A 288,358-nucleotide genomic window follows, 5' to 3' on the forward strand; every position below is an offset into this window, starting at 1 on the left:
AGGGAGGGAGGGAGGGAGGAAAAACAAAGTTCACAGTCTGTTTTCCTTTAGCTAATTGTGTGGCTTTATATAAGTTCATACTCTGTGTCTCAGTTTATCTGTAAAATGGCAACTATACAATTACATAGGTATGATGACATAGCTTAGTAAGTTTGGGTGAGTTAACCTAACACAGTATCAAATGGTAAAGCCGGGGAGTTTACCTTCTATTCTCTAGACAACAATTTTAGAAGGTGTGTATTATTCCCACACTTCAAATGAAGATACTGCTCGGGGAGAGGAGGGGAGGCTCCACAAAGCTCCACACAGACTCCATTTCAAATTCAGGATCTCCATTCTCCAGTCAGCTTTCTCGCCACAACACCAGATAACCACCAACTCACTGTTCCATGACACAACCAAATGTTTCCTCTAAGCCTTTATTAACTCCTGGGCATAATTAGGAAAAAGTAACCCTGAAAACAGACAGCGGCTGTTTGGGCTGTCAAGGTGGGTTTATCCGCTTCAGCGCCAGCACCCTGCTCTACTGAAGCCTTTCCAAGAGAACTGAGCCTTTGTTCATGGCTTCTGTTTGCAAGACAGGAATGAAAAGAAAGAAAAGAAAAGCAGGAAGTATCTTGTAATCTATTCTTTCTTTTTTCAATTACAATAAAGTTTGTTTTCTTCATTTTGTTTTATATCAGAAGAGAGTTTTTTGGAGGGGGGGGATATTTTCCCACTGATTCCATTCATAGCTATAACTTGGCAGAATACCCTTAATCCTCTCTGGGAAATAGGTTTTTAAAAATTATTGTAGGCTATAAATCATTCTTTTAGGGTTTGTGCTGCAGAAATTCTTATGTAATAAACCTTTCCCTGATCAAAGTTACAATGAGATACCTTCTCTTTTTTTCCCCTGATAGTCTCGCTGTAAAGCCCAGACTACCCTCAAACATACAATGATCCATATCCAGTCTACACCTCCTTTAAAAAAAAAAAGAAAGGATTTACCAAAGAGAATATGTTCATTTTTTTTCTTCTTTCTGTGCCTCTTTTACCCAACTACCTTGTTTAGTTGAGTATATTATCTTCTTTTTGTGTCTGTACTGGGGCTTTGAACTCAGGACCTCACACTTGCTAGACTAGTGATCCATGCCTCTAATGATGTTTTCCCCTGGTTATTTTAAGGATAGGGTCTCACTTCTTGCCTGGCAAGTGCCTAAGCCAAAAACCACTACTCTAAGGATTCCTGTCATAACTCAGATCACCGTCATGTGGCACCCTGTCCAGCTTGCTTTCATGGAGAGAGTCTTTCAGACTTTTCTAGCTGAGCTGGCTTGGCACTAGAATCTTCTCAAGCTCAATTTCCCATGTCAATAGAGTATTGTAATGGTAGGAACACTTGTGTCTTTATGCAAGCTTTACCAAGGGCAAGGCTGTGGGAAATGCCCACACCCAGACACCAATGATAAGGAAGTGCGTTGTGCTCTAGAAAACTTCACAACCATAGTAAAGCCAACCGTCAGTCAGTCAGGTTATTGTCTGCTCACACCTGTAATTCATCAAGGATAAATTATTCTTTCTTATAAGGTAGGCTATGCCCACTGACACTGTACCTGCTTTGTACACCTTGTTCAGCTATTTTATTAGCTTTGCCAACTATCTTTCATGCTCCATAGTGAAGGATGGGGACAACATCAAAGTGAAAAGGAGTCATTCCTCTCCCTTAACCCCTGCTTGTATCTCTCAGAGTCTAAACTGTTCTGTTCCATATCCAGGCTGTCCACTTTGCTTTTGTGGAATTATGTAGACCCCTTTACCCATCACACTAATTTTAACACTAATTTCATGACTCACTAAAGTTTAATCTTTACTGGGTTTTCCATCTTTAAAAATGTTTATTTCAGGGTTAGGAAGATGGCTCTGTGGTAGAGCTCTTGCCTTGCATGAATGAGGCCCTGGGTTCAATTCCTCAACACCACATAAGCAGAAAAAGACAGAAGTGGCACTGTGGCTCAAGTGGTAGAGTGTCTTGAGGTGAAGAGCTGAGGGAGAATGCCCAGGCCCAGAGTTCAGGCCCCACGACCAACCAAAAATAAAATCTTTATTGCAGCTGGGCGGCAGTGGTTCGCATCTGTATTCCTACTGAAGAAGGCTGAGATCTGAAGGTGACAGTTCAAAGCCAGTCCAGACAACAAAGTCTGTGAGACTCTTATCTCTAATTACCCAAAAGTCAGAGGTAGAGCTGTAGCTTGCTAGGTAAATGAAATTGGCAGCCGAGGAAAGACAGCAGCATGTGGTATTCAGGCAAGGGAAAGGTTTATTTGTAGGCTGCCTCTGGTCAAGTTGGAAGCCCCCTCGCAGCAGGAATAGAAAAGGTCGAACCAGAGCCAGGCCATGACTTGAAGGTGTGGTCACACCTGATGGGGTGTGACCTCAGGCACGGGGGAGTTGCCTCCAAGTGTGCCGGTTACCTAGGTGACAGATACTGGGCAAAGACTTAGCCAAGAGGAGGGTGGAGTCTGCTCCGCCTTCTCAGGGTGGCCCCTACATGGCTCAGGTGGTAGAGTGCCAGCCTTGAGTAGAAACACTAAGAGACAATGCAGATATTTAATTTATACGATGCAAAGACTGATTTACACATACTGGAATGTTTACATAACATAGAGGTCATCTCCCCATACTCTCTAATCACATCTCCCTTAGCTCTTCTATTTTAGCTTTATGCTTTTATTATAGTAGGGTAGTTGACTCATTAATGTTTAGTTAATTCTGTAATATCTCTTTACCATTGTAATTAGCAATGTTTTTAGTGTGTATTCTTTACCATCAATTGTTTCTCATCTCCCTTCCATTTTTTTATAATGATGATTTTTTCTTTGTTAAAATGTGTGTGTGTGTGTGTGTGTGTGTGTGTGTGTGTGTGTGTGTGTGTGTGTTCTAGTCCTGGGCCTTGAACTCAGGGCCTAGGTACTATCCCTGAGATTTTTCTCAAAGCTAGTGCTCTACCACTTAAACTACAGCTCCACGCCCAGCTTTTTGGTGGTGAATTAGAGATAAGAGTCTCAAGGACTGGAAGTGGTGCTGTGGCTCAAGTGGTAGAGAGCTAGCCTTGAGCTGAAGAGCTGAGGGACGGCACTTAGGCCCAGAGTTCAAGCCTCATGACCGGCGATAGATAGATAGATAGATAGATAGATAGATAGATAGATAGATAGATAGATAGATAGATAGATAGATAGATAGACTGTCTCAAGGACTTTCCTGCCTGGGCTAGCTTCAAAACAAGATCCTCAGCTTCCTGAGTAGCTAGAATATAAGCATGAGCCACCAGCACCTGATCTTCTTTGTTAATTTTTTTTTTATTTTACCAGTAAATGAGATAATCTTTTCATGAACCAGTTACAGATAGAAGGGTCATATGAGAAAAGCCAAAAGAGAGTTTCTGAATTTCAGGAATTTTCCTGGTGTACTATATCTGTGTCCACATGCTTTATGAGAATTTACTTTTCTCCAGGAATATGAGATAAAGGCACTGCAGTCTTTCTACCACCCCCATAAGAACAGTAAGCTCTGTGCAAATTATATTACCGATAGAATTCTTCATTTGACTTCAATCCTCATTTCTCAGAACAAATGACTTGACAGTCAATTCACTTGTTCTCAGTTTCTACACAGGGCTTAACTTTGTTTCTCCATGTGGGATTTCTGGGATCTGCCTATGAGGACATCTTCAAAATGGAGGTAGGGAATTTTCTTTAAAAAGAACCCATTTGGCAGCTAAAATGACAGTAATAAAAAGAAAGGGAGAGAAAAGAACATTCCATTTCCCAGTAGAAAATCTATTCCTCATTTTAAAAAATTTATGGGATTCCTACATGAGTTACTATGAACTTCTTGGGTTTGGATTTTCTTTTCACACCTGGTACTACTTTTATCAGTAAATCTATGACTACTTATCTTGGCCAAATTTGTTAACAGGGTGCCAATTTTCTGTCCCAGATGTTACAGACCAAGAAATATTACAACAATGTTTTAAACTTTACTGTAATAATTATGCAATGTTAGTTTACCTCAACACAGTATTAAATATATTCATTTTCATGTTGAAATTAAATATAAAGTGAGAACACTGTGAAACTGAGCTTTCTACTATTGTTGTTTGTGGCAGAAATACTGTGAGAAGAGCATTTTCACTGCTGAAAACATCACAAAAAATCACCTGTCATATATGACATTAAAGTTAATTGTGGATAAACTGAATTGTCTGACAGATGTTTTTGCAGCCAATAATTTAGTAAAAATGCTCTGCTTTCAAAAGCCAAGAATGTCAACTAAAGGTCAACTCCCAAGGCATTAAAATGCCCCTTTATGAAACAGGATGTTAAAATCAGACCATTCTTTCCTTGGTCTAAGAGGCAGGAAACAAAACAATAGACCTCAGTGTCTCTACACAGCAATAGAAGGACAGGATTGCCGCTGCAAAACTTGCAAAGCAAGTGAGAAGAAATCAGTTTTGTCAGGTTCTATCATGCTGGGGTACTAGTGGGAGAGGGCAAGGAATGGAAGGGTGGAAGGGTGGGGCTTGTTCTGCTTGCTTTGGGAAACAGGAGAGGGAGTGAGGGAGATTAATGGAGGGGGGGAGGAGTTTGACCAAAGTATATTATATGTATAGATGGACATGTCAAACTGAAACCATCTCTTACAACTAATTGATGCTATTTAAAATGTGTGTGTGTGTGTGTGTGTGTGTGTGTGTGTGTGTGTGTGTGCATTTAGTGGGATGTATGGCAGCCCAGACCTGCCTGTTATCCTAGCTACTTGGGATGGAGAGGTAGGCAAAATTATACTTCAAACTCTGCCCACACAGAAAGCCAGTGATATTTCATGTCAACAAATGGCTGAGTATAGAAGTTCATGCCTATATCCCAGCTAACAAAGAAGGACAATAGCTGGGCCCAGTGATATATGTCTGTCATTCCAGATGAGGGGAAGCAAAAATAGGAGGGTTATGATCTAGACCTGCCTCGTCATAAAGGAAGAACTTATGTCGAAAATAACCAGTGCCAAAAGGGTTGATAGAGTGGCTCAAATGCCAGAGAAGGGAAGGAGAGAAGGAAGGAAGGAAGGAAGGAAGGAAGGAAGGAAGGAAGGAAGGAAGGAAGGAAGGAAGGAAGGAAGGAAGGAAGGGAGGGGGGGGAGGAGAAATTGGTTTTGCTTTGATCTGCTTATTACTTAATTGTGTCATAAAAAAGGGTTAAAATTAGAGCAACTGGCTGGAGAACATTATGCAGTGCTATAGTACTTCCTCTTCCCATCAGAAGGAAGAGGTCAAGTAAAAGAAGCTTCTAGTGACTGCTATGGGAACTTCACCCTGATCACATTTATACAGTATATGTAGAGTCTAGAATTGTGCTGGAAGGTCTGAAATAAGAAGCTGAAGCCCATTGATGAAAATGTGAAATACTCCATCCAGAACAAACAAATGCTCCCTCACTGTGGGACAAGATATGTCATAGTCTTTTCTTGTGAGAGATATGGGTCATGTGGAGAAAGTAATCCTCCTGGAAGTGGGCTTTGCTCAGGGAATCCTCCTGTGTTGAGTATGAAATGGAACCTCAAAAGTGAGAATAGACATGATGGGTGACTGGAAATCCAGAGGCTGAGAATCAATTCAAGAAAATTGCAATCAGAGCTCCAACAGCAGTGTAGCTATAGAAATCATCTGGAAACAGCTGCTCCCCTTTATATTTGTCCTAGCTTAACAGTTGTTCAGGTTGGGAGAAATAGTCAAGTATCTGTTACTACAATGTCTGGAAGGTCAGTAGACATTTCCTTATTGAAGAAGCTGGCTGCAACTTCAACCCCATCAAATATCCATAGTGTTTGAAAGGTAACAATGAGAAACGATAAACCTGCTTTCTAGTTACATTACATATTCAACTCATTCAAGATACTGCTGCATTACTGTTTCAGAGAAATGTTTTCACATGATGGCATAAGAAAGACAGTTTGGTGGACACTGAAATTGCCCTTTCATTCAAGAATGGAAGAAAGGATGGCTCCTGCAATCTTGGTTGTAAAGGATTAAAGTCATAGTGATTTGGTGTAGGGGAAAGTGAATTTGTTCTCAGCCCCAGTTCTATTCCTTATTAGCATTATTGAGCAAGTTATTTAACATCTCAAAGTCATTGCCCCCTACCAATACAGCTGGATTACAACCTGCTTGAGCCTTTTTTTTGTAGATAACAAGCAAAAATATTTTTTAATTCTCTAGAAAGGTTAACTTGCTTTAGCAACTATATAATGTAGGTGAACAAAGGCTCTATTCTGAAGCATCAATGTAGACTTTGTCTTCTTTAAGTATATAAAATAAAATTTACAACCAGGCACTGGTGGCTCACATCCTAGTCTCTAAGGAGCCTGAGATCTGAGGACCATGGTTCAAGGCCAGCCTGGGCAGTAAAGCCCATGAGACTCTTTTCTCCAACAAACTACCAGGAAACCAGAAGTGGTGCTGTGGCTTAAATGGTAGAACGCTCACCTTGAGCTGAAGAGCTCAGGGACAGCACCTAGGTCCAGAGTTGAAGCCCTGTGACTGACAAAAATTAAAAATAAAATAAAATAAATAAAATTTACAATCTTCATATATTCAGTGTCCATTATATGCCTGGCACTGGTTTGAGGATTTTAGCTAATTTACTCTCTACAGAAAATTTGGATGATTGGTATTAAGCCCCTGATTTTTCAAATCAGAGAACCAAGACTAAACAGAATTAAGAAACTTGCTCAGAGGAATGACAAATCAAGAAATCAAACCCAGACTCTTATCTAAAAGGCCTGCTGTTCTCCATTATACTCCACTGTTGACTCATGGGTACTCATCAATCCTTATAGGCTTCAGAGTTCTCTTCTGTGAATTAAGGTTTTGAACCACATAGAAATTATTACTATTTCTCCTCATCAATATTGGCACAATCACAACATATCTCTTTACCTTGTTAAACTTTAGGGCTGGGCCAGTGGTTGGTGGCTCATACCTATAATCCTCGCTTCTCAGGAGACTGAGATCTGAGAATTGCAGTTGAAAGCCAGCCCAGTCAAAAAAGTCCACGAGACTCTTATTTCCAATTAACTACCAAAAAAGTTACACATGGAACTGTAGCTAAAGTGGTAGTGTACTAGCCTTGAGTAAAAAATCTCAGGGATAGCACTTAGGCCCTGAGTTTGAGCCCCAGGATCAACCACCACCCACCCCCCAAAAAAATTAGGGTTAAAAAATTTAGGGTTCAAAAGTTTAAGGTTAAAGTCTAATTCCAAGTCTGTATAACATGAAAATGTTGGGTTCTGGGAGTACTTGGTCCACTTTTTATATTCAGCTTCTGATGTGCTATCGGTAAGGATTTCAACCTGAACAATGATTTTCTTATTTTATTTCAATTGATTCCACAGGCCTAGACATTCATTTTCTCCTCTACACTGATCATATACTCAAGTGCATTCCGAGCTGCATCCTCTGTTGTTGCTTGCTGGAGGTTGAGGAAGTGTAACCTCCATACATGCACACATTTTCAGAGTCGCCTGCTCATTCTGATACTTCCTGTGTCCACAGAGATGATCTGAGCAATGTGTGGCACATCTGTTTTATGCATAACTCAGCTCATATTGCAGACACTTATTATTACCCTATGCTTATTGGCACTTTATTTTTTTAATCTGTGCAATCCAGGGAAATAACATCTGCACTTTGCCCTTGTAGTTTTCCTGGAAGTGAGAACAAGTAACACTTTCATCTCTGTGTCCTCACTGATGAGATTGGAAATGAAGACACAGCAAGGCAAGCACACTTCTACCTCCCATGCAGCAGCCAAGAGGCCAGCCCTTAAGACAATGAGCAGTCATTCCATAAGCACATGGGCAGAGGGAAGAATGAAAGAGACATTTCCCCCTCCTCACTGACCATCACCGTATCTAGTTTTAATTATAGACCGGCTGGAATTGCTTTGCACATGTTAAAGACATAGATGAAAAGAAAGCATTGAACACTAAGGTCAATGAAGTTAATATATGACAGGCTCAGAGAGAAAAAGGAGTTGCCCCCCCCCCAATATTTCTGCTATTCATCAAAATATGAAGAAGTAAAAACTATCTCCTTGAGATAGCTGGAGGTCAAATGAGAACTCAAATCCCCAAGATTTTCTGATCTCCAAAAAACCCTTAATATTCTCTAACTTCAGATTTCCAAGCAGGACGAGGAACTAACCATCAATAAGGTACTAACTAAGCTGTCACCACTAAATTATTCATTTCTCCTGAGTACCAGACACATGGGTGTTCACACACATAACAAGTAAACTTGTCACTGTTGGGCAATTTCTTATCACCCTTGAAGACCTAAAGTTGGTGGATAGCAAGGGTGTTTTGAACCAGAAAATTATTTGGCTGTAATACAAGTTTTTAAAGTTGCTCTCCTCCTACAGAAAATTCAGTCAATCTCTGCCTTTAAGTTGACCTCTTTTTCAATCTCCTGAGTTTAAAATTAATGCAGCATCACTCTCCACTGCATGATTGAAGATTCTCAACTCTGAAGTGTAATCATATGCAAAATGTTAGAAGGGCAAAAGATCAAGGGCATATATAAGACAATTTGACACATGCTGAGGCCAAGTCAGAAAGGCCAAAGCAGAAAATAAATTGCAACCAGGAAGGGCATGGAGGAGCAGCAGGGCCATGCTTCATAAATACATTAGCAGTGAGGACAAAGTCTATATCCCTTCGTGGTTGTGGTAGAAGAGAAATAGGAACGGAGGCAACAGCAGACTCGTGAAGGTATGACATATCTCCACCATCATCAGAGACCTACAAAATGCTTGCCTCGTTTTTTTTTGACAAACATAAAATGCAAATAAGTCAATAATTAGATGCTGAATTCTTACTCTACTTGAAATAACAAAAAAAAAGTTGGCTGATTAGAAAGCATTTTAGCAAACGCTTAGTGGGTACTACTGGATGCCTCAAAATCCCTACAAATTCAATCCATGCAAACAGAACTCATCACCATTTCATCAAAAATGTTACCTGGCAAGTGGCGCTGTGGCTCAAGCGATAGAGCGCTTGCCTTGAGCTGAAGAGCTGAGGGACAGTGCCCAGGCCCAGAGTTCAAGTCCCACGACCGACAAAAAAAAAAAAAAAAAAAAAAAAGGAAAATCACAAAAATGTTACCTGGCCCAAAATATTTGCTGTCATTTCCAATGTTGCCACCATTCATCTTCCCAATTTGTAGGCCTTGAAACTTGAGGGTTATCTTTGCCTCACCTTGCACCCAACCTTACTGTTGATCATCACCAACTTAGGATTTGGGGGTTTTTTTCTCCTTCAAAACATCTCTTGATCAGTTCTTGTATCTGTGACCATTATTTCCTTTCAGTCTCTCATCTCGCCGTTTAACAGTTCCACCACAGCTTTTAGCCACTACATTTCTTTCCACAACTCTTTTCCAAAATGTCTATTGTCCCTTGTCTATCAACTCTTTAGCTACCAGTGTTTTGAGGCCTTCCTGTATGTGCTATGTCATTTCTTTCCTCCCAATTCTCTACTCATCAAACACATGCTGTCATTCTTCCATTGAAAATGAAATGAACTAGGTACTGTTAAACTGATAGCCAATGCTAAATAGCAGAAAGGGAAGAATCAAGCAACGCTATTATTTGCAGCAATGGCAACAGGCTGATAGAAAAGATGTTTAGAAATGACACAATGACCTAAGAAGACACTGCTACAACTCCCCTGTCTGATGCTTTCCTCTTTGAAACAGGGTGTTAAAATGGAATTCTCTTAGCCCTGTGTTTTGGTCGAGGTCTCATGAATGGTACAGTAAGTGACAGTTACCTCCCACCCTGAAGCAAGGTGTTAGGTAGTCCACAAACTGTTATGTTAGAATCACAACAAGATGGGGATGAAGAAGTTAAGAGGCCAGCATGTGTGAAGGGCGTCTGAAACCAATTAGACCAACATTATCCTATCAGTCACTACTAGGCCATAAGCTAAAAACACCATGAAAAAACTCATTGGGAGAGGAGAAGAAACTAGAAAAGACTATTTGGTATGGGCCAAGGAAGAGAGAAAGTTTAAACACCATGTGTTTATAAGATACCCATCCTAGTGGAAGGGAGTGAGCTTCCCCCAACTTCCAAACATGAAAGTTCCTTCTAGGGAGCTTGATGTGTTCTTTAGGATCTGAGGACTTTGAGGCACAAATCTGACTCAGTAAATCAGAGGGCATGAGCAATGAGAGAGTAATAAGAGGGAGTTCTCTTCTCCAATGCTACCTGCCAGAGAAGGCATTATTCGAACAGAATCCCAGGCAGGAGGTACAGGCAAGAGAAACAGCTAGCTAATGTTCAATGAAGGAAAGAAGAGAAATAAATATTCAGAGGCATTTAGAGGCCAGCGGTAGTGGTTCAGCACTGGGCAGATACAACCAGCCTCCAGGGAGGGGTGAATAGTGGGTGAAGTGCAGATGCTTTCCTCCCTCCCTAAGGTTTCCAAGACTGAATCAACACAATCCTGAGGTGAGGGAAAGTTTCAGTCCAGTAAAAAGCCCATCATTGATGCTATTATCACTAAAATTATATCAGCCTTAGACTAATGAATAGCAAAAACGTTATGAGACTTGCCTTAAAGTTTTCATCCTGGGATCATAAAGTCTGGACCCACAGACTGTGTTTGAAGGCTGTGTTTGAACACTGGAACAGCTTTCTACTCAGTCTCTCAAAAGGGCTCAAGACCCATCGAATAAGTCAGCACCACCAGGGAATTCAGCCTTCTTTCCTTACCTCTTAACTTGACCGCTGAGACTGTGCTCGGACCAAGGAGAAGGCTGACTACACATTTACCTGTAAGGTCAAAGCACTTTTTCAAATACTCATTCAATAAATACTTATTGAATGCCTGCTCTATACCAAGCACTATTCTGGTTCACAACAAAAGGATACTTCCTTTCACAGAAATAACTAAGTATGATTTTAGGTACTGTAAATCCTGTGATGGTTTTATATTTCTTTGGCTGGGCTACAGTACATTTTCCAGAATTCTATGTAGTATGTGTTTCTGAGTAGAGCATGAGGAAGATTTGGGGGAGACGTAATGGGAAGAGGGACACATTGCCATGGTCTCATTGGTCTGCTGAGCTCCCCTCAGCAGCAACTGGAGCTCACTTCCCTGGTCATCCTTTAATTCTTTCATATCTGGGGAGGTTGAGTCCTAGGCCAGCTGTGCAGATTTCTTTAATGAGGGACCTCAGCTTCTTTCAATATAATCTTGTCAGCAAGACCAGAGGCCCAAGGATACAAAAGTGAATGTAAGTTCAGGTCCATCCCTAGGGGGATTCAGTTTGTGCCTGTAGTTTCAGTCACCTTGATCTTCCTCCATCTTCCCCTCTTGACCATGGACAGCACACTCCAGCCTCCAATTCAGAGAGAGGATGGGTGGCTAGACCAATAGACAGGCAGAGACAGATAGACAGACAGAAAGACAGAATTTGGGGGTTTACGTTCTAATGGATGTAAGTATCATGAAACAAACTGAATGAATGGCCTACTGAATGGCTCAGTCAATGCGCAAGGCTCTCTGGAGGGAGATTATTCTGGAAAAAAGAAGTAGCAAGTACAAAAATCCTGGCTGGTTGTAGAGACAAAAAGGCTCAAATGACTAGGGTACCAGTTGCTGAGTAGAGAATTTACTGGCAAGATTTGAACTATGTAGTCCTGGCTGAAGCAGTGAGCAGTGCCTAGATTCTGTACATTGAGCACGGGGCTGATGGGAATGGTTGGTGGGGCAGATGTGGGTGGAAGGAAAAAAAGAAATCAATAATAAGACTATGAGAAGCTGTCTCCTCGAGGAAACAAACTATTGGTGTGTACTTTTAGAATAAAACTTGAAACCAATTCTACCAATCAAAAGAGCCTGGCTCTGCTTTAGAACACTTAAGCAGGGTTAGTTCTGTGCACAGCCCGTGTGTAGAGCCCCATCCTTGGCTCATTTGAATAGTTGGTTTTCATCTTCATTCAACTGGAAGCTCCACAGATTGTTCTTATTCCACTTTCTTTGCCCAGGTCCACCTACAGCAGTGATTTGTGGATGACAGGGTTTAATGAATTTGGTTGTTTGTACTGATTTTGTTTGAGAAGAGATTAGAAACACACAAACTGTCATAAGCTTCCCCAATTCCTTCACATCACATCACAAAAAGTAGCTTTCAGGTTTTCCTTTTTTGGAATACTAACATGAGGAATTATTTACAAGTGCAGTTTGGGGTTTTTTTTTTTGGAAATTTCAAAGATTTGAGAATATACCACAAAAGAGTAAGTCCTTTCATTCCTCCATTCACTTTACAGAAGAACTAGAGTTTCTTTCAACAAAGTATACTCATATAGCAGAAAGAATTGAGGCAGCTAAGTCCTAATGAAGCCAACCAAAGTCAATTCAATATCTTAAGCAGGTTGGATATTAATTAATAAAGTTAATTAATGCAATTCAAAAATCCCCCTTTCCTGATTTCATTACCCCACTTTTTTCAACTAATAAAGTACCTATCTTAAGTATTATGAATTGTTATGGAAATCACAAATTGCAGAGGCATTTATGAGGGAGAAATAATTTATTCATTAATTACTAAAATTCACTGACCATAAATTTGTCACTGAAATAAAACTGTGGCACTTATGCCCAGATGCACTCATAAATAACTAAATAATTAAACTCACAGCCAAAGAACAAAAGCTGCTCAATGGGCACAATGAAATCCAAATAAGTATCCCACAGGACCAAAATAGAACATGTAATAAAAATTATGCTAATCTGCGTGTGATCCTGTCAAAGCTTTTATGCTAGCAGTTTCTCCAGAAATTCCACTTTGCTTTTCAAAACTTAGCTCCTATTCACTGTCTCTTAATAGTGTCCCTGTCAATGGAATACCAGTTGTGATAATAAAGAGTGTGGTCTTCCAGTACTTAAAGCTCCTTCACGGGCTGGGAATGTGGCTTAGTGGTAGAATACTTGCCTTGCATGTATGAAGCTCTGGGTTCGATTCCTCAGTACCACATAAACAGAAAAAAGCTGGAGGTGACACTGTGGCTCAAGTGGTAGAGTGCTAGTCTTGTTCAAAAGAAGACAGTGCCCAAACCCTGAGTTTAAGCCCCAGGACTGGCAAAAAAAGATGCTCCTTCACTACCAGTTTCCAACTTTTTCAGCATGAGTACCAGCTCTCCACTGGATATAAAGCCAGCGGGAGGGTGCGGGGGGGGGGGGGGGGGGGGGGGGGGGGGGGAGAAAGGATGGAGAAAGAAGAACCTGCAAAGACTAAATACCTACAGTTCCCTAATAGCTGCAGACTCAACATCTGGCGTAAATATATCACTTATCACTTGTTTAAACCCTTGTGATACATTTTTCTCAATTGATGTTCAAGGGTTTGATGAAGATTCTCGAAGTCACCCACGATCAGATTTTGCATATCCATCTTTTTCTGACCCCCAGACCCACACTTTTGCTATATGAGTTTGGCTAAGGATCGGACCTCAAGTCTCTGATGGGTTCCTATCCTCAGTCCCATCCTGTGCAAAAATCCTTACAAATGGCTCAGTGTAGAGACGGCTCTGGGTAAGGTAGCCTGCCCACGGGGTAGCAAGCTTCATTTTCTGCATCGAGCTATCTCAGCAACTTCTTCCTGTCTTTGTAAGGCAAATCAATGTATTGAAGTCAACCTGGTGATTCTTGTTGACTGTAAGAAACTCAACAAGTTTACTGTGTTCTTTAAGGTGGGAGGAAAGTAGGCAGAGGAGCCTTTGAGAACAAATAAAATACCACAATAACTATGGACCATTTCAGCCCCCTCCTGCCTTACCAGTTGTGTTTATTTTTTAATTAAAGAAAAATTCAGGTTGAGCCATAGAAGGAGCAAATCTTCACCTTCGCGATTACTAGCTAAGTCACCTTGGCCAAGACGTTTATTCGAGAGGGGCCAAGCCCCGCTCTCTTCATTTGCAAAATTCTGTCAAAAAGTCAACTTCACATAGCTGCTAGAGTCTCAACTGAGTATATGCACCAAATGAAGACAAGAAGAGAAACAGAGCCCTCAGCATGTCTCACTGTTCAGATCGTCAAAATGCGAATTTGGATTTAAGAAGATAACACAAGTCCAGTTGGGAATAGTCCCTTCTACTCTCTATGGTCTTGTAACAGGCAGCTAACACATTGATGCTATTTGTCTGAGCCTGAGACATTCAAGCTTGTATCTTATATGTTTGATTACCTTCTGTGAACTCTAGGGGACCCTACGGATATGTAAACATTGTGTATTTCTTTAAGGACAAGAATATATCTTAAAATCATTATGTTGTGATAGTATACAACCCAATACCACACAGATATTGAGCTCTGGGTAGAATTCTAGAAATGAAAGATCACTAATGGTGTTTTGATAGAAGTGGTGGATATTCTCCATACAAAATTCACCCTCTTAAATCTGATGAAATTGCAGAGCACTGATTTCTTAGGGCCCAATAAAATAACAAGTCTTTGAGTTTCCACGGAAAGGTCTTCTTTAAAGAAAAGAAATCTTAGTGCTCAACTTGAATTAAAAACCTGCATTTGTATTCTACAGCAAGGTTCAGGTCATGGCACTTTACAAGGAAATCAAATAAGTAAATCAATAGTACAGAAAGTATTTACCCCAGGGCCCATCGGCTACCCTGTGGTTCATTATAGTACTTAATATTGCCATGATTAGAGTTCTTCTCTTGCGATTTCAAGGAATAAATAGTATTCTGAATATATAAAGAGTTATTATATATTCATCTAAGCAATTCCCAAAGAATCCTTACACATCAGTGAATATTGGGTATTGCATGGCCCTGGGGGTGCTGGGCTAGAATTCAAAGCATGAATTACAGGTCAGGCTAACCACAGGAGAGGGAAAACAAGAATAGCTATTTCAGTCTCACTATTCCAAACTCTCACTTGCAGGCTGGGTGCCTTTATTTCTATTGACTAGTAAAAGAATAAAATATATGTAAGAAAATTGCAATGTTCTAGACATTTTGTCAGTAATTTATGGAAATGGGAAAAAAAAACCCACAAGTTAACATCAGTTCCACTTCCTTATCCACAATTCTCCAGAAGTTTAAATAATATCTTTTAGCCAGAGCCTTCAGGCTGCTCCTTCCTATAAACTTTGTTCTCCCACCTCCTGCAATATGATTACGATTAGCAAGAATATTGGAGTCTTTATGTTGCAAACAAAAATGGAGACAAAAATAATTCCAAATCCTAACCCAGCTCTAGAAACTGCCTCCCTTAGTCTCTTCTTCTCACTTCTTACTGGGGAGACACACGTGACCCAGAGTGTGTCCCATCAGCAGTAACTGGTGTTCAGTATCTTCATAAGTAAGAGAGGCTAAGTTTCAGCCAAGAGGCTTGAGAAGGCTCATCACGGGAAGAGACTAATAAATTATCCTCTATTCTTGTTTTCATCCTTTGAAGTATGATCTCCATTCCAAAACTAGGGGGCCCTGGTGATTTGGAGTTAACATGGGTGGAATAGAAAAGTCGATATTTCAAATTGAATGTATGCAAACACTGTAGATTATATCCATGTCATCTATATATATATATATATATATATATATATATATATATATAAACTTACTATGATTTTTTATCTTTACAATTTATATGCGCTATTCTGATTTATTAAATACCAATTTTCTGAAGTGCTATTAAATCATCAAACTCTTATAATTATGCCACTATCATTCTATTAAAAAGGTCTGAAGTCCAGGTGCTGGGTAGCTCACACCTGCAATCCTACGTACTCAGGAGGTTGAGATCTGAAGACTGAGCTTCAAAGCCAACCCAGACATCAATTAACCACCAAAAAAGTCAAAAGTGAAGCTATGGCTCAAGTGCTAGTCTCGAGGAAAAAAAAAAAAAAGTTCAGGGATAGCACAGGCCTGAGTTGAAGCCCCAGACGCGGGGAGAAAAAGTGTAAGGACTATTATGTGGCGAACTTTGAAAAATTAATGAAGTTTTATGCATTTAGAAAATTGGGAACTACTATGCTAAATGATATATCCAAATCCACGTTGGGAAACACAAGTGCCCACATGGAATCCAGTTTCTGAGTACTGAATATCTGACTGCAAATTTCTGAGCACTTACTTGCTCGGCATTTCATTACTTTGATTCCTGCCTTCATGCGTCTACTTTTTTAGTTTTGTTTCCCAACTCAGGGCCCGGGTGCTGTCCTTGAGCTTCTAAGCTCAAGGCTAGTACCCTCCCACTTTGAGCCACAGCTCCATTTCCAGCATTTTTGTGCTTAGTTGGAGATTAGGCCCTCACAGACTTTCCTGACTGGGCTGGCTTTGAACTTCAATCCTCAGAACTCAGCCTCCTGAGTAGCTAGGATGACTAGGGGGAGCCAGTGGCACCTAGCAAGATGCTTTCTTAGATTTTTTATGGTAAACATATCCTTTCTATCAGAATTTTTAGGTGTTTTTAAATATATATATATATATATACATACACATATATATTCGACTTTCTTTATCATTACTTAGTTTAGAGATACCATATTGAAAATTGTAGGTTTTAAAGATTTGGGTTTTTTTCCTATTTATTTCTAAGGTGATTAGAATCTCCATTACTGATCTCTGTGCATAATAGAGGGTACCATTGCTAACTTTAAGAAAATCATTTTAAACAAGAACATTAAGCATTAAGAACATTCTTTATTACTTGTTTAGGAATAGCCTTAGAACTAGGGGTATGGTCCTTTGTTTCAAAACCGGTTCCAAGCCAGATAGGTATGATTGACTTTTTTTCTGGAGAGAGCTTTATTTCCCAGCGGTTATTGAGGCAATCCCCAAGCCTACTTACAGCACAATGCTGATTTCAGTATAGACTTCCTACTGGCCAATTTATGGCCTCAATTCTCACTGGTCTAATAATAGAAAATAGAAGGAAAGGGCACTTGTCATTATGGGATTGTATTGATCTTTTTCTATTGTTGGGAAGTCTGAGAAACGAAAAGTTTAGAAGACACTGAATTGCAATTTTATCAGCCTAGAAAAACTTAGGCTGATTGTGAGATTAGGCCAAAGACTATCAACTACAAGTGTCCTGAACATAGCAATGATGCATAATTGATACCTGTGAGATGGGTTCTGCATGTGGTCGTTTTGACTATAATCTTTATTATATGCAGGAAATGTGCAATGAAACCCAATGGACTCAATTATAGACCTAAAGTTAAATTTCAAATGTATTACAAATACATATGCAATACACACACACACACACACACACACACACACACACACACACACACACACACACACACACACACACACGTCCTTCTGAATGCCTTAACCACTGTTCCCTTGGCTTAGATAATTGACCTTTCCAATCAAGGAACAGCCCTAGATCTCAAACAAGACACAAAAGGGAGATAGATACCTCAAGAAAAAAGTAATGAACAAGTATGAAACATTTTCTCAAAGAGCAAATGTTATCAAAGAGCAGCTGAGGAAATCATCTTTTTCAATGCAAATTCTTCTCCCCATGTGAAGAAAGCTTCCGTTCTTAGGTAGGGCCTCGGATCTGTATTTTTTTTTAATTCATAACCATCCCAAACTGCATACCACTGACCTGAGCTCTTGTTCTGAAATGCCCCAAATAACCTTACTACCCTAATATTATGAGCAGCAGCAACCATCTCCAGATTTTCCTGCTCCCTGAAAATCAAACAAGAGCCAACTTTACCATCTCTCCCTTGTTTTCAAGCAGAGTGCAGTACATGCTTGGTCTAACCATATGTAAGAGTTACTTCATACTCACCGTAATGTGGGTTGTTTTTAATGATCATCTATTCTAATGGTCACCATCTGGGCTAGGCTAATTGTTCAATATTTTCAATATTGAAGCAATCAATGGGGCCATTTTGAGCAGTAAGCTAGCTATTCTACAACAACCACAACAGATTCAAAGAAACAAGTGATAGAAGAGGGTGCCAGCCTTTGGCATCTCCCAAGGGCAAGAGCTGTCTCACAGTGACCTTGTAGAATGTGCAGGTTTATCAGATGACCTTGTAGAATGGACAGGATTATCAGATGACAAGATTATCACAAGCATAGTGATTCTAAGCTGGAAAATTGTCTCTGCTAGACAAATTCATGGCCCCTGGCTAAGTCATTTTATTTTATTTCACTTCATCTGTTTTGTTTTTCAGCAATTTTAGGGATGGAACTCAAGGCTGTGCATTTGCTAAGTAACACATCCACTATTGAGTGCACCTTCAGCACTTTTAGCTTTCATTTTTTCTTTAGATATGGTCTTGTTCTTTTGGCCTCAAAGAGTGATCCTTCTGTCTCCATCTCCCAAGTAGCTGCCATTATGAGCATAAGCCACCAGGACTGGCCTTCTAAGTGGGTAATTTTAATTGAAGGTGAGATATTCTGTTGCTTTTGACTGGTGACAACAATGCTAATTTTTATTCAGGAGTTACCAGAAGCACCACTCCTTTTAGAGACCTAGGTAAAATCCAGCATCCTCACAACAATTTTTTTCCATCTTTCTAACCTACATTGCCTCTTTGCAAAGTTGCTGTAAGAGCTGGAGTCTCTCAAGCATTGCATAAAATTTAGGAGAATTTATTCAGAATATTCAAGATGATAGCAAGAGTCAAGCTGTGAAATAGGAGGCCTTCCACCAGCTACCCAGTTGAGTCTAATTACTCTCACTCTTGCTATTCCTGTCCCCTTTTCATGTACCCCAGCTCTGACATCTCAAGGACAAATGGTACCAAAGTCTAGATGGGATAGGTAGTGATTCAAGGCATAAGCTCTAGAGTCACACTACCTGGATTCAAATCCCATCCTAGGCTTAGACATTAGATATGTCATTTGTTAACTGAGACTGATGAAAACTGTATCTTCCCCAGTGGGTTATTAGAAGAATGAGTCCTTGCATTAAAGCACAGAACTTCCAACACAAGTTGGAATATAAACATTATCCAGGTAACAATATCTGATGCTCTACTGAGCCATGACGAGATGCATCTGATCTTATCCTTGCCTCAGAATGGAGGATCCCAAATGTATCCTAGCTCAGTGAAGATTTATTATTATTATAATTATTAATACTCAACTATCAGGAGAAATCAAATACCAGTTTCCTCAAGGAACTTGCAATCCACTTAGCAAAACACTATGCTTGTATGAAACAGAAAATCGGAGACTCAATATAAAATGTAACCAAATTAGTAAAACAGAAAATAGAATTTAATCAAAATCCTGTTTAGCTATTCAAGGGAAGCATTTTGGGAAAGACATTTCCAATTTGGCATTACAAATGAGAATAGACTGATATGTAGTGAATAAAGAAGGATATTTCAAATAAGGGATATTCTGAGGAAACACAGATTGATCTGGTCAGGTCTAGAAGGCTAATGGGAAACTCTAGCTGTGGTGAGATGGGGAAGTAAATGGGCAGCAGCAAAGGCCAGATAGAAGGGTGTGTGATGAGTCCTAGGGGTATTTGCAATTGTCAGCTCCCAATAGATAGCCAGCTGGAGAGGAACAGGAGGAGAATGTCTCCAACAGCGGGCCTGGTGGCTATGTGGAATGTGGACCTCTGAGCTCTGCAGGATGTATGAAGACAGAGCAGATAATTCAAATATTATTCCCCCAATAATTCCATGACTTACTGTTTAACATAGTCACGCTTTGTATCACTTTATGAAATAGGAATCATTCATGCACACGGAAGTATTTCCATGACATCATCTTCCTTCTGGTACTGTAGTGATGAATGGGGCCATGCTCACTAGGAGAATGGTGAGGGAGAGGGTCAGGGAGAGGGAGATTCATGCTAGGGGAAGCATCAAGGTTAAAAAGTATGGCCTACTTAAAGATAATCAGATCTTTAATGGAATCCTGGCTTTGCCAGTTGCCAGCTGGGTAATATTGAATAAATATTTAACTTCTCTGATCTTTAAGATACCAGAAAGAAAACAGGAGTAAAATCGGCTAAAACCAGAGTACAGAGTACATTGCAGAAATTAAAGTTATTACAACACCTTGCACACAGTATGCACTTGATAAACACTAGACTGTTATAACATGTAGCACAGGCAATGGAACCCAAAGAATATAAAGAACATAACTTTGAGAGCACTCAGAAGCCTTATATTTTATCTTACTTTGATTTTTAATTTTTTAATATGTTTCTATTAAAACTCTTACTCCCGGGCGAAAGATGGGCAGCAGTTGTGTTCGCCTGACCCCTAGTGGTGAGAGACACAAACTTCAGCCATGAGGGTGGGACAAAGCCATTCAACAGCTCATTTGATTGATTAGAAACCTGAAAAAGCGAAGTGATTTCCCCAAGGTCAGAAGGTTTAAAAGGCAGTAATGGATGCCAGTTTCGACTCTCCTCATCATATTGTTTTTTCTAATCACCACAGGGCAAGAGGAAGAGGAAGAGGTAGACAGAGGCTGTGAACAGCAGACCCCGCCTTCCACTTAGCTGATCCAGACAATCGCGATTCACGATTGTTGAAAATCAAAGGGAAGCTGAAAAGCTTTGCGATCAGAGCTTGCTTGGGTCCATGAGACAAAAGGGAACTATGGCCATGGCGATGGATATTAAGAAAATTCTGGATGAGGGATCACTGAGAATACTTTTTACCCAGAATCCAGTTTGGGTGGGATAGGAGAAATGCCCTCTCCTCAAGTCTGAGGATAAGCTAACCTGATCTACTAACCTGAAGCAGTCACGTCTCAGTCAGTGATTATTGCTAAGTGATCTAGTCTTTAGAGTAGGTTTGGCCATCTGTGGAACGGTAGCTGGAGAAACTATAACTGGTAAAATATAAACTACACTGTGTACTAAATGGCAAAAGTTGAAGACAGAAATGTTCTGTATGTTGCTCCAGTAGGGCTGCTGAATGTCTTCTCACCCCCTCCAAGACCAATGGGATAGAGACTTGGCTCTCCAGGATGGCTCTATTGGGTGATAACCCCTGAAAGGTGGAGCCTAATGTCTAAGTCCCTGGGAGTGTGTCCTTGAAAAGGATTATGGGAACTGAGACTCCTCCTTGCTCTCTCCCTTCACTGTCATCAAGTGAGCCATTTTCTTTGCTTTGGACTCCCCGCCATTTTCCTCCAGCCCTCCCACTAGACCCAAAAGTAATTGATCCATCTAATCATGAATTAGAACCATTAAAACCATGAGCCAAAAGAAACTTTTTCTAGATTAATTATCTCAGGTATTTTTTATAGTAATGGAAACACACACACACACACACACACATATACATAGAGCTTCATATAAATGCAAGATGTCAGCATTCAAATTGTACTAGGTCAGAATTAAATCTACAACTTGGGGAAATAGATGTTTAAGTCTGGTAGGAACTTTGGTTAGCAGACAAAATCGAAGCCACCATCAAAACACCACCACAAACGAGAGGTATAGACAAATTGACCTTAGTAACAAAGGCCACCTTAATGTAATAGCTAGCTTTTCTTTTGAAATGTGAGAAAGAGAGTATGCTGATTTTCAGAGGGTTTCAAACTGAGTCCCATGAAATAGTTAAGTTTTAAAAGGGTTCTCTGGACCTGAAAAGAGGAATAGTAATGTTGGGAGGGAGATAGGTGTGGGTTTCTCTAATTCAACATGTTCTATGTTTTCTAAATGGTAAAGGGAGTTCTGGGGTGATCATTTTTACAAGTATGACTGAACTAGATCAAGGCCCTCACAATGCCTGGCGACAAATTCCATCCTGATTAGTTCTCCTACATTCCAGAATTGGCACTGTGAATCAAACAATTCTCTTATGAGTGAAGAGCTCTGTCAAAGGGAAAAGGACAGAGCAGGAAAGCAGCTGACTGACGGTTTCCCACGGTGAGGAGAGATAGGAGAAACAAGGAGGGTGGTGCTGACCAAGAGTGTAAGCTTCCAGTTAGATAAGAGGAAGGAGCTGCGGTCAGGTGTTGTATGCAATGGTAATTATAATAAAGGATCCTGTATTAGCTATTGCAAAATGCCAAATGAGACTGTAAATGGTTTCAACACACACAAAAAAAGTGATGTCTATGTGGTGACAGAAGAGTTGTTAATCAGCCTGATTTAATCATTCCACATTGCAAATGTACATCAAAATATTTCATTGTACTGCATAAACATTTGTAATTATTTGTCAACTAAAAATAATTTTTCTGGGTATAGTAGTAGACACTTGTAATTTCAGGACACAGGAGGTGTTGGAAGGGATATCATGAGTCTGAGGCCAACCCGAGCTCCATAGCAAGATTCTGTCTCAAAGAACCACAGGCTGACCATGTTGCTCAACAATAGAGCACTTCACAACATGAATAGATTCTAGGTTCACTCCCCAGCACTGCAACCAGTCAATCAATTTAAAAAAGCATCTATCATGGACTACTTACTTCATTCTAGGCACTGTAACACCAAAACTTCACTTAATGCTCTCAAGAGTTATTTAGCCAATTATAATGTAAAGATATTATAGTATCCATCATAATCCTCATTTTTACAAAGTGGGAAATTGAAATACAGAGAGAGATCAGCGTGCCTAGAAATTAGTAGAGCTCAATACAAGCAATAATTGGTACCAAATGCTGCACCTGTAACCTCTCTAATGGTGTTTCTCATCACACACAGAGATCACATGACCATAACAATCAAGAACAACACTCAGCTCCCGTGATGTCAGGAGAATAATGGTGCTAAACAAGGAACCACTAGGACTAGTAGAGGATGGAAACTTTGGTAAAAGCACATCCTTAAGTGTGAGTCCCTACCTGTAGAAGAGGTAATTAGTAATCATTGCAAGGAAAATATTATTCTGAAGCCTGCACATGGTTATTTTAGACAGTCCCGGGCCTGGCTTCTTCAGCTCAAGGTTAGTGCTCTACCATTTGAGCCACAGTGCCACTTTTGGTTTTCTGGTGGTTCACTGGAGATGAGTCTCACGGCCTTTCCTGCCCGGACTGGCTTTAAACCTTGATCCTCAGATCTCAGCCTCGTGAGTAGCTAGGATTACAAGCGTGAGCCACCAGCACCCCACTGCCTGCACACTTTTAGAAATGGCATTTGTATACTTTTTTAAGATTTGATATAAAACAACAACACAAAATAACTACTCACCCATGAAGTGACCTAGCTATACATCCCTGTCACCCATCATCACTGAACTTCCAATAAAACCACCTTCCCTCAGCTATGGTGTTTGTGGTATGTTGGTTCCCTCACCCCTGTTGGGGAAGTACAGCTGGAGAAGACAGAGACCTGTCTACCATGGCTTGTTGGCCATGCTTGGATCCTGGGTTATAGCTTTGTTCCAAACAAATTACACACCCTTGGGACCCTTTTCCTTGATGGATCCCACAGCAGGACAGGGATATCTTTCCATTCTGGCACAGGTGAATTACTATAGAGTTCATGAAGCTTAAAGTTGGGACCCTTTCTTGAGACATATGGGTATTTGAGAGAACATGAGGAGAAAACTGAGCTAAGAAAATGATGATTGTGTGAGACAGATGTGATGCTTTGTGGTGATGCGGGTGTGTTGTTAATGGCCTTGTCTGGATTGACGAATGGCTTTGAGGAAGTGCCTGCCCCTCCTCCAGGCTGCCCTGCCCAGTGTCATCGTGAGAATTCTTGAGGATGGAAGTCACAGGAGATGATGTGACATCCATCTTTAGAAGTGTTTTGGAAAACCAAGGTATGAAGTGAACAAAATCAAAAGCTAATCAATAAAAAAAAAAAATCTTACAGCTACTTCAACTCATAAGTGAAGGACATTTCAAGGATGGTGTTCTAGTATTGAGATTCTTAGAAAATTAATAGCATAACTAAACAACTACGTGAAACTGAGCAAAGTCTAAGAACTTCCAATACTTTGTTCAGCCATGATAAGGAAAACTGAAGTTCCCCCATTATCTTCTTTTAAAAAATGTATTACACCATCAGAATTGCATGAAGAAACAACCAAAGAGTACAGAAGCCAAAACTGTAGGGAGAAAGTATTCTATAGCTGTGTTCTTTAATGAATAAAAATGTCATTACTAGACTTTAATGCTTACTCAACTCATCAGCATTTTAACACTTGTAATTTCCTGGGATTTTCCTACCTTCAATATTCATTTTTGTATCTGCTTATATTTGCTCTGATGGAGTGTAAGGTTCACTAGCCCCAATAGCATCTGCAGCTGTCTGTGCCTCATTCCCCACTCTGTGACCTCCGAGCAGGTGCATGCCCTTCCCCTAGACAAAAGCACATTGCACTCCCTCAATGGAAGGCCATCTATTCCATGACACTCTGTGCCTTTTGTTTTGTGTGTGTGTGTGTGTGTGTGTGTGTGTGTGTGTGTGTGTGTGGTATGGGCTTTGCACTCACCAGGCAAGCACTCTACCATTTAAGTAAACCATGGCTCCTATCCTTTCATTTGCATTTTGTTTCTGGGATAGGGATTTGCTAATTTCATCCAGGCTGGCCTTGAACTTGTTATCCTCTTGACTCTGTCTCTGGAGTAGCTGGGATTATAGCCATGTGCTATGGCAGCTGCTCTGTCCTTACCACAGCCCTTACCACCTCATACATATGTGGATCTCTCCCTGTATCTCCCTCGCAGTATATGCTCTGTGCTTGGAACTGCTGAGGTGGAGGCCTGGCACATATTGGACACTTAGTGAGCCTCTTGTGCATGGTCATACCACAATCCTTTCTCATCTGAGGTTTTACTTTCCATGTGTGCCATTACCCATAATCATGGAGAAATTAGCAATGCATGATTTTTAAATTGTTCTGAGAGGTATGAGAGTCTCACTGCTCCTCTCCACCTTATCCCACTATAGATCATCCTCTAATTCCACAGTGTGGGTATCCACACAGTATATGCTACCTGCCTATTAGTCACCTGACAGTGTTCTTCCTAATCAGATTGACTGAGTGTCATAGGGCTTCTACACAGGGTTGTTATCCACTGTTTCAGACCTCAACTCAGAGTGTTGAAAAGGGGAGAATGTGCATATGTGTATATATGTATATGTGTATATATACATATGTGAATATATGTGTATATATACACATTCATATACATACATGGATGCATGGAAACATGGATATATAGATCCATATAAATATCCATACATATACACATATACATGAAAATATACACATATGTAGTTGGTCCTATATACCCAAATCCCTTGAAGGGTTGACCTATCTAGAAAACTTTCTGAACCCCAATGGACCCAATTCAAAGGAGGAATGGAAGCTGGGCACAGGTAGCTCACATCTGTAACCCTAGCTACTCAGGAGGCTGAGATCTGAGAATCATGGTTCAAAGCCAGCCTGGGAAGCGAAGTCTGTAAGACTCTTATCTCCAATTGACTACCAGAAAACCAGCAGTGGTTGAGTGCTAGCCTTGACTTGAAAAAGCTCAGGGACAGTGCCCAGGCCCTGTGTTCAAGCCTCATATTAGACCAATATATTTACATACATATATAGATATAGATATAGATAGTGGAGCAGTCATCTTTCTATGGTCCATATTCCTTTGTCCACTGGGTCATCCTCCTCCCCCCGCCCCAGGACTCTAACCCTTTTCAGAAAATCTCCATGTTATTATTTAAATTTCAAAGCATGCAGTATTTTAACAAGACAGATGTCCCGTGTAATCCTTGCCTTCCCACTGAGCGACTCAGGACGAAATGAGTGCAGTCATATCGACCCATGAAGGGTGGTGGGCTCCCTATCAGAGGGATCCCCTGAGCTTCTTTATACATGGATCTGAATGGAAGCTAGCAGCGGGCTCAGGGGAAAGCACAGGAGTCTGTACTGCTCCCTGAAGCTCTGTGCACCTCAAGGAGAGACAAGGCCATGGCTCCCACAGCACAGCAGGCCGGGTTTGCTCCACTCCAGCAACAATCATTTCAATGTCCTGTTAATGCTTCAGCCAGTGTCCAGCGCTAGGGTGGACCCATCTGTGATGCAAAACTTGACCAAGAAGTTCTACCACTGCAGGGGACAGGGGAGGGCTGTGATGCTCCATCTGTGCTCACACTGCCACCTAGTGACCAGAATACATAAGGGACCTGTGAAGTGGGCATTCTCAGATGCAGGAATGCAGGAGTTTCAGAGCTTTACCTAAATTCAGTCAGCTCATGAGAGGGGCGTCTGGTGATCATCCTTTGCTGCTGTTTTATGGGAAGAAACGTGAGCAGAGAAGAAAGTCACATCCAGACCGGGTAAGCAAGGAGGAAGGTGGCAAGCCTCACAGAGTAGTCAGAGACGGTTTTATCTTCACACCATCCTGCACTCCAAGTGCTAGCCATGATGGCTTACAAACTTACATAAAACCCTCAAGGACTAGGGGAACAAATGCAGCATTTCTGGAGTAGGAAGGGAACCCAACAACAAAACTGTGGAAAGATTCTTGTTTTTTAGAGATTTCCGTGTGCATGCACGCTCGTGCACATGTGCATGTGTGTCCATGTCTGTGGGCCAGTCCTGGGATTTGAACTCAGGTCCTGTGCACTGTCCCTCAGCATTTTTTTTCTCGATGCTGGAGCTCACCCACTTTAGTGACAGCTCCACTTCCAACTCTCTGGCGGTTGATTGGAAATAAGGGTTCAAACCATGATCCTAAGATCTCAGCCTCCTGATTAGCTAGGATTAGAGACATGAGCTGCTGATGTCTGGCTGTTATATCTTTTAAGAGATGAGTACACATTCACAAAGACAACTTGAAGAGCATGGGTATTTTTTTTTTTTATTGAACTCACATTAGATGCCCCCTCTAAAGAGAGACCCTCAACAGACGGATAAGTAACTCATGGTTCTAGCTGGTAAATATCAGAGTGATTATAGTATGCTGAAGAAGGTCCCCCAAAGATGTTCTCCTAACCTCTAGAACCCTATGGTTGAAGGATTGTCAGATGTAAGGATCTAGGGGTGGAGATGGCCTTTTGCTGACGGAGCAGGACTAGTGTCCCAGAGGAGTCACACACTGAGATGAAGGGCTGGAGACAGAAGTTGGTGTCTGCTAGGCTGTGTGGCAGAGACCTTCTAGTTATGGACCAGCTGTTAACTGGCATCCCAGTGAAGGTTCTCATGAGGACCAGACAGGACAGCTGGTGCTGCAAAGAATCCAGCACAGAAGCTCATGAGGACAAAGGGCTTGCTGCCCCCAACATAAAGCTCCACTGATGCTACGTTCTCACTGACAAACTTAGAGGAAAGACAAAACTAGCCCCCCCACTTCAGAGAGAAGGAGGCTCCAAGTAGACCTTCAATTCAATTATTGAAGAAGGTAATTTTTCACAGGTTATCTTTATAGTATGAGAATAGTCCCTGCGCTGTACATTCCTAACAGCGTTGGAACATAAAATGTGCTCAACACTGCTCACTCTCATCTGGTCTCCTGTTCTGCTATGTGACACATCCTTGAGACAGGACTTAAAACATATTCAGACTCAAGGAATCTGGGCATCCTAAATCCCATTGCCTACTTGTACCCAAGACAGCCTCAAATTCAGTATGCCACAGGTAAGACATGCTAGGTAGCTAGTCTGACTTGGAGGTAGGAAGACTTCAGGAGCATGTATGACTCAAGGGCGTGAGCTGGGCATTGAGCCATCTTTGACAGATGTTCCCTGATGACAGAAAAGAGGTTGGAGAGGCAAATGGGATCCTGAGGAATTCTGTATAGCTTGAAATGGCAACAGGCAGATGAATCAGTGTCTTATAAGCAAAGCTGTAATGCTGAGTTCATGACAGATTGAATATAGCTCTTTACCTTAAAAATAATATCAAGTGACACACAAAAATATGTAGTTAGCCTGAAAATAACCTAAATACACACACACACACACACACACACACACACACACACACACACACACACACACACACACACACACACACACACACACACACACACACACACACACACACACACACACACACACACACACACACACACTGCATTGTTTCCTTGATCCTAAGAGGTCTTTCCTATGGAATTTTCAGTAATTTCTATTTTCTCTCCAACCGAATTTTTGTAGCAAAGCATAATGATCATCCTCTACAGAATCAGTATTGAAATAAACCAACTGCTCATACAGCACTTTAAGGATCTTTGTGATCTAAGTATCGAACAGAATAAGAGACTTACCAGGCCACCTAAACAGGTTAAATAATATCAACCCTCAGCTTTCACATGCTTAAAATTCAATTGTAAAAGCATGAATGCTCAATCAGGAGAGTAATGAGGAATCAGCCTTTTTTTTCTAATACAGAAGAGCAAGAGTGTGAAGCCCGTTGGCCATCTTGCTACCATGGAGGCAGTCAACATTGTCAATGTCTAAGCAAACCAGGATGAATGATAACACTTTTTGACAACATTATGGAACTGCTGGATGAATCAACCTTCTTGAGCGTTCTGTCAGGTGAGAAAATAAACTTGATGTTCATGTCAACTTGAGTATGCAAATAAAGCACACACCAATGGAGATCATTTCTGCCTTCTGCAATTTAAGTCCCCTTTTTTATCTGTGGATACTTGTATTAGTGTATCAACCCTGAAACCTTTTCTGCTCAAAATCAGTGCTTGGGCCTGAGTTACTCTTTCACTTCTCTTTGGTTCTTACCACATCAATCAGCTGTGATCTCCCACACATCTCCCTATTAGTGTCATTCCCTGGATCAGACTTTTCGTTTATTCACCATCTACTGTGTACCTACCACTCCATTATTCTGGCTACAGGTAACAGACAATCCCCTACCCTCATGAAGCTTTCATGGCTCTTGAAGAAAACTCAAATAATTAGTAAATGGGATCTTTAAAATTAGTGATGCTCTAAAATTACAGAATAAACGGCACTAGTGACTCATGCCTGTAATCAATCCTAGCTATTTAGGAGGCTAAGATATGAGGATCATGGTTCAAAGCCCATCCAGGCAAAAAAGCCCATAAGACATTCTTATCTCCAACTAATCAGCAAAAAGCTGAAAGTGGATCTGTGGCTCAAGTGGTAGAGTGCCAGCCTTGAGTAAAAAAGCTAAGGGACAGCATCCAGATAATGAGTTCAGGCTCCAATACTGGAAGAAAAAAATGGTTACAGAGTGAAATGACCCCCAAAGAAACAAAGCATCCTTAAAAAATAACAGTAACTGATCATGGACACTTTCTCTGAACACAGCACAATAACTGAAGATGCTAGGCAAATCCCTATTGGAAAGTAAATACTTCCAAAAATCATGTCATCGCATGATATTTTTCCAAGTTATTTTTATTAGCTAATATTAATCATACAGGAGGGGATTTCATTGTTACATCTCTACATAGATTCAGCCTGAATGCTAATCAACCTCCAACACACACACACACACACACACACACACACACACACACACACACACACACACACACACACACACACACACACACACAAGTCACTCATCTCTTGGCATTCTAATCTGGTCTTTGTAAGAACTCTGAAGCAATGTTTCACAAAGGATTTTTAATTACTGTAATGATAATCTCACAATACATGAGAGCTTGGTACATGTACATGATTTGTAATTATCAAACCAGGGCAATTCATATTCTGATCTCCTTGAAGCATTTCTCCTTTATGGTGCAAACACTAAAACTCCTCTTCTAGTTTTTATAGAAGCAGGGCTGTTGCCCACTGAACTGGCTCCTCTTCTCTGTCGTCTGCTTATGGGTTGGTCAGACAATCACCACCACTTCCTGGACACGTCATCATACGAACTATCAATTGTGGTCTGCTCATTCTTCTGCAGAAGTAGGAAGAACCACTAGGATGTGGTCTCCATATTTTTTGGTGGGGGGGTCGGTCATGGGGGCTGAGCGCTGCCCCTCAGCTCTTCAGCTCAAGGCTAGCCCCTACCACTTGAGCCACAGTGCCACTTCTGGCTTTTTTCTGCTTATGTGGTGCTGAGAAATCAAACCCAGGACCTCATGCATGCGAGGCAAGTACTCCACTACTGAGCCACCTTCCCAGCCCTGTGGTCTCCATCTTATCCCATGCTCCTTCGGTCCTTTTAAAAAATGGATTTAAATATCAAGTGTGCTGTGAAGTTACTTCTCCCCCCCTCGTGTAAATGACTCCAATGTTTGTTCTTTCTCTCCTTTCCTCCCTCTCTCTCCTCTTTCTTAGCTAAAGTCTCCCGTACTTTGTTCAAGAATCCTTCTGACTAGTGCTTCCCTCCTTCATGTGAAAGAGTTGCCTTGTATTACCTCAGCACACATATTCCCAGAACCCAGACATTATGAAAAAGAATTGGGAAGTTGTTTTATAGTCCCATGCATAGATTTTTAAGCATGAGTTTCTGTCTGATGACATGTTTGCTTGCATGAACTGGGATTTGCATGAGCATGCCTTTTAATCGCTATTCCACACTGCAAGGAAGGATTTTTTAAAGTGCTAAAATAAGTAAAAATCCCAACCCTGACATCCTTTATTAGACACCTCTCTCCACTCTTGCATCGGGATAGTTATTATCCTGTCTACTCACTGAGATTCCAACACTTTTGCCTTTTGAAGAGGGATAGTTTTCACTCTGTGATAGAAAACCTCTCAAGCAAAACACTAAAATTCCATTTCTGAACCTGAACCAAATTTAATTTTCGCATGCCTTCCCTTCCTGACCAGGCCTTCACATTTGCATGGGTTAAAAACCATCCTTTATCCTCATCTATGCTCACAGTAACCGAACAAAACAGAAGCTTTTGTCATCCCAGCAATATTGGAACAGGAAATTATTCCTGCTAACTCTTCTCACCTCCTTCTCCCCACAGAGAAGAGTGATGAAAAATGACCCTGGTGGGAACACAAGGAATGTCAACTGTTAGCAGTTGTCACTCATCTGTCACCTGCCACCTTCACTGCGATTTGACCTTGTCTTCTGGAGCTTTGTGTCCACAGGCCTCACACAGGCTTCAGTGATCCACTGGCTTAAGCTATTGGGAGGGCAGAGGGCGCTTCTCTCTGAAAGTCAGTCAGGAAGCCTGGGAGATGCGTAGCAAAAACAAAATTGGTATTTTTTTTCCCTTTAGCTCCAGTTCATTACATACAGACACAGAAAGCTCTTTCTTAACTAGGTAAACTGGGGTACCCATCATCATCTCAGGATGATGCCTTTTAAATCAATACTGCCTTTTAAATCAAGAATAGAAAGAGGTAAGTTTCAGGCATATTTACAAAATTCTACAGCCAGAACTTTACCAGGCATCAGTAGCTCATACCTGTAATCCTAGCTACTCAGTAGGCTGAGATCTGAGGATCACAGTGCAAAATCAGCCTGGCAGGAAAGTCTGTGAAATGCTGATCTCCAATTAATGACCAAAAAGCCAGAAGTAGAGCTGTGGCTCAAGAGGTAGAGGGCCAACATTGAGTAAAAAAGCTAAAACACAGTACCCAGATTTTGGGTTCAATCCCTAGTACTGGCATTAAATTAATTAATAACAGAATTTGCTTATGCATTACTAACTTTTCCTTGCTTTCCTACAAGTATGCTTGAAGCCATTTAAAATAATGGCAATTGTTTTTGTGCGAATGTTTTTTGTTTGTTGTTTTGTTGTTGTTTTCTAGTTCATGCTGGTGCTAAGGCTTGAACTCCAGTCCTGGGTACTGTTCCCTTAATTTCTTGCACTCAAGGCTCGTACTCTACCACTTGAGCCATACCTCCACTTCTAGAATTTTTTCTTAATTGGAGATAAGAATCTATTGTATTTATCTGCTCCCTCTGGCTTCAAACCTCAATCCTCAGATCTCAGCCTCCTGAGTAGCTTGTGTGAGCTACTGATACTCGGCTGCACTCCAGATTAAAACTAGCACTCAGATGCTAGAATCTGGGGAGAATTCATAGCAGCCATATGGTTGGACTGGGAACTACCCTGGAAAAGGCCAAAGCTTATTTGTATCTTGAAGTATGAAAGTCTGACCACAACCAGCCTCTTGCCTATGAGATTGCAGTCTGACCAACAGAAGGCAGCAGAGGCGAAGCGGCCTGGCCATCTGGCTCTGCCTCTAGAGGCAGACAGAGTACCCACAACCCCAGTAGCTTTTCTTCAACAACATTCTAAAGTACATCCAACTCCTATCCCTCCCCTGAACAAAAGCACTATGGCAGCTGTGAAGGACCACACGTGTGATGATTTGACATGAGACAGGAATATAGTTCCACTCACTACTGTATTCTGGGAACAGATAGAGACAGAAAGTGGCCTGGAGTTGGCTTTCCATGTTCTTTCAGTTCTTACTGCGGGAAAAAAAAGAAGTCTAGTATGGAGAGATCATTGAGTGGGAGACTGGAGTATGGACAGGATTTGTGCTCAGGAAAGACCACCAAGTGACCAGAGCATGGAACCCCCCCCCCCCCCAAGACTCCCGTGGCCTGCACTGCAGACCTGCCCAGCTCTCAGCACACATTGTTTCCCTGCAGCTCTGGGGATCCACTGTCCCTGAAGGGCTCTCTGTCCTGGAAACATGATCAGCACTTGGCTTCTGCAGCTCCAGTTCTGGTTTTTTTCCTGCCTCAGCCAACACTCTTCCGCATCTCTAATGTTGATTGCAGGAGTATCTCATCAGGACTTGGTTCTTCTCATTTCTCTCCTCCAGTTATCATGAAAAGCCAGGTGATGTCCTCCAGTGTAAGAATTCCAGATGTGCACAGCCCACTGACTGCTGGACATTGCTGCGTGGATATTGAAAACACCTCTCCATGTTTAAACATCTCCCCATCCCAAAGGTGTCCTGCTCACACCCTTCCCCAGCAACTCCACACCATGGCAGTACTTCCGAACTGTCATGGACTCTTCTTTTCCTCTCATTTACATCATCAAATACAGACAGGTTTTATTTCAATATACACTATGGTCTTCCCACCCCTGCTGCTGCTGCTGATACTGCCTTGTTGAAGATGTTTTGTGACTCCAAGATGGTGTGTGTGTGTGTTTAAGCAGGCTACTTGCTTTTTAGTCTTGTTTAACATGGAAGTCAGTTCATCTCACTTCTTTGCTCAAATCCCTCTAAAGTCTCCTTATCCTATTCACAGACAAAGCCAAAGTCCTGCAACACTGACCCGCCCCACCCCACCCCCACAATCCTCCCTAATTCAACTCCACCATGTGGCTGCTCTGTGAACAGAGAAGTGAAATCCTTGCAACTTACATTAAAATACATAATTACATACATAGTATATTTATATACATGTAAAAATAAAAATATTAGACACAACTGAAATGTACACAATGTATCATCTAAATATTGGTAGAGCCAAACAATGGAGTGCTATACAGCCATTAAAAATAAATGGAACAAGAAGCCAGTGGTTCACACCTGTAATCCTAGCTCTTTTTTTTTTTTGGGGGGGGGGGGCGGGTCTGGTTGTGGTGCCTGAACTCTGGGCCTGTCCCTCAGCTCTTCAGCTCAAGGCTAATGCTCTAGCACTTGAGCCACAGCACCACTTCTGGCTTTTTTCTTTTTGCTTATGTGGTGCTGAGGAATCGAACCCAGGGCCTCAGGCATGCAAGGCAAGCACTCTACCACTGAGCCACCTTCCCAGCCCGTAATCCTAGCTTTTTAGGAGGCTGAGATCTAAGGATCACAGTTTGAAGCCAGCCTGAGCAGGAAAGTCCATGAGACTCTTTTCTTCATCCAATTAACCACCAAAAAAGCCAGACATGGAGCTATGGATCAAGCAAACAAGATCAGGGACACTGCTCAGGACCAGAGGAAAGGGAAGGGGAAGTGGAAGGGGAGAAAAAGGGGAAAAGGGGGAAAGGGGAAAATGGAAACAGGGAGAAAGGGAAAGGGAAAGGGAGAGAATGGAGAGAATGGAGAGAAGGAGAAGGGAAGGGGAGGATATGGGAGGGGAGGGGAGGGAATGGAAGAGACTTGGTGGGGTGGCAAATATTAGGAGTATCAGTCTTCAAGGCAGAGACTCTCATCTCAACAAATAAGCTGGATGAGGTGGCATGTGTCTGTAATCCTAGCTACCCAAGAAGGAAAATCAGTGCAAGGCCAGCCCCAGTCAAAAAATTCTAAGACCTATTAAAAAAAATAAAAGGAAAAGCAAAGTCTGGGTCATGGCCTAAGCAGTAGAACATGCCTGCCTTTCAAGTACAAAAGCCTGAGTTAAAACCCAAATATTGCCAGAGAGAAAGAAAGAGAGACAGAGACAGAGACAGAGACAGAGAGCCAAAGAGAAATCAAGAACAAAGAGGGTAGCTGAATAGTGCAGGACTTGTACAACATGCATGAGAAGGGGAAAGAGAGAGAAAAAAGTAGAAATCATGTAAAAGACTTGGAAATAATCATAGCCTAGTGTTAACTAAGAATATAGAATAAATATTTATATGTGTCATGAGTTCAACACAGCTCATATCTTTGGAGTTTGGGGCTGAGAATTATGTCTTATAGGCTATGGAGCACCTAGCAAGTTTCCCTCAATAATTCAAATTGGAGATAAAGAGTAAATTGTCAGTCGGGCGCTGGTGGCTCACGCCTGTAATCCTAGCTACTCAGGAGGCTGAGATCTGAGGATCGAGGTTCAAAGCCAGCCAGAGCAGGAGAGACTGTGAGACTCCTATCTCCAATAAAAACCACCAGAAAACCGGAAGTGGCGCTGTAGCTCAAGTGGTAGAGCGCTCGCCTTGAGCTGAAAGCACAGGGACAGCGCCCAGGCCCAGAGTTCAAGCCCCACGACCGACCAAAAGAGTAAATTGTCAGCTACTCAGGAGGCTGTGATCTTAGGATCATGGTTCAAAGTCAGCCTGTACAGCAAAGTCTATGAGACACTTATTTCCCCTTAACTGTCAGAAAACTATAAGTGGAGCTGGTAGAACACTAGCCTTGAGCAAAAAAGCTCAGGGATAGTGCCCAGACCGAGTTTAAGCCCTACAGACAACAACGACAACAAAAATTGGAACTAAATTTTAAATTTTCTTCAATAGTTTTCAACTATATATTTTTCTATTCCCTAGAATTATTCACTTCATTTACATTTTTATAAAAGAGTTGAGAAGCTTTATACTTTTGCTTTCACATATTTTATATTCCTTCATTTCTACTCTAGATTTCTAAAACAGTATACCTGTTTTTGTTGTTGTTGCTTCTGCTCTACCTATTTTCACAGGGGTAACACAATAAAACATTCTATTACAATAGTCCAACAATTCAATCAAATATCATCAAATGCATTATACTAAAAATTACAACCAAAAATAAAAGTAATAAATAAAAATTTCTCAGCAAAATCACCAAGACTTGATCATATTTTCACAGGTATCCACATACCAAAATTTGTCAAATTGTACAATCTAAATAGGTGATATCAATAATGTCTTGGTAAAGCTGCTAAAGAAATCAGGAAATAATATGTGATTAAAAGGTGTAGAAAGTTCTCTCTCTCTCTCTCACACACACACACACACATAGATATACCCATACATTTACACACACAAAAGAACCACTCATTAAATGCTTCAGTAAGTTTATTTACAATGCAGCTGGACAAAAAGCTCACTAGTTTCTGAAGATAACTTCTGGTGTACAAACCACAATAATTTTCATTATTGAAAATAAGCAGCTTTATTTTCAGATTTGCTAGCCACCATTCTGGTAAGAAAAAAAAAAAAGAGCTCTCCCCATTGAGTAAATTAAATGTCTCAGAAACTCAATTATTTTCCTATCATATTACACAGGCATAAAGAATACAAAAAGCAAATTTAGGAGTGGATTTCAATGACATTTCCAAGTGGTTCCACATTAATTTAGTACATATTACAATAAACAGAGCAAGTGCCATTCCATCTTTAAATTAACTATTTCAGAAAATGTTCAAGAACCTTAAAAAAAAATGAAACAATACCCTCTTCAAAACACCACTCCAGTCAAACTAGATCACTATCAGCCTCGGGGGGAAAAAAAAAACACCTTTTTTTCAGCTCTTATTCTTTTTCCCTTGTGCTTTTTAGGGTGCTGAATTTAAAAAGTAAATACTGCACTTTTCTCCACACACACATAATTACCTTCTTATAAATAAGCATCAAAAATCTAGAATCTACCAAGACTACGGTGTTCCTATATAATCTAATGAGGCCAAAAAAAAGTTGTTGTTGTTGTTGTTGTTTTTAAAAAAAAAAGAGGGAGAAAAAGGACATACAACACATATTTATAGATCTAAATCAGCAGCAACCACCTCTTCTTCTATCTGCAACAGTGCTTTCGAATGGAGGCTTACGTCACATGGCAGTTGGCCGTCCGGCTGATCAGACAAGGAGAGAAGAGAGAGAAGTGCTTAGATTCAGAAAGGAGTCACCATCAGCACAGGGGATAACACACAGTCATCACTCCAGAGTGGCCAAGTGAGGCAGAAAGAGTCACCTGTCACTCAGCTTAGGGTAAAGCTAGGCAAATCACAGCCTCTGGGCTCTCCAATTCTTTATTGTTTAAAAAAAAAAGACAAAAGAACAAGAAAATAACATATATGGACTGCTGATCTAGAAAGAAATTGCACTCAACTCTCTATTGTGTGCACCAAAAGAGAGAAAGGCATGGACAACTTTGCGATGAGTCCACAATTCAATTTCTATTTGGCTTCAGAATAGAAACACACACACACACATACACACACACACACATACCCACATACACACTCCCCCCACATGGCTCATGTGGTTCTTGTCCAGCCTTGACATTCTCCAGCCTCAGCGTTAGAGTCCAGGGAAGAACTGGACAGCTGGGGAGAGAAGACTGAGATGCCACTGACAGAGGAGAGAGAGTGAACAGGGCTCCACCCATTTCCAAAGCACTCTTCACATTAGGGGCCACATAAATACCTCTGCGTTCAAAAGCAAATGGCTTTGCTGATACCACTTGTAACACCCTTTCATAATAAGGAAGAAACACGTTACCAGTATCAAGGTTCAGAATCAATACCGCAGTAATCATTGTCTTGCTGTAGCTGGAAATGATATGCAATCTCATCATGCTATCCTACAGATGTGCTTTATAACAAGAATGCATGCCGAGCACTTGAAGTTTTTGAAAAACTCCATTGTACCAGCATTGACAACTTGAAACACTATATAATCAGAATTAAGGCTCTCTGTTGTTTTAAAATATATTGTATGCATCGATATACAATTATACATTAGCAGTAATCATATGCTGACATTCTTAACTACGTTAGATGCTCATTTTCAAAGTTGCTCACAGACTAAGTCACACAATCAAACCTTATTTGTAGATGACAGAAATAAGCTGATGATGTAGTTAATCAAGCAGCTGATTACAGCCTACTGGAAGATTCATTTGTACTGTCGTTTGGGTTGACTGCATTCTTAAGTCTTTGTTTTCGCAAACAAAGAAAAGGCATTGCCCTGATTTGGGGGCACACCTCCCTCCCCAGTTCCTCTTCTCCACCTTTCCCCCCTCTCCCCACTGTCTGGCTGTAACCCCGAGTAGGGACCATCCATTACACACTTTCTCTGAGAGGAACAGACTAAAGATCTCCACAACCCAGAATCCTATTGTAGTGAATTGGAGGGAGAGGGGGCTACAAGCTCAGGGTAAGGCAAGGGAACCCGTGGTCTCCTCAAAAGGCAAGAAATTTTCTCTTTGATTTGCTCTCTTACATTTGAATCTGAGATAGCAGTCGTTGCAGTACAATTGGTGGTTTCTGATTCTGACTTCAGCTCCTGACGATGAGCCTCCGAGATCACACCCGCAGGACACGCACTACAGCAACAACAACAAAAAAGATCGCTCACAATTAGTCTGCTCCAGCAAGTTCCAGGCACCGTCAGAAAGGATTTAAAAAAGAAAAAAAGGACAAGAAAAAAGCAGAATGCCACATCTAAGCTCTTGGATTATAGCTCAACAAAGGGAGAAAACAAAACAGAGAGGCCAAGAAATGATTAGATGATTAGTAGATAAAAATCAAGCCAGACAGGTAAGACATTAAAGAACTCATCAAGCCAATTTCAAGAGCCAAGATGATCATTCCTAAATATACTTAGGGGTGCGGGGGAGGTGAACTAATTTACTGATGGGCTGAAATTTAGATTCTCTCCTACCCTCTGCCCCCTGCAGGGGGAATGGAGGGTAAGTTTCCACATCAAAGAGCTGTTAGAAATGAACAGAGCTTGGGTTTCTGCCTCTGTTATCTGGGGTGGGCCAATCCTGGAGATTTTGGGGGCCCTAGCTTGGGCAAGGGTCCCAGCAGGTACTCATTTCAAGCAGGGGATTTCACTTTCCTGGGCTCCAACATTATTCTGACTCACTCTGTTCTGTCTAGGACAGTGCAAGCCAGCAGTAGTGTGGACAGGCCTAAACCAGCTGTGTTCTGTAAGACTTCAGAATCAACAGCTGGGAGACTTTCCTCAGCTGGGAGGCTTTCTTCTGACCCAATTGCAAGTTCAAATATTTAAAAAAAAAAAAAAAAAAAAAAAAAGAAGAAGAAAGAAAATCAAATAGGCGCTCCTCTAGAGGCAGATACTGCAAAACAAGCAATTACAACCCAAGTTCCTTCTTATGTACAAAACCTGTCAGGTAACACATAAGCTGTGCAATCATGAAAATACTTCCACAGGTTTTCCTTACACATTCTCTGTATTAGAAGTTAAGGCTCTGATCCTGTGAGAATTGCATTGTCCCTGTGCTGTTGATAACAGTGGCAAATTATCTTTCAAATATGCCTGTGACAGTCATGTTAGAGAAAACATTTATACACGGGTACATTTTGTGTTGTTGTTATGTATAGAATGCTAATGGATTAGGGTTGGCGAATGCATCGTGCTTCCAGAGTTCCTTTGTACAGCAAGGCGTAGGATACAAGCACCACGGAGTAGCAAGCAATGTGTGATTGGAGCGCAGCCCTGGAACGCAGCACAGACTGGCAGCATCTAGCTTGTTAGTGACCCCAGCGAGCGACTCAAAGCAGCCATGCGCTCCCCAGGTAAAGCTTTTGCAGGCCTGAGAAGCCGTTTTGTCTCTGTCTCACCTTAAAGCAATGTAAATGGTAACAAAGCCCCAGGGATTCGATGATCATGGCGGCTCCTTTGCCCAGAATGTTATTACAGTAGGAGCACGTGCGCTTCCCACTCACTGACCTAGATGCAGAAACAGGGAGGAGGGAACGGAGGCTTTTAACTGTGCAGTGCAAGGTTCCTACTGAAGAGCTTATTCTGTCACTAACAATAGGGATCAGTTAGGAAAGTCCCCCACAGGTGGGAGCCAGTGGCTACTCAGGAGGCTGAGATCTGAGGATGGTGGTTCCGAGCCAGTCCCTGAAAGAAAGTCCAAGAAACTCTCATCTCCAATAAATTACTCACCAAAAGCCAGAAGTGGAGCTGTGGCTCAAGTGGCAGAGCACTAGCCTTGAACCACAGAAGCTCAGGGACAGCACCCAGGCCAGAGTTCAAGCAAGAGGGAGAGAGGAGAGAGGGGAGAGAGGAGAAAGAGAAAGAGAGAGAGGGAGAGAGGGAGAGAAAAGAGGGAGAGGGGGAGAGGGGGAGAGAGAGAGAGGAGAGAGGGGAGAGAGGGGAGAGAAGGGAGAGAGGAGAGAGAGAGGAAAGAGGGGAGGGAGACAGAGGGAGAGGGGAGGAGAGGGAGAGAGAGAAAGAGGGAGAAAGAGGGAGAGAGAGGGGGAGAGAGGGGGAGAGGAAGAGAGAAAGAGGGAGAGAGCGAGGGAGAGAGGGAAAGAGAGGGAGGGAGAGAGACAGCGAGAGAGAGGGAGAAGGAGAGAGAGAGAGACAGAAAGAAAGAGAGAGAGAGAGAGAGAGTCTATATAATCTCTTGGGGAAAAAAGGTTCACCAGCCAAAGCAGTAACCTGGAATGAAGCCATGGTAGCCCTTGACCTTTGACACCAACTCACCTAAAGGAATGTCTGTTAGTGTGGTCCACTTGGTACTCCACTAGATCACATATAATCTCAGCACCATCTTTCCATCTCTGAGCCTTTAAAACTTGCCCTTAACCTCACCAGAACACACAACTCCAGCCATGGCAAGCTACCCATCGGAAGGGCTCCCCATCCTGGCTTCCTTAGCCAGGCACTGGAGTCCTCTACCACATGTCTTCTCAGTTTTAGTTCTCATTCTCTTTCCTAGTCATTTAACCATCTAGTTAGAAATACGAGTGCTTTCCTAATTGTGGTCCTGCAAAGAGTAGAATGGGCTTTGCTAGAGAATTGCCTTTTAGGGGGATTTCTGCTTTAATTCAGGCTGAGGTAAACAGGGAAGAAAGCCCACAGCCTGTCTCTGTCCTCGGTTCTCTTAGCATGGAGCTCCCAGTAAGTAAACTGCACAGGTTTCACCTCCCCCCAACAAACTGACCATTAAATCCTTTCCTCTTTTCTCTGAACTGAAATTCTTCAGTAGACAACATGGGTTGTATAAACTGTTTTCTTAAGCCTCTTCCATGGTGCCAAACAATCCTAGCATCAATCTATTTCAACTTTGAAGTTATTTTCTTTGTGCTAAAAAGTATTATAAGCCAAAAGAATGTTGCAGCATTCTGGGAGAACTCCATGGAGAAGGATTTCTGTTGCAAGTAAGTGAGGCACAAAGCCATGAGGATCTCAAAACCTGACTCACATTGAGCCTAAGGCTTGACCCCACTGAACAAGGCAAGGGGCTACCCAAGCTCATACACTCCCCACATGGACCTGACCTACAGAATCCAGCTGATGTAACTTGGACAATGTCGGCAAACCAATTGGTCTTCTGCAAGCAATGACTGTGGCAAATCCAAATCCCCCCAAAAGAAATCTGACCTACTCAATTGTTTTGTTTTGTTTTTTAAATCCAGCTTGTTAACACTTTCCTGACAATACAGCTTGCTGATAAGGCTTTTCTTCTATCCTTGGTTCCTAAAATGAGAGTTGCTATCACAATGTCATAAAAATAATCAAAGATTTTACAATACTGCTTTTACTCCGAAATGAGAAAAACATTCAGGAGCTGTGTGGTTTTGTTATTCTACAAGGAAAATTATTCAGGTACATCCTACAGCTGAGACCCTGCCACTGCACTGGCAAGGAGACCCCAGCAATATGCAGATAACTTTAAGGGCTCTGATGGCTTTACCAGACGTCCACAGATACTATTAGGGCAGCACAGAAGAGTATTGAGATAGCTTCTCCATAGACTATGACACTTTCCAGAGGGTTTGTTTGGCTGTTTTTTTTTTTTTTCATGGAAGACTTGGCCAAGATGTAGAGAAAGTCTCATTGACAAAACACCCCTGGGACCAAACCAAAGAAAGGAGCCTCACCTGTTGCGAAGCTGAGACCCCGACTGCAAAGTGGAGGGGGAATGGCTGCGTGGGACGGGGGACCGTGAGGTCACCATGCTCGTGATGGTGTTCTTCACCTGGCCAGCTGGAGGGGGTACGCTGGATGAAGGGTTCCGCATGTAGGCACGGTTTGATGTGGACAGCAGCTGAGGCGGTGGGCGGCTGAAGTCCTGAACAGAGGAGGAGGCGTAGACACCTGCGGGCTGACTGTGCCACGGGGACTGCCTCCAAGAACCGGACCTGGGGGAGTCCAGGTTATCTAGAGACTCGCCTCTGAAACACACACAGGATTGGCCAAAATAACTAGCTATTCAACTAGGAATCTATGCAACACATCGGTGTGTTCCCTCGGAGATGCACCTTTAAGCATTTCCCAGGCAGTCATGACGCTGTTATGTGTAAAATTACTTTAACCCAGATGCCCCTCCGTAGATGAATGAATCAAGAAAATGTGGTATATATACACAATGGAATTCTATGCCTCCATCAGAAAGAATGACATTGCCCCATTTGTTAGGAAATGGAAAGACTTGGAAAAAATTATATTAAGTGAAGTAAGCCAAGCCCAAAGAAACATAGGTCCCATGGTTTCCCTTATTTGCAATATCTAGTATATGTATGAGTCAAGCGGAAAAGGTCAGATAATGTGATGTCAGGAAAATGAACCCTTAGATGTGTATTTTAATGTTTTTTTCTTTCATGCATGTGTTTCTAATGCATTTATAAGATTATTTCTTTGTTGCTTTGTATGTCCTTCCCTCATGGTATAACCCATGCTTTCACTGTATTTGATGTTGGTATAATTTGTGGAGGGGAAGGGGAAAAACAAATCATTTAAATAGGGATACAGGTGGACCCATTGCAACGATGAGATGTACAAGTCACTATGTGGAAAAACAAACTTTACAACTTTGGTGTGGGGGGGAGAGAAAGGGGGAAAGAGGAGGAGGATTGGGGGGAGGATGGGATGGGAAGGGGAAACAAAGGAGGAGGCTACAATGCTTGATAAAAAATGTACTCATTATCTTGCCCATGTAATTGTAAACCCCTCTGTACAGTATTTTCAATAAAAAAATTACTTTAACCAGTAAATTGTTCTTCATCAATGGTATTAAGACATCTCCTGTTTCAAGCAACTGTAATTTTTATTTCCTTCTTTTGATAAAAGAAAACCATATTTTTAAATAAGAACATCTTTACATAGCCCTTTAATTTTTTAGTAATAGAAACCTATAAATCTTAAAGCCTTTCAAAATTCATCCAAAAAAAATACACATTAAGCATTTGAAGAGATGAACTAAGCTAGACACTTTTGTTATTCACCTTTATCTTTACAACACTAGATAAGATACCTCTGTGTGTGTGTGTGTGTGTGTGTGTGTGTGTGTGTGTGTGTGTGTGTGTGTGTGTGTGTGTGTGTGTGTGTGTGTGTGTGTGTGTGTGTGTGTGTGTGTGTGTGTGTGTGTGTGTGTGTGTGTGTGTGTGTGTGTGTGTGTGTGTGTGTGTGTGTGTGTGTGTGTGTGTGTGTGTGTGTGTGTGTGTGTGTACTGGGACTTAAACTCAGGACCTCAGCCTTTGACTTTTTTATTCAAGGCAGGTGCTCTACCATTTGCTCCACTTTCAGCTTTTTGATGACTTATTGGAGATGAGTCCCAAGGAGATTTCTACCTAGGTTGTCTTTGAACCTCAATCCTCAGATTTCAATCTCCTGAATAGCTAGAATGACAGGTGTAAACCACTAACCCCCAGTTCAGACAAGATACTTTTAACCTCCCAGAAGTTAACTTGTCCTTAGGAGGAACCAGTGAGAGTGGCCTTAACTTTCAAATCCAATTTGTTCTGGCTCCCACATAAACCTTGAGAGGTGCTCATTCATTTGCTACTCTGAACCCTAAATCTCAACAATTGTTTGAGGTCCATTTCCCTGAAATTGAATACACTGGATTGAGCTCAACACTGACTTAAATACAACTTTTAGAAGAATCTCTCAAAAACTGGATACTAGAATTAATACTGATCTACCAAAGGTAATTCTAAATTGTGAGAGAGATCTCTACCTGGCTTGTGCCTGACATATACTCAATCGCACTCAATCACTTTTTCCTACTTCCCTCTCTCCCCTCAGTCTTAAGTAAGCTGAAAAGCAAAAGAGGATCTTTCTCCTGTCTGAATGGCCATCAAAGAGAGAGAGTAATTTCTGTAGGCTCGTACCTTCTCATCATCCCAGGCAGACAAATCGGCTCTTTATTCACACTGGCACTGCGCTGCCGGATCCAGCTGTTGTCATCGTGGAGGGAAGTTCTCTTCCTCATTTCCTGGAGGATTTGCTGTCTCTCCCGCTCTGCCCCTGAGGGGACTGGATCCTTCTTGGAGCTCCTCTGTGAAAAGCTAACACTCCCAATTTGGTCTAAATATTTGCTGCTTCCTAAATGAAAAGCAATAGCAAAAGTTTCAGGAATAATACAGAAAATAAGGTAGTGGATAAACTTCCCAAGATAGTTCATGTGAGACATTGTGCACAGGTGCTAACGCTTTCCATTTCCAGTGAGGTGGCTGTATGAGAACAAAAAGTAACTATCTGCTTCCTATTTCTGCAAGTTCTGGTCCCACAGCTGAAGCATGTTGCAGAACGCATTGGGGGAAAAACACAGAGGCTACCTATGAAGGTAAAGAACAAGCACACCTCCTACAATGCTCAGTTACAAAGCACTCATCTAGAAAGTGTTGTCTTGTCCTCTACTTTTTCCTTCCTTCCTAAATTCAATCAGTTAAGCATATACAATAGAATGCTTGTCGTGACAACTAACTGCTGGGCGCTGGTAACTCATGCCTGTAATCCTCGCTGCTCAGGATGCTGAGATCCAAGAATCATAGTTCAAAGCCAACCTGGGAAGGAAAGTCTGTGAGACACTTATTTCCAATTAACCACCCAAGAACCAGAAGTGGCACTCTGTCTAAAAGTGGTAGAGCACTAGCCTAAAGCAACAGATCAGGGACAGTGCTCAGGCCCTGAATTTGAGCCCGATGACCAAAAAAACAAAAACAAAAAACCACAAACAAAAAATCTTGAAAAGAGAGAGAAGATACAACTGGATTTATGCCTGGATAACATGGCCCAAGTTTTCTTGGCATAAGTCATTAAAAAAAGGTCACTAAGAGCATATTTATAACATAAAACGGATTTAGGTTATAATAGTACTATATTAATTATTACATAATTTATATAATTATCTAATATAATAATTTCTAATTTAGGTTAAATATCCACAACTTTCAAGTATCATGCCAATCTTTGTAGAAGGAAATTCTATCAATGGATTAACTTTCTCTCTATAGATTCACTGCTATTGTCATTCTTTCAAAGTCTGTTGTTTGTGCTTTAGTTCTCTTCCAATCAACAATTAGCATTTATACTCTTTCACATGTAGGACAGTTTATCAATTTCATCAGGTTTTACATAAAACATTTTCTATTTCACAAAGCCCTAATGCCATAACTATGTTACTCAATCAAGTATTTAATGATTTCTGTTGGCTGCAATTCAGGATCTTACAATTGGTTAGTAAAGGAGAGAAAACATACTAAAAATAAAAATAACAAGACTAGATACAAAGCAGAATTATGAGCCAGCTGCTTCCAGACAATCATAGTTATTGTACTAGCAGGCCATGTGTTTTCCTCAAAGAAGAATATAATCACCACAACTTAGAAGTACTTCATGGAAGACTGAAGTACTTATATTAGAATTTTAATGATGGCTAGGGTCAATTCAGGGTGAAAGGGATGGAAAATCCAATCAGGGAAAGGCCCAAAGACCAGAAGAACCTTATCAGAAAGTATCTGGTAAGTTGAGACTTTAGAGAGAGGATAATTGGTCATAGTTAAGCATTTCACTAAGTTCTTGAAGAACTGGGGGGAAAAAAATACTGCTACTTAAGCCAAAAAAATGGCAGATCCTATGTATTCAAGGCAAGGAGCAAAGACAGGCCCCAAAATACTAATGGAAATTATAAATTTTATAAGCTTCATTCAACCAGAAGTCACCAACTAAGTACCACTCAGTTCCAGCCAACAGATACGTTTTGCTCACAGATTTCCTTCTTAGCAACTGAAAGACAATACATGGAAACATGTGAGTTTTAATGTTGTTGTAATTAATGTCTTTTGTATGCTAGAAACAGGTGGCAATCGGAGCTTATATTTCCTCACACATCAGTGATGGGCTAGAATGGGGCAGGGAGGGGAGGAGGTCTGTCCACTTCAATCCTTTCCAGGACCTTCATCACTTTGTGAACTGCCCAGCATCTACTTGTACAAACCCTGCCCAAAATGATGCTTGCTTTTCCTTAGTTATAGAAGTTTGGTTGTGCTAGTTTATCAGATGCATACTTCATACTAATAATTCCAGGTTCCAAATTATTTTCACAAAGTTAGTGAAATCATCATCACTTTCCATTTATGACATTTTGATATGCTTAAATATAGAACTTCAAATTTGCATATAAATGTTAAGTCCCTTGATATACTGCAAAATATTTTCTGACCCATTTTTTCAGCAGCTTTCTGCAGAACTCCCACACACTGCATTAGTTACTTAAACCACGTTAACCTCCCAATCTCTTCCCATCATAAAGCCAAAATAAACACCATGGTTGTTATTTTTGAGACACTAAATATAGTAAATATTTTATTTTATTTTAATGAACCTGTGATATCTTGCCTTAAAAAACATCATAGCATGTGAAGAAAGCACTAACAAGCAATTGTGACTGAGGAAATTTGAGAGAAAAAAAATCACAGTTACCATTTTTGCTTGTAGAGTAATCATCTAGTTCAGTAGTTGATCGGGATTTACTCCTAAAACATAGAATATAATATATTATGTATATCTCATTAATAAGAACATCTTTTTCATATTTATAAAGTAAAAAAATACCAAAATAAAAGATGCTATTTAAGCAGATAATGTATTTCCTATGTCTGTTGAGAAGTACTATATTTTTTCTCTTCAATACCTTGTTTATTATTATCTTTAAATCATCGTTAAAAAAAGGATTTCAATTCTACATGTCAATTAATGAGTAAATGTATTTTGATAAATTGTCACTCTTTCCATAAGAGAACTCTATTTTTAAACCAAGGAATTTTTCACATTGTGCCAACTAGCAGAAAACAAAGAGTGAGATGATAGAAATAGATGTTCATGTGTAACCATACTTCTATAGCTTCTGTAACAGCTAAAACAATGATTACTGATAAAACTCACTCCACTCCAGATCTTTATCTTACCAGGTTTACAAAGCATTTGCCACCAGTTCACCCAGAGTCAGACTGCCCTGCCTCCTCCACCCTGCCCCGGAATCAAGATGTCCATGTATGGGGCACTACAATACTATTGATCATTCTAGATTCACATTTCATGAAATACTAGCCTAGCATTTCAAACAGAACCCTAGCATTTAAAACACACTGCACTGGCAACTTTGGAAGGCACCTAATATTTAGGTATATAAATCAACACTTGCTAATCTCATTCTCACTCTATTAGGAATACTGAACTTAGTGACATTGAGTATAATGGTACATGCCCATAATCCCAACTTCTTAGGAGGCAGAGACAGGAGGATCATGAGTTTAAGGCCAAACATTTGATAATAAGTGTTTTGTTTTGGTAGATGTAAGTATATGATTCACGAATGTAGCTGTTTTCCAGGTGTGCCATGCTATTATATACTCGTGTGTTATCACATTATATTCATGTGCACTTTGTATAATAGTATATGCTATGCATTATTAGTTTTTTCAGTACTGAGGATTGACCCTAGGGCTTCATTCATGCTATGGTACACTACATGCATAACTATGTACAGACATTACTCCTCAATTCCTCTCAGGCATTCTCCATCAGCACTGCCTGGAGGTGTTTTGCATTTTCCAAGATTCCTTAAAATTCTTTTCCCTGCATTTTAATTATCTAGCTCCAAGGTAATCAGTTACATAAAGTTTTAAAAACACAGCATAGCTTTACACATTTTAGTGATCCATAGTTACTCAGAGGGATTCACTGTAAACAGTCATTTATCACTAGATGTTTCTTTAGCTATTTATTCCTTTCTTTTCCCACTCTGAGTCCTTTCCAGTGACAGCCTGATTGCCTACTTTTGTCTTTCCTGGTATCTCATACCCAAACAAGCCTCCTCTAAAGAAGGAATTTCAGCCCTGCAAGTACAAGCTAACAGTTCCACACTGCATATTTATAGACTAACTTTGATGATTTCAAAATAACAAAATATTTTTAAAATTACCTTAAAACTTAAGGATTTCGGGAAAAAATGTTTAAGCATATAACTTTGCAGGTGAGTGAAAGCCTATCTTCATTCTGACCAGCAGTTCTATAACTCTCATTGAAGATGTGCTTGGCTAATCCTTTGTAACAGTCATCTTAAACAACTGCTAGCAGTTTTTCAAATAGCCTGGGATTATGACAATGCATGCTGTAATCCCAGCACTCAGGAAGCTGAGGCAGGAAGTACCCCAGGCCAGCCTGATGTACCTAGTCCATTCCAGACTAACATGGCAACATACTCTCAAAAAAAAATTAAAAAAAGGAAAAATAAAAATGTAAAGACTATATACTTCATTTAAATGTTTAATTATCCCTAAGTAGTTGTACAAAGGGATTACAATTCAAATGTCAGTTTATAAATACACTGCATCTTGGTCAGTATTTTTAAGTAAAGGTTACAGTGAATTATAACATATGGACACCATTTTCCCCGAGTGTTCAATGACTTTGTAATGTTCTTCCTCCCTTAAGATCTATGGCTTTTCTCCTCTCTGCTAGTCACTTAACTCTTCTCTTGGATCCTCTCTCTAATTTTTTCCCTGACCAACCACCCAACCACCCATTAAGACCACAATGACGTGCTGAGTGCTGAGACTGCCAACCCACTTGCTTTCATTGCCCCAGCTGCTAAACTACCAACTCTACTTAGTTAACTGGCAGCATATACACTAGACAAACTTAGATAACTTGTAGTGAACCCAGGCAACTAAAATAACTGTCTAGGCAAACTGAACACACAAAATGATCTACAAAATCCTTACCAAAAATATAGGGTTATTTGTTACACTGCAAAAGCTAACTGATACAAAGATCAACCCACAAGTTCTATTTGTACCCTACCAAAGACAAATGGAAATGAAAATCATCTAGGTACACTCTGGAGCATTCATCTGAAGTCGGCATCAACCAAATAAAAGGAAATGTTTTACATACCTGTCACTAGGAAGCAAATCTGAAGATTCTTCTTCTCTCTTCGGTATGTCATAGGAATCAACAGGTCTAAAAGATGGAGGAAATATAGACAAAATAATAACCTTTGGTATTTTCCCTGACTATAAGACAGGGTATCAAATATTGTTATTCTAACCTTTTCATGCAAATAGCCTTTGCAGAAAACCACTACTAATGCCAACACTCAATATTCATACATTCATTCACTCAGTCACTTGCTCCACAAAATAGGTTGGATATTCTATGTTCCAGGAATGTTCTAGAGTGACACTACAGAACAAAAACAAACTTGCTGCCCTTGTAGCACCTGTATTTTACTGGGGGCAGGAAGGCCAACAGACAAACAAATGCAGGCATTAATATAACGCAGGTTTACGGCACATGGACAGAAAGGGTAGGGAAGCGAGAGGTACATATTTAAAATCAGATGTTCTAGAAAGTGTGAAGCCAGGCCTGCATAATCCCCCTGGTAGTCCTGGGCTATGGTACAGACCTCCTGTACTGGTATATTTTGACTGAAGTCTCCCTCTCTCTCTCTGCCTGGTGTTTCTGTGCCTCGATGGCCTCCTCCTGCTCTTCCTGCATCTGTTGCTGCTCCTTCAGTTTCCTCTCTTGCTCCAGAATGAGTTGGTCCTGAAGCTTCTGTCTTGGCTCCTCATGAACCACTTCCTCTTCCTGAGGACTCCTCTCCTGCTCTCCTGCTCGGCTTCCTTCCCTGTCGGAGGACTTAGAGCCTTCACTCCATGTGGCTTCCCAGCTGGAAAGAGTAGGCTGTCGTGTGGTCAGAGAAACGTTGTTTGAGTTCAGGACCATCAGTTCCTGTGTGGCCAAGAGAAGAGAAATCCATCTCAACTGCTGCAGTCATATGCAGACAGATTTGGTTTCAGATGAGCTGAGCGTATCCCAGACTTCTAATCAAGCAAAGTTCATCACTTAAAAAGCTATACAATGTACTAGTAGGGGGTGGTGCTGAGAGGACAATAAAGAATAGGAAATGTTGTCAAAATATATTATTTCCAGAGCCAGGAGCCAGTGGCTCACGCCTGTAATCGTAGCTACTCAGGACGCTGAGATCTGAGGATCACAGTTCAAAGCCAGCCTGGGCAGGGAAGTCCATGAGACTCTTATCTCCAATAAACCACTAGAAAACCAGAAGTAGTGCTGTGGGTCAAGTGGTAGAGCACTCGCCTTGGAGCTGAAGAGAACAAGGACAACACCCAAGCCCAGAGTTCAAGCCCCACGACTGCCAAAAAAGAGGAAAAAAGGAGATTATTTCCAACATGGAACAGGAAATCTGTTGCAGATATTGTTTCTTAGAGGAAAGGACACAGGGAGTGAAATTGATTGGAATAGAGCATTAACATGTAAGGATATATAACAATGAAATACCCTCCTCCATAAAACAGAGATAATTCAATAACTTTTATAAAAACCATCTGAGTGACATTAGAAGAAAGGAAGACTAACATTCTATTGATACTATTACTTAATGAATAATAGGAAACTTAGGAGGAAAGCTAAGAGATCAAAAGAAAAATGCAAATACAACCAGAAGTCATACTAGTTTCCAAAAAGCAACAGAGATAAATATGTGGTTCAAACAAGAGGGAAATGAGGTGTCTTGTTTCTTGGCTGGTTTTGTCAAACAAAAAAGATCAAGAAGAGAGCTGGAGAGACACATTTCAATACTACCTCATCCAAATACTTAGAGTTCTCTCTTTCGGCTTCCTGTTTAGCTCTTTGCCACTCTTCCCTCAGTTTCTCCTGCTCACGTTGGTATTTTTCCTATGAGAAAATAGGGCAGATTAATGAATCAACATTAGCTTTTGCTGGATCTACAAGTTCCCCTCACTCTTTAACTTTCACTTAAGCAAACAGGTTTTAGTCCCTATAGTAGAAAAGAGCTTATGTTGAACTAAAATGGAAGCAAGATAGACACGCCAACTTTGACCCATGGCCTCCCCTTAGTCTCGTGGAATTCATTAAAAGAGGGTGGTTTGGGTTTGCTTTTCAGAATTTGACTGGTTTGGTGGCATTTGTCTGTAATGCTAGCTACTGGGGAGACATAGGAAGATCACAAACTATGTCTGGCCTGGCAAGATTAGAACATGACTCTATCCCCAAATCAAACCAAACACAAAAGACAATGACAAGGCTTTGAGTCTAATCTCCAGTGCCACAAAAAATAATAATAATAAAACTTCCTTTTTTTTTTTTTTTTGGTGCTGGTACTGGAGCTTGATCTCAGGACATGGGCACTGTCCTTTAGATTTTTTTTTTTTTTACCCAAGGCTGGGGCATTCTACCACTTGAGCCATAGCTCAAGATAGCTTGAGTGGTAGATTGAAGATAAAAGTCTTAAAAACTTCCCTGCCTGGGCTGACTTCAAACTTCAGTCCTCAGATCTCAGCCTCCTGAGTAGCTAGGATTATAGGCATGTGCCAGTAGCACCCAGAAAAATTTACTTGTTGACATGGTCCAGAAAAGAACTATGAAATGAAGCCTACTTCCCCATGCCCCTTGGCCGGCCAGTGCTACCTGCAGCAGGCGGTCTTGCTCTTTCTGCCATCTCTCCTGCCGCTTTCGCTCCTCCTCTTGATCCCATGCCCAGCGACTTGGGGCACTGAGGCTTGGAACGGGAAGCTAACCAGATATCAGACAAGATAGACAAACAAAAATCAACATACTTCACCAAATCATCTACTAAAGCATTCAATTATTCATGTATAAATTATGCAACTGGGCCAGGGCACCAGGGAAGTAGAGCTATCCTTTTTTCAAAGTCAGTCTTTTTCAACTTGAAAATATTACTACTTGATCACCTTTATGCAATAAAAAATAATGCAAAGCAACACTCTGGAGTAGTAATTTAGTCTTTTCAAACTCCTCTCTATATTTATTTCCAATGACAAATGAATACTACTTACATCAGGAACCACAGAATCAGAGCTTCCTATATTCCAGCACATGAGCAAGGAGAGAAGAAAAATACAATGTAAGTCTTTCCATTTCTACCAAATAATTTCTTTCAGAGTTCTATCACTAGTTCTCTCTATGCTAATGCCATCAACATGGTGTGTGTGTGTGTGTGTGTGTGTGTGTGCGCGCGCGTGCGTGCGTGCGCGTATGTGTGTATATGTGTGCGTGTGTAGCGTGCCAACAATGCTTGGCTTGAACTCAGGGCCTGTACACTACTCCTTAGCTTTTTTGTTCAAGACTAGTACTCTACCACTTGAGCCACAGCTCTACTTCTGGCTTTTTTTTTCTTTTTTTTTTTTTTTTTTGGTGGTTAATTGGAGATAAGGGTCTCACAGACTTTCTTGCCCAGGCTAGCTTTAACCCACCACCAGCTCTCAGCCTCCTGAGTAGCTAGGATTACTAGCACCTGCTAACAGCAACTTTTAAAACAGCAATCCGTAAGCCTTTTCTCCCTCCAGCTCCACTATCTCCATCTTCTAAACTCAAACTGAATAATAAGAAGGTAAACCACAGGTCCCAATGGTGTCCCCAAACTGTAGATACAAGAGCTCAATCAATGGATGTTTCTAAACAGGTTTCAAGGTTTTATCACCAAATTAGGTATTTTCTATTTGGCAAAAAAGCCCAAATTTTACATTACCTATCAAATCTAGTTATTTGTTCAACCACATGTAACAAGTCCCCATCATATTTTTCAGGTTCTCTTGCTATTGAGCTACTTTAAATAAATATGCCACTACATCAAATGTTTTCAAGAACATTTCACTGTTCCTATTCAAGAACCATGTATAAACTTACACACATGATTCCTTTTATCCTTAGGGGGCTTACAAAATTGTGGGGGGGGGCATATTCTGGTAATTTTTTTAAAGCTACATTCCGAAAGTACACCAGCAGTGTTTTTAACTTTTCCTGAAAACCGCAGCTCACAAATAAATTACTCACATATATTTTAAGAAAATTGCTTCAAGCTTTAGAAAAATATTCTGCCCTAAAACAGCTTATTGATGAAAAGCCAAAAGAAAATTAGAATAGAGAAAGAAAAGGAATTATTTTGTTTGAGCCAATCTGCATTAGGAATATAATACAATTTCAATTAAATAGCTATAGGAAAACAAGAGTTTAATGAAAAATTTGAATCAAAAACACTACAGATACAGACACAAATAGACATGCAGGGCTACTGTTGCTATTGCTGGTCAAAAAGAGACCTTACCTAGACAGTTAACACAAAGACACAAACCCAGTAAGTATCATGTTACAAGGCATGTTTACACATGGTTCATTAATCTTAAAAGAAACACTAACATTTTAGACAGTACCAGTGCCATCTACTGTGACCATTGCATCTAAAATGTTAGGTATTACTTTTAAGTTCTTCATTAGAGTTGAAGAGAGAGCACTCATTCAAGAGACAGATCACTGGACAAACAGGAAGGGGTTGGCACTGTGGCATGCAGCACACTTCCTGGGCAGCCCTGCCAAACTACACCAACATGGATAGTTTTTAAATCATCACTTGCCAAAATGTATTGATTCTGAATGCAATTCAAAGTCAACAAAGCAGTCAGTTTGACACACTAACGCCACCATGCCATAGCAGCCCAATACCACTGTTATTGTTCTTGTTTTTGTTTTTTGATGGCTATGGGGAGATGAACTCAGGACCTTGTGCTTGCTAAGCAGGCACTCTGCCTCTTGAACCACGATCCCAGTCCTTTTTTTTAAAAAATAGGATCTTATGTATATGCCTGGACCAGCGTGGACCATGATCCACCTATTTATGCTTCTCACCCAGCTAGGATGGCAGGTGCACAATAACATGTCCATCCAGCTACTGGTGGAGAAAGGATTTCACATTTATGCCCAGGTTCAACCTGGAACTGTGAACCTCCCAATGTTGGCCTCCCTAGTTAGTAAGGAGAAATTGCATGGGCCACTGGTACCCAGCAGAATTGTTCTTTATTAAAAATCATCTTCTACAACCAAAACCAGGTTTAATTTAATACATTGGAAAAATTGCATGTTGGTGTAATCTAATATTATACCAGGTGTAGGAAGCAGTAAGGCTTAAATGAAATTCCTCATTTCTTACTGTTACCCAGTGGGAAGACATGTGTTTTTAACAGCAGCTCAGTGTTTTGGTTTGTTTCACAAAGTTAAAAGAGAAAACATCTTTAGAGGTATACAAGGGACACACAAAGACCCATTACCACAGAGGTAGACCCATGAACTGTAAGAAAAGCCTGCCGCTCCTAGGGAAAGAACGGAAATGGGTTACGTTGTTTGGTCATAATGACAGTCAAATCGAAGAGGCTTAGTGCCCAGAACCACAGACCACGAGGCAAAGTGGAGAGAGAGAACAAGAGTGTGAAAGGCAATGAATGGTTAGCATTGTGGTTTACCTTGTTCAAAAAATTGTGACCGCCTTTTTAAGTTTTTCAAAGAAATAGGTTCAGATGCTAATTGGAAAATAAAAAACAATAAGTAAATATACCACGTCGCATTGATTTTCATTTCTTACCACTGGTAAAAACTAAATGATACTTAAAAAAAAAACCTCACCAAACTGTAGCAATATTATTTTTTTAATGACCAAACTGATAGCCATAGAAGATACAAGTTATTTCTGACAGATAAGACACATTTTCTTAGTAGACTACCCTACATTTGAATTAATAAAATGAACAAGTACATTTATTAATAAATTTTAGTAGCTAGCATTAAGTTTTCATAGCTATGAAAGCCATAACATCCATGCAAGAGTTTTAGAGAAAAGGAAATAAACCCTTTTTATTTTTAACTTAGGTAAATCAATCCAAAATAATCTCTTTTGAAGTTTTCATAATATTGATGAATAGGTACTCAAATCTACTAGGGAAGAAGATGATAAAATCAGTAAGATGATAAATACAAAAAATACTAAAATTAAGATTTTTTTAAGCTATAATATTTTAAACTATAATATAAATTATATAAAATATAATATCTTAAACTATAATAGTTTTCAAGACTGCATAGTTACTAACTTAAGTAAACAGAGTTCAGAAAGAAAAGAGAAAGGAAACATCTAACTATAAACAAGACTATAACGTAAGATGTAAATGTGATTATCCGTGGATATCAGTGGGTAATTAGCTATTTAAACAAAACCTTCAAATGACAGGCTTTTGAGCATCTCTATATCATTAAAGACGTGGGTTTCTTTATTATTAGCTCTACCTGACCCACTAGCAAGACAGGACCTAGACTGTCACCAACTTAGTATCATAAAAAAAAAGCAATGTTTAAAAAATTCTTTTGATAAAGAAGACAACTGAAAAACATTAAATATCATCACTTAATACTGTCAAAATGAAACACAGGGATAAATAATCAGGAAGAAAAAGGAAGCTTATGGACCTAGACTGTCCTTGACATGTGTATTCTAAACAGGCACGCTTGGTTTCAATGTCATTAAAGCACTGTGTAAAAGCCCAGCCATGCTTTAAGAAGCCCAGTTTCATGATGAAAAAAAAAATCTCCTTTGGGTTTTGTTCCCTGCTTATGTGAACTAGATAGTTTCTTCTTATTTAGTTTCTATGTTCAAGAAACAGTACCCAGTATGCAGGAGGTAAATTACCACTAGGTTAGCAGAAGAAGGAGAGTGAGGAAGAAGAACTCCAATAATTTTCCTAGCTACTTTGCCTTCTTTCTCATTTCAAATGAGTATGAATGAACAACTGCCATTGCCACAGGCATTTCTCTATGAAGATTAGCTGCCTGACACTTGTCCCTTTCATAACAATAAGTGGGGAAGGGAGATTTCATTCATCGTTTTGCATTTAACAAAGATTCTCTTTACCAGCATCCCACAGTCAGAAAGCTGCCAGACTTGGGAAAACCTGTTCTTACTTGGCTTAAGCTCAGGGGCCCCCAGAACTCAGGAAGGTCCTGTCAATATTTTGTTTGCATTTCCTGAATGTTGAACAACGCTAGAACTGAATGCCCTCAGTGGACATCGGATCTTTATGCTAGCTAACCTTGTAGTTCAACTTGAAGAGGTCTGCTTTTCTCTTTCATTCACATTATTTTTTTTTCCTTTTTCTTTCTTGCCAGGCCTGGGACTTGAACTCAGAGCCTGGGTGGTAGCCCTAAGCCTCTTTTGCTCAAGGTTAGTGCTCTATCACTTGAGCCACAGCACCATGTCTGGCTTTTTCTGAGTAATTTGTTAGAGATAAAACTTGCCTGATCAGGCTGGCTTCAAACCATGATCCTCAGATCTCAGCCTCCTGAGTAGCTAGGATTATAGGTGTGAGCCACTGGCACCCAACCAGACATTCATTGTTATAGCAGAACTTGATAGCTAGGACTTTTCCTATATGCAAACATAAGAAATAATGGTGTTACCTTTTGATTCAAAAGTGTTGCTTTCATCGTGAATTCCATTGATTTCTTTTGATTCAGTATACTATAAAGGACAAAAAGGCTAATTAATTGGACAATGGAATTAAATAATGCATTTCTCAATAGTGAAAATATAACCAGATAGGGTTTTCAGGCTATTAGTCATTCTTTATGGCTTTTAACATGCAGTCGAAACTTAACATTGTTTCATTGCTTTCCAATACTTGTGAAAAGATTAATGACTAGCTACAAGCAAGGATGGCCTTAGGTTTAATCAGTCATTAATGATCTAAGAAAAAATGATGAACAAAATAATCATTAATCCATTTGGCTTCTATTTATAAGTAACCAAAGCAGTCATATGGAACTAACATTTAAATCTTTCCTACAAAATATATCAAGATTTCCTCATGAAATAAAGTTGCATTTAGTTAAAAATTTTTCAAGGAGTGATGAGTCACACAAGTAATCCCAGCACTTAGGAGGCTGAGATAGGAAGATTGCAAGTTCAAGGACAATCTTAGCCTTATAGCGAGACTCTGCCACAAAAATTAATCAATAAATAAAATAAAATAAATATAGTTCAGATATATCTCAGTGGTAGAGTTCCCTGTGTCTGAGGTTCAACACTACAAAAAATATAAATAAATGAAATAAATAAAATTTCAAATTGTTAATTTAACTGAAGATAAATTTAAAATTTTTAAATACATTTTTTTCAAAGTCTGTATAAAAATACATTGCTTTGACACTTAGAAAAACTTCTGCATTATAATTTCAAATCAGTTAATGGAATGATTATGTTTTAATCACACATGTAAATCTACCTATTAAATTCACCCACATGAAAAGTCAGATGCTTCAGGTTTCATATTGCACACAATTACTGCACTTTGCCAGTGGAGACTAAAGAATGTATACAGAAGTTACACCGTATAATTTTACATAATTGCTACTTCATGTTCATAAAGATCTGAGAGAAGGTAGTAAAAATGAAAGATTGGTGGGAAATACCTACAGAACTGCATTATGGGATCTTTTGATGTTTCCATTCCCTAGCTCACTAATTGCACACAATGAAGAGTAGTGCATTCTAGTTTTTTTTTAACTACATTTTACTCTCTTTAAGATAAATCACTGTATTTAATTATTCATGTGTTTCTTTAAAGTATCATCAAAATTGTTCAAACAAGATAATTCATCTTTTGCATTTACAATCTCATTTATACAAACACTCCCATTGCTCAAGATACTTACAGGACTCTGAAGGCTTTCAGAGAAATCAGTTGTCGTGGATAGACTTAAAGACTTGTCCGAGTTATAAATTCCAGAAGTTGTATCAATCCACTTTGTTTCGGGTGAACCTATAATTTTGGTAGCCATACTGGTGAGATTGAGGGTTTTATGCCGTGTAAATGGTAGGGAAGATTGGTCTTTGCCCCAGTCTGATTGGCACATGAAGATCAAGTAATGGGTACATATACACGGTGAAGTGGAAAGAATAAAGTTACTGAATGAACAGATACAAAATACACACATAGAAACACAGACAAACTAATCAAGGAGAATGGAAAAGAAACGAAAGCAGGGCTCTTGCTAACAGACCATCTTCCCCAAACACAAAGGTTAAATCATGTTAGTCATTAAGGAACTAGCAAATTTTCTGAAACCTTCCTTCAGACAGGAAGATGTTCTGTTTTGACGTCATAAACTGGTAGATCTGGAGAGACATCGTGCCCTCCTCTACTAACAGCAAATACAAAGAAATAAAAAAGTAGAAAATGTGAAAGTGGAGGTGTGGCTTAAGTGGTAGAGTACTAGCCTGAAACAAAAAAGGTAACTATGAGCCAGTAATCCTAGCTATTCAGGAGGCTGAGATCTGAGGATCGTGGTTCAAAGCCAGCCCAGGCAGGAAAGTCTGTGAGACTCTTATCTCCAATTCACTGTCAGAAAAACCAGAAGTGGTGCTGTGGCTCAAGTGGTAGAGCACTTGCTTTGAGCTGAAGAGCTCAGCGACAGCACCCAGGCCCAGAGTTCAAGCCCCATGACAGACCAAAAAGAAAATTAATTATGAGTGAAAGGTCCTGAGTTTTATACCCCAGTACAAAAATAGAAAAGTCATATTGGAAGTTTCTCAAGATGAAACAATAAGAATAGAGCCTACCATTTTCTTACATATACCAATAGAGTTACAATACCATAAAAAAGTTAAGTCATACCATGTTTTTTGACAGTAACGCTAATAAGTAACTGCTATTTCCCATTCACATTTGTCTTAAACTGATATTAGTCTGATCAGTGCATATGTCAATCCAATAATGTAGAATTCAGAAAATCTGCTAGTGAGAATTCTGAAAATCTGCTAGTGAAGAGTTATCAGACAAAACAGCCAGACACGTTGTTCAAGATTTCTCCCCACATAACATTGAAACACTTGTAAGCCCCAAAATGAAATAAAATGAGAAAATAAAGACGTTACTAAAGCAAATGGTTACAAAACTTGCCAAAGACCAGCTTCCCAGTTTAGAAAGGCAGACACAGTGGTAAACCACGCTCACCAGACTTTCCATAGCGTCTGATATCCATCACTAGGTTTCCAGTTTCCCGAGCATTTGCCATGGCTTCCTCCCACTCTTTTGTATCGTTGTATGAAAACTTGGTGTTGTTGAGAGCAATAATTTCATCATCTACCTGCAGCTGGGAAATCTCTGCGGGGCCACCTAAGCAATGTAAATTCAAAAGCAAATGAAACCCCCATGTGATCTACCAGGCAGTGCTTTTCTAACATGGCTTCTCAATTTTATCTGACAATTTCTCATTATTTTCAAATAGATCAGAAACAAATATGTGAGCACCAATGACATAGAAAACATGGATGATATTTGTATTCTACAGCACGTATCATCTTTAACCCTGAAAGGATAAATAGTAAGATGTTATTAGCCTACAGAGGACTTTTTTTTTACTATTTCTAAATTAAAAACATTAAATAAATTGCACTTTAATTGAGCTTCCATGTGCATAATGGGAATATAAGAAAACATAACCACTAAATAGTGCTTAAATGTATTGCCGTCAGAGAGCGCAATGAAAGGCATGGCATTGATCAAGAAGCAGTGTATTTATAACATGACTTAGGGAATTATAACCTCTTTGTACAACTACTTAGAATTTTTTTTAAAAAAATTACTGCTGTAAGTACCATTATCTAAATGATGTATCTAATGATTTCATTATCTAAATGAAATTTAAAAGAAACAACTAATGCTAGCATGCTATCTTGCATAGCTATAACATGTAAACAGGGTCCTTCCCTCAAATATAATAGCTCTTATTTTAATTTAGTCTTTATATTGGTATTTTACAGAGACCCTGGGCTTGACTTGGTATAAACCTTGGTGTAGAAAGGTTTGTCTCCCCCACAAACCCCTTCCCCAACAAAAACCATCTGCAGAAGCCACAAACATTTTAGGATGATCAAAAGCACACTGCATTCATCTGGAGATGTAGTTCAGTGTTAGAGCACTCCTCCAGCGTGCACAGGGCCTGGGTTTGATCCCCACATGGAAGGATAAAAACTAAACATAAAGAACCCACATACAGTATGTATCTACCCAAAAACACAGCTAATGAGGGAAATTTCACTCTGATTAATACTTCAAATTTAGCATTATTTTGCTAGCATTTCCAAAAATAATAGTAATAATAAGTTTTTTGCCAAATTCTGTAAAGTCCAAGAATTAAGACTTCTACACTAAAATTAATTGGACCAGGAGCATATATAATATGTAATTTGTAACCAAATTAAAAGCTTCAGGAGAGAGGGTATCTCCTCTTATAGCAAATAAATTAATATTTTGTCTTTATTTTCCCCCACAGCGTAAGATAGCAAAGGAAAAGATGGTTCAGCAAACTTTACAATTTACCTGGTTCAACTGATGCTACGAAGATCCCGGAATAATCCCATTTTACTGTAAACCCGAAGTCAAGACTGTTCCCAGGAGTCTGGTTTATGTTGATTCTCATATCGCTGAACTGATCCTGAAAACAAAACATGAAACGCTGGTGTCCGGTGTCCCTGGCACCCACACAGGGGAAAGCCAATCCTCAGAAGATGGAAAGCTATATGCAAGGTACCCCTGAGTTATTTCATGAGCTCGAAGCTTCCTTTTATTTCTCCTTGTATTTGATTAAAATTTTACTTATGCAAGTATTAGCAAGTGGATTATCATTTGTCCTTTAGAAAAGGGGGGAAAATCTGTTGTCAGTGAATATTTCCTTTATATTAATACTATGAATCACTTGGCTGCTGTTAAAGTTAGGCTTTTGTCTGCCATACAATTAAGTCTAATGTGTAAGCTTGTATTCCTTGCCCAACACTGAAATAGATAAATCATTTATCTATCACATCATATTTAAAAAGAAAAGCCCAACTCCAACATGAAATGTACTTAGCTGAATAACTAAAGTGGCTCACAGACATAATCTAGCTACCAGCACCATCCATCAGAGATCGGTACCCAGTATTTCAAATTGAACAAGGAATTTTGCTGATCCAACTGCCTCAGCAGGATTTGGTGGTAAGGACATGGCTCATATGCATGCTACAAAACACCGAACTAAATCACCCATGAGAAATGATACCATAAGATGCCAAGAGATTCCCTATAAGATGCCCTGGGTTACACAAATTACAACTTACTTGAAGTATCGTTAGCTATTGAACTTTCCTAGACAGAAGGTGGGAATTTTAAATCCCCCTCCGTCCCTATACTAGACAAAAACAAATCCAGATTTCCCTAGGACTTTCTTAACTTGTTTTCTAGACCGAACTTTCTGTGAAAAAAGTCATCTTTCATAATGTAAATATTGTTTACTTTGGGTAAGCAACAGATACAATTTTATTTGCTATATATACCAGAGCAACCTAAAGTTCTTTGCATCGTCACCATAAAAGACTTAGACTCACCTTATGCAAAACATTCTTCCCAATGTTCCTTTCATTTCCAGAAAACAGGCTAATCAACTCTCTATTCTAATTTGGCAATGAAACCCAAACCTGAGGCCAACTAGTGAAATTCTCTCTGTTTTATCCACCCATAAAACAAGCTTAAAATCCAAGTAATTGCTGGGTGCTGGCTCCTGCTTATAATCTTAGCTACTCAGGAGGCTGAGATCTGAGAATTGCAGTCCAGAGCCAGCCTGGGAAGGAAAGTTGGTGAGACTCATTTCTTCAATTAATCACCAAAAAAGCTGTAAGTGATGCTGTGGCTCAAGGGGTAGAGCCCTAACTCTGACCATAAAAGCTCAGGGACAATGCTCAAGCCCTGAGATCAAGCCCTAGAACTGGCAAATACACATGCATACACATATATGCATACATACACACACAAATTCAAGCAATAATATTTTGAGAAAATTCAGAGAGACAGAATGTAAGACGTAGACAAAAAGCAAAGAAGACATTGAATAAAGTCTTGAGAACTTTCTATGCTACATGGATGCATGACAGTATAATATTATACCACTATGCACTTCTTCATCAGTTCAACATATATTTACCATGTATTGGTTCCATATAAAACACAGTACTTGGCACTTTGGAAGATGCAGATGAGTTCAACATAATCCTTATTCTTGAGAAATAATCTCTGACTCTTGAACAATAGTTGTGGAGTTTTTTAAAGCAAGAAAAACATGTGTAGCTAGTAATATAGTATAAATAGTATCTATAATATAGCATATATATAGTATCCAACAGAATGAAAGGCAGTTTTAATGGAGGCACCCAGGTGCATCTGAATGTAATAAAATGATTAAGAATAGAAAAAGTTACTGGTTAGGTCTATTCCCTGAACCCAACAGCAAACCCTTAAATTAAGGGTGACTCAATGAAAATAAGTGGTCATCTTCACCACACTTACCCACTCATCAAAAAAAAAAAAGAAAAATCTTACTTAAAGCCAGTAAAAGTGTGGAATCTATTGCTAAATAAGGACAAAACAACAAATGATGGGTTAGATATTCAAACCATAAATTGAGGTTTCTTCGCTTGAGTAAGAGACAGGATGGAGTTTTAATAGTTTCAAGCTACATTAAAAAAAATACGTTGTGGGAGAAAGCAAATGAATATTATCCTTTCCTACCAAATATAAGATAAAGGAGAAAGAGGCTAAGCCATGAGGAAAGAACCTCACAATTACATTAGAGCAGAAAATTGTCCATCCCATATCCAAAAAAAAAAAAAGCTGCTCTTAGTTAGGCAATGAAAAGATCTCTATTTGAACTTGTGAAAGAGATAACCATCCCTCAGGACATGTTGATGAAAAGAAAGCCCCAGCTGCTGCTACTACAGTGTGGCGTGTTATGTTAGTCCAGGAGACAGTCAGGTGGGCAATTATGAGTACACCTGTTAATAACCAGGTGATCCAGGCTACAAGAGGTTTCTCTCTCACTATGACATTGGTTTTCCAGGTTTCTTTGTTCTCAGTATCCTACTTTGAAATGAAATCTTATGCCTCTACCTACTACATATATATATATATATATATATATATATATATATATATATTCACACACATATATATACACATATATGTATATGGAGAAAGAGAAGAGATTAAAACAGGCCCTGGTGACTCAGGAGTCTGAGATCTGAGGACCTGGTTCAAAGCCTCGCTTGGGCAAGAAAGCCTATGAAACTCTTGCCTCCAACTAACTACCAAAAAAGTCAGAAGTGGAGCTGTGGCTCAAGAGGTAGAGTGCTAGCCTTGAGCAAAAATACTCAGGGACAGAGCCCAGGTGCTGAGTTCAAGCCTCCTCAGCACCAGCACATGCATGCACATGCACACATGCGTGCGCGCGCGCGCGCGCACACACACACACACACACACATTTGTGTGTCCCCCTGCATTGTGGCCATCACTGAGGCATTTCTGTGGAATGCTGGGTCTTGTACTGGATTATCCCTGAGATTCTTTGTGTATGAACATGGCTGTAACTTCACTCAAGCATAAACTATTTAGTAATGATTTAAGGTAGGATTTCTACTTCCTCATCATTCTCTTTACAATATACACTAAGTGATTTTTTTTTTTAAACAGAGGATCCAAGCTCCAGAAGATAATGGGAGAATTACTTTTTGAACTTAGTGGAATGAGAAAATAACTTCTGAGGGGAAACCTAGATTCTTGATGACTGAGAAATGAACTATCTAAGTGGTTTCAGTTATCCAAGCCAGAAAAGAGAAAATAATAGTTATCTATGGCAACCAAAATAAAAAACAATTTCCCTCAAATTGGGTACAATCTAAACTAAAGTACACAATGAAAGCTGAGATTGCCCTACTAACTGTCAGACTATGAAGCTGAAGTAGATGATCAACTTTTTTGAGATGGGCTGCGGTGCCGTATAGCCTTGAACTTTTGATCTTCCTACCTCAGCCAATACCAGCTTAAAACCTCTGTGTGTGTGTGTTTGTGTGTGTGTGTGTGAGTGTGTAAGGTTTGAACTCAAGGCCTTCTGTTGGCCAAGCAGATACTCTACAACTTTAACCACATTCCCACAAGACTAAAAATGCAATGACAAATGTGGAATGACAAGAATAACATTTATTTTTCTTGCAGTTGAATGATTAGATTCTCATCCCTCTCTGGATGAGAATTAATAAAAAAAAACTGGGCAAATCTTACATACTAAAGAGTTAATAATAATCATCATCATCATCATCATCATCATCATCATCATCATCATCATCATCATCATCACCTACTTTCCTCCCAAACATTTTCCTAACACTAAAAAGTATATCTGGAGGGTCAAATCAAGAAAAATAGAGGAAACCCATCATCTTAGAATCAGTTCTCACAGTTTTATGTCGTTCAAGGGATTAGTGGGATTGAAGAGCACTCAACTCCTAGCCTTGCACTGATGTTAGTCTTTCTCCCCTCCCCCTCTCTCCTAAGATGCACTTGTATCTTATATTACCCTTCATTCTACTCTTCATTCCAAAGAGGCAGGTGGTACCGTACCCTTCCAAGCTCATTCTCCGCCACACAAGTCCATCTCCAGTCTGCACCTTAGTCAACTTCAACTATTCTCACTCTGGGAAACAGTCTTCTAAAGCAGTCCATCATCCATTTTTCTGTTGGCCTTTTCCCAACCTCTCTGGCTCCTTCTCTGTTTCAAACATGTGTCTCTCTTCTTTGTTTTGTATTGTTCTCAGTCTCCAACACTTCTGAGTTACCATATGCATTGCCACATCTTCCACTACTGTCCAATCCCAACAGGTCTAAAACGGAATTCATTATCTTCCTTCCTAGACCTGCTCTTCCACCTCTTACTTTTCACATATTGATTAACTGTATCACCAGCTAAATAGTGATAAAGTTAGAAATGCAAGTTTCTTCCTGGACACCTTTCTGCCTCTTCCTCTAACTGTACCTCCCAAACTCCACATAGTAATCCCACCCCAAGTCTCCACAACATACACACATTTGATAAAGTGCTATCCAGTTCACAATCATCAATTCTTCTGGAGTCATTCTTCCTTCCCACCCTCCCTCAGGTACTGTCTTAGTTCAGAGACATGATCTCCTAAAATCTCCTGAGGTCGCCTCCTACCTGCATTGTCTTTCCTTCCTCCAGTCCTTCTTTGTATCTATCTGCCTCTGTGCTGCTTTGGAGCATGCTGTAACAAACTCTATTTTTAAAATTTCAGTAGCTCCTTACTACTTAGTAGATTTCTTTCTTTCTTTCTTTCTTTCTTTTTTTTTGGTCTGTCGTGGGGCTTGAACTCTGGGCTTGGGCACTGTCCCTGCACTCTTCAGCTCAAGGCAAGCGCTCTACCACTTGAGCCACAGCACCACTTCCGGTTTTCTAGTGGTTTATTGGAGATAAGAGTCTTACAGCTTTTGCTGCCCGGGCTGGCTTTGAACCATGATCCTCAGATCTCAGCCTCCTGAGTAGCTAGGATTACAGGCGTGAGCCACCAGCACCCGGCTTACTTAGTAGATTTGTAATTCCACATTTCAGAAATAAATTCATTTCTTCTGAAAGTGCCTATCACCCCAGCACTTGGGAAACAGAGGCAAGAGGATTGATAGTTCAAGAATAGTTTGGCTATGTAGCAAGAAACTGCCTCTCATATAGAAAAATTTTTAACTCCCTATTAGTTCTAAAATTCCCAAAACACAGTGAAATTAAAATAGGTCAACAACAATATATAAGGCAGTCCTCAAATCTGGGCATGTTGCCTTTCACAAAACAGGGTCAGTGAAGCTGTTCTGGTAGTTTCAGCATTTTAGCAGCCTAGGGTAAGTCATGGAATTCCAAAATCTCAAGTGCTTCACCAGTAAAAATGGGAATAATATCATCTGCTTTGAAGGTTGCGGGGAGGATTAAAGAAAGCATTGCTATGTGCTGAGGCAATCAGTGGATACTTGGCCATCATTTTCTCTTTTCCCATGGCAACAATATTAAAGATGGTAGACATGCTGGTTAGTTTCCAGATCAACCAAAGAAAATCCTATCTAAGCCTCACGTCCTTAGCCCTAAAGCCAAGATGGCTCAGTCAGCATTCAATGACTGTTTACATTTCTGGGCACTGGGCTCTAAAGGTTTTTTTTTTTTTTCCCCCTCCATAATTCAAGAGAGCAGTGTGTGGAAAGTGACAGGTAAATATACAATATGAAGTATCAAGGTCAAAGGTAAACCATGGCTATTTAAAGGGGTGCTTACAGGCTTAGGGTCAGGAAATACATTTGTAAAAAAGCTGCTTTTTTATTCCCATAGGTGACCTGACTCTGGGACACTTCCTTGAAAAGCCTGTGTTAGAATAAATTAGACTTTGTCAGAAAACCACACAGTCATCCAGGTACAAAGAACAAAGAAAAGGTTTATTGCCAGCAAAGGGACCAGCAAGACCCCCTCTCACACGAAAGAAGTGAGAAGTGGTACCTGAGGTGACCTAAAATCTAATGGACCTAGGAGGGCTTAGGAGGCGGAGACCCTGGTGTGGACATGTGGACCAGAAACTTCATCATGGCAGGCTAGGATGTATGACTGCTTCCTAAACAGTAGATAAGGAGTCCTGCAGATTCCCAGACCTGAAGGTCACTCTAAAGGGATCTTGCTGCTTTATATGGTTGTAGCAATCCCAAAGGTGTGCCATCTCCAGGTAAGGGGGGGGGGGGGGAGGGCTGATTATTTACTGCCTTTACTAATTGGGCTGAGTGTCTGCCTTGGAAAGGAGAGAGGGGGCTATTGGGCTAACAGCCTGGAATGGTGGATTTGTCTAGAATTTAAGAGCAGAGAACAATGAAAGGAGAGAAGAGAAAATAGAAGTTTTAAGTCAGTTTCAGAAAAACAAATATTCCAAGTTTCCTATCACATGTGGAAAGTAGATCTAAAATTATATATATATATATATATATATATATATATATATATATATGTGAAAATATATTGAGGGTCATATGTATGTATACATATGACAACTTGATTAAAGTATAGATTATTGATTAATCCTCGGGATGAATCTTTGAAGGTATGGGTGTGGTTGGGAGAGCTGGAGGACAATGATGGGAGGAGTGACATGGACGGACATGCATAGACTCTTAAACTGACATGTTGATTGAAACTCTTTTTGTACAGCTACTTAAAGATTTTTTTTTTTAAGAAAAAAGACCAATTCAGAAGAAAATCATGCAAGCCACATCTGTGATACAGTTGGAGACAGAAAAAGGACTCCAAGTCTCTCTCCCTTAGAATTGCCTGGAAGCTTGAAATGACGAGGAAGTCTGGGGAAACTGCACTAATCAAAAGAGAAAAGGCCAAAAGGTGGGCGTGGGGGGACAAAGCCACCAACTCAGCAGTAGGGAAGGAAAGGAAATTCCTGTGGGTAGACTGTCAATGAGGTCCTAGCAAGCTCTTGCCTTCGCTATGCTTTTCCTTCTTTATGGCATAAACCACCTTATTACCAAAAATTCTCTGATGATGGGCTCCTAACCAGTCCCTGCCTGCAGACTTTGCTTTCTTAAAATAATTTTATATAACATCACAAAGCCTGCATTCCTAAAAACACTCGTTAAATCTTAAAATCCCCACACTAAAGTAACAGTAAGAACTCTAAATTACCTCCTGGATTAAGTTCATACTTCAGAGTAGTATTGAGACCTTCAATGCCCTTCAAGTCAGTTGCCAAGTGTAGGTAAACAGTGGAAGGTACAAGAGTAGCAGTGAAGGAGGAACACATGAATCCATGGAACAAGGAAGAAATCAACCAGTGAGGTATTCAAGGGTGGGTAATTCAATTACAACTAGGGAAAAGTGATACCTCAATTCCAGAATTCTCCTGGGCATTGAAGGGAGAGGATAACCTCAAACAGCAGAGGTGGGTGAGGTAAACATTTTCAAATGAGAGAATAGGAAGGACAAAATAGGTAAGATATGCTCAAAAAAAAAAAAAGAAAGAAAGAAAGAAAGAAAGAAAGAAAAAGCTAACTTTCTTCTGTAGCTGAATGAACTATCTTTCTCATAACACAACAAAATGCAAGCAATCTCAGATCACGCTGCCTGGGTTCAAATCCTGACTCCATCATTTGATACTGTGTATAGTCTTGGACAAGTAAGTCACTGTTCTCTGCTTCAGTTTTCACATTTATAAAACAGAGATGTTAATGCCAGGACTGACGTCATAGAATCACTATGATTCACTGAGAGAAGCCCCCAGGCCCATGTGAAGCACACGATGAACGTTAGTTGTTATGGTACAACAAAGGGAATTTGGGGAAAGTAATGAGAGACATCATGGTGCAAGTGCCTGGAACTTCAACAAGCTGTATCACACCACTTGAGACTGGAGCAGAGAAATGACTGAGTCTAATGCAGCACCAAGGCAAGCTAATGATACATTCCTGCAGAGAATACACAGATACCTGTAACTGTGTATAAAAGAATTTCATTGATAGAAAAGTACATGGCACTAGAAATGGGTAACCCCTAGAAAGATCCGGGGTGGGAGTGGGAGGCAAAGAACTGTAAAGACATTACCAGAAGAAATATGTCAGGATAGAGAGGAAGATGAAAAAGAATATCCTTTTTTCAAAGCAACTCAGAAATCTAGGGGTTCAGACACACTGTATTTGGTTTTGTTATTCTCTGAACACTTATAGTATTTATACAAAAGCTAAGAAGATTATTATACAAGGCCATTTATGTATTTCTCACCAGCTACTTTACATATTCAGTAAACTCTGAGACTTCTTTCCTAGTAGCATTGAAACCAACACTAAGCAATCAGAATCACCAGAGGAAAGACACCAATGTTTAACAGTTTCAGTAGTTCCAATGGTTAAATAAAGCCTAAGTTTCCTTTGGTAGATTACCCTTTCAAGATGGATGACAGAAGAGCATAAATCCATTAATGAGGAAACTTGAAATGATGCCAGGTTAATTTGGGTTCTTCTGAGCTTCAAAAGCCAGGAACACACCCACGAACTACAAGTGGCCTGTTCCCTTAATCCATGGATGTAGCTCACCAGCTGCCACCCTGAGGGAGCATGCACAGCATTCATTAGGCTGTTTTGTGAATTTGCTATTTGTAAAGGCGAAGGCAAGTATAAAACAAAAGATGCCTTTCCTCTGCTTTTATATACCCACTCTCACCTTATGTTTCCTACACATAATACAGCTATTGTTCAAATCCACTCGAATTTACCACATTCATTGTAGTTCTAAGTCTTTAAAAATGTAATCAAGCCAGGCACTAGTGGCTCACACCTGTACTGTCCTAGCTACTGAGGAGGGTAAGGAAAAGCTGTGAGACTCTTACTGACAATTAACCACCAGAAAACCAGAAGTGATCCTGTGGCTCAAAGTGATAGAATGCTAGCTTTGAGTGGAAGAGCTCAGGGACAGTGCCCAAGCCCTGAGTTCAAGCCCCATAACCAACAACAACAAGAAAATAACTGAATAATTTCTAGCTAAAGGTTTTAATAAACTGACAAAATTGTTCTTAGATATATATTTGTAAATACACGTGGGAAAAACTGAGATAAGATTTTCTGTAAATGATAACATTTTCAAGTTTTTTTCTTTTCCTTTTTCCTTTCCTTTCCTTTCTTGTGTTAGTCCTAGGTTTTGAACTCAGGCCCTGCGTGCTTTTAGTTCTATTTGGTCAAAGTTGGCACTCTTATCACTTGAACCATAGTTCCATTTCTGGCTTTTTAGTGGTTAATTGGAGATAACAGTCTCACAGATTGTCCTGCATTTTTAAAGCCTCTCTACAAATAACAAAGTCAGGAGAGGTGGTTTTTTTTTTTTTTTTTTTGGGGGGGGGGGTGGTGGTGAGAGAGAAAGAGAGAGTAACTGAGTTCCCAAAGTCTAGACATTCAAAAGTATAAATCAAAATTAAAAAGTCACTAGAGCCAGATGCCAGTGGCTCACACCTGGCTATAATTCTAGGTACTCAGGAGGCTGAGATCTGAGGATAGCCAGATAGTTTGAAGCCAGCCCAGATGGAAAGCCTGTGAGACTCTTATTTCCAACTAAACACCAAAAAGCCAGAAATTGAGGTGTAACTCAAGTAGTAAAGCACAGGCCTTGAGCCAAAGAAGCTCAGGGACAGTGCTCAGACCCTGATATCCAAGTCTCAGGACCTGTACCAGAAAAAAATAAATAAATAAATAAAAGTCACTAGAAAGTTCAAACTGATGGAATTAAATGCTATCTTGAGATCAGCACCCACCACATACATTAATTTCTCCTGATGGTCAGTTAATTTCCTGGGAAAGGGAACGGCATTTGATTATGCACAAATACCATAGATCTATGCCACAAACCTCCAATTGGTTTTGGTACCATAAACTGCTGAAATATAGAGTACTCTCTAGAGACACAGGTCATGGGGTTTCTCTAGATCCATAAACTCAGAGTGAGAAGAGATGCACTTCCTCTAAGATACATCAAAAGTAAACACATGCTCAGCTTGTCCTATAACAGCTAAGAACTAAAAGCATTGTTCCCAGATTTAAACCCTTTGGTAGCTGAGTCTTGCTGATTAAAAAATAAAAAAAGCCTTCCACACTCACCTGAGACTTTGAGACCTCTCTCTGTAGTAAGCTTCTCTCTTCAGCAGAGTCAGACAGTAAATCGGGGCCAGACATGGAGGAGAGTGTGGTTTTAGGAGCAGCAGCCTCCTCTTGGGAGAGAGATGAGAAAGGAGACATGGGAGAAGTCAGCCTCCCCGTCACACCTTCTCCTGTGGCTGCCTCCATTTCACTGGACATGCTGGAAACAAGCTGGCTGGTGTCAGGCTTTGGGGCAGGGGTGCTGGCCAAATTGTGCTGAGTTTTCTTAGCTCCTTCTACATCCCCATTATACTTCCAACCATCATCCATCTAAATGGGAAACAACATTTTTAAACTTGATATTCTGTTGGCTTTTCTTTTCTGTTTTAAAAAAAGATACTCATGAATATTTTAAAACTACTGAAGTAACATATGCCTCTCACAGCAAAGTAACTACTGTTAAAACCTTGGAGTACATTCTTACACCCCAACAGGTAAGCACTTAAATAGTAGGAAGAATCGTTGTTTTTAATTAAAGTATTACTATATGCATACTTCTGAAAATTGCTTTGCTTATTTACATTACCCTAAGTCAACAGGAACTTTAAGCGAGGTTCTTTTAGTTACAGACTTCCTAGCATGAATATCAGTAGTCTATTCATTTGATATACATTTAAAGTTGCCTATTTTCAGTCTCTTCCCAAAATTATGATAGCTAACTCTCCATAGATCTTTAGAACTGGAACTTGATATTTTAATAGCCCAGATCTCCCCTGGCCCAAATTGCTGGATCCAAGGTTTTATACAATAAAATTTCTGAATATTAAGTTATGGTAATATATAAGCATCCATTTCTCCCTGCATCCTCACCAACACTAAGTATTTCCAGAATTTAAATGTCTGTAACCTGATGGGTAAAAAGTCCTATGCCTCTTTCTTGTTTTAATGAGACTGAAGAGGCTCTGTATATTTTATGTTATCAGCCATTCAAATTCCTTTTCCCTTGAATTGGCCATTCATTTCTTTATTTTTCCAAAGTTGAATTATTTCCTACCCTAGTGATATTAACCTTTTATTTATGATACAGTGTGTGTGACAGCCCTCTTCTCCATCATCAACCATCATGTCTATCCTATAAACTTAATTGTTAAGTCATCAAATATGTCTGTATTTCTCTCTTTAAAGAAGGGAAATAGTCAGAAGTTTCCTAATTGCCCTCACCACAAATACTGAAATTTTTTTAAAATAATTTTAAGGCTGAATATTGGCAGAATAGGAATGCAAACATGAATCTTGAGGCTGTGTTACTTCTTTTCCCAAAATATAAGTTCACATGGGCCACTTCATAACCAGGAAATATGCTGCACTATTCTGCATGCTTCAAAATCCCAATATAAATAGAAATGTGTATATCAGAATAAGATACCTTAGTCAGAATACTCAAATATGTCAAGTTCTGAAGTGGGAAATCAAGATAAAACACAAATTTGTATAGCAGCTCTTGAAAATATTTAGATTAAACCATATAAAATGACTGTTTGCATGGATCAAAAGGAGATGACAATTTAATATTGCTTAACCCAATACTTTACAACAGCTATATTTGAAAGAAATACTAAAATGCATATTTTGCCTTAGAATAAGCCTTACTCGTTATTTAAAATACTATCAGTCCTACTTTAAATTTCAACATCCTGAACCATTGCTGTTTTTAAGCATTAAGTTTCTATTGAATATAAATTGGGATACAAATGCTCTAGAAATATATATATATATATCTATATAGATATATATATATATATATATATATTAGATATTTTACACGTAAGTATTTCTAACTCCAGCCTCTGGACACATTCCCCAATGTTTTACACTTCAGACCAAACTAGATGAACCAGGAGCGTTTGTTTTTTTTTACCGTGTAGGATCTGGGGAGTGATGAGATTCCCCTTGCCTGAGTGCCAAAAGGTCTCGGTGTGACCACAGATGTTAACCTGGCTGTATCAGTTTTCTGGTAGCTTCTGGGGAGAGAGGCTGAAGCTGAAACTCGAGTCACCTCCATTCGTGTACTCGGTGAATGCTGAGAAGACAAAGAAGCTGAGCGCTGTTCTTCTGCGGGGGGGTTAGAAGGAAGCCCCGTTTCGGCAGCTACACTGTCCTGCATGTTCAGGAAACGTGTAGAGGCTTCTTTAGGAAACTCAGTAGGAGAAGTTGTTCCCTCCTCTTCTGCTCTCTGGTGCTGGTAACTGGTTTCTGACAGAGTCAGTGAAGAAGAGAGCTCTTCATCATTTGATATATCATCAGAAGAATACAATCTCCCACTAGATGTAACTGTAGACTTTTGATTTCGGGATTCCCTTAGCAAAGAGAAATGCACCATCACCACAGAGTTATGCATTTAACCCAGAAGTGAGAGACAATTACTAATGTTTAAGAGGCCCAGGAATAAAAACACTACTGACTCACAATAATACAACACTAAGAGTAAAATGATATATAGTTTTCACTGCCACAACTAAAAAAGAACTTGACCTTTATTAGGAAAGAGGCTCTCTAGTATGTTCTCAAATAAAATAAAATTTAAAAAAAAAAAAAAAGAGGCTCTCAAATACTTTAAAAAGATTTCTTTAGTCATGAAAAGATTTTGGTAGCAAATCAGGGAATTTCTAACAAGAAATTATTCAGTTTTATCCCCTAACCCTTCAAAAAATTAGAATATTATATATAAGTGACTGACACCCAATTTGAACCCTGCAGGGGGGTAGATTCCTTGATCACATTGTCATTTTCCTATATAAATTTACAATATATGAGTAAAAATAGAATAGCACTTAGACTTAGGCTCTGATAAAGATCCAGTGTATGATGTCATGCATTTTGATTAAACCTCTGTGGATAATAAGTTAAAAGTCACTATTCTTAAAAAGTTTTGTATAAAATCTTTCATAGTTAAGCGAAATGAACCCCAAGACAGGGACACAAATAGTTTTTTTTTTCTTTCTTGCTATTGTTTTTAACGTACATATAACGTACTATGTTATTTTTTTTTGTTTCTTTGGTATATTCTTCCCCCATAATATAACCCCTGTTTTCACTGTATTTAATTCCTGTGCCCTGCATCTTGTATATACACTTTTCTAACTTGGGGAGGGGAAGGGAAATAACAAAATGCTGAAATAGGGATACAAGTTGACCCATTGTAACTGTGAGATGTACAAGACGCTATGTTGAAAATGAACTTTACAACTTGGGGAGGAGGTTGGGGAAGTGGGGAGGGAAGGGATGGTAGGGGAAAAACAAAAGAGGAGGTAACAATGCGCAATAGGAAATGTACTCATTACCTTACTCATGTAACTGTAACCCCTCTGTACGATATTTTACAATAAAAACATATTTAAAAAATCAAAAAAGTCACTATTCTTATTCATAGAGTTGGTAAAAGCAGACTCACTTAACATTTAGTTATAAGCATCTACCTCCCAGGCTAACTGTCTTGCATTTAAGTGAATGGAACTCTGTTTATTATTGGCTTTTCAGAAACAAAGAGGCTCTGTTTAATCTCACCCAGCAGTATATTTCCTTTTTGACATTATTCTTAAGTCATATTTGCTTTCTCCCTGACCTATAAATATGCTAGGGTTTCACACGGTAACTACTTCACAGGAGATTTTTAAATGTGACCTTCACCTTGCCACACTGTAACACAAAGAATAAATCAACAAGCTCATACACTTGCTTCTATATACTTCCTTTAAAATATAACTGAAGTTACACCACTAGAGCTGACAAAGGAACTTTATTCTAGTTTATATGATTTAGTTAATAGTGAGGCTGATCTAATTAGCCTTTTCCATTCTTAAAAGTACTTTTGAAGAGTAAAAAGTAGGGTATTTTCTGCACCAAATATAGCCAATACCTTCCATTTCCACAAGCAAATGTACCTGAGACAAGAACTATTGCTCACCTAGCTTAAGTACTCTTTTCTTTTAATACAGGTCACCATTTCAGGAATACTTGGTTTTTCCACTGCAGAGCAAAACCCTGGCTGTTTCAGCCACACATTTGATCAACACGAAACCCTGGACAACACCTGTGTCACCACACTTAGACAAAACCTCTGTCTGCCATAGGGAGATCCCCGAACATCAGCCTCTTACCTGTCCTGTAGCATCTCTCTAAATGTCTTAGAGCTTCTGTCTGCCTTCTCAAGTGCCTGCTTTTCAATTTCTTCCCTCTCTTCCTTTTTCTTCTGCAGATCCGAAGTATAATTTTTCCGGCGACTTTTCCATTTTGCAAGGTCCTGAGAGAAAAAATAAAATCACATCAGCCCAGTCATACCTGAATTTCTACACGCCCCCTGTGAGCAGCAAGAGTACACCAGCTATCCTGTTACATCGCTGAAACTACTCACTCCCACTTGTGCCAAGGTGCCCTCATTTTGCTTTTTATAGCCAGTGTTTCTGTACCAAGCCTTTATCTTATGGGTCTGTCTGCAAACACTGACCTAATAAGATACAACCCCATTTTTGTTTTTCCAGACGGTGCCTTCGCCTCCTTGCTCACTTCACACAGAATGCTAACTGCTTGTAATGAGGTGCTAGGTTAGATCTAGCAGGAAATGGCTCGAGTTTGTTTTCATCTCACTCCACAAATATTGCTGTGATGGGACAGAATGTGTTCACTAGAAAGATGGAAATGGGAATATAACTGTCACAGTCAAGAGCTGGTGAGCAGTCTCACTCAGCTAAAAGGAGCTGAAGACCCTCCAACACACAGGTCACTAAGTCATGGCTCCTTCCACAGAAGGCTCATTCTGGAAGGAAAAGGCAGACATGTAAATAACAGTCAGTAACAACTGTCATAGATCACTTAGAAAAGCCAGGTTTCTAAAGAGAGAGAGTCATTTACACCTCCAGAAAGGAAGAGTTTGTAAAGGCTTCACTGGGCAGGCCAGACTAGAATATTATTTGATCTCAAAGTGGGTAAACTCTTCATAGCTTAAGGCATGGAGAAAGATCATACATGAACAAGCCAACATCTGTTTTCCTTATTCCCTAACGTTAGGCCTAACCTAGCCAGGTGACCCCTGGACAATCCCCCCAACTCATTTTCAACTACCCCTAGGAACATAGGCTCATTCTGACTCCAAGTGGATTAAGACATTTTGAAAGCTATGGTTCTACAGCAGAGAAACGTCATGTTAAAAACATCAAGAGGCATTCCAGTCAGAATGTTGAAAGGAGTGACATCGATCAAGATATATTCATAAACTGCTTTGTTAAATGGCAACTCCTTTGTACAACTACTTAAAGATAATAATAAAATTTAAAATGTATTTTTAAAAAAGAAGTACATTCAAGGTCTCAGACTAAAAGGAACCTCACGCTTAGGGCATGCAAAGTAAGTTTGATGCACACAAGGCCACTTTTCCTTTTCAGACAGCCTGAGAGCAATATGAACGATAACCAGAAAGAACAAAAGCATTATGCATTCCATCCCACAGATAAGTGGCATGAATTTTCATCTGATTTAACTCAATAGACATTCCTCTCTCCAAGTCATTCTCATATCAAAAAGTTCACCAGACATTTTGGTTATAAAACCTTATAGGCTTTTCCTTTCTTTTTGTCTGTTTGGCAGTGCTAGGGATCAAGATTAGGGTCTCACATATATGAGGTAAGCCCCACACTCAGCCTTTTTGAAAATTGAGACTCCAAAGAAAGAAGGACTTGAATTTTAGAAAGGTAGCCATCAGTGGTTGCTTTACTAATGAATAGATTTTAGTTCCTATGAAAATTTAGATTTGCTCTCTGACATCCTGTTTCAGGCTACCCCTCAACTCTCTTACTATGAAGTAGTCCTCAAACTTCTACCATCTTCTTATTTATAGCTTGTCTACTATAGTTGTTTATAACAATGACTACATTCAAAAAGAGAAAAGGTTATACTTTCCTCTTTCAGGTTAAGAGTAAGTCTATGCCCATTTAAATACCTAGATGTCAGCTCAGTTGAAACATCTCAATTTTGATTCATAGCAATAATGATTTTAGCCAAAACTATACTCCAGGTTGTATTTGCTCCCAGTCTTCTCAAGAAGCCTTAAGAACCTGTTTTAATCTCTCTCTACTAAATGCCAGTACCCCTGCTCACTATAAATCCTAACCCTAATCAGTCTTTTCCTATCAAAAACATAATGAACAGTCATATCTAATTCAACCACCAAAGCAAGAAACACAAGGAAATGAAACAACTTATGAGAAACCACAGAAAATATGAGAAGATAAATATTTTCATATTATTTTACTGTGGCTTTTAAAATGTGCACCAATAATAGGCCCCCCAAAAAGTTTAAAATTCTTTGTTACATGTCTACAGAGTCAAATATTATACTTGCAAGGGAAATTGTCTCTTAAGTATCTTGACTTTCTTTTAAGAGAAGGAAATGCAACACATAACGCACTCCCTCTACCAATTTAGGAATACTCACATCCTGCCATTTCTGATCTTGTTCTTTTAACTGGGATTTTATTTTCTGCATCTCCTCATACCGCAGCTGACGCAGATTTTGAACATCCTCTGCACTGACATCGCTCATGGACTTACTCCTGTAACAAAAATACAACCAGTCACCACGGCTTACATGACCCGACTGTGTAGAGGCAGGTTGGGCTTATATGTGGAAATTCCACCTAAATTTCGACTCTACTACCTAGACACTTCAGTGATAGTATCACAGAAACAGCCCTACAGAGATAAATGGTATTTTTCCAAAATGCAGAAACAAGAGCCTGGCCACTCAAATGTGAATTTTTTCACAAAAGAGCCAAATGAACCCTGCATAAACAGGAAAAAATAATAATAACCTCGTGTTTCATGTGTGAACAGTCGATTCCTGAAAAGCTTACTTCAGAAAAAAAATCATAATCCATCACTAGAATCATAAGTCTTTTATTTTTCTGTCTTCCCCAAAGATAAGCTATTAAGGTTTGGCTGCCTTTTCGGGGCACTTACTAAATAATTTAGTGATTACCTGATATTTTCTCCTCAAGTTCAATACCATGAGTAGATGCACTGCTTCTTGTCAAAGATCTACCACACACCACTGCCCTGGACTGGTTCTCAAAGGACCATAGGTAGTTTCCCAACAGTCCGTCAGACCTCCTTGGTTACCCTTCCTTTCATTAAGGCAGCATTCATATACCCAGCTTATAACTACTACATGAGGTTTAGCTCTGGAAGAGTAAAACAGTTGGAGAGGAGAACCAAAGAATAGAGAGGAGTGAGGTCCAAGCATGTGTCTGCTGTCCCTACAAAGGATGGTAAATCGCACCAGAGGAGATGGATCAAGATGGCTTCCCAGACAGGATGGAGTCAGGTCTGACTGCTCCAGAGAGACAAAGAGCTTTTAAAAGTGGCGTATCCTAGCTGTTCTTTCCCATTGCACTTCTGAGTTTATTGCATTGTAACTTGACTACACTTTCAGTTACTTAAGTGAATTCCAACTCATGTTCTTGGGCACCTAAAGATTGCCTTCTCCACAATTCAGCCATCACTTTTCCTTCATTAGATCCTCTTCTTTAGCTTGCTCAGGAATGCACTTAGCACTCCCATGCAAATAACCCCAAGTGTACAGCCCAGGACCTGCCCCTCCTTTGACTCATTTCCAACGGTTCCTGAATAAACATTTCTGCATGGATATTCCCTCAGCACCTCGTCTGTAAAAGGACCAGTTGAAATCATATCTCAGAAGGGTTTTATAAACTGTAATTCTCTAGACACCTGGTTATTGTTACTGTAATCAAATTCGAAGCTGCTTTCCCTTTTGTGGTAGTTAATGGGGGAGGGGGGGAGTTAATGCCCTCCAATCATCTGCTTTTGAAACCTAAGAACCATTTTTCACTTTTCTTTTTTCTCCCCACTTTCAATTACTTACCAAGTCTTCTCACTCAGAGTCTCTTTCTTTCCATCTCTACTGCCAACACTCTAGATCCAAGGACAGGCCACCCTTACCTGGACTTCCAAAAGAGCTTGCTTCAATTATCAGCCAGTGAAATCCTCTCTCAAATGCTCCCTCCAACTCACTAGCCCTTCACTAATACTTATGTCTTTTAAAAAAAATACTACTCAAAATGAATGAATGATGCAACTTTGTATTTTGCTTTCCCCTTGGAAGTCCAAAGGGCAACCTGAACTTAATTTACCATTACAAACTTCCTGGTCCAATCCACAACTTCCTTTCCCCAGTAAAAGAAAGCATGCATCCTTCTAGTTGAAGGACCTGAAGGACCCTCATCATCACCTTGCTTTCTCCCTTCCCACCAGCAGTACAGTCTTAACACAACAGCCAGAACCACCTTCCAAAGTTGCACCCAAGACATAGCACCTGTTACTTTGTACCATCAGCTTCTTCCCATCTCTCTAAGTTAAAACCAGGCTTGCCCAAGACCCAAAGGGACTGATGCCTAGGTCCTGCCTGTTCTCATATTCAGTTCCACTGTGCTGGCCTGTCTGCCCTCTCCTCCTGCCAACTGGCCTCCTTGCTATGTTCACACATCATTTCTCCCCCTGAATGCTCTTCACCTCCCAAATCCATGTCTTCTCTCTTACTTGTAGCTACCTGCTCACATGCTGTTTCATTATAAGACCCTCTCCCTGGCGCACCCTGCAGTCATTGCCAAATGAGATGTATGTTTATTGACATATAATGTGTTGCCTTGCAAGTGTATAAAACAGGAATTGAGTCTGATTTGTTAGCTGACCTATTACTGGGCCTACACAAAGGCCAGACCATGTGAAGTGGTCATAAACGTGTTCAGTTCATAACACAGCAAGATACAGATACGTCATCCTCATTTAACATCCATCGTAAGAATGATGTAATTTCCATCATATCTATCTAAGCAATCTATACCTAGAATATTCCTAGTTCTTTGTAAGAAAGCTTTACTGCTTCCTAAAGTTTTATAAAGTTATATAGGATTTATTAAGCAGTAGATTCCATATAGAATGTGAGTACATATATAAATGAGTGTATTAATGAGATGTATTTCTCACTAAGTTTATATTTCAAGAATTTCTGTGAGTTTGCTTAACTCCTACCTGTCAAAAACTGAACTCACTAAGAGTTAAGTTTCAGTTTCACCAATGATACTCACTAAGGAGCATGGGAAAAGTCCTGACTCAAAGCTGGACACCTAACACATAAATTACACAAACTAGAATGAAAATGAAAATGCTAATTCATACTTTAATATTTTTAAGTGGGAAGAGGACTGGGCCATCTAAAGTGGTCTGCAGTCTTCCATAGTCTCTCTAGAACTCTCATCCTCCTGAACTGTGAAGCATGAACACACATCTTTCTGCACAGTGTGTAGGTTGAGACAAGAACATATCCTTCATCTGAGCACCTGAGTTCTGAGCAGAGGCTGGACTCTCAAAAAGTCCTCAGCAGGAATGAGTGAGTCAAACATGGTCTAGAATAGAGAATCTCCTTTGAAGGAAGGAATCTGAGCACAGTATGTTCCCTAGGGTTTATAAAGTTACCCCTGTGAAAACCGGAGTGCACTTGATTGCAGCCTGTGTGAACATCAGAGCAACAAAAGAAAGAAGGACTCTGGGCCCAGCTGTGGCACCCGCATCCACCCCCCCCCCCCCCAGCAGACATGAGTTCCTTTCTGTGAGCCTTAATTTCCATCCACTAGGTTATAACTAAATGTAGTTGTGCTGATGCCATTTTTTAATAGCTGGCATGTATATGTTTTATACACACACATATCAGTTCTTACTATGGCAAATACGATTCGATAGTATCTCCAGGAAGCTAACTCTCTAAGCCACTTCAAACTAGAGGCGTCACCCCAGATTACACTGAGACAATCTAGCCTAGAGAAGTACAGATCCTGAAGTGTTCCTTCTACCATGCAAATAGCACAAAATTAAACTTTTACAGGTTCACTGTGTGTCTCTTGGAAGCAACAGTGCCCAACAGTGTTGTGGCTTTATCGCATGAGAGTTCTATCATTCCTGTGTCTATACCCTTAGGAAAACTATGATCCCTTTTCTCCTTCTCCATGCCTCTGAAATGCAGATAACACCTATCTGCCTACCACCAAATGGAGAGAAGTATAGGAGAAACTATCAGGAAGATTGTTTAGGAAAGCAGTTAAGGTCTATATATGTCTAGTATGATTTGTTGAATGGTGGTCTATTTGCTAGTAAGTCTCATCATAATTCTCCCACAATTCATCTAACAGCTATTTCTATTACATCAACTTGTAATAGCATTTATTATATATATGAATATATATGAATAAAGTATGGTACACATAGGCATAAGATACCATGGTATAATACCTTTGAACAATGAACAGTTTGACAAATGAATGCCCAAGCTGAAACATGTCTTGACTGAAGGGCAGGAGTTAGAGGCTACTGGCAAGAAGTGGATGAATGGAAAGAGGAATGGTGGGTGAATACAATTCTAAGAGTCAATGTAGTATCTTTCCTATTCACTTGAATAGAATTTTTATAGACTTTAGGAGAGGATAAAAGTAAAGGAAAGTTTAAGGAAAAAGGTATCAATCATAAAACAAGATCACAAAGCACAGCTCTATTCTGGTCCTCTGATTGCCTATGATGCTACTGGCAGTTTTTGTCTATGATTAAGAAATATCTAAGCCAACAGATTTAAGTTTCTAAGGAGTACACAAAGCTACAGCTATAACTATCTAAGAAGTAAGTGACCACAAAGAACCAACTATGGGCAAACTTTCCTAAATATAAAATCAAGATAGCTTCACAAAGCAAACAGAAGTTCTTATAATACTTTACTGGGACCCAACTTTCAGAGGTGAAAATAAATATGCTTATAATATAAATACATATATTATAACAAATATAAATATATTTTCATTCATATTATAGGAATTCAGTGAAAAAGAAATCCATTGTGAAACCTATGTGAAGGCATTGAAATTACCATAATATAAATACATATATTATAACAAATATAAATATATTTTCATTCATATTATAGGAATTCAGTGAAAAAGAAATCCATTGTGAAACCTATGTGAAGGCATTGAAATTACCATAAACCAGAATAAGGTAGTATCCTAAGTATTTTTCTTTTATAGATTTACCATCTAAATCTGAGTTTCTGGATAGCAGAACTTATTGATATTTAAGCTGGAAAATTATTTGGTGTTCATGGCTATAAATTCAAGTAAACCCAATAAAATGTACACACACCTGGCTGTAATAATAATTTTAAAAATATCTCTAGACATGACCAGATATCCCCTGAGGAGAAAAAGTACCCAGAAAAGATCCCATATAAACTTTATTTTCCTTTCCTTGCTGCCAAATTTCATAAATGAAACATAGGTGTCTTCATTTTCTGTGAAATTAAATTCAAATTTAATTAGAATTTATTTCCTGTTCATGTTGATAGAAGACTCAATGACTTAATCACATTTGGGGATTATTTCTATATATCTTTGTGATGGATATTTATCTGTCCTTAAAAATTTACGTCAGAAGGCCACATAACCACTTTTCAAACTTCACAGAACCATGCAGATGTAAATTCATGCAACACAAAAGCACACACATAAGAACTGACAGCCATATGCAAAAGCAAAGCATCATAGGAAAAATAAACTGGCAATTACTAAATGCCAAGTAAAAAGCAAGCCATCAGTCCGGGGTATAGTTCAGAAACAGAGAACTTACTTAACATGCACCAAGCCCTGTGCTGAAATAATAATAATGGTACTTCAAACAAACAGGCTAGAATTTAATAGCCTAAGAACTGAATTTGAATAACACTGATCAAGATGCCTTGAGCTCATAAATTGACATATTTAATTGAAACTCTTTATACTACTACTCAATTTGCACCTTTCTTTTTAAACTGGTCCTTACCAAGAAGAAAGCATTAATATAACAGGCAGTTGTTTTTTTTAATTACAGGATGTTGAACAGTAATGCTTTTCCAGTATATTTTCAGAAAAAAAAAGGTCATCTAGCATAAATGTGAAATGGGTTGTAAGTAAAATCCAACACGTATTTCAATCTCAATTTATATCTGAAGAAAATCAATTTAAGGAAAGCATTGGTAACTGACAGAATGTAGAAACTCCCATAGGATAGGTTTAATTTCAACTGCTTAAAAACACATTTGCGTTTTCTAAAGCCACATTAGGTTTTACTCTTTGTCAGGTCATGCATTATTCATCATTCTCAATTTACCATCTACCTTGCTTTATTTGCGTAGTTAGCTTGGCACTCAAGTGCATGGAAAACCATCTTTAAAACAAACACTATGCTATCCAAATAACTATCTGGGAATTGTCTACCAAAAACATTTGCTGTTGCTAGCTATAATTTGGAGAAATCCTCAGGTTTTTTGAGTTTCAGTATTTAGGTTTCTTTCTGTCCAGACTCTCCCATTAGACTTAGACTACTCCCTCTCCTTTTTTAACTGTAGCCCAGTGCTGAGGACTGAATCCAGGGACACAATACTGGCTCAACAAGCACTCTACCACTGAGTTCCACCCCAGCCAAGGGTAACACAGCCACATAGCGCCCCCTTCACTAAGGAGGAAGAAGTACAATCAAACCAGTATGGCATGTTTCCATTGCATCTAGTGTTTGTACTCTGAGTACTTGTGTTCCCTTAAAAAATAATAACTATTCCAGAGACCTGCTTATATTATATAGTCATCTGTGACTTAAAAATGAAAATTCTTTCTGAATTTTAATCAAGTTCTCTTTCAATCAAGTTAAGATAGCTTCCCTCTCACGAATTGAGAACAGCTGCTGAAGACTGACTGCTTACTCTCACAGGAGGCTCTGAACAAGGGGAAATATGTTTTTACACAGCACCCTGAAAACAGGCAAGGAACCAATGCTCTAAATCAGTGGTTGACAAGTACTTGCAATAAGCTGCCAATCACTCAATTACATCTTCAACATCTAGGATAGCTAATATGGGGCTGGAAATGTAGCTTCGTGGTAGAGTGCTTGCCTAGCATGCATGAAGCCCTGGGTTCCATTCCTCAGTACCACCTACACAGAAGAAGTTGGAAGGGGTAGAGTGCTAACCTTGAACAAAAGAAGCTCAGGGAAAGTGCCCAGGCCCTGAGTTCAAGCCTCAGGACTGGGAAAAAAAAAATAGAATACCTAATAACAGTATATTAAATGGTTAAGTATGATAGTTTCTAAGATTTCTGAACTATTAAACTTATCAAATGTTACCAAAATTAGAGATGTTTATAGATGAAATGAACCTAGAAGGGTAAGATACTTAGCCACTAAGGTCTAGGAAAATTAAAATGCTTGAATTCTTAAAACTCTCTCCTTGGGCTGGGAAGGTGGCTCAGTGGTAGAGTGCTTGCCTTGCATGCACAAGGTCCTGGGTTTGATTCCTCAGCACCACATAGCGGAAAAAGCCGTAAGTGGCACTGTGGCTGAAGTGGTTAGAGCGCTAGCCTTGAGCTGAAGAGCTGAGGGACAGCGCCCAGGCCCAGAGTTCAGGCCCCACGACAAAAAAAAAAAAAAAAAAATCTGTTAAAACTCTCTCCTCTTGCTCAAAACTATTAGCAATAAGATTCCCAAAGTTACAGGAAAGTTGGTGATTCTACACTAAGAGTGAAGGACTTACTTTTAAATTTCAGCTATTCTAGAAATGGAGAACACTTCCAGAAAGTTAGTTTTTGTATTGTAATATATTATGATGTCTACCAGATGAGAATTAAAATCAGTAGGCAAAAACTGAGAATTAGCTATAAACACAGTTCTTACAACAACATGGGAAATGAGTAAGATTGATTTTTGCAATTTGGAAATTCAGTTTTGCTGTATTATAACTCTCTCAGCCATATTATAACTCTCTAATCAGGGATCTAAAAAACTGTTTTCAAATACTACTGATGAAAGATTAATTCCTCTCTTCATCTCCATGACCAAAGTTCCTTGTGAGCTAAACATATACATTACAACAACTGATTGCTTTCTATAATGTATTGTATAAACACTAGCGTCTTTCCAGCATAGACTTTCTAAAACACAGTTACTCATAGAAATCAGAAACATAGTTTATTTAGAAATCAAATACAAAAATAAACCTACATGATCTTAGGCAAGTACTTTTATTATTTTAATTAGCTCAGTAAATTACAAAAATGGAAAAAATAATATTATAAAAACTTTTGTTCTATGTAGAACTTCATGCACTGAGCATTCAGACACAGAATTACCATTAGGCTGAAAAGTTAATTGAACATTTTCCCATTTAAGAAATCTCATGCACTACACATAGCACACTATTTAGTGACATGCCAAGATAGAAGTGTGATGACAAGCTACACAGAGACAAACAATATGCAGATTTTTGTCCACAGTGAAACATAAAACTTACCCGTTCTCACCATAAATTTTTTGAAAGAGTCTAAGAAACCAGAAAACCAAAAATTAAAAATAATAATAACCATTTTCCCCAGTTGGCTAGTTTCTAAACATTCAATGTCTCTCAGTCTATTGGAGATGGACACATCTCAAAAGGTTTTCTCTTTAGCCATATTTGATCACGTGTCAAGTTTTCATGGACATCATATCTCAACACAAGACTCAGATCAGGTGAAATGTAAATATTCTTGCTCAAATGAGCTGCAAATCCATATAATAACAAAGTATACTACTTACCAGCAACTAAGTTAGGCTAAGATTAGTCATTAATTTGGCCTGATCAGATTTGTCCATCCTCAAGTTCAACACACTCAACATTCATTTTAAAAAAGGCAAGTAACATAAACTATAAATTATCACAAAATGACCACAACAGCATTCATGTAAAATTCAGCCGACAGTAAGATTCATGCATTTTAACAAAGTTTGCCTAAACTTATAAACTATGAACAAAAAAAAAAAAAATTACAACTTGAGAGTCAAAAAAAAAAAACCTAGGTCAAAAACAAAAATCCAGTTTCATGTGATTTGCAAAGTCATATTGTAAGGGAAAATTTTTTTACACACACACACAAAATCAGACAGCCCAAAATATGAGAAGCACACAAAACCAACTACAATCAGACTATTACAGAAATGCCTGGACATGCAAATAAAATCTAGAAATATCACTGAGATGAAACTTCACATGACAGACAGAGTAGTAGCACACACTTAAAGCTAAAGGCAAGATTTGCATATATACCTGCTTAAAATAGGCCTAAGAGTTGTGCATTTTTTCCCATGAAATGATTAAAAGTTTTCTCAAAGCAAATGAAAGTTTTACAGGATGCTTCAAAATGGCACACGACATGCAGAGTTGAACAATCTGATGCTGGGGGGGTTTTGGGGGGGAGTTCCCCCCTACAAGAAAAGTCACACAAAGACCATCTAGGACAAGCGAAATTCTTGCACAAACACACTCTGACCTCTCAACCATCAGTCGTTTCTTGTGCCTAAGTTGACTGGCCTCCCGGATAGCCTCCCACTTCTGCAAGTCAGCCTCACTGCAGGGACCAGGGGTAAAACTGATGGGAGGAACAGAAGTCCCCAGTGTCCAAGACTGAATCTTGCGAGTCAGCATGTCATCCTTCTTCTGCCGAAAGGACGGAACTAATATTCTACAGCTGGTACTCTTTTCTTTGGGTGGGCGTGTCCTTTCCAGAACACAGAGAAATTTTGCTTGAATTTCCGGAGGCAGAGTCCAGGGTTCAGGAAAAGGGACTGGCTGGTATCTATCGGGGGCCCCAGACAGAGGCACTTCTTTCTTCTGTGCTGGAATTCGGCGAACAATCATATCATCTTTTTCTAAATCTGGAAATACGAGGTCACCCTCTCTACATTGCAAAATTATATCTCGCTCTACAGAATCATCTTGCTCAGAGAACCTTCTGAAGTCTTCAAAAGCTCGGAGAACACAGGGATTTGCATGGAAAGCCCCTGTTTTTCTGACAAAGAAATCATCATTTTCTAAATCAGGGTCCAAGGCTGGCATCTCAAGGTCATCTCTTCTAAAGCCTGGTGCGTGAGGAAGGTTCTTTCTGCGTGTGATGAGCCTTGGGCCAGAAGTGGGATCAATTCTGACATTTGTTTCAGAAGACAAGATGTCATCAGAGTATGTTTGGAGAGCCTGAAGTAATAAAAACTGACTGAAGCACAGAAAAGAAAAACGAAGGGAGAGTCTGATTAAGTATAAGAGAGAAAAGGTAATTAGGAACAGACTAACTAGGCCAGAGGTAAATCATTTTATGCGGAATGGGAAGAACTACTGCTAACAGACAACCTAGCAATTAGTGCTATCATTCATCACTGTCCTGGGTGCTATTTAAAGAAACAAGTACATGGTGCACTTCCCAGAGAGGTGGGTGCTGACAAGGCCTCAAGATCACCCATAGAACTGCTGCCCACTTCCTCCTATATCCCAGGGGCCTCATCCCGCTACTAGAGAAGAAATGATCTTAGAAAGTTTCAGGAGTTGTGCAAAAAAAAAAGAGTACCAAAAAAAAAAGGTTAAATTGCTCTAAAGTTTTAAAAATAGAACCTGGGGCCTGGCGCTGGTGGCTCACGCCTATAATCCTAGCTACCCAGGAGGCTGAGATGTGAGCATTACAATTCAAAACCAGCCCAGGCAGGAAAGTCTGTGAGACTCTTATCTCCAATTAACCACCAGAAAACCTTAAGTGGCACTGTGGCTCAAGTGGTGGACACTCACCTTGAGCTGAAGAGCTAAGGGACATCACCCAGGCCCAGAGTGCAAGCCCCATGACTGACAAAAAAAAAAAAAAAATAGAACCTGGGGAATTTTCTTCACATTCTCCCAGATTTGTCCTTCCCTGTCTCTTCCCTAGAAATTATTTCTTTTCTTTAGATCCACAAATACAACACAACTGTAAAATTAGTAATTCTTCTCAAAAAGCCTATGTTGCACTGGCTTTCTAAAAGAACAGGCACATGTAAATATACATTGCCGGGCAACATTATTTTTTGTACAAGTAAACAACATTGAGTCCTGCGGACTCTGAAGCTTATACTCTCACGCAAAAAGTGGTGTGTTACACGTTACGCTTTGGTACTCAGTCTATCAAGTTAAGGTTCTATGATCCAACACAGTCAGCCTCAGATTAAAGGAGCAGCAGAAGCGGGTGGAGTGGGGAATCTGAGCTCAGATCCCAAGCAGGCAGCTAGCTCATGCAGGCACGGGCACCTGTGCTCAGATGAGGCAGCCCTGGTCCTGCCGGCTGCGTGGGTATCCCGTGACTTTAAGGCCCATTTGGTGGCTAGTTCCAGCAAGAGTGACGGTCTTGGGCGGTTGTCTAACCTACGCTCTGCTTTCTGTATTCTATTAAAAATGATGGAGCTTCTGTCAGAGCCTGATTCCTCTTCCTCTGAGTCTGAATTTCTTCTACCGTGAAGTGACAGGGAGAAAGGAGGAACAGAAGGAGACAAGGAATTGAAGAATGAAACTTCTAAAACCAATTAAGCTATGGCTGCCTACACAGAAACAGGCTTTCTAAGATCCAGATTCTAAGGTGACAAAAGTTTGCTGCTTATACACTCTTTCTGTGTAGCCCAGGCTTAGCCTGGAACTCATGATCCAACTGCCTCAGCCTTGTGGATAATGGGATTTGGTGTGCACCACCATATCAAGCTCTGAAGCTTATTAACGATGTTTATTTCAATTTTAGAAATCTCATAGATGGTCAATGTGAAAGCCTCTATCACTCAATAAAAATGCACATAGAATGCACCAGGCCAAGGTATGGGATGAATTCTGGGAAAACAGAATCATGCATAAAACAAACCTGAATCCCTGAAATTCTTTATACCATGGTTTATAATTCTCCCTTTTTATTCTTTTCCAGCTCACATCTTCTGGGGTCCAACATTTAGGAAGAAACTGATCAAAAGAATTCCCTGGGTTTGGCATGACTGGACTTAGCCTTCGCAGATACAGATCATCCTTGACAATGTTGGGTAGACTTGTGATCCTTTCTTCTTCCTCTTCCAAATAACAAGAGGAGATTGATGTCTCTCGGATTGTTGGCCATTTCTCCACCTTGGTGCCCCAAGTTTTCCTCTGGTGACTGTTCAAAACATCCAACCAGGTTAAGGTAACTGTGTGAGCAATTTGTGACCCAGAACACAAAAAGCATGCATTCTGCCTCACAAAGTTTACACCACAGCAAATGAACACGTGTTTTTATCACCACGGGTCCTAGAACCATTAAAGCAGTACTTTGGTTTAGTTACAGGAATGGCCAGGTACACATGGCCAAGGACACTGAATTGGAAGCTGTGTTAAAAGAAAGGCAAATTCCAAACCAATTGGGTGTTACTTTCTGAATTCCATCAGTAACATGATAGACATTCAGATCCGAGACATATATATTTCTGACAAATCTGTCTCTAACCTCAGTGTGGGTAGCCCAGTGGCCAATGTGTCAGGATAAAATATTTGCAGATAAGAGTTGGAACAGGTAGTTTTTGAGACAAAACTCTCAAGTCTCTTTTTCACTTGGAATCTACGATTGGCTAAGTCATCCGAAATCACGTCAGGCAGCCTTCGTTCATCATCAGTGTCAGAATCACTCTCTGAAGCACACACCTCCTTACAGGAAGTTGGATTTGAAAAACAAGCCTCTGCGCGGCTAATTTGTTGAGAACTAAAAGGATTCTTTTCCTGTCCACTAAGATCAACCAAAAAAAAAAGGAAAACAATAGAAGAAAACACGACATAACTCACAATACACGGTATCAGTCATCCAGCAAACTAAAAACTACCAATAAACTTTCAGCCATGCATCTAAAAGAAGACTTAGAAAATTATACACCAATGCTCTAAAACAGAACAAGTATTTTCGAGGTAAGTATGACTAAAAATAGGGATGAGAGAAAAATTCTCATTGGTGAAATTCATTACTTACAAAATACATTCCAAAAGCTGTTCTTTTTGCCTTATTTCCATACCCCCATCAAATTCACATAGCATATAGAACCCCAAAATCACATCTCATCCCAGTACCTTGAGAATGTTCCATCTGCTTCTGTATAGACCGGGCTTGCCCAGCTCCTTCGGTTATCCTCATTTTTGTCTGGCTTCTTCTTCCTCAAGGGTGCCGGGACATAGGATGCCTGTCTACTTTTGTTGGGTAAAAACCGATTGAATGGTAAAGCACACTTTGGTTCAATAGCCGAAATCCTTCGATAGGACATGTCATCTTTGTTATAGTCCTGCATTCTGAATGTCAATTCTGAATCTGTGTCACTTTCACAACCTAAAATAAATAAATTAATCAATAAGCACAAGAATTTGCTGGGCCCTCCAAATTATTCTCCTAACTGCAAGTCCTCAACAGGTCTGCTTTGTCTCTTTCTCTGGAAAGCCTGTGCTGCTTTTGTGAGCTGTGGGGAATATTTTTAGAAATTTGTCGTGAAGTTGTGATAAGATCCATTAGGAGGAATTTGCTTTGCATGCTGGAGATGCATGCAGTACATTCTTTTGTTGTTGGACATTTGAAGCAGAGAAAGTCCCAGTTCACTGCTGAACCTCTGTTCTTCCCCATTGTCCTTGTCTTTGGGATGTTTCTTAAAATTAGTTCACATGATGAACAAATCTAGCAATCACCATAGATGCTTAAAATAACATACATAAGTAATTCTAGAGAAACTCTCGTTTCAAATGTAGCTATCCAATCTACCTGAGGAGAAAGATAAGACCCAAAAGGAGAAGTAGCCAAGTACCAGTTGTTCACATCTGTAATCCTAGTGTCTCAGGAGGCTGAGATCTGTGGATGGTGATTTCAAAGCCAACCCAGGCAGGAAAGTCCATGAGACTCTGACCACCAATTAACCATAAAAAGCTGCAAGTAGAGGTGTGGCTCAACTGGTAGAGAGCTAGCCTTAAGCAAAAAAAGTTCAGCTCAGGAACTCAGGAATAACACCCATGCCCAGGAATGGAGGGAGGGAGCGAGGGAGGGAGGAAGAGATAAAGGGAGAGAGAAAGGGGGAGAAAAGGGGGGAGGGAAAGAGAGAGGGAGAGAGAGAGAGAGAGAGAGAGAGAGAGAGGGAAGGAGAGAGAGAGAGAGAGAGAGACAGACAGACAGACAGACAGACAGACAGACAGACAGACAGACAGACAGACAGAGGAGTTAAAGACTAGACTGGGTGCCAGTGGCTCATGCCTATCATACTAACTACTCAGGAAGCTGAGATCTGAGGATTGCAGTTGGAAGCCAGCCTGGGTAGGGAAGGCTATGGGACACATATCTCAAATTAACTGCCAAAAGACCAGAAGTGAAGATGTGGCTCAAGTAGTAGTGTCAACCTTGAGCAAAAATATTAAGGAATAGCACTCAGGCCTTGAGTTTAAGTCCCATCACTGGTGCGAATGTGCACACACATACGTACGCACTCCACACAAAATGCGCAGGGGTTGGAGCAATCCTTATAAAGCAGCCTCCCAAAACAAAACAAGTCCACATGAGAGACAGATACATAGGATCATGTCTGAAGTCCTAAAGGAATCTCAATTCTTATGCCTAAGAATCCAGAACTCATGGCTTCTTCTAATGAATATGGAAATTATATTGAGAACCTTGTACTTTTTTATTCCAAAAGATAAAAACAAACTCAAAAGGAAACCCTTTGCAACCGACTAACCACTCAAGGACAGATACATACAAAGAGCAACATTACTCTTTCAAAAAGAAAGCCAGGCTGTTAAAAACATAGGAAATGAGCAGAGATAATCCTTCAGATCCAGTTGGGATCTGCTGTTCTCTTCTCTCTGTCTCTTGTGCATTTATTCATACAGTGTACGCTTGTTGCTTGCCTCTCACCAGACTACTCTCTGAGCCACACCATACCCAGCACCTGATTGTAGCCTCTCAGCAAGCTCAGCACCTGCAGGGTTAACCTGAGCTGAGTGTCTTACTCCACCCTCTTGCCTGGCAGGAATGTACAGTAAACAGTACTGGGAATAGCCCACAGGATGTGGTTTGTCATGCAGCTGTGACACAGGGACAAGAGGAGAAGGAAGAAAGAATAGACCAAGAGGATTACAAGTCAGTCTAGTGGGTTTCCTTTGCTTTTTTTTTTTTTTTTTAACCAACTCCTAAAAAGAAGTCATTTCTCTTATTTACAAAAAAAAAAAAAAAAAATCACCCAGGATTCTTGTCAAAATGAACATATAACATTTTAAAAGTAAACTGTTCAAATTTTGAATCTTTCAAGTTTGAAATTTGTTTTACCCTGGACAGTGCGCTACAGTTTTTATTTACTGTATTATTTTCTCTAGTTTTGTTTTGTTTTTGGTTTGGTTTGGTTTTGTGTCAGTCCTAGAGCTTGAACTGAAGGCCTGGACACTACACTTTAGCTTTTTCAATCATGACTAATATTCTATCACTGAAACTACAGTTTCTCTTCTGGCATTTTGGTAGTTCAGTGGAGACAAGAGTTTCATGTACTATTTTGCCTGGCCTGACTTCAAACCATGATCCTCAGATCTCTGCCTCTAGAATAGCTAGGGTGAGCCACCAGCACAAAACAACCTCCAAACTCTTTTACAAATATTTTCTGGGGACCAGAAAGCGATGTGACTATGGCCCTTGCTTGGGTTACACACACTTGGCCCCCAGCCCAGGTGCCTGAGGACTAGAATCCCATATCACTGCTACAGTCTACTGAATGGCTGAAATCTGCAAAGCCTACACTTTCTCTTATTCTTCATTAACAACATATAAATGTAAACAATGCATATGGTAGCTTCTTTAGTGAATAAAATAGTATGAGGGTTTGAGAATTTCAGTCTCTGTGTTTACAACTTTAATCACACAGATTAATTGTAAACTCAGATTTATTTCCCTAAAGCTGTGGCAATTGTCATTTGTGCTATGAAAATGTCAAGCTTAGAAAGCAAACATCCAACAAATGCAGTACTAATTATAAAAGTTAATGCTTCAACAGGCATTCACACCTTTAAAAACACTATTTAGGTTTCTTTAGGGTATTTGCTGATGTTTGAAGAGTTTTTCATCCTGAAAGTCTTAGTAGAAACATTTAAAAATATAATGACATATTTATTAGATGATTTCTTTGTTGCTTTGTATGTCCCTCCCCTACGGTATAACCCCTGCTTTCACTATATTTGATGTTGGTATGATTTGTGGAGGGGAAGGGAAAAAACAAATGGTGTAAATAGGGATTCAGGTGGACTCATTGCAACAATGAGATGTACAAATCGTTATGTTGAAAAACGAACTTTACAACATTTTCGTGGGGGGGGAGGGGGGAACCTGCGCGGGGAGGTTGGGGGAGATGGGAAGGGATGAGAAAATAAAAATTAAATTTAAAATATATATATATAATGATGCCCATAATAAACAAGCAAAGTAAAATCCCTACTATTCAAGCACAGTTCACAAGCAGAATTGACAATTTTCTGATGATGATGGTAGTGAAAGCACAGAAATATCAAGAAAAAAATTATTTCTTTCTGGTGCTAGCAGTCTAAAACCATGGCCATAGGAATGTTAGGTTAGATAAACATTCTGCCACTGAGCTACAACCCTAGCATTTCAACAAATTTTATTTGTGATTTCAATCTACTCAATCTGCTCACCTAGTAGCCATTGAAATAAGACCGATATTAAAATAATTGCTTTGAACAAAGGTTCCCTCGTCTCACTTTTTGTGTTAACAGATTTCTTTCATAAATGCTCTGTCTTGGGTTAGCTCAACAGAAGTCACTATGCTAGCATGTGACCCAATCCATCAAAAGCTTAGAGATAATTATTGAAATAGTTTTTCATTTAATGAGAGCTGAAAAAAAAATAATCTCTTTAGGAATAATAAGGTGGTCAAATAAAGTGGTCAAATCCCATCTAAAATTAGAAGGAAATACATGGAAACTATCTTCAATGTGAGGGAGACAACAATAAAGTAACTAACAATGGATTCCATAAGTCCTTGTTAAAATCCACTGAGAGTTGCAATTTTTGCCAAACTAGCTCTCATTACATTATTCTACTTTCTCTTATTCCCAACTTTCTCTGACTAGGCAAACCAAACTAAACTGAGAGCCAAAACTGCAACTCACCGTCCCGTCCCCCTCTCAGTGTGATATCTGAGGAGCAGCTGGTCAACGACCTGGAGCCCAAGGAGTCCAAACTCTCAAAGGAATCTTCCCTCTTATGTCTACCTGGAGGAGCCAGAAATTCTCCTCGGTCAGGACACCAGAAATCACTATAGCCACTGTCACGACCACTTCTGTTCAGGCAGCTGGAGTCTTCAAGTGCCTAAGGAGAACATTTGAATGGTGAGTATGTTAGGAGCAGTAGCTCAAGCCTGTAATCTTAGCTAAGTAGGAGGCAGAGATCAGGGGATCTCAGTGTGAGGCAGTCTGGCTAGGTACAGTTCCATGTGCCTATTATACCAGTGATTCAGGAAAGCACAACTAGGAGGATCACATTTCAGGTCAACCTAAGCATAAAAATGGGAGCCTAATTGAGCACCAGTGGCTTATATCTGTCATGGCGGGCTGAGATTGGCAGGCTCAAAGTTCTAAATCAACTCAAGCAGAATTGTCCATGAAACATCATCTCAGCAAAGGAAATCTGGACACTGTGGTATTTTTAAGTCATCCCAACAAACTATGGGAATCTTAAAATAGGGGAGTCACTGTCTAGGAACACACCTAGGAAGGAAGCAAGACCCTACCTCAAAAATAGCCAGCAAAGAATGGGGCTGGGTAAGATCTCAGTGGTGTAACACCTGCCCAGCAACAGTGAAGCCCTTAGTTTAAACTCCAGGACCACCAAAAAAGAAATAAGAATACTGTGTTATCATAAACCTCAAAAAGCCAGAAAATATATCTGGTTCAAAATAACAATAAGAGCATGTTCGATATTACTGAATGGAATAGTACGGTCAAATTTAAGAAAAAATAGTCTAATAAAATACAGTTTATTAAAACATCAAATGGCTAAAGTCAATAATTGTTTATAGTTTTCTGGCCAAATAAACATGAGAGAATCCAGGGAAAAAACCAAAAGTGTTCATTTAGACATCAAAAAAGAGCTTTGTCAGTAATACCATACAATTACAATATTATGCAATATTCTACAATATAATATTTACAGGAAATATTTAGAGTGACTTATGTTCAACAAAACCATAATGTTCATAATGTTAATGTCCTATAAACCCTCACAACTAAGTTTTGTTGTTTTTTTAAAGAGCAAGAACAATGGGTTTATGCATTATGGATTCATTTATTTTCACTAACTACAAAACTGGAATCTGAGGTGCTGGCAGGAAGGTTGCCTTTCTTTTCTTCTTTTCTTTTGGTGCTGGTCCTACTGTTCCTGAGCCTTTCTTTTTCAAGGCTAGTGTCCCACCACTTGAGCCACAGCTCCACTAGAGAAAAGACGTTCCTGCCCTGGCTAGCTTTGAACCAAAATTCTTGTATCTCAGCTTCCTGTGAAGCTTGTATTACAGGAGTGAGCTACTAGCACCCAGAATAACTGCCTTTCTTGACAAGTCAATTGAAACACACTCTTTGCTAATATATATAACATTTACTTTCCTTGGATCTAAGTATTTGTTTTGCTCATGTAAGAAATGCAAAAGCTGTTACCAATATGTTTGTAAGTTATACTCAAAATAAGCATTTTTAGTTACTAGTCGTCTGAAATTTAATGGCAACACTTAAGTGAAAGTGCTAATTTTCAAAGCTTAGTTAAGTAAAAATTAGCAGTGTAACTTTTAGGTGAGATTTCCTAAAACAGTTTAAAGAACCTAGGAATTACTAAAAACAAAATATAATATATAAACTGATTCGATCATTGTTCAAATTTTTTAAATCTATGAAAATTAAGTTGGGAGATTCAACAGACTAGGAAGTAAATCACATAATGAATAATAGGGAACAGTTATGAGATTTCCTGAAAATTTTTCAAAGGAAAAGAACTCTTAGGGGACTCACGCTAAATATTTCAAAGTGAGTTATATCTGAAATTTATCTTAAAATGGTTAAGTAAAAATCACAGAACTGAGTGCCAGTGACTCACATCTATAATCCTAGCTACTCAGAAGGCTGAGGTCTAAAGATCATGGTTCAAACCAGTAATAAATGTGAGAAACTGTTATCTCCAGGTTACCCACAAAAAGGCAGAAAGGGGGGAGGTGGGAACACAGCAATAGACCAGCTTGGCACACACACACAAAGCAAACAAGAAAATTTAAATTGAATCAGATCTCGATTGGATTTATTACTTTCTCAACTTTTCTTTATGCGTGATTTTGACATGGGAATAGGGCTGAAAATGTTCTCAATGAAAAATTAGCAGCTGTCTGAGGCACACATCTGACTCACACCAGATCCATCAATTCATGGTTCATATGTTGGGCCAGTGTTTGAAGTACCCATCAGGTCTAGTAGATTTAAGTAAGATTTCACATGCTTTATGTGCCAGGCATCCTGTCATTGGTGTTGACACTGCATCATGAAAATGTCTCTTCTACACCTGCTGTTCCCATGCAGATGGGGAGGCTAAGCCTATGGATGGCACAAACAAAATATGGATCCAAATGTAAGCCGATTACATTAACTCTTTCCAGTATCTTAAATTTATGACCCGCTGAGCTAACAGACAAGATGATTTTTCATATCATAAATGTTAAAAGTGATTAATGGCAGGCCACTTCAGTTGCAAAATAACCCTAGTCTATCCATGGAGCTTCCTTTGGGAACACCTTACATGACAAGTGTCCTAAAATGAGTTCCCTTAAACCTGACTCTAGTATAATAGTGTTTATAAAGGTTTTGTGGTTGTTTTGTGCCATTACTGGGCTTGAACTCAAGGATAGTACGCAGTCCCTTAGCTTTTAAGCTCAAGGCTAATGCTCTATCACCTAAGCTACAGTTCCACTTGTGGCTTTTTGGTGGTTAACTGAACATATGAGTCCCATGGACATTTCTGCCTAGGCTGGCTTTGAACTATAATACTCAGATCTTTTGTCCTGAAAAGCTAGGATTACAAGTATGAGCTACTGGTGCTTGGCAAAAAAAAAAAAACAAAAAAAACTTAATCACACACACAAGGTATATGTGTGTGTGTGTGTGTGTGTGTGTGTCCGCGCGCGCGCACACGCCAGGAGGGAGGGGGAGGGAGAGAGAGAGAGAGAGAGAGAGAGAGAGAGAGAGAGAGAGAGAGAGAGAGAGAGAGAGAGAGAGAGAGAGAGAGAGAGAGAGAGTGTATGTGTGTGTGTGTGTGTGTGTGTGTGTGTGTGTGTGTGTCCACGCGCACGCACCAGTAATGGGGCTTGAGCTTTCACTTAGATCTTTTGCTTAAGGCTAGTTCTCTAGCACTTGAAGCACTCCTCTTCAAAAACCAAGTATTTTTTTTAATCCATAGTTCAGATTAGCTATAGACATTATCTAGTTAAACTAGGAAAGGATGTTAAGCACAAAGATTTTTATTTTAATAAAATTGAAACCAAATCAGTAATATGTTCACACATGTCTCCCATACAAATCCCTACCTGGCAATATTAGAATAGCAGAATCACAAGAGATAGGTTTATTTGTTGGGTGGGTGGGAGGTGAGGAGAGCTTAATCATTCTTTTTTTTCTTTTTTTTTTTTTCCTCCTGGTCCTGGGGCTTGAACTCTGGGCCTCAGCATTGTCCCTGATATTCCTTTGCTCAAAGCTAGCACGGCTTTTTCTGAGTGGTTAGTTGGAAATGAGAATCTCACAAACTTTCCTATCCCCAGGAGGCTTTAAACTTCAATCCTCCAAACTCAGCCTTCTGTTTAGCTAGGATTTCAGGCATAAGCTACCAGTTACCCAGCCCAAAGGTTCTTTCTGCACACTGACCTTGATTCAGGGGACAGTCATGGCCTTTATAAGGTCATTCCTAATACAATCTTTTGTATTGAGATTATTCAGCCTGACTCACAGTTATAAAATGACTCAAAGGCCATAAAGAGAACGAGTCCATGAGGCAAAGCCCCACATCATTTTTCCCTAAATGGTTTCCTAGCTGACACCACCATAAAGCAAGGTTCTCCTGGGCCCTGAGTTTACCCTCCTTCAGGGCAGGGTCAGCGAACTCTGATGACTGTGTTCTGTGAGGTTCAGTCACTCACTCAAAGTGAGTGTTTGCTCAACTTCTAGGTCAGAATGCATGTACTGTACTATCTTCTCTCCACCAAGACAAGACTGATACAAAGAATCTATTACAGTGCTGTCAATTCTTTAATTCAAAAAAAGGAAGCTTTTTGGCTCTAGAATCTCATCTCACTACCATATTATCTGTCTAGGATCAGACAAAATGATTTTTTTAAACTTTTAAAGAGAAGGATTGATGTACGGCAGGGGTTATATTCATCATGACCTGAAATTTCTAAGATCCAACTGTAATTATCATTTACATCCTTACAGTGTGTCAGAAATGAATACTGAACATCTTGTTGGCATTTAATCTTCAGAAAAAATCCCCTAAAATAGGCATGGTGGACCTAGTCTATAATCCCAGCCTTCAGGAAACCAAGGCAAGAAAATATCAAGCTTAGAGCAAGCCTGGGCTCCCTAGCAAGACCCTAAAAATATTCATTAACTAATTAATTAATTAAAATAGCAACCACTGTTAATTATATGTTGTTTTGTCATTCTAAATATGTAAGTCTGTGTGTGCTTCTGAGCCTTGTAAATTGGCCCTGAGGAATAAATATCCCCCACAGAGAAATTGGCTTTCACATAGGGTTTCACATGTGAAGATCTGTAAGAACTATGGTCAGTCTGGAACATAGCTCCTCCCAGATAGTCTTTAAGCATTCAAAAGGCTGTTATTTTGATTCCAGGATTTGAAGGAATCAAAATGTATATAGAAACAAGGAGTCTAACATTATCACTGTTTACTTAGCATTCACTACTCTTGAGGAAACAAAATCAGTATCATGTCATTGGAAGGAAGACATGACTCATGACAAGAACATATTAATATGAGGAAACTGAGTAACTTTCATAAATTTGAATAGCCCCCAGAACTGCCTTTTAATTGCAGGTCGAGTTCAGAATGAGTAGAAACAGTTAAGTTATATGGTATGTAATTTCAAGAAGGAAATTAATGTATCATCAAATTACCTAAAACTAAGGGATAAATATCATCATGCATAGCCACTCTTGCCTATAATCCCAGCTACATACTTGGGAAGCAAAGACTTGGGAGGATCCTGGTGCAATGCTAGCCCAGGAAAATAGTTGGTAAGAACCAACCTCATCCAACAATCACGTTGTGGGGAGTACATTTGTGGGAGCATGGAGGTAGGAAAACTGAAGTTCAAGGCTAGTCCTGGCACAAAGCAGGAGGCCCAATCTAAAAAATATCTAATGCAAAAATGGCTAGGGTGTGGTTCAAATGGTAAAGGACAAGCCTAGCAAATGTGAGGCCCTTATTAAAACTTCAGTCCTACACCCCCCCCAAAAAAAGGGGAAAAAAAGGTAGGAAAGGGAGGAGGGGGAGGAAGAGGAGGAGGAGTTGCTATCCATGAAAAAGTGCTCTGGAACAGACTAACTCATTTATTAATTGTAACATCTAAAGCCAGCAAAAATGTAACAATCCTGCCTACCCAGTCCAGTGCAAAAAAAAGATAGTCAAAACTGCCATATTCATTCCAGATGGAAAGAAAGAAGAGAAGACAATGAGAAATTAATATTAGTTACAGTAGTCACCTTATACAAGTGTAATTTCCTTACCTTAGTCAAAGCTTGTCCTAAAAGATTCTCAAATGCTTTCAAATTAAGATAGGGACCATGATAGCAGGGATTACTTTGTGCTTTTCTTCCCAGCCAGTACAAGGTTATCAAAACCTTAAAAAGAAAAAAAATAGCATAAACAACATCAGTTGGTTTAGTAACTAATTCCAGCTTCAAATGCAGGTGATATATATATATATATATATATATATATATATATATATATATATATATATATATGTACATATGATAACTCATATACTACTTTGTGATTGAAAGGCAGTCTTTTATATTTACTAAAGAACAGTCATTAGAAATCTTAATCATTCTTGCCAGGTTTTCTTGTTTCTGAACAAGTTCTCAGGTCAAAAAGCTCAGACTAGGCACCACTGGCTTATGCCTATAAACCTAGCTACTCAGGAGGCTAAAAATCTGTGGATCACAATTCAAAGACAACCAGGCAGGGCAGTCTATGAGACTCTTATCTTCACTTAGGCAGCTAAACTGGAGTTATGGCTCAAGTGGTAGAATGCTAGCCTTGAGCAAAAAGTTTCAAAGACAGTATTCAGTCTGTAAGTTCAAGCCCCAGTACCAAACCAAAGACAAGAGAGAGGGGTGGGGGAGAGAAATGATGCTTTGGCTCAAAGTGATAAAGTACTAGTCTCGAGCACAAAAGCTCAGGGATAGTGCCCAGTCCCTGAATTCAAGTACCAGGACGGGCACAAAAAAATAACTAAAACCAAAGCTTTCTATTAGACATTCTTCTATCTATATGTTAAACACATTATGAGTCTAGGGTAAACAATGACCTAGACTTCTTAAATATTCAGTGTTTTCCTTTTAAGTCCAACCTGAATGTTTCCTACATGTTCACCTTAAAGTCCTAAAATGAGTTTGCCTTCCCCACAAAGTAAAATAACCCCCAACTTCATAAAGGTCATTTATCATTTTATACCACATGTAAGTGTATTTAGAATTTCTGGCTGGTTGATTCCTAGGCAAAATATTATTTTTAAAAAACATACAAGATACTAAGTATAATTTTTTATCTAATTCTTACAAAAAGGAAAAGAAAAAAATTGGTTTAGTGTTTCATCAAAGTAAATATATCTTACATTTTTCACTCTCCTATCAGTCTCTTCTTGCCTGTAAAGAAAAAGAAAATATCTATTAGGCAATGTCCATGGACTTTCCATTATTAGCTGAAAACTCCTTTTTATTTTAAGGCTCTATGATAAGGTTCCAGAACAAATGATAATTTTTCCATAGCCACTGATACAATTAAATATATTGGTCACTCTCTACCAAAAAAAAAAAAAAAAGGTAATTTTTGATGCATTTTATCTATTATAGTCTGACACTTTAAAAAGTAATTCATTGACAGTTTGTTCCAGGAAAATTAGAATGTGTTTGTGACTTTAACTGAGCATCACTGTCCCACAATACTGTGAAATTTGGGAAATTATGTAATCACTTAATCACAATAAAAAAAAATTTAAGTAATTCATTTTAAGCACTGCTTAACCCCAATTGGCAGTTTAAAAACAAAATCAGTCTGTGTTCATGATAGGAAATTTAAGATGCACGAAAAAAATCTTTAAAAAGAGGATAAAAACATTTTGCACTGACTTTTCCTCCCATTGTTCACGAGGGGTATTGTCCAAGTTTCCAAGAGATTCCTGTTCAGAGACCATGACTCCACAGAAGTTGAAAAGCTCAGTTTTTAAAAATATAGCCATGTAAAAAAATAAATAAAAATATAGCCATGTAAACTGAGCTTTTGTTATTTTGTCTCCAATTAAGGAGCAAAAAGCTAGAAGTGAAGGTATGGCTCAAATAGTAGCACACCTGCTTTAAGAGATAAAAAAGTGTGAGTACAAGTTCAAGCCCCTACCTACCAAAATAACCATGAACCTCCACCTGAAGAAACTGCACAATGTTACAAGACTCATCGAACTCTTGCTTGCCTGTACAATATTTATAGAACAAGCTGAGAGACAGATGTCACCTGATGTTGAAGAGCCAATAGTATGCCATTTGTACAAAGACATAGGTCACATTATGAATGTTTTACATCGTGATACACACACCATCAGTGAACAAATGGCCTCTAGAATGGTTTCTCAGCCTAACCAGAAGTGGTATAAAGAAAAATGTACACCATATACATACATACACATATTCCTTTTTTTTTTTTGTCAGTCGTGGGGCTTGAACTCTGGGCTTGGCGCTGTCCTTGCGCTCTTCAGCTTAAGGTGAGCGCTCTTCTGCTTGAGCCACAGCGCCACTTCCAGTTTTCTAGTTGTTTATTGGAGGAGATAAGAGTCTAACGGACTTTCCTGCCCAGGCTGGCTTTGAACAATGATACTTAGATCTCAGCCTCTTGAGTAGCTAGGATTATGGGCATGAGCCACCAGTGCCCAGCTACATATTCCTTTTTATAGTACAAACATAAACCAAAATGAACTTAAGAACAAGGTATACCTCCCACTCACTATTTTTTCTTTTTTTCAATCATGGGGCTTTTTTTCCCCCCCAGTCTGGGCCTGGGTGCTGTCCCTAAGCCTTTTAGCTCAAGGCAAGTGCTCTCCCATTTGAGCCACAGTACCACTTCCAGTTTTCTGGTGGTTATTTGGAGATAAGAGTCTCACGGACTTTCCTGCCCAGGCTGGCTTTGAACTACAATAATCAGATCTCAGCCTCCTAAGTAGCTAGGAATACATGTGTGAGCCATCAGCACCTGGCTTACCTCCTACTCACTCTCTAAAAGCATCTCACCAATAAAATTCACCAACTCTCACACTAGTGGGAAGTATGTAAATTTGTACATTTATATTCTTATCTCACTTGTATCTATTTAAGCTAAATATATTCATATTCTATGACCCAGGAATTCTATTCCTAGGTAAGGGGCTGCCAGCAGTGCTTATCTTTGTTTAGCTAGTCATAAACAAGAATATTTATAGCAACATTTAGATTAATACAAAAATCTGGATCATGTGCATAAGTCTGGAACAGTGGGAATGATTATGGAATATGTACATGATTAAATATAATAGAGCAAAAATGAGGATGAGCAACCTACAACTACATTCAACCATATGGTTCAGTCTCAGAAATGATGAGTAAAAAGAAAAGCTAAGCACAAGAGTACAGATTATATGAATGAAATGAAAGAAAGTATAAAAACATGCAAAACAAAGATGAGCTACAAATGAGGACAGCGATTATCTTTGTGGGAGAGAATCATAGATAGAAATCATGGGCATGCTAATCATTTGTATTTTTATCTAGAAGCTGGCTAACCTAACTCTGTTCAGTTCCTAAATAAATCTTTGAATTTTACATTTTTAAGTTTGTGATTTACAAAGTATTATATGTACTCTATAATCTATTATATAACATATTATATAATAGTACATATCAATAATTAGTATACATTATGTATAGTATGTGATATATTATATATAAATACATATACATATGTATATGTGTAAATATATAAATATGCATATTTGTACATGAATATGAATACATGTAAATATATTAATGTAAAGTTCATATAGGTTATCTATATTATATATGTCATATATATTATACATACTATAATTCAAAAAAGTAAAAATTTCACATGCAAAGGATTTCTTCAGTCAAAACTTATCTTCAGTAAAATGAAATCATCTTGTAAAACTTAATAGTTTTATTTTAGAAGTCATAAATCACACAGAAACTGACAATGATAAATAAGAGTGGTTAGATTAACAATCAACATATGTACCATAATATCAAGTTGCCTTAAACACACACACAAAAATCAATATTCAGTACAAAGCTGTACTGGTCCCACTTTCATAAGAACCTGAAATAGGACTTATTAATAAAGAAGCTCTCTTGAATCCCTGAGCTCCTTTCCACCACCCTCAATAAAGGCCAACACACTATCCTCTTTTGGTATCATGATATAGCAATCATTGGAAATACAAGCCTATTCTGTTAGACACAAGAGCAGTGACCTTGCCATTATTGCCCTTCATTCACTTTACATTCCCTTCTAAATATGAGCATTTACAACGTGCTTTTTGGACATGGTGATATATCAGCCAGCCAAATGAGTGCCCTATCACTCAAACATGACGTCAAGAATTCAAGTGGTCAATGATTTGTGGGAATAAAGAGCACTCTCCTCTCCTTTCTCTCTCTGCCTCTCACTCCTCCCTGTCTCCCTCCGTCTCTCACTTTTGTTCTCCTCGTCTCCCTGTCTTTCTCTCTCTGTCTCTGTCTCTCTGTCTCTCTCTCTCTCATCTCTCTGTCTCTATCTGTCTCTCTGTCTCTGTCTCTTTCTCAACATCACTGCTTGAAGTCAGGAAATAGGCAGCAACTGACCTGGAATAGCCAGCCACAGGGCACAACCCCAAGTCCTTTTAAATAGAACAGACCTGCGGGTAACAAGAGCTCTAGGAGCCTGCCAAGCTACTGCACAATCCATCAGAACCAAAAATAAGGCAGTGTATCTCCAAAGTTGAGTAACTCACTCAAAGCACATGTGTCCCTACTGGATAGGGCATAATACCATGCTTAACAAGCCAGGTAAGCGGGTGCCTGGTGCCTCACACCTGTAATCCTAGCTGAGATCTGAGGATAGCAGTTTGAAGCCAGCTTGGATAGGAAAGTCCATTAGACTCTTTTCTCCAAATAACCACCAGAAAACTGAAAGTGGTACTACGTTGCTCAAAGTGATAGAGTGCTAGCTAGCCCAGGCAAAGTGTCCAGGCCCTGACTTCAAGCACCACAACCAACCCCGTCTTACATACACACTCAAAAGCCAGGCAGTTGGAGTCAAATTTGGTTCCCCACTGCCTGTATTAATTTGTGTGATTTCCTTGACACTCAAAGCTTCAACTTCTTTCTGGTAAATTGTGAAAGTAAGGATAAATTGTTCCAGATTAGGAAGAATTGTCCTTAAAGTCGCTAGTTTACAGTGATCTGCTGATGAACATTCATCAGTACAGACTGAGAACCAGTCCCTCCTATGCCCACTCTGCCCCATGACCCCCACTGTGCTAATGCTAAATGCAGAAACTGTCATCAAAACCTACCTGCCTACAACTCCCTCACTCCATCCTGCCCCATTTTCTTTTTGCTTTTATATTTATAACCATTTATTACAGGCACATTCGGGGGGTCGGGGGAGGTTGCTTTGTTTTTTGTTTTGTCTTTTGTACCAAAAATCCAAAAAGGTTTCTGTTCTGGTCTACTGCTATATCCCAAGAGACTTATGACAGGGTTTACCCACTCAGGTCATATAAAAACATTCATTTACAATGCCTAATAACATGGCACACAAATGTTCTCAAACATTGGTTGGATACATATATCTGACTTACACAAACCTAAGTTGGGGGAGAAAGCCTAAAATGATTTAAGAAAAACAAAACAAAGAAAATACAGAAGATCTTCAAAAATCACATACCATCCAAATAAACCATTAATTTGCATTTGCTTTCTAAACATATATCCAATTTTAACTAGGATAATACGTTGATATTCATAATAGGCTGCTTTAAAGCTGTTATCTTTAAAATTGCAATAAAGTACTCCTTTTAATCATATAACAATGAGTTAAAAATGAGTAAGATAGATACAAAAACAAAGGCCAGTTTAAAGAAAGTAAGCAGAAAACTTAAATGCTACTCTCTCATGCAAAAGACCAGAGAATCTATACCTGCATCAAACCCCAAATACACTGTTAAAATGGATAGGTCAATAGTATTCAAAAATAATAGGGAAGAAAAACTATCCTGAATACTCCGACAACCCTTATTCTAACATTTTTGGATCATACTCAAACATTTAAATCCAATGCTTCATTGCGAATGCCAAAAACCCAATACAGTTTAAGTATTCCATGCTACTAATTGAATACTGTAGTTTTAGTCATTCTTTTACCTCCTGACAAAAGACCAAAGATACATGCCCTTCACTCACCAGCCGTCACCACCCGATCCTTACAGCTCTTCGGTATTCATAACCAGAAATTCTAAGGTTGAATCTCCTTATTTCACTCAAGAGATTTAAAAATACTCATGTGAGTGTATCAAGAAGTCATTTCTAACAAAAGGTCCAGGGAAATCACGCCGATGCCAACTCTCTTTAAGGGATGTTACGCCAGGTCCTGCCATGAGGAGGCAGCTCGCCAAAAGAGCTCTGGGCTCTGTCCTCCACTTTGACCAGCTACAAGAACCTGCTCATACGACTCCATTTTCCCTAGCCTGGACTCCACTGAGAGATTTTAAATGTGTGTAACCTACACTGAACAAATAAACAAGCCATTTCAAGACTATCCCTAATTATTCCCCTCAGCCAAACCATTGGGGGAACAGGCAGTGGCCAAAAGAATCAACTTCTCCCCTGACATACAAACTTTTTCCCACTCAGAAGAGGCATTTCTGAGGAACATAATTTGGGCCGCTCTCTATTATCCTTTCTCTGGCCACAGAAGGCTTTAAATAAGTATCAGAAAATATTTCTAGAGTAGGGTCCAACAAAGGTCAATCTAAGTATGTGGTAGTACATTGATTGTCCAATTTGCCCATGTTAGCACGTTTTAAACCAGCCCATGGCACCCATTCTCAGAGTATCAGAGTCTGCTTAGGCCAAATACCCTTTAATTCTTCCAAAAGATCAACATCTAAGAAAAAAATATGTCTAAAGACCCCAAACCTTCTCTCCCTCATTTCTGACAGCACAGAGTGAGAACAAAGTGTCATGAACGAGACGATACTTTACCAGTATATGCCAGTCAGCTGCGTTGTACCAACACATTTCCAAAATCTTCTTTCATACAGTCAACTCTGAGCAATTACACAGCACCCTCCACAACCTTTCCTGCTCGCCTGTGCGGGCTACAGTGAGCTGGAGCTTTCCTGACAGATACATGGCTTTATCCCAGAGCCAACCACAGACCTGGCAAAGACAGCCACGCATGTAAATGTTCTTAAATTACCTAAATCCACACACAGAGCTAGCTTACCAAGTAAAGGGTCAAGAGAGACAAAATGTCTCTCCCCAAAAGCATCAAGCTTCATAATTGGATGCAAAAAAAAAAATCTCACTTTCTGTTCTGCTCCTATATCTCATTATCAAATATTTCATCGGCAGCACTGGACAGCCCAGTCTTCCCATGCTATGCTCAACCCTATGGTCACGTTAAGAGCTGTATTCTAGTTCCAAATTATCTCTTCTCCTCTGTGCCTCTGGCCCACCTTGTCCAAGCCAATCTCAGAGAAGATCAAATACAGTTCTGACGGAAGTGATACATGAGGAGATTTGACATACCACTCATGCTGGAATTTCTGAGAAATAGAAAAAGCTTTGCTCCAGCTTGGGACAGATTGTAACAGAAAAGGTAAGAAATCTAGCCCCACCTGCCACTACTGCAAGAGCAAAGTAAAGACCTCCCCAGCTAACAAGGGATCTGGGCTAGCACAGGGGATTCTTCAGACTAAAGGACTTGCTCAGCCTCCTCCCTGTTACCAGAAAAAGTTTCCACCTCCCTCTCTTTGCTCCCCAGAACAACTGCAGCTGATTGAGTGATTGTGTCCCATGAGGCTACTTCCCACAGAAAGGGGAGGAAGCTTCCTAGAGGCCCAGCCCAGCCCTGGGTGACAACAGCTGACCTGGGCGTTGCCTTGTGGAAACTGGGTTGGTATCAGAGAAGTTGGACTCACTAGATACTTGGTCCTTCTCCAAGACACTAAGCAATCTTCACTCTCCAGTTGTTGCTTATGTTGCTTATGCTACTGGCCACCTGTTCACAGCGAGGAGAAGAGAAGAAAGGAGAGGGAGAGGGACAGGGACAGGGACAGGGAGAGAAATGAGGTCCTGAATCATGATTTTGCTAAGTAGGTAGAAGAATATGTAGCTAGCATCTGGTTTAAATCTGTCAAATGTATGGACTAAGGGTGGGGTGAGCAGAGACAATTCAAAGCAGTCAGTCCATGTTGTGTTGCTAGAACAGAATACCACAGCCTGGAGTGCTTTATAAAGAAAATAAAATTGTTTCTTAAAATTCTGGAAGTGGGGAAATCCAAGGGCCCATATTTGGTGGGGTTGAATGTAGAGAAAGGGTAGGAGAAGAAAAGGAAGGGGACCAAACTTATCTTTTTATCTGGAACCTACTCCTAACTACTTCACTCACTCCTATGATAACTAATCTATGCTTCCTATAATGGCATTAATCCATTCATGAAGGCAAAACACTAACCTTTTTTTTTTTTAATCAGTCATGGGGCTTGAACTCTAGGCTTGGGCGCTATCTCTCAGCTCTTCAGCTCAAGGTGAGCACTCTACCACTTGAGCCGCAGCGCCACTCCCAGTTTTCTAGTTGTTTATTGGAGGTAAGAGTCTCATGGATATTCCTGCCCGGGCTGGCTTTGAACCATGATCCTCAGACCTCAGCCTCCGGAGTAGCTAGGATTACAGGCATGAGCCACTGGCGCCCGGCTCTAACTACTTCTTAAAGATCCCATCTCTTAACATTGTTCCATTGGGGATGGAGACATAGTCAAACCCTAGCAAGTAACATCATTTTTATACTTGCAATATGACAGTGATCTCTAAATTGAAGGAAAATGTCAGAGTTCTGAGCCACTCTAGGACACTCAGAAAATTTTTAAGAAACATAGCAAGAAAATTTCCAGCACTACCATTTCAAAGGAACAGGACCATATTTTATTCAAAATGCCCAAATCCATTTAGGCATTTAGGAAATCTATTAGGCACTGGCCTTGTCTTCTATTAATGGAAGTTCTATTCTATTAATGGAAGTTCATCTATTGCATTATTTAAAATAGCACAACTACTACCACCTATCACTGTGTCAGACAGATGTGCGAGTCAACGGAGTTAAAGATTACTTCTTAGAATATTTCAGTCCTTCCTTCTCTCAAAAAAAAAAAAAGGCAAACTGCATTAAATAGAAAAGAAAAAAGAAATTGAACTTCTTTTTCCTCTCCCACCCTCATCTAAAAATGAAACCCCATTCTATGTGACAATCTCCTGGTGACTCATGGGTTTGAATCTGCCATTTCTACCAAATCCAACTCTGATTAGCGCAGAAACCATAAAAATGACATTTGAGAAAATAACACCAGCCCGTGAGATAAATTAGTGAGCATGGATACAGAAAGCTAACTTTCAAACTTACGGGGGGGGGGGGGGGGGGGATCGGAGAGAAACTCCTGGAAATTCAACCACTTATACCCTTAGCAACATAATGCTTATTATAATAATGACATGAATAAGTAAGCGCTTGTTAAAAATAACTTGTTATTAAATTTCACGCCCTTCCCACACACTATAAAAATAGCACTTTCACTAAAAGAAAGAAGGGGAAAACTCATGCACTAAAAGAGCCTGGCACAGAGTCCCACGGAAATAACACAAATGCAGAGTGCTAGTCCTGAAACTAGGCTGAGGGTTGAGCCCAGAATTAACCAGAAACTCTTGTAAATTCTCTTCTACTTTATGTAAAAGGCTTGCTTATTACATAAAGCTGAATTCACAGTTGAGACTCACATATAACTCAAAATATGGTAAACCAGAAATAAAGCATTTTAAGATACCTACTGAACACAGAATCTATTTATTAAGTAGAGTGAAAAAAGTTAATTATATAAAAAGGGACTAGAGGGAAAATCAAGCACAGAAACTTCCCCACAACTTTTCTTTTTCCTGTTTCTTTTTCCTGACTATAGCAATGGAGAGAGTGGGTGTGGGATATACATGGCAAGACACCCAACACAGCTGAAATATTGAATAGGTTGTGATGAGAATGTCAAGGAAGATGTTCAAGGTAGAGGTTTCCACTGGGGATAGAATTGGGGGGAATTACAGCATATAAATGAAAATGTAAGTCGTAAGACTGAATGAGATCACCTAAAAATAAGTAGAGTACACAAAGAGAAGAGGTTTAAGGAATGAGCCCTGGAAAATCAAAAGGTCAAGGTTAAGAAGCAGAAAAGGAAAGCTAAAAGCAAACTAAGAAGGACCACCCAGGGTGATAGGAGTGATCTACAGCAGTGAAGGCAAGGAGGAGCAAACTAACTAGGTCAATAATGCTCCAGAAAGGAAGAGTTAGATGAGAGTGAGGAGTAACAGAACCATTGCTTTCTCATCTTTCCTCACATCTCCACACACATATACTAAATTACTGGCAGCTTCTCCTCAACAGGAAAAAGTATCAAATACTAACATCAATAAAAATATGGTAGCAAGGGCTGGGAACGCAGCTTAGCAATAGCATGCTTGCCTAGCAAGCATGAGGCCCTGGGTTCCATTCCTTAGTACCACATAATCAAAAATAAATTAATAAAATTATTTTAATTTTTTAAAAAAATGGTAGCAAAAATGGAAGCAAGAGGTGTTTTACTATACTGTTTGTGTTTCTCTTCATTTTTCTTTTCTTCTTTCCTTTCTCCTACGGTTTATTTCTTCGGTTGCTGTTTATGATTTCTGTACCCTTTGTCTTGTATGTAAGTTTATCTGATTTGGGGAGGGAAGGGGAAGTACAGAAACAGTAAGCCAAAGGGTGAACCAATTCAACAGTGAAACCCACTAGACACTGTGCTGGAAATGAACTACTTCGTGAGGAGTGGGGTCCGGAGGGGAAAAACTGGGAGAGAATGAAGGAGGCATGACACCGTTCAAAAGGAAATTATTTATTACCAGGCTTAGGTAATTGTCACCTTTACAATAAAAGTCTTTTTATAATGGTAGCAAAACCACTGATGTTAAATTAAAGCAACTACTGAGCTGGTCATCTTTTGTGTTTCTCCTGATTTCAATTCATGCTCAAAGCCATTACAAAATGCAACTTAAAATAAATGTGTTCTAGCTATTAAGATCATGATAGTAGAATAACTATCTACCTATACTCTTATTTTGCTCAAACAGTGTACTATAGAACCAACAAAATCTAATAGGACTGCAGGGCAAAAAGAAATTAAAATACTAATACTATTTTGTTCTCTTGAAAACACACATACACACATGTAATATCAAATTAAAATTCTGACAAGTCCTATATCAAGGGAGCTAACTTTACTCTTATTTTAAAGTTTCCACTTTTTAAATACTTTGAAATAAGAGTGACTAAAATCTTAAAGATAGATGAATCAATAATTATTTGGTCTAAGAAGAAAATAAATAAGCTACAAGGACACTTAAGGATATTACTATCACTGAAGTATATTCCAATTGTGTTTTAAGTTCTACTTATACTTGAATACATAATTCATATAACCATAACAAGTGCCTTTACTAAGTATTTTATATCAAGCATTCTGTTGATTGTTCTACATTTTTATCTTCTCCTTTTAGCTTACAGGGCATAATTTAGAGATTAGGAAAAACAAATTCTAAAAGCTTAAGAAATTTTCCCAAGGTTGCAAAATTATAAAGATATGCAAAATTATAAAGATATATTTCACAGACTTAAAGAAACTGTCTTTGGATTAATACAATCACCAGTACTTTTTACTGTAATAAATTTTCAAAATAATTTAGTCTTAATTCTCAACAATGATTTTCTTTATAATATTCTAAAATAACTATCAATATTTTCTCAACGAGTTAGTTCAAAGACTTCCCCTAGTAATTTCCTTCCTTAATCTGAGATAAGAGTCTCACTTTCCTGCCTGGGCTGGCTTTGAACTTCGATCCTCAGATCTCAGCCTCCTGAGTAGCTATGATTACAGGGGTGAGCCACCAGCTGCCAAAACATTTTTTAAAAAGACTTCCAAATATATGAATTACCATCACCACCATCATCATAATTCTGAGAGTGCAGCTGTAACATATTGATTTCTCATACTTTGCCAATGAGAGTAAAGTATCACCCTTCAAAGTATAGTTCCTGTAGGAAGAGAAACGATCAACTACAAATGAATGACTATAGGTGCTGAGATAAGAGCTAAGATGCCAGAATGCACAAGGACTAAATGGAACCCCAAACACCACCAAGAAAATAAGAGATTACAAAGTAAGCTTATACATGATGAAATGATGGTATCTTTTACTTTCCAAAAAGTATGTTTTGTGTCTTAAGAAATAAGGCTATTATCATCTTTACACTTGTGAAAACTTAAACAGGGTCCAGCATATAAATATACTCTTCTTTCTGTATATATTTTCTGGTGGCTCACACCTGTAATCCTAGCTACTCAGAAGGCTGAGATCTGAGGATCACTGTTCAAAGCCAGCCCAGGCAGGAAAGTCCCCTTGAGACTCTTATCTCCAATAAACTACTCAGAAAAAGCCAGAAGTGGCGCTGTGGCTCAAGTGGTAGAGGGCTAGCCTTGAGTACAAAGAAGTTCAGGGACAGCTCCCAGGCCCAGATTTCAAGCCCCAAGACGGGGGGGGGGGGGGGGGGGGGAGATTCTGTAAAGTAGATGGTATAAGTTGTTACTTATAAGTTACTATATCATTATACCAATTCCTTAGCTGTACTTTAAATATATGTATATATGCAAATATATTTATATATGCATAAACACATGTGTGCATGTGTGTGTGTCTGTCTATCTGTCTCTAACACAAACACTGTATAGTCAAAATAACACATACTAAACTATTCCTGCAACATGTTCAGACATCTCTGCGTAACTTAATTATTCTCCCTCGTCTATAAGTGAAGCTTAAATCAATTATTCTCCCTTGTCTATAAGTGAAGCTTACTTCAAAATTTACTATCTACCATAGGAGAGTCCTAGCCTAAGTTTTATGTCCATTGTCAATTGTGTCCTAAATTTTGCCTGGTCCACATAAACCTTTCTTTAATGTTCATTGAAAAAGAAACCCTTAGATAGAAAAATCCTTAACTTTTCTACAATTTTATTTCTGCCAAAGGTTAATGGATACAACATAATTTTAGAGCAAGGTTTCTTGGCCTCAGCAATATTAACATTATGAACCTCATAATTCTTTGTCATTTGGGGAATGTCCTGGATGTTGCAGGAAGTAAAGCAGAATTGCTGGCCTCTGGCTTCCAGATACCAGTGGCTCACCAGGTCCTGAAAATCAGAAATGTGTTCACACAGTGCCAACTGTGCCTGAGGGACAACATTGCCCATAATTGAGGACCACTGAATGTAGAGAATGTAAAAATTTAATTCCTCTAAACAAATAGAGGTTTCTTGGGGCCTAAAATCAGCTGAAAGGGTCACATAATGACTGTAATCTGGAAAGTGACAGTTACTATATGAATATGGCAAATAACCAAGCAAAGACTACATGCTACATACACACTACATTCATGGAAATTCATACTTTTCGCCTCAAGGAGCAAGCATGACCTAATTCAGTACTTGAATCATAATAGAGATCCAATAAATGTACTAAATACTGGGGATGATAAAACTTAAGGATTAGCAAACTAGAAGCTCTACATTCCTGCTACCTTGGAAAACCATATTTAAACTCACTTTTTGCAGAATTAAAGTGGTAAGAAATGACTTTTCAGATATTCCTTTGCTCCTTCAATGATTTATATTCCTAGATAGCCTGACTTTTATGTTCTTCCAGTTAAGCCTTATTGAAATGATTCCTTCATCTATACAGATTAGATCCTACTTTCCATATATGCCAGAATGTTTGTGTGCACACTGAATGAAACATCTGCTCATTGATAGCATATCTGAATAACCTACATTTTATCACCACAAAGAAAGAAATATTACATTCTAATTCCTTACTGTTTAAAATCTAGAATGTGGTGGTGATCCATACACCCTAGTACATCAACAAGGCAAATAAAATGAGGCAGATGGATTATGAGTTTGAAGGTAACATGGACAACAGGGCTAGAGGCGTGGCTCAGTGGTAGAGCACTTGCCTAGTAAGTGTTGAGGCCTGAGTTCAAACACCAGTGCCAACAAAAACCCTCATGTTGTATGCAAATTAAGACTAGAAGCCTGTCTGTACAGACAAATCCAAGAGACAGTAAATCTCTAATTAATTAGCAAAAAGCTGGAAGTGAAGAATGGCTCCAGAGGTAGAGTGCCAGTTATGAATAAAAGTCAAAATTTTAAATCTGCTTTTAACTTAATACTTGTGATAATCTCTTATTTACACACACGTATGTACATGTGTACACATACTTCCTATTTCCTACTTAGCCTCCCACATGGACTTTCATAGTTATCAGAGTATTGTCAAGTATTCTATACAAACCAAGTTTCTATGTAAAAAGAATGGACATGTTTCAAACTAATATCATTAGTGTCTTTTTAATTCATGTTAATGTATCTCTGCAGGTCAGTCCAACTTTCAATTACAATATATTTTGAATCAGGAGCTTTACAAAGTAGTTTGCACTTGTTGCAAGATTTTTTCATTTCACTCATTGTTTGATTTCATGCTTGCTTTGTTTTTGAGACAGGCTCTTGTCATGTAACCTCAAATTCACAATTCTTCCTCAACTTCCTCAGTGCTGGAATTATAGGTACGCTCTACCAATCCTTACTTATTTTTTAATTCCTATTTGAAATTGCCCCCAAATTAATCAACAGGACCTCAACTTCCCCTGGCCTCACTTTCCCATTCACCTTGTCTACTCCAGACCCAATTTTCCTAATTTTTCCTAGGGAACTTTTTTTCAGCTATATGTAGTCCCACTGTCATTACATCTGCCAATCATTTCAAATTTAAATTCTTAAATGCATACATGCATTATGCGTTTAAGGCAATCCCCAGGAGCTGCTCAACCTTGCTCAGCCCCTGGTCAAAGGCCCCCAGGTTGCAAAGCTGAGGCCTAAGCAAAACAACTCTTCATCCCTAAAACTCTCACTAACCCCATCACCAAATCTCATCAAGCCTGGCTTCCAAATACATCTAGAATGTACCTATACTTTCACAGATGTCATTCATGGCCTGCTTCAGTGCTGTCCAGAACATCTCCTCCACAGATGCCTCAAGAATCTCCCAAAGGGAATCCCCTCTGATTTAGGGCTCAGGCCATATATACTTAAATGAGTCATCCAAGAGACTCTGATACGCACTTATACTGAAAGCCTTAGAAACACAGGAAAATTAAAATTACACCTGGACTGAAACTACAATCTACTTTTCAAAAGAAGTAAAGTGGAACATAATTCCTCTTGCCTTACTATCTAGAATTAGAAAACAAATAGTAAAAAGCACAAAGTTATGTGAAAAGCCTGGAACTACTGCTAAGGACTTTCTAGTGTTGACTGGGGAAAAAGAAATCCTCAGTATGATTCATGGTGCTTAGCTACGCTTAAGAAAACACCACAAAAATGCACTTGTGGACACTACACAGAAGCAGCAAAAAAGGGCACTGTGTTGATTATTTAACATTCCAGAGTAGCACCATTCCAGAGATGCAGAAGAGAACACCTGAGGGGGGGTGGAGGGGGGGAGAGAAAAAAGAAAAGAAAAAACAGCTACCACACATCCTGACTCCACAAAACAAAAGGTTTCAAGTAGCACTGAAGAAATTTCTTCCACAAGATTTCTGAGAAGCCAACCACGGTGAGCTTTAAAAGAAATGATATTCATTTTATTATTTCCTTATAATACCATGCAGTCTTGTTTGTATTCCTGAAGACCAAGAATGGGTAAGAAACCCGTGGAGAGATGATTTTTGAATCACCTAATCTCTGATTTGGTTCCCCCAGTTATAAACATCTGCACTAAATAACACTGAAATAACTCACCTGAGTGCAGTGAAAGAGCAAATGAGCACGATTATAATGACACCTCGTTATAAAATCCTGCACAATTGCAACACTGAAGTTGTTTGTATAAAAATAACATGAAAACCTGGGTGCTGGTGGCTCATTCCTATAATCCTAGCTATTAGGAAGCTAAGATCTGAGTATCACAGTTCAAAGCTAGCCCAAGCAGGAAAATCTGTGAGACTGTTATCTCCAACCACCAGAAAACCGGAAGTGGAGCTGTAGCTCAAAGTGGTAAAGCACTAGGCTTCAGAAAAGAGGGGAAAAAAAGGAAAAAAAAAAAAAAAAAAAGCTCAGGAACAGTGTTCAGGCCCCGAGTTCAAGCCCCAGGGCTGACAAAAGAAAAAAGAACAAATGTATAGCTGGACATCAGTGGTTCATGCCTACTCAGGAGGTTGAGAAGCATATAGAAAAGTGTAGTGGATGCAAAGAAATTAAATTGCCATCAGTAAACGTCCTTTGCATCCAAAATTATATAATAATATGAACGTGCTTATGTCTGACTAAAGCAGATAAAGTGCCTTTAATTTTAAAACCAGTCATTTTACCCAGATTCCTAAATTCAAACAACATAATAAAGTAAAATGTAGACTAAAGTACCATTCTTACATTCATTGATATAATAAGAAATGAGGTTAGCATTAGGTAAAATGAAATATTAGTCTCTTTGGAGTCTTGTTTCTCTGATTGAGCTGACATGAGGGACAGAGAAGTTAACTACATCCATAATCAAGATATGAACCAGAGCGTTGACATTCCTCCTTGCTCACGGTGGACGGAGCAAAACTCACCAGCTACTTTCTTCTGAGACACATTTTGCCTATCTGTGAAGAATCTGCACTAACATGAAAATATTTCTTTTGTACCTTCCTTGCTTATACTTGGATTTTCTTTTCTTTTCTTTTTTTTGCTGGTCCTGAGACTTGAACTCAGAGCCTGGTCACTGTCCCTGAGCCTCTTTGTGCTCAAGGCAGGCACTTTACCACCTGAGCCGTGATGCCATTCCTGGCTTTTTCTGAGCAGTTTATTGGAAATAAGAGTCTCACAGACACCTGCCCAGGCTGGCTTTGAACCAAGATCTTCAGTTCTCAGCGTCCTGAGTAGCTAAGCAGGCAAGAGCCACCAGCACCCAGCTTGATATTCTGATTTTTAACTCTTAGGAAAAAGTCTTCAACTTAGCAGTCCTCTCAAATAAGCAGTTCCCACAATGACTTTAACATGAATGTGCATGTCAACACCAAGTCGTACTGGTCTTCCTAAAGGGCCTTTCTCCCTCAGAGGCTTCTGGTAAGTTCCAATGAAATAGTACACACACATCAATGCCGTAGCATGACTATACTGATATAAATAGATGTTCCCATGTATTGCTTGGATTGTAATTGTGTGATAATGTACCCCAGAGTGCTGACAGCATTAATATCATTTATCTGCTCTTAAAGGTATGTCCACAAAGAGGATGTAGCTCAGTGGAAGAGTATTGGGATTAAGTTATTCAAGGACCTACAGTTTCATCCTCAACACATTCACACTAATTAAAAAATTTTTAAGTCTTCACTTTAAAATTCTTTTCAAATGAAAGTATCTGAAAACAGAAAAGTAATGTTATCAAAGGTATTCCTTAAAAGCAACTCTAAGACATAATTTTTAAGTTGGTTTTCAAATAATATAATCTCAATTTTTTTCTGAGTTTCAATGCATCATAAAGAAGGGTATACCATATTCTGAAATTTATTCAGAAAGGAGGAAGGGAATGATAAATAATAATGCACTTATAGAGAGAAGGGATGAATATTTAGAAGATAGAAAGTTTATCAGGGTTGGTGATATAGGCATGTATAAGGCTATGAACTCATAAGCACAGAGGGTGAATAAAAAAAAAGACTAGAACTTTCATTAAGTATATCACTGATGATTCTTTCTAACCTCATGAACAAATTCCAAGAAGACTTAAATCGTACATATAATGGCTTACTACTCAATTCTTAACAAAATGATACTCTAAGTATCTTTTTTGTGTGTGAATGTGTGTGCCAATCCTGGGGCTTGAATTCAAGGGCCTGGGTGCTATCTCTGAGCTATTGTGCTTGGCTAGTGCTCTACTACTTAAGCCTCAGCTCCACTTCCAGTTTTTGGTAATTAATTGGAGATCGAGTCTCATGTACTTTGTTCAAGCTGGCTTTGAGCTATGACCCACAGATCTCAGCCTCCTGAGTTGCTAGGATTTCTGTTTCTTTTATATCTACTACCAGAATTTAGAGGACAAATTATCCACTTAGAAGCAAGTCTTTAAGTAAAAACAATCATTTCTAAATGATGGGTTAAATTAAGACTTGTTACTATCTGTTCTCTAATCGTGATTATTTATTTAATTAATTCAAGGTGGTGGTGCTGGGGAGTAAACCCAGGATTTCAAGCATGCTAGACATGCACTTTACCAATGAGATGTATTTTCAGCCCTAATTTTATGTATATTTAGAGTTAACATGCAGAAACAAACATTCTTGGCTTTTGTAGTTTTCATTCTAAAAGCATGGTGGAAAAAAAAGAACTCTCCTTTATATGCAAGCTCCTTTTCCATCACTCTCTGTTAAACATAGTGTAATTTGAATGGCAAAGGGAGCCATTCAAATCTGTAGCCACTTTCCTTCTTTCACAACACTCTCCTAGGAAGGTTTCTCTTCCAATGACAGAGGCTTCCTTTTTCCTCCATACTTCTCTCTCCTAAGAAGCCAGTCCTTAGAATCCTCTTGTCTTTAAGACTCAGTCACACATCTAGCCACAAAGTCACTTCCCTTCATCTTAATAAGTGAGAAGTTACTGGGCCAACGCCTAAAGATCTGAACTGGCCAGGTACTGGTGGCTCTGACCTCTGACCTTCTTCCTAGCTCACTGCAGATGGAACAAAACCCACCTACCACTTTCTTCTGCAGCACATTTTTCCTATCTGAAAATGTTTACTTCCTAACTGAAGATAATTAAGATTGCTATGAGAAGCAATCCATAAATTAATCAATACTTAAGATGATCCCTGGGGACAAGAACCAGCCCAACATCTTCTCTATAGCCTCCAGAGCTCATGATTGACCTTATGAGTCATCTGATTGTCTTTTACCAAGAATATTTAACTCAATCTAGATATACTAAGAGTTAGCAGCTTTTATGATCTACTAACAGAGCAAGGACATGCAATGATGCTTGTATTCTCTAAAGTGACTTTAGCATCCACCTGGGTCCCAGAAGAAAGCCCTCATCTATCAGGCAAGGTAGGGCATTGCCCTCAAAGGGATGATGCTCTCACATCCCAGAATCCAGAAGTTCCTAATTCCAAAAATATGCTCAGAAGTTACTGCAGATATCAGTAATTTTGTTCATTTAACTTCAATGAAAGAGTGAATTCTTTTCTGGAGTTAAAAGAAAGCAACAAAGGTTCAATGACAATTCACATGTAGATGAGGCAGGAGGGTAGGTATGTAGACAGCAGAACAGAGCAGACCCAGAAATAGAAGCAACAACTGAGCAACAATTGGTGTTCAACCACAGTGCCAAAGTAATGTAATAGTCTTTTCCAAAATTAGCCCTGGAGCAACTGGGTATCTATATGAAGACAGATGAGAATGAACCTCAACCATTCATTTCATACACAAAAATTAACATCAGACTTTATGCTCCTGCTACAATTCCCTACAAACTCTCCTTTTATTCTCCATGGCTCTTTGTTAAGGTAAATAATATTTTATATCTTATTTCCTACGGACACTTTTTTTAAATTCCTCAGATCCTTTGCTGAAAAGAACACATTAAAAAAAAAAAAAAAAGGTTTTAATCCAGGCTCTAGGCTCATGCCTGTAATCTTAGCTATTTAGGAGGCTGAGATCTAATTCAAAGACAGGGCAGAAAAGTCCTGAGAATCTTCTCTCTCATTGATCAGCCAGAAGTAAAGATGTGGTTCAAATGGGAGAGTGTCAGTCTTGAGCAGGAGGGGTGGGGAGAGGCAAGTAAGGCAGCAAAGCCCTGAGTTCAAGCACCAATACTAGCACACACACACAAAAAAAGTCTTCACAAGTTCAGAACTAAGCTTAGCCAGATAAATGATTTAATTGTCTAACCGCTGCATAAAACACAACCACAACCACAAAATTATTGTCTGTAAAACAAACAGTAGAAATGGACAAAAGATGTGAAATATTCTTCCAAATATTTATGTGAATGGTTCAATACATACACATGAAAATGCTCAGTATCATTTGTCCTGTGGAAAATGTGAACTCATAATGCATAAAATGCCACTAAGTAGTAAATCTAAAGTCTAACACATCAATGACAATACATGTTGGGACAACCTGGAGCAACTTGCCAGTCCTGGGGCTTAACGCAGGGTCTGGGCACTGTCTCTGAGCTTCTTTTTGCTCAAAGCTAGTGTTCTACCTCTTGAGCCACAGCTCCGCTTCCAGCTTTTCTGGTGATTCATTGGAGAGAAGAGTCTCACAATCTTTCCTGCCCAAGCTACCTTCAAACCATAATCCTCAGATCTCTACCTCTGGAGATGAGAGGATTACACGTGTGTGCCACCAGCACTTACCCAGCTACAACTGGTTATTTTCATATCCTTACAGATGGAAACAGCAGCCATTCTGGAAAGAGCATGATGATGACTTATAGAGCTATCAAATATTTCCCATGTCATCCAGCAGTCCCATTTCTAAGTACTTAATATAGAAACAAAATCAGGCAACATAAAGAATTGAACATGAATGTTTATAGTAGTTTGTTCATAACCGTCAAAAGCCTGAAAATAAAGGTCTATTAACTGGTAAAAGATACACAAAGTAGTCTATCCATCTGTGGTTAATAATTATTCAACATAAGGAGCTCAATAGAATACAAGTCCCAGTATACAACTGCTAAAATACTAAAAGTAGGTGCTGTATGTTCTATTTAAACAAAATTCTAGAAAACGCACCAGTATAGTGACCTATCATTATAAATTAACAACCCAAAGTAATGTAGCTGGAGCTCAGTTGAGCAATTTGGTTGCTAAGAGGCATGGGAAAACTTTCTAGGGTTTTTTTATATGTTGACTACTGTTGTTGTAACCTAGCTGTAGTTAATTACCAAAATAAGAACTGTACACATAAAAGGGCTGAAAGTTTTGTTGTAAATACATCACACCCCCAATACAGCTAGGGAAAAAATAAGATAAATGTTATAGCTGTGTAAGAAAGGTCTCCGGGAGAAGAAAATAACACAGATAATGATTTAGCTTGTTCTTGTCAATTCATTTTGAATTGACAAGAAAGTGTAGTCATGAAAGTACATGTAATACAAGGACATGTTTGTTTAAGAAAAGAAGCAAAGGAATATTCATTTTCCACCCTTATTTTCCCAAAGCTGAACTTGATTTTTCTACAAATGACTATTAGTTCTTCAGAGATGACTCCCAAATCCACAAGGCCAGCTCTGATTTTGGCTTAACTGTGTTAATAAGTCCTATAATTCCATCTGAATGTTTTGATTGTCACATCCAACACAATGAGTTTTATAGTTAGTTTCTCTCGTCTTCAAATCATTTACCTTTCCTCTCTGCTAATGATTGTTTGGCTCAAGCAGACTCATTCTGAAGCTTTACCCCCTCCAATCCTAGCTCACACATTTCATTGTCCCAGCACTTAGAGTCTTCATCTTATGAAAAAAATTGTCTTTTCTATCAAAGTGTGTTGCTTACAATTTCCTGCTTTGGCCTGGTAGCATGGCTCTTGTTAAGGAAAAGAAGAACTGCTTTGGGATAAGGAAGGGTTTTTTGAAATGTAAGGTTTTGTCTTAAAGTGGTTTCTTTTTGAGATGAAATTAAGACATACTTCAGACTGTTCCAAGAAATGGTAGAGGGTGCTGGCATATTTTGAGATTACTTCTCTACTGGTTAATATTATTTCAAAGTCACCATATGTAAATACATTTTACCCTACGCAAACTAGCCAATCATGAATAGATTGCGAACTTGAGCTCAACCAATCTGAGCAAAGGGGCAGGACTTTGTGTTAGCAATAAATGGGGGAACAGACTGTGTTTGCTTGCCAGATGTTTAGCTGATGGTGCAACCTTCTGCAGCAGTAAATTTTGCGCCCCACAACCACAAAAAAAAAAAAGACTAGCTGAGTTTTGTATTTTGTATCACCTTAATTTTTTGTGTTTGTCAGACATTTTGAATTCTGTTGTTGTTTTCAAGAAGTAATTAGTCTACACTATAGCAATTATACAGTTAAGATGCCTAGTACAGATACTTGTGGAACTTCACTGGGTCTTTAGTTGATTTGGAAGGAGGAAATGACCCAAATTTATAACCCAATCAGACTGTAATTCAAAGTTAAAGCCCTGAGGAGTTGAAGTGATTGGCTATATAACAATTGTAATTGCTAAATTTAAGTAATTAAACCATCAAAATTTATAAATTACATGTTGCCTAGAGCTAAAGATGTAGTGTGAAAAATTCTATTTATTTCTTACATGCAATGAGTAACTACTGTTTGGAATATTAAATCGAGGATTGGTAACACTTATCCTATAAAGGCCTAAGGAGTAAATATTTTAGGCTTTGTGGCCCACACAGTTTATCACAACTACTCAACTCTTCCGGGCATGAAAGTAATCATAGTCAATGTGTAAGCAAATGAGCATAGCTGTGTTTAAATAAAACTTTATTTACAAAAGCAGAAAAAATTGTAGTAAATTTTGCCTCGCTGAGACAAATCTTTATTTTCATGCCTGTCATTGTGACTCCAGTGGTTTTTGGAGAGCATTTTTATAATAATCACAATGCCTAGGAAACCCAGACATTTTCTTCTGTCTTCCAGCCTCCATTCTGCAATCCATCTTAATTTACCTCCTTATCACATCTTTCTAAATCTGTTTTTTGCTTTCTGGTTGAAAACGAATCCAAAACCTACTTCAAGTAAGTTTAAACTTCCTAGCCAGAGCATTCAAGATACCACTCAAGCTCATCCCAACCTATCTGCCACCTTGCTTCCAATATACCAGACTACACTGAAGATTCACGCCTCAAGCTTGCACCACTAAAATATACCTCAGAAGTAAAAGACTATCTAAATGCCAGTGGCTCTTATCTGTAATGCCAGTGGCTCTTATCTGTAATTCTAGGTACTTAGAAGACTAAAATTTTGAGGATCAGAGTTCGAAGCCAGACCAGGCAAGAAAGTCCTTGAGACTCTTATCACCAGTTAATCACCAAAAAGCTAAAAGAGGAGCTGTGGCTCAAGTGGCAGAATGCTGGTATTGAGAACAAAATCTCAAAGACACTGCCAGGGCTCTGACTGAATGCCCCAAGACTAGAAAAAAAAAAGTAAAATAAGGACCTAGCCAGGCATGATGACACATGCCTGTAATCTCAACATGTGATAATGGTTCAGAGCCAGGCTGGTGGAAATTATCAAGGTTCTATCTCAAAAACAAAATAAAACCAAGTGCTGCATAGTGACATGGTTAAGGTGGTTGAGCATTTGCCTAGCATGCACAAATCCCTGGGTTCAATACCTGAATATTCAAAAAAAAAAGGAAAGCACAAACCTTATGTCTAGCAACTTTACTCATTGTTTTACATCTTAGAGAACTCTAAAACCTTTTATTGGTATGCCCCTGAATATATTAGTCACTAAGAAGTATTTCACTTCACAAGCAAATCCTACCCCACCTTGGGATATACACTTATATTGCAAGATATTTCTTAAATCTCGCTCCAATATGTGATCACTTTTATCTAAACCATTCCTACTCAGAGTTATCTCATTGGTAAGACCTCAGAGTTCATGAAAAATACAAGATCCCAGCCCTACCCCAGACCTAGTGGATTACAGCTGGGAAGAACTCCCTACTTTTACACGCTCATTGAAGTTTGAGAAGCACTTGTTTAAAACATACCACTTCTCAGTCTCAGCTGCAATTTATCACTCATAGCTACTAACACAAAACTCCTCTAATATTTCCTGAACTTTCTTTATACCCAACCAACTTGAAGAAGTTCATGTCCAATTGACACATTAACATGTGTTTTAAAAGTCCTTCATTCAATCTCTTTCCTTTAAACATGCTTAAAGAAAGAATCTTACAATGGAAGGAGCACTGGGTCAGGAGTCACAATGAGGGTTTTCACTTGTAACAATTATTATGCATGTGGCTTTGAGTATATCTCTGAGCCTGGGGTTCCATACTCATTCAACCACCAGTCTACCTTAGAAAGCTGTTTGAAGATTACACAGGTTTAAAAAAAAAAAAAAGCCAGGTGCTTTGGCTCACACTTGTAATCACAGCTACTTAGGAGGCTGAGATCTGAGGATCACAGTTCGAGGCCAACTCAGACAGGAATGTCTGTGAGACTCATATATCTCCAATTAACCACCAAAAAGACAAAGGTGGAGCTGTGGATGAACACTAGCCTTGCACAAAAATGTTCAGAGTCAGTACCCAGGGTCCTGAGCTCAAGCTTCACAACCAACACAAAATTAAAAAGCTCAAACATTCTTCTTCCAATCTGTACACTCTCAAAAACAGCATTTCCCCTTCCTTTACATATTCCATAATCTTAATCCCAAGTGTTTTATTATCAAATCTAACCCATCCGCTAGTTATTTTTTTAATAGTTCCTGTTTATATCTTTCTGCTATAGCCCTATCTTGGGCTGTGAGCTTCATATGTCTTGTTATATAGGTCACAAAGAAAAGTTTAGTAGATATCTTTTCCTATTAGTAAATGCCACTCATTTGGAACATTAGAAGTAGTTTCTGAAGGCTTGTGAGAGAAGTGATCACTCCATTTATTGTACATCCCGGTAAAGGAATTCCTCAAGTGTTTGTGTGCTTGAGTCATTCTTTGGACTTTGCTTTTCTGAGTCACTGACTGATCCCCTACTTTCTTGCTTATAACCAGAGAGGCGTTTCATCTTACTAGAATTAGCTGTGCTATTTATTGTTATTGATACTGGAGGCTCACCACCTGTTCAGAACCCTCCAGTGGCTACCAGGGTAGCAGCAGGACTTGGGGCAGTAGACTACAATAATGTTCTCCTTTAATTCAGAATAGATAACATGACAATAACTTTTATCTGGATTACAACTTAGGCTTTAGAATAAAGCATAAAATTAGTCATCTTTAATGTCTTGTATAAGCCGGACACCGGCGGCTCTCACCTGTAATCCTAGCTACTGGGGAGGCTGAGATGTGAGGACTATGGTTTGAAGTCAGCCCAGGCAGAAAAATCCATGAGACTCTTACCTCCAATAAACTACTCAGAAAAAGCTGGAAGTGGTGCTGTGGCTCAACTGCTAGACTATTGGCCTTGAGCAAAAAAAGCTCGGAGGGCCAGGCACTGGTGGCTCACTCCTGTAATCCTAGCTACTCAGATCTGAGAAAAGCCAGCCTGGGCAGGAAAGTCCATGAGACTCTTACCACCAGAAAACCAGAAGTGGCGCTGTGGCTCAAGTGGTAGAGCACTAGCCTTGAGCTGAAGAGCTGAGGGACAGCACCCAAGCCCAGAGTTCAAGGCTCACGACCGACGAGAGAGCGAGCGAGAGAGAAACTCAGAGATAGAGCCCAAGCCCTGAGTTCAAGCCCAAAGAACTCAGAGTCTGGGTGTTATCCCTTACATTTTTTATTCAAGATTGGCACTCTACCACTTGAACCACTCTACCACTTGAACTCTTACTGGAGTAAGAGTCTCACATAATTTTCTTTTCTGTCCCAGTGGGCTTTGACCCATGATGCTGAATTCTCAACCTCCTCAGTAGCTAAGATTGCAGGTGAGGTCCCCCAGCTCATGGCAAAATTATTATTTTTTAATTTAGTAAAAAGAGAATTAGTCTAAATAAAGTTTATTTATCAGCTCTATATTTAAAGCCAAGTTTCACAAGAATAGTACAAAGGTCGAAGTGTAATGGTATGATCCTGAGCAATTTAGATTAGTAAGCTTTTCCAATCCTCCACATTCCATTATCATGAAAAGTACAACTGAGCATTCATAAATGCCTGCTTAAAAGCAATAAAGCCTTTTAAGTTATTTATATATATAAAACTATCAATAAAATTCAAATAACTCTTATTCCTCCAGGGCTGCGGAATCCCACTTACACTACAGTTCTTCTATTATAAAATAAATGTGCGCACATTTAACATTCCTAAAATTGGGAAGTCATAGAAATCAACAATCTTAGATTTGTTGGCATATATTATTATTGCCAACAAAGTTACTTACCATGCAAAATAGACACCACTCCTAGGATCATAATACAAAGGTGTTTGCTGTGTAATCAAATGAGTTCATAGCAAACGTGCATGAATCCACTTCGAGTAAAGCCAGCAAGTAATTTTTGACAAGGATTCCCACATAGCAGTAGAAAAACATAAGTGAATTTCTAAGACTATTTAAGTATGCTCAGCAGACACAGTAAAAGGGGACATGTTTTGAGACTTAGATACCACTTGAATTAAAAACTTCACTTTATTATTTACCCAAGGTCATCCAGCTAAGGAAGTTTGTCTTCTCTCTGCCTCATTTCACTTCAGGCATCTGAAGCAAAAGGAAATGCCTTGCTAGGCTGTTCCTAGTTTAGAAATAACTTATATAACACACCTGACAGTGCCTGATAGTTCTTCTCCACGTTGTCTAAACCTAATTAAGTAACAATGATAGGAATATTTCTAAGATGCTCAGTGATTTCCTAATCTCTTGGGTATTTATCACTCTAAATTCAATCTTGCCTTCAAGCTGTCAACTATAAATCATTTCAGTACTCCTACATCCAAAAGCATAACTTAACAATGCTTTTCTTCTTCCTGGCTGTTGGTTTTAAGACAAAGGTACAAAAGGAAAGGTCATTCTTTCCCTCCCCCACAGGGTTCAAGGTCTATGCACAATAGATATTAAATATTGACCTGGCATGAGACAAAAGGCACGCATGTGAGAGAACTCAGCACCCCTAGATACACTCCCCCACACACCTGAAATCCTCCAGCCCATGAGCACTGGGCTACTTCTGTCTACTCTGGAAACAGTTGCCTTCCGCTCTGGCAACCCACAACTTAAACCAGGGCATATCAAGGTCTTTAATAGAAATTTTCTCCATTACTTTCTTGTAAGTAATATGAAAAGGAAAACAAGAAATAGGAGGAGAAAGGACACTGAGCTCTAATTCTCAATCATCTAGGACGTGGCATGCTGTGGACACGTATTTCATGATAACATCTCACCTATTTTCCAAGTACCTTTAGAGTGAAATTTAGAGTGAAATTTAGAGTGAAATTCATTATCCACATTAACAAAATCTGGGGTCTAACCCTCAGACGTGTGTGTGTGTGTGTGTGTGTGTGTGTGTGTGTGTGTGTGTGTGTGTGTGTGTGTGTGTGTGTGTGTGTGTGTGTGTGTGTGTGTGTCACTCAGATGTGTGTGTTTGTGTGTTCTATTCTTAAGCAGGCTATCAGTAAATACACAATTACACACAAACCTAAGCATGTAATAAACAATAGTTGCAATTTTCCTTCTGTCAAAAGAAATCTACTAAATGTTTGACCGAATTGAGTATCTAGATACACCTACTCCTTGTATTTGTACACCTAGTATTTGTACACCTCAGTAAATTAAGAAGCAAAACATATTGAATAACAATGAAAATAATTCAAGGAAATCTGGCATCTCTCAGTACTAGTGTAACATAATGAGATACAGAAATACATGAGACTATATAATGTATACTTGATGTTTTACTTATGGGTTTCACCCACAAATTGTTCTTAGCACACAGAATAAACTCTTGTTGAATCAAGAAAGTTAATAAAACAGAGCTACTAAATCTCTACTCTCTTTTTAAACTTAACAAAAATTGGTTCTCTGAATTGTGTTGATTCGAAGTATAGTTTTCATCTTCCTTTTGGAGGATTATATACCTATGAAAGCATACCTATCAAATACAATTCAGAATGATACTGTGAGCTATTTAGATTTATGTGTCAAGTAGGCCTGGTTCCCTTGAAGGCTCCTCAGTGAATTTGGGGTCCTGTTTTCTTATCTTTACTATGCATATTTGGTCAGTGTCCTCTGAAGCAATAGTATTAAGCTCTTCGGAAGATCAAATGATAACCTATAAACTGCCTCCCAGTTGAGAGAGGCCTTCAGAAAAACATATGTCTCTGAGTTAACAAGCTAAAACCATGAGCAGTCTATGCCACACAGGGTGGGAGTCAGCAGGACAGAAATCATATCAGGGCAATGATCTGAAAGCAAAACTGTTCCACTGACTTAAGTTCTCAGTAGCAATACCCAATAAACAACTTTTATCCCAACTGATCTATATCTAACCATGTGATAGTTAGGTCCTGCTTATTAAATAGCGAACAAAGAAATCAAGTTATAACATGTAGAAATACTCTTTCTTTTTTTAAATTTTTTAAAATTAAGATTAGGTGATTACATAAATTTCACATATTTCACAGTATTATAGAAAAGTAATACTTAAAGTCACAAACACATTTTAACCTTCACAAAGCATATTGTCATTATCATGGTCTATAAAGTTTGTGAATTCTATGAGCTTTAACATACTATTATTTCTTCCACATCAGGTGATATTTACATTTCTTTCCTTTTGCTTCGTGTAAGCTGTTCCCTCTTTCCCTCTCACTCCTCCCTTCCCATTGCTGTATTCGGGTTGCTTAGTTCATTTTCATTCTTTTTTTTTTTTTTACTTTCTTAATCTATAAGTAAAATTGGAACTATTTAATAAGCATGCCCTTTCAACTCAAAAAACAGTGCCTGTCTTTTAACGCCTTGGATTAAAACCACATAGCACAAACACTAAATTCAAGACATTTAATGCTGTTAGTATATATGGTTGCCTTTTAATGAACAAATGCACATGGTCCAGAGAAGCTAAGCTTTTCCTCAATAGTACATACAGCTATAAACACACACACCTAATCCAAAAAGAAAAAAATTTTAAGACCTGCAACAACAAAAAAAAGGTAACAGATTCTGATATCTAGCTAAAGAATAATACCTTTGTGATCACAATGATACTTTTCAAACCAATGGAAAAAAGACCAAAGAAAATAAAGCCCAGAAACAACATAAAAATGTTTAGATTTGAATATGCAACCCACTGTGTCAGATCAACTTATGAAAGTGCATTTTGGTTTGCTCTTTTGGAGACTATAGAAATAAAACTTAGTTAAATACAAAATACTTAAATATAATCAAATGCTTGAAATTAAGTATTTAAATTTATGAAAAATAAGCCTAAAAATTAGATTGGTTCTACATATACAGCAGCAAGAATAAATGACTTCACTCTCTGCTCCCTAGCTTTGCTATTCTAACAGATTAAACTACAATAAGTCAACTAAATGTACATGTGTTTAAGCACACTGAAGTCTTCTCATTATTCAGGAAGCTGAGATCTGAGGATCCCAGTTCAAAGCCACCCCAGGCAGAAAAATGGGAGAGACTCATATCCAGTTAATACCAGAAAGCCAGAAGTGGAGTGTGCATGCACGCACGCACGCATGCACAGGCGCGCGCGCGCACACACACACACACACACACACACACACACAATCTTTTTCAATAACATCTCTCAATAAACAGATGGGATAATTCTTAAGTGGCATAAATTCTGAAAAGCTAACACCTAAAACTCATAATCACAACTCAAGTGGCCAGGAGTGATTTTCTTCTTCCATGCCTCCCTACAGGTACAGATAACTTCATAGAATAAAAACAAGCCAAATTATGAAAATGTTCATAATAATAACTCACTACTACTTGCTAAGAACTTACTATATACCAGACAATGAACACTTGGCATGTGACTTCACTTCATCGTAAAATTCTTGAAAGGAAGGGGTAATTATTCCAAGAAGTAGTGTTTGGGAAATTCCAAACAAATAGCAATTGCATCTTATTTACTCATCTATTCCAAGGCATTAGCAGACATCTTGAGACACAGCAAGTAATTAATTACTTCAGGCCCTAATATTAAACTTACAGAGAAGTCATTCCATCATAGGAAGGAAAGTAACCTAAGGTCATTCCGCTACCAACAGACACAGAATAGGGGTAAGTCCAATTTAGAGAACACCAAATCCCTACTCTCGTCCAAGATGCTTCTGCTAAATCTCTATTGTGCTTTCTTCCTCCATTCTAGGGAGAATGGGTGGAACAGCCTGGGCATTAGTAGAAACAGCGCAAATGAGCTGCTGAGAAACCATCAAGTTTGTGTTGACATTCTTCAAATATGACTGGGGTGGGGGGTCCACGTTGGTGTTTAATGCTAGACAAAGTTAAGAGGGATCAGGCAAGTATCTTGACTTTTGAAGGAGTTTGTTTTACTATAAATTTGTTCCTGAAATATCCTATTAAAGGAGTATTAATGACTTCTCGTAAGAAATTCCCCCCACTATAGGATCTTACGCTTCAAAAATTCAATTTCTTAGCTTTGAGCTTCTACAAGATATATCATCTTTTGTATAACTACCATATTTTCCATCCAGGAGTCGTGTGTGTGTGTGTGTGTGTGTGTGTGTGTGTGCGCGCGTGCGCGCGCGCGCGCGCGCGCGCGCCCACGAGCCAATCCTAGGACTTGAATTCATGGTCTGGGAGCTATCCCTGAGCTTTTATGCTCAAGGCTAGTGTTCTACCACTTGATCTACAGCTTCCTTCTGATTTTTTTGCTGGTTAACTGGAGATAAAAGTCTCTACAACTTCCTGTCCCAGTTGGCTTCAAACCATGATCCTCAGATCTCAGCTTCTTGAATAGCCAGGATTATAGGCATGAATTATTAGCACCCGACATCCATCCAAAAGCCGTAAGAATACATTCTAGATTTATTTTACAAGCTGTCTATGGCCCTACCACCATGAAAAACAATCACATCTGATTTATTTCACAATATGACTAGGGATGATGATGTGAAGACACAGAAATGTTTCCCATACCTCATGTAATATATGTATGTAAATATTCTTCAGCTGACAGTAAAACATCAACCCAAGAATTTATTGTAATTTCAACCAACTGCTTTGGAAGGTCCAAAGTTCTTATTTTACTTTATTACTCAGTCACCGCAAGGAAACAAACACCTCTCTTTGAAATTGTACAAATTTCAGATTATGTTGTAATATGCCATATCATTATTCTGGTATGATAAGTGAAAGGCAATTGAAACCAGAAGTTCCATAACTGCTTTGCCAGATCTACTTTACATCTGAATGGTGAGAATATGGAAATGAAGACTTCACAATGAAAACACACACACACACACACACACACACACACACACACACACACACACACACACACACACACACACACACACACAGACCACTTAGCTTTATCCTACCTTTATAGCTTTATAGCTTGGCTTTAAAATATTCTCAAAGTCCTCATAATTAAAATTCAGTCTTCAAACCAACATTTGCACCTAGCTACTAAGAAGATCTAAGGAATATTATACATTCCTGTCCTCAAATAATTTCAAGGCTCAGGGAAAGTTTACATGTAAATAAAACAAGACAAAAAAAAACCTATGTCAGCCTGATATAATGGTTCATGCCTATAATCCCAGTTAGTGAGGAGGTATATGAAGGAGTATCCTGGTTCAAGGAGGGTTCAGGGGAAAAAAATCATAAGGCACTAGCTGAGAAATAACTAAAACAAAAAAGTGTTGTGATTCCCAGTTCAACCCCTAGTTCTGCTACACACAAACAAAAACCAGCACTTTAGAAAATTTTCCTGATTAAAATATTGCAAAGGTGTACAGCTCTCTCTTCCCAGAGAAGCCTGTGAATATATTTTTATATAACCTATTCCCATCTTTGAGTCTTCAAAGACATCTTCCCAAACACATGAACAGGGGCTTGCCACTGCTCTCTGTGGATTTATATAATAACCCCGTCAAATCGGAAAGGACAAATCAATGCTTTTTTAAAACAAGGAAATAACTTCTTTAAAACCAAAATTTTCTCTTCCTAAATTAAGAGCTATTCTTAGCTTTAGAAATAGTTTCTAGTATATACACCCCAATACCTCTACCCTGATACAAAATGATCAATTATATGGGCCACAATAGAACAAGATACTTGGGGGAGGGAGGAAGGAGTGCTTAATACTTCTAGCTACTAATGAAGCTCAGTTACTGTCAAAAAAAAAAACAGCTGACAGGACTACAGATCTGTCAGTACACATAATGTTTAAAGTTGGAGTCATTCATTATAGACAGCTCTACAGACAGTAATTTGAAAGACAGATGAATCTGTCTCTTTAACCCTCTGAAGGGCCTTGTTATAAAACCAATGGTATAGGATCAGGAGGGAACAACACATTTCCACTCTCCCCAGAACTAACTCCAATCAATTGCTAATCAGATTAGCCAGCAAGTGAGACTCTTTGGAGTAGGATACAGGTGAGGTTCCTTATAAAGATAAAGACCCTGGCCAGACCCAGCAAACCAAGACACAGCCCATCCAGTGGTTTTGTGGATTTAAGAAAATGCAGCACTCAGGAAGGAGAGCTGGCATCCAAAAAACCTGTATATCTGAGAAATAGATTAAGAACTAGAAATGGAGAAAAACAGATCCAAGTAAACTTCAATTGTGCACTGGCTAATGTTAGTGTTAAATCTGTTTCATAGTTCCCAAACTTTCTCAGCTCTGCAACTGAATCTCTTAGGTAGTCAAAGTTGGCACATTGAAGAACATTTAGAAACCTGGCCGTACATTTCTGCTGCTGACCTTAAACAGCCCCAGACTTCCAGAAGAATTAGTAAGTCCCTAATCACAACGAATGGCTGAGTGGGACACAAAGGTAGGTGCACAGAACCATGCCCTTTCTCTTTCCTGTTCTAATAAAAAGGGGACATTCTAAAAATAGTAACATCAGTGGTGGACATCACCATGGGAAAGTTGTAGATCACTTGAATATCACTACACTTGCTTGAAAAACACAATTAAGATAATTGAAATACTCATTTGAAAGACACTTGCCAAAAAAGGAAAAAGATGTAAAATCAGGTTTCAAACAAAAAATGATGAAAATTAAAAAACTCAAAATAATAATTTTCAAACTTATATAAAAAAAACCCTTAAATTCTGACACATACACATACCTCCAGCTCAATTTGGCAGACTGTTTAAACAGGATACCATCTGGGAACTTGACTGCTGAGAAATGAGTTTACAGTATTGCCAAAAAAATCAAGCGCCCTTTTGAAGCTTTTTAAAGAACACTTACACCCTTAATGTATCATTTTGAGCCTCCTCTATTTTCATGATAGAAAGATGCTAACATTAATTTTTACTTGCAACTACATTCCTTTGGCAACTAGCATGTGTAAAAATAACAGATCCTTGATTTCTGCTTCAATATACTAAAAAGAAAAAGAACCAGTCAATAACAATATCTACTCAATGTTGCATTTTAAACTGAAAATACCAACATTCTAAATAATAAAGCAGTAAACCTACATTAGAAAATAATTTCTTTGCATTATTGAAATACTGTATTCAAAAGCATTGCCACCCTATAATTATAACATGAACAGAATGTATCTGAAGAAGTGCTAAAAAAAAAAAAAAAAAAAACTAGATGAAAATGGTAAGGGGGTGGAAAGAAGAAACATGTTTACAATCTGTTCAGAATTTTCAACTAAAAAAATTTTTTATAAAAACTGGTTGGAGGATTGGCTTAAATACAAAGTAAAATCTTTAATATTGAGCTCTACTTTTCTGCTAATGTCAAGTCCTCTAACACAGGGCCTCCAGGCTACCTGATAAGTTACTTTCTACACCACAGTCACCACAAAGACCATGACATTTGCCTGGGGGATGGAGGGGAGGACATCGCTAGTTATTCACGCCTGTAATCCTAGTAACACAGAAATCAGAGAGATTTGAGGATCTCAGTACAAAGTCAGCCCAGGAAAGAAAGTGCAAGAGACTTTTATTTCAATTAACCATCACCATCAAAAAACAACAACAACAGATCATTATCTCTAGCCAGCAAATGCCAGAGATAGAGGTGTGGCTCAAGTGGTAGAGTGCCAGCAAAGAAGTTACTCTTTCTCTCAAACACCCAGATCATGACATCTGCTACCACAGCTCCCCATGTGCTACGTACGGCATGCTAGTAGAGTCAATGTGCTTGTTCCCAGCAGCTTTTTACAGAAGCTATGTGCACTCAGACACCACCTATTCATATGAATCAAGCATGCTCAGTGTAGTATGGATACTTAATAAATGCTTATGATGATTGTGCAAACTGAAGTTCAGGGCCCCAAACTGGTAGATCTCCATCTATCATTCATTTAAACTAAATCATACATGTCTATATTAGCCCTTTGGAAGGAAAAGGAGTGAAGATGGATCTTATCCATGAAGTCAGGATATCAGAAGTAAAGAATCAACTGATTCATGAATAACTAGAATATCAAAATGAAGAGTCATCCAAACATATTTGGAAAGATTAAAACTATTACTTCTTGCCCTTTAAAAATAATTCAGTTAGAAAAGTACATCATATATAGATATGTGTAACTACTAAAATATCGAGTACTCTAAGTCTGCTCCACTAGTGTCAAGTTGTAGCAAATTAATTTTTAGTCTCAAACTGACAGAAAGTAGTTGTAGATAGGGTCTGTATTATTGAAATCATTCATTAGGCTCCATATACCCACATATTTCCTCCACCAACCAATAAAACACACCTTGAGTTCCTATCACACATGGTACCAACCTCTTGTCCTATTTGTTCTCAGAATATCATGGTTACATTGAGCTTGGAAGAAGACCAATGGGTGTATGCCCCCAAAGTAGATAGAGGACTTATAATCAAATGGGGAGTCAGGCACCAGTGGCTCACACCTGCAATCCTGGCTACTCAAGAAGCAGAGGTCTGAGAACAGTGATTAAAAGCCAACCCCAGAAAGAAAATCCATGAGACTCTTATCTCCAATTAATTACCAAAAGACTGGAAGCAGAGCTTTAGCTCAAGTGGTAGAGTGACAGCCCTGAGCACAAAAGCTCAGGGGACAGTACCCAGGCCCTGAATTCAAGCCCCAGGACTGGTACCCCTCCCTTCCTGCCATACACACATGGTTTGCTGTATTTCTGGTAAATCAAACATATACTAATGAGCAAAATAATCGCAAAGTGTTTACACACATCCACACTCTCAAATTACAAGGAGACTCAGTTAAATAAATAACCTAACACGGAAATGCAGCCTTGTGAGTAAATCTGAAGCTATAGTGTAACAGTGGGTCAAACATCTGCCACAGTGGCTATTTGGCTGGCAAAGAAGGATGATTAAGGAATTCTAAGTCTATGCCAGAGTTTCTCAACAACACCATTTACTACTCTTTGGAGCAGGAAAATTCTTCATTGTAGGGTATTTCCTGGGCATTTATGGGTAATTTAGCATCACTCCTAATCCACTAGAGTTAACTGTGGCACCCTCATCCCAGCTAGAACAACCAAAAGATGTCTTTGAATGTTATCAAAGGTGGCCTGGGAGACAAAGACTCTCTAATTGAGATCCACTGATCTAACCAGTACCAGGTCCTTTAATCTACAAGAATGACAGAACAAGACTTTTGACCTGCAGACATCTCCACATTATATAACCAAAACTAAAAAGCAACAAATGCATTCTTAGTAAGCCATTATTTGTTTTTCTTTCAATCTGTTTCCGTTAGTAACTATCTGAGGGCATCAGCGTCCTGAAAAGTCACTTGCCAACTCCAGTGCCCCTACTGAGACAGACTCAGAGCCACCCTTTGTTCTTTGGCCCAACAAGACAAATTATCAGGAGGAAAGTTCTTAAGTCAGAGTTCTCACTGAAGTATTCTCACTCACTGCGAAGACTGAGGCACACCTTGCTCTCATAGACAAGGAGTTTCCACTGAAACAAGTTGTTCTACATACTTCTTGTTAAGGTTGAAGCTACGTAACCTCCCAGTTTCACTTTGACAGTAAATTAATTTCACCGAAGGCTTAGGCCAAATACTGATTTTCCTTCAATGTTTTATACACAACAGCTCCTGAAAGAAGTCCCAGGCTATCTTTGTACGTGGCACCCTTGAAATTAGTACTCAACAAACATGTTTCGCCTAGTCAATAGTTTACTCAAGTAAATAGAAGCTGCAGTTTCAAAAACAATTTGGTTTTAGAAGGAAGTACATTCAAGTCCCATTAGCACCAACTTAAGAAAAAGAAGACTTTCAAATTTTCGTTGCACAGATCTTCCTAATATAATAATCAGGAAAAACTAAAGAAATGCATTCATTTCTTTTTATTTCTTATGGATATTAAGCAGAACTCCCCATACTGCAGAAAAAAAAATATGCCCAAAATAAAACTTACGATTTCAACTACCTTTGGGCCAATCAATGTATCATTGCTATGGAGTTAGAAAAGCATTCAACAGAAGTAGATGCAGGTAAGTTTGAAACAGGTTATGATTTTTTAAATATATATTTACTGTTAAGACTTTTAAAAACTAATACTACCTAAGATTTTACATTGTACTATTAGAAAACAATGTTTACTATCAAAAATATGTAGATAAGTATGTCTGTTCATGGGAAAATGACCATTTTTAAGATCTTCTAGACAATTTTTAATTACTACTAAAACTATAGCACAAGGATATTAACCACATTAAATAAACCTTTGTTTAAGTGGTAAACAGTACCTTTTCTATTTCCATTATTTCTGCAGTTAAAATATGTATTTCCTCATAGTAAAATGTTAATTGGGTTTAAGAGTTCTGATAAGGAAGTAGTCAGTCATTATTACAAAATTAAATAACTTTCCTGTCATATTTTACCTAGAACACATCTTTTCACTGATTTCCTGGGAGCTAATTAGATTTATCAGACAACCTCTCCTAAGAGTTTTATACCAGACTGCCTGATTCCATAAGTTCACAACTGAACACCATTTTCCTCTAAAGTTCAACAGTATACTTATAAACTGGTTTTTTTTAATTAAAAAAAAAGACAACCAATAACTTGACAAAGTCATGGGCAGAGTGTAGTTTCCAGGCCACGGTTGCCTTCCAAATATCAACCACTATACACATGATCCTACTATTAACAATTATGTCTTAATTCCAAAAACATTTTTAACTATTTTGAAAGAATTATGTTCCTTCTATAAACTATAATAATTGTCTCTGAATTTACTTTATACGTATAATGAATCTCCCTCACCATTAGCAACCAAACACAACTACGTTGGAAACTGTTAAACTGTAAAAAACACTTCGGTTGGTACAGAGATTTACAGCAAGCCCATAACATGAGATCGACTGCAGATAGCTTCTCATTCACAGTCCCCAAGTCATTTTGTTAAGACAGTCATCTATTTTGGAATGAGAACAGAGAAAGGCGCTGAGAGGAATGATTTTCCAGCAATCACAAAAACTCTCTGCAATTATTTTCACTTAAGCTCCATGCCCTAAGTTTAAATATATACATCTTTTAAAAAAACAAAAACAAACACAAACAAATAAAAAAACACTGAGACTTACTTGATGGTGACTCGATTTGATAAATCCTGTAGATCCCCCGGGTGGAAAAGCTGAGCTTCTTTCAGACCAATCTGTTCACAAGCTTTCAAAAAAACGTTTATATTATCCTGCGAAGAGAATTGGAAAGTGATTGCTTAGCCGAGCTGGCTCTCAGACAGAGGTTACAAATTTTTATGATAGAACTTCCCAGCTTCAAAGTCCAATTGCTCTCAGCCAAAGAGGCAGCAAGGAGACCAATTCATATGTATATTGGCAAAAAAAAAAAAAAAAAACCATAAATCCGTGAGTTCATTTAGCCTTTCAGTCTTCCGGAGCATAAAAAGTCCTGCTACCTTGTGCCCAAGCATACACCGTTTCAGTGATCTTTGTGATCCTGGGGCACGTTAAACATTACCTGGTATAGGACAAGTGCCTAGCCACTGAGCAGCAATCTACACTTTGATGTCAGCTCTGCTCTGCAAACAAACGCCCTCTTCCCAGCTTCGCACGACAAGCCTCACCTCTCTCCTCTTTAAAAATAACTCCAGCTACTGACACTCACCCACCCAGAAACTGTTGGCAAGGAAGAAATAAGAGGAGGAACATTCTGTTTCTATGATTACAAATTACAAGAACGAGTGTGGAATACCACACCTGGAATCTGGGTTTGGTTGCTGAGCCAGCTCTTGACAGGCAAGGGACACCATTGTACAGGACCCAGGAGAAGCCTGCTGCTCATTGGCTCCACCACAGGGTTTAGGAATGGCGCTTTCCTTCTCTGCACCTGTCTCAGAAGCTGCCTCCAAAAAAAAAAAAAGAAAATCTATCTTTCACCTCCGAGGTTGCCCGCATATCTAATTTTAAAACCCAAATCCTCCATTCACAAGCCAATGCTTTTCATTAACATAAACGGCTGCGCACACAGGAACCACAGTATATCTGTTTTACAGTCAGCTGCTTCTCAACTACACACATTTGTTGCCAGAATTAGCTTAGGCTTCATCTTTCCTACTCTTAAAAAAAGGAAGCACTTGGTGTGACTGAGTTCGTGTGAATCTATGTGGGCTCTCTGCATTGGCTTTGCTGGGGCCCTGGGGAAGGGAATTGCCTTGCATGCCCACACATGCTGGTCCACATAAGCATGCTGGAAACACCAGCAATGTGCCAGGAGCCTCCTTGAAGCACCCCTTCTCCCCCCACCCCCAACACCTCCTGGTAGCTTGCTTTTACAAACCAGTTACTCTTTCCGATGCTAAGAAACTCATTCCCATAGGAAGACAAGTCAGGATGCTATAGCCAAGGACAACAAGAAGGCTAGGTATAGCTGTGTACACCTGTGATCCCTGCCATGCTGAAGGCATAGCCAGCAGGCCTGCTATCCCAGGCCAAAATGCAAAGATGCAAAAAAGCAAGACCACATCCAGAATATCACACACACAAAAAAAGGGCTAGAAGTGTATCTCAAGTCCTAAGAGTACCCGCCTAGTTAGCTGGAAATCTGAAGTTCGAACATTAATATAGCCCCCCCCCCAAAAAAAAAAAGGAATAAAAAGAAGAAGCAAGTCCAGTTACTTAGGTTGCTTGGGACTAAGAGTAGATTTAAGAAGAGAAAAGCAACACTGATTGACAGGAAAGGAAGAGCAAGAAACCAAACAAACCAACAATAGCCAAAACCCTCCTTTGTCCAGGTCTGAGGTGTCTCCAGTGTGCTATCATGAAAGGCAAAGAGAACAAGTGAGCAATTTATTCTAATGAGGAAAGAAATGATTCAAAAGTTGGATAGCTCAATGAGAAGTATCTAATGCAACTATCCTTTTATATAGAATATTAGGAACTAAATAGTTGCCAAAAAATCCTAGAAGAATTACAATTCATGAGCATAGACTCATGAATTCTAAAAATGGTACTGCCTACAATTATCTCATAATAAAACCTGGTTTGTTACTTTCTGTTGTTATTGCCAGTTCTAGGACTTGAACTGGGAGCTGTCCCTTGAGCCACTTTGTGTTCAAGGATAGCATTCTACTACTTGGGCCACAGTGCCACTTCCAGCTTTTTCTGGAGACAGGAATCTCACGGGAACTTTCCTGCCCAGGCTGGCTTCAAACAGAAATCCTCAGATCTCAGCCTCCTGAGTAGCTAGGATTAAAGTTATGAGCCACTTGCACCCAGCAAAAACCTGGTTCGTAGTCCTAGTTACTCAAGAAAATGAGATCTGAGAATCATGATTCAAAGCCAGCCCAGACAGACAAATCTGTGAGATTCTTATCTCCAATTATCCAGCAAAAAAGCCAGAAGTGGGGTGTGGCTGAAGTGGTAGAGTACCAGTTAGTGAGTGAAAAAGCCAACTGAGAACATAGGCCCTGAGTATTGAACCAATACCCAGTATTAGTACAAAATGAAAAAATAATGGTTGTAAAGCTGATCCTCTGAAGAGCAGACAAGAATAAATTGTTCCGTGTATTAGTATTCCAAACCCTACCAAAAGCAAATTTCACATCAAAATAAATAAATAAATAAATAAACCACTAGAAGTCTTTCCATCAACTTAGTTTGGCTCTGAGTGTTTAAAGTGTTCTAAATATTAGGCTGAAGTAGAGCTCAATGGCAGACCAGTTTCCCCAGCACATGCAAGGCCCTGGGTCCATTCCCAAACACCACCAAAACAGATCATAAAATACTAAAATAAACTTAAAGCCAGATAGCAGTGACTTATGCCTGTGATCCTAGCAACTCACAAGGCAGAGAACTGAGGATCATGGTTTGAAACCAGCTTGGACAAGAAAGCCCATGAAACTGTATAACCACCAAAAAGCTGGGGGCAGGGAGGGGGGGAGGAAGGGAGGAGGGAGCTTAAGTGGTAGAACTAGCCTTGGGCAAAAAAAACTCAAGGATAGTGCTCAGGTCCTGAGTTTAAGCCCCAAGACTGACGTGTGTGCACACACTGTCACACACACACACACACACACACACACACACAGTTCAAATGTATAAAACTAAGTGTAAAAACAATTCTTCATGTATTTTGTAAAAACATAACAGCATTCATTTGCTTAGCAATGTGTACAGGTTGATAAGGACAAGAATTTCAAAAGAAACCACTCAAAATCTAAAATGACTTTACAACACCAGAGACAAATTTCAGGAAAAGAAATTCCTAGTAACTCATACGGTTACATTTTAGTTTTAGTACATGGAAAATCAGAAATGGGATATACTAAAATCTAAAATCAGAACTATAACCTACATCATGCTTAGTGAAATTGAGCCCATATGGTAATTGTTTGTTTTGTTTTGTTTTTTCCAATTTCAAGAACCTAGCAGAGAGCTGCCTTAAGGCATATTCAGAAATGATCATTTTCATGTCTGTTAAAACATAGTAAAAAAAAAAAGCATTTGGTCCTCACATAGAATCATTTTCACTTAAAACATCAAAAATAACACTGAAGGACAAACTGAAACAAATTTTATCTAATGGACTAGTAACCAGCACTCTACATTAGCTCTGCCACCAACCCAGTATGTAGCGCTGGTCCATAGCCTTTGTGACACCATTTTCCTCAGTACAATGAGTGGATCTGTAATCCATAACAAAGGATCATGGGGTCTCTAAGGCAAGGGAAGCCCAGTACTCACTGAAAAAATCTAGTACAAGCTGGGCCCTGGTGACTCATACCTGTGGCTTACACCTGTAATCATAGGTACTCAGGAGGCTGAGATCTGAGGATCATGGTTCAAAGCCAGCCCAGGCAGGAAAGTCTGTGAGACTCATCTCCAATTAACCACTAGAAAACTGGAAGTGGCACTATGGCTCAAGTGGTAGAGTGCTGGCCTTGAGCTAAAGAGCACAGGAACAACAGCACCCAGGCCCAGAGTTTAAGCCCCACAATCAAAACAAAATCTAGCACATAAATATTCCATAACCCAACTTCCATAAAACATTTATGTCAAAAAGAAAACTGCTTTAAACATGAGATCCTTACACTTTCAGGACCAAAAATGCCATACAACAATGAACCCCTAAAGGTATTCCTTTCAATTTACAATGCTTCTTAGACTAAATAAAGGTAGGCACTACCTATACAGAAGAAGTGCCTAGCATGAAATTTTCATTCCTTCTATCTTCTTCTCACCCTGATCAGGACCAGCAGTACTTACAAATGAGATAAGATGAGGAAGCCCCAAAGATTCCCAGGTTTGTATTGGTTCAAGGCAGTTATCTATTGCTATACAGAAAATTATCACCAAACGTAGCTGACTATGACAATAGACATTTAGTTTGGAGTATGGAAGTTTTGCTAGTGACAGAAGCTTCTGTGCTTTATCAAATGGACATCTCCATGATACTGCCTGAGAGGGGCAAGTACCCTGGAAAGGATACAACAGAAGTTACAATGTTGTGCGTCCTAGCTTTTGAAGTTACATTCCATCATTTCTTCAATATTCTTTTATTTTTGCAATTGTTTCCCAATTTTCTTAAAATGTGTGTTTGTAGCTGTACAAAGGGGCTTTGATTCCACATTTCAATTGATGACTGCCATGCATCTTGCTCAGTGTCATTTGTTAGCCTCTTCATAGAAGGCTACACAAGTGACAATCATTGGGGTTGTACTTGAGGATAGACTACTATATTTCTCTCTGGACCCCAATAACTCATGTCTTGTCTACATGCAAAATTTATGAACGCTAAGGTCCCTGAAACTCTCATTCTGTTACAAAGTGACATCGAAGTCCAGACCTTCATCATCTAAGTCAGATTGAGTAGTATATGAGTTTCCTTAGGTATAATTCTGTAAGTATAGGCCTTGACTACAACCTGATAGCAGGGAAGTAAAGATTATTTACTTACCCTTCTACTCGCAGCCAATTATGCTGGGATGGATATATCATAATCACAAACCAGGTCAAATTGTGGGTAAAGGAAAGACACAGGAGTCACATTCTGAAATTTGGCGCAGCATAAACTGTCCATTATTCATTAGGCTGTAAGCCAGGGAAAAGTTCTTCGTGATTTCTGGTTTGGCTCTCTACATTTTTTTTTTCCATTCCTAAAAACTCATCTTCCCTTTTCCTTGAAACACAGCCTATGTCAGCAGCTTTCTCAGTGTCAGTCTCAGCTTTCTCCTATCTTTCCTGTAAAATTTTGGGGGACGTAAAGACCTCTTTTACTTTTATAATTCCGTCTCTTTTAGTCTAAGCTAGCAGTGTTTGGGGTAAGTACAATTCTCTCGAGGACACTATAGATCTGTGAATCTTACTGGACTTCATTGCATTGCCCAAAAGTTGTGCCAATGGATCTCAAGAGAAAGTCTCTCTGTACTGTAGTCTTCTGATATGGAGGAGGAACAACACCCTGGAAGCCATATTGCTGGGCTGCGATCTCCTAACCACTACTTTCAATCTTTCTAGGAACTTAAAAGATTTTACAACCACACCTTCAATCTCATCATTACATCTTGTTTTCCTGCCAATGTTCTGAATTTGATCTATGTCTGAAAACTATTTCCCAATTCCAACTGACTCAAGAGACTGGATAATTGTCAATTCTCATAATCCTATCAGTATTCTTCACTTTCTCTCTCCTCTTGTTTTTATTATTATTAGCAAGGGCAATCTAGACATTTTAACACTTTGGAAATCTCACTTGAAGATGTACAATGAACTTGACCACCTAGTTAATTAAGTACAACTGCTAAGTATAGGAGAATAAATAGCAGAAGGTTAAGAATTGCTTTGGAAGCTGACCTTAATTCTTTGACAATAAATAATACAGTATTATCATTTAAGTTATAATAGAAAAATGCTTAGAGCTGTTGCATTTCAGAAGCCCAGATCAAGACATTCCACTCACAATATTTTAGGTTTACAGCCCATGAGAAATATTTAATCTTAAAATATAATTTGGGAGCTTGACACAAGAAATCACATGTGTAATTCTAGGTACTCAGAAAGCTGAGATTTGAGGGTTGCAGTTCAAGGCCAGCCTGGACAACAAATTTTGAAAGACACTGTCTCCAATTAACCAGCAAAAAGCAGGACTGAAAGCATTACTCAAGTGGAACAACTCTAGCCTTAAGCAAAAAAGTTGAACAAATGCACAAGACCCTGAATTCAAACTCCAGTTCCAGTACACACACACACACACACACACACACACACACACACACACACACGCACACACGCACACACGCACACACACACAAACAGGAAGAAGAAAGAAGAAGAGGAGGTGGAGGAACAATTTGAAAAGGTTCCTGTTCACTTAGAATACCTAAAGAACTGAAAAGACAAAAGGTAGAAAAAAATATTTATATGTTGGCTAAAGAAGATATAGGATAGCCACCCAAAATTACTATTCATCAAATTAGTCATGAAATGCAAAGAAAGGCTGCCTCGTGGATAAACCTCCAAATCATCATGCTAAATAATAAAAAGCTAGCACTGTGTGTAACATATTCCATTTCTACAAAATCTCAAAAATGGGTTAAGTCCTTTGAGACAGAATACAGACTGGCAGTTGCCAGGGGATGATGCCTGGAGGAGAAACTACTTAATGATCAGAAGATTTTATTTTGAAATAGTGAAATGTTTAGTGGCTATACAAGATTGCAAATATACAAAGTGCCACTACATTCTTAACTTTAAAATGGTTAATTTTATAGTATGTGAATTTCAATTCAACCAATTATTTCTGAAAGGTTCCTTTTCCAATGTGTTTAAAAATATAAGTGTCCTTTGTAAAATGTTGTATATATGAGCATGGTGGTTCACACTTGTTATCCTAACTAGACAGGTAATAAAGATCAGGAGGATAGAGGTTCAAAGCCAACCTAAGCAAAAAGTTCAGAACACCCAGATATCATGTCAACAAACCAAAAGCTAGGTGTAGTGTTTCACAATTGTCATCCAGCTATGTGGGAAGTATTAATCACAGTCCAGACCTGCCTGAGTATAAATATGAGATCCTATTCGAAAAATAAATGAATATAAAAAAGGATGGGAATATAACTCAAGTAGTAGACCTCCTGTCTAGCAAGCTCAAGGCCTTGAGTTCAAACTCCAGTACTGCGAAAGAAATAAATTTAAAAGATAAAATAAAAATGTTGTATATAGTCTAATTTACATAAATGGCTTAGACTCCAGATTTTTTCTCTCTTACAAGCCATTTATTATGCAAAAGTTATGTTTTCATTAAAGCATACTACACCTCTGTGGCTCTATTCCTGCTGTCACTTTCACTTATACCTGAAGGATCCAAAAATAAAAACCTTAATAAAAAAATTTCAAATCTGACTTCCAATAAGTTGAGTGAATACTTTTCATCATAGTACTTAATGTAACAATAAATATGGAAACATTCACTCATAAAATTGAACCAGGCTGGTACTGGAGCCTCAAGCCTGTAATTCTCCCTTCTCAGGAAGTTGAGCTCTGAGCATGGCAGATTGGGGGCATCCTGGGTAGAACAGTCTGTGACAGTCTTATCTTCAATTAACCCCAAAAACCAGAAATGGAGGTATGACTCAAGAGGTAGCATGCCAGCCTTGAGTGAAAAAGCCAAGCAAGAATGGGAGACTCTAAATTCAAGCCTCAGCACCTGCATTTAAAAAAATAAATAAATCATTTGCCAATTAGATCCATTTCTGCAAAAGTTTCCTGAGTGGACAGGTCTAGAACTATTATAAATAAATAGAAGGGCTGGGAATGTGGCCTAGTGGTAGAGTGCTTGCCTAGCATGCATGAAGCCCTGGGTTCAATTCTTCAGTACCACATTAGCAGAAAAGACCAGAAGTAGTGCTGTGGCTCAAGTGGTACAGTGCTAGCCTTGAGTGCAGAGAGGTTCAGAAACAGTGCCCAAAGAGTTCAAAGCCCAGGATAGGCAATAAATAAATAAATATAAATAAATAGGAGTCCTTTACATAGAGGCAGGCCTAATAATGTGATTTATTACAAAAGACTAGCGTGAAGTCAAATCCTAATTCTGAAAATGAGTGAAGCTGTGTTCAAGGGTGTGACCTGGGAGCCATGAGAAGCTTAAACCAAAGCTCCCCAAACACATCACCAGAAGCTCTCCTCATTAGTCAACCAGATGTTTTTCTCATGATCTCATTGACCCAGGTCTCCCAGAAAGGGCCCATATCTTCTTTAAGATGAGAGGAGGGAGACAGAGCAAGAGAGAGAGGGAGACAGAGACACAGACACAGAGAGACAGAAACAGAGACAGAGAGAGACAGAGAGACAAAGACACAGAGAGAGAGAGAGAATATCCCCCCTGAACCTAAGTACATCATGATGTAGATCAATTTCCGCAGCAGCCTAGAGATCAGTGACTTCTATTTCTTATTTATGATGCCTCTGGAACTAACAATCCTAAAAATGTTAGCAGGGACATGTCAGAGACTGTACTGACATCCCTTGAAAAGAGCAGAGAAATTCAACTGGGTCTGTACATTAGAATAATGATTCCCGTTCAACCACAGGAAACACAAGAGGGGGCATACAGCTGGCCCTCAGGGGAGGCTGCTATGGCCCTGCCACTTCGATGCTCCAGGCCAGAGCCACAGACCAGCAGCAGGCTCCTCACCATGGGGCCTCTTAACCCTCAGAAGCCCTGACCTACTAAGTCCTAGCTCACACTGAAATATCATCTCCCAGGTAAGTTTTTGGAGACAACAGGCATTTAGCAAATAAAGGGAGGAACAAAGTATCAAATTAGACTCACAGCAGTGCTTGTCTTAGTGTGTATAAGAGTCACCTGGAGCCAAGCACCAATGGTTCATGCCTGTAATCCTAGCTACTCAGGAGGCTGAGATGTGAGCATTACGGTTCAAAACCAGCCCAGGCACTTATCTCCAATTAACCACCAGAAAACTGTAAGTGGCGCTGTGGCTTAAGTGGTAGAGCGCTAGCCTTGAGCTAAAGAGCTCAGGGACAGCACCCAGGGCCCGGAGTTCAAGCACCACGACCAGCCAAAAAAAGTTACCTGGAGAATACAAAACTCACCATTCAATTGACTATTCCCCCAAATACATGAATCCCATTCTTGCATTAACAGTGATGAAAGTCTTTGTTTGGGGGAGTTGTTGTTATTGTTGCTTTTTGTTTTGTTTTCTTTTGCCAGTAATAGGGTTAGAACTCAGGGCCTCAGGCTCTCATTCAGCTTGCTTGTCAGGCTGGCACTTGACCATGTGAACCATGCCTTGAGCTGACTTTTTGCTGGTTATTTTGGAAATAAGAGTCTCAAGGACTTTTCTATTTAGATTAGCTTCAAACCTCAATTCTCTTAATCTCAGCCTACTGACTTGCTAGGATTACAGACATAAGCCACTGGCTCACTCAGCCCCAAGTTACTCTAAAGCAATTCCAAACTATCAGGGTAACGAAAATGTAATCAAATTTGCATGTGAATTTTATGATTTCTATTAAGAGAACAGTTAAGTCCCAATTTAATCAGCTAGTCCTTGCTTTCTGACTTATTATTGATGACAGATTCAGTCACTGTTTTATGTCAGAGAAAGTAATAAATATAGTCCATCAACTTCCACCCCTACATTTTTATGACTCTAACATATGTCAGCATACATCAGAAATCCCACGTTTCAGTTATTTGTAAGAAAAAGATGGATGGAGATTCAATCTTTGGGTTGTTTCAGTTGAGACAGAACCACATTATGAAACCCTAGCAGGACTTAATCAGTCTCCCAAGAGCTAGGATTACCAGCATGAGTCACCTTGAATAGCTTATTTTTGTTTGTTTGTTTGTATGAAGTTTTGCTTGGCTATTGAAGAAAAGACTCAGCCATTGTGATTAACTAGCTCAAGGACAAGGAGAGTAGGAAGCTCAGTAACATGAAAACAGGAACAGCGATCAATCAGGAAAGGATAAAGAAAGTGCCAAGCAGCACCAGAGGGGCCAGGAGATTACACACCCTAAGGATGCCAACAGCTTGGTGATTGATTTTTTTTGCCAGTACTGCTTGGCACAGCAAAGCAAGAAACCACCCCACCGAACAAGGCAGAGAATTGGCAAGTCAGGGCAGCAGAAAGCCAAGGGAAGGAGGGCTGAGAGCTCTGGTACAAAGTAGTTATTGAAATGCTTTATTAACTTTGCTTATTACCATTCACTACACTGAAGCAATGACAGGCTTTGTCAAACTACAGTGTGAATTAAGTGACAGTTTTGCATATTACTCAAATTAAACCTTACAGCACAAATGAAGTAACTCTATAACTCACCTACTCTTTAAGAAAGAAAAAAGTGCTGAAATAGATGCTTAAGAAGTTCTGTCCTCAAATTATCCATGTTCTATAATCCAAAGTTAAACAAATGAGGGCTTTAAAAAAAAAAAACACGTCATGATGCTGCTGAGGGAGTCTTACAAAGCAAGGAAGCAAATTTAAGGAAGGAAAATGACATGGTTATCCCTTGAGAGACAGCTGGGGACTAGAACTCCTGTCTGCAAACCCTCTCCCCTTACAAATCATACCACAAATGATGAATCCCAGTTCAAACTCTTCTAACCCCAGGAATCTGCTGCTCCACCAGGCTTTTAATTATTTCTATGTCATAAAAATCGAAATACTCCCTCCGTCTATCCTAAACCCACTTCCTCAAGGGACACTGAATTTTTTTTTGGGGGGGGGGGGGGTTCTGGTCGTGGGGCCTGAACTCTGGGCCTGGGTGCTGTCCCTCAGCTCTTCAGCTCAAGGCTAGTGCTCTACCACTTGAGCCACAGTGCCACTTCTGGCTTTTTTCTTTTTGCTTATGTGGTGCTGAGGAATTGAACCCAGGGCCTCATGTTTGCAAGGCAAGCGGCTCTACCACTGGGCCACCTTCCCAGCCCCAGGGGCACTGAATTTTATCTCTCCCACACACAGGCCCTGCAGCTACTTGGACAGGTCTCCTGTCTCATGGATTCCAAAGGTCTCCACACACACTTGTATCTTGTGCCTCACAAAGCGTTTTTTATGTTTTTGTTTTGGGGTGTTTTATTTTGGGGTACCAGGATTTGAACTCAGGGCCTCATGGCTTGCCAAGTTGAGGCTCTTTATCACTTGAGTCATGTTTCTGGCCCTGCTTCTTGCTGGTTATTTTAGAGATGAAGTCTATTGAAGTTTCTGCTCGGACTAACCTCAAACCATAATCCTTCAGATATCAGCTTCCTAAGTAGCTAGCCATGGGCACCAAGCTCATATTTCAAATCTGGTGTTATCTCAACTGGCCCTTTAACCTGATTAGCTAGTTTTCCCAGGTTACTATCTGTTGAGTTCTTACTTTATGCCAGGTAGCCTACTAGGGAACTTTAAGCAAATTGCCTTATCCAAGTGCTTGCCAAAAAGCCTGTGAAGTCTCATTGTTCCCACTTTATGCACGCAAATACTAGAGATTACAAGATTGTATGCCTTGTCCAGGGTCATCCATTAACTTGTGGAGCTCAGAATCAAATACAGCAGTGTAATTCTTTAATCGGTGTTATTCACCCCTATATTAGTTTCCTGTTGGCTGCTGTAACAAATTGTTACTACACGATTTTATTACCTAACAGCACTGGAGGTCAGAAGCCTACACAGTCTCAAGGGGCTAAAATCCAGTGCCCACAGGGCAATTCTTCCTGCTGTATTCCAGGAGAGAACCCATTTCTTTGCTTATCCAGTTCCTGATGGCCACTTACATTTCTTGGCTCTCGGTCCCAGCACTCTATCCCCAGAACAAGTAGGTTGAGTCTTTACATTGTCATCTTCTTCTCTTTCTCTCAGTTCCTCTTTCCACCCTAAGGATGTTTGTGATTACAACAAGCCCACTCCAACTATCCAAGGTGTTCTCTTCAACTAAGGTCAACTGATTAGCAACCTTAATCTCATCTACTATTCTCCGGTCTTGTAAGATTTTTACTATAGATTACAATCAAATAGTCCTCAACATCATTGAGGCCCATTTTTCTGCCTATCACAGCAACTTTGCCTGCAGAAGGCAAGGGCCTATGTACTGCCTCCTCTTTCTTCGCCTGAAACATCTGTAAAGCCAGCTGCACAATTATCAATGCCCATATTATATAAGGCTCACTAATATTACTGATCCTATAAAGTGAGGACTGCAGTGCATGTATGTCAATTTTTTTTAAGGGATATAATGTGACTGTCAGAGCTTGCAGCATATACTATGAGTTCACTTAGTCAATGAAGGTCTCTTATTGCAGGTGTGGGTACATTCCCACCTTTGATCATGCATTGGTGACAATGACTTCATGTTGTTGGAGGATGACCTGTGTCTTTAAATTGACTGCAGGTTGATGGAATTTGGAAGAAAATAAAGTGGGTACAGAAGAGTCTGAATTGCAAATCTTGTTATCTTGTCAGTAAGCTGTCATGGATCAAGGCAGAAAGTGTAAGCATATGTATGTAGACCACATCTGTGGCCTTTTGTCAACAAAAATATAGATAAAATCTATTCTTGGTAAATACTACTTGGGAGACGTGGGCCCATCCAAATCAATTTTTAAATCAATATTTTATTCATTTGTACTTAAACCAGCCAAACTGGTATTGACTTACCATCATGCAACCAAGTATAAAACATCTTTCTACAAATATTAATGAACAAATTAGGGCTGATATAAAGCACAGAAGCCATAGGGGTGGAAGAAATCAATGAAGCACATTATAGCTTAACCCTTCACTCAGTGATTGACTCCTTAATAAACAAAGCCTCCCATCCACAGAAAATAATAATCCCTCACACTTTGCTGTACTTTTTAACTCCCTATTATTGAGGTTAGGTCCTAGAGATATCAAAGTAGAGGTAGAGCAACTGTCTTAAGCAAAAGAAAAACAGCTAAGGGAAAGCACTCAGGCCCTGAGGTCTAGCCTGGGTGAGGAGGGAGGGGAAAAGGGGAGTGAATGGGGAGGGATTAAACACTAGCAAGTGAGTTGAATGGGTATAATGTCAGAAGAGATCAAGGAACCCAAATTCCCATTCTGCCTCAAAGACACAACATAATGTTATAGGCGAATGTAAGTCAGGATTGCCCTTCTTCAAGAAAGGCCAGTAGTAATCACTTGATCAAAATCATACATGCTGTCTCAACTTTTAAAAACAAATAATGGTGCAAAGCCAAGCAAAACTGAGCAAAACCATATCATCTCTAGCAGTGTCCTGCACTGCCCAGGAAACAGCCCAAGAATCCCTTGATTTAGAACATTTTGTTTTGGGTAGACAACATGAACTCCCAGCGGTTACCTTGTTTCTTGGTTTACAAACACACACACACACACACACACACTCTCTCTTTCTCTCTCTCTCTCTCTCTCTCTCTCTCTCTCTCTCTCTCTCTCTCTCTCTCTCTCTCTCTCTCTCTCTCTCTCTCTCCAGTGCTGCAGGGAACAATGGCAAAACATTACTCATTTATTTTTTTTGACATCTGCCAAACTGCAATCTTTTGCAAACTACCTCATCTCGTGCAGGTTTGCTCTTGATTCTTTCCTTGCCCCACCAACACTCCTCTGTCCTGTATTTATACAATACTCTCTCAATCCATTAGCAACTCCTGTATAGTGTTACCATCAAACACTATGGAAAATCTGACCACTTCTCATCATCAATCCTTGAGGCTACCATCCCCTCCTGCCTGGATGATTGTATCATCCAGGCTTGCCTGAGAAACAGAACCAATAAGATGCTTATAGAAAGGTATTTATTATAAGGAATTACAGAGGCTGAGAAGTCTCAAGATCGGGGTTAAGCAAGTTCTAGTCTGATAGCCTGAGAGCCAAGAGATTAATCCAGTCAGAAAGGCAGCAGGCTCAAGAAGAAGAGCTGGTCTTTCAGTTCAGATCAAAAGCAGGAAAAACCAGTTGGAAGAAGCATTCTGTCTTTTTAGCTGCAGAGTGTACTACCAGGCCTTTCAGCTGATTAGAGGAGGCCCACCCACTTTAGGGAGAGTAAGTAATCTCTCTTAGTCTGATTGAAATGTTAATCTCATCTAAAAACACCCTCACAAACACACCCAAAATAAGATGCCCAAATAGCTGGGCAACCAATGTCACAAGTTGACACACAAAACCCGCCATCACAATCACTGAAATTATTCTTCAACTGGCTCTCTTTCTTTGCATGATTTCCTCTGGTATATTCTTTACACACCAACAATGATCTATTTTTACGTTTGAGATATAACTCATCTACCATGCAATTCACCCATGTAAAGTATAGAATTCAGTGAGGTTTTTCTCCTAATATATTTGGATATGTGCACCCATCATCACAGACAACCAGTAACACTGTAACAAGGAATTAAACTGAAATAACCTAATGGATCCTCATCATATTCTGAGGACAATGCAGTCTACCCACAAACTCCATGCAGCCTCTCCCACCTACCTCTCCCTCTTCCTCTGGCAGTCGTATCCCCAGTCCTCCTGGCCAATGCCCCTCTTCTCTTCCTTCAGTCTGGAATATCCCTATCTGCCCCCATCCCCTCTCAGTGTTAATTGTGCAAAGAAATGTGTGTGAGCATCTGCTGTGAAATGCTGCTCAAACACACCCAATCCTTCTCTGTGCATTTACATTATCTTCTCCATGAACAGGTATGACATTTCTTCATTATACTTACTGGCACCTTTCAGTATATAATTGATTTATTGATCTATGGAATGTCAACTCCATGAGGAAAGAGCTTTCTCTGACCCATTTGCTGGATCTCAAGTGGCAAGAACAGTCCCCAATACATACTGGATGTGCAACAAACATCTCTAGGAAAGGAGGGTCACTAATAAGTCTTACACATATATCAAAAGACCAATAGCTCCTTTCAGTTTTACACCTGGGACTATTTCTTTGGGGGGGGGGGGGTGTGGGGGGTTTGGGAGTACACGCAGGGCCTGGATGATGTCCCTCAGCTTTTCATTTTACCACTTTACCCACAATGCTACTATCAGCTTTTAGGTGGTTCACTGGAGATATGGGTCTCACAGTCTTTCCTGCAAGACTGGCTTAGAACCATAATCTTTAGATCTCAGACTACTGAGTAGCTAGGATTACAGACCTGAGCCACCCAAACAGATGAATTCTAGTACTTAAACTCACTTGTTCTTCCTTTTCCTATTTCTACATAATAAAAAGTGCCTTAAAAGAAATGGTCCAATTTTATCTATGAAGCTGCTGCATATGATACAATCCCACACAAATACTGAATCAATTTTTAATCAATTACATTTAACTTTCCAAATCAATTATAATGTGGCTTTAGTGATTCTAATTCATTAATGTTCAAAAAAAAAAAAAAAAAAAGGTTGCCCTCAAGGCTGAAACTTGGCATATAAATGTTGCTCTCAGATTTTCAAACAAGCAGTTGGGAACTCTAGGGGAAGTGTTCCTAACCTTGTGCCAGCGCTCTGATGAAAAGTGATGATAGAAATACAAGAGTTTCCTGTTCTGCAACACTGAATCACCAAGGATGAGAGAAACAGCTTCCAGGCTGATGCTGAGTTTTTATGTTTCCACTCTTGGTGACTCTTATCTTCAATTGGGAGTGGGAGAAATGCAGAGAGATAAGATGGCTTGAGGAAATCTCCCAAAAGTCTTTTATAAATAACTCAACCATCCTTGGCTTATTTATATACCATCTATATAGAAGCCTTAAGATACTCAAGACATTTTCAGACATTTATATCTAATATTTGTTCACCTTGAGAGAAATCCAGTGCAGAATCCCCATTCCACTAGCCAGATTTGATATTGGATAATAGCAGACTACTTCAAAATACAGATAACTTATCCGCTGAAATTCCAAGAGATCATATTATCTAAGATCTTATTACCAAATGATCATCTAAATTAATATATAACCAAGGAAAATTCTGTTTTCAATGAGAAATGTGATCTTATTTTTAGAAAATGCTTGGTTTTCATGCTATAATTTCTGATAAAAGCATAATACATTCAAAACAGTAATTTTATAGTGCTGTATTATATCTTTATTTTTGAAAAATTTACTCCATATTTTTTGTATTAAGTGTTTTTGTTTAAGTAAACAATGAGACTGACAATCTAGTAAGGTAAGGTTAGTTTGAATTTTTAGAGTTCAAGCCAAAGTTATACAATGAAATTCACCTTACCATTGGGGAATAAAGCATTTCCTCAGTTTAGTTTAATACTGAAGCTCCACATTGCAATTTTAATGAAATTTAGTGGTAGCCTCTAATATTCACTATTAATATCCAAAAATGGGGTAATAATGACAAGACCCCATCTTTGATTCAGGTAAGCTACAATAAATATAAAATTGTTTCAAGGCAATGGCTTGTGAGAAATAACATGGAAATTCATGGAAACACCATGCCTTCTTTATTTGTTACTTATCAAATGCAAAGAATTACTAAATTTCAAGATAAAAGCACAGTTAAACTCGAGGAAGAAGCATGATTTTGGAGGCACCTCAGCACTGTCCCATCCACCCTCCATACCCTACAAGGTAGACATGCATCTATCCATCAGAAGGTGAGGAATATAGTGATCAGTCAGCCAGTAAGAATGTAGCTCTTATTGGCGAAACAATCAAGTGCACAAACGTGTATAAATCAAGAGGATTTACAGAGCAGAAGCCTTTCCCAAATTTTTGTGTTTTTGTTTTTTTTGGGGTCCGGTTGTGGGGCCTGAACTCTGGGCCTGGGCGCTGTCCCTCAGCTCTTCAGCTCAAGGCTAGCACTCTACCACTTGAGCCACAACGCCACTTCCGGCTTTTTTCTTTTTGCTTATGTGGTGCTGAGGAATCGAACCCAGGGCCTCAGGCATGCAAGGCAAGTGCTCTACCACTGAGCCACCTTCCCAGCCCCTCCCAAATTTTTTTAAATAGGTGTCTCCTCAAGTTGACCAACAAAATCATAAAAAAATGACAAGACAAAACAGACACATATTTATGCAGTAATTTTACACTGGCTACATGCTACCCTCTTGCCATCTCTCTGAGTACCTGTTATCAATGTTCGCTTTGTTATTTGTTTATTTATTTGTGCTGATAAGGGGTCTTGCAATCAGGGCCCAAGATGCTATCCCTTAGTTGTTTTTTGTTGTTGTTGTTGTTCCAGGAGGTCTACTACTTGAGCCTCAGTTCCACTTCTAGCTTTCATTTTTCTGGGTAACTATAGGTTAAGTGTCTCACAAACTTTTTGCCCAGTCTGATTTTGCTCCAAGATCCTCAGATCTCAGCATTCTGAGTAGCTAGGATTACAGGCTTGACTTATCAGTGTCTGGCTCAGATAGATAGATAGATAGATAGATAGATAGATAGATAGATAGATAGATAGATAGATAGATAGATAGATAGATAGATAGATAGATAGATAGATAGATAGATAGATAGATAGATAGATAGATAGACAGATAGATACAAAATGTTTTCCATTCAAAATATCAACTTATGAGTAAAATACGTCTTGATCAACCCTTCCATCTTCAATGCTTTCCTTGTTTTTAATGTTTGTATTCTGAAAACTCAAATATATTCACCAATGTCCCTACCTCTTGATGTTGGCTTTCTCTAAGACACATGCTGCATTGACCCAGCACAGAACAACCCAACCCTTGCCACTTTTTCAGCAACTGATGATCTATACTTTCCTGATATGTGTCCTAATCACAGTCTAGTATTACTTTAGGATTTTTTTTCTTCACCCATTTTCATTCACGCCTCCTACCCAAAAAAAGTACTATTCTTGAATGAAAACAGTGGTTATAATTCTATTTCTTATTTCAATCCAGATAAGAAAAGGACACAGAATCAGGCTTTTTTCTCAAAAACACTCTGTCTTAAGGTCTCACACTTTGGTTTTATTTGTGGAAAGCACCCACTAATTTACCCTGAATGCCTAGAAGTAAAAATGGGATACTCAGGTCATTGTGTAAGAATATTTTTTAGAGAAGCACATGGCAAGACCTAGGTACATCATCTCAATTGTATAACAGATTGTTTGGGTCATTTTCCATAGCTGCTGAAGAGAACAACCAGATGTTCCGGCAGTGATTTCAACACAGAATGGGAAACACTGTTTTGCTGTTATATGAGAAAGAGAAGATGGAAAAACTCAGAAGTAACTTCTGGAAAATGGTGCACAAATGGACATACAGATGTGTCTTGTTTTTTGAAGCAGCCATCAAGAAGGTAAGAGGAATTAACACACACAACTGAGTAAACCAGCCTGGATCTTTGACCATTTCCTACACTTCACAGCATTGCTGAATTCAGAGTCAACCTTCCCAGCCTCTATGTCCAACCAATACATTTTACTCCTTGCATTAAATCCAAAAGAATAACTCAACAGCAATGACATCCAAATTAGTTCCCCTATCTAATACAAATGAGAATATGCTAGAGATTTTTCTACTGAGTCCACTGATAGACATAGATATTCAAACAAATTATTCTAACCAAATTTTCTGAAATGATCATTCCTTTTCAACTGAAAATTACAATGGAAAATTTGAAATCAACCAAATCTATTCAGTCCATGTAAATTAGAAGCCAGTTTTAGCTGTTATAAATGGTGGGAAAAGAGTACACCTCCATCACCTGGTAAATAGACATCAGGGCTGCTGGTAAAGATTCACAAAACACAAGGAGACAGCCCATAGAAATACCTGCTCATATCTACCCAAATGACCACAGTGCTTGATTTTCCTAAATATATTACTAGGTGTCCAAAAGAACTATAAGACTGAGGTTAATAACTTCCTTGATGTTTCTACACAGATTGTATTTCAGGCATACTAACATATCAAATATAAACATTATTCTGCTTCAATAGCTCTCTTTACTACCTGGATAAAGTTTTAGTTTTGAGTTTCAAGGTGTTCAATACACATTTGACAACAGCTAATTTCTGGATGTTAAACTTTTGGGTTAGATTTAAAAAAAAAAAAACATGGCTTTGTAAAGAACAGAAAGAAGAGAAAAGGTAAGGAGAATCTATTTCTTCAGGAAATAAAACTTTTTCAAATGAGAAAATCTCTATCTCTAACAGATACAAGAGAACCTAGTGACTACTCTCCCAGAGAAAATAATCCCATAAATGTTTTGTGCAAAGCTTTCAAGGTATTTCTCTATCATGTAAACAGGTCTGGAATATCATTGCTATGGGAACAGTCCCCACTGTCTTTCCTATAGGTCCATCTATAAGAATAAACCTATTGTCTTGACTTCAAAGCCAAATATACATGGTATGTCATGGCTGAGGTAAATTGGAAAAGTATAATAAAACACACTTAGAAAAGAATCATGGAAGGGAGGATTTGGGTTTCCACAGCCACTTAGCTTATGCCTCTCCACAAAAATCATTACTGTGCTTGACTTGCCTAGGTGTATCTACCCTACATAATTAGCTTTTCACAGAACCCACTCCAACCATCATACCTCAGCTGAATGAGCCAAAGGAAATCAATACCCTTGGCCACATGCCATTTGGCAAAGACAATTATTTTCTTAAAGAATTCATCTATAGTGACCTATGACCTGTGAAAAGGTGGGTGTAACCTAGTTTATACAGAGTCTTTGTTTGGGAGCTCAACTAAGAGACACAAAAGCAGGGCTGGGAAGGTGGCTCAGTGGTAGAGTGCTTGCCTTGCATGCCTGAGGCCCTGGGTTCGATTCCTCAGCACCACAAAAGAAAAAAGAAAAAAGCCGGAAGTAGCGCTGTGGCTCAAGTGGTAGAGTGCTAGCCTTGAGCTGAAGAGCTGAAGGACAGCACCCAGGCCCAGAGTTCAGGCCCCACGACTGGACCCAAAAACAAAACACAAAAGGTCTCCTAGTAGAGACCAAAATAAAGTAGTAGCCAGGTAGAATTTAACAGCAATGTTTAAGATTGAACACTGGATTAATGGGAAAGGTTCTGATAAATCCCCAAGATAAAATAGTCTTCATTTGACTTGACTTGAAATCATTTTTATACTTTGTCCCTCAAACTCATTCACTGCATGTAAAACTGATGGAATCTGATTAAGGCCTTTGGACTCTACAAACATCAGTTACATAGTTTTGATACCATGCTAGAGTGACTCAAGGGGAATACTCGGATGGAAACTGGGTGAACAAGGACCTCTGAACTTTTTGCAAACTTCCAGGGGACGTAAAATCATTTTAAAGTTGAGGGGTCATTTTTCAAAGCAAGTATTAACTAAAATTCTCACTTACAGCCGGGCGCTGGTGGCTCACGCCTGTAATCCTAGATACTCAGGAGGCTGAGATCTGAGGATCGCGGTTCAAAGCCAGCCCGGGCAGGAGAGACCCTGAGACTCCTATCTCCAATAAACCACCAGAAAATCGGAAGTGGCGCTGTAGCTCAAGTGGTAGAGCGCTCGCCTTGAGCTGAAGAGCTGAGGGACAGCGCCCAGGCCCAGAGTTCAAGCCCCACGACCGACAAAAAAAAAAAAAAAAAAAAAAAAATTCTCACTTACAAATATCAATTTCATAGGCTTATCTAACATAATAAAGCACACCAAACTTGATGGCTTAAAACTGAGATCACTTGTCTCACAATGTTGGAGGATAGGCACCCAAAATCAAGGCAAAGCACACTCCATAGGAAACCTACAGGGGAAACTCCTTTGTGCCCTCCTAGCTTTTGGTGGTTCCCAGGCAATCTTCAGCATTTCCTGAGTTATAGATACATCAGTCCAGCCTCTTCTTATAGCATTCTTCCTGTGCATAAGATTCCACACAACCATCATTTTATAAGGACATACGTCCTATGAGATTAGGGACCATTCCATCCCAATATGATCTTAACTAATATTATATCACTTGCAACAATGCTATTCCCCAAGGTCACATTGTGATGTTGAGGTTTAGAACTTCCTTGTATTTTTCTTTGGGGGATTGAAGATACATCTCAAACTTGCACACTCATCAAAGTCCAATACAAAAATCTATTAATTTTCACAACGGAAATATTGTTCATTCATTCACTTAAAAACTCCTTGAGTGCCAGTGGTTCACACTAGTAATCCTAGCTACGCAGGAGGATGAGATCTGAGGATCGAAGCCAATCCAGGCAGGAAAGACTGAAACTCTTATCTCCAAATAAAACACCAAAAAACTATAGTTCAAGTGATAGCTAGCTAGCCTTGAGCTAAAGAAGCTCAAAGACAGTGCCTTGGCCCAGAGTTCAGCCCTAGGACCAGCACAAAACACACACACACACACTCACATACACCCCTGATCTCCTACATATACCAGCACAACACACACACACACACACACACACACACACACACACACACACACACACACACACACACACACACACACACACACACACACACACACACACACACACACACACACACACACACACACACACACACACACACACACACACACACACACACACCCTGATCTCCTACATATATCAGCCACTGTGCTGGTGTTATATATACAAAAATCAGTAGTAGTCTGTAGACTACTAATAATCAATCTGACTCAGGTTGTTTATCCTTCTTCAGTAAGTGTCAAAATTAAGTCCCTGACATCTTCCTTTTTAACAGTTCAAAGCTAGTCAAAGCAGCAAAGTCTGTGAGACTCTCATCTCCAATTAACCACCAGAAAACCAGAAGTGGCACTGTGGCTCAAAGCAGTAGAGCAAGAGCAAGAAAACCTCAGGAACAGTGCCTAGACCCTGAGTTCAAGCCCCACAACTAACAAAAAACTAAAAGTTAAATGTGGAGCTGTAGCCATTCAGAGCTAGCCTTGGGGGTGGGGGAAGGGTAAGAGGAGAAACAACTCAAGGACACCACCCACCCAGGCCCTGAGTTCAAGCCCCAGGACTAGCATAAAAAAATTAAAAAGAAAGAAATTTTTAACCATTCATCTTTATAGTCCTATTACAACTGTTCATGCATGTTTAATATTTGTTGAAACATTCATCTACTATAGTTCTCTGTAACACATTTATTTTGTGGGATTTTCTTGCTCATTTCCTAAATTCTTTGTGCAGTTGCCCTTCCCCAACTTTGAATTCCAAGTTCATAATCATATTTGTTCCTCTAGTACACTCCTCAACCTATAATTTATTGAAAGAGACTATTCATTGGATATCTGTCAGACACTCTACAGTATCTTATATTTTGAAAAAATCATCCAATTTAATATAGCAGACATACATATCATTTTCATTTCTAAAAATATAATCCAAACTAGATAGCATCTCTGATGCTTGAAATAGAAATAGTTGAATAAGTCTTTAAGCTTAAAAATAAAATACACTTGTGTTTGCATCTAATCAAACAATCAGAAAATTTAATAAAATCTACAGTGGCCAACAATAACAAACCACTACAATCTAAGCATTTCAGTTATGCAGGGCATTTGAAATCAAAGACTAATTTTATTTAAAACACATGTGACTGAGCCAAGAATAGACCATTTGCAATCAAAATGTTGAATATTGGCCAGGTACCAGTGGCTCTTGCCTTTAATCCTAGCTATTCAGCGGGCTGAAATCTGAGCATTAGGGTTCAAAGCCAGCCTGGAAAGAAGGAAGAGAAGCTGTGGCTCAAGTGGTAAAGTGCTAACCTTGAGTAAAAAGCTACAGAATAGTTTCTAGGACCTAAGTTCAAGCTCCAGTACAGACAGACAGACACACACACACACACACACACACACATACACACACACACACAGAGTATTAATTAAGCAATCAAAGAATAATTGAAGCCACTTGAAAAGACATAGTTCAATATAACTTAAACCTTTACTTTCATGAAGGTTCCTTAATAAAATCCATTCTCATATAAAACTTATTTTATTAAACTAAATGTTTCCTCCTAGAAAAACTTCACAAATAAAGTCCCTTTAACTCATATCCCTTAAATAGCAAATATAGCCCAACTATATTATTAGAAAAATGAGTGTGTATGTGTTTGTATTATAACAGCCTTTTGCCTAAATAAATGAGACCAATGAAAACGTAAGTTCAGCTGCCTATAGACTGATAGACAATAAAGAGAAGGACGCAATTAACTTTAGAACCAACTGTTTTGATGCTGACATATATTCTCTATTATAGACTAAAAATATTTCATCTCTTCTCTCCTCTATTCTGTCCTATCATGCTCCAATAATAAATAATTTGCCAAACTTATCCCTGTCAAGATTGGGTGAGCTCTTCTTTCCTCCTGAAAGCCCAGAAATTTTGGTACAGCTGTCTATACTTATTCATGCCATTAACAGTTGTGAACACATGAATAGCCAAACAGAAGTTTCTGGGATATATTATAACCACTGTGACTATTCCGAAGATCTTATTAGTGTGCTTTTATATTCAAATTATAAACTTCAGGCTGGGAAGGTGGCTCAGTGGTAGAGCACTTACCTTGCATGCCTGAGGCCCTGGGTTCAATTCCTCAGCACCACATAAGCAGAAAAAAAAAAAAAAGCCAGAAGTGGCACTGTGGCTCAAGTGGTAGAGTGCTAGCCTTGAGCTGAAGAGCTGAGGGACAGCGCCCAGGCCCAGAGTTCAGGCCCCACAACCGCACCCCTCAAATTATAAACTTCAATGTTCTGATTTTTAAGGAATTCTAAATTTTTTGAAAATTATCTATCAATAGTATTTCATTATAAATTATTTCCAAAGACTCATCTTGTATTATTATGGGCCTCTCCAGTGTCTTGAATGCACAAAATAACCACACAGTAACCATGTATGTTTTCTCATACAGAGCCTATCTTCAGATATATCCAAGACAAATCTAGTTTTGAAGTCAAACACTCAAAGTCCTCACTTCTTGCTATTTTGAAATACATAACACATTATTAACTATAGTCACAGTATGGCACAAATACAATACCCTGTTCCCTATGAATATATACAATAATTGTCAATTAAAAACACAGCTTTAAAAAAAGTTGAGATTTGAAGATAATGTATAGTACTTACCAAACCCGCTATTGGTGTGGACAGTCTATTGATCTTCTTAATGATGCCAGGTTTAAGCTTATTAATCAAACTGAAAGTAAACATGAAATAACATGCAATTATAAAAACATCAATATAATCTTGGTATTCTTTGAAACATTTTCAAAAATTATATGGAATAATGACTGCATCCCCCAATGTGTTATTCTGTGCCACAACCAAAGACAAAAAAAAAAATCAATGAACTTTGGTACACACGATGCTGAATGGTATCACTGGATCATATACACACACTTCTATATCCAAAGGTATCCTAAAAATTGGCTTTGTAATGCTGGACACCAGTGGCTCACATCTGTAATCCTAGCTTCTCAGGAGGCTGAGATCTAAGCTGAGATCTAAGGACCACAGTTTGAAACAAGCCCAGACAAGAAAGTCCATGAGACTCTTATCTCCAATTAATTATCAAAAAGCCAGAAGTAGAGCTGTGGCTCAAGTGATAGAGCACTAGCATTGAGCAAGAAAGCTCAGAGACAGTGCCTGGGTCCTGAGTTCAAGCCCCAAGACCGGCACAGGGGTGGGGGTGGGGGGGCGGAAGCTTCGTACTTATTAAAAAAAGCTCCTATTTAGTTCTGTTTTAAAAGCCAATTTAAGAATTTCTTCAATATAGGTTAGTTTACTTAGGCCTCAGAATACATTTTCCTATTAATAACCTATTTTTAATCAAATAGATCCTTCTTTTAGCTTTGAAATCACATTGTTTTGTCTCATTTAAAGTATGCAAGAAAGCCAGGCACTGCTGGCTCATAACTATAATCCTAGCTACTCAGGAGGCTGAGATCTGAGGATTGTGGTTCAAAGCTGGCCTGGGCAGGAAAGCCTATCTCCAATCTACTAGCAAAAAAACTATAAGTAGATCTGTGGCTCAAGTGTGAGGAGCCAACTTTGAGGGCAAAGCTAAGGGACAGCACTCAGACCCTGAGCGTAAGCCCCAGTACTGGCAAAAATTAAGTGAGAAGATTAAATTAAAAAATAAAAGTACAAGGAAACTCATGCAAATAATTAACTAGCTCTTAGGAATAACTAGTTCAAGTCCATGAGTGACTGCTTTGTTACCATAGCAGAATGACTAGGCAACAATTAAATGTTCCAGAACTCCTTCAAATTACCTTAAAATCCAATACTAAACAATTTTAATACTAGAGACAATATAAAAGAGTCTATGTCTCTATACTCTGAAGCTGAAAAGAAAACTCCGTTTTGACAGTCATACTTAAGAATGTAATTTAGGGGCTGGGAAGATGGCTCAGTGATAGAGTGCTTGCCTCACATGCATGAGGCCCTGGGTTCAATTCCTCAGCACCACATAAGCAGAAAAAGCCAGAAGTGGCACTGTGGCTCAAGTGGTAGAGTGCTAGCCTTAAGCTGAAGAGCTCAGGGACAGTACCCAGGCCCAGAGTTCAAGCTCCACGACCAGGGGAGAAGAAGAAAAAAAAAAATGCAATTTTGTTTCTATATCTAGATTATTATAGATTCTTTGTTTTGCTGTTTACTAATACAGTGCCAGGCTCAGTAGTAATTTAATACTCTAATAATGTTTTTCTCTTAACACTAGTTTGGATAATTAATCATTAATCACTAACAGAAAATAGTATCTTGAAACATAATTTTCCTATTCAATAATTCATCAACAAAACAAACAATTCTATAACAGAGCTCCCAAAGGAAAGCAAATAAAGATGAATTAAAAGAACAAAGAGAATCAAATATTCTAGTTTACTTGTTTCCTCTATATAATGTGTAACAGAAAAACATCTGAAGCTTGTGAAATGTCACTCCTTCAACATTCCAGAGATTTCTATATACACTTGAGCTTGCTAAGAATTAAAAAAGACAAAAGTCTCGATTTAATAGCCCACAGAATGTTGCTCAACAGGATTCAGACTTACAAAACAGTGGATTGTGAAGATATAGTCTGGCAAACCAAAGTTTTTTTGTTGTTGTTGTTTTTAAAGACTGTTTATCAGGGGTTGGGAAGGTGGCTCAGTGGTAGAGTGCTTGCACGCATAAGGCCCTGGGTTCCATTCCTCAGCATGACATAAGCAGACAAAGCTGGAAGTGATGCTGTGGCTCAAGTGGTAGAGCGCTAGCCTTGAGCTGAAGAGCTCAGGGATAGTGCCCAGGCCCAGAGTTCAGGCCCACAACCGACAAAAAATAAATAAATAAAAGACTGTTTATCAAAGAATTTTTAGTATTAATCATAAAACCATCCTCTCAGCTTTGGGAACAGGGGTAAGGTAGTGGGGATCAAACCCAGGGCCTCATGTATGCTAGGCAAGTGAACTATCTATCTCCAAATTGTACTCTCAGGCCCAACCCCTCACTGTTAAACTTCCAACAACTGTAACTCTCATCACTCACTTGTACTTTGGAAGCCATATAGAAAGAAAAGCTTTCTCCCTTTATGTTTACATTTTTAATCACTAGCTAAGGAGTCAAAAGAGAATGGAGCAGATTGTTAAGAAATGATTATTCGTGCTGGGAAGGTGGCTCAGTGGTAGAGTGCTTGCCTTGCATGCATGAGGCCCTAGGTTCGATTCCTCAGCACCACATAAGCAAAAAGAAAAAAGCCGGAAGTGGCGCTGTGGCTCAAGTGGTAGAGTGCTAGCCTTGAGCTGAAAAGCTGAGGGACAGCACCCAGTTCAGGCCCCACGACCAGACCCAAAAAAAATAAAAATAAAAAATAAATGATTATTCCTGACAAGCGCTGGTGGCTCATGCCTGTAATCCTAGCTACTTAGGAGGCTGAGATCTGAGGATGGCAGTTCAAAGTCAGCCTGGGCAGGAAAGTCCGTAAGATTCTTATCTCCAATTAACCACCAGAAAACCAGAAGTGGTGTTGTTGTTCAAGTGGTAGAGCACTAGCCTTTAGCTGATGATCTCAGGACAGCGTTTAGGCCCAGAGTTCAAGCCCCATAACCAAAAAAAAAGAAAAAAGAAAGAGAGAGAAAGAGAGAGAGAGGAAGGGAGGAAAGGAGGGAGGGAGGGAAGAAGGAAGGAAGGAAGGAAGGAAGGAAGGAAGGAAGGAAGGAAGGAAGGAAGGATTATTCCTGCTGGGAAGAGGTGGTTCATGGCCTGTAATCCTAGCTATTCAGGGGCTGAGTGAGGATCGTGGTTCTCCAGACTCTTACCTTCAATTAATCAGCAAAAAGATGGGAAATAGAGGTGGCTCAAGTGGTAGAGCACTAGCAAGAGCAAAAGGCCCTGCATTCAAACCCTAATACCAGCACCAAAATTAAGGAGGAGGAGGAGGAGGAGGAGGAGGAGGAGGAGGAGGAGGAGGAGGAGGAGGAGGAGGAGGAGAAGGAGGAGGAGGAGGAGGAGGAAAAGGAGGAAGAGGAGGAAGAGGAGGAGGAAAAGGAGGAAGAGGAGGAGGAAGAAGTGGGGAGGAAAAAGACATTTCCCTATAAACTAGCTATTTCTGTAAATGTATTAAGGGTGACATTCCTGCAGTGCATAGAGGAGAAAACCAATGACAAGCAGTACCTAATAGGCATATAATTCAGGCAGAGTGTAAATCACAAAATTTGTTGCAGCTGTTGACAACTAGCTTGCCAATCACACTTGGAGAGTAACTTTTATTTTTAAAATGTGGGTTTTTTCCCCCAGTGGTCTGCACTAAGCTAATATGAGCTAGGGAAATGTCCATGGCATTCGAAAAGTCTGGCTTATCCTTTTAGCGGAAGAGTGTTGTGAATTCCTGCTGCACCTGTGTCTGCTGCACCTGTGTGAGTCACCGGTGACTTGGGTGAGGTCGTTCATTTTACCTGTTTACGTCACTTATCATGTTGGTGTTACAGGGTTAGCAATTGCAGAATTTTTTTTTTCATTCAGACTTAAAGAATGGTTAATAAAACAGTTTCCTCATAATTAAGTCAGCCAGGGGAAATGCAGGATAAGATAGAAGATAAAAGGATATACTAATGACAAATGGCATCTCCCCGCCTCCCCATGAGTTAGCAAACCTCCCTCATTGGCAAGGTTTGTGGGGGGGCTATAACATACAGGTGGCTCAGTGGTAGAGTGCTTGCCTTGCATGCATGAGGCCCTGGGTTCGATTCCTCAGCACCACATAAGCAGAAAAGGCCAGAAATGGCACTATGGCGCTATGGCTCAAATGGTAGAGTGCTAGCCTTGAGCTGAAGAGCTGAGGGACAGCATCCAGGGCCAGAGTTCAAGCTCTATGACCGACAAAAAAAAAAAAAAAATGAAACAACATAGACAGTGCATTAGTCTCTCACCACTTGTGAACCCTCCTGTATGTGTGCAAACACGGAAATAACACAAGGAAAAAGCAGCACTCTAGATTAACACACAAACCACCCTCTGAAAAAGATGAGTCATTAGAGGAAAAGGCTGTTTTATTTTGTTACACTAGCCATAGGGTCTAAGCACTAGATAGCTTTGTGGTTAATATTGAACACATAATCACATCATGAATTATGAGCACGTAATTTCATATACAATGAAAGGAAGAACTTTTAAGGCATTACTTCTAGGGAGGAAAAAAAAGGTTTTAGAAAAATCTAAATATACAAATAATTGAATCTGGGCTCCTGCGGCTCACACCTGTAATCTTAAGTACTCAGGAAGCAGAGATCAGAGGATTATGGTTTGAAGCCAGGCTGGGCAGGAAAGTCTATGAGACTCTTATCTCAACCACCAAAAGGCAGGAAGTAGAGCTGTGGCTCAAGAGATGCTAGCCTTGATCAAAAAGACTCAGGGATGGTACCCAAGCCCTGAGTTCAAGCCTTAGGACTGGCACACAAAAACAACAATAACAACAACAAAAGATGAAATGTTTAAATGTTTAAATGTACTTGAAATAATAGCAAAGTCTCATGTCAAATCATACACAAATGCCATCCATGGAAACACTTGCTTTCACAAAAAATAACTTTGCTCAGAAAGTATTCTTCAACTTGACCTAGTCACTGGCTATAAGCAATAATCAGATAACCTAATCTTCCAGATCCCTCCACAGCAGTAACTAAAATTAGTCAAGTGCAAAGCAGAATGTTATCCCTATACCTCCAAGCCTTCCCTTAGGCCATGCTGTGAGCCTGGCTATGTACCAGAGGTTTATTCTTTTTTGTAACATTACAACCAAAACAGCAAATACCTAGTTAACTTGAGCTCTCTAATGGGACCTACTACAAGTGTCATAATCCCTCTCTTCTTCAGCTCATCCCATTATGGTCAGAATGTTGTGACCTCCCCTAAAATTCACTTGTCCAAATCCTAACCTCCAGAGTAACAGTATTAGAAGGGAACCATTTGAGAGATGATGGTGTCATTTAGTACCCTTAGTTATACCTTGTGTAGTGGCAGGATGTCTGCCTAGGAAGAAAGTAGCCTCAGCTGGGCACAGGTGGCTCATACCTGTAATCCTACTCAGGAGGCTGAAATCTGAGGATCACAGTTCAAGACCAGGTCTGGCAGGAAAATCCATAAGACTCTCATCTCTGGGCTGGGAAGGTGGCTCAGTGGTAGAGTGCTTGCCTTGCATGCATAAGGCCCTGGGTTCGATTCCTCAGCACCACATAGGCAGAAAAAGCTGGAAGTGGTGCTGTGGCTCAAGTGGTTATTATTTTGGATCAAGTAGATTTTTGATGAATTTAGTTGGAATATCAATTTAAGCTCCATAGGGTCTTCTCGTCTTATTCTTGAGCTGAAGAGCTGAGGGACAGCGCCCAGGCCCAGGGTTCAGACGCCATGACTGGCAAAAAAAAAAAAGGACTCTCATCTCCAATAAACTACTAGAAAAGGTCAGAAGTGGCTCTATGGCTCAAGTGGTAAAACACTAGCCTTGAAGCAGCACAGGCACAGTGCCCAGGCCCAGAGTTCAAGCCCCAGGACTAAAAAAAAAAAAAGATAGACCATTATCAGACTTTGCCTTTAAGACTTTCCTGAACTATGAAAAGTATATTTCTGTGTCTGTGAGCTCTCCAGTTTCAGGCATTTTGTTTTTGATGCCTAAATGAACTAAAAGGTCTCGAGATCTCTACTTCTCCTTGAGTTTTCTTCTTCCTCTCACACATACAAACACATTGCCTGCTCCTTCCAAACAGGTGGGGTTACATATGCTAGGAAATTGGCTATATTTGCTGGCCTTTTCATCAGCGTATGTGTCCTAACTATATATAACTCAGGTGTGACACTCAGGAAACCATCCATAAAGTTTCATATGAAGCACTGCCTGGATAAAAAAGGTTTGGGGGAGAGCTAGAATTTGACACTCTATGTGTGTTCATCTTCAGAAACTAGCTCCAAGCGCCAAACTTAAACTTCTTTTTCTCCCCTGTCATCAGAAAGCACCTCAGCCAGAGTCCGGGTACAGACGCCATTTCACTTCCCATTTCCAAAGATTTGCAAAAAGGAACAAGAGAGACATATAGAAGAGCATATTGATGCACTGTATAAACATTTTTTACTTATAAATTATTTCATTAGTCATTCACATGTACATGTTTTGGTCAACCACTTTTTCCAAATAGACATCTCCCACATTAGCAAACTTTGACGATTAGTCTCCTAGTCTTCATTACATTTTATTTCTATTACGGAACTAAGGTTTGAACTCAGGGCCTTTCCACTGCTAAGCTTCCTTGCTTAGCAAGCCTCCTACCTGGCCAGCTGAGGGTTTGGGGAAAATGACTGGATCCTAAGACCCCTGATCTAATGATGGATTCCTCTGATGATACTGCTAGGATGGGGTGAAATGGAGATGGTTGTAGGAAATAGGTCACTGGGAGTTCGCTCTTTTCTGGATACTGTGAAGTAAAGAACTTTGCTCCACCACGTTTCTGCTACCACCATGTTCTGCCTCGCCACAAGCCCTCAGCAATAGAGCACACAAACATGGACTCAGAGCTCTGACTCAAGCCTGGCACTCACACCTATAATCCTAGCTACTCAGAAGGCTGAGCACTGGAGGAATGTGATTCAAAGCCAGCCCAAGCAGAAAAGTCTACGACACTGCATCATCAGTTAACCAGCATAATGTCAGGCAGGAGCCATGGCTTAAGTGGTAGAGTGCCAGCCATGAGCAAGAAAGCAGACCAAAAGTGCAAGGCTGTGAGTCCTAAGCTCAAGCCCTGATACTGGCAGACATACAAAAAAAGTACTGACTCATCATGTAAAGTAAACAATTCCTCCCTTTAAGTTGTTTTTCTTAGTATTTGTCATGAGAATCTGACTAACACAATGGGTGTTAGGTTAATATCTGCCACCCACCTACACATAAGCTTGCTCATCGTTCCTCTTTGTAAGTTTCATAGTGCATCACTTTTTCTCCATGAGCTCTCATATAATTTGCTGACGGTTGATAGTAGGTACATAAAAATTCTCAAGATAACTAGGTGCGGGTGGCTCACACTTGTATTCCTAGCTACTCAGGAGGCTGAGATATGATTGTGGTTTGAAACCACCTCAGGCAGGAAAATCTGTGAGATTCTTATCTCCAATAAGCTAGCAAAAGAGAAGTTCGGTTCAAGTGGTAGAGCACTAGCCCTGAGCACAAAAGTTCAAGGACAGCACCCAGACCCTAATTCAAGCCCCAGGACCAACACATATACATACATACACATGCACACACATACACACGTGTGCGCGTGCGCACACACAAACACACACAAAGTTCTCAAGATTCTTTCATAGAAGGCATTTATTCACATTTTAATCTATGTGATACTATTAATATACTTGTCTTTTTATAGTATTCATTCTCATTTAACTTGCTTCTCCTTTCCATACAGAATTACCATGGGCTTACAATTTCATAGCCAACAATATGTTCATAGCAAACACGTGTTTTCTTGACAGCCTCTTCCACATATAAAGCCTATTTCAATTCTAACTTCTGACTAACCAACTTTGATAGAAATTGCTCCATCTTACACATTTAGCACATATATCTGCTCCTTTTATTTTTAGGAGATGTTCACTCTCATTTACTTCTCAGAGGCCATATGACTGAAATCCTGCCCATTCTACTCTTCATGATTAATCTTTAGAGTGAGAATGCTACTAGTTTTACATGGAAGTATGTGAAGCATACAGGCTTCTACTCTCAAGTTTGAGGTCACAATAAAAAAAAAAAAAAAAACCTGCAGAACTTGAGGTGAATCTGAAGCAGATGACTGCCACAATTGGCGTGGATTTAGAAGTTGATGCTTGCCAAGTAGGCCTTCACTTTATTATAGTCCTTTTTTTAAAAAAAAAATCATAGTTCAAAGCCAGCCCAGGGAAATAAATCTGAGAGACTCTAGCAAAAATTCAGAACTGGAGCCATGGATCAAGTGGTAAAATGCCAGCCATGAACAAATAAGATCTTCAAGAGTGACAATCTCTGGACTTCAAGCCCCAGAATTGGCACATACAAGAAAAATATATCTATACTTCACCAGATACGGTGATCCTGGCCATACTAGGTCATACTATAATATATCTACTCAAGCTAAAACTGGGAGAATCATAGATTGAGGCCAAGCCCAGGTAAAAAAGCATGAGGCACCATGTCAACCAATTAAAAGTTCTATATGGGGCTGGGAAGGTAGCTCAGTGGAAAAGTGCATGCTTGAGGCCCAGAAGCAGAAAAAGCCAGAAGTGGCACTATGGCTCAAGTGGTACAGCACTAGCCTTGAGCTGAAGAGCTGAGGGACAGCGCCCAGGCCCAGAGTTCAGGCCCCACGACTGACAAAAAAAAAAAAAAAAAAGCTCTATATGTTGGCTTGTGTCTGTCATCCCAGACACACAAATTGGAGGACTTAGGTCCAGGCCCACACAAAATTTATAAAAAAAAAAAAAAGGGCTGGGAAGGTGGCTCAGTGGTAGAGCACTTGCTTCATGCATGAGGTCCTGGGTTCAATTCCTCAGCACCACATAAGCAAAAAGAAAAAAGCCAGAAGTGGTGCTGTGGCTCAAGTGGTAGAGTGCTAGCTTTGAGCTGAAGAGCTGAGGGACAGCGCCCAGGCCCAGAGTTCAGGCCCCATAACCGGACCCAAAAATAAATAAATAAATAAAATAAAAAACTAAAGCAAAAAAGGCCTGAGCATGACTCATGTGACAGAGTGCCAAACTAGCAAGTTTAAGGACCTGAGTTAAAACCCAAATACTGCCAAAAAATAAATAAAAGGGGGTGGGAGGGAGATGGTATACAGATCCCAACCAGAAAATATAGCCATGAAACAATATAGTTCAAAATGTTTCAGTCACCTATATGAAAGATGACGTCTTTCTTTACCTATTGCTAATGAAGTTGCCAAGCAACAGGAAAATGTCCAAAGTTGATTTTCTTCATCCGTAGTAAAAGAAACCAATTTTCACTCATTTAACATTCTGAAAAAGTTCTAACAGATCCCGTCAAAAGATCAGCTTGGCATGTTGAAGTATGTGAGAAACTACCCTCCTCCAAAAAACTCAAAACCAGAAACTGTTCCAGGAAAAAAAAAAATGGCCTTCACCAGGACACAAAACCTGCAGAAACCCTTGGGGCTCCCATGGAGCACTGCTTAGAAGTTTCGGGGGTCTACCAGTGTCCCTGGCACTGAGGGAAGTCTCCAGCTCTAAGGAAACCACAAGGCTTTCTCAGCATGAATAACATGTGACCACATTCTCTGCATTGTCCAAAGCTTTAAAACAGTCACTTGGGTCCCAGAGCAAAAAACAACAATAAAATAAAGTAATAGTTATCAGATACTTTTCCTCTTTTATTAAATATATCTTTGACAAAATATTATAGAACTTTTAGGCAGTGTCATAGCCACAAAAAAAAAAGTAGAAATTGGACCTCTCATATCAGTCCTGGGACATTTGGCTCCAATCTTTCCAAGTGGTAAGCTAAAGAAACAGATGTGGCAACAGTATGAAAAGCCTCTCAATAATGCCACAAAGGCACAAAGAAGGAGCCAAGAACTGGTGGCTGACGCCTGTAGTCCTAGCTGCTCAGGAGGCTGAGATCTGAGGATCCTGGTTGAAAATAAATCCGAGCAGAAAAGTCTGTGATGCTCTTAACCCCAATTAACCAACAGGAAGCCAATAGTAGAACTATGGCTCATATAGTACCAATGCCAGCCTGGAACAAAAAGCCAAGCAAGATCGGGAGGCCCTGAGTTTAAGCCCTGGTACCAAAAAAAGGGCAAACTTCTAGACTGTGGCCAATAAGGACAAAACAAAACCTTGGGACCATTCCAGAAAGGAGAAGTATATGCTGACTGACAAGTGACACACCCAGGCAGACTATCTTCAAATAAGTCCCCTTATTTTATAGTGGAATAAAGCATGTTTCCATCAAAGTATTTCTAAGATTGTCATCTTTTGATGAATAACTAGGAAATTACTGATAGCCCCAGCTGGACAGGCTTCAATCAAGTATGTTTAGAGATAACAGGGTTCTTCTAGAACCCAGAGCAAAATGAAGCTCTGAATATTTATGAAGCGGCCAGTATGTTTTGTTGTTTTCTTGTTTATAACAGGATCTCTATATGGACCCTAGGCTAGCCTCAAACTCACAATCGTCCTGCCTCTGCCTCCCAAATCCTGGGTTTATAGGTATGCACCACGCATCCAAAAATTCTTTTACATTCTTTAAAATACTTAGTAGGACAGTCCTCATGAACTAATGTTCAGTCCTCATGAACTAAGGTCAGAGGATAGATTAACAAACACACTCACTAGAATGTATAGAAAATTATAATGCAGGCTAAAATCACTTTAACAAACTCTTTAATCAGGTTGGTTAAGACAAAGAAGAGTAGAAATATGGAAATGAATAGTGAAAGAATAACTGGACTTCAAGAGGGGAGCATTCTTCAGATCCCAAAGCGAACCAAAGTGAATGAAAGTAAAATGAGTCGCACAAACATGCTACTTTAGTTGTCAGATTAAATGTCAGTGAGTCTGGGTGCCCTTGGCTCATACCTAATCCTAGATACTCAAGCTAAGATTTTGAGGACAGTGTGGTTCCAAGCCAACCTGGACAGATAAACCCTTGGGACTCCATCTTCAATTAAACAGTAAAAATTCAGACTGGATATGTGTCTCAAGTGGTAGAGCACCAGTCTCAGCAAAAAAAAAAAAAATTACATTGAGAACTCAATGTAAAGTATCAAAAGAGTAACCGTAGTTTCTTTTTAATACATTAATGCCCAGTGGCTATGATTATGATTTAGAGAAAGGATAGTTTTAATAGAAATATGCATAATTTGGTATCCCACAATATACTATACATAAATAAACATAAACTATAAATAAATAAAACACAAATAAACTATAAGTACTAGAGAATGAACAGATTAATGAGGCTTATATGATAATGCACAAACACCAAGATAGAATTATTTCAATTGAGAAACAATCCTGGGTGGAGGGAGTCTGTATGCACATATGCACACATGCACCAGTATTAGTGTCTGAACTCAGGACCCGGGCACTGTCCCTCAGCTTTTTCCCTCAATGCTAGTACCCTACCATTTGAGTAACAACTCTACTTCTGTTTTTTGGTGGTTAATTTTGGAGATAAGAGTCTCATGGATTTTCCTTATTGGCTTTGAACTCTGATCTTCAGATCTCAGCCTCCTGAGTGTCTAGGATTACAGGCTTGAGTCACTGGCACCCAGCTCGAGTGAAACAAACTTAAGAATGAAGTACTCAATATTTGGGAATTAAAATGATTTTTGAAAACAGCTAATGCATCTCTAAGAATGCATCCAAATGTCTGCTATCATTATTAAGGTAGAAATTGTATGTTTATCTTGCACTGCTTTTGGTCAAAACTGGTATTTTGTTTGTATGGTTAGCTGGTTGTTTGAATCAATTTTGAATTGCTTTATTCATTCCAAATTACTCAAGGGACAAGGCAGATACATAAATTGCATTTATACAATCAAAAAGTAGATGTCACTATCAAAATGTTAATGGACTATTTATGGAGGCAATGGCCCCAAAAGTGGGATCCCTAAAATACTCTGAGCAACTGGAAATATTTAACTCACAAAGTAACTTCTTTGAAGAAATCAACCATTTGAGCCACATGCTCTTGTAAATCTAAAAAGAACTCCATGTCTCACAGTATTCCTGGCCCTTCTTCAAATGCCTGTTCTGGCATATAGGAGATGAAAACACATGAAATTGACATTGATGTGGGTCACAAATGGCTGGATACCAGCAAAGTCATATGGAACAAATTTACAGTACTATAAAACAAAGGAGATGGAGCAGTTTCCAACATATAGTGGATTTACATGCTAACAATAACTTGTACGTTTACAAAATTTTATACTTTATAAACACCGCAAAATACGTATTAAGCTCAGCATCTCAGTGAATTGGGCAATCAGATACTTCTTCTTTGCAGAAGAAAATAAGTCTTAACATCAAGTCACTTGCTCAAATGTAAACATAAGTTAGCTGCCCAAACATCAAAAAGTAAGGGAGCAAAGGATCTAAGCCTTTGACTCTGAAACTTTACCGCAAACAACGTCCTTGAAAAGGAGAATCAAAGTAGCCTAAGTAGCCAGTGCTCACTTGTACACAGATTCCATAAATATCTATGTGATAAGTATGTAGATTGGAATTTTTAAGTGCTTTCAAAAATGTGGGTGGGTACTCAAGTACATTCTTGTAATTTCTTTTCTGACTTCCCCAACCTATGCCTTCCTCCGTGATTTCTGCCTTTTGCCTTAGAAGCCAACCTGATTCTTACCTTAAGGGCCACATACCTGGCCATTTGGGTACCAAACAGTATACTAAACATATAGTGTCAGCCTTTTAGTCTATTTTACTCATAGTAAATGGTTCTCTATAATACCTATTAGTTGAATGAGTAGTCCACAACTAAAACTCATTTAGGTAATGACTCTACTTAAAACTTGAAAGAAAAACTTGCAGGTGAAAAAGAGAAAAGAAGATGCTTAATGTTGACTTCAAAACCAGGTAATTCTATGCATATGCATTGGACTCTCCAATGTAGGTTATAGATTGTGAAACACGGGCCTTGCTTCTCAACCATCCACTCCCACTGGCAAATTAAGCAATAATGGAAACTTTCTTGCTTACTAATTAAAAATAATATATATTCCACCAACGCTATCTTTAGATACTGTGACTGATAGCCTCTTCCTACTGTATCATACTGTGGGAGTGTCGATTTTCAGGGATCAAATCTCACTTGCAACCAAGGACACATATCTGTGACTATGGAGTCCATGAGGACAGGGATGACACATCCTGTAAAATCCACACATGTCTTTGTTTATAAAGTATTTTGTAAATGCTTTAAATACTTACTCACACAACAGGACACCATTTTCTAGGGAAGCTCGAAAATCCTTTGTTTGAAAATTCTTCTCTGTTACTGCCTAAAAGATAGATTTGAATGTTAATTGGTTTCTTCACCAGGGATAGCTAAAGTCAAATTCAGTATTTGATTAATTAATATGCATTGAATGTTTTACTTGATATGTATACATCACCAAAAGCTATTCTTATGGGAAGTTATTCTACATCAAAACCCTTTTAGTATAATAAACATAAACAGCAAAAAATGAATGCTGTCTGTAATGTAATTTTTTTTAATATTTTTATTATAAAGATACTGTACAGAGGGGTTAGTTACATGAGTAATGAATACATTTCCTATTGAGCATGTTACCCCCTCCTTTGTTTTTCCCGTTCCCTCCCTACCTCTTGAACTCCTCCCCCACCCAAAGTTGTAAAGTCCATTTTCAACATAGTGTCTTGTACATTTCATTGTTAAAGTGGGTCAAGCTGTATCCTTATTTAAGCATTTTGTTATTTCCCTCCCCCTCATCAAATTAGAAAAATGTATATACAAGGTGTATGGCACCTGAATCAAATACAGTGAAAACAGGGGTTATACCATGGAGAAAAAAACATACATAATAACAAAAAAAAAAATCACAGTCCATTATAAGTACATTAAAACAGCAACAACGATAAAACATCTTGTGTCCCTATATTGGAGTTCATTTCTGTAATGCAATTATTTTATTTGATGATCAACAAAGGTTGGAAATGAAACTGAAGTTCCAGCATTTTTTTATATTGTAAAGAAAACTGTAAGGTATATTAAATAGGTAGGTTTCATTAGGTAGCCAATGAAGAAAACACCATGTGCTATTCAGGCAGGAAAAGAAGTTTATTTACCGAACTGCTGCCCCCACCATGCATGGTGGAGAGGCATGGCTGAAAAGGGGCCATCCACCCCTGGGCCAGGACTTATCTAGGCCAGGGACAGGAAGAGGTGTGGCCAGGTGGGGGAAAGGTGTGGCCACAGTGGATCTGGACATGACCTCAGGGTCTGGGACCCTCCTAAGGTCAGATGGGAGGCATGTGACCAGAGATGGCCCAGGATGTAACCTAGCCTGAGGGGGAAGATGACTGCTTCCAGTTGTGCCAGTTACCTAGGTAACAGATACTGGGCAGAAACTTAGCCAAGAGGAAGGGAGGTGTCCTGTGCAGATCTGGCAAAAACTACTAAAAATGAATGAAAACAATGTGGGATATAAACTTGAAATATCACCTGGATATCCATATCCTTAACTTCAATTCCATCTTCAGTTCTGAAAGTGTCATTACAAAAGTGAGGTAGCTTATTCATGAAGTGGCTCTACTATATAGGCCTATGAGCTACTTGTGGAAACATTATGAGGAAAAGACTTTTAAATCCTTGCACAGAAACCACAGAGAGATAAGATAATTTTGTATGTGTGTTGATACTAGGCCTTGAACTCAGGGCTTGGGCACTCTTCCTTAGCTTTTACTCTCGAGACTAGTGCTCTACAATTGAGCCACACAGCTCCACTTCCAGCTGGTTAAATGGAGATATAAAAAAGTGTAATGGATGTGTGGAGGCATTGACTCGTGTGACCCCATCTGAGTTCCTGTGAGCCGGAGGGTGCATTCTGGCATGCATTCCCTCTGGGGGAGGAAGGAGGACGCCTCTTCCTCTAAGCAGGCCAAGGGTCCTGCCCCTGCTGGGCACCAGACTTGGTGGACAGACATGGTGGATGGTTTGTGGGAAGTGCCATTCTTGCTCCTCCTAGTTAATCATTTAGAACAATGACTCAAGATTCCTTTTGTGTTTTTTTAATGAAGCCCCACAGGTATCTCACTTCCTCTTTTATTATCTCGAACTCTTCCCACTCACTGTCTAAAGGTGTCTAAAGGTTACTGATTGTCCACATTCCCCCAAAATTGTTTAAGGTAACCTTTCTGTCCCATGATTGTCCTGTGACTACAGACTTATCTTCTATGCCCCTATGCCATATGTAAGCGTATGATGTTTTAATAAACTTTGTCTATACCCGCATGGTATGGTCCCTTTCTGCCTAATGAAAGACCCCCTCCCCAACCAACCAGGCCCTGAGCCTCTTTGTAGGGGAACAGAGTTTTGTATCTAACCAAGCTATTTCTGGCTTCTGTAACATGCTTTGCTAAGAAAATTATATTACCCCCACACTCCCCCTTTGATAACTAACCTCACCAGTTAATCAACAAGCCCACACCCTACTAACTAATCCCACCCCGCAGTCAGCCCCCTGGTGTGAGCGAAGGACAGGCGCTGACAAAGGTCACTTCCTCATACCAAGGGCGGGAGACACACAACTCGGGGGACCCGAGGGACCCCCTCGAACAGTGATTGGCCAAAACACATGATTTGTTTTAAAAGGATTGGCTGCCTGCGTGCAGACCAGGTTGTAATACTTTAAATTTACTGGCTGAAAAAGCGCGGGCACTCCTGTAACGGACAGAGGGGTCCCATAAAAGGACCATCCCCGGGACTGCTCGGAGTTCCCAGCCACTGACCCGAACATTGCGGATCTCGAGGTCACGTGCACCTGGGAACCTGGGCATGCCCAAATAAAACCCTCTTGCCTTTTGCATCTGGTGTCGTCTGACTGGTGCTTGGGGCAGGGAGGTCCTGATATGGGGGACACCCGAAGTCGGGGGTCTTTCACTACTAGACACTGCATTCCCGGGTCTCGCTGTGTGAACAGCAACATGGATGCTCATGCTTTGAAGCATAATCCTTAGATCTCAGCCTCCTGAGTAGCTGGTTACAATGCATGAGCCATGGATGCCCAGCCTGAAAAAATATTGTAAACAATTCTCAGCCTAAGGCAATTAAATAGACCAAGTCACCTCCAGTAACACCAGCATGGTCTTGGAAAAAATAACCAGATTTGGTCTCTCCAGTGTGGAGTGGCAGGAAAGGAAAGGGGATTCCATATGTAGGAGCTGCAGCAGAGAAAGGGAAAGCCACAGTGGGCAAAGCTACGCCAAAAACAACTTCTGGGCCTAGGTCACCAGCTCCAGAGAACAGGCCACCAACAGCAGCAACACCAGCTTGCCTAGCCATACATCCGCCTCTTGCTCCACCTGATCCTTCCAGAGTAATACCTTCTAAAAAAAAAAAAAAAAAACCTGCACTGCAAAGTCACTGATCTGATCTGAAATCACAAGGCAGAGACAGAGTGGCATGGCTGCTGTTGGCCACATGGCATACCTAAAGCTCAGAGCTCCTTGTTCTATCTTTCCACAATGAGCAACACTGCTAGTACTAGATCCAGAATCTACTAACTGACAAAACAATGACCTTAGAATTCAAAGTTAGCAAGGTTAGGGTGCTGCAGACTTCCAGGCCCAGCATTCAAGAGGCTGAAGCAGGAGGATCACTTGAGCTGAGAGGTGCTATGTCAATCTAGACAACATCCCAAGACCCTCTCTCCAAAATAAATAAGTAAGCCGTCCTAGAATTAGTTAGATATGAAGAGAAAGGAAGAGATGACCGAAGTTAATTTTTCAGAAGTTGATTCTCAAAGTAATGGACAAGAACCTGGGCCAGGAGATGACACATTATGTGCAGCATTAAACCCAGGAGCACTGCACAGTGGCAGGAAATAAGCATGAGCAAAGGGTCTCTATTATAACCACAACCCAGATGCTAGGTGAAGAATAAAATATAGTTGAAAAATGAAATAAAATTATAAACTAAAATTCAGTTTCAATCAAGTTTCAATCAAGAAACTTACAGCCCCAGAGGTAGAACACTGTGCAAAGATGCAGTAAAAGATAGCTAGGTTGAATGGTAGGTTCCTTGAGGAATATCCTGAAGTGGCTTGCCCATAGACCATCCCCAGATATCCCATTCAACCCAAGCGCTAGAATTTACCTCACTCCCAAAGATTTGCCTTGCAAGATGTCCTCTACTTCAAGGAAGATATCGAATCACCAGATTATAAAACTCAACAAAATTAGTTCTACCTCCTGAAAGCATCACAAAAATTACTGAGCACCTCAAAGCACAGTAAAAGAATTGTTGTTGTTTTTAATTAAAAACTACTTTAAAATGTGACCCCCATGGGGTCATATGAAGTGCATCTTCTGAAATAATTCATCTGGAACTTCCAATCTAACTATTTTTTTCATGTTTCAATAATGTTGGCCCTTACTCATTAGTAAGCTATTTAAGGTGTGATACCTTTTATGTAATAGGGTTGTGAGTCATAAAAATTAAATAAATAGCGAGCACATGCTTTCCACTGAAGTTATCAAAAGTAAACATACACAGGAGAGATCACTATGTGGTCACACAACCACACCTTGCATTCTACACAATTGTGTCTCTCTTGCTTGCCCCTTTGTATATTTTTCTAATGCGCTTAAATAAAATCAGTGGCACCCAGAGTCATCTGAGAAACTGTGCATTAAACAAGAAGACCTGGAACTTAACCATGGATCCATCTCACACAATGTACCTATGATTAGGTCATCAGTCCCTTAAATTCTTACTTCATTTTCATGGCATTAGTACTGGGATTTGAATTCAGGGCCCTGATGCTGTTCCTTAGCTTTTTCAACCAAGGCCAGCCTTTTAACCCCTTAAACATCTCCTCTTTTGGCTTTCTGGAGGTCAGTTGGTGATAAGAATCTCACAGACTTTCCTGCCTGGGATGGCTTTGAACCTCGATCCTCAGATCTCAGCATTCTGAGTAGCTGGGATTACAGGTAGGAGCCACTGGGCAGTCCCTTGACTTTTAAAAGGGAGTAAAGATTTACTCTACTTCACAGTACAAAAATAATCTATGAAAATATGTTGACTCCTAAAAAAAAAGCTACAAAGACTAGTCTAAGCTCGTATTATGTTTCTTCTAACCATGTGTTCCCATGAACAGAACAGCCATCCTTTTGGAAAAAAGCCATCAAGTGACAGGGCCTAGCTTATTGCTCTTGGGTGTCATGCTTGCTGGAAAGTCATAATTAGTCTAATGGAGCAGGCAAAGGGCGGAGCCGGCGCCAGGGTACTTTCTTCACAAACCCTCTGCCAAACCTGTCTGACCACCTAGAGCCCGGAGAAGCCCTCCACTGGAAGTTTTTAAGGGGAGACAATAACAGCTATCTACACATTGAGTGCCAAGCTCACCAACACATCACATCTTTCACTATGAAATGTAAGGATTTAGTGAATAAACGGGAATTACATTCACACCCTTCATTGTTTGGCTGATGGTTTTATTTTAATCCTCTCACTGGATAAAATTTCCCAGGGATGTAAGCAACAAGTTTCCCCACGTTCCATCCCTCCATTCCAATTCTGACCAGGTACATGACTCAAATGCCAAACATTCTGGAAGCTTCTCCACCAACTGATATCGAACTAGTTATTAGCAAACCACCCACAAATGCAAGTCAGAAGATACTGTCACCTTAAAACTTTTCAATTCCTTTAAAGCAACCATTTATAAGGTGTCTAGAATTCCAAAAGGCATTTAATCATCTTTTTGTTGTTGTTGTTGGTTGTGGGGGCTGAACTCTGGGCCTGGGCACTGTCTCTTAGCTCTTCAATATCAAGGCTAGCATCCTACCACTGAGCCACAGTATCACTCCTGACTTTTTCTGCTTATGTGGTGCTGAGCAATAGAACCCAGGGCCTCATGCATGCGAGGCAAGCACTCTACCACTAAGCCAAATTCCCAGCCCTTAATCATCATATTTTTATTCAAATCACAGTACAAAAGCAGAGAGTGAGTTTGTTTTATAAGGGATGAGCTAAGAGCAATGTTTGCAGACAAAAACTAAGCTAAACTCAAAGCGAATTTCAATCTGTCACTTAATAATTGATTAATCAGCTCCTAGATTGTGATATTTAAGATACATAATGTCTGTGCAGGGACTTCCTTGCCCCCAGAGCAATGAACTAAATAAACTTTTTTGTTCTCTATGGAAAAAATTAAAATAAAAAACTACCATAAAAAATTCATGGTGTTATTGTGATGCCCATTTCAACATAAGCAATGAAATATATATTTTTTAATTATAAGGAATATTTATCACTAGAAGCCCCCAGGGCACATAGGAACCACACAGTGAAGCAAATCTCAAAAGATAGGTATGCCTTAGCCAGGTGCTGGTGACTCACTTCTGTAATCCCAGCACTCAAGAAGCAGAAATCTGAGGATCATGATTCAAGGCCAGCCGGAGCAGTCAAGTTCATGAGACTCTTATCTCCAATTAACCAGCAAAAAGCTGGAAGTGGAGCTGTGGCTCAAGTGGTAGAATGCCAGCTTTAAGAGAAAAAGCAAAGGGACAGGGCTCTGTGTCTGGGTTCAAGCCCCAAGATCTGCCCTAAGTAAATAAATAGTCTGCTTTAACTTTCCATTCAAGGAAAGTCTTCCAGAGGAAGAACCCCCAGGCTGTTACATATCAAGTCTTGCTTTTCAGGCCATCTCTGAAGCTGTCAATGCATTGAGAACTCCTCTCTACCTTTCATCTCATTCAATTTCATCATACAAGCAACCATTACATGTCTGCCATGATTCGACAAAGCAGGCCAGGCCTGTCTTTGAGACTAAATTCATTGATATATCTATACCATTATATACTATGCACTAACTCGGCTAAAGCTCATTGGTTACACATGCCAAAAACGTAAATGCAAAAAATATGGCACACGGTAAACATACTCACTAACTGCATACTTTAAACCCAAGAAGTACCTATCTCCTAACTCTTTTTCCCCACAGCAAAATTACCAAAAAGGTACTATGTACTGTTAAGAGAAACAATGTCTTCCTAAAAGGGCAGGCCTCCCCTTCCACCCCCATTACCCCCAAAAAAGATCTGGAGTCAGGAAAGCTACACAGGGAATTGCAGGCTCCGGGACAATGAAGGTCAACCTCCTAAATTCTCCAACTCCTAAATTCTCTCTCAACTATCAGACTCCAGATTATGACAGCCTACACCTAGTCGGCTTGGGGCTGGGGCCTAAGTGGTAAAAGAGCTTACACACAAGGAAACAGAGTCACAGGAAGGACACTCAAGCTGAGGCCTAGGGCAGTGAGCACCAAATGAGTGTCTGTGGAGACACTGGGTGAACTCAATGCTGTCACCACCCACCGCCCAGACTCTGGCACCAGTCCACACCATGTACTCTAAAGGGCAGGCCAGTGTTACCCAACTTTGTCACTGGCTGAAATAAGGCTTACACGTGCTCATTGCTTCCACTAGATGCAAGTGGGAATCTGTGTATTCACCAGGAAGAACAGGCCTGGTGACTGAGGCACAGGTCTGTGTGAAGAGGCTGAGTTGGTGGGTTGCAGATGGAAGGAGGAATTTGCCCTCAGGTCTCAAATGGCTTTATTGAAATAACCTGCTCCTATGAAGCAGCCAACTCAGATTACCATTGTCAGTAGCTCAAGAATAAAAAAATGTACCAAACCAGGTGCTGGTGGCTCACACATGTAATCCTAGCTACTTAGGAGGCTGAGATCTGAGATCACGGTTCACAGCTAACCTGGGCAGGAAAGTCTGTGAGACTCTTATCTCCAATGAACCACCAGAAAACCAGAAGTAGAGCTGTGGCTCAAAGTGGTAGAGCACTAAAAAAAGCTCAGGGACAGCGCCCAGACCCTAAGCTCAAGCCCTACAACTGGGGAGGGGGGGGGGTGAGAAAGGGTAGCTAGGCAATGAGAACAATGGTCCCCTTCCCCTCCCATAGAGGTTCTGCCTTGAGCAGTCCCTGGATGCAGACCACTATACACCACATCACCATAGCCTTCAGCAGTAGTATATGCAAGCATCACACCATGGCTCATTGCCCCTAGATGACTGGCATGTGAAAGCAAACCAAATGGACCCCAGAAGTATGCACTGAAATGGCCATCCAATCAGGCTGTATGGACCTCTGATTGGATATGGGGACTGATGGGGCCCACCATCTAGCCAATGATCTTGAGAGTCACATAGCTCTCTCCTAATATACCTTATTAACCCCTGCATGATGCATCCCAGGTGGTTCCCTCCCTTGGGAGCCCTTCCATCTAGCAGAAGCACTGCTTACCTTTTTCTTCATAAACCTTTGTTGTTTTATTGCTATACCCCTGCTATGTCCATGGACTCATTCTTTCAGACCATAGAGACAAAGGATCTAATCCAGATGTGGCAATTTTTCAAATATCACTTAGGGGAAACTTTTCAAAAGTTGAGAGCTCATCCTCACTCTGGATTTGCTACACGATGGCCCCGCCTGAGTGAGCAGTGGCCATGTGATTCCAGTTAAAGTATCATGATGCAAGCCTTCATTTACTCAAAGTCAGTTAACAACCTGCTATGCAACACCCGAGGAGGTAGAAGGCACTAGGAATATGAAAAGGTGAGATGAAGCAATTGGCAATTAGTCTCCAAAAGTCAAGTCCAATTTTGCAAGCAATGTGTGGTAGAAATGGGCACTTTAAGCCTGGACATCTCTGTGAGATGGTGAACTTTTGGCCATCTCCCGTATTCTGATCTTGGTTCACTGAGATTGTACATTCAGCAAATCACATGGCTTGCAGGGACATTCTTGTCTAGTTGCTAACCTCTCTTAAGATCTGGCATTGTACTGCATAATAATCTGGAGTATACTAGGGCAATGTTTGCCAATACTAATATCATTTGATAGCAAAACCAAAGCCAACTTCTGTTGGTTTGCGGTAATCAGAATTGCCTAGATCGCTGAATTTGAAATGGAATCCAAAAGTCTCACAGTGGTCAAAAGTCTAAATATTTTTCCTAGGCCACTGACCTCCTTAAGACCTTTATCCAAGAATGGCTAGTGTAAGTTACACCTATCAGGGTGCCCTCTTTGGAAAAGGCCTTTAAGTCCACACAACCAGGGAACAAGAGGTAAAAGAGCACAATACAGAGCCCAATATAGTGTCCCCAGGAAATTTTATAAATATTCAAACATCTTACTCACTCATCAAGAGACCAAATGTCAGGTATGCCTACATTTTGAAGACAAAGCAAAGAATTCAGTTTAAACCATTCCTAATCCAGTAGAAATTCACGGACGTGTACCATAACCAAAGTTTAGTTTGTAGGTGGAAATTATTATTTTTTGTGATGGTACTTGGGTTTGAACTCTGGGCCTCATGCTTGCTAGGCTGGCACTTTACCACTTGAGCCATGCCTCTAGCCGAGACTTTGCTGGTTATCTTAGAGATGAAGTATAGCAAACTTTTCTGCCCAAGCTGGCCTCAAAGTACAATCCCACAGATCTGATTTCTCAATTGCTAGGATTGCAGGCATGAGCAATGGGTATCCTTCTGACATTATTTTTCTAAGCTACAATTATTAACAAGCCCAGTGTAGAACAACTGGAAAAGAATTAAAAGCAAAGGGAAGTAAGAGTTGCTCCTGAGTTGATGGTATATGTGCAAGATTTTTGTCAAGATACAAAAATTCCAAGAGAAGCTGGTTACTAGTGGGCTATATCTGTAAACCTAGCTACTCGGAAGGCTGAGATATGAAGATCATGGTTCAAAGCCAGCTGGGGCAGGAAAGTCCATGAGACTCTTATTTCCAATAAATTACACAAAAAACTAGAAGTAGAGCTGTAGTTCAAATGCTAGAATGCTAGCCTTGAACAAAAGAAGCCCAGGGACGGCACCAAGGCCCTAAAAATTCAAACCCCAGGACTAGCACCAAAACAAAATTCTAAGACAACATCAACCTGTTAGCAGCTAAGTAAGTTCACTATGAAACATCACATGCAAAAACATTCTCCTTTCAAACATTCTGTGTTGCTAATCATTGAAACACCTATCAATAGAGGCTCATACTACGGTTTATATTGGTGTAGACAAGAAAAAAATCCCAAGAGCAAAAAAAAGTCTAGCAAAAACCTAATCTAGTACACAAATTATCATTTTTTCTACATGAAGAAGTTTTAAAATTACTTGCACATGAGTTCTAAGTGGATGTGAACATCATTATCAGGATATTTTAAGTATAGTTCAAACATTTAATGTAATCATAGGTTCTCAAGAATGAAAAGATGTTATTTTTTGCAGAAATGTCTCACACACACATTAGCAAGTCTCAACAATTACCTGCTTAGCTACCTGTGAATTACTGTGAGAGTCAGCAGTGTGGGAAATACTCATTTTGGAAAAACCTTGTTTCAGATGATAGTCACAACTTATTTTATATGAACTTCAAATTGATAGTTCTACTCTTGGTCTATATGAGACATTTTACTATCTAGTGTAAGTTTAGTATTAAGAGATGATGTTCAAGCTGGCTCATGTCTGTATAATCCTAGGTATTCAGGAAGGAGACTGAGATCTGAGGATCACAGTTTGAAGCCAGCCCAGGCAAGAAAGCCCATGATTCTCTTATCTTCAACTAGCTACCAAAAAAGCCAGAAGTTGAGCTGTGGCTCAAGTAGTAGAGCTCTAGCTTGGAGAGAAAGAAGCTCAGGGACAGCACCCAGACTTTGAGTTCAAGCCCAGGACCAAGAAAGTGAAAGAGAGCGAGAAGGAGTGAGAGGGAGCGAGAGGGAGAGGGAGAGAGAAAGAGAGACAGAGACAGAGACAGAGACAGAGACAGAGTTCAGATGCCTTGATACAGAAATTCCATCTACCATTTTTTATGTACTTCTGCTAGACAATAATGTATGTAGTCTTTCTAGAATCCTGTCCACTTTTCTTCAACAAGCAATTTGCAGGAAGCAAAGAGCCAATGAAATGAAAACATCTTCACACAACACTTTGTATCAGAATGTTCACCATACCACTTTAGTCAAAAAGTGGGAACAAGAGAATGTCTATCAACTAATGACTGAAAAAACAGAAGTCAGTGCTGGGGTGGGGAGCACCTGTTCTGTGAACCATGTAAGACCCTTGAAATCATTGGTCCATGACAGTTCAGTCAGCTACCCACAGCTGTCTGCATGTAGTAATAAGGTATACAGCCTACAAATGATGGTAGAACTATACAAAGGAGTTTTATCAGAAAAGCATCCCGCAGGGGGGAGGAGGGGGGAGGCTGGGAAGGGAGGTGAAGGGTAAACAAAGGAGGAGGCTGCAATGCTTGGTAAGAAATGTATGCATTATCCTGCCCATGTAATTGTAACCCCTCTGTACAGTATGTTCTCAAATAAAATAAAATTAAATTTAAAAAAAAAAAGAAAAAGAAAAGCATCCCGCAACCCTGGACCCATACAGTGGAATATTATTTAGCAACTTAAAAGGGAATAAAGTACTGTTACATGCTACAAAAAAGAACCTTAAACCATAGCTAAGCGAGAGAAACCAGATACAGAAGGTCACACATTATACATGACCCCATGTATACCAAATGTCCTGAATAGGAAAATCTAGGGAAGGAAAACATAGATTAGTCTTTGTCAGGGGGTAAGGGAAGGAGAGAATGAGAAGTCTGCTAAACCCTTCGCAGAGTTTCCCTTAGGGCGAAGAACACATTCTGAAATAGGGTATCTGAACGCTTCTGTGAACATATGCAAAAACAATTACTTTTTTTTAAAATGAGCTCAATGGCATGTGATTTAGGCCTCAACAAATCTGTTCTTTTAAAAATGAAGCTGGGGGGCTGGGAAGGTGACTCAGTGGTAGAGCGCTTGCCTTGCATGCCTGAGGCCCTGAGTTCAATTCCTCAGCACCACATAAGCAAAAAAAAAAAGCCGGAAGTGGCGCTATGGCTCAAGTGGTAGAGTGATAGCCTTGAGCTGAAGAGCTGAGGGACAGCGCCCAGGCCCAGAGTTCAGACCCCACGACCGGACCCAAAAAAAAAAAAAAAAAAAATGAAGCTGGGTACTGGTGGCTCATGCCTGTAATCCTCAGGAGGCTGAGATCTGAGTGTTGAGGTTCAGCACCAGCTCAGGAAGAAAGATCCATGAGATTCTTATTTCTAATTAGCCACACAAAAAAGAAAGAAAGAAAGAAAGAAAAGTAACAGAAGTAGAGCTGTGGCTCAAATGGTAGAATATTAGCCCTAAGCAAAACGCTAAGGGAAAACACTCAGACCCTGAATTCAAGACCCAGTACCATAAATAAATAAATAAATAAATACCCTGTGCCAAGGATATTTGACTTCTACTTATTAGAATTCTTTGTTTGAAGATTAACGATACTGAAACACTTAAAATTATTTTTAAACATTATTTGAGCATTTTATGATATATTAAAGGGGGGAACAAAAGAAAAATCCCGTCTTTCAAAATAGACAAGTTGTATCCATAAAAATGAATTGTTTTCTCTTTTTAAAAAAGTATATACACACACACACACACACACACACACACACACACTCACTGAGCTTAGCTCCTAAAGACTGACTCCAATGCGTAGACATGTTTTGTTTGGCACCAGGCTGAAGTTGGGAAATAACAAACATGGATGAGACTCTTGGCTTCTCTTTCAACAAAAACAATGTAGCCGTACGTGGCAGTTTTACCTCTTAGACACATGCATCCACATGCATGCGTGTACACACACACACACACACACACACACACACACACACACACCATGAAGTAATGGCTGCTGACCAGAAAGAAACACTCTCCAGAGGGTGGTCCTCCCCTGGACACTGCCCACCCTGCCTGGCTCTTGCTCACCACCTGTCTTGCCCAGTGGGCACATCAGTTGGAAAACATGTATCCCTAAGGCTTGATCAGGCTGGTCCTGTTTTTTTAAAAAAAGGGACCCAAATTGAGTGTGGGGAGCTATCTGTGCAGCAGGTAGTAAATAACACAGGTGCAAACATGAGATCCTGAAATAAACTCCTGGATTGACAACTGGATGTCCGACTTTTCCAGAAGTCCCCTTACTGAGTCTCTTGATGGTCATTGAAAAATACTGGGTAAAAAGAACAAGAGACCTATTACTTCAGATCTGACTCAACCAGTAAATGCTGGAGTTTGTACAGGTTTCTAGGGTTCCTTAGAAGCAAATTTCCTTATAAGCAAATGAATTTTTGTTGAAATTGTCACTTCATCCATGACCTTCACAGCTTTAAATGTTGATTCTTTGGAAGTCAAACCAATTGAAATCAGTTTCTGTTTTCTGCTGGCATAGTCTTGGTACTGACGAGATTTAAACTGCAGCCTTGGGACCATTGTCCACCCCTTTACTCTCCTATTTTTAAAGGCTATATCCAGGCACACACAAAACTACAATACACACAACTTATTCTAAAGTTTAAATAAACACATTATCAATTTTTGTTTGATGAAAAAGAAAGATATGGTTACATAACAACCACAAGTCCACCTACCCTTACTAAATCTGAAAGAACTGATTTGTTTCTCCAAAACTGGCTTGGGAACATTCAATAGATATTGAGACCTTTTGTGGAAAAAGTTGCCATATTAAAGTATATAGTCTATTTAACTGTAGATTTGGGACCCTCAGAGGAACAACTTTCCATACTTAAAGTAATTCCCAAATGAAGCAGAGGATGTTGCTCCTTGGGTAGACAGAGCACATGCCTAGTATGAGTGAGGCCCTGGCTTTGATTTTCAGCACCACAATGGAGGAGGAAAGAAAGAGAAGGAAAAGAAGAAGGAAGAGGAAGGAAGGAAGGAAGGAAGGAAGGAAGGAAGGAAGGAAGGAAGGAAGGAAGGAAGGAAGGAAGGAAGGAAGGAAGGAGAAATGATTATGTATCTGGAAAGTAAAAGTCTTACACAGAAAATGTTGAGGCCAACCATAGGTAATTAGCTTTGGGGCTGGGGATGTGGCTTAGTGGTAGAGTGCTTGCCTAGCATGCATGAAGCCCTGAATTCAATTCCTCAGTACACATAAACAGAAAAGGCCAGACATGGTGCTGTGGCTCAAAGTAGTAAAGTGCTAGCCTTGAGTGAAAGAGCTGAGGGACAGCACCCAGGCCCTGAGTTCAAGCCCCATGATCAGAAAAAAAAAAAACCTTCCAAGATCCCTCTCATGATTTTTCTCATCTATCACGGCCCAAGGAGCTCCTTAATATGCATCCTAAGATTTATGAACTTGGGTTAATTATACACAGGCTCTGCCCCCTAAGCCTAGAACTACATTCTATCAGAGTGGAATCCATGATGGGTGGATAGCCAATCCTGACCCACAGAACATCCCTTCCCAGATGTTTAGGCAAGGATGTGGGCAAGGCCCACAACCGGAAAGAGCTGGGTGTGACACACGTGTGGAAGGCAGAAGGTCAGGGGTTAATCTGGAAGATAGCTTCATCCCCCTCGATAGCCCCTCCCTTCCCCAAGCTTCCAGAGCTCTCCTCCACCGAGCTCTGCGCCCTCCCATTCTCCAAACTCTGCTCAAATACGCTCCAAGCTGCCACCTGTGCAGCTGAGCCTTCCCTGGAGGCCACCCTCCTGATTCACCTCTACTCTAAGCATGTCTGCAGTGATCTCACCTCAAACACAGCACCGCAAACAGTCCCCAGCCTCTCGCTCAAAGCGGATCCACCACCTCTCTTCTCTGTTGAAAGGGTAACATTCTCCCAACTGCCTACACTCAGACTGTCAGAGCAAAGCTTCTCCTCCCATAGATTTAATGTCTCCATGGCCCCTCCCACCCCCCCTGCCGGCCCCACCCATGGCTAGGCCTTCTCCCTCTAGGCTCTGCCTTTCAAAGTCGGCCTTTCTTTCCAAAAGGTCAAAACAGTCTGGTCATTAAAAAAAAAAAAAACTGTTCACAACCTTCCAAAGTCTCTGGAGCCTAAGGATTGGACTTTCCCACCCACCTGCGGGCACAACACGCCTCACTCCCAAGTGGGAACCTTGATTCAACCTAAACACAGGAACTATGTAACCTCAACACCTTCATTCCTATCATTCAGGAACTCCCATTCAGGAACTCTGCTGTCTTTTCCCAAACAAACACTCCTGCGCATCTCCTGGATCTGGTGTCTACCATTTTCCCTAAGCACCCTTATTTGATCATCCTCTCTTCTGTGATCTAAACTGACACTTTTCTGAGGCAAAAAACTCTGAAAAAGTTTTACACATTGTTTCTCCAACTCTGTGTGTGTGTGTGTGTGTGTGTGTGTACACGCGCACGCATGCGCACACATGCACACCAGTCCTGAGGCTTAAATTCAAGGCCTGGGTGCTGTTTGGGAGCTTTATTACTTAAGACTAGCATTCTACCACTTGAGCCACACCTCCATTTCTGGATTTTTGGTGGTTAATCAGGAATAAGAGTCTCATGCTATTTCCTGCCCAGGCTGGCTTTGAACCATGACCCTCAGATCTCAGCCTCCTGTATAGCTAGGATTACAGGCGTGAGCCACCGGCCCCCAGCTTATTCCCACTTTTTCACTCCCCACAAGTAATGTGATTTTTTTTTTTTTTTTTGCTTAACACAAGTGTTTTCTAAAGGCAAAAAAACTTAAAAAAAAAAAAAGAACACCTACTTCTCAATAGATAGCAGACTTCAACTCACATTCAGAGATTTAAAGAGCAGGATTCATGAAGAAGATTTTTGAAGGCAGATATAATAGTACTTCTAGGGTTACACTTGTAACTCCAGCTATTACAGGAGAACTGGCGTAGGGCAAAGTGGGACTGAGACACTACCTGAAAAAAAATCACTACAACAAAAAGGGCTTGAGCCATCACTCAAGTGGTAGAGAGGTTGCTAAGCAAGCACAAAGCGCTGAGTTCAAACCCCAGTATCATCCTCCCTGCCACAGTATGTTGACCCTATGAAAATGAAAGCAGGTACAGTAAGGTAGAGCAAGTGAAAGGAAGTGTCTGATCGCCACAGAAAGAATGGAGAAAGTAAGTCAGGCAGAAACGTGAACCTGCCTCTGTGCCTCTCTGCCTGTTCACCCTTGCTCCTCAGCCACAACTCCAGAAACAAGAGTCCTGGAAAGGACAGATGGTTCCTACACCATAGGAAAAAACAAAACAAAACAAAAACACCCTGAGAGCTTCTGGCAGGAAAACAAACACGAGCCAACACCTGTCGGGTAGCAGGAAGGACCCAAAACCAGTGTAAACTAATATTTCCCTCTGCATCACAGAATAATGCAAATTAGCCCACACCCTGGATCAGAGAGCGGGCAGAAGACAGAGAAGCTGGAAGAACAGAATAGATTCTGCGAAGATGGGTGGGGCTGGCAGCCCAGAGCCCCATGAAATAATCATCACCCAGCCTGAAGCAAAGCCAGATGGCAGCTACACACAATGACCCGCACTGGCTGGATGAAATTTTGATGAATTCCTTAATGGCTGCAAGATGAAAGTCCCTCTTCCAGAAACAGGCTAAAAATAGACACAGACACACACACACACACACACACACACACACACACAGAGTCTTAAAAAGGCCTTTATTATTTACTCCTCTGTATTTAGACATTCCTCAAAATGTCATTTAGTAAGTACTTTTGCTGATGAAAATAATGATAGTTTATATCATGATTGTTGATTTTTTTTAACCTGAAAGGGAGTCATTGTTATTAGTTATGGTGGGGTAGGGAGAACAGATAATAGAGCTATCTGCACACAGCAATTATTAAATAAGATTCATACATGCCACTTCTGTCATCCCTTTTATTAAAGGAATTAAGTAGTGATCACTTACAGCTTCGATAACTGCATACTTTTTTATTGTTGTTGGTTGTGGGGCTTGAACTCAGGGCCTGAGCGCTGTCCCTCAGCCTCTTTGTGCTCAAGGCTAGTGCTCTACCACAGAGCCATTTCGAGTTCTTTGGTTTTTGGGTGTTTTTGTTTTTGTTTTGGTCGGCCGAGGGGCTTGAACTCTGGGCTTGGGCACTGTCCCTCAGCAATTCAGATCAAGGCGAGCATTCCACAGCTTGAGCCACAGAGTCACCGGTTTTCTAGTGGTTTATTGGAGATAAGAGAGTCTCACGGACTTTACTATCCAGGCTGGCTTTGAACGGCGATCCTCAGATCTCAGCCTCCTGAATAACTGGGATTACAGGCGTGAACCATCGGTGCCTGGCTTGGAGGTATTTTTGTTTGTCTTTTGCTTTTTGGGTTTTTTCCTTTGTTTTTTGTTTCTTTTTTCCTGTCTTGGGGCCTAAACTCTGAGCCTAGGTGCTGTCCCTCAGCTCTTCAGCTCAAGGCTAGCTCTCTACCACTTGAGGCACAGTGCCACTTCTGGCTTTTTCTGCTTATGTGATACTGAGGAATGGTAGCGCTCTACCACTGAGCCACCTTCCCAGCCCCACTTTCAGTTTTTGAGTGGGGACTTTTCTACCTGGGCCAGCTTTGAATGGCAATCCTCAGATTTCAGCCTCCTGAGTAGCTAGGATTGTAGCCACTGGTGCCTAGCAACAATGTACTCTTAATAAAAATAAGCAGACAGATTTACACAAGAATATATACAAGGCCTTATGAACTCCAGCTTGTCTAAGCCAAAGAATGTATTAGGCTGTTTCTCACTCCTATCATGAAACACCTGAGCTTGTCTACATATAACAAAGAAAAGGTTTACTCTGGCTCAGAGCTTTGGAGGTTCCAGTCCATGGTTCATGGGGACATTTCTTTAGGTTGTACATCACAGTGGGAGCATGTAGCAGAACAAAATAACTTACTTCATTGCCAGGAAGCCAAAGAAAAGAAAGAGACATAGGTCAGGCTGTGGGAATGTGGCTTGGTGATAGAGTGCTTGCCTAACATGCATGAAGCCCTGGGTTCTATTCCTCAGTGCCACAATTTAAAAGCTAGGAGTGGCACCATGGCTCAAATGGTAGTGTGCTAGCCTTGAGCAAAAGAAGCTCAGGTACAGTGTCCAGGCTCTGAGGACTGGTTAAAAAGATAGCTGGGGGAGGAGGGGGAGAGGGAGGAGAAGAAGGGGGAGAGAGGTTCCACTCACCTAAACACCTCCTGTTACCCCCACCCCCACCCCAAAGTTCTACCAGCTCCCCACAGTGCCACCTGGAGGCCATTTGGGGTTATTCAAGGTACAAAATCTAGCCAGGCAACAGTTGAATTTTCACAGGAAGAAGTGAAAAGGCAAGAAAGCAAGTTCGAAGGTGTTGTCATGAAACGGCTAAGTCCTGGCCTGTGCAGACCATACTAAGGAAGGGGAGGAAGGAAGATCAGAAGGTTGGTGCTAAGGAAGAAAGAAGAAGTTTGAGTAAGCAGGTCCAGTGGAAGTTGTAAGGTAAAGATGGTAGGCAAGCTCTAGAGTAAGATGCTGGGATTCAACAGTGTTAAAAATAATGCTCCTCCAGGATACAATGAAAGCCACTATTAGGACATCAAAGAAAGGAGCTAGAGATGAGGAGGTCATGAAATTGAGAGGCTTGAGAATGGGATGGGCCCTCCAGTCTACCCTGCATTCATTCACCTGGGATGATGCGGGGTGAGAGTGGAAGGAAAGCAGTCAGGTACTCCAGTCTTCATGAGTGAAGAGAGGCCTGTGAGTGAGTGAGGAAGCATGCTGGGTCCTTTACACTCACGTGCAGATATTTCTTTGTGGACATTTCAGGCTAATAGTCTGCATGAAAGGCCCTTTCTTTAAGCTCTGAGATACACCAGGTATGGAGAAGCCACTAGAAAGTCTAGAAGGAGAAACAAAGGAGTGAGATTCTCTTAAATAAAGGAAGGAATCGGCAAGAAGCAAACTCTGGGAGTGTTCGTGTTGGAACAATTGTCTCAGAGACCAGACAGGAGAGTTCCAGGAAGGAGCACAGACTCAGAGCCAAGAAGCTGTCTGTCAGAGGGTATGACCAAAACTCCTCCATCTTGGAGGGCAACTCAGCCTGACATGAGTTCAGTTGCCAAAGAGATGACCTGACATAACAGGAAACATTTCCATGTCAGATTTCACAGGAAATACCTTGTGACAAGTCAAGCACAGCCCATACAAATCCTGCAGTTCCTTGTGATGAAGCAGACTCCACCTGAAAGTAAACCGAACAAATACTCTCTCCCCACTCAGTACACACCCAGAAGGCAGACGAAGTGAATAATACTTCAAACATTAGCTCACTGGTCTATAAACAGTGAGATAGTTGGGCTATTCTCACATTACCTGGACTGAAACTGGTGGGGGTATTTAAAAAGCTTTAAAAAATAGCACTTTTCTCCATCACAGCTGAACTTACAGAAATCTTCCACCTTTGCTTGAAGAGTCCATGCTAAATGGACACTTCAGCCTTTAGTGAAAAAGCAAAGGGAGAGCACCCTAACTCTGAGTTCAAGCCCCAGTATTTGTAAAAATAAATTAATAAAGTAAAAAGCAAAATATATTCCGTTTTAGTGGTAACTGATCACTTTATAAACAAAGACAGTTCTTGGAACTTTACTTTGGGGGGGACTCAGGGAGGTGAGGAAGGAAAGGATGGTAGGGGAAAAACAAAGGACAAGGTAACAATGCTTGACAGGAAATGGACTCATTACCTTGCTCATGTAACTGTAACCCCTCTGTACAGTATCTTTACAATAAAAATATAAATTTGAGCCTAGCACTTGCCTAGTAAGCTCTAAGACAATGAATTCAAACCCAATACCACCAAAAAAAATTAGTTCTAATTACTCTTCAGCCAGTAAAAACAGTTGGTTTTTTTCACTCAAGTTCTCTGTGTACTTGGTACACCTGCTTAGTAATATGCATAAAGTAATAATATGGGAAACAAAAGAAATCAATTAGCCTAATATAACTGAAAACCCCATTGTAATATGGAATGGGTGAACTGGGACCTTTTGACTAAATCTGCCTTGCCATCTGTTTTTATAAATAATGTTTCACTGGACCACCATCTCCAATTATTTACAATGGCATGTCTCACTTGAATGATGGGACAGCACTAAGTCAGCTGATTATCTTGTCCTTTACAGAAGCTTGGCACCTGCTATCCCTGACAAGACCTAAAGTGCTGCCATTTATTTGTTCAACACCACAGCAGCATGCACGTCCCTCATTCAAAACCCTGAAGTCCTACCAGGCGCCAGTGGCTCATTCCTGTAATCCTATCTACTCAGGAGGCTAAGATCTGAAGACAGCCCACGGGAGAAATGTCCCCATACCTACCCATACCTGAGGGTTCAGTGCTCAGGAGGCAATTCTTCAATAACAGAACCTGCAACAGACCTCTGGCTATATGGCCAAGCAGGAGAAAGGTACCTTTCTAGAACTATCCTCTTGGATCTTACAATGTAGTATGATTAAATAAAGTAGTGATGGATTGAATCCTCTAGATGAAGACTTAACTTACAGGTAATTAGCAAAACAAATCTGAATCTCTACAGGTGGACCAAAAGTTGAAAGAGAGACAAATGTCAATGAAGAAGGATGTTATGGTTTAGATCTAAATGCCTGGAAGGCCTGGGATCCAGTTTGTGGTGCAGTGGAGGATGCTAACTTCATCAACCTGATTAGTCCATTGATGAATTCAGAGCTTGAATGGGCAATGAGGAAGCAGGGCCTGATGAGAGAAAGTATATCACTAGGAGCTTGTCTTGTATACTTTGCCATCAGAATCTTCATCTCCTGGCTGCCATGATGTTTCTGCCTTGCCCTGTTCTAAAGAGCAATGAAGTTAGCCATGCATGGATTAACACTCTAAAGCCATGAGCCAAAATGGATCCTTCTTCCCTTCCTTCTCCCAGGTATGATGTCAACAGCGATGAAAAGCAAGAAATGCAAATGCCCTTCTGCAATTTCTTTTAGTATATGGGATAAATTTCAAGAATCGCCAAGAAAATTTCGAATATAAAACCTCATTCTCAAGATTGAGGGAGGGAAAAGAAATACTGAAAAAAGACAAATTGAAGAATAAAGGAGCTAGGTGCATAGCTTCATAGTTGAGTGCTGACTTAGCAGGTGCAAGGACCTAGATTTAATCCCAGAGTGGAGGAGGAAGGGGAAGAGGAGGAGAAAGAGGGAGAAAGGGCAGGGGGAAGGGGAGGAAAAGGAGGAAGAGAGAAGGGGGAAGAGAGGAGGGAGAAAAAGAACTCTCACAAGAGCAACTCACAAGGAATACTCCTAAAGCCCAGTGGAAAGAACTTATTCAATTTTTTTAAGGGGGGGGGGCCGGTTGTGGGGCCTGAACTTTGGGCCTGGGCACTGTCCCTCAGCTCTTCAGCTCAAGGCTAGCGCTCTACCACTTGAGCCACAGTACCACTTCCGGCTTTATTTTTTTCTGCTTATGTGGTGCTGAGGAATCGAACCCAGGGCCTCATGCGTGCAAGGCAAGCACTCTACCACGGAGCCACCTTCCCAGCCCTTATTCAAAATTTTGAAGCAAGTGATAGATTGGGAAATAAGGGAAACAAAAAAATATATATACATTAATACTTTCCAGCAGAGAGCACAGACCAAGCTGTGGACATGATGAAAACAGAAAATTGATAGACTCAGGAAAGCAGCTAATGGCTGGAAAGCTTGGGGTACATGGGTATATGCTGCCAACATTATTTCTATTGCAACTTAGTGAGCAGCAGAATGGATGCTGTAAATGCACAGGTTATTGAAATAATTTTTATGGGGGTGGAGGGAATGCTGCCAAGAACAGAAGAAAATCCAAACCCAGTATAGGATAGGCACATCTCAGCTGGCACTCCTCAATACACTGATTGGCTCCAAGAGCTCCATTTACTGTGCTAAATGTGTCAGAAAATTGACAGAAATAGGGGGAAATGAGCACAGAAGGTGAGAGCTAATTATCTAATCTTCTCAATCTTAAGGAATGTATCTGAGTAAAGAGAATGAACTGGAACTCTCTCCTATTTGCACAAGATTTCTAAGGGCTCACATGGAAGAAATGGCAGGATTTTAACAGTGACACAGAACTACAGGAGAAAAGGAATTTTCCTCAGCATTTGTTACAGCATGGCCAGGAAGCTTCTTATTCTTTAACCTGGCTTACTGGTATTTATTTAGTGTTTTATTTTTAGGACTGTTATTTGTTTAGAATGGATTAGTCCTAAGTATCCACAGAGTCTCATAACATGTTGTCTTTACAAACGATTGTAACTGTTTCGGTGCTACAACGGTAATGATTAAATCTTTACTGAAAGGCAATGGAGTTAATATTTCACAGATCAGTCATAAAAGTCATTGATTATAATATCAAGTGTTATATAGATATATGTACTTAATCCTAGAAATGGAGAGAAAGCAAAAGTTGGATACACACACTTCACACTTAGTTGTGGTGAATCAAGAAGAGAGAAAGGAAGGGCAAGGAGCATAAATTCAGCACAATGTTGTCTTTACCCTGGATGATGCCCTTCTTTACCTCCCATTCAGTAGTGTGCTGAAGTAGAATTTAATACACTGAGTATTCAGAGGCTAAGCAAATACTGCCCTCTGATGGTCAGGAACTGCCCTGTCCCCCCACAGTCCCTGAGAATTTACAACTCACACTGGTTATTTGGTTGCATCGTTCTTTCCTGTAACGATGCAATTCTTCCTGTGTGGAAGAATTTTGTGTATCTTTGCTCTGGTTAATCATCGTGTATCAAACCTGAGAGGGTTGAAAGGTTTTCCTCCCCTCCATATCTCATCCAGGCTATAACAAACCTATCTCCTCTTCTTGCATTCTTCTTTGCCTTCACAGTTAAACCTGAAATCAGGTTTCCCCATCAGCATGTTCTCTGGGAGCCATTTTGGTACAAACAAGGCATAGCTGAGTACTGCGTTCTTTCACAAATAGGACAAATACAAGGAAATGATCCACAAGCTCAATTACCTCCACTTATTGCCCGGGCCTGGAGGCCACCCAGAAAAGACAGAAGAGACTCATGGTCAGGCTTTCATCTTTTAATTGCTCCCTTTCTTTGACATTCTTTTGAGAGACCATCGTGGGGGTTGCGGCTTGAGTTTCCTTCCACTACACAAACATGAGTCAACCGTAGCCGGAAGGGGGAAGAACACTCAGCTATGTGGCAGAACCACCTCAGTCCCAGAGGCCAGCAGGGTTTGCAGAAACACCAACCCCATCGCTCCAAGTTCATGTCTGCCTCTCACAGATGTTTATAGACTCTCTGCGATGCAGAATTAAATAAAGACACATTCCACAGAAAATCTAAACCAAAGGATATTCACAGGCGGAACTTTTCCTTGTTGGCTAACAAATTCTGGAGGAATTATGTGGATGATAGATGACTGAAAAGTTAAGGTAAATGTTTCCACCATTACTGCATCTACACAATAATTTACAAATTGATGGAGGAAGGTAAAATTTGGTACTATGAAGCCAATAAATCACAATGTCAATCAATATCAAGCCTTGAAGAGGCCTCTAAGAATATCTAAGAATTGATACTAAAAGCTCCTCACAAAGGGGAAATCAATATATACATATATTTACATATATCATTATATAATATATAAGGTATCATATATGTATATACATTATTTTTTATATTTAAAAAGAAAATTAAGTCTCTTCTTTTAAAGAGACCAAAGTGAAATGGGTAAGGATGAACAGAAAGAATGAATATGATAAGGAATTCAAAGTTCAAGTCAAGTCACTCTTACTACTTTTAGCTAGGTTACAAGATTTCTAAGCCTCCCTCTATTTTTTCCCTTCTATTTAATTTAATGTACACAAAAGGAACTGCCAAACTCCAATGACCTTCTCAAAAGACTTTTTTTCTTGCATGGTTAAAATTGCAAAGAGGAAGAAAGAAAAGAGAGGGAAGGAGGGCGGACCAATAAATTTCAAAGTGTCAAAGTTGAAATACATGGAAAAATATTCTTTCCTCTAGTTCGATATTGCCAGTGGATATTCTGCAGACAGTCCACTGGGTTTATAAAAGTGCTAGAGAAGAATGGAACTGATGAGAAAGGAATGTATTTGGGAAAATGTAAGGATGAGATACTAGATGAGATGGCAGTAATTGAAGCTGGGATACAACTAGATGTCTATATGTAAAGAAGGAGAAGGAGATGGAAGTGAAGAAGGAGATGAAGATGGAAGAAAAGGGGAAGGAGAAAGGGGGAGAGGGAGGGGGAGGAGGAGGAGAGAGGAAAGGGGAACAGGAAGGGGAAGGGGAAGAAAGTGGGGGAAGGAGGGATGATGGAGGGGAAGAGAAAGAGGAGGGGGAAGGGGGGAGGAGGAGGAGGAGGAAAAGACCTCTATCACAACCCATATCCTTGCACCACTTAAAAGACTGGTCTCAGGCCTATAATCCTAGCTACTCAGGAGCTTGAGATCTGAGGATCACTGTTCAAAGCCAGCCCAAGGAGGAAAGTCCATGAGGCTCTGATAGCCAATTAATCACCAAAAGAGCCAGAAAGTGGAGCTGTGGCTCAAAGTGGGAGATTTTCATTCAGTATTTAGCCAAAAAGGTTAGGAATAGAGCCTAGATCCAGAATTCAGGCCCCAGTACAGGAACAACTCATCAACCAATCAATAAATGACAAATCTGCTCAGCATCATCAAAACACTTTAAAAAGAATGACCGTGCTGTTGATGCTGATCTCTGGAAGCTTTCAAGCTTTCCATACATATTCCACTTTCCCCTTGGGCCCACATCTGGACAACCTGATAGGAAAGCCCAGGCTTAGACCATCTGTCCATTTTTACCCATGGAAATTTCAAACCACCAGCCAGATTGATTAAAAAAAAAAAAAAAAGCCAGGTTGAGAATGTGGCTCAGTGGTAGAGCGCTTGCCTTGTATGCATGAGGCCCTGGGTTCGATTCTTCAGCACCACATAAGCAAAAAAAGCTGAAATCGGCTGTGACTCCAGTGGCAAAGCGCTAGCCTTGAGCTGAAGAGCTGAGGGACAGTGCCCAGGCCCAGAGTTCAGGCCACCATATCCCAGGCTTCCTAACTTAATGACACATAAATTGCCCCAGGGCCTGGCTGGGGCACAGAGACAAATGAGAAGTGGGAATCTGTAGACCATGTAACAAGCCTTTTGGACCATTCTAACTCTAAAGACCATAGTTAGGGTTTCTAAACAGCTGTGTCATAGCAACATCTGATGAACACACCCTTCACCATTTATCAATCACTCTTGCTGCTCCAGCTTTATAGACGGGAAACACATTGGTTTAGGGCTCATGATTACAACAAGGTACTTATGATAGAATATGCAGTAAATATTCATAAACTTTAGTACTCCCCAGAACAAATCTGTTTTTTGTTAGTACTATACAGTGTGTAAGGTGCTCATTACATAGGTTCTGAATGAATTGTATGTTACTGACCTCTCCTCTCCCCAAAAAGAGGAAAAACCTGGGGATCAATGGCTCATGCCCAGGCAGGAAAGTTGGTGAGATTCTTTTGTTGTTGTTGTTATTGTTGCTAGTCTTGGGCTTAAACTCAGAGCCTGGGCACTGTATCTGAGCTTCTTTTCTGTATATATGATACTGAGGAATCGAACCTAGGGCTTCATGCATGCTAGACAAGCCATATCCCCAGCCCCTGCCTGTGAGATTCTTGTCTCCAATGAACCACAAAAAGCTGGAAGTAGAGCTGTGAATCAAATGGTAGAGCACTAGCCTTAAGCAATGAAGAAAACAAAAAAGCTCAGAGACAGTGTCCAGCCCCTGAGTTGAAGCTTCTGGACCAATGCATGTAAACACACACACACACACACACACACACACACACACACACACACACACACACACACACACACACACACACACACACACACACACACACACACACACACACACACACACACACACACACACACACACACACACACCTCTGGACCAATGCATGTAAACACACACACACACACACACACACACACACACTATGCACATGAATAAAAGGCAACAATGATGCATAGCAACCTGTAAACAACAAAATCTGGAGCTGAGGATGTGGCTTAGTAGTAGAGAGCCTGCCTAGCATGTACAAAGCCATGGGCAAAAACAAACGCAGAGCAGAACCCATTAGGTACAAAGACAAAAAGAGCTGTGCAGAATGTGAGAGGACTCAGTCACTACAGGTGTTAGACATAAACAATAAACAAATAATAAATAGTCAAATACCAAATGCTGTCTGAAGTCTTTCCCTCCCATTTCCAATTCAAAGAGAGCCTCGGGTTTCACATAATCATCTGCTTGTGTCATAAACATTTTTAGCAAGCTGGGAAAGACAAGAAAGAGATTAAATTCATGGATGAACACAGATCACTCTGACAGCAAACACTAAATTATGGAACATCAAAACCATCTGTATTTAAGACAAAGTTCAAATGGGGATGGGGAGGTGGGGGGCGTGTCCTGCACTTCCTAACATTTATTTCATTTATAACCTAGACACTCTCTCTCTCTCTCTCTCTCTCTCTCTCTCGCTCGCTCTCGCTCTCTCTCTCTCTCTCTCTCTCTAGCACATTTATCTGTAAAGAAATACATGGAAGGGCTGGGAAGGTGGCTCAGTGGTAGAGTGCTTGCCTTGCATGCATGAAGCCCTGGGTTCAATTCTTTAGTACCACCTAAGCAGAAAAAGCTAGAAGTGGAGCTATGGCTCAAGTGGTAGAGCTCTAACCTCGAGCTGAAGAGCTGAGAGACAGCACCCAGAGATCAGGCCCCATGACCACAAAAAAATAAAATAACAAAAGAGAGAGAGAGAGAGAGAAGTACATGGCAAATTCTATGTTCAAACTGAGAGAAGCAGAGCTGGTCCAAATGGAGACAGGGTAGAGGCAGGCAGAAAGAAACTGTGAGTCTCAGGATCACTAAAAAGATTCCCCCCCCCTCCCACACACACACAACATCCAGGTCCCCAGGGCCACCAAGGGACAGCACTACCCTATGGAAGATACAACTTGACCACCACTTGACAACTTTCCTCAAAAAGAAAGTTGCTGTTACACCCCACAACCCCACAAGAAATCTCCCGTTTTCAACACAAGATTCACAGCTAGTTCAATCAACTTCAGTAACCAAATTATGAAATAAACTTATCACTGATTATTCTATATGTGGATCTGATTTTTGTTCCCACTAATGTATCTCAAATAACTAGAAAAATTGCTAGCATGTTTTGTCATAGGTACCTAATATGTGTTGAATGAATGAAAATCTGAATGTACCGTAGCTTAGGAATATCAAGAGAGAACATTTTTTAAATTCTGATTTCAGATATTAGTGAAGAGAGTGATGCTAGTCAAAGATGGACTTAAGAATAGTTGCAGTTTTCCAAGTACACTAAAAAACATTAAGGTAAATGAAGCTGTAAGTAATAATAATGTATTCGATTTGTGTAGAAGACTTTCCATGGTTCATATCTCTGGCCAGCTGCTATGTCATTACTCCAAATAGCCAGTCTCTATTACTGCTTCATGTACATATTAGCAAAATAATTAACGAATATGTATATTACAATATCATAATTATAGTCAATGGCAATCAATTATATAGTTGCCTATTCAGATAATATATTACCTAAATAATTATATAAGATACCTAGCTAATTAGCTCTGTCTTTTCTGAATTAAACAAAATCATGAAGAATAAGCTGAGCATGGTGGTATGGCTGCAATCTCTGCATTCAGGAGGCAGAGATAGAAGATAGAAGATAGGCCAAACTGGCCTATGAGAGTATCTCAAAAAAAAAAAAATTAGTTAAAAAGAATAGTGGGTTCATTTCATACCACAAGATCTCAACAGCCTTTTCTAAAACAGAAAGGCAAAAGCCTGATGCAGTAGCTCAAGCCTGTAATACTAGCTACTTGGGAAATAGATATCAGAGGATCGCAAGTGGACACATAAATGTGTAGGCCTCCATCTCAATCAATGGCTGGCTCAGTAGTACACTTATGGAGGAAGCACAATGACTGGGCAACAATGGTACATGCTTATCATATCCAGTGACACAAGAAGCACAAATAGAAGGATTGCAGCCTAGTTGGCCTGGGTATCCGGCAAGACCCCCCCTCAAAATAACCAAGACAAATATGGGCTGGAGGTGTGACACAAGTGGTAGAACACCTACCTAGCAAATGCAAGGCTCAGAGTTCAATCCCCAGTCCCCCTGCCCCCATCCCCCCCACACACACATACACATAGAGGAAAGAAGATTAAATTGTTCTTATCTCAAGCACAAAAAAAAATTAAGATTTGATCCAAATACTAAAATGTCACCACTTTCATATTAAAAACTTCAATTACAAATTTTTAAGCAGCAATTCCAAGTTAAAAATTTTAACCAGTTGATAAGTGAAAAGTCCTTTATGAAAGAAATCTTCAAAGAGAAGGCCACCTTATTACAGAAAGGAGATACTCCCTTTGAATCACTTTGTTTAAAAAGCAAAGAGAAGAGGTTGTCTTCCTCTTATTTACCTTGCACCCCTCTTACTGGCTAAAAGCTTGGTTAATAATGCAGTGCATTCTCCTCTTTGTTAACCAGTGAAAGGGGGCTTGAATTTCACCTTCCCATTCAATTGGTAGCTGCTGTGGAATGTATTAAATAAGGGACGTTTTATCCAGAACAGCACAGCCCTAATCTTCAGGTGTGGATTGATACAAACAGAGAGATATTCACAGAATTCAATGGAGAACCAACACCTAACAAATTCCTGCTCTCCACCAAGGGTGTCCCATTACCTACCTTCTACCCAGCTTAGGGTCAGTTCCTTGTGGGGCCAAACTCACTTAGATCTATTCCTACTAATGTACCAATGAATGCAAAGAAGCCAGTTCAGGGTGTGATGTGGCAGTGTCTAAGTCAGGACAAGCTCTGAGAAATCATGTTTGTTAACTGTAAGTACATTAACAACCATAGTGATTCATGAACAAGAACAGTAAGAATTAATTCAGTAAATCCACAGAAAGGCTGATTTATGATTTAAACATAAACGTGCTATCCTCTGCAGCATAATCAAATTTCATACATTCAGCCAAAACTTGGTGAGCTTCCATATATAGCGGGAATGTGACTGCAGTGACATCATGTATTTACTCATACTGGGATTCTGAACAATGAAGAATGTTATAAATATTGGCAGTTTGGGGAAATATTTACAACCTTTCCTCCTGTGTTTTAGAAAATACTGTTTTAAGAAGTGGAGCTGTGGCTCAAGGCGGTAGAACACTATCAGTCAGTGAAAAAGCACGGGACAATGCTCAGGCCCTGAGTTCAAATCCCACAGCTGACAAAATGAGAGACAGAGAGAGAGAGACAGACAGACAGACAGACAGACAGACAGACAATCAGTCAGACAGACAGACTGACAGTCAGACAGACAGAGACAGAGACAGAGACAGAGAGACAGAGAGAGAATATTGTTGTGCCTGTTTTGCTTTGAGTTGTTTTCTAGGGCTAGAGAATAGGACCCAGGTCCTCGGAAATGCACCCACCATGTATGCACGCGTACCACGCACGTGTGTACATGTGTGTATGTATATGTATGTGTATTCCAAGGAGATATTTGTGATGCCAACTTATATAATCGTCTTTAATTTTATGTTAAGGACCATCATGTGTTGTTGACCAACTCTTTCAACTTAGTTAATAACTGTTATTCTTTGTTTTGAAAAATACCTTTACAGCTCAGCAGTAGTTATTTGTCTGTCTAGCAAGCACAAGGCTCTCAGTTCAAATCTCAGTAAAGGAAAGAAGGAAGAGGAGGAGAGAAGAAGAGAAAAAAGAGGAAATTAAGTAGAAGACAACCTCTTCCCACTGCTTTTTTAAACCAAATGACTTAAAGGCAGTGTCTTTCTGTAATAAGATGGTCATTGAAGAATAATATTAAGAGGGATAATTTTCATTTCCTGTCAGCAGGCTTGCTTTCCTTTTTAAAAATGGGATGCCAACTGCCTATAGCCCACACCTGTAATTCTAGCTATCCAAGAGGCTAAGATTTGAGGATCTCAGTTCAAAGCTAGCTGGGACAGGAAAGTCTGTGAGACTCATTTCTAATTTGCTTCAAAAAAAGCTAAATGTGGAGCTGTGGCTCAAAGTGCCAGCCTGGAACAAGAGTTAAGGGATAGGGGCTGAGAAGACAGCTCAGTGGTAGAGTGCTTGACTCGCATGCTTGAGGCCCTGGGTTTGATTCCTTAGCACCACATAAGCAGAAAAGCCGGATGTGGTGCTGTGGCTCAAGTAGTAGATAGAGTGCTAGCCTTGAGCTGAAGAGCTGAGGGACAGCGCCCAGGCCCAGAGTTCAGGACCCACGACCGACCAAAAAAAAAAAAGAATTAAGGGACAGTGCCCAGGCTTGGAGTTCAAGCCCCAGTTTCAGCATAAACAAACAAACAAACAATAAATAAATAAAAAAACACATAGGGCTAATATCCAAGTGAGAAAATGTTCTCATGGCTGGAAATACCATGATGTTTCAATGCAACTTTGGGCACAATTTGGGGAAAGCTGGAAGGCTAAGAATAAAAACGAAGCCTTCAACCTTGCATTCATTTGCATTGTGCCAGGTTCCTTTACCTTGATTTTGAGTTTGCCAACAAAGACGTACACAGAAGCACCCTGACCTCTGCTGCCAGAAACTGGAACTTTTTTCCCAGTGTTTTCATTTCCCTTACATCTTTCAATAAAATTCACAGCATTGGGGGGAAGGGGAGGAGGAAGCAGAGTGACATTCTCCAAAAAGAAATGTACTCATTAACTGCCTTATGAAATGGTAACCCTTCTGTACAACACCTTACTACTAATAATAAAATTATCTATTTTTAAAAAAATACATAGCAATATTTCTGAAAGGATCACCCATAATATCTTCTACATGGGCCACAAAAAGGATGCTAGGAAGTTAGCACTATATTTTTATTTTTTTATTTAAATTTTAATTTTATTGTCAAGGTGATGCACAGAGGGGTTACAGTTACATAAGTAAGGTAGTGAGCACATTTCTAGTCAAACTTGTTACCTCCTCCCTCATTTTTCTCCCACTTTCCCTTCCCCACCCCACTCCAAGTCGTATAGATCATTTTCAACATAGTGTCTTGTGAGTGTCGCTATTGCATTAGTCTCCCCCTTGTCCTTTGTCTCACCATTCTGTTGTTCCTCTTCCCTTCCCTAGTTCAGATAACTGTATATACAATATCCAGAGTACCAAAATCAAATACAGTGACAACAGGGGATAAACCATGGGGGTGGGGGGGGACACAAAATTAAAAAGAAATCACAAAGAACATTAAAAATACCAACAAAGAAAAATCTCTTGCGTCCATGTCTTGGAGTTTATTTGATATATATTGAGATATATATATATATATACATATATGCATATATGCATATATGTGTGTATATACATATATACATACACATATACACACACAATGGAATTCTAAACTTCCATCAGAAAGAATGACACTGCCCCATTTGTAAGAAAATGAAAGGACTTGGAAAAAAATCATATTAAGTGAAATAAGCCATACCCAAAGAAACATAGGTCCTATGGTTTCTTTATTTGTAATAAATAGTATACGTCTAGGATAATCTTAGCAGATGAGCAGAATAGCTCAATAGTTATGTACATATGACCATATAAGATGATGCTAAGCACTGTATTTTTATTGGATGATGATCTTGCCCAACTTTTTTTTTTTTACAAGTTATGAAAGCAACAGCAATTCTTTCCATTGTGAAGTCCAAGTGAGAGGTATTTGAGGCCCTGCTAGAAGGGCCTAGTACAAAGATCTTGGGAAGCCAAGCCTTACAGCTCAGAGCCACCTGCCAAGCCCCAGGGACACACAGATATGAGGGCAGAGCTGTAAGGGAAACCTTGGAGCAGAGCCATTCTCTACACCTTTGGCACAAGGACCATGGTTTCCACCTGATTATGTTCTATCCTATATCCTGACGCCTCTGTCCGGGAACCCCGGTAAGCCTTTATTACATACAGAGTACAATAAATAGTGTCACAAAGAAAGAGCACTAAAAAAACAGAAAAATCAGCTCATGTTCTTATGTGGCAATCTGCCCCCAAGGGTGGCCTGGTTTCCAACAGGGCAGTTCACATACTGAACGCTCAGGGAGTCCATGAGATAATATAGCAAACGACCTGCCACAGATGGGGCCAAGACAGAGCATCACTCACTCCTCTTAATCTTACTCCCTTCTATCATGCAATCTCTCTGCTCCTTATCAGCAGACTGAAGAAAATGAATCTATACTGCCTGTCTCCCTCTTAGTTCAAACCCCAGTACTGCCCCACCCCCACCCCCAAAAATAGGTAAGTATCTTCAAAGTACAGAAAGAAGATAAACAGGGCTGTGAGCATGGCCCAAGAGATAGAGGGCCGGCCTAGCCAAGCTCAAGTCCCTGAGTTTAATCCACAGCACTTCCAAAACAAAATGGGGAAGTGTACTCATTACCTCACTCATGTAACTGTAACCCTCTGTACAGTATCTTTACAATAAAAAAAATGCATGGAATTAAAAAAAAATGAGGAGAGGGAAGGGGGCAGATAAATTTAATCTATTCTATTAGGGTCTAATTTAAGAATGAAATCACTTTCAGATTTCCACAGTAACTGAACACAAATAGGCACAAATTCTTCTTCTAACTAAAAGCAATACTTTTGCAGCTGTCAGCTTCAACCACAAGACATAAATTTTTCCAAATTAATTATAAACAGAAATACACAACTACACATACATAACATTATTGCCTTTTAAGGATATTTAAAAATGTTCTCTCAAGAATCAGAAGTTACCTGAATTAGAACTTACCTTGTTAGGGGGCTGGGAAGGTGGCTCAGTGGTAGAGCACTTGCCTTGCATGCATGAGGCCCTGGGTTCAATTCCTCAGCACCACATAAGCAAAAAGAAAAAAGCGGGAAGTAGTGCTGTGGTTGAAGTGGTAGAGCGCTAGCCTTGAGCTGAAGAGCTGAGGGACAGCGCCCAGGCCCAGAGTTCAGGCCCCACAACTGGACCCAAAAAAAAAAAAAAAAGAACTTACCTTGTTGCTGGGTTTCAAATGCACTATATAGAATTAGGGGACAAAAGCTGGTTTTGGTTTTGTAGATGCTGTTTGCCAGCATTTTGGTAAATACAGCAAAATGCTATTTACCAGCATTTGGTAAATTCTACAAGTTCTAGATTTGAATATATGATGGGAAAGAGTAATCTTTCCCTAACCATTACTGTTAAGTAAAAATTATATTTAAATAAAGAGATTGTTATGTTTGGACTGAGCTTTCATACTAAATCCAAAAGCCAAACCAAAATGGAGTTTCCCATGCTATACTAAGGTTCTGCAACACGAAGCTGAAACTAGGTTGTTTTTCTGACTTTCTGAAAAAACTACAGGGGAAGAGATAATAGCCAAATTCCCAAACAAGCTGGTTTTAGTCAGCCTAAGGAAGCCCTAGTTCTAACCTCTATAGGGAAAATAACTGAAATGACCAGGACTTGAACTCTGAGCTTCACATTTGCTGGGCTTGCTTGTTCATGGCTGGCACTACCACTTGAGCCAAGCCTCCAGTCCAGCTTTTGCTAGTTAATTGAAGATAGAGTCTCAGCCTTCTAGACAGCTGGGATTACAGGTATGAGCCACTAGCACCAAGCTATGTTGTATTTGATATAAAAGACTCAAATTGATGCCAGGAGGCTATAATCCTAGCTACTCAGGAGGCTGAGATCTGAGGATCATGATTCAAAGACAGCCTGAGCAGAAAAGTTCTCCAGAGACTCTTATCTCCAATTAACTTCTCAAAAACTGGAAGTGGTGCTGTGGCTCAAGTGGTAGAGCATTAGTCTTGAGCACAAAGAGGCTCAGGGTCAGCACCCAGGCCCTGAGTTCAAGCCCCACAATCCCCCCTCCCCCCCTACACACACACAAAAGGTAGAGTCTAAACAGAATGGATAGATTTCCAGAATTCTACAAAATTCCAAAACAAACATAAAAATAAATGGACTTTTAAATCAATAGACTCACAAAACCTGTCCCAGAACAAGAAAGGAAGGAACGCAATTCATTTTAGGAGGCTAATAAAATTGCAATCCCTTGTCTGCATAATGTCCACACATAAAATACAGGAGAAATTCACTGACAAACATAAATGAGAAAAAATGTTTTGAAAATGCCAAGTAACAAAGGCAAACAGCATATTTTTAAAAGTCTTCATGATGAAGGATTTATCCCAAGGAAGGAAATATAGCTTCTTATATTTGTCAGTATGATTTACCATATGAATGAATTTAAGGAAAAAACTCACATAATTCTAATGAACGTTAAAAATTACTGTGATATAGTTCAACATCTAGTTGTAATAAATATTCTCAAAACAAAGAATAGAGGAAAAAATGCATATAAATTTATTTTTAAGTTATATTTACCAAAAACTACAGAACAAAGTAGTATAGACTTCTTAATGATATATACATTGAATATAACAACAGAAAAATATAAATGTTTGGATACAATATTATTAAATCAGTAACAAGTCAAACAGGCCACATAATGCAAGAGCTGCTGACCAATGTTACAAGAAAAAAAAAGATATATATATAAGAAGATAGAAGGAAAGAGATAAAACCATGATTTAGAGATGATTTGTGCATCTACAGAGGAAAAAAAAAATCAACTCTTAGAGCTAATAAAGTAGTTTAGTTTCTCAATAAAAGATAAACTGGCCAGACACTGGTGGGTCACACCTATAATTCTACTCAGGAGGCTATTCAGGAGGTTCAAAGCCAGCCCAGGCAGGAAAGTCTATGTGACTCTTATCTCTAATTAACCAACAGAAAACTGGAAGTGGCACTGTGGCTCAAAGTGGTAGAGCTCAAGTAGTAGAATTTGAGCAAAAGAGCTCAGGGATAGTACCCAGACGTCTTCAAGGCCCACGACCAACCAAAAAAAGAAGTTTTTGTATACCAACCAATTAGAAGATATAATTGAAAAAGATACTATTGAGAGCCAACAGCAAAAGGATAAAGTTCCTAGATTCAACCTAATCCTTTAATCAAGAACTTTTTTTTTTGGGGGGGTCCAGTCGTGGGGCCTGAACTCTGGGCCTGGGTGCTGTCCCTCAGCTCTTCAGCTCAAGGCTAGCACTCTACCACTTGAGCCACAGCACCACTTCCGGCTTTTTTCTTATGTGGTGCTGAGGAATCGAACCCAGGGCCTTGAGCATGCAAGGCAAGTGCTCTACCACTGAGCCACCTTCCCAGCCTCTAATCAAGAACTTTTAACCATGATTCTTAAGATACCAAAGGAATATTTTTAAAAACTTGAAAAAATTAGATTGTTTGTACATGTGATAAAAAAAAACAAAAAAACATTGTAAAGATGTCAATTCTCCACAACCGCTCTGGAAAATCAAGCACTTTCAATCAAATGTTAGCAGAATTAATCGAAGACCTTAGTGCATTGATAATATGGTAAAAACACAAATTTAAGACCAGGTATAATGGCACATGGTCTAAAATCCCAGCACTCAGGAGGCTGAGGCAGGAAGACCATGGAGTTTGAGGACAGCCAGGGCTGTGTGGAGACCACCTATCACCAAAAACAGTGAAGGAGGAAGAGGAGAAGCATGAAGAAAAGAAGGAAGGAGGAAAAAGAAGAAGAGAAGGAGACTAACTTAATTTAAACTAGCTAAATCAATTCTGAAAAGCTGAAGAGGAGATTCTTCATAACACATGACAGATACACCTCATGATCAATAAGAAGCAGGAACACATACCTATAATTCTAGCTACCCCAGGGCTGAGATCTGAGGATCAACATTTGAACTCAGCCCATGCAGGTAAGTCCTTGAGACTCTAATCTCCAATAAAATACCAAAAAAGTCAGAAGGCAGAAATAGAGCTGTGTGGTTCAAGTGGTAGAGGTCTGTGAAGGCCTTGGAGAAGATAATTGAAATGTTTAAATACAAGAGATTATATCAAATACAAAGCATATTTCTATGGCAGTAAGAAAGTAAGTGACCAATGAAAAAGATCTAAGAAGGGTGTTTATTGAAGAAAAATGCAGAGGTATAAGGAGATGCTCAACTTGACCTTTAATTAGAGAAGTGCGTGTGAAGATAATAGGAGCACATTTGGAGAGAGTGTCACTCTTAAGCAGAAACAGATTCACGGGAAGTAAAATCCTTTCCCTGTTCTGTCTACCAGGATGGAATCTTGGAGCATAATAGCTGAGTCTATTTGGTCCAAAGTCTATAATGTGGGAATTCCAGAACGATGCTTCAGGTGTTCCTTGATTAGAACGTTAAATTATGTTCCCCAAACATATTCATATTCATATTCATATTCACACACACACACGGAAGATTGGTAAAAAATTATCGAATCAGCTATCATCAGTGATAGTAAGTGTATTAATTAGTATGCTAGGGATGTTGTAACAAAATAGTACAACTTCGTCACCAAGAACAGCAGAAGTTTATTGTTTCAAAATTCTGAAGTCTAGAAGCCTAAAATTGGGAGCATTGCAGAGCCATGCTCTCCTGAAACAGGTAAGAAAAGGGACTTTTCTTGCCTTCCCCAACTTTCAGCTGGCTTGCTGGCAATCTACCATTCATTTGCTTACAGAAATGTCACTCTAAATTCCTGATCTGCACAGAGCCACTTTCCATCAGTATGCATCTATCTCTGTACTCAAAGTCACCCTTGGGGTAAGGAAACTATCCAATTGCCCTAATGATCCCATTTTAACTTGATTACCAATGAAAAGACAGAAGTAATAGATTTTTCAAAGCCAGAATTATAGTGTGCTATGCATCCCTGAAATCCCAGCACTGGAGAAGTTGAAGCAGGAGCATTGCAAGTTCAAGGACAGTCTAGGGAATACACTAAGATTCAAGTCAGACTGGGCTACTCAATGAGATCCTGTCACAAACTACCTGAAAATAAAAAGACTATTTGATGGGGCTGGGAAGGTGTCTCAGTGGTAGAATGCTTGCAGCCTTGCATGCATGAGGCCCTGGGTTCAATTCCTCAGCACCACATAAGCAGAAAAAGCCGGAAGTGACACTGTGGCTCAAGTGGTAGAGCACTAACCTTGAGCTGAAGAGCTGAGGGACAGTGCCCAGGTCCAGAGTTCAAGCCCCACAAACAACAACAACAAAAGACTATTTGAAAATAGATGACATTCGGAGGTACTGGAGATTAAAAATCCACCACCCTTTTATGAGGACCAGAGAGGATGGCCAACAGAAATAAAGAGTGATGCTTGGTTCATCCTTGATCGTTGACTGGACAGGGAAAAATAACAGGGAAGGAGAATCCTGCAGCCAGTCCCACCCTCTCCACAGGGCAGGTCTCAGAGATCTTGCCAATATGCCAGCCTAAACCAAGTCTCTTCATAGCCAAGAGCACTGACACAACCTCTCCAAGAGCCATGTGTTTTACAGTCAGAGGAAACTTCCTGGCTATGATTTTGCTCCACTGGTTCTAACTATAAACCCTCTATAGTCTAGTGACCACAGGCTAAACATGGCACCTCAGAAACCATAACCATGACAACCCCCTCAGAAATATAAAGTATGCATTCAGCCATTCCAAAGCCATAATTTAGGAGAAAATGTCACAGGCCAAGTTTCAAAGTGTAAAAATATCCCAATATACCAAAAAGGCTAAAGTTAAAAAAATTAATATAAATTTGAACAACCAATCTCAATTGCTGGAGATGGTCAATATTAAGAAATATTAATAGTACATTTGAGCAGGATACTGGTGCTCTATAATCCTAGCTAGAAAGGTGGCTGAGAACTGAGAATCAAAGAACTGAGTTCAAAGCCAGCCCAGGCAGAAAAGTCTGTGAGAATCTTATCTCTAATGAACTACCAAAAAACACCTCACATCTAAGCTGAGCACCTCTCCAGGGTCTACATTAACAGGACTCCAGGAAGGAGCTAAGGGAACTATTAGAGGACCTGCTCCCTTCAGTATGAAGGAAGGGGGGAGGGGAAATGACTTCTTGGTCCCCAGATTTGTCTTTCTGGTTTTCAGCCATAGTGTTTCTTTCTCAAAGCTTTCTGGCCATTCAGGAGATGCCTCCTCAAGGTCTCCACCTCTGTTCTGGACTCTTGTGGGTTCCCTGACCCCATCTACATATTCATAAGAGCTTTCCTTCTTTAAAGTCTATTCCCAGGAAGTTGTCACCTGTATGCTGCTGGAATGAATCTGAAATATGTCCCAAATGTCTTATTTGGGGAAAGGATAGAGGCTAGTGGTGAAAAAAAGGTAATTTTTATATGAAAAAAAAAGTCAGGTGCTGGTGGCTCATATCTATAAACCCCAACCAACTAACTACTCTAGGGGCTGAGATCTGAGGACTGCGGTTCAAAGTCAGCCGAGACAGACAAATCCAAGAGACACATCTCCAATCAACAAGAAAAAAAAGCCAGAAGTAGATGTGTGGCTCAAGAAGTAGAGTGCTAGCCTTGAAAAAAAAACAAAACTGAGAGGGTGACTCCCTGAGTTCAAGCCTCAGTACCAGCATATAGATAAGTAGGCAGGTAGGTAGATAAATGGTGTTGCGTTATGATTTAATTATGATCTCCATTGAGAGATGCAACATGGCTACAAAGAGAAATAAAAGTACACAATGGATTGCAATGATTTATTTGCTAACTTTAAGATCATTATGCAATAAGTAAATAATACAATTTCAACTCATTTATATAATACATAGGAATTTCCAATATTCACAATGTCAAGCTATAAATTATCTGTGACTTATGGCACCATAAGTACAGGTGTAAATCACTAGACTAACAGAAAACTAATCATTGGACTCTGCTATTTCAGACTCAGAGTATATTCAGAGCTATTGTTGACTGCATTCAATTTCATTCATGGCTTTGCTTCTCTTACTTGGCATTTCTTCCCTTCAGAATCTAAACCTCTAACATGCCAAGTCTTCGGTCTTACTCAGGAAGAACTGATTGTACCATCTAGGTGCTATATAATTACACCCTTTTGTAGCTTATAACAGCCTGGTGTAATGGTAAATACCTATAATCCTAGAACTCAGGAAAGAGTCAAGAGGATCACAAGTTCAAGGCCAGCCTGAGTTACACAGCACAAAAAGAATGAGAAGAGTGAGAACTTGTGGCTAAATCAAGTGAAGCACCACAGGAGTGTCACTGTTTTGTAGGGAAATCACACAATGGAGAATAGCTCAGTAGTAGTGCTTGTGCAACATGTGCAAGGCCCTGGGTTCAATCCCCAGCATTGAAAACTGTGGGAAGGTGGGGATGGGGGGAAGGAGGGCAGCCACAGATGTGGTTTAGTGGTAAAGCAATTGCCTTAACATGCATAAGGCATGTGGGTTCAATCTACAGTGCTGCAACAAAACCCCAAAATATAACAATGATGCCAGCACTAAAAAAAAATTTTTTTTTGGTCGGTCGTGGGGCTTGAACTCTGGGCTTGGGTGTTGTCCTTGCGCTCTTCAGCTCAAGACGAGCGCTCTGCCACTTGAACCACAGCGCCACTTCTGGTTTTCTAGTGGTTTATTGGAGATAAGAGTCTCACAGACTTTCCTGCCCATGCTGGCTTTGAAGCACGATCCTCAGCTCTCAGCCTCCTGAGTAGCTAGGATTACAGGTGTGAGCCACCAGGAACCTGGTGCATTAAAATATTTAATACGTAGGCCAGGAGTAATGGCCCATACCTGTAATCTCAGCTACTCAAGAGGTGGAGGAAGGATGACCAAGATCCAATGAAGGCTTAGGAAAAAGTGCAAGACCCTACCAAAAACAAACTAAAGTAAAAGGGGTTGGGGCACATGGCTAAAAGTGGTAGAGTACTTGATCCCTCTGCAGGCATAAGGCCCTGAGTTTAATCCCCAATCCCTAGTACCACACAGGAAAGAAGAAGGGAAGGAGGAAGGAAGGGAGGGAGGGAGGGAGGGAGGGAGGGAGGGAGGGAGGGAGGAAGGAAGGAAGGAAGGAAGGAAGGAAGGAAGGAAGGAAGGAAGGAAGGAAGGAAGGAAGGAAGGAAAGAAGGAAAGGGGAGAGAGGGAAGGAGGGAAGGAGGGAAGGAGGGAAGGAGAAAGGAAGGAAGGTCAATCTCTGGCTAGTAGTGTATACCTCACTGGTACAGCATGTACTTAGAAGGGGCAAGGCCTTCGGTTCAACTCCCAGCACCAAATATTGATAACAACAAATTTTTAAATTAAAACTTCATTTCTGGTTCCTATCACATGGTAGGCATGGTTCATTTTTTCCTTCTAAACGCTGCACTCCAAGTAATGAAAGCATGTGGGCAAATGCTGGGCTGATGAGAGCTTGGATGGGGCTCGATTCTGTATCTGATTCTGATCTCACCGCTGCAGTTTACATTTGTTACCCCTCACTAGCACAGGTAGTGGAATGGAATAGAAATAGGAATTTGAACTTATCTATGGCAATAGTTAGTCTTCATTGTAGAGATTTTTCTGCTTGTCCTACTTTCACTAATTATTCATGCTACAAATTTGTCTAATGCCATTATGCAGATTCAAGATTTATGTGTGCACCCTCCAATTCAAAAAAGCATTATTTTTTTTACTTTAATATAGTGATATTCACTTTACTTATGTGCAATGATACCTCTTCAGGAATTGTAATTCTCATTCACTCCATGCTTTTCTACTATTCAGTTGTATATTGAATGCCTAAAATACACACAAACACACACATACACACATACACCCACCTTCTGCTCAATGAACTATCTACACATCTCTTAATTGCCTCTCCAGACCCCATCAAATTGGCAGCAGAGGAATTCAAGGCTTTATCTCATAAAAGCTAAGAGAGAAACATCAAAAGACCAAGAAAGGACTACCAGAAAAGAGGAAAGAGTTGATTAAAACAACGAGGAAACTTCTGGAAGTTGGAAAGTAGATGGAATCATCTTCCTGACTGAATAGAATGAAGTTTAAACTTCAGGAGAGGTGATGGATAGAGAGGAAACGAAGCATATGCTGGTTCTCCCAGAAATGTCCAGAGTCCAGGAGCAAGGGGTCCTTTGCCAAGGGAAAGGAATGAGGAACATGGTTGGTATCAAGACTGGCATAGAATGCAGCAAACTGGTAAGAAAAGATCACTAAAAAGTTGTTTTTTTTTTTTAAACTTCCGATGTAAAACAAAAGGAAAAACAGAGAAGGTACTGGAAAGAAACAGAAAAAGAGGAAACAGAAAGAGAGGAAAAGCAGTGTTATAAAATCCTCAGAGCTGATACAATTATTGCAATCATAACCAAGCAAAATGCTGTGAGAATGGGAAAAAAATCAACCAATAAACATGACCTTTAACTGCCAACCAAATACTGGAAAATCTCTTCCTCCTTAGTAATGGACACACCATGTTATTGAAAATAATGATGTGCTCAGCTAAAAACATTTTGCAGACATCCCTATAGAGTTTAGCAAGAGAGGTAAGTGGAAATGCCTAGGTGAGCTTTTAAGGAAGTTCTTTATGACACAAGCAGAACTTCCTGGGTCTTCAACTTGATCTCCTATGGTCAAGGTTAACCCTGGAGCAGGAAATGTGTGACAACTTTCAGATTAGATCATGCCAACTGCAGAGGCATCATACTCTGTACCCCAAAATGACCCCCTGAAAGTGCTCCAGTTTTACATAGCATTTGAACACCACACAGGCCACCACAAGCAGAGAGGGCCGGTGTAACTAAACGAAATAATGAAACCTGAATTTCAATGACTTGGCAATCATCAAGCTGCCAGAAACTCATCTGGAATTTATTAAGCCAAGTAGATGCATTTCCTTACATAAAAAGGATTACTGTAAATGGTAGTGTGGCTGTCAACCACATTCTTTTACCAGAACTAGGCCCAAATTTCAAAAGTATCAACTATTTGGCAAGTTGTACCTTTCAGGTCTTATAAGAAGTTCCAACTCTAAAAATGTTTGCAAGATGGTTTAAAAAGAAACAGTTGTATAAACTGTATTCTTTGAATAAAACATCTAAAAGTGCACTTTCTTCAGGGACTATAAAAGCTTGTCTCTAAAATATTTCATTAGGCTCATTTTCATCAAGGCATTATAAAATGTTCTTGAAAGGTCTTCCAATTGCCTTTTCTAAACTGAAAGCAGATGAACTAAATTAGTAAGACAACACAAAAGACACATACACACACATACATGAAATACATGAAATGTAATTTAAAGAGAAAAAAAGATGTGTAAGCAACAAAGAATAGCTGAGACAAAGACAGACAAATATCCCTACAGTAATCTATAAGGACCCCCCCCCAAAAAAAAGACATCTTTGAAAAGAAGAAACTTAATATATGGACTCTATATACACAACTCCTTCATCTGATGCTTCAAGTAGGCAGGTAGCAGTTAAAAGGAGAGAACCCTGAGCTCAGGAACATTTAGCTGTATTTTCAACAGCAATAACCATGACTAGTCCACTAGCCGTAGGATTTTCCTAAAAGACTATTGATAGGAAAGAATTCATAGTTAATGAATGCTAAAATAACACATGGATTCCCAGGAAGAGAAAGGAGACAGGAGTTACACTGGTTGGAAAAACTTATAATCTAGTACATGAGAAGCTGAGGCAGAAGATCTGTGTTCAAAGCCAGCCTGATCTTCACAGTAAAACCTGGAAAGAAAGAAGGGAAGAAGGGAAAGGGAGGGACAAAATTACTCAAAGTCTCATTGGTGGAAGGACTTTTTGTTTTCATTGCAGCTTAAGAATATATTTTCTTAAAAAAGAATATATGAGAACTTAACAAAGACTCATCTTTATAAATCAAATGTCAGAACAAATAAGACATTATCTAAATACACCATGGTACACACACACACATTCCTATATACACCAAGTAACTTTCCTAGGAAACAAACAAATCATCTAAGGATCTATGTTTATCATTACAAGATTCTAATAGCACAACAATAATATGGCAATTGCCATTTGTTGAATTGCTACATGTATTTCACATTCAATTAACATCATAGCCAACTTGCAATTTTCCTTTATAGTTGTCAGAATTTAGGCTGGCATATTCTATTCTGGGTCTCTCATGTCTGAGCTTTGCCTATGGCTCCCCTAGCCCTCTACCATGCTGGCCCATAGAAAATGAACAGGCATATGACAGGGCAAAGTCCATATTGTCACTCACTAGACAACTACATTAAAAGGTAGAAAAGTTTTATTTCCTTTTCTTGCTACATGTGGTTAATATGCTTCTATACGCTTTTTAAAGTTGCTATATCAAAACCATTCACATAACATGCTTCTAAATTTTGAAAACAAAATATCCTGACAAAATTATTTTGAGATTAAAAAAAAAAAAAACTGAGGAGAGGAGATAGTTTTCTCCCATTCAGGAAAGGAGAAATAATGTCAGGACAAGATCTAAGTGACTTCCGGATGATCTTCAGTAAACCCACATCATGGTTTTCTAAAATAGAACAGAGCCTTGTGCTTCAAATTTAAGGTGTTATATAGTAACCTGCATTGATAATTTCAGTTCTGTGGTCTTAAGAGTACAATTCCATCAGAGTACAATTCACATCACTGGATGTGAATAATAACTTCAAATTTGTGAGTCTCAGCAACGAGGTAAAGCAACATAATTATCACTTACTAGGACCAGAAATGGAGCAGGTAGGGTGAGGAGAAGAAATAAGAGTCTTGTTTTAAATACATGTGCCTACAATGGAATATTATGCAGCCATTAGAAATGACAAAATAATGGCATTTGCGGGGAAATGGATGGAGCTAGAAGAAATCATGTTGAGCGAGATAATTCAAGAGCAAAGAGACAAATGGTACATGGTCTCCCTGATAAGTGGATGTTAAATCCAAAATGTTAGGTGATATGACAAAATTAACAGGACTTAAGAAACAAAGGATTTCCATTCATCTGGTCGGATCACTACTAAATAATCCCATGCTGCTGATCACATGTATGGTATATACGTGTACACCAGAGGGGAACCAGGAAGACAACACAGAACTAGAGGGAATCAGGGAAAAACATATAACAGCGGGACCCATCAGCTGCACTGGACATTGACCAAAATGAACTAAGCAACTCAATGGCAGCGATGGGAGGGAGGGAACAAGTGGGAAAGAGGGACCAGCTGATGCTATGCAAAAAAAAAAAAAAATGTACATATCACCCAATGTGGAAGAAATAACTGTATTGCAAAGCTCATAGAACTCATAAATGTTATAGACCGTGATAGACAATTTGCTCCAGGAAAGTTAGAATGTGTTTGTGACTTTAACTGAGCATCACTATCTCACAATACTGTGAAAATTTTTAATCACAATAAAAAATTGAAAAAAAATAAATACATGTGCCTACAGTGGGAAATCCTGATTATTCTCTACTCGAGTCAAGAGTTCGGGAACAAGGTCCAGTCCAGGAATATAAGGAGAGAAGCCTTTACTACAGAGAAGTTATATGAAGTTTCTACAGGCGTGATACCATCTGCTAGGAAGAGAATATGCACAAAGGAGAGATGTGGAAAATGAGACCTTAGAATGCTCTAATATATACTAACACCAATGATTAGGATCCACAAAGGACAACTAGAAGTACCAAGAGAATTGCCAGGCACTGGTGGCTCACGTCTGTAATTCTAGCTACTCAGGAGCTGAGACCTGAGGATCATGGTTCAAAACCAGCCCGGGCTAGAAAGTCCGTGAGACTCTTATCTCCAATAAACCACTCAGAAAAGTGGAAGTGGCACAGTGGCTCAAGTGGTAGAGCACTAGCCTTGAGCTGAAGAGCTGAGGAACAGCGTTTGGGCCCGGAATTTAAACCCCATGACTGACAACAACAACAACAAAAAGTACCAAGAGAAATAGACCAATTAAATATATTAAGAGGTAATATCTTAAGAGTGAAGGTTGGACCTACTATGTTTGATGCTTTTGACAGACTAACAATACTTTCTTTGGATAACAAAAAAAATTGATTGCTTATTTTTCTTCTCATTCACGTGGAAATGTAAGACATAAAAATCTGAGCAAGAGGAATTATAGAACTAAAGAAATAATGAGGTTAGCAATGTCTTCTCTTCCTTTAAGATTATAAAGTGGTCATATAACAAAATAATTTAGATATTTCTTTCTGAGTTCACATATCTAAGCCAAATTTCAATCAAAGCAAAAAGGGAAAATATCTTATCATAGTCTTATTTCCAGTATATATGCCTAAAACATGACCAGGAAACTTTCCTTATCAGAAAAGATAAGCTGGGCATGGTGGAGCACTCTATAATCCCAGCTATTTGGGAGCAATTTGAGGCCAGGCAAGACAAAAGTATGAAATTCTATCTGAAAAACAAATTTAAAGAACAAAAGTGCTGAGCCATGACTCAACTAGTAGAGCACTTGTCTAGCAAGAGTAAGTCCACAACTTCAACAACTAGTACCAAAAACCAACCCATGGCACATGCTATAAAGCACTATCTGGTAAGTTTGTACAATTGGGAGTACACATGATCAACTGAAATGGAAGTCACACAGGAAGCTGATTCTAGCCAGGCACCAGTGGCTTACACCCATCATACTACCTATTCAGGAGGCTGCAACCTGGAGGACTCAAGTTCAAAGCCAGCCTTGGCAGAAAAGACCACCAGATTCCATCTCTAATTAAAAGATGGAGAATACCTTCACAAGAAGCAATTCAGTATTCAAGTCAGTTCACTAGGATATAGTTCTTGATAGAAGAGTCTTCTGTGTGTGTGTATGTGTGCGCACATGCAGGCACGCACACACACATTCATGCAGGGATATACATGTGCTGGTACCAGGGCTTGAACTCAGAAACATACTCTTGTTTAGCTTTACATTCAAGGCTGGCACTTTACAACTTGAGCCACCAGTTCCACTTCTGGCTTTTGATGGGTAACTGGTGATAAGAGTCTCATGGACTTTTTAGCCTAGGTTGGCTTCGACCTTTGATCAGCAGATCTCCGCCTCCTGAGTAGCTAGGATTATAGGTAAGAGGTACTTGTGCCTCACTTCCAAACAGGTCACTATTGACTAAGAAACCTCACAGTGAGAACACAGTAGTCCCAATTCTGCCCTCTGAACCCAGACAACACTGTTCAAACCTGTCTCAACATGATCACCACCACTGTCTGTCACCTGCAGACAGTCATGTCTAGTGCTATCACAAAAATGCACAGAAGCCCTAAATGGAGCTCCTGACCCCAGAAATAAGAATAATGAAAACTGTTCGATGGTGCTGGGTTTTGAACTCAGAGCTTTTAGCTAGCTCAGTTTGCTTGCACAGCTAGTGCTCTACAAAGAAGCCATATCTCCACGCTTTTTGCTAGTTATTATGTGCATGAGATCTCAGGATGGCTTCAAACCACCATGTTATCTTCCAAACCTCCTCTTGAGAAGCTAGAATTACAAGGCTGAGCTATTGCTGGCACCCGATGAAGAACTAGTCTTCAGGGGTATGTTATAATCTTTGGATAGACTCTTAGTGGAGCCACTGTGATTCATCTGTAGGACTTGCTAACGCCCATCTCTTTAAAGCAAAGCAGTGCATTGAGTAGGTTAAACCTTCCTTCCAAAGTTATACAGATATGACGGCTATTATCCTTATTAAGAGCTTTGGTACATCAAAGGTGTTTTTAAACACACACCCAGTAATTACCTTTGCAAACTAAAGTGTAAGCCCAGATATGCATAATTTATCATTTCCTCAGGCTCCAAGACATTTTTTGATAGTTAACAGGCTTAAGGAGATCTGTAACCAATTAAAGAAGCCCAATCTTTGGAGTGGACACAAAACATACATTCATTCAACAAGCGTTTGAGAACCTTTACCCAGGGGGGTGGGTCCATCTCCTTACTGCTTCAGGATCACTGTGTAGTAATGGCATAAATTCTGTGTATCTTCCTTCCATTTATGAAAGAGGTCCATTTCAAGCATAAAGTCAAGAAGGGTGGGGCAATAATAGATCACCAACAACTCAATCTGTATGTGGGAACTACAAAAACAGTGGACCTTTGACACACTGAAAAGGTTGGGTGGAAGTTGCTTTGTTCTCATAACTAACATTCTCTAAATTAATGCCAGTCCGGGGGCTTGAACTCTGGACCTGAGTGTCGTCCCTGAGCTTTTGTGCTCAACGATAGCATTCTACTACTCTGCCACAGCTCCACTTCTGACTTTTGGGGAGTTAACTGGAGATAAGTGTCTCATGGACCTTCTTTCCCAGGCTAGCTTCTAACCATGATCTCCAGATCTCTCCTTCCTGGGTAGCTAGATTACAGGCATGAGCCACCAGCACTTGGTATGTTTTTCTATATTGAATACAAATGCTAGTAGGTTGAGAAGCAGTTTGAAGAGGAAGGGCAGAGGTAAAAACAATGCATTAGTCTTACAAAGGTCCTTACCAACCCAAAGCACTCAGCATCAGAGGAAGAGAGCTGAGTCCTGAACACACGAAGAGAACTAGAAGCAGACTGCCTGCATCTGCACAGGCTCTGGTGGGAGCACAAGCCCCCCCCCCACACACACACACACCGACGTGCAGCATTAGGACGTGTGTGTGTGTGCCTTACAGATGGCTGAACAAACACCAGAGTCCTTAGATTCCTTCTCATGGGCAACCAGGATTCCAGCTAGCCTTCTCTGAGGTCACTGAGCTGCCTCTCCCTCATTGGAGGAAATCCAATGAACTACCTGTTCCATAAACGCTCCATTTCCTCCATCATCTGAGAAAAAGGGCATTAATATGCATCTTTCTTTCATCTACTTGTTTAGGAGGAAAATACAAATGCTAATTCCTAATTCTGCCCAGAACTTGAAGAAGTCAATGTTCTCAGCTTTGCAGTCACTGAAAAAGACTGCAAATTAGCTCCAAGCTATGTGATACTATCAGTAAGTATGAACTCATTCCTTCCCTTCACCCCAGTGCGCCTGTTCCCTCACTGGTTTAGAGGCAGTGTTTTATTAAAGGTATAAGTTCTTTATTTTCCTCTACTTTATGAAAGAAGCTATCATTTGCAGCCTTCAGCGCACTGGTGTATGGAAAGGGCTCTGAATGTCGGACACTGTCCTGAACCCTCCCAGTTCCTCAGGAAGTCCCTCCGCCTCTCTGTTTAGGCTTCCTGGAGTCAGCCAGTTCTAATGGCATCCCTGCCCTGGTTCCTATTTGTGTGAATCAGTTCCTTCCCATCAGGGCTGAGGAAGGCCCTCACTTTTGGCCACTCCTCCCTTTCCTAGGATTTCCTGTCTTATTTGCCAGATGGAGATGCTATGTCCAAGAAACAGCAAAATGCTACATGAAAAATTAAAATGCCAAATGGTGGCATACCATGTGCCAGCACATAATCCCAGTACTGGGGAAAGTGAGGGAAGAAGATGGCGAGTTCAAGGCCAGCCTGGGCTACTTGTGAGTTCAAAGGCAACCTGAACTTTATTGGAAGGTGCTAAAAGGAAAATAGGATGGAAACAGTTCTTGACTGCTCAGTCTTGAGAAATCTACAGTGTGAGAAACTAGAACTCTGATGTTTTTAGGAGGGTCAGAGAATGAGGTCCCTTCTGAGAGGTGAGTTTGTTTTGTAATGTGGTACTGGGATTTGAACTCAAAGCCTTAACATTCTAACATGTGAACCACTTTAGACCTAGAAGGCCTGGTTACATGGCTAGATACATTTGACAAAAGACTTGCAACCGTACACCTAAAAATCTGTGCATTTCACTGCATGTAAACATTGTAAGAATGAACTACTCTGAGCTGAATATTAGTAGCTCACCTGTAATCCTAACTACTCGGGAAGCTGAGATCAGAGCATCTTAATTCAAAGCCAGTCCAGGCAAGAAAGTCCACGAGAATCTTATATCCAGCTAACCACAAAAATTTGTTCTTTAAGTGGCAGAGTGCTAGCCTTGAGCAACAAAGCTCAGTACAGGGCCCAGACCCTTAATTTAAGCCCCAGGCCTGGTGCGCACTCACACACACACACACAAATAAATAAGTAAAAGGAAAGACCTCAAATATCCATCAGAAGAAGGGGCCCAAAGAGGAGTCCATGGAGTCCTCTCCAGAGGTGATTGTTATAGTACCGGGATCATCCCGTATCTCCTCCTTGGACTTTGAATTGATTGCTCGATAGGTGGTGCATGTGTCACTTCACCCTTTATATTGGTTGAACGGGCACACAAGCATTTGAGCGGGAAATTCCAGCATGAGAAGAAGCAAATGAGAAGAAGCTCACTGCACCATGGGAGCAAGGAGCGTCATGATGGGGCACATAACCTTAGGATTTTTAAACCAATTTTCTACCATCATAGCATTTTCATTCCATCCCTGTTGATTATATTAAAACACAAAATCACAATAAGTTGAGTTTTGCAGTTGTTGATTGCCTTTATTTGTTTAGTAGTCTGGACCAAAAAATAAGTTTAAAATGTCCCACCTCACCAAAGATGGGTAGATATCGTTTTTGTAGCCAGAAAAAAAATTTTTTTTAAGAATTTGCATTCAGAAAATAGGAATGAGGTGTAGAGACAGCCTCGTTGACTACAGGCTGGCATTTGTCTTATTTGTGCTTTTTTGTGCATTGGTTTGAACAGCTGGCCACTACTTATGACAGGCTGGGACTCAGCTACTAGTTACAAGCATAGATTATACTTGCTTAAACATCAAGTTCATTATAGAGTGAGGAACTTTTAGACCAAGTCTTAATTCAATCTGTAGTTGAAATTACATGTAACTATCAAAAATGTTTCAGCCAAGCAATGGTGGCTCACACCTATAATCCTGCGATCTGAGGATCTATGTTTGAAGCCAGCATGGGCAGAAAAGTCTGTGAGACTCTTATCTACCAAAAAAACCTGAAAATGGAGCTGTGGTTCAAGTGGTAGAGCTCTAGCCTCAAGTGGAAAAAGCCAACTGAGAGTGCAAGACCCTGAGTTCAAGCTCCAATATTCACTCATTCACACACTTCACACACACACACACACACACACACACACACACACACACACACACACACACACACACAGTTTGTATGCATTCTGTACCATTTTCAAATGCATGTTTTTGACTTCATTCTAAATATGTACACATGAAAAGGAATAGAACACATTCATGAGACCTTTTTTTACCTCTTTGCTGCATGTAAGGCTGTATGCACTGAGCATTCATTTACCCCATGCCAACTCTTACACAACAGACGGTGGTAACTATGAGTAGAAAAGATGAAGTCTACAAAGAAAAGTAGGAAAACATTTAGGTATTTTGCTCATAGCAATAGAAGACCCACAATACTGAAATCCTTTAAAAAAAAAAAAAAAGAACATTTTAAATTCTTGAGCAGAAAGACAAACAAAATAAGCCAAAATTTAATGACCAGCACATGCTTAAAGGATAAAACTTGAGACAGGTGGAAGAGTGGACCAATTGGAATACCCACAGTTGCAGGACTCATATTCTGGTGCCAGACTTGGCAATGAACTGAAGTTAGCACTCTTAGGTCCTTTTACAGGATGACAGTGATACTGGAAGAATCAAACCCAGAGATAACATGCAGGGCAGGCGAACAGGAGGTGGTGAACTAAGTCTGTTCTGTCCCAGTCATAAAAATGACTCAAAGCCCAGACCCACCTACCCAGTTCTTAATCTCATCAGTATTTTATCTGTTTACTGTAAGGCTTTTCAAAGTCCCACACAGAGAGACAGAAGCAACTATTAGGTATGGAAAATTAAAAGGTGCTGTAGAAGAGAACTAAAATTAGAGAGTCTAGGCTGTATTTCTGCCACTCCATCACTCACTCGGTGACCTTGCTGGAATCAAGCTTCTCCTTGGTTTTTGCCTTCAAACCATTACATAACTCAGTTGTAAACCAATGTTTAATCATAAACTAGCCCTGTGGCTTTATTAATATTCCAAACAGCCTTTCCAACCAGGTAATAACCCAGTATCATGGGGGGGGGATGGGTATCATAAAGGATAGCTTTTCTATACTTGTTGAGACAAATAAGATATGTATATTTGTATGCATATATGTAATATACACAAATACATGAAAGATATACCATATATACACACATATATAAAGAATATAGTCAATCTGAAATAAACAAAAAGAGAAAGCAATTAACAATAACAACTGGGGGCTGAGAATGTGGCTTAGTGGTAGAGTGCTTGCCTAGCATGCATGAAGTCCTGGATTCGATTCCTCAGTACCACATAAAAAGAAAAAGCTGGAAGTGGGGCTGTGGCTCAAGTGGAGGAGTGCTAGCCTTGGGCAAAAGAAGATCAGAGACAGTGCCCAGGCCCTGAGTTTAAGCCACAGGCCTGAGGAAGGAAGGAAGGAAGGAAGGAAGGAAGGAAGGAAGGAAGGAAGGAAGGAAGGAAGGAAGGAAGGAAGGAAGGAAGGGAGGGAGGGAGGGAGGGAGGGAGGGAGGGAGGGAGGGAGGGAGGGAGGGAGGGAGGGAGGGAAAGAAACAATAACAACTAGCCCTCCCACTTCACCTTCTCCCCACCCCTTCAAAAAATAACAACTTTAACTTTGGTTATAAGACTAACACTTTATTTATTTATTCATTCATTCATTATTTGCAGCCTGGGGTTTTCAGGGCATCGTGGTTTCTAGACAAGGGCTCTACTGACAAGGCAGGTATCCAGTCCTTCCCTGCACTGGTTATTTTAACTTAAGGTCTCACCTTTTGCCTAGCTGCACTTGGACCATGATCCTCCGATTTTTGGCTTTTTACCATAGCTGGGATAACAGGCACACACTATCTAGCCCAGCTTTTTCCACTAAGATGGTGTCTTGCAAACTTTTTTGTCTAGGCTGACCTGAGCCCTGGATCCTCCCAACCTCTGATGACAAGTGTGAGCTACCATATCACATTCATATTTGCTCTTTAAAAAAGAAATCACTGACAGAAAATGGAAATATAAAGACATACTGATATGGGAATTTGGTTACTTGAGTTTCTTGACTTTGTGATATTCAAAACTGTAGGTGCTGGGCCAGGAGTTGTAACTCCATGATATAGCACTTCCTTAGCTTTGTAGGCCCTAGGTTAAATCCTCAGCATTACACCTACACATACACACACACACACACACACACACACACACACACACACACACAAACGAATATTATGATTAAACAGAAAATCACAGCTGAACATAAAATAGCGGGCATATTCTATATGCACGTTATATATTATAGCATATGCATATATGTGTAAATATACATATGAACCTATGTACATTGTGAATGTACATATACATGTAAGTATACATACATGTATCTATGTATATATTCACATATATATGTGTGAATGATCCACTATGCTTTAATATACACAAAGAAAGTCATGGAAGAGATAAAATGGAGCAAGAATGGTAGCAAAGAGAGAAATTTACACTATAGTCTTATTTACTTTCCAAAATGCTTTATAAAATACTTCAGAATCAACATTTTATCTTCAAATAAGGGTTCTTAAAATTAATACATTATGACAATGAGATTGATTTTATTCTGCTGCTTTGGACCAAACATAAAATATGTGTTTTGATTATTGTAAAAAAAAAAAAAAAAAAAGCTAACAAGATAGAGAAATGTGGGCCCAGACTACAGAAATAAACCTAACACATTAGCTGGGCACAGGTGGCTTGCCCCTGTAATCCTAGATATTTAGGAGGCTGAGATCTGAGGATCTTGGTCCAAAGCCAGTCAAAACAGAAAAATCTATGAGACTCTCATCTCCAAGTAAAACAAAAACCAGAAGTAGAAGTGTGGCTCAAGAAGTAGACCACAACAGTTAGAACGGCAAAAATCAAGAACTCTAACAACAACAGATGCTGGAGGGGATGTGGACAGAAAGGAACCTTACTTCATTGTTGGTGGGAATGTAAACTTGTTCAACCACTTTGGAAAGCAGTATGGAGGTTCCTCAAAAGACTTCACATAGAACTCCCCTATGACCCAGCAATCCCACTTTTGGGCATTTACCCAAATGTTTACAAACAAGACCACACTAAAGCTACCAGCACAACAATGTTTACTGCAGCATTATTTACCATAGCTAAGATATGGAACCAACCCAGATGCCCCTCAGTAGATGAATGGATCAAGAAAATGTGGTATATATACACAATGGAATTCTATGCCTCCATCAGAAAGAATGACATTGCCCCATTTGTTAGGAAATGGAAAAACTTGGAAAAAATTATATTAAGTGAAGTAAGCCAGGCCCAAAGAAACATAGGTCCCATGGTTTCCCTTATTTGCAATATCTAGTATATGCATGAGTCAAGCGGAAAAGGTCAGATAATGTGATGTCAGGAAAATGAACCCTTAGATATGTATTTTAATGTTTTTTTTCTTTCATGCATGTGTTTCTAACGCATTTATAAGATTATCTCTTTGTTGCTTTGTATGTCCCTCCCCCACAGAATAACCCCTGCTTTCACTATATTTGATGTCAGTATAACTTGTGGAGGAGATGGGGAAAAACCAGTTGTTTAAGGATACAGGTGGACCTGTTGCAACAATGACAAGTACAAGTTGTCATGTCCAAAATGAGCTTTACAACGTCGGTGCGGGAGGGGAGGGGGAATGGGGGGGAAGGAGAAGGATTGGGATTGGGGGGGAGGGGGGAGGCTGGGAAGGGACGTGAAGGGTAAACAAAAGGAGGAGGCTGCAATGCTTGGTAAGAAATGTACACATTATCCTGCCCATGTAATTGTAACCCCTCTGTACAGTATGTTCACAAATAAAATAAAATTAAAAAAAAAAAAGAATGTACTTACCCCCCCCCCAAAAAAGAAGTAGACCACAAGGGGGCTGGGAAGGTGGCTCAGTGGTAGAGTGCTTGCCTTGCATGCCTGAGGCCCTGGGTTCGATTCCTCAGCACCACATAAGCAAAAAGAAAAAAGCCGGAAGTGGCGCTGTGGCTCAAGTAGTACAGCGCTAGCCTTGAGCTGAAGAGCTGAGGGACAGCGCCCAGGCCCAGAGTTCAGGCCCCACGACCGGACCCCCCCCCCAAAAAAAAAAGAAGAAGAAGAAGTAGACAAACAAGTGAAAAAGCTAAGGGATGGTGCCCCACTCTTTGTTTTAGCTCCAGTATCAGCACCAAAACAAAAAGAAAAAAAGAAAACTATCAATGAATCCACTGCTACCACTTCCAATTTCCAGAAGATCCCCCAAGAATATTTGAATATGCACATATCTTTAACAATTGACAGTGATCCAAGTGGCTTGGGGGGGGGAATCTTAATTTTCATTTCACTAACTATATGAAAGGAATGAAGAAAGCTTTAGATCCCCTTGGCAGTCTGGCAATAATGAACAGCACACAGTGTATGCATACAGACCTGTGCATTCATTTCTGATAAATAGCTTCATGTAGTAGAAAGACTAGCCCATTTACCATGCACAACGAGTCTCTATAATCATAATCACACTTTCCCGGAGTTTGTTACATACAAATGTCTCACCAAAACCCCACACAATTATGAGCAAGCTGGCACAAACAAGGAATTGTTACCTTTGTAAAATCTAAATGCTAAAAGAGAAGAGTGTAAAGTGATCCACACTGACATATTTCCTGCGCAAAGACAAAACATGCAAATACCAGCTCCACACAGGAGCCATGTAAGGCAGAAGTGGGGGAGGGGGGGAAGAAGGAAGGATGGAAGGATGGAAGAAGGAAAGGAAAGGAAAGGAAAATGTTCCTGTATTTTCATTCTTTCCCTCCATCCTCAGCACTCAAACATGAAGTGTCAAGCTGGTTTTCTAAAATTATGCAGAGCAAACATTACTAATGGAAAATTACAGTTGCAAGCCTTAACTTTTAAGATTTATGAATGAATGAAGTTATTGCTCCTAACTACCTTGCTGGAATTTTTCCACTCTCATTTCAGTTCAAAGTACAGTGTTTATGCTTCTCTCCAGCTTGGTAAGTCACCTTCAGACCAGCTCAAGGTTTCAATGCTGAAAGACATCCAAAACTAGGTAATTTCTTACACTTCTACTAATTTCTTGTATCTCTTATAGCCCTACAGGCTAGTGGACAGAGTTACTCATAGTTCACATTTCTTTCATTCAGTATCAGAAATACAACAGTTGACATTTATTCTCTGTATTCTTCCACATACCTATGTTTCTTTTTAAAAGATAGGAATGATTTGTTCTGGGATGTGTGTGTGAGAGAGAGAGAGGAGGGAGAGAGACTTGGGAGCTATCCCTTAGGTTTTGTTTTTGGGTTTTTTTGGGGGGAGGGTTGTTTGTTTGTTTTATTCAGGCTAGCATTGTACCACTTGAGCCACAGCCCCACTTCTGCTTTTTGCTGATTAATTGGAGAAAAGAACCTTACTGACTTTCCTGCCCAGGCTGACTTTGCTTGAACAATGATCCTCAGAACTCAACCTCCTGAGAAGCTAAGATCACTGGCAGGAACCCTTCATAATGATTCAATTCTGTTCGAGTATTCTTGAGAATGTTATTTTTCTCATGAAAAAAATATTTATACATAATCCAAATCTTTGAGGGGAAGGGAAGGAGAGAGGAAGGAAAAGAGGAGAGAGGAGGATAGGGAGAAAGAGGAGAAGGGAGAATTCAGGCGAGAGAAAACCACAGACCTCCTAGCTTTCCAGCTTTGATGCAGAGTCTTTCCGGGAAGAAAAGCCATGGGAGACCTCCTGGGAAAGCCACGGCGGAGAAAGCAGCAACCTTGGGGTGAGTGGTCCCAGAATATCTTTTTCCCAACAACCATCTAGAAACCCGTGACGGCCCCCCACCACCACCCCAGCCCCGCGCTCCCGGGATCCGGCCGCGGCCCGCAGAAAGCCACGCTCCAGGTGCGCCCGACTCCTCCAGCGGCCGCCCGGTCGCTGCCCACACGGAACGCGCCCGGGACCGGGCAGGCTCGGGGCGCCTTTAATCTGGCCAGCCCCAAGAAATGCGCCCTAAGTTGCTGGCCCGGCTGCGCGCCCCGCGCTCCGGACGGGTCGTCGGGGATGCGGGTCCCGGGCTCTTGCGGGGGATCGCCGAGGGACCTCGGGGGACCTCCGTGTGGCCACCCCGGGGCCGTGGGGCGGCGCGAAACTAAGATGGGCATTAAAGGCAGCACTTGCAAAGCTCCCCCAGACTGCAGCCTGGCACACCGTCCCCGCTCGACGCCCGCCCTGAGACGCCGGGACCAGCACTCACCTCCACCCATCTCTGAGCCTCGGCGAACGCCCCGGAGCAGTCGACCTCTGCCTCCTCCATGACTAGGGCTAGACCGGGACAGAGCGAGAGGAGAGACAGGCTCGGTGGGGTGCGCGCCGTGGAGCCCGCAGTGTCCCCCACGCGTCTCGGCCCGGCGAGAGGACGGACGCTCCGGCTGCCAGCACCGGCTCCCCTCCCCTCTGTGGCGCTCGCAAGTTCCAGTTTAAGGAATCCACCCGCGCCGGTGGGCGGGGCTTTCTCCAAACTTCCCCAAGTCAAAACCTGCAGCCACCCGCGGGACCCAAGCCCGCGCCCGCGCGCCGCCGAGGAACGAGCACCGGACTGGGAGCCGCGCCCCGCACGGCCCGCCGCGCAGCTCTCCTCCCCGCGGGGCCCCGCCCAGGCCCCCCCTCCCCCGGGCCCCCGGGGAGATCCGACCCGCTGGGCGGGGAGATGCCAGGGGTGGCATCCACCAGGGGGCCACGCTCGGTCCTCGCCCCGGAGGAGATGCGCCCCCGGCACCCGCATCCTTCCCGCCTCCGCCCGTCCCGTCTCCCCCTACCCCACCCCGGGGCCCCGGGAAGCGGCTCCCTCGCCCCCCCCCTCCTCTCTCCTCACCGCCGCCCAGCCCGCCTGACATACCAGGAATAACTGCACACAATTGCACCTTTCCGGGCCAACAAACTTCCCTCCGGGGACGAAAGCGGCCGGACCCCGCCGGGCCCGCCTTCACCTGCAGCTGGACCCCGCAGGACCCCGCCCCGGCGGCGGCCGGTCCTGCAGTTCCGCCCCCTCCCCGCCTCCCCCACAGGCTCGGTGGTTCCCGCCCCCCCCCCATCTCCACCCCGGGGGACCGCCGCTCCCTCCTGCCCGCAGGTGAAGGGAATGACCCGCACGTGCAGCCAGTCACCCCCCCCCCCCGCCCCAGCCACCCCGGGGCCGGCTCCGATCCCACGGATTCCAGGTGTGTTGGAAGGGACTTGCCACTCAAAGCCCTGCTAATTACAGAGGGTTCAAACTTGGCGTTTCTCTCGCCTGCCGGCCTGCTCTGCCCCTTTCAGGACGTGTCACCGTGTCACCATCCTCACCTGAGAGCCAAACCCCGACCCTGGCTCCACGCAGCAGGCAGCCAGGTGACAGAGTTACTCGGGCCCCGCAGCGTGCTGGAGTTGCTGCTCCCGGGCCCATCCTTTCTAATGCTGGCAGCGAACTCAGGTTTCAGACAGCCACCAGCTCTTTCCCCCTCGGAGGCTCTGGAAGCCCCATCCAGGTCACCACGTGCCACTTCACCTAAACTTCAACTGAAAATCGGCTCCCCGGGTTGAAATAGAGGCTGGTTGTTTACGTTTCCTGATGTGAAAGGCACACACATAGCAGAGGCTGGTGTCCTGAATACCTCTCAGGCCTGCCTTCAACATGTGTTGGCGCCTTTTCTTACTGCACCCCTCACCCTTTCTACAGCAGAGTTTTGAAGTCCAAGACCTTCCAACATACACAGCCTCTTTAAAATGACTCTTCTCGGCGTTACTGAAAACCATTCCCACACAGACCTAAATCTAACAAAAAGTGACCATTCATACCCAATCCCGACTCAGATTGCCCCATGTAGTTCCCAAAGTAGCTTTTCCAGCTGGCCAACTGAGATCAAGAAATCCAGCCAAGGACTGGGCTCTGCATTTGATTATTTGATTATCTGATTTGTCTTATGGCTTATTTGCTTCTTTGTGGTATTTTAAACATATTTCTTTCTCTATATTTCCTATGTCCTGGAAGTGAGATCTACAGGCTAGATTGGAACCCATTTACTCTTCTGAATGAAGACCATCTGGATTGGAGTGATGGTTTCTGTGTTTATTTGGTAGGTTTATTTTTGTTCAACTCTTTTTTTTTTGGCTCTGTCTATAATCAGAAGAGCTGAGGAGTCTCAAAAATACAATTGTTCCTACTGAAGTGAGAGGCCAGTGACTGGCCCATCCCAGCATCTGCCTACCCTCAAATCAGGCCACACTTGTGGAGGGAATGGAATGATGAAAGAAACGGGGTAGAAATTTCCCTCTTTGGGGATATCCAAGAACTCTTATGTTAAATATTTAGCTAATAAGCTGTACTTGGAAAGTGCTATGTGTGGTAAGTGATACAAACATTTTTAAAATTCTAGACTCTGAATCCCAACTACTAAAAGAACATACATTCTGTGGGTTTTGTGGGGTTATTTTTAACTGTGATTAATACATACATGTATTATACTGTTTGGAAATGACTGCTAGAGGTTTAGTTAGCCTCACCTCAAACTAACCTCTAGCAACAAAGTCACAGTCAGACCCAGGATGGGGATTTGAGCAGCTGATGCTACCAAAGTGACTAGAATCAAAGAATTGCAATTTCATCTTTTGAAAAGTATAGAAATGAAACCATCTAATAGTACTAGATTCTTTCCACAAAATAAAGAATTATGAGACAGGAGAAGTAAGAGCAGAGACAAAGTTTATTTGAAAATGGGAGTAAGATGCCAGATGAAAATTCTCTTAGCATTTGGTGGGTTGGTATAATAAGCTCCAACCTGGACTCCTGACTGCCATATGAGGTCTTCTCCATACCTGTTTCCCAGGTAAGAGCAGGGAGAAAAGTACAGACTTCTCCATGGAAGAGAGTGAGAAGGAGTCCCAGCCTGGTGTAGGCTCAGAGGGTCTCTCTTGTAGGGATTGTATGTCCTTTTTACTAATTTCATGCAGGTATTGGGGCTTCAACTTGGAGCCTGCACACTATCCCTTTGCTTTTTTACTCAAAGCTGGTACTTTACCTTTGTCCCTTATGCTGGTTAATCACAGATAGGAGTCTCACAGACTTTCCTGCCCGAACTGGCTCTGAGCTACAACCGGCAGATCTCCATCTCCTGAGTAGCTATGATTACAGGTATGAGCCTCCTAAACTCTGGTGGGTAGTATTTTTTTTTTTTGTCGGTCCTGGGGCTTGATCTCTGGGCCTGGCTCCTGTCCCTCAGCTCTTCAGCTCAAGGAGGTGCTCTACCAGTTGAGCCACAACGCCACTCCGGTTTTCTGGTGGTTTATTGGAAATAAGAGTTTCACAGGAAGTGGCGCTGTGGCTCAAGTGGTAGAGTGCTAGCGTTGAGCTGAAGAGCTGAGGGACAGCGCCAAGGGCCAGAGCTCAAACCCCATGACCAACAAAAAAAAGAGTTTCACAGACTTTCCTGCTCAGGATGGCTTTGACCCGAGATCCTCAGAGCATTTGTTTGTTTGTTGTTGTTGTTGTTGTTTTGCCAGTCATGGTGCCTGAACTCTGGGCCTGGGCACTGTCCCTCAGCTCTTCAGCTCAAGACTAGTGGTCTACTACTTGAGCCACAGTACCACTTCCAGCTTTTTCTGCTTATGTGGTGCTGAGGAATCGAACCCAGGGCTTCATACATGCAAGGCAAGAACTCTACCACTGAGCCACCTTCCCAGCCTTTTTTTTTTTTTTTACTTATAATATTTGCCACATTAAGACAGATTGGAAAATTTTAGCAGTGGTTGTGGTTAGTTGTAAATAGAGATTTTGTACCTCTATCTTTTCCAAGTTTTTGCTTGCAAGAGACATGTATGTTAATTTTATAAATGGGAAAACTTACGTGATAAGAAGGTACATCCAAACTTGACTTTCTATTGCATTCCAAAAGCTTCAGTCTCCTCTTGTAAATGTGTAAAATGTTATCATGCCTAAAATTGCAAGATTATGCTGGACATCCTCATCTCACTCCCATGCCCATTTCATTCTGATACCTGTCAACATCTTAAATATTTGTTGAATTGACCCTATTCTTCTCAATATCTCCACTTCCCTAACTTAGACCCTTATTAGTATAAACTTGCAGAAATGTAAATCTTACGATTCTTCTAACACTTTCATTCCAATTGGCCTTTCTTCAAAATACTGCCTGCTTGTTCAAGGCATCTGATGAATGTCCGTGCACTGTGTAGTGACCTCATCATCTGTCATGTCTATTTCTGTACCCTGTCTTGACCTATCCTTCTCACTCTTCCAAAAATGTGCTTCTTTCCCTCTCTTTGCCTGGCTTTCTCCTGACAATTTGTCCAAGTTCCATTGCTTTTCAGAATACTTCAAAAAAGCCTTGGCAGATTATTAGGCCTAGTCTTGTTTATATAAGTACAGTCCCTTTCTCAAAGTATTGCCCATTTTTCCTCATTGAACCAAAATCCTGGCTTTGTTTTTAATACTGACCTGGTGGTCAACAACTGTTTATTGATAAGACTGTCATCCAAGGATAATATAGAGTAGAAGAGGTTTTTACTCAGGTTAGCTACTCAGGTTAACTTTCAACAAGATGTATACAAATGCTGGGCACTGGTGGCTCATGCCTATAATCCTAGCTACTCAGGGGAATGAGATCTGAGGATCTCGTTTCAAAGCTAGTCTGGACAGGAAAGTTTGTGAGACTCTTATCTCCAATTAACCATCATCAGAAAACTGGAAGTGGAGCTGTAGCAGAACACTAGCCTTGAGCTGAGGGACAGTGTCTAGGCTCTAAGTTCAAGCATCATAACCAACAACAACCACACACACACACACACACACACACACACACACACACACACAAAATATCTATAGAAGTTGTTGGCAGCCCCACATTGCTGGTGATGGCAGTCTCATCATTTGAAGGACACTTCATAAAGTAAGCACTGGACTCTACTGTGCCAGTAGACAACCACTGTGAAGAACTCAAGTTTCAGGGGCTGGGAAGGTGGCTCAGTTGGTAGAGCGCTTGCCTTGCATGAATGAGGCCCTGGGTTCAATTCCTCAGCACCACATAAGCAAAAAGAAAAAAGCTGGAAGCGGTGCCGTGGCTCAAGTGGTAGAACGCTAGCCTTGAGCTGAAGAGCTGAGGGACAGCGCCCAGGCCCAGAGTTCAGGCCCACAACCAGATCCCAAAAAAAAAAAAAAAAAAAAAAAAAAAAGAACTCAAGTTTCAAACACCACCAGAGAGATTAGTCTATATTAGCTCCTTGTAAGCACTGCCTGTAGCCAGACAAGCCTAGGTACAGAGCCCAACACCAGAGGCTTAGAGAGCAATAAAGAGAGAGCTAGAGAGAGGGGATTAGACACAGGCAAACTGAGAATTCATAGTAGTAATAGGAGCTGAGGCAGCGAAGAGACTGGAGTTGGGTGACCCCACCTCCCTGTCTAGAGCAAGTCCCAGCATTGTGACTACTTCATATGCAAGACTATAGATAACCAGAATGTCCAGACAATGAATTGGCCTCAGATGAGTAAATCTCAGTGGAGGAAGACCAGAAACATGAAAAAGTAAAGCAGCATGAAACCTCCAACGGTCTGTAGCTCCAAAGGAATAGACACTAAGGATAGTAGGGGGAGGAGAAGGAGGTTCAGACAAAAACCTCAAATGATTATAAGAATAATCATGAAGCCGGGCACTGGTGGCTCACGCCTGTAATCCTAGCTACTCAGGAGGCTGAGATCTGAGGATCGCGGTTCAAAGCCAGCCCGGGCAGGAGAGACCGTGAGACTCCTATCTCCAATAAACCACCAGAAAACCGGAAGTGGCGCTGTAGCTCAAGTGGTAGAGTGCTCGCCTTGAGCTGAAGAGCTGAGGGACAGCACCCAGGCCCAGAGTTCAAGCCCCATGACCGACAAAAAAAAAAAAAAAAAAAAAGAATAATCATGAAATAAAAGAGGAGATATATAAAAAGCTGAATGAAGTCATATAAACAGTTGAAGGAACTCAGAGACTATAAATAAACAGGTGAGTGAAGTAAAGAAAACAGTGTAGAGTGTGAAAGTAAAATTCAGTGAAAATATAGATATTCTGTGGCCAAGATGTAGCTCAGTGGCTAAGCATTTCACTTGCAAGTGAGTATATGTGTGTATATTGATATGATCCTGTATGTGCTTATTGTACATGTAGTCTTTAGGTCTCCCATATACATATGAGAGGAAACATGGGAACTTTGTCTTTCAGACTTATGGAAGTGGTGTTGTGGCTCAAGTGATAAAACGTTAGCCTTGAGCACAGACAGGCTAAGGGACGGCACTCAGGTCTTGAGTACAAGCCCCACAACTGACAAAAAATAAAAAATAAAACAAAGCAAAACAAAAAAAAAAACAAATAAACACACACAAAAAAAACAAAAACAAAAACAACTGAACTAGGCTGTCCTGAACCAGGACATCCTAAGGTCCTGGGTTCTATACCCAACACCCCCCAAAAAAAGACAAAATAAGAGATAATCTATGAACAAAGTGTTTATAAATATAAATAAAAGGTGTAAGGAATCAAGGTATTCCTTTAAAAAACAAACAAAAAGATACAGACATCCTGAAAAATAATCTGATTGAAATGTTGTAAATAAAAAGCTCAATAAATCAAATTTTTAAAAACTTTACAGGAAGTTTATCCCCATAGGATGGATCAACTTGAAGACAGAATGTCACGACTCAAGGAGTAGATAGAAATATTTGCAGTCAAATGGCAAAATGGAAATAAAATAAAATATACAACAGGAACATATAAATCATCTGGCATACATTAAAACCAAACCTAAGAATTATGCACATTGAGGAAAGGGAAAATGAACCCTTATACATTGATGGAAATCTTAAAAAATAGTATAACTACTATAGAAATCAGTATGGAGGGTCCTCAAAAAAATAAAAATAGGACTATTACATAATCCAATAACACCACCCTTGGGCATCTATCTGAAGGAATGTGAGTCAGGACACAATAGAGACATTTTCACACCCATGTTTGTTAGAGCACTACTCATAATAGCCAAGTTACAGAAACAGCCAAGATGCTTTACAACTGATAAATGGATCAAGAAAATGTCTCTCTCTCTCTCTCTCTCTCTCTCTCTCTCTCTCACACACACACACACACACACACACACATACACACACACACACACATATGAGTAAAGTATTATTAAGTTAGAAAGATAAATGGGTAGAACTGGAGAACTTCTGTTAGGTGAAATAAGCCTAGTTCAGTTGTTTTTGTTTTTCTGTGTTTATTTGGTTTTGCTTTCTTTTATTTTTTTATTTTTTGTCAGTTGTGGGGCTTGTACTCAAGACCTGAGTGCTGTCCCTTAGCCTGTTTGTGCTCAAGGCTAACATTCCATCACTTGACCCACAACACCACTCCTCCATAAGCCTGATTCAGAAAGACAAAGTTCCCATGTTTCCTCTCATATGTATATGGGAGACCTAAAGACTACATGTTCAACAAGCACATATAGGATCATATCCATATATACACATACATTCACATGTGTCTGTGGAACTATTTGAGGGGAATGGGGGGAGAGAGAGAATGATAGAGTAAACAATACCAAACTGCAGTGCACCTGTTAACAAAAACACCAAAAGTTATTGGTCATTGAGTGATTTTAGATACCACAGGTAGTAGTGATGGAAAATGAGAGTAAGTGAGGGACTTAATCCAACTAACATACTGTATATACATCTGTGAAATACCGTAGTAGGACTTCTTTGAACAGTTAGCATACAGGAAAATAAAGTGAATGACAAGAATGTTCTGTCTAGAATATGGATACTAGTGGGAGGGATGAAGGTGGAAGATGATGACAGTGGATGAATGTCACCAAAATGCTTTATATACCTATGTGAAAACTAAACAGTGAAGCTTATTGAGACTGGTTTGGGGAAAGGCTAAGAGAAAGAGGGAGAGCAATAGAGGTTTGAGTCTAATCAAATGATGTTGTGTGCATCAATAGACATGTCGACGTCCACCCTTCTACAACTGATTGATGCCATAAAATGTAAAAAGAAAAGCATCATGGTAGAAAAATGTCATTGTTTATTGCAGCCAATACAAGAATTTCTTTATAATAGAGAATCTGAACACAAGCACAACTGACAATTGGAGCTTGATAATTCTTCATCACCATAGATTGCCCTTAGCATTGTAGATTCTTCATCTGTATGTCCTGGCCTCTTTCTACTATATGCTGGTTGTATCCCTCTAGCTGTGATAATCAAAAAATGTCTTCAGACATTGACAAATATATTTGGGGTAAGGATGATCCCCTATTGAAGACCATTTTTCTACAAGGAAAGATTGCCTGTTAGGAAATGTTTTGGTACACTCTGAGTATAACAGAGGCCTAAATTTCCTGCAGCAAATGAGTGAGTTAAAGTAGAGCAGAAAAGAACAAAGAAAGCTATTTTTGGTTTATAAAGGAGGAAGGGAAGAGATAGAATAATGTCCAGACAAAAGATAAATAAAATTGGAGGGAACTGGTGGCTGAAAAGAGTTGGAAGAACAGACTGGGACAATAGAAATTATTCCAATGGAAAAAATCCAAATTTTGCAGCTCTGCTTGGTTATCCAAAGAAGCGTCTGCCCTCCTGGATTCACAGATGTGGCATCTGTATTACGCATATATTATATATGTATAAAACTAAATAACAGTAAGATAACCCTTCGAAGACAGATAAAAAGATTATACACCTAATAGTAATTAGAATGATCTCATCTCTATTCCAAGTCTACTCACAAAAAAATCCCTCGGTGATCATCTTAAAGAGGATTATGATGTTTTCAGTACTTACATATGGCAATCACACAGGTAGGTTTGATTCTGTATTTGAAAGAGAGAAAAAAGAAGATGTCAAATTGTGACTGAAAATGATTAAGAATTAAACCTAATTGGGGAAATGTGTATAGCCAGAAAGCACCAGGAGAAAAAGTTCAGGCACATTCCATATCATACCACTTGCCAAAACACAGAGAAACGAGGATGTTTTCAGTACAGATTGAGGATGAATGGTGGGGGAGGGAAGGCAGAGATCCTAAATTTGTCTTAAGCTGCTGGATGTTGACCAAGGAGGGACAGATTGGAGATGAGAAGCCCTTGTTCTTATCGGCTATTCTCCCAAGACATGTCATTAAAAGATCAACTGAGATGGTAACTTCCAAACCATGGGTCAACCCCATAATTTGAAGAGCCCTCAGTTATTTTCTTCCTGCAATAAAGATCTTAAAAGGTTAGTCTTTTTTTCTATTTTTTTTCCTTTTTTAATATGTAGAGGAGTTTACCATCATTAAAGTCAAAGTATTTAGTACATATCTAAGCACCCCCTTTTTTTAAGGTTCCTCTTTCTAGCCAGAATTACAAAACCACATTATAACTCTGAGTGACAGCAGTAAGATCAAAAGGATCTACCCTAGAATTAGTTCTAAAATAAACTATTGGGGCTTCTGGGAAAGAATGGATGTTTACTGAACTTTTCTTCTGGAAGCCTGAAACAAATAAAGTCTGTATTTTTCCCTAAAAGGATATCTTTAGTAAAATAAAAATAAGCAAGCTTAATGTGTCCTAAAACATATTTTTTCTTTATGTTTTATCAGGGAATTTTGACTTCATCTCTCATTTGATATAAGAACTAAGCTTACTACTTGCTCAAACTGTTCTGCTATAAACACCAATACTTTATAAATCACATTATTAAAACTTCAGAACTGTAATAGCAGCAGGGTACAGTAGTGCATACTTGTAATCCCATGTTCTTGGAAGCTTAAGAGGATAGATGTTAAGCTCTTGGCCAGCCTGGGCAATTTAACAAAACCTTGTCTCAGAATAAACAAGGACTAGCCAGACATGGATGACTCACGCCTGTAATCCTAGCTACTCAGGAGACTGAGATCTGAGGATCACAGTTCAAAGCCAGATGGGGCAGAAAAGTCCATGAGACTCTTATCTCCAAATAACCATCCGAAAACTGGACGTGGCGCTGTGGCTCAAGTGGTAGAGCACTAGCCTTGCACTGAAGAGCACAGGGACAACACCCAAGCGCAGAATTCAAGCCCCAACACTGACCAAAATAAATAAATAAAAGAATAAACAAGGGCTAGTAGTAGAACATGTACCACCATATTCAAGGCTTTTTGTTTGATGACTAGTACCAAAAGAAAAAAGAAAATGTAATAGCAATCTTTGCTTAACATTCTGAACTTGGAACTAGAGAAGAAATAGCCTACTCATTATAGGAAAGCCATAACAACTAAAATTACAATGTTTACAGTACTGTTCTGTTCTGTGCTGCCAATATAGATCACTGGAAGAGTCTTTGGCCTAGCCTGTGAAAGACCTTGAGTTCAATCCCAGCATTGAAAATTAATAACAACAACAATAATAATGATTCTCCTTATTCTGTGATTACTAGGTAGATATGATCAATATTTTAGCTGGTACCTATAGTCAACAATAAAAACCTGTTAGGAAGATAGATCTCATGTTAACCACAGGGAAACTTTGAAAACAAAAGAAATGTTAAAGGAGAAAAACATTAAAGATTATAGAACTAACACAAAGGTGCAATGCCTATGTGTCTCTCATCATACAAAATAGTATTTGTTGAAATAAACTCCAGAAAATGGAAACAAGATTTTTTTCTTTCTTTTTTTTTGTTTTCTCTTCCTTTTGTTTGCTCATTTATGTCTTTGGGAGAGTAAGGGGAGGTACAGAAATGAAGAGACAAAGGATGAACAAATGCAGCAGTGGCACTCACTAGACACCATGTGGAAAATGTACTATAAAACTTGTGGGAGCCAGGTGCTGGTGGCTCATGCCTGTAATCCTACCAATCCAGGAGGCTGAGATCTCAGGATCACAGTTAAAAGCCTGTCTGTGCAGGAAAGTCCATGAGACTCTTATCTCTAATAAGAAAACTGGAAGTGACGCTGTGGCTCAAGTGGTAGAGTGCTAGCCTTGAGCTGAAGAGCTGAAGAACAGCACTCAGGTCCAGAGTTCTAGTCCCACAGCCAAGCAGATGGAAGGGAAAAACTCAGAGACATTGAGGGAAGGGTGACACTGTTTAAAAAGACATGTACTCATTGCTTGACTTATGTAACTGTAACCCCTCTATACATCACCTTTATAATAACAATAAAACATTTGAAAATGATTATAGAACTGACTAGTCTATGAAATCAGTCTCTGGTGCACCTAATGTTTCCTTTCTTCATGGTATGCTTATAGTGATTCCAAGTGTACCTCACTCCCTTCCACACAGTGTGAAGAAGGAACTCACAAGTAACCACTAACTGAAGTGCCTGAAATCTGTGTCTAGGAGATAGATCTGATACTCTTCAAAGGTTACAAAATCACAGAAGAGGCCCAATTTGGGTCCAGCCCAATCAGAAGACCCTCAAGGAAAGATGGTTGAAGGTTTTCCTTGAAGTTAGAGATCATGTAGAATGCGCAGAAGGATTGGGAGGTAAACCATCAAATCTTCTTTGAGCTCTTGCACTAGGTATGGCCTCTCCATGACTCCACTATAAACATCTTTGGTCCTCATGGACCAGACACAAACCAGTCAGGCCAAACTTGTCTAGTGCTATGAAATTGATTTTTCAGAAAATAATGTGGCGCTGAGGCAAAGAAGACTTGTTTGTATCTTTTTGCTCTATTTCTTTCTTTCTTTCTTTTTTGTTAGCCATAGGGCTTGAAGTCAAGGCCAAGGCGCTGTCCCTGAGCTTTTTCACTGAAGACTAAGGGCTCTACCACTTTGAGCCACAGCACCACTTCCAGTTTTCTGGTGGTTAATTGGAGATAAGAGTCTCATGGACTTTCCTGCCCTCGCTGGCTTCAAACCTCAACCCTCAGATCAGCCTCCTGAGGAGCTAGGATTACAGGTGTGAGCCACCAGTGCCTGTCTTTGCTCTATTTCTATTTTTCCTTTCTTTTCTTTTTTGCCAGTCCTGGGGCTTGAACTCAGGGCCTGAGCACTGTCCCTGAGCTTCTTTTTACTCAAGGCTAGCACTCTACCACTTGAGCCACAGCACCACTTCTGGCTTTTTCTGCTTATGTGGTACTGAGGAATTGAACCCAGGGCTTTGTGCATGCTAGGCAAGCACTCTACCGCTAAGCCAAATTCCCAGCCCTGCTCTATTTCTTTTACTGAGACAACTAATTGGGGAGGAAGTCCTAAGACTTAGATATGGGTCAAACCACACACACACACACACACACACACACACACACACACACACACACACACACACACAAACACACACACACTCTTCTGAAACTGAATTGGTAAAAGTAACAACCAAAGCTAAATGACTATTATTTAAAGTACTGTGATAACCATTCTATTTTTGCAGAAATGGGTCTCTGGGCATGGTCTAGATTCAATCAGAAGAATACTATGGGGAGGCCTCAAACTAAGTTGCAGTTACAGGAGAAAGTCCTTTGCTAGATATGCTGGCTTTATTTAGAGAAATGTTTCCTTCCCTTAATATAGGTTTAGACTAGCCAATCTTTAAGAATAATTATTTGACTATGGGAGATGTGTGGTATGTGTTTTATCCAATAGACACCCAGGGAAAGAGGAAGCCAGGAAGAATGAGAAAAGTCACATGTGCTTTCCATTGTTACTTATCAAGCCAGTAGCCATTTCCATAGTCATCTGCAACAGATATTCACCGCTTGCACCACAACTCATTCTACAGAATATACACTCCCATGTGACCCTCTCATTGTATGTCTAATGAGTCCTAGAGCAAAACAAATGTATAGGCAGTGAATGGAATAGTAAAGTAAGGTAGAGATAGGCCCTATGGAACATTTTAGAATGGTGCTGTCTCTTTGCAGGACAGTTCTTGATGCAATGCAAAAAGTCTAGAAAGCCAGATACCTTCAAAAAATCTAACTTTTTTGCCTTAGATTTGGGAAATTGTTATATTCAAAATAGAGGCATAAGCTACCTTACACCTATCAGAATATTAGAAAATTGCTTAGATCTCAGTGGTACCTTGAAGGGTATCTGATGCCTAATGTGAGGAGTGGTATTACCTGGGAAGGCTCATCGTCTATCACAGATGGAGAGTTTGAAACCAAAATGGAGGATTAAATTCAACAAGAGATGGCTGGAGAGGCATGCTCTTGAAAATTCTTGGAGATACTATGGGAAGCCTGGGATGGTCAATCAAAGCATTCCATCTGAAAATTAATGGAGTCTAATTGCCAAGAGAAAAAAATGTAAATACACCCAAGAAATACCTGGTTATCATCTGCACTAGGAGCAGAGTTTATTTTCCTGTGAGGCGAATAGGCTGGGCAGTGAAATACTCACCATTTCACTTCCCAAAGTCTCATCTCATTTACAGCTTTTCTGGTCATTTTTAATCTCTTATACTTAAAAAAAAATCTAAATTTATAAACTACAATAACCAAGGTTTTCACCATTTTCAATATTTTTATTAGGATAGATTAATTGTAAAAAGTTGTCTCATTGTGATATTTACATATATGCATGGAATTTACTTTGATCAAATTTACTCCCTCTATATACTCTTTCTTAACTCTACCCCTGGGTTTCATCCATTTGAAAGACAAATTTTGATGGCATCTATAATAAATTACCACTAAAAATGCTTTTCTGGTTCTTTTCTGAGTCTGCTTTAGAATAAAGAAAAAATATTGATGGAAACAATTTTCCCAGATTTTATTTTTTCAATCCCTGAATTTATGTCCCTGTAAAAAATACAAAAACAAAAACAAAAAAACAAAAAACCACTCATGACAGAGATCATGGCATTCCTGGCACTCCTATGATCTCAGGCTCAGGTAGGAGTTTGAGGTCTGCCCCTACATAGCAAGACCTTGTTTCAAAAACAAACATTTAAAAACAATATTGATTAGTTAACGACAAACACTTTGAATTCCTAAGGTGTCATAGTAATTAGCAGAGATTTGAAAGATAAGTAAATGCCATTCCTCTAAAAAAGTCAAACACAATGATTTACCCAATGAAACGCTAGGAATGCCAACAATATTTTGTGGTTAATTCAAAAATTTAGGGATACTTGAAATATTTTTGTACTATTAGTTCTTTGGAAAAATTTCAAAGCACTTTTTAAAAGATTGCAATGCAAAATAAGTTTTTCATTTTAATTTACCTGGAAACGTAATTTTTGTGATATTAGGGTTTTGAATTCAGGAACCCACACATGCCAGATAAAAGTATTCCACCACTTTAGTTACACTCTCCAGGCCTATTTCTTCACTTCAGTTATTTTTAAGACAAGGTCTACAGTTGTGCCCCAGGGCTGTCCTCCAAGTACGATCCTACTATCTATGCCTTCTGAGTAATTGGGATTCCAGGGTGCCCCACCATGCTGAGTCTTTACTTACATTTTATGAGGTGGAATCTCTTTATGTAGCCCTGTCTGACTTGGAACTCACTGTGTAGTTCTTCCTACCAAAGCCTACCAAATAGCTGGGTTTACAGGCATGCCCCACCACACCAAGCTTACAGAAAAATAACTTGTACCGTGATCATTCCTATCAGCAAAATTATTTGCTAAAGAGCTATTCTAGTGACTTAAACCCTAGTTTCCAGAGAGAACTTTCCTGGATATATTTAAAAAGCAGAAGTTATTCATTTTAAGATCTGCTTTCAATTGGTGTGCTGACATATTCAGGCAAGACAATGTGGAAAAGACTCTTCTTCGACATAACTGTATTATTCAGAATCAAGTATTAGAATTTTCCATATTTTCTGCCATTACTGGAGATCAACATAACCCCAGCCTCAGCACCATTTCCGGTTTGATCCTTTGAGAGGAACACTAGGTTTATCATTCTTAAGGCTCTTAAAAGCATGGTTCAAATAGGAGCATTTTAATTATGAAGGTAGTACATAAGACAATGGTAAGATTTAGAGAAAGAATTGAAAAATCTTCCTCCCACCCCACACCCTGGTTGCTGGGCTTGAACTCTGGGCCAGGGCACTGTCCCTCAGCTCTTCAGCTCAAGGCTAGTGCTCTACCAGTTGAACCACAACACCACTTCCGGTTTTCTGGTGGTTTATTGGAGATAAGTCTCATGGAGTTTTCTGCCTGGGCTGGCTTTGAAACACAATCCTCAGATCTCAACGTCCCAAGTAGCTAGGATTACAGGTGTCAGCCATCAGCACCCGGCTTGGAAAATCTTTTGAAAGGTAGATCTTTTTTATTTATTTATTTATTCATTCATTCATTCATTTAGTGCCCATCCTTAGGCCTGAATTCGGCACCTGGGCGCTCACCCTGGGGTTGTTTACTCAAGGCTAGTGCTCTACACTTGAGCCACAGCTCTACTTCCAGCATTTGGGTAGTTAATTGAAGATAATAAGTCTTAACAATTTTTTTGTGCGGCTGGCTCTGAACTGCAATCCTCAGCTCTCAGCCTACTGAGTAGCTAGGATTCAGGCATGAGCCACCAGCACCCAGTTTCAAAGGAAGATTTGAATAATACTGGAAACACAAACCTAAATTCCAAGTGACTTTGAGCAGCTAGGTTGACATTTCTGCCTGCCCTTATACCTTGATTGGGAAAGGACCTTACAAGCTACAACATGCCTCCCTTATCAACATACTTTCTGTGAACATTTAGGCATATTCTTCTAGGGCAAAGAACGAACAATGATTACGAAAACTGGTGAAAGGAAGATGGATGCTGGTGGCATATGCCTTTAATCCTACTCAGGAGGCTGAAGTTTGAGGATTGTGGTTCAAAGCTAGCCTAGACAGAAACGGCTACAACTTTCTATCTGTAGTCACCTAGATTGAAGGTGTGGCTCAAGTGGTAGAGCACCAGCTATGACCAAGAACAATAAAACAACAAAAATAGGTATGAGTTAAGGATCTGAGTTCAAGCCCCTGTACAAGAAAGAAAGAAGAGGGAATGATAGAAAGAAAGTAGAGAAAGAGAAAAAGAAAAAGGTAGACAGACAGGCAGGCAGGCAGGCAGGAAGGCAGGAAGAAAGGAAGGAAGGGAGGAAGGTAGACAGAAGGAAGGAAGAAAAGGAGGAAGGGAGAAAAGGAGGGAGGGAGGAGGGAAGGAGAGAGAAAGATTGAAATAGAGTTAAAAATGTGTAATCTGTAGTTGCCAACATTAAAGATTCAGGTTGGAAATGTGTACAAAGTGAACCTAATTTATTTCAGTTGCAGAATTTACCTCTTGCTCTTCCACTCATTTTTCACCTAAACATAATCCTGAAGAAAAGCTAGATGGAGACGTTTGGTCTTAATTCTCTCAAAGCAACCATCTAGAAGTGGGCACAGAATTGCTTCTACCCCTTCTCTGGTGCAGACTTATTCCCTGAGATATAGCCAACACACATACACACATACATGTAGATATGTTCAAAGCTTCCAAATTCTCAGGATAAGTAGTGCAGCTAGAAAAAAATGGAATTATTGCCCATAAAATGTTCTTACAAAGCAATGAGAATGAAAGTTAAAATAGGTTTCCACCAAACCCATAAATTGAACTCACTTGACCTTGTTCTGTCACTCTAGCCCCGTAGGGAAATTCATCAAAATTCCAATTGTTATAAATGAAGCATAAATAGTAACAATAACTTGAAGTGTTGAAATAATTGCTCAGGGTGATTTAGATTCTATAAACATAGCTATCAAAAAGAAAAACAGAATTCTTGGCCCACAAGGGTAAAAGATTCAGATAAAAATGTTTTCCTAATGATCAGTGTGCTTAGCTATAGTATTATTACAGGGAAGACCAAAATTCCAACCAGCCTTGCTAAATTGCATGTCTGCTAACTTCAGCTATTTTGGGATTTTTTTTCAGTTAAACTATTTCCAAGTAACAGAAGAAATATGCACGGCTCATTTGCACATGGAAATGAAATTGTGAGCTATTCGTTCCATCTCCTTATGTAAATTCTCTTTGAAAAGGTAAATCTGATGATTCAGGAGACAAATTTTGAAACTACTTTCAATAATGCTTATTATGATGTTGGGGTAATGGTAATAATAAAATAACACGTGGTGGAGGCATTACTGGCTCTTGAACTCAGAGACTTGTGCTCTCTAGCTTGGCTTTTTTGCTTAAGGCTGGCACTCCATCACTTGAGCCACAGCTCTATGTCTGGCTTTTTACTGGTTCACTGAAGTCTAATGGACTTTTTCTTTTCTGCTCAGGCTGGCATTGTACTGAATTCCTCAGATCTCAGCCTCCTGAGCAGAAAGGATTATAGGCATGAGCTACAAGCACTCAGCTACTGCATTGTTTTTGAGTGCTAGCCTTTCTAGACTTCATTTATAGATCACATATAAAACCTGCACACAACTACTTTTGCTTAATTAAGGTTTTAATATTTACCTAGACTACAACTACTGCTCAAGCCAAGGATCAAACCAGGTCTCATACCACATTCTGAACTCTGTTCATGATTCAATGACTGTTAGATATTTTTTTCTTTTGGTCAGTTAGTGGGGCTTGAACTCGGCCTGGGCGTTGTACCTGAGCTCTTCACTCTTCAGCTCAAAGCAAGTGCTCTACCACTTGAGCCACAGTGCCACTTCCAGTTTCCTGGTGTTTTATTGGAGATGAGAGTTCTCACTGACTTTCCTGCCCAGGGTGGCTTTTAACCCTGATGCTCAGATCTCAGCTTCCTGAGTAGCTAGGATTATAGGCGTGAGCCACCAGAGCCCGGCTCAGATAATTATTGAAGATGCTAATAATGCCCTTTTAAAAAATAAAAAGAAGCACTTTATCATCTGCCATAACTTCAGTATCATGCTATCCATCAAGCATTGGAGGACCATGGAATTTCTGTATATCATATCAAGGTTAGAGGCTTTCTAACAAGTCGATTTCCATAATGTAGCCACTTAGTGGGTGCTATTGTAAAGATACAGTAGTCATGTGTTGAAATTTATCCTTGTTACAAGGTATTATGTGAAAAGTTAAGGTAATCATCAGAGCTCAGAGGTGGAGCCTCAGTGATTAGGATTAAGATCATCAGGGTCCTGATGTCTTTATAAGGAGACATGAGGCTTTCCACAGACACAGGTCATGTGTTTCTTGCCATGTCATGCCCTGTGTTGTCTTGAGATTCTGCCAGCAAGAAGCCATGAGCAGATGCAAAGACTAGACCAAACGCTCCAGGATCACTTTTCTCTAAAATGTAGTCCGTGTGCAGTACTGTGTTATTGGCCAAGGAAGGCAGACCACCAGAGTGGAAAATTGGGATTCTAATTGGGTATTAAGAGAATTTTTCTTTGGAGACATTCTGTCAGCTAGGATCTCTAAACTTGATAGATGGAAGAGGTCCAAGGTTTACTTCTTTGCCTGGGTTCCAGCAAATGACTCCTCATGTAAGGTATTATGATGAACATCTCTAATCCCAGCACTTGGGAGGCAGAGCCTGGAAGATTATGAGTTAGAGGCCAGCCTGGGCCAATCATAATAACATGTCTCAAATTAGGAAGGAAGGAGGGAGAGAACAAGGGAGGGAGGGAAAAGACAATCTAAGTGTGTTCCTGGAACAAGCAACTTTAGGATCATCCCCACATTAGCTAGGAGTGTATGAACTCACACTCTACCTACTAGCTCAATCAATTTACATTTTAACAAGATCTGAGATCGTATATACTCACACTCCTTGAAGGTCTCTCAACCATTCTGTTTCCTGTATTCTCAATTTCTCTCTGTCGATTTGTTTTTCTTCCCATAATAGCCCCCTTTAAAAAGCACATCCTTGCCCCAACTAGGACTGCATTCTCTTTTCTAAACAAGTACAACGTGCCTTGCAGTGAGCTTCTGCATTTCCTGAATGAATCTCTTCTGGCCACTTCCCAGCCCACCTGTCTTATCACCAGCAATATGGCCTGGCTACCTCTCAAGTCTCACATGCTGTGCTGGACTCTGAGATAGTGTTGCAGTCTTTGTTGTCAAATGACTGTCACTGAAGTTGTTCTCACAGAAGTTGTAACTAATTTCCTAGACCATCAATTCCAATACACACTTCCCCCTAATTATCAAGTAGAATCTAGCTGTCACCAAGTCAGGTATTAAAGTGGGTTTGAAAAAAATGCTGCTTTTAGAACTTATCTAATGTCCCATTCCCTGGGCACTCCATGCAGAGGCAGTTATTAGTCCAGAAACAAACAAGAAGCCACGGCTAAGCCCTTCAGCAACTGCTTTGCCCTCTGAAAATGAAAAAAAAAAAAAAGTAAAAACTGAACAGTAAGGTGAATGGTTGGCTTTAAATATTCCTTGAGTTTATTTTGCCCACAAGCCATGTTCTCTAAAAATTCCTAAACTAATATCAGTACTGTAGAGCGTTATCAAAAATAACTCATATGTACGTGATTATCACACTACACTGCAGTATGGCTGTAAGAAAGAAAAAACTTTATTATTAGAGAGAAGAAATATTTCAGGTGGTTGCATTTATAAAGGAAATCAATACTTCACAAGAAGACATTTTAAAAATTGTACACAGACTATGATGTATCATGTATTGATCTTGATGATAAAAAAATATGAAGAGCTTAATATTCACATTAACTGTGAATGCCATGGTCAAATGTATTATGGTGGTGGTGAAAGGAGGGCCTTTGGGAATCAAATAAAAACATTCAGGGAGAATAACTTTCTACAGCTTGGCTTTAAAGGAAAATTCAAAATGCAATCCTTTTATCTTCTACCACAAGTAAATGCTCTGTAGGCAACACAGCTTTTCATCAGACAGGTTTTACTACATTTTTTAAACATTAGTTGAATTTATAACCTTTGCATATGCTTTAAATGCCTAAGCTTGGGATAAAATAAAGACTCAAGAAATTTGTTTTCAGTCCAGTGCTGGCGGCTCAAGTGTGTAATGCTAGCTATTCAAGAGGCTGAAATCTGGAGGACTGATGTTTGAGGCCAGCTTGGCAGAAAACTCTACTACAGAGCTGGGAAGGTGGCTCAGTGGTAGAGCGCTTGCCTTGCATGCTCGAGGCCCTGGGTTCAATTCCTCAGCACCACATAAGCAAAAAGAAAAAAAGCCTGAAGTGGCTCTGTGGCTCAAGTGGTAGAGCGCTAGCCTTGAGCTGAAGAGGTGAGGGACAGCGCCCAGGCCCAGAGTTCAGGCCCCACGACCGGACCCCCCCCCCAAAAAAAAAAAAAAAACTCTACTACACTATTTCATCTCTCAAAAAAGAAGGGCTGAGGGCTGGGAAGTTGGCTCAGTGGTAGAGTGCTTGCCTCACATGTATGAGGTCCTGGGTTTGATTCCTCAGCACCACATAAGCAGAAAAAAAGCCAGAAGTGGCGCTGTAGCTCAAGTAGTAGGGTGCTAGCCTTGAGCTAAAGAGCTGACGGACAGCGTCCAGGCCGAGTTCAGCCCCCATGACCGACCAACAAAAAAAAAAAAAAAAAAAGCAGGGCTGAAGACTGGGCTCAAATGGTAGAGGATTAACCCAGCAAGCAAACTGAGCAAATAAGAGAATCTGAGTTCAAACACCAGCACTGCAAACAGTATCAAGAAAACAAAAAAGTAAAGTTTTTCACCTTAGAGTCACAGAGATCTCATCCTTTAGTTCTGAAAGAACTTTTTTTTTTTTTTGCCGGGGGTGGGGGGGGGTGGGGGGGTGTCAGTCCTGGGCTTGAACTCTGGACCTGGGTGCTGTCCCTCAGCTCTTCAGGTCAAGACTAGCTCTCTACCACTTGAGCCACAGCGCCACTTCTGGTTTCCTGGTGGTTAATTGGAGATAAGAGTTTCACAGATTTTCCTGCCCTGTCTGGCTTTGAACCGCAACCCTCAGATCTCAGCCTCCTGAGTAAGTAGGATTATAGACCTGAGCCAATGGCACCTGGTTAAAGAAAATTATTAAGTGTATAGTACCTACTATAGTACCACATATTGATAAAGGGCACTATTGTGAGCCAAGCATTTAAAATGTGTCATTCACATCACATGGCATTTATTCTTGACCATTTTCTACCTTGTGGGTTAGAAGAGCTTCATTGGTTCAATACCAGTGGCTCATATCTGTGATGCTAGCTACTGAGGAGACAGATCTGAGAACCGAGATTCAAAGGGCTGGGCAGGAAAGTCTGTGAAACATTTGTCTCCAACAAACCATCAAAAAACTTTGAGTGGAGCTGTGGCTCAAGTGATAAATAAGACTGCTAGTACTAAGCAAAAAAAGAAAAAAAGAAAAAGAAAAGAAAAGAAAAAGAAAAAAGCTCAGGGACAGAGCCAAAGCTCCAAGTTCAACAACCAGAATATACAGGCCGCATTGTCTGATAGCTTCCATGTGATATCTAGTTCATGCTGAGAGCTTTCACCTATCAGGTAGGTAGAAGTAACAGACATATCCTAAATCACTGAACTGAATAAATACATCTGAAGAAAGATTTAGAAACATTTATTCAAAAGTAAAAGCAAGTGAGACCACATGAGACAAAGGCAAGGTAGAAGAGTAACACATGGGCACCAGAGGCACCAAGAAAATAAATGCCCTTCAGGATGTCCAATCTTCTACATCATAGTAGTTCACATTGTAAGGAAAAATTTTGAAATTAAATAAACTTTTGTTATCTGAAAACAGTGTATTCTAGTAGCTTTTTAGAAGCAATTTTGTGAAGCAAACAAACAAGGAAGGCTCATTTGGTAATCTTACCAGAGAATCTTACATAATGAAAACTATTGACCTGTATAAACGGAACTAGAATAGCTCTCCAAATCTTTTACGACCATTACACTTTTCAGAGGTTTCCCTTAATGTCAGTTAAGGATTTAATTAACACAGATAATCTAGACTAAAGGTATCTGCCTATGAATGCATGTGAGCATGTGTAAGTTCAGTATTTGTGTAGCATTGGTGCTAGCTCCTCACCCACCTCAGACAACATAACCTATGTACATCCTTTCGATGCCTTAAATCACCTCTTATGTTGTCATTTCTAATACAATTTAAATGCCATGTTGTTATATCATTTGAGAAATAACAAGAAAGTCTGTATACCAATAAAAATATTTTCGGTATTTTCAATGCACAGTTGATTGGACCTCAGGTTATGAAACCCACATACATGGATGCATGTACATATATACATACATGTGTAGGATTCTTAAACAGGAACGTTTTCTGTTAAGTGATGGAAATATGCTTCTCTATAATCCTATAAACACCAATAGAGAAATCTTAAGTCTTTAGACACTTCATTTGAAAGCTATAGTAATAAAGCATCAGTGCTAAACATTTTTTACATGGTATTATTTTCATTGAATATGCATGTTGTCCAATGATAAAACTTACAGAAATCTCTGAATCAAAATAAATTTCATTGTTTAAATATTTTATAAGATGATAAATTATTTTCGTTTCTTTCATGCGTGTGTTTCTAACGCATTTATAAGATTATTTCTTTGTTGCTTTGTATGTCCCTCCCCCACAGTGTAACCCCCGCTTTCACTATATTTGATGTCAGTATAACATGTGGAGGAGATGGGGACAAACAAGTCGTTTAAGGATTCAGGTGGACCTGTTGCAACAATGAGAAGTACAAAATGTCATGTCAAAACCAGCTTTACAATGTCGGTGTGGGGGGGAGAGGGGGGAGGCTGGGAAGGGAGGTGAAGGGTAAACAAAGGAGGAGGCTGCAATGCTTGGTAAGAAATGTATGCATTATCCTGCCCATGTAATTGTAGCCCCTCTGTACAGTATGTTCTCAAATAAAATAAAATTAAATTAAAAAAAAGATGATAAATTATTCTAAGATATCTTAAATTTGATTTGCCACAGTTCTGAATTCAGAAAACTTCCATTTTTTAGTTGCAGATTAACATGGAAGATATTAGACACTAATTATGGAGCTCATAAAAACTCTCCTGTGTGTTCCAATTTTTTTTCCTAGTAGTGCTGGCGATCCAAAGTTTCAAATAATTTAAAGCAAATCATTAGACATGGTGAAAGATGTTTCATCGGTTCCCAAAGGCTACAAAGTGAAGCGTGGTTTCAATTCCAGTTTTAGCTCCATTTTCCCCACATCTATCCTGGTGATTGGCCTTAGGATCTCCACAAGTTACCACCTGATATAAACTAATCTCTTCTACAAGTGCCATGTTTTTACAAATTGACAAACTACTTGGGAACAGAGCTTAGGAAAGATCACAATGCTAACCAACCCTAAGAAGGAAGCAACAAGAAAAAATGTTTCGGGGGCCTGTTGGTTATAATTATGAGAAGCTGTTGTCTGGGCTGCACTAAGTTCAGCAGACCAAACCAAAATGGAGTCACTTATATCAAATCCACATGATCAAAGTGAAACTTCTAAGGAAGCAGATCTCAAAACAAATGAATTTTTTATTTTTATATAAAAGCAGACAATTCCAGTCTACCTGAATGAACATAAGGATACCCACTGTTTAGCCCTTATAAAAAAGTAATCTGATATTGATATTTCCTACTGTTCAATTTCCTTGTTTTTCACCTTACAAATTAACTCGTGTATATTGCCTACTGGGAATGCTCATTCTATTTTGTAGCATGTAGTTCACCCCAATTCATGACTCCCTAATACAAAGTAATGATTACTAAATGTGTTATTTTTGTCTACTGACAGGACTATTACCCTCCTGTGTGCCCAAGAATGCCAGTCCCAAGTGTTCTTCATAAAATGCCTAAAAAATACACAAAATATATTTTAAAACCTGAGGCAATCTGCAATTGTCCTATCTACTCAATAGATCTATAACTTGTGAGAGTGTGTGTGTGTCCAGGTTCTGGAGCTTGAACTCAGGGCCTGTGCACTGACCCTGGGCTTATTTTTGTTGAAGGATAGCATTCTAACACTCAAGCCACAGTTCCACTTCTGGCTTTTTGGTGATTAATTGGAGATAAGAGTCTCACAAACTTTCCTGCCTGGGTTGGCTTCAAATCTCAGTCCTCAGATCTTGGCCTTCTGAGTAGCTAGGATTATAGGCATGAACCAACTGCACTTTTTAAAAAACTGTTTAAACAGGGCGCTGGTGGCTCACGCCTGTAATCCTAGCTACTCAGGAGGCTGAGATCTGAGGATCGCGGTTCAAAGCCAGCCCGGGCAGGAGAGACCGTGAGACTCCTATCTCCAATAAACCACCAGAAAACCAGAAGTGGAGCTGTAGCTCAAGTGATAAGCATTCGCCTTGAGCTGAAGAGCTGAGGGACAGTGCCCAGGCCCAGAGTTCAAGCCTCACGACCGACAAAAAAAAAAAACAAAAAAAAAACAAAAAAAACACAACTGTTTAACCTAATGTTTTCATCATGCTTTTTTCTTTTCTTTTCTTTTTTTTGCCTGTCCTGGAGCTTGAACTCAGAGCCTGTGCTTGAGGCTAGCACTCTACCACTTGAGCCACAGTACCACTTCTGGCTTTTTCTGTTTATGTGGTACTGGGGAATCAAACCCAGAGCTTCATACATGCTAGGCAAGCACTCTACCACTAAGCCACGTTCCCAACCCCATAAACTAATATTTTCAAAAGATACTTCATAATCCTTCTAGCCTACTAAGAGCCTGGAAAACCAGTGCTCTTCATAGTAAATTTTGGGAAATTATATAAGTCCTGAGTATTTTGCCATTACATTTAAGAAATTATATGGTAAGAGAAATCCAACAAGTCAACAGACAGCAAACTGCTTAGAACTATTTAAACAGGATAGATATGCTTACAACATACAGTGTAATAGAAGTTATTATTGGCATGACAAAGTACCATGCACACACAATCACTTTACTGAATTTATTTCAAATTACTTCTTCATCCCTATTACTATCACTTTACCCATAGAAAGGTGGTAAATGTTATTTATATCATCTAAAGTAATCTTCTTTATTATATAGCATGTCTTTCATAATCTATGTTTCCCAAACTTAATGTGCCTATGAATCACTTGGGGGTCTTGTTAGAAAAGCAAGTTCTGGGGGTAGGGCCTGAAATTCTTCATTTCTAACAAGTTCCCACATAATAGTGACACAACCACCTTTTGAGTAACAAAGACTTGATTCATTCTGCAAGTCACTACCATAATATTCTTCCTAAAAACCACTCCACCCCGATGACTGCCTCAAGAATTCACATTAATTCAGTGACTCATATATGAACATCTACACTTAATTACTGGTCTACAATTTCATTCTAGACAAAGCTAGCCTTTCTATTACTACATTTATTCCAATTCAGTTGTTCATGTTGTTGCTGTTTTATACTGGAGGTAAAATGTATGTACAGTGAAGAACAGATGTTAAGTATAGAATTCATAAGTTGTGATAAATGCATACACCCAAGTAACCACCAAAATATCCCCACAAAAATATAAAACATTGCTATCATGGCAATCACATCCTTCCATGCTTCCATGCTATATCACACCCTTCCACTTGCCTTTTAAGGTCCATAGAAGCTCTTCTTCTTCAAAGTATACCCCAAATTGACTCATTTTAAAGGCCCAGCCATCAATATCTCTCAATGAGCTAGTATGGTGGGCCACTCATAAGTCAATATTCTTGAGCTGGAGTCCCCTCATATACTCTCCATAACGTTGTCGGCATAAAGTTGTCAGTATAATCTTTGAAAGTTAAAATGTACTTGGCACCTGTAATCTTAGCTACTCAGGAGGGTGAGATCTGAGGATCAGGTTTCAAAAAGCCAGCCTTGGCAGGAATGTCCATGAGACTCATCTCCAATTAACCACCAGAAAACTGGAAGTGGTGCTTAAGTGGTAGTGTTCACCTTGAGCTGAAGAGCTCAGGGACAGTACCCAGGTCCAGAGTTCAAGATCCATCACTGACAAAAACAAACAAACAAAAGAACAAAAACAAAGAAAACAAAAAACCTTGAAATAAATCCAAATGCCTCTTCCTTTTATTAAGCACCTCCTCTTTCTACTCTAACTGCTTTCTAAACTCTAGTCACTCAAACCTTTCTATCAGGTCTTATAATACTGAAAGAGTCTTCTGCCTCACAGAATGCATTAGTTATTCTCTCTGCTTTTGCCCACAACTTTTATGGTTTGCTACTTGTTTTTGGCATTCCAGTCTCAATTTGAGAGTCAACTCTTCACAGAGCTTTAGTGACAAGAGCTAAAGCTATCTATACAGTCACTATAAGAAAAAGTCTACTTCAATCCTCTGACTAACATCTATTATAGCACATGTTCATTATTTCTTGTTAAAGAATGTGAATTCAGTGACTATGTTGACTATGGTGTTCCTAGTTGTAAGTAACTCTTACAACTAAAACAGCATCCATCTTGTGACAGGTAGATGTTCTACAAATGCTTTCTGAATGTCAGAACATATATGACATGATATACATTCATACTATGCAGATGGAAATTGTGCCATCTCTCGTGAAATCTAAAACAAAAAAATTAAGAACCCTATTGCTAGTCATCAAACAAGATGAATTCTTAAAGAATTGCACCTTTAACTTGGCAGCAAAAATAACATAAAACACAAGTTAATACAAAGTTTAATTCACATAAAGTTTAATCAGTCAAGTTAGTGAAAATATCAAAAATTTTGAGTTAGTGTATGGCAGCGGGAATTTAACTTCTGTTGCAAATAATACAGTATTTGGTGTTTCCATTATCGTCTGGCTATGCTGCAGAAAGAGCAATTGCATTAAACCTTAGTTCATCAGGGTCACGCTCCATGAACTTCTTGCAAACTTCAATGGCATCCTATGGGGAAAAAGTATAGTTCAAAAACATGTTTTACTAACAAATGATAATCATATCATATTTTTTTAGTTCACACTAAGTTTTACACTCCTTTTCCAAATGAAAAGCTGAATATTTTTAAAAGAATTTGAATAGTTGGTGGCTTAATTTGTTTAGCACAAAAGTATAAGATGTAGTAAGTATTCTTTCTTAAAATTTTAACTTGATATATATCTTATTCATTATAAGGTACATAACTTCACAATATCTCAACATCTCTAAAATTAGGATCAACAAGAAAATGTAGTATATATACACAATGGAATTTTACTCATTAGAAAGAATGATATTGTACAATTCATAAGGAAATGGAAAGACTTGGAGAAAATTATATTAAGTGAAGAGAAACCAAGACTGCAGTTTCCTTCATTTGTGTTAGATAGAATGTACCTATGAATCTAGAAGTAAACAGTTTGGGTGGTATGCAAGTGATTACAAATGAATTAACATATAATAAAGTCTATGGAGAGCTCAATTGGTACAATTTTTTTCTTTTTTTTCTTTTTGGTACAATTTTTTAGAAGACTAGGTCAAAGCCCAATAAAATCAGCACCAAGAAATGGGTATGTTCATGAGGGGATAGGGTAAGTCAAGGGGAGAGGGGTAGAAAAATGAAGAGGGGAAGAGTAGAAAATGCACTCAAGAAATCACTGTAGTAAACTTGGAGCTGGTGGTTCACATATAATCCTAGTTACCCAGGAGGCTGAGATCTAAGGATCACTTTTCAAAGCCAGCATAGGCTAATCTCCAATTAACCAGCAAAAAGCCAAAAGTGGAGCTGTGGCTCAAGTGTCAGAGTACTAACCTTGAGCAAAAAAAGCTCAGGGACAGCACCCAGGCCCTGAGTTCAAGCGCCAGTATCAGCCCAAAGAATGATTGTATATACTACCAATCTAAGAAAAATAAGGAAAGAGGTGGGTCAAAGGGAGTGACAATATTGAAGGGGATGACACTGATCGAGATGCGTTGTATTGGGAATGTTGCTTAATATTAGAGTGCTTGCCTCCCGTGCATGAAGTCCTGAATTCGATTCCTCAGTACGACATACACAGAAAAAGCCAGAAGTGGTACTGTGGCTCAAGTGGTAGAGAGCTAGTCTTGAGCAAAAGAAGCTCAAGGCAGCACCCAAGCCCAGAGTTCAAGACCCAGGACTGGCAAAAAAAAAAAAAAAAAAGATGCATTGTATTGATAAACTGTTTTGTTAAATGACTTTTTAAAGATAATAAAAAGTAAAATTACGAACAAGATACAACTGATATCTGGCATTTAATGAAATCTATGGGACATAATAAACTCAATACTGTTTTTGTCTTTTTCAAATGTGACATTTGTTCAAACAAAGAACTCTAGAAATATTTCATTTTTAATACTAGTTTCAATTTTTGTTTGGGGATTTTTTTTAAAAGATCAAGGACAAAGAAACATCTGAATACAGAGGAAATGTTATACAAAAAATCCCTAGAGATGTTTCACAGAGGGTAAAGACTATCAATAACACTTTAAATAGGCCAAAAAGTTTTATTGTTACCTCTAATAACGTTTCATCACTAGTTTTCCCATGGTTAATTGGAAATGGTTTCCGCCCATCTGTGGAAAATAGACACGGTTGAACACTTAGCAGTTTTTACAGAATAATGTGCTATACCTTTCATTTTTCTTTACCAATAGTGAGGATATATTATTTAAAACATGTTGTAAATGTGTTATCTATGTGTTACTTTCATGTTTGAAAGCTGAAATCATCATGAATAGAATTTATTGTAAATAAATATTAGCTTTAATTTCCTGCAAATATGAAAAATTAGCAACCATTACAGAAATCAGTATAGAGGTTTTTGGTTTTGTTTTTTGTTTTTGGTCATTCGTGGGGCTTGAATTCAGGGCCTGAGCAATGTCCCTGAGCTTTTTTTTTTTTTCTCTCTCTCTCTCAAGGCTAGTGCTCTACCAGTTTGAGCCATAGGTCCACTTCCAGTTTCTAGTGGTTAATTGGAGATGAGCTGGCTTCCAACCACAATTCTCAGATCTCAGCCTCCTGAGTGGCTAGGATTATAGGTATGAGCTACTTACTAGTACTCAGCTGAAGGTTTCTTAAGAAACTAAAAGTAGCTGGTGGTGATTGCTCCTACTTGTAAACTAGCTACTCGGGAGGCTGAGATCCACAGAATTTTGGTTGAAAGCCAGCAAGTGTAGAAAAGTTCACCAGATTCTATCTCCAAAGTAAGCTGCACAAAATCTGGCTGGAAATATGGCTCAAAAGAAGAGCACCAAGCAATTATGAGGCTTTGAGTTCAAATCCTAGAACTGAGAAAAACAAAAACAAAAAAACTAAAACTAGATGTACCTTAGGATCCTGATTTATATATATATACATATATATATATATATATGTATATATATATATACATATATATATATGTATATATATATATATACACATATATATATATATATGTATATATACACACACATATATATATATATATAAAACCTCTCGGGTCCATATCTGAAGAAGTACAAATGAATACACAAGAGAGAAACCTGCATAATTGACCTATATACCCAATGGGTAAAAGAAATAAGACACATGGGGCTGGGAAGGTAACACAGTGGTAGAGTGCTTCCCTTGTATGCATGAGGCCCTGGGTTCGATTCCTCAACACCACATAAGCAGAAAAAGCCAGAAGTGGGGCTGTGGCTCAAGTGGTAGAGCACTAGCCTTGAGCTGAAGAGCTGAGGGACAGCACCCAGACCCAGAGTTCAGGCCCCATCACACACACACACACACACACACACACACACACACACACACACACACACACACACACACACACACACACACACACACACACACACACACACACACACACACACACACACACACACACACACACACGAAATATGGCACATAGATGTTTTACTCAGCTATAAAGAAAAATGAAATTATGACATTTGCCAAAAAAGTGGTTGGAACTAGTACAATCCTATTGAGCAAGATAAGCCAAGCTCAAACCCCCCCCCCCAAATATACATATTTTGCTCATTTGTGGAATTTTCGCATGAATTGTAAGATGGTTAAACATCAAAAAATTCTTTTTACAGGGGCTGGGAAGTTGGCTCAGTGGTAGAGTGCTTGCTTTGCATGCATAAGGCCCTGGGTTCAATTCCTCAGCACCACATTAGCAGAAAAAGCCAGACGTGGCACTGTGGCTCAAGTGGTAGAGTGCTAGCCTTGAACTGAAGAGCTGAGGGACAGCGCCCAGGTCCAGAGTTGAGGCCCCACAACCGACAAAAAGAAAAAAAAAATCTTTTTACAGTAAAAAATATTAAGAAGAAAACTGACCTTAAGTCAACCTAATTTTTCAATTAATCAACTGTAAATAAACAATAAATATCAATTATTTTTTTACAGTAGAGATTTAGCATTTAGCATTTCTCTCCCCAGGAAAATTAAAACAGTTCTTACCTAATTCATAGAGATGCCCATCTACATGAACTAATGCAATAAAATGAAGATCTACTTTCTCATCTAGGCTTGGTGCCTGAAATAGGAGGGGAAAACACATATTATATATTTTAGTAGTCAATCAAGTACACAGAAACATGTACAAATAATATCAATTATGTAAGAGAACATTCATCCAATATAATTTAAGGCTTATTACAAGGATATGCTGGAGAGTATGTGGCCTGTTTTGACAATGTGTTTGTCTATCAGCACAGAAAACAATAATTAAGGTATGTCTTTCTCAGTCCCAACTGATGTAAAGACAAAGACTTTTTCACTTTACAAATTCCACTGCTAGCACTGTATGTACATTCTTGCTAAATGAAATAAATAAATGTACAATCAGATTTGTGTAATTTTTTAAATATTCAAAAGAATAAAGTTAAAACACTTTTAGTAATTCCAATATTAAAGAATCTAGAAACTCTTTTTAAGTTAAAAATTTAAGGTATTAAAACGTTCCCTTAATGACCTGACCTTAATAATCTTATATTTACAATAAGGCACTATGAATAGTCATGGAATAAAATAATTGTTTTACTCACTCTAGATTTAAAGGGCTTAACAATAAATAAATGAGAGAATAAGCTCTGATGATTAAAATGGAGAAAAAAAATTTAGAACAAACTGAAGGACATGTCCTTTAAATCTATCACTTTTCTCACCCTTTCTTTGACTCTCAAAGTGACTAATTTGAAATTTAAAACATATCTATGTTTTCTCAGCTTATCAAATTCAATTGGCATGGGCAATATTTACATTTTTTAAACATCCAAATAAGTTGTACAAAATCAATACACTAACTTATACTTTATAATGTGCAGTAATTACATTGCTAACTATAATATATGTTAGCTAATCATCAAATCTAATTGGTCTGAATGAAATACACTCATTGTTAAATGGAAGTAGACACAATATTTTTTGTTAAGTCCTGGAGCTTGAACTCAGGGCCTGGGCACTATCCCTGAGCTTTTCTGCTCAAGGCTAGTGTTACCACTTGAGCCACCAATCTATTTCTGGCTTCTGGTGATTAATGGGACATTAGAGTCTCACAGATTTTCCTGCCTGGGCTGCCTTTGAACTGCAATCCACAGATATCAGCCTTTTGAGTAGGAAGGATTCCAGGCCAGGGCCTGGCATTGGGCCTATAACATGCTTTTAGTAAAGTAGTGTCTTAACTAAAAAAAAAAAAAAAAAAAAATCGATTTTCACTTTTAAGTAATTACACATTTCCAATTGTTGTAAATTAAAAGGTATATTTTGTAAGATTTACAGAATGGTTCTAAAGTATTTGCCGATACAGTGCCTCACCCAGTATCATTGGTCTTCTGAGATTTCCCTCAAATTATTAATGGAAAAAAAATCCACATAAACTGGTATGGCAAACTAGCTCTTCCTACCTATATTCTAACTAAAGAATTCCATAGTTAGGAGGAATCAAGGTTATCAGGTTTAACCACTGATTTAGTACTCCATAGCTCCTCATGTTATAGCTCCTCACATGACAAGGGCGTTGCCATGAAGTTTGTCGCAATCCATTTCTCATAATGAGACTAAAATATGCCTCCTTGTGCTTTCTATCTATCGGCTAGGACAAAAGCCTAATCCTTTTTTTTTTTCCTGGCAATCCTGGGACTTGAACTCAGGGCCTAACCACTGTCTTCTGACCTTTTTGCTCAAGGCTAGTGCTTTACCATTTGAGCCACAGCACCACTTAAGGCTTTTTCTGTGTATGTGGTACTGAGGAATCGAACCCAGGGTTTCATGCATGCTAGCAAGCACTCTTCCATTAAGCTACATTCCCAGCCCCTAATCCTTCTTAAATACAGTATTTCTTAAAATACATAAAGTTGTGATAATAGGGTTCTTTACTTTTTTATATCCAACAACGTTAGTGATTATTCACCTCAATCATTATTTTACTGGTGACTAAAAGAGAATCCAGTATTTCTTTTTTTTCCCAATTTGTGTATGTGTATGTGTGTGTGTGTGCGCACACGCATACACGCGTACACTGGTACTGGGACTTGAACTCAGGGCCTTATGCTCTCTTTGCTCACAGTTGGCAATCTACACTTGAGCCTCATCTCCAGTCAGGCATTTTCTCGTTAATTGAATGTAAGATGCTTCTGGATTTGTCTGCTTGATCCTTGTATCTTAGCGTCTAAAGTAGCTACGATTATAGGCAAGAGCCACCAGTGGCCAGACAGAAATTCAATTTTTCAAGGCTGACTCTAAAGCAATTCTACAAATTACAAATATAATTCTAAAAGAGAAATGCTGGAAATAATTTTGTACTTAAGCCTTGTGTTGGAGGCTGAGATCTATGGATTAAGGTTTGAAGCTAGTCGCTTCAAATCCAAATTTTTCTCCAACTAACCAGAAATAAAGCTGGAACCAGAAGAAGTGAGGCACAAGTAGAAGAGTACTAACCTTGAGCAAAAAAGCTAAGCAAGATCATGAGGCCCTGAGTTCAAGCCCCATACCGGCACTGACATGCGTGTGCGAGTGCACACATGCACACACACAACAAAACAGGTATTTTGAACTTAACTGGGACATACTCTTGTTTTATTTATTTTAACATGACTTTCCAAAAGTATTTCAAGCTATTGCTATTAACATCTTAGGAAGTATGCATCACATGCTTCTATTTTTCATATTTTGCCTGCAAAGTACCATTATGCTACAGGTAAAAGTAAGTACAATTGGAGTCAGAAACTCAGTATGTACCCAACCTGAGAGCCTTGGGCTTCTTGTCTACCTTGTCTTGATGTTTAAATGAGATCTTTGAAGGTACTTTGTAAATTGTTAAGTATTATAGAAGCCTGTATATTATTTCAGTATTAATACTACATTTTCACAGTTATGCAACTACTAAATCGAGTGAACCAAATTTGAATGTCATTGTACCTTTCATCCAAATGTGTATACTAAAAAGACAAATCTGAAGTTTGGTGTAGGGGGGCACGCCTGAAATCCAAGCACTTGGAAGGTTGAGGGAGGAAGATTGTAAATTCCAGGCCAGCCTGGGCTATATAGCAATACCCTGTCTCAAAACAAACAGAAACAGAAACAAAAAACAAAATACAAGTCTCTAAAAAGGTATGAAAGGCTTCAAAGTATCATAAAAGTAAAGATTATAAATTTTAAACTACCTATAAAACCTCAATGTCTGTATCATGATTCTTGGTCTTTGGTCAAATTCAAATGATTTCTAGACTGCAATTACTCATCAACTCAAAGATTATTCTAGTAAAGGTCATTCTCACCCTAGAGAGATTTTTAGTTTATTGAAAGTGTATTTCTTTCCTAATAAACGAATCTCTTTCCTAATAAACTGCCACTTTCTTTCCACTAAAAAAAGAATAACAAGCTAATTCCAGCAAGTGTTTTATTCCAGAAAGTGACCAATAATAGAAAAGAAAAAAAACCAGGCTACACATTGCTATATTTTTGTTTAGATTTTTAAAACTATAGTTTAAATTTCCTAGCAAGAGTATATTAGTTATCTCAAAGAATAAAAAGAGATGCAACAATGCAAATAGACAGACATTACAGGCCAAATATACATTTCACACCTTAAAAATGCAATTAAATTTAATATAGTTATATGGTACTTAGTATAACAGACACTATTTTAAGTACTTTATATGTAGTGGCCAATATATGATCATAAAGTAGTTAATATGATCATATCCACTTTACTTTAAAAGATTAAAAAACTCAGCCAGAAGCATTAAGTAATATATTCTGATTTACAAAGAACAAGTAACAGAATTTGGTATAAAACTCATACAATATGGCTCTAAAATCATAACACTAGCCACTTATGAAAATACTTATGAAGCTTAAGAGCAATGGACTTAATATCAAGCAATGATCAGCACTACATATAAACATAAAGCTGAAAATGTCAAAAGTTATGATATGCTCAGTTATATTCTGAATTTTTTCAGTACAAAATAAATTACTCATATTTAGAATTAAATCAATTTCCCCCTAATCAGAATTGGCAAAATTAGAATCTCCTTTATTCACTGAATTCACCTTGTATCTCTCACTGTCAAACACTATATAGTACAGTAGAGAGGCAACAAATATCAAATGGAGGATGAATTAAAATGGCAAATGAATGATATAACCCATATAGAGGACAATGAATAGAGAGGGACACCATTCTGTTGATACCCAGTGTAAGTAGAATGATATTTATAGGTCATAATAATATTGTGGAAACAAATGTTTAAGGAAAAATGTCCATTCTACATCATAATCTGAGTACAGTCCTAAGAAGCTATATAAGGTAGAGAAAATGTTTAACATCACCTTTTCTTTCAATACTAGGTTTGAACTCAAGGCCTCATGCTTACGAGAGGCATTCTACTGCTGAGCCATACCTAGTTCTTTTGAGTGCTGGTCATTCTTGGGTCTCACTTCCTGCTCAGGTACCTGCCTAGACTGAGGATCTGCCTATTTTAGGCTTCCCTGTTGTAGCTATAATTGACAGGTGTATTCCACTGCACCCAGCTCTCTGTTGAGAAGGATGGGGGAGGGGAACAGGTACTGAAAACTTTTCTGGCTCAGGCTGGCCTCAAGTAGGTATGAGCCATTACTGCCTGGTGATTTTTATTTTTAGGTGCTAAAATATATGAGTAATCAGTCATCCTTTGGCTTCAAAACTCATATGCTTTGTAGAAATATCAAGTTTCTTATAAATGCATGGCACACATCAATGCTTTCAGTCAGTAATACTACATTTCTAGGTGGGCTCCACCAAACTACAGTCATTGCCCTTAACAGTCTAAAACATGGGAAAGACAAAACTTATAGTTATTTGTTCTGCAGTTTATTTCAATTATGAGAATTATTAGAATTCAATCATTAACCAGAACATTTAAGATAATTAGCAAGATTATTTTTTAAAAGCCAGTGTACTTTTTAATAGTCTGTAAACATTTTTAGCCTCTGAAAGAGAAATTATAGTATTTGTGGGAAGCCTATATCAATACCCAAGGAAAAAAATCCTCACCTCCTACTAGAAAGAGATCTTTAGAAACTGAATAGGCAGGGAAGATTGGATCAAGATTAAACCAAGCACCTGAGCCACCTCAGGGAATAAAATGGCTTAGAAGAAACACCCTACCCCCTGAAGGATTTAGATTAAGGATAGTATAAGAAAAGTGACCCCAGAGCACAGCAAGAAACTAGACCTGCTCAGAAATATAATAATAACAAAAATTAAGTCACAGATGGCAGAAGGTACACAGCATTTGTTGACCCAAGGCAAAATGAAATCAGAAAGCCAAAGAGTAAGAAAACACACATTCACTTTAAAAACAGACAGAAACAGAAACATTATCATGAATGTTGGTCCGAATCAACAAGCAGGTGCCCTTATGTTTGCAGGAAATGGAGTGGAAAGATGGATGTTCACCAAGGCATTGGCAAAAGTCAAGGAAGACTGCAAAGCATAGAGATTATGTTTGCAATCTTACTGGTGGAGAAAAAGCTAATGGACTAGTGAACCAAGAGAAAAGCACGTTGAAGACTGAAGACATTTAAAGGGGTGGGGGAAAGGCCTGCCCTCGTCACTGGAAGAAGAGATGGAAGATTGACTACACTTACAACAGAATGGAGACCCAAAGATGGTAGGCGTAAGAAGGGTCGCCAGCGACGAAGACGGAGAGATGGACTGGTAGCCTTTGCAGGGCCTACATGGTTACGTTTGACCCAGGGCAGGGATGCATGGTGACACAATGATGAGGCCTTCGTTCTGCAGTGGCTAGAATGAGGCTGTGATGAGGATGGCGAGGAGGACTACATAATTAAAAGAGAGAATATTTTACTTAGACCACGTTACTGGGTGATCATTTATTCTTAAAAGCAACGTATGGTCTAGCACTTTTTAAAAAATAACCATAATCTAGTAAAGGATCATAGATAGATATTTTTTAATGGGTAAGGTGGAAATATATACCCCAGTAGGAGGTTATATGTCACAGCTTCTGTAGGTGCATATCTGAGTATTTACATATCCTCATTTGTATATCACAGCTCATGGAACAGAATGTTTTAAAAGCCACTACAATGGTATTACATAAAATTGTTTTCCAAAATGTAACACATACACAAAAACCATGTAACATACACAAAACACAAAGAATTGAGTGGAAAGAAAATCATAGGGTTTTAGACATTGGTACAAAGAATTCCTTAGAAGGTATAATTTCTAAAAGGAAAAAAAAAACACTTTAAAATATACAATTAACAAGAATGAAATGAATCCCTCTGAAGATGATGACCTTAATATATCATTTTCTTACTTAGGCTGACAAGTTCCACGGAAGACATGATAGCCGAGTAACTATCTTTTAGAAAGCAACAGTGTTAAAATGTGTAATATTATTCCATGTCAGGTACTCTTTTAAGCACTTTATAAATATATTCATTCATTTCATCTCACAGAAACCCATGAGATAAATAGGTACATGTATGTTCCCACTTCACAAATGAGGGCTGAGAGCACAAATTAGGCTAAACGACACCACCAGCCAATGATAGGGCTAGGACTGAATCTCAAGAAATCAGGTTCTAGCGGCTGAAGATCCTATTACTCTGGTGTAAAGTTTATATGATCAAGAGAAAGTTGCTTTATTTTTTTCAGTACTGAGAATCAAAGCCAGGGCCTTGTACATACTAGTTAGGTATTCTACCATTGAGTAACCTCTTCACATCCCTCTGTTCTTATCCCTCTGATTTTATTTTCAGACAGTGTCTTGCTATATTACCCATGTGGCCTTAAATCACAATCTTGATCTTTGCCTCCCAAATAGCCAGATTACTGCCATGTGCACCATGCTTTGCCCATTTCTTTTCTTTTACCTGGGTAATGTATGTATAGCATGGCCCTCTACCTCTAAGGACAGTCATCTCTGAACCGATGGGGGAATGTTTCCATGAGCCCTGCGGTGCCAAAATCTATGAATGTTCAAGTTCCTTACATAAATGTTCAATTTCCTTACACATCCTTCAGTATGCTGTAAGTTGCTTATACTCTAGATTACTTACAAGAAAAAAATATACTCGTTCAGTACACACTGTGTATGTGTGTACACATGTGCACGTGCACACAATTGCACCAGTCCTGGGACTTGACCTCAGGGCCTGGGTACTGTCCCTGAGCTTTTTTTTTTCTTTTTCCTGCTTGAACAATAGCTCCTCTTCTGGCTTGTTAGTGTTAATTGGAGATAAGAGTCTCAAGGATATTCCTGCATGGGCTGGCTTCAAATCTTGAGTAGCTAGAGTTAAACCAGTAAGTAAGTACCAGTGCCCAACTTCAGACACATTTTAAAAGATTTCTTTTTGTTGGGTCTACAGATGCAGAACCGATGGACTTCAAGAGCAAACCCAACTACAGTTAATTCCTAATGCTTAGGAAACTCTCTTACAAGAAAGAGCAACGCAATTACAACCTTCCCAAAATGTTTTTGGTTTTGTTTTGTTTCCTTCAGTGCTTAGGGCCAAGCTCAGGACTTCATGCCTTGAGTTATCATCTGTCCTGGTGAACATTCATGCGCATCATAAATATCAAAAGAGGTAAGTTACTTGACAAGGATGTCCAGTTTCTTTATCTTTATGAGTTTTCTGTCTAGTGATAACTGGGAGGAGGGTTCTATTCTTCCTGTAAAAATGTGGCATTGTCTACTTGTCCCTTCAGTTCTATCAGTTGTTTGCATGTAAAGGATTTTTAGCTGCTTATACTTGCCCTATCAATTTGTTACTTTTCCATCTATTCTTTGTTCCTTTGCCTGACTTCACGCACACGCGTGCACACACACACACACACACACACACACACACACACACACACACACTCACGCACATGCACGCACGCGCCAGTGTTAGGGCTTGAACTCAGGACCTGGCACTGTCTCTTAGCTTTTTTGCAAGGATGGTGCTTTATCACTTGAACCATACCCCCACTTCTAGCTTTTTTTGTAGTTTAATTGGAGATAAGAGTCTCATGAATTTAGCCTAGGTTGGCTTCAAATCGTGATCGTCATATCTGTCTTGTATAGACATGAATCACCAGAACTTGGTTGTGTGGATTATTTTTATGCTTCCATTCATTTTTACTATGAGTGCATTGCTTATAACTTTTAGCTTTTCTAGTAATTGCCATGGATTTATACTTCTGTTACAGTGCACTTTCAAATAACATTACACCAGTTTACATGTAGTGTTAGAACTTCATAATACTATTACCAGTTTCTTCCTCCCTTTCTTCATGCTATCATCATTTTTACGTACACCATAAATTTACAATATGGGGTTACTACTTTTATTTAGACAATTACCTTTGAGAGCAATTAAAGTTAAGAGTAAAATGTATTTTACATTTACCTTCACTGGCTCCATTTGCATTACTTCCCAATTCTTTGTGCGGATCCAAGTTTCTTTCTGCTATTGTCTTGCTTCTGCACAGAGAAATTCCTTTTCATTTCTTATGGTGCTGGTAAGCTGGTCATGAGTTCTCAGTTTGGGGTTATCTTAATTTGTCTTTTTTGCTTTTGGTAGTACTGGGATTTGAACTCAGGGCCTACGTATGCTAGACAGGCACTCTACCACTTGAGCCACCTCCCCAGCTTTTTATGTTTTTTTAAAAAAATATAATCTTGTGTTTATGTCCAGGCCAGGCTGGACCACAATCCTCCTATTTACACTTCTGTGTAGTATGGATGACAGGAATGCACCACCACACCCAGCTTTTATTAGCTGATTTGGGGTCTTGTACATATTTTGCCTGAGCTGACCTAAAACTGGGATCCTCCGAATCTTTACCTAAGTAGCAAGAATTTTTGGCATGAGCTACCACACCCTGCTCTTCTTCATTTTTGAAAGATGTATTTTGTTCAACTGGAGTCTTTCATCATCCTGCATAATTTTTTTTTTTGGGTCCGGTCGTGGGGCATGAACTCTGGGCCTGGGCGCTGTCCCTCAGCTCTTCAGCTCAAAGCTAGCGCTCTACCACTTGAACCACAGCGCCACTTCCGGCTTTTTTCTTTTTGCTTATGTGGTGTTGAGGAATCAAACCCAGGGCCTCATGCATGCAAGGCAAGCGCTCTACCACTGAGCCACCTTCCCAGCCCCATCCTGCATAATTTTTATAAGTCCAATTTATTAGCTTTATTGATCTGTATCTTCTATGTCTGCCTCCTCTTTCGACCTTGAGCGTTTTCTATTTAATTTCTAGGAGTGTGAATAGTATGTGTTTTATGGTACACGCTTGTGTGTGCATGTGTATGTTTAATACCAGGACTATCTATTCTGCCTATATTTCTAAAGTTATTCTCCAAAGTTGTGATTTGATGTCTTTATTTTTAGAAAAAGAGCTGGTCATTAATTCCTTAAATGATTTTTTCTGTCCAAAGGCCCTTTCCATACTTTCCTTGTCACCTCTCTCCCTTTCTCTTGTTCTGGGATTCTACTTTCATGTATTAGATCACTCAAAATTGCCCACAATTCTTGGATGTTCTGTTTGTGTTTTGTTTTTTCATTTTTTTCTTTTCTACTACTTTTCTTCTTTCAGAGATATGTTTGGTTATTTCTAGTCATCTATTAGCATATTTACTGATGCTTTTAATCAATTTTGTTGAAGCATTTTCATCTCTGATACTGTTTCTCCTTACTAGCATTTGCATTAAATACTTTCTTAATTTCCAGCTATGATATTCCCCATCTATTGGTATATTGTCCTTTTCAAAGTTTAACCATTAACATAGTTGTTTTTAATTCCCTATCTAATAGTTCTAATATCTGCATTCTACCTATAATTTACTCTATTAATTGCTTTGTTTCTTGACAGTATGTTGATATTTTGTTTTTGCTTTGTAATTTTGGGCTATAAGCCAGATACTTTGTATAGGTGCACAGAGACTGAAATAAATAAATTCATGTCTAGGTATGGTGATATTTGATTTTCTGCTAGGACTTCAGTATGTGGGAAGAAGTCAATCTATTCAGGAATTGAGCTGTTTGGCTTTTACTGTTGTTATATTTTCTCCACCCTATTGCTGGCTTAAAATTCATACAGCATTCACTTTGTGCTTAGGGCAGGATGGACTGTTAAACTTTCTATGTTCTTGTTCCATGAACAGTTTTAGAGCTCTGCTCAGAGCCCTTAACTCAGAGAAGGTTTTTCTCCATGATACAGATTCATTTCCACACTTCTGCTACTTGTTTCAGGTAATTTCTAATCTATTTGTGGGGATATGGAAACATTTGGTTTTCTGGTTCCGCCTTGGTAGGTCCTATGTCCTTGATCCTATGCCACTTCAGTTGTAAAGGGATTTTTCATAGAAAGATCACAAGAAAGCAGATTACTTCTCCAGGTTATTGTTGTTGCAGAGTCTTAAGCTTGGTCTACAGGAGAAAAGAATCCATGCTTGGGGGCATTCCTACAGTGACTGCTCCTCTCCTCTTCTAACCCCTTCATCTTATAACTCTCTTTCTTTGTAGCTCTTCCTTCCTTCCTTTTTTCTTCCCTTCCTCCCTCCCTTCTTCTGCCAGTCCTGAGGCTTCAATTCAGGGTCTGGGCACTGTAAAACTAGTGCTCTTTCCCATGAGTCACAACTCCACTTTTGGTGGTTAATTGGAAATAAAGAGTCTCACAGACTTTCCTGCCCCGGGCTGGCTCCAAACCACAATCCTCAGATCTCATCCTCCTTAGTAGCTAGGACTATAGGCACCGCCACTGGCACCTGGCCTTATAGCTCTTCCATGCTTTGTCCTCAGTAATCTCATGAGTACCTAATATAGTCTGTGAGTATGATATCTCCCTTCCCAGCTGCTGGCAGGAATTTTATAGTCTCATGACAGCCTATAACAATTGATCTTCCACAAATTGTTAAAATTTGTGGCTATTTCTTTTATAAAACATGATTATGCCGGGTGTTGGTAGCTCACGCCTGTAATCCTAGCTACTCAGGAGGCTGAGATATGAGGATCACGGCTCAAATCAGCCTGGACAAGAAAGTCCATGAGATTCTTACCTCCAATAAACCACAAGAAAACCGAAGTGGCTGTGGCTCAAGTGGTAAGAGTACCCGCCGTGAACTGAAGAGTGCAGGGACAGAGCCCAAACCCAGAGTTCAAGCACCACGACCGACCAAAAACAAAACAAAACAAAACAAGAAAAACCCGAAACATGATTATATTCTTCATGTCGTTTTCAGTAACCCATTTATTCTGGCCATCTATCTTCTTAGTAAGTTCATTTCCTCATCATTTTTCACAGTAACAAATCACTCTTTAAATAGATGTATAAAAGACATTGCACCGTAGACATTATGCTTTTAGATTGTTTCTAGTTTTCTATAATTGTAAACAATGCTCTGATGCAATGTTCACAAGTATCCTTGTATGTTCATTGGTCAGCAATGATAATACCTAATGTTCAAACTACAGATGCTATTGATCTACATAATTCTATAAATTAGAAATTATGATCATTTCCAAAGATGGTGATTTAATTTTTGTCTGTGTGATTTTAGTTATTTTTGCTCATGCTTTCCAGTGTTCGTTTCTATATCAGAGAAAACAAAATGAAAAAAAGAAAGGATGATAAGCCTACAAAACACTCCTGCTGAATGAGTTCCATCCATCCAGGGCTGTGTCTCAGTTCACATCTGGCCAGTACTCTACAATGTCAATTGTTGTATAAAATGGTATATTACTGTGACTGGTTTTTTGGTAACTGAAAGTTTAGTACTCTTTATCCAAAATGGTTGAGACCAACAGAATATGAAACAGGTGTTTCATATTCCATAGTTTTGGATTTTGGAATGTTCAGTTGGGCATCCCCTACACCATCCACATTTTGGATTTTTAAATTAGAAACACTTGACCTATTTTGAAGAACTGGACTTTTGAACAGTAAAACCTTTTATCTACTATGCCAATTGAACATCCTCAAAACCATTCAGATTTTGGATTTTCAGATTAGGAACACTCAACCTGTACTTTGAAGGGCTCTTCAACAGTAAAGCTATTATCTACTATCTTACTACTTCACTACTAGCACACTAAGCATTTGATGAATAAATACATAGAAACATTAAACATTAGATACAATCATCATAAATTTTTATTCTAGTCATATTAACTTGTACCATCTAATTCTAAATGTATTCTTGATGGGTGGGTAGGTAGGAAGGCAGATAGGCAGATAGATAATTGGATGTAACAATATATTATACATACTTTAATTCAAAAATGGTTCAATTAATATAATTCAGAAAAAAATTTCAAGTAATATTTATCTTATTTAATTGAATTAGTTAATTTTTTTAGGATGCTGAGAATTGAGTCAAAGACTTTTAAGTATTTAGAAATGACATGTCCTATACTGGAATCATGAATCTGTGGCTTTCTTATTAGAATCACAAAGATTAAAGACACATACATCAGCTTTGAAATCTTAATATTACTAGTTATGATATGATTTTTTAAATAAAATCTGATTTAAGTTAGCTTTGCTTTCAAATATGAACACTGAAATTGAATCTTGAGTTAAATATTTACTTTTCCAAGCTGTCTTTCATAATAACTACAGAAGATTATATATTCCAGTTTATTTTTTGAGACATTTAGTTATCTTAATGACAGCTAATTTTCTAGTAAGCTTTCTCATTTTCTAGTAACTCATTTTCTCAACTAAGTTTCTTAGTTTTGCTAAAGAAGTCCAAAATGAATAACAATTATTGTTTCATTCAAACTACTAAGAACACGAACATTTGTGTTCTTATCCAGAAGTTTAATACTGAGTTATGCCGCCTCTACTTGCAACAGTATAATGTGACTTCACAACTATTTTACATGTAATACACAAGCATATCTCAGAGATAATGTGCGTTTGGTTCCAGACCACTGCAATAAAATGAATACTGCAATAAAGCAAGGCATTCAAAATGTTTGGTTCTCAGTGCCTGTAAAAGTTTTGTTTAAACTATATTGCTGTCTATTAAGGATATAGTAGCATAATGACTAAAACTACAATATACACATTCTACTTAGAAATGCTTCAAGGAAGTGGCACTATGGTTCAAGTGGTAGAATGCTTGCCTCGAGCTGAAGAGCTCAGGGACAGCTTCCAGGCCCAGAGTTCAAGCCCCATACGGACCAAAAAATTTTTTTCTTTTTGCTAGGCGCCAGTGGCTCATGCCTATAATCCTAGCTACTCAGGAGGCTGAGATCTGAGCAGTGTGGCTTAAAGCCAATCCAGGTAGGAAAGTCCACGAGACTCTCATATCCAATTAACCACCAGAAAACTGGAAGTGGCACTGTGGCTCAAGTGGTACTGTTCTCACCTTGAGCTAAAGAGCTCAAGGACAGCACTCAGGCCTAGAGTTCAAACCCTATGACTGACAAAAACAAAAAACAAAAAGTTTAAGCTTGTTGCTGGGGCTCAGAACCATAATCCTAACTACTTAAGGGGATCATGGTTCAAAGTCATCCAGGGCAGACAAATTTGTGAGACTCTTTTATCTCCAACTAACCAACAAAGCTGGAGGTGTAGCTGAAGTGACAGAATGCCAGCTATGAGCAAGAAAGCCAAGCAAGAGTTGAAGGCCTAGAATTTAAGACCCTGTAGAATAGAAAAAAAGAAAAAACTCTATTGCTATAGATGTCATCTGAACTGTTGGGAAAACAGTGCTGTTGTTCAAGGCACAGTTACTGCAGACCTTCATTTTGAAAAATGCAATATTAATGAAGAGCTTTGTGATAAAGAAGGTATGCTGGGATTACTGGTGTGTGACACCATGCCCAGTAATTTCATATTTTATAAGGAAAAAAAATCTATCATACTAGGAATGGATTCTATATATAAGCAACAAAGAATAAAGTGTTCAGTGCAAATCTGAATGGTTAATTGTAGTTCATTCATATTTGAATTAAATTGTTAACGGTGGATTAGACTTAGTAGTGTATCCCTGTAATCCCAGCACTAGGAGGGCTGAGGCAGGGGGATCTTGGCTTTGAGGCCAGTGCGGGCCACACAGTGAGTTTAAAGTTGGCTTGACCTGAACAGTGAGTCTCTAGCTAAAAAATAAAACAACAAAAAAGCAACAAAAAAAAAAAAACAACCCCAAACAGTTACCTACATAACTTATTATACTTTAAACTTCACTTTTTCTTTTAGCAATTTTGATTTACCTCTACATTTGTTGCCTTCAGAGCATGGAAATAGGACTGGCGGTGTGGCTCAGCAGTAAGAGTGTTTGCCAAGCAAGCGCAAGACCCTGAGTTCAAACCCCAGTACTGCCAAAAAGAAAACAAAAACAAGCATGCTAACTTTATGACTTTGGACAAATTAGCAATTTTACTTTCCCTATTTTTGATATGGGGTAGTATCTATCTCAGGGAGTTGAAAAGACAGGACCAGGGTACATGAAGAGCTTAGCGTACCATACAATATGCTTTTACTAAATGGTAATCATCATTCGATGACAAAGGTACTTTCAAAAGGCTGTGCAAGCTTTTAAAAAGAGAATACTTGTGAGCTGATCAGAACATTAAAATTTTTTCCTTTCCTTCACCCAGAAATGATACTTAAATGTAACCAAGAAGATTCCCTGACATGGTATCATCCAGAAATTATACCCAATCTTTCCAACAAGCACAGGCCTATCTGGGATGGAGGTCTAGTATAGAACAATGTATACTACCTTCACAAGACAGAAATCGAAATAAAATACTGAAAAGAATAAAATCTGACACCTTTATTTCCAAGTGAATTTCAAATTATGACAGGACTACAATCTGTTGATAAATTATGCACTTAATCATCACATTTCCCTAAATATGGTATCCTTCCAGACATAAGAAACACCACTACGTTTAAAAAATGGCACAAGGAAAGGAAAACAATCAGGAACACCTCCAGAGTTGCTGAATTCTATGCAAGATTACAAAGATTATAAAAGATTATAAAAATGGTGTATTTGTGTTAAAGGATATATGCACATGAGAATATGTACACATACATAAAATTTAAAAGTTTAAACTGATGTGAATTTCTATAAATTTTCAATATAATATACTGGATTACAGTAAATGTAACAGATTGTATTTGAAACAAGTAAAAAGTAAAAAAATAAAACCAGGTCCATGGAGAGGATGCAAACATTTATATGTTCAAGATGACAAATTCAAAGCCAAACATGCTAGATATCAAAATATACAAAATATTATTAGATACGCCATGGAAAATTTAAATGTCGTTTCTTCATTTTGATCACCTAATAAATCAAGATGCCCACAGACTCCAAGATATTCTTGAAAAAGTTTGCCCCCTATTGGTTTAATAATTGTCTTTTCTCACTTTGGGCTATAATTCTCCATAAGAAAAGCCTTTCTTGATAGGGTGACCTATATTTCTACATGTTACATCAAATTCAAATGTATTATTAAGCTAGCCAAACTAATTTCTAGAAATGAAATGATTTCCAATATGTGAAAAGCCTCAATAAAGTTCTCATTATTGCCATGTGAAATTATTTAAAATTTTTTTATTGTCAAGGTGATGCCATGTGAAATTCTTAAATCCTGTTCTGAAAGGCTTTGATTTAAAACAAACAATAAAACCTCACTGTTTCCAAAGACCTCAGTTTCTAGATATTACTATTTTAACTACTGAAGGCATTTTTAGATATAAGAAGTGTATCTAATCAGTTCTGGAGGGGTAAATTGGTAAGTGTGATCCAAGAATTTTCTTTTTTTTGGGGGGGGGGGGCCTGGTCATGGGGCCTGAACTCTGGGCCTGGGCACTGTCCCTCAGCTCTTCAGCTCAAGGCTAGCGCTCTACCACTTGAGCCACAGTGCCACTTCCGGCTTTTTTCTTATGTGGTGCTGAGGAATCGAATCCAGGGCCTCATGCATGCAAGGCAAGCGCTCTACCACTGAGCCACCTTCCCAGCCCCCAAGAATTTTCTTTAAGATAAGAATTTACTTAATAATATCTCCATTTCTCTCATTTTAAGTAATAGACTACTTTAAACTTTTGAGATTGGAAAACAAGAAAAAGGACTGTTTTAGATGGAAGGACAGAGAAGAAATGGAGAGCAGGATAAGAGAGAATGATGAAGGATAAATACATTCAAAGCACGTTGTATACGTGTATAAAAATGTTGTAAGATCCAGGTGCCAGTGGCTCACATCTGCAATCTTAGCTACTCAGGAGGCTGAGATCTAGAGAATTGCAGCTCAAGGCTGCCTAGGCAAAAAAAAAAAAAAAAAAAAAAGTTTTGAGGTTCCATTTCTAATGTAACTGACAAAACCCCAGGCTGGAGGATTGCATGCCATCAAGTGGTAAAGCTCCAGCTGTAAGAAATCCAAGTGAGTACCAGGTCTTGAGTTCAAGACCCAGTCATACCTAAATCCATTATTTTATACCAAAAAAAAAAAGATTTAACCATTTTTAAAGAAAAGAAAAATAAAAAGAAGAGGTGAGGAGATGTAAGAAAAACAAAATATATAAAGGGAATGATGTGAAGAATCAATACTGATAATGGCATCAGAAGAATGGATGAATAATTCTAAAATTCTAAAGTTCTAAAAAGTTCTAAAGTTCTAAAATTCTCAGTTCTAAGGACAAGATAAAGTGAAGATGCCCTTAGAAATTTCCTACAATAAAGTCTTGTTAAAATAGAATGATAAAAATGGGGTATTAAATGTAGATCAAAACAAAAGATGAGGACTGGGAATGTGGCTTAGCGGTAGAGTGTTTGCCTAGCATGCATGAAGCCTGGGTTTGATTCCTCAGTACCATATAAACAGAAAAAGCCAGAAGTGGCGCTGTAGCTTAAGTGGTAGAGTGCTAGCTTTGAACAAAAGAAGCCCAGGGACAGTGCCCAGGCCCTGAGTTCAAGCCCCAGGACTGGCAAAGAAAAAAAAAAAAAAAAAGAAAGAAAGAAAAAGAAAAAAAGATCACCCAGTTACAGTTTCAATCTTTTTTATAACAAGCTGGACTTGATTTTGTTTTTGTTTTTTGCCAGTTCTGGGACTTGAACTTAAGGCCTAGGCACTGTCACATCACTCCTGGCTTTTTCTGTTTATGTGGTACTGAGGAATCAAACCTAGGGCTTCATGCATGCAAGGCAAGCACTCTACAACTAAACTATATTCCCAGCCCTGGACTTGCTTGTTTCTTTCAAAGAAAAGAAAACAAATATCTAAAGAAAGAATTTAAAAAAAAAAAAGTGATTCTTTTAATTTGGATACACAGAATGATTGCTGCTGTCTCTGCGGTTCCAATACAATACAAATAACTAAAAAGTAATTTAGAATACAAGGAAGTATAAACTGTACATATGCAGTTAATGAAGGTGAAATTTTAAACCATTTTTACTATTTAATCTATTTCCAGTGTGCATTAGAATCAAAGCCAAGTAGATTCTAATAGGTTTCCGAAAATAAAACACACTTGCCACCAATACCATTCTGTGCTGTTTGAGATGAGAAAAATATTTGCATGGATTTGCTTCGCTTTGAGATTGCTACAGAAGTAATGTACCGTGGGAAGCATAGAGTCCTCTGGGGACTGTGACTGGCTGCAGGAGATTTAACTGGTGTGCTTGAAGTTTGAATGATGCCAGTAGAGTAAACAGTTATTTATCCTATGTCTAAGTAAAAATCCAGGATTGTAAGTGTCTGACTTTCTGCAGTAATCTTGTCAAAAGACAGGAGGAGTCCCTGTATGTACTTATCTTACTGCTTCCTAATTTTTTAAAAAAATCTTTCTCTTAGAATGCTGCTCCCATTTTCCTATAACTCCCTAAACTAGCCCTCAAACAGTCTGAGCCTACAAAAGCAGAGGGTGAGAAGATATCTTCCATTTAATCTTGTGTGTGAGTTAAGCTCATTCCTTACCACATGGTGCTACTATTATTAAATAATAGTAAAATTTCTAGCTGGGCACTGGGGCTCATGCCTGTAATCCAAGCTATTTAAGGAGGCTGAGATGTGGGAATCACAGTTCCAAGCCAGCCTGAACAAAAAGCCTGTGAGACTTGTATCTCCAATTAAGTGCAAAAAAAAAAAAAAAAAAAAAAAAAAAAAAAAAAAAAGTCAGATGTGGAGCTATGGCGCTAGTAGTAGAGCACTAGCCTTAAGCAAGAAAAGTTAAGGGACGGTGTCCAGGAACTGAGTTCAAGCCCCAGGACTGGCATAAACAAACAAGAAAATGTTCTGAGATATCACTGCATGGGCATCTCTTCATCCATCACCCTGGAATCTGCTGGTCAGAACCAGCAGTCTGTGGATTTAGTTCCTATAGCAGCCTTATGATGTAGACATATTACTACTATGTCCCTTTTATAGATGAAGAGGTTGTGGCACAGAAAGGTTTAGCTTCTTACTTCAAGATCACTTGCTAAGTAATAGACAATTTGTCTAGAGTCCAATTCAGTTCCTATTTTTCCTCATCCACTACTTCCAAACAAACTTTGTTTTTTTTTCTTTGAGACAGTTTCACTGTGTAGCCTTAGGTAGTCTAGAACTTCCTATGTATTCAAGGCTGGCCTCAAATTCATGATCCTCCTGCCTCCTCTTCCTCCTGATTACTAATATTCCAGGCATGTGTCACCAAATCCAGCCAAACAATTTCAGCGAAAGTTTGGAAAGCTGATTCTGTGGCAGTTCTCCTTTGACTAGTAGTCTAAAGTGATAACAAATATCCTAACTTAGAATAAGATAAATTGTCTATAGCTCTTAATTGCTTTGACTTTCATCTCTCTTTAGTGATTAATATTTGATTTGAAAGTGCTATGATTAGGAAAATTAATGTGATTTTATAAAACAAAGCTTTCCATAAACAAGGATGTAGATCCATCTGTAAGCCCTACCAAAAAAAAACAAAAACAAAATAAAAAATACAATTGAGGGCTGGGAATGTGGCTGAGTGATGAGTGTTTGCCTAGCATGCATGAAGCCCTGGGTTCAATTCCTCAGTACCACATAAGCAGAAAAAGCTGGAAATGGTGCTGTGGCTCAAGTAATAAGAGTGCTAGCCTTGAGAAAAAAGAAGCTTCAGGGACAGTGCCCAGGCCCTGAGTTCAAACCCCAGGATTGGCAAAAATAAATAAATAAAAAATATATATGTATATACATATATATAGAGAGAGTATTTTCATGGAAAATAATTACTGATTTTAGTAATAATTACTGTAATTAGGTTTTTCATATTCAGTTAAGCAATTTACAAATTAATTTATATGTCCATTCCAATTAGGTCTGTTCAGAACAGAGTACAAAATAGTCATTGCAGCAAACGAAAAAGCAAAGGAAAAAGACAAAGAAGGCTTTCTTTCCCTGATAATTTAACTTACATGTTATTACTGCTCTTCTATTGAATGTAAAAGCAATACCTTTCAGGACAAGTTAAGAAAATGGAAAGTAACATATAAGTAGCAATTATACTATGGCATCACACCATAGCCAATCTTCTGAAATGACTACTGAATTCTAGGGTTCAGCTTATTAATTTCTCTTTTAGTCTATGAAGCTCAGCATTCAATTAGGCTCCTGCCTCCTCCATTCCCACTTAAATGTTTTGTAAATACAGTATAAATGATGTCAGAAATTACTACAATTACTATTATACTGTATTACTGTTGGCTCTTCTCCCTCAACCCACCCCTTTATCACCTACCAGACCTATCTATGGATTTACTATTGGTTCATCACTATCCTCCCTGTATAGACTTCTTATAAATCTAAAAAGTAACATAAAGCAAATATAAAACATTACAGGTATTTCTCCCAAGTCTTAAACTGCTACACAGATGACTCTATAAATTTAACATCTTTTGGGGCGGGGGGGGGGGGGGGGGGGAGGGGGGGTCGGTCGTGGGGCCAGCACCACTTCCGGTTTTCTAGTGGTTTATTGGAGATAAGAGTCTCACAGTCTTTCCTGCCTGGGCTGGCTCTGAACTGTGATCCTCAGGTCTCAGCCTCCTGAGTAGCTAGGATTACAGGCGTGAGCCACAGGTACCCGGCTAAATTTAACATCTTTTCTAAGCTAACAAAATTAATCAACATAAATTTTATGTTCCATTGTAAATTAAATAAAATTTTACTTCATAACTTAAACTCAATTTGTCAAAAATTGATTAAAACATACCATCTCTGAAGACTCTACATGACCTCTTAAAAATCCCTGACTCCTTTCATCTGCTTTAATTCTCTCTGCCATTCACATTCATTTTTCTCAATTTCTAGTAAATTAAATTAAAATGACGACCTAATGTTTATTGAATCACCATTAAACAACAGGCACTGTTCTAAGCAATTTCTTATATTAACTCATTGATCTCCATGACAATTCTGAAAAGCAGGTGGCATTACCTTGATTTTACCCTGAGGAAAGAATCTTGTTTAAGCTTGTAAGTGGTAGAGCCAATATAAAAACCTACATCGAGTGTTCTGTAATTTCAGTAAAAAAATCTTACTGAACCCTAAATATGTCCAACAGTGTGCTAAGGATGTAAAGTACACATGACAAACCAGGCCCATATCTTTATGGGCCTTACATTCTAGTAAGTAAGAAGAATAAACAAACTAAAGGGAGAAAATAATTTTATATAGGTTATTAATAGGATTTGATCATGGAAACTAAGACAAGACCTACCTAACTGTGATATAAGAAGGCTTCTCTGAAAATGAGTTTTAAGATGAGGTCTGAAAGAGAAAGCAATAATTCTACAAAGAGAAGTGGTATACCTAGAAGGCTGTGGAGTTGTAAAAAGAGCACAAAGAAGATGTTGTAGCTGAATTGTGTCCCACCTAAATTCATGTGCTGATGTCCTATTCTCCAATGTAACTGTATCCATATGCAGATAGGTTCTAAAGATGGGATACCAATCCAATAGGACTGGAGTCCTTGTGAGAGAAGGAAGTGATACCAAACTACTTTCTGTCTGCTTTCCTCCCTGTCACCTTCCACTTTCCCTGTCTGCATGCATTCAAGGAATGGCATATGAGGACTCTGAGAAAGTGGCTGTCTACAAGCCAAGAAGAGACAGACTCCTTACTAGAAACCAACCTTACTGGCACCTTTATCTTAGACACAATGGTGAGAAAACTAGTTTCTACTGTTTAATCCACCCATTGTTATAATTTATGGCAGCCTAAGCAGACTAATACAGATAAAAAAGATCTAGATGCTTTGTAGGAAGTGACAAAAACTAATTTGCTGGAAAATACCAAAACTTTTTTTTTTTTTTGGTCGTCTGGTTGTGTGGCCTGAACTCTGGGCCTGGGCGCTGTAACTCAGCTCTTCAGCTCAAGGCTAGCACTCTACCACTTGAGTCACAGTGCCACTTCTGGCTTTTTTCTTTTGCTTATGTGGTGCTGGGGAATCGAACCCAGGGCCTCATGCAAGCAAGGTAAACACTCTACCACTGAGCCACCTTCCCAGCCCCCCAAAACTCTTAAACATAAGTGGTAGTGGTAGACCAATGTGAACTAAGATGATCAGAAAAATAGCCCCAGGTAGAGAAGCTTAAACTAGCTGATAAATAGCTTTGAAAAATTTTGGTGGGAGTTTTTTTTTTTTTTTTTGTCACTAGTAGGGATTCACTAACATATAGTAAACAGAGATTACCATAATTCATCTTGGAATATGCAAATGTTAAAAGTATACTATTTAGGAAGAATGACTGGATATATTTTTGCCAGCAATCAAGTTCTGGCGTTTTTTTTAAAAGTCCCTACACCACCAGGGACAGTTCTGACTTATACATTAACAAACATGAATATGTTTGTTATTATCCCCAAGAAATGGTGCTTGATATTTGGAGTATGTACAAATGAACTAGACACCAATACTATACCTAAAAGCTACAGTAAGGGAGAGATGATTCCGTATTTCTTCAAGCCAATGTACTAGCACTTACAAGAACCATCATTATTCCTACCACGCAGCTAGGAATAACTCCAAGTTAATTACGATATCCTAAATTTCAGTTGTTAAAATGCAAAAGAAAATCTTAAACAAATGAAAAAGCATAAGTAAACTAAAATGCAAATAGAGAAAAACATGTAAGAATTCATGTAAGGGCCAAAATATATCCAGGGATAATAATCAGGAAGGGTTTCATATAAAAGGTCTTATTTAAGCTGCCACTTGAAGGACAAATAAAACTTAAAAATCCAAAGACCGAGGGAAGGAACATCTTCAGAAAGGGAGAACAACAAAAACTAAAGGATAGCAATAATCAGGGATTGCCAGAGAGAAATATTTAGAAACACTGGTAAAAAGTGAGAATAGCGGAAGTGGCGCTGTGGCTCAAGGGGTAGAGCTCTAGCCTTGAGCTGTAGAGCTGAGGGACAGCACCCAGGCCCAGAGTTCAGCCCCCACGACCAGACCAAAAAAAAAAAAAAAAAAATCCCACCATTTGGGCTGGGAAGTTGGCTCAGTGGTAGAGCGCTTGCCTTGCATACCTGAGGCCCTGGGTTCGATTCCTCTGCACCACATAAGCAAAAAGAAAAAAGCTGGAAGTGGCACTGTGGCTCAAATGGTAGGGCACTAGCCTGAAGAGCTGAGGGACAGCGCCCAGGCCCAGAGTTCAGGCCCCACAACCGGACCAAAAAAAAAAAAAAAAAAAAGTGAGAATTGCAACTAGGCTCAAGAGGCTAAAATTGATAAAAAGGCTTGAGAAATAATTCCCAAACTCTTTTGTTCAACCCAATACATTTTAGTCTATACTGTACATAACTATATGTGGATCTTAACTATGGAAGATGAGTACAAATAGTTCCTGTTAGAGTACAGTTTTAAAAGGGCCTCTATTCAAGCTAACCCTTAATTCTACCTCCAACCCATTTTGACAACTACAGCATTAGGAAAATGAAAACTTTGGGTAGCCAAATGATTACATGTCAGGAACTTCAATCTAGTAAAATAAATGAGAAATAGAATAAAGATTGGTCATCAGTGTAAGAAAATTATGTTCCAAAGAAGTACTTAACTTTTTAAAATTTTGACTTTTAATTTTTCTTATTTTGAACAAATTTTTTCTTTTTAAATAAATATTTGGTAAGTAACAACTGGGGAAAATGTGTAGCAGAACCACTATAAAACACATGAAAAATAAAGCAACAAAATAAGCTCAAACAAGGTCAAATACTGCTATCTAATTCAGCTAATATCTAACAAGCATTCAAAATTATAAAGTATGACTATACGTATGGAAAAAGACATATGAACATCCTTTAGAAAGAGGTAAATAAAGCCATAATCTGGATGATACTCCAAAAAAAGGAAGCAAAAGTAAGTATTGCTAAGTATTTTTGAAGTGAATATATATTAAAGCATTTAATTGCTTTATTACAAGAAATAGTTTTCATATATTAGTCTTATATTGATATCACCACTAACTTCAACACTAATAATTGTAACCTAAACATGTCTTAGAATTATAAAAGTCAATTAAAAAAGAGTACTGAATTAACTTCAAAGGTTCCACTTTGATATTAACAGCATATATAAAATTAGTAAAAATTAAATAATCCACACCTCTGCAACCAAAAGAAGTATGGTATAAATTATAAGGACAATTAAGTTTCAATTCCAGAATGATTTTAGTACAAATATTCATGGTTATCCAGTTTGAGCTAAGAATACTGCAGATATATCGTAATATCAAACTATTTCTCCTTAAAATATTCTTGGATAGTATATTTAAAAATCAGTATTTAAAAATTACATAATTTTTAAAGGATTAAAGAAATGCCATCCTGCATGTGAAAAAGTGTGAGTTCAAGTCACATACAGAAAAGAACAAAAAAATATGTAATTTTCTGGTGTTAATACTTAAATGTGCAACAAACACACCAAACAGTTCTATTAAATCCTATTCACTTTGACTACAATACTTTATGACAAACTTCCCTCATGAGTGTAGGCCAGGCGTGGCGGTGAACTCCTGTGATCCCAGCACCCTGGAAGCTGGAATGGAGAGTTTGAGGATAGTGAGACCCTGTCTCAACACACACACACACACACACATACACACACACACACACACACACATGCACACACACACTAACACAAACACACACACACAGTGGCACAGTGAAGGTTAGAGAGAAGGTAAGAAAGAAAAAAGAAAGGAAGAAATGGAAGGAAGGAAGGAAGGAAAAGAATAAAAGTAAAAAAAAAGGAAAGTAGAGAAGTGACCCAGCAGAACTAGTTCACAGCGTAAAGAATGTGCAGACGACCTCATTGGCTCAAACAGCTTCATTGAGGAAAGAGAATGATGTGGGGTCTGGCTAGAAGATGAGTATGACACTCTTAGAATCATACGATCTCTAATTGTGAACTATTTTTCTTAAAATACTTGGAAATCAAAGACATCTGATAGGAAAGAAGTAGGCCCCCCTAGGAGTCAAAGCAAACAGCACCTAATCTGCAATCTGTCCAAATGATCTGAAAAACTGAGGAAACAGATATGAAAGTAGCATGTTAACATCTTGTCAATCGTTTCTTGTGTTACTACTGGATGACTGTTTTCCCATCAGCAAGTTCTTTCAATGGAACTCTAGGTCCCACAATAACACTACAGTTAAACTTACACATATGAGAATAAACTATGAAAAAATGTAAGATACCTCAGTCTGACCTTCGTGGGCACTGGTCTCATGAGTCACTCGAATAGCCTGAAATAAGAACACAAGGCATTCATAGAAAAAATAACTACGTCCAACTTTTAATGAAAACAAAGCTAAATTTTAACATTTAAACATTTGGGGTATGGCTAATTACTAGACAGTTGAGAAGGGTATGTAATCATCTACTGGACTTTCATTTCCACAAATCTCAGAGGACTTGGGAAACAGTATCTCAGTATTTGTAACTTCTAACGTGCTGCTAGAGGCTGACATTTAATACTTTATTCATTTGAGACTGGAATAAAGTGAGCATCTCACAGACAGAGACTGAAGAAGCTCATTTTATGTTTCTCCAAGTTCCATGCTCCCTGGGCAGCTCTGGCTGGACTTACATATAATCATGCATGTTCAGTAGGCAATTTAGAAATGTGGTGCAAAAAGCATGCATTTATCAGAAGCTAGAAAATTTAGTTTCCTGAACTTAAAAAAAAAGCTCTTTAATACCCACTATAGACAAAGATGCAGAGAAATGGCCACAATATTAATTACAGGTGAAAGTATAACCATTATGAACAGCAGTTTAGCAGTATCAAAGCCTTCAAACATGCAAATCTTTCAATCCAACAATTTCTCTTCTAGGGATTTATACATTTATATACAATTAAATATAACTGCATAGTATTATTTTTGTGGGTATGCTGATACTGGGGCTTGAACTCAGGGTCTGGGCGCTGTCCCCAAGGGTTTTCTTTTTTGTTTGTTGACTTGTTTGGTTTTTGCTCAACGCTAGCACTCTATCACTTGAGCCACAGTTCTATTTCCAGTTTTTGTTTTTTTTTTTCCCTCCCGCAGTCTACTAGAGATGAATCTCATGGACTTTTTCCTGCCCAGGCTGGCTTTGAACCACAATCCTGAGATTTCAGCCTCCTAAGTAGCTAGGATTACAGGCATGAGCCATCAGTGTCTGGCTTAACTGCAGATTATTAAGGATATTTGCAAACATTATAGTAGTACACCTTGCAGTATTTTTTAAATAGTGAAAAAGAGGAAAAAAATTAGATTTCCAACATTTCATTGGTTAAATAAAATACTATGTAATGGAAAGCTATGCAGCCATTATATGAGAAATATATACTTACTGGTGTGTTAAACGTTTGTGGTAAGTGAAAAGAGCAAGTTATAAAACAGTATTACAGTATGTTCAAATTTTCGCTTAAAAATATAAAAATATATAGTCCTTACCATTCTCATTGATGGGACTAATGGTAACTTTTGTAGTTCATTTTTCTGTATAGTAAAGATGCTTTCTGAAAGTTCTAGATTCTTTTTTTTTTTTTCTGGTCGGTCTTGGGGCTTGAACTCGGCCTGGGCGCTGTCCCTGAGCTCTTCAGCTCAAGGCTAGCACTCTACCACTTGAGCCACAGCACCACTTCCAGTTTTCTGATGGTTTTATTGGAGATAAAGAGTCTCACAGAGTTTCCTGCCAAGGCTAGCTTTGAACTGCAATCATCAGATCTCAACCTCTTGAGTAGCTAGGAATTCAGGCGTGAGCCACTGGCGCCTAGCATAGATTCTTTTTTAAACAATGACAGTATTGTGGAATACCACACAGCATTATGAAGTCAATTAGTCTACTCAATACAAACTGCATAAGGCATTGTTCTAAATAATATGGCTTCTAACTTGAGAGAACTTACACTTCTTATCTATGAACAAGGAATAAAAGATTCCAAAAGAAAAATCAATTTCAAAACAGTAGGCTAATAAAAAAAATTTATTACTGTTCTGTGAATTAATATAATCATTTAAACCAGGTTTTTGGCATCTTCTACCTTGTTCTAAATTCCCAATACATAGGATATTTCCAGGCATATGTTATGGTAGGAAGGGAACGGTAAGGAACAAATTTAAGATGCTTGATTCATTTACAAACCATTCATTTGCACATTCAGCTCTGAAATTTCATGTAGAAAAGTAGTAATTACTAGCATTTATGAATATTTCAGATAGTTACCTGAAAAGTACAAAAGGCTCTTCTTAATGGATATGATTTTTTTAATGTATGATTTCTCAAAACTATAGTTTCAAGACGAACTGCCAAAGAGAATCTATAATCCCACAGAACTTTCCCACATGTAGGGTCAAAACAGAAAGAAGGTACCGACGTCATAGTTCTCCAGGTATCTGGCTCGTTCTTCAGGGCTCATGGACACAGACTCCTCCAGGAATTTTTTCAATGTTGATCCAGATTCTGATAATATCAAAAAAGATGAAAATTTTTAGGATTGCTACAATGAGATTACAAAACAAGAAGATGACAAAAATAACAACGTATACTATTCAGATAAAATTCCTTACCTTAGGAAAAATTATAGGAATGAAGCCACATGTTCATTTGCTAAGCCTGCTTATTAACAATATAAGAGAAAGGAAATACTGATATTTCTTCCATAAGTTGTATACATTCCCGATAGAAAAGAAAAAAGAGAGGGAAATGCTTTATTTTATATTTTGAAAGAAAGGATTACAGCACCCTCTACTGCTCAATCAAGTTAACATATTTGAAGGGGTAAATAGCAGTAAGGGAAAAAAATTACTTACCAAAGTTCATCTTGTCTTTGTTGTTCGCAATAGCATGGATTAGTCCAATTGTTCCACAGGCATTGCTGATAGTTTGCTTCATGAAATACACTGATGAAGTCACATCCTGTCCCTGAGATTTTATTTTTTCTTCCTCCTCTGTTCTGAATACTTCATACTATTTTAAAAAAAAGTCTACATGTGAAAAACAAGACATTCAAAAAGTTCTGTTTATACAGAAAAAAACGTAAAAGATATAATATATAAATGTAATAAATTCATATAAATATATATTTTAATTCAAGAAAAGGTTTAAAGTAAAATAACATCTATTATAGCAACAATAGTTTTGGGGGGAAAAAGTAGTAATACCCAGGAACCCTAAAGATAGAGCTGAAAAGGTATTAATGTATGCATGCATGCATCCATTCAGACAAGGGTCTCATCTCACTACATCCCCCATTTCCTTCAAATTCCTGGCTTAAGTGATCCGCCTGCCTTAGCCTCTCAGGTAGATGAGATTACATTTTATTTTATTTTATTTTTTTGGGTCCAGTCATGGGGGCTGAACTCTGAGCCTGGGCGCTGTCCCTCATCTCTTCAGCTCAAGGCTATCACTCTACCACTTGAGCCACAGTGCCACTTCCGGCTTTTTTCTTTTTGCTTACGTGGTGCTGAGGAATCGAACCCAGGGCCTCAGGTATGCAAGGCAAGCACTCTACCGCTGAGCCACCTTCCCAGCCCCTGAGATTACATTTTTATGCCACTGTGTCCAGCTTTTTTTTTTTAATGTGCTATTATTACATTCACATATACATATATACATATGTACATATATTACATTCATAGTATACATTCATATAATCATGCCAAAGGACACGTAGTGATATGTACTAATATTTCAAATGTTCACAACCTTCAATAAGTAATTTCCTTTGTAGGAGTATGGCTTAGGATACAACCTTTAAAGTGTACAATTGAGGATATAAAAATGTACAAATGAGGGTGTAGCTCAGAGGTAGAGAGCTTGTTTAACATGATCATTAGTGCTAGCTGGGTTTGAGCTCTTGCACCACACACACATAAAGTACAATTATGCACACATTTGCACTCACAATACAACAGAGAAATACTCTAAATATCCATCCAATAGGATTTGGTTAATAAATTATGGCATATCTTAATGGAATACCATGAAGCATCATATTTTGACATAGAAATCTGTCCATGATTAAATGTATATTATTCTCCAGTATATATTAATGTGATTATCTATTGTTATTTTTGTAATAAAAAAGCAAAAATAACACAAGATTAAAATACTGTTAAACTTAAGTTTTTTGTCTTAACTCTTCTACAAATTTCAGCATAATCATACCCTTCGTACTAAAAGTAGATGTTTGGTCTAATAATGTTTGGTCTAAAAGTAGATGTTTCATCATTACTAAGAAATTACTATCTTTATCCTCTGTACAGTATTTTTATAATAAAAAATATATATTTAATAAAAAAAGAAATTACTAACTTTAAATTTCCAGGAATATGATAAATACCATATATAAAGAAGTATCATTTCTTTTATTAAATAAAGAGGAAACTATTTTAATCTTA

The 288,358-nt window shown here is 39.5% G+C and overlaps 2 protein-coding genes across 16 annotated transcripts in view; both read right to left on the reverse strand.

Annotated features, from left to right (window-relative positions):
* Positions 1-35,570: 35,570 nt before the first annotated feature.
* Positions 35,571-229,651, reverse strand: LOC138814042 (LIM domain only protein 7-like). 11 transcript variants are annotated; one of them, XM_070002802.1, is made up of 32 exons: positions 229,443-229,651; positions 173,455-173,525; positions 160,129-160,198; positions 136,228-136,334; positions 100,007-100,037; positions 98,892-99,005; positions 93,231-93,429; positions 89,157-89,409; positions 87,937-88,218; positions 87,339-87,536; positions 85,564-86,283; positions 84,549-84,578; positions 76,614-76,731; positions 74,284-74,426; positions 72,081-72,483; positions 70,148-70,456; positions 59,984-60,098; positions 58,616-58,777; positions 57,315-57,421; positions 56,061-56,121; positions 54,077-54,133; positions 51,620-51,645; positions 51,231-51,335; positions 50,385-50,477; positions 49,186-49,511; positions 48,675-48,740; positions 46,200-46,252; positions 43,607-43,820; positions 41,375-41,668; positions 39,101-39,209; positions 37,734-37,836; positions 35,571-36,361 (listed from the first exon to the last, which is right to left on the reverse strand). In XM_070002802.1, the coding sequence occupies exons 1-32, from the start codon at positions 229,500-229,502 to the stop codon at positions 36,339-36,341; spliced, it is 5,022 nt and encodes a 1,673-aa protein (XP_069858903.1). In that variant the 5' UTR covers positions 229,503-229,651; the 3' UTR covers positions 35,571-36,338. The 11 variants fall into 11 exon arrangements, with proteins under 11 accessions (XP_069858903.1, XP_069858902.1, XP_069858905.1 ...); XM_070002801.1 differs by lacking the exon at positions 54,077-54,133 and adding an exon at positions 53,885-53,926 and having other exon boundaries at positions 72,045-72,483; XM_070002804.1 differs by having other exon boundaries at positions 72,045-72,483; positions 93,333-93,429; positions 229,443-229,650.
* Positions 229,652-255,731: 26,080 nt separating this feature from the next.
* LOC138814044 (ubiquitin carboxyl-terminal hydrolase isozyme L3) overlaps positions 255,732-288,358 on the reverse strand; it is a 46,311-nt gene continuing 13,684 nt past the window's right edge. For 2 of the 5 annotated variants that reach the window (XM_070002811.1, XM_070002810.1), the window contains 7 exons: positions 286,769-286,925; positions 286,333-286,418; positions 284,168-284,215; positions 265,124-265,315; positions 259,451-259,526; positions 257,516-257,574; positions 255,732-255,948 (listed from right to left, as the gene is read on the reverse strand). In XM_070002811.1, the coding sequence (XP_069858912.1) occupies positions 255,865-255,948; positions 257,516-257,574; positions 259,451-259,526; positions 265,124-265,315; positions 284,168-284,215; positions 286,333-286,418; positions 286,769-286,925 (702 nt within the window). In that variant the 3' untranslated portion in view covers positions 255,732-255,864. Of the gene's footprint in view, positions 255,949-257,515; positions 257,575-259,450; positions 259,527-265,123; positions 265,316-273,712; positions 273,818-284,167; positions 284,216-286,332; positions 286,419-286,768; positions 286,926-288,358 lie in introns of all 5 variants that reach the window. The other 3 variants (XM_070002814.1, XM_070002813.1, XM_070002812.1) reach the window with 2 other exon arrangements.

The sequence above is a fragment of the Dipodomys merriami genome, unplaced genomic scaffold, assembly GCF_024711535.1.
Source record: "Dipodomys merriami isolate MVZ:Mamm:240054 unplaced genomic scaffold, mDipMer1.0.p SCAF_6, whole genome shotgun sequence".
Taxonomy (NCBI): Eukaryota; Metazoa; Chordata; class Mammalia; order Rodentia; family Heteromyidae; genus Dipodomys; species Dipodomys merriami.

What these genes read in the sequence shown, in the direction of transcription:
- LOC138814042 (XM_070002799.1), bottom strand. Translation starts at nt 229,502, where the DNA reads ATGGAGGAGGCAGAGGTCGACTGCTCCGGGGCGTTCGCCGAGGCTCAG. An exon ending in GATTTGCTTCCTAGTGACAG is followed by an intron (nt 46,253 to 48,674) that starts GTATGTAAAACA and finishes TCTATGTTTTAG; the next exon opens with GAGTAAATCCCGATCAACTA. An exon ending in ACCATTTACATTGCTTTAAG is followed by an intron (nt 37,837 to 39,100) that starts GTGAGACAGAGA and finishes TTGTTGCTGTAG; the next exon opens with TGCGTGTCCTGCGGGTGTGA.